Source organism: Aythya marila (assembly GCF_965140915.1).
Source record: "Aythya marila genome assembly, chromosome: 11".
In the NCBI taxonomy this organism is placed as follows: domain Eukaryota; kingdom Metazoa; phylum Chordata; class Aves; order Anseriformes; family Anatidae; genus Aythya; species Aythya marila.
This window is the reverse complement of record NC_139052.1, coordinates 2,910,420-3,198,777: the sequence shown is the minus strand read 5'-3', so window position 1 is coordinate 3,198,777 and position 288,358 is coordinate 2,910,420. Positions and strand designations below refer to the sequence as shown.

Sequence of the window (288,358 nt, the reverse complement as noted above, 5' to 3'; positions counted from 1 at the left end):
TCACAATGCAGTCAGCTCTCTGTGCAGTCATATATCTTATTCATGTAGTTGTTCACTGATGCAATGATCAAGTCTCTTGTCAATCTGCTTTTCATTAAGTTGAATAGCTTGAGTTCCTTCATCCTTATTATTTTTTTTTTTCTTCAGTTCTGGGTTATTTTTGTGATCCTCTTTCCAGTTTCTGAGTGGTTATAGGACCATGAATAGCAGGGTCTGATAGTTATGTCAGTGCACTCCTCAGTGGCAAAGCTTTTCTTACAGTCACGTAATATTCTACTGTTCCATATATCCCTTTTCTCAGCATAGCACCAGGGACACACTGAAGCATGAGTTTTCAGTGATCTTTAAGGTCATTCTCATTCTGAGCAACTGTTGTCAAAGGAGATCCCTTATTGATTTATTTTTTTTCCACATGTACCACTTTGCACCTGTGGTATTAAGATTCCTTTGATTAGATTGTGACCACCCAGTTAACTCTAACGATGCAACGACTTGTGTCATAAATAAATGTTAAGCATTTTAAAAATTATTCCTGTGTAGATTTACCAGTCAGTTGTCTGCTCTTACCCATATGCTGGCAGATCTCTTAAGTAAGTTTTAGAAATATTTAATTGACTCTTTGCAATCCCTCACATGCAAATTTTTCGTTCTAAATTAAGTACCTTGAAGACACCAGAGTGGACTGTACTGACACAGCTGTCTCTATCAAACTGCTATGTATCTTTCTAAAAAAGCTGACAGGTTGTTTTAACAGGACCAGCTTACTGGGAAAACATCAATTATTTCAGTTTGGCTGCAGACTGGCACCGATGAGCTTTGTTGCCAGCTACAAGATCACTGCTCTGGGCTTCGCATAAGGCTGACCAGTTTTTGATCTAGTTTCCCTGCCACCACTTTTACCAGTTGTAAACACTCCAAATACATGCAAATTCCATGCTTGAGAATTTCATTTGATTTTTTTTTTTTTTTTTTTTGGTTAAAAAATTGTTGTCAGTTGATCAGCTAATTATCCGGACCTGTTGATTTGAAATTGTTACATTTCTTCAGATGCTGCTTTGCATCTTCTTTTATTACAGGTTGTGCAGTTCTGCTTTGGTCACAGTCAGGTAGGAGGAATATGCGTTTTAGTGCTATCTTTTAAATTTTAAGTAGAGAAAAAAAGAATTAAGAAGCTTGTATTTTATGAATTGGTATTTGATTTTCCTATCTGTATAAAGTAGAGAGTATATGTCTTGCTGAAAAATTGTTTTTTAGAAATTGTTTTTAAGAGCTTGTTCCTAATGTCTATGACCCCACAGGCTATTTCATTGATTCCTTCAGTGTCTGTGATCAGTCATTTGCATTATAGATCTTATTAAATGGCTATTAACTTTTCGCTTTGTGTTTTTCTTTTTCTGCTAGCATGGTTTAAAGATGAATAAAATGGAAGTCAATTTCTTTCCCCCCCCTTTTTAAATCTAGTATGTTTTTTTGGGTTTGTGAAAGTGTGGGAAGCTGGCATCCAGTAGGATTTTTGCTAGGGTTTTCATTTTGAAATATAGTACTCGAAGCAGTGATATTGCTTTTTCTATTACAGCCATACAGGATGTGAAAGAAGGAAGAGTTTCAGGAGATGCATAATTTATAACCCCTTTTCTTTTATTTATTTATTAAAAAAAAAAAAAAAAAAACACAAACATTTTTTCCCCTTAGAGAGAGAACTTAAAAAGTACATTGGATAAAGCAACAAATAAAAATAATAAGAAGAGGTATGAAACCAGGAAGAAGAAACTTCTATATAAAAGTCTCTGAAAAATGGGATGATTATACAAGAGAAGTTTTATTCAGCATGAAAAGATTAAATCCAGGAATGACATTTTTCTTTTTAAATTTTAACTTCCTCCCACTAAGCACAGAGTCATGCAAATGAGGGAAAGGTGCAGTAATTGAGTCCTTTGAAAATGAAACATCACTTAGAATCAGGAGGGAATTCAATGAACTATTTAATTTAGAATCTCTTTCAAGTGTATTAAATAGGGTTTCTCGTTTCTGAACTTGCACTGGAAAAAGTTCTAGCTGATGTTAAAATATTTGTTCTATTTAAGAGTATTGTGTTTCAGTTTAGAGGTAGGAAAGGCAATGTCATCAGATTGAGAGCTGACCAGAGTGGATATATTACATGGATTGCTGTCTTGTGTTTTGAGATCTGTGGTGAGCAGGACTTGCTAATTATGTCTGCTGACTTAGATTGGAAGGAAACTTTGATTTGAAGAGATTTAGTGCTTTTTACCAGAATTACTGGCTGAAGTTTTGCAAAAGGAAACTTAGTTTGAATTATAATTATAATTATGTGCTATCAGCAAACTCTCATTGCATATCTGTGGCACAGATGGCAATGCAAGGAACTTATGAGCATGAGGCAGGACCATAAGTAATGTATTAGTCAGACTGAAAGCTCAGTCTGTTGTTTCCAAGAGTAACCAGTTGCAGTTAATTAGGCTTCTGGAAAACAAATTGTTCTTCCTGGGCTGTCAGTTCTGTATGGAGTATTATGTGCAATAGCATCTAACTGACCCATTTCCTGTAAACGTATCTGATTGTTCTTTTTGGCCTTATGTTTCTAGAATGTACCTGGCTTTGTTTAAACTGGCCTACAGTTAAACTGTGAGCTATAAATGTCTGCACTGTATATAACTGTGCACAGTACTACCTGCCTTCTAGCTTGCATTGGCAAGTCATTCCCTGTAAATCTTCTTAGTACAATGTGTGCAGCTTTCTCTGCACCAGAATGGCTGTTTTTACAATTCCACTCCATTCCTCCTTCCCGTCATTCTGGTCCTATTATTTTTATTTTTATTTATTAATTTCCTCCCTCTTTTAACATTGGTTTCCTTTTCTGTGCATTAATTTGGATGACATTTCTCATGTTCTTCCCTTTCAAAGAATAGCACTGTTATAGGTATCCTCCTGATGTTTACTGCACTGAACTGCAATGCAAAGCAGCAGTATTCTCCTCATAAATTATACTATAGGAGAAACTATGAAGAATTATGAGAATAGGAAAATAAAAATGTTAGTGACTAAATTACCTTCTAACTTTACTCTTATGTTGTGTAAAGCTGGATACTTGTTTCTATTTTTTTTTCTCTGATTTTGGAAACAAGTCACATGCAAAAAACATCTCCAAATTACTAAGTAGTGCAACTGTTTAAAATGTGACAGCAGCACTGCTCAGTCTGCTATCACGAATAGCTGTTTTTGTGTCTCATTGCTGTGGGTTGCCATTTCAAAATATGTTTCCAGAGGCTCAAAGGAATGCAATCCCCTATGCTAGAAGCCTTCCAGATGTAACATTCTGCAATAACCTCATGCAGTTCAGTAACAGACTGACATGTTTGCAATGGGCTCAGGGAAGGAAATATTTTTCTTTGAAAACTGGGCAACCTCTTCTTCTTGTGGCCCTGTGTGAGCCACAAGTTGGAGCCTGCAGAGGTGCTTTCCAACCTCAACCATTCTGTGGTTCTGTGAAAACTAGTATAGGGTAGCTGGAACAAAGAGAATTTGGGCTGTTTGAAGTAGGTATTATCTCTGAGAAATTAAAGCATAAGGAATGCCATCTGGCCCATGAAAATATGCCACTGCAATGATTACTGTATTAAAGAAAGCAGTCTCCTAGCATTTAGCAGGGTAATGAATATCATTGCTATCACTTGAAACAAGATGGCAAAACTGAGGATTTGTTAGAGCGAAAAAATTCTCCATTGTTTGAGGAACAAAATTGTTCTAAGTCATTTACGTGGCCTCTGGTCACCAATTAGATAAATTCCTCAGCTGATCCAAGTCCCCTTAGCAATGTAAAGCTGGTGCTGAATTAGCTTTACAGCTTCTCTTCTAGTGGAAATGCATATCTGCCACTGCACATGTAGAGCATCCTACAGATTTTCACTGTTCCGTTCTTTAAGTAGCTGGTGCTTCTCTTGGCACTTAAAGAACCCGGTATTCATCCTGGGAGATATCAATATCTTGCCTGTGACAGCAATGCATATATCTCAAGCTGTACAAAATGAATTTGTGTCATGTCACCTGTAGAACCTGATAACCACACTGATCATTTTCAGCCATGGGAAAGCTTTTGTGTTTGATTTGAGCAAGGAATGCCTGGATAGTCTGGAAGTGATTAGGAAGTGGTTGTCATTTTACAGTGCAAGGCTGGTAGCTTTTTAATAGCCTGGTGAATGTGTGTCTGCATCTTTCAGAAAAAATGGAATGAGCTTTAACTGAAAAATACACACTACTTAATTCTGCTAGTCCTGCCTGGATGGTGGTGCATCTGCAGCCAGAAAAGAGTATTACTGAATCTTACCATGCCATTTACATTGCTGACAAACTCATATTGCAGCTGTACATATAGAAACTATGGGAAGCAAATAAAACATTTCTCAGTTATTAATTTAATAGTAGACTTTGGGCAAATGAGTGAACTTCCTGTTTCCAAATATGGCCTTCATGTTTAGGTCCTCTGTACTTTATAGGTATTTAATAATATCTGTTTTCTTATCCTGAATTCAAGAGGATTGAACACCTGCTTTTTCTATCAACTACTACTTAAAAGCATACTCTAGATTTCTAGAAACAAACAAACTGAAAAATCAATTTAAGAAATCTGAAGCATTTATGAAATATGGTTTTTAATTTCCTGGACTTTAGCATCCCCATGGTACAATGACTGTCTCAGCTGGATGTTGAGGAAGTTTGTCAACTTAGTGGCAAACTGGAAGGAAGTCACTAGTACTGTTCTTGGATTGCACTATAAAAACTGAGGAGAAGAAAAGTCCATGGTCATTCCCTTTTCCTAGCAGAGCTTTCTCCTTGATGCTCTGTCAGGGGGAAGACTGAATTTCTGTTACCCTTCAATGGACTTGCCTCTAAATCTCACAGATATTGGGGTCCATGTAGAAACTCTGAATCTCCATGCAGTTATGTGCTCCTGGTAACTGTGCAAACCTTGTCAGCACAGCCTTCAGGGATCTGTACTTTCCACCAAGAGATGTGGTATAAAAAATAAAGGTATGCCTTCACAGGCATACCTTTCACATACCTTTATACCATACTTCTCCATCCTGGTGCACAGCCATCATCATGTCTGCAGTAATTGAGGAAGATGCTTTGGTAGGGTGACCTTTACTCAACTATACATAACTGGGACTATCTGTGGGGAACCTTCGTATGTCCATATCTGCCCCCTGCAAGATGGTTGTGATGCTGGTCATGCAGTGTCTACTCTAGGTACAAAAGAGTCCCAGTGTGAACTTGCTGGACCGGTTGTTAAATACATTAAACTCTTCTAAATGGAATCCTTGCATTGAATAGTAAAATTCTGTGTTTATATTTATCTTTGCAGTGTCTAATTAACTCTCTGTGAGATTGGTCATTCATGCCGCAGGTTTCCAGGAGCTATGAACCAATTCTTAATTCTCTGTTAAATGCAGGGAGTTCTCATTTTAGAAGTTTTCTTTTGTATGTTGAAATTTAAATAATTTGAACTTCAAACAGGCATTTAATTTTACATATTTTTTTCCCCTGGCTTTGATAAAATAGTGAGCCCGCACAAAAGGTAAAATTGTTCAGCTGACTAGCTTGAACAAACCTGTTCTTGAATAAAACTTTCTCTTTGCTCACCAGTTAAAGCTTTGTGGAGTTTTTTAGACAGGTATGAAACGCACCTTGTCTGCACATCGCAGAAGCTCACAATCGTTTTCTGGAAACTGCGGATGGAGGCAGATTGTTGTGCTATACTGGACAACTTCCAACACATTTTCTCCTGTGCTGCAGGTAGCAGTGGCCCATTCTTTGCCAACATTTATATGGAGTTATTTTAATTTATATGAAGCTCCGTTTATAAAATAAATAAATAAATAATAGGTTTTCAAATGCTTCATTGGTTAGTCTCATATCTCAGAAATATTACATTTCAGTAACCTACTTACTCAAGTTTTCACAATAATTATAAAGTTTTCTAACAATAATAATTTCTGATTGGCAACTTCGAATTTTGTTGGCTAAAGTAGCCTAAACATCTAAGTTCTGAACTTTAGAAGATATAGTAGGAAACTACATAAGGAAAATTTCCCACGTCTAAAATAAGATTAAAATAGAAAATGTAAAATAAACCTAAAATAAACCTAAAAAAGTTAAGCTACTGATCTATTTTACTCATTTTAATTGGAAGAAGGAAATGTTACTTTGATAAATAGAAAAAATTTAAATTTAAAAGTAAAGGTAGTTATCTTCTTTTATATTAGCTGTTTGACTCTATGGGCTATTGTTTGGAAAAGTCACAGTGATAATATTGTGAAATATATTGAGAACAGTTTTACAAACTTTGGCCTGCATGTACAGTATCGGATACCTTTATGTTTAATATATCTGTCCCTTGTGTTTATACAAAACAAAAATATTCCTACCTTTGCAGGTAACTGGGACAGTTCCTTGCAAAATTCCTTGTTTAGTCATCATCACTGGGGTTGTTTATTAATTTTGTACTAAACTTCATGAACTTATCTCTACTGAGAACACATCTTGTATTGTAACTGGGCTGCAAGTGGAAAGATTGCATGCTTGCTCTGGCTTACACATGCTGGGGTAAGTGAGCTGCAGTGGGGTGGTGGAGCTGAATCCACTAAGGTAGGCTATAATTGGAGATACAGAGCAGATAATTAGAGACATGATAATTATGGATATGAAAACCCCTCCAGCAGAGGGACACAATTATATGGTTGTGCTGTTGGCTCCTCAGTCAGGAAGCTGACAGCTCTCCTCTACTTGTTGAAGAGGACTGTAGTTTAATGACATGAGATTTCATAAAGCCAAAAAAAGCCTATTTTCCGTGATAGAATAGAATACTATGACTCCAATTCTGGAGTAAAATTGTATAAAAACAATGCTGAATTTCATGTATATATATTTATCAAAATCTAACACCATCTATTCCAGCTGAGTTAGGCACATACCTGGAATAGCAGCAGCAAATCTACTGATATTACAGCAGTTATTCATTTTTTATGTTTCCATGATACTAGAGTTATTTCAGGGACAATATAATGTGGAAACACAGACAGTGTAAATGGCCCAAGGTCATAATGGTGGTACCAGTTAGATAAAACATTTTTTTTTGTATCGCATTTTATAGGCATTTCATATGCCCCCAAACAGCTTCACTCATGAATAGTATTTTTGTTTTTTTTTAATAACCTGTGGGCCTCTGTGAAAAGCAATGACAACACTGTGATTGTTTTGCAAGCATGTTTCTAGGGTAAAGTACAATGACACAGTCATACAGCATTTTTGCAACACAGAAACTGCAAGACTATATTCTGACTCACTTGCAGAGTTGCTTTTTCCCCAAATAATTGAATGCATGAAATAGCAACACCACCATTTTTGAAAGATTATTTCTGGTTTGGATGAACAAATATATATATATATATATATATATATATATATATGTTAACTCAAAGGTAGTGACTAATTTTAAAAGTTATGATGGGTCATATTTTCTCCATCTGTGATTATCAGAGTATAGAAAAGTCACTCTGAGTTTAGGCAGGAAATTTTGTATCCACTTGTAAAAGTAAAAAACCAAACAAATCAAAAAACAAACAAAGAAACAAACAAAACCACAACAAAACAGAACAAAAGAAAGTGTAGACTAAGAACATCCTCATGCAGGAAATCTGTTCAGAAGAGTTCTGTGTGTTGCAAGGTACAGTGCTGAACAAATGATACCACTGCAACTGAAGTAAATTTTCAAGAAATGTTGCAAATGACAGAACCTATTGAACATGGTGTTTTACTTAAATTGCAAGTCAAGCTTGTCTGCAAATACTAAAAAAAGCCTGAATTAGAAAGATGGCTTTAAGGAGCAACTGCGGTAGTCAGTTATGAGACAGTGTGGGGAGATAAAGATCTACAACACAGTAGACTTGCAGGCCATTTTAATGCTTTAGAGATATATTTTCTTCTTCTTTTACACATCTTTCTCATCCCAAATCTCACTCATGAAGGTCATTTGCTACGTGATTTTCTTCATTTCTTCCTGGGATGAATCTCTAAACATTTACTTGGATGATAAGTTATGTATGCATATTTAGATGTTAGAGAAAAGATAGACTGAAATGTCTTTACAGTGAGATTCTTTGCAATTGTAAGGTAAACTTTGTCTCCATTTTGCAGACAAAATTCAAGGAGGTTGTTTGGTCCAGAAGATTTAGATCTGTACAGAACTCAAAATTATTTGTGTGTAAATAATGGGCTGACTGTGGTGTATCCATTATTGTATGAATAATTTAGATAGACCTGGAGACCTGCTGTATGCTTTAATGTCTTTAAGGCAAATGCGCTTGTTTTACAAACAGACAGTTAAAAATCCAATACTGGACAGTTAAAAATCTGTTTTACTTTCTGGTTTAAATTACCCTGTAAGGTGATTAAGTCAAAGCTATGGCCCTTGACTTCACTGTCTTGACGCAAAGGTTGCATTTCATTTCTGCAGCTTTATTGCCTTGACAGTTTGCCTGGCAATTGTAACTTTATAGTGCTGGAGACTAAACCAGGTTACTGATCAGACATAATAAGATAGAAACAGGTTTTCACTCTGTGTGGCACTAGGTCTGTGAGCTGTTGAGAATAACAAGCACTAATTATTTAGATTATAATACAATAGTGTCTCCATACTAATGACAACCCCAGGGAACTCTCATGGGTTAGTTTGACTCCAAAGCAGCATGGTTCTTACAAACAAGAGTGATTCAAACTTGTTTTGCCTGTCTTACAGTGCTCATTGCTATTGGGAAACCATGTTTTGCCTATTAGTAAAGCAAACAAACCTGGTGGTGGTATAAGGAAGGCAGACCAAGGCATTGGCCAACCCACATGCATTTTTCATCCTGAAGTGGTATGCAGGCACTGGGATCTAAAATACAGACTTTAAACCTGGCGCAGCCTATCTTTGAATGACAATGCAGTGGGCTGTGCTAATTTTATATGACATTGACATCCCCAAGTGCAACCTTTTGAAGCAACTACTCTTTTCCAGAATATTAAAACCACTAAATAAGTGTCAAATAGCATCATTCAGCGTATGAAGAATAGTTAAGGAAGTAGATCCTCATTCACACAACTTTGATTTTTAGATCGTTAGATATAAAGCTCATGAATCTTTACCAAACTACTTCATTCACTGAAATCCATAATTGATTTTTTTCACCATGAGACTTGTGCTGAACAAATCAATTTTTAGCATCTGTCTGAAAGCAGAGGCCATAAATCACCTATTTTACTATAAACTCTTGGGATTTCAGTAGCAGGTTTTCAAAGCCTGTTGGACTAAATTTACATGAGGTGTATATTTACTTGTTCTGCTCTAAAATATTCTTTAGTACAATATATATGTGCAAGTAAGAGAGGTTTTACTTGGTCTGTTATTTCATTTTGGTTCAAGACATTTATTGGCTTTGATTAAAATGAAAACAATGGAAAATACATTGAGCTTAATATTTGTTTGTTTGTTTGTTTGTTTTTAAACAGTGTTCTGTAAAGATCTTAATGAAATTTAATGTTTACCATGACTTTGTTTAATCAGTTACTTATTTTGTATTTCATTCACTCCTAAATACCTTGCTTGGAGTCAAAGCCCTACTATTTTAGATGCTATAGAAATGTGAAGGAAGAAGACAATCTGTTTTTACCATCTGCTACTTGTTCTTGCAAATTTGCACTTATATGGCCCATTTTACGCGGCATATGCAGTTTCTGTTATATTAAAAGCAATGTTTGCCATATATTAACTGAGTACATATGAAAGTCCTTGCCTGAAGTTTCAGTGCCAATTAAATGGCAGAGGAGCTCAGTACAAACTTGCGTGAATGTGTTGGTGTCTGTAAGAAAGAGCTGTAAGTTAAAACACATTTTGGGAAGGAGCAAAAGAAAAATGACAAAGTGTCTGAATATATGCTGGCTTCACATACAGATGGTTGGTTTCTTAATTCCTTTTCAAGGTCATGAACTATAAAGAACAGATTGTACAAGAACTACCTAGTACAGAATTACCTAGTCCCTCTTAGCTGGCTTCCCATAATTGTTGTGGCACATGGTCTTTCTATACCTGTTCTGTCACTGACTCATTGAGCAACCTTCAGTAGCACTCTTGGAGTTGTGTTTCAAGATATCTGCTAGCACTGCACACCTTTGCCTTGTTTTTTTTTTTTTTTCTAAATTGAGACAGCAGTATCTTAACTTGATGAAGCATCTGTCAATGAAACAGAAGATTTATGAGTTTGTGTAATTGAGAAAGATGCATGTTGCCCATGTGCTGGAACTGGGGAGGAGAGATTTCCCTGTCCTCTAGCTCAGCTTCTGTATCTATAAATTAGAGATTATACTTAACCGTCCTTTGTGCAAGACTTGTAATTTCTCAGCTGATGCAATTCTCTAGGATTATCTTCTTTCATTTTAGAGGTTGTTATTTTATCCATAGTTCTAATTAAACGAAGTTTTAATTTCTAGTAAATACACACCAAATCCTTAAAAAGTATGGATATCAAAAGTTGATCATAGAAATAATTGAAGATTTGAAGACTGAGACCTTAGGAGAGTCCCACTCAATGAGTAATAACTGAAGCATTTTAGTGCTTATAGTGTGTGTGCGTTTATTTGGGAAAATAGTTTTTAATGAAAATGACAATTATTTAACATTTTGTTTTCTGAGATTAAGGTTAATAATAGGAAAAACATGTTTTCTGAGTAGAGGATATAACCTATAATTTCAAGGACTATACTGGTTATAGAGAAGTACCTTAAACTGCTTAGAATAGACAACATCAGCTAAAAAGCAGTGCTTTTCTAAAGTATTAAGCACAATTGTTATTTAATACAAACCCTGTATGCACCAGAAAGTGGTTAATGAATGAATCTGACTACAGCTACTAGATACTAGCTAGTGGGTTAGGACCAGGTTTAAAAGTGGAAGAAATTATTTGTAGCTGGATAGAAAGCAACCCGTCAGCAACCCTTGTGTATGTCAAGATGTAAATGTGCCTAAATCCCTTTTGGATGAAGATTTACTCTGTTTCCTTTAAAGCCTTTTTATTTCATATGTGCTCGTCTCTTTTCTGTTCCTCTGTGTGCAGTACTGGTGCTTTCCAGTAAACAAGATGTGAATTCAGTCTCCTATTACAAAATGGCTTCACTGTCAGTATGAATAGCAGTAGCATAAATATTTTGAGGAGGTTTTCAAATTGAGAGTATGTTCACTCGTATTACAAGTTAATATTTGAGAAGTGCTATATGTTTATTTAGAAAAAAAATGGAAGAACTGCTGATCGGCAGGACAAGCATTGTGAGCGTTTTCCTCCTGATACCAAACAAATAAACAAAACCAACCAAACAAAAGAATTACCACCACCACCAAAAAAAAGCTACCAAGAAATGTTGTTTCCATAGTCTGTCAAGATGAGAAATGAAATTGAAACTTGCTTGGAAACCACAAAGAAGCACTTGGAGATAAAATCTGATGAAAATCCATCAGAGTGGCAGAGAGTGATTGTATTTCAGGGCAGTTCACCTGTCTGAGATGGAAGGGCTCTGAAGCTGCAGACAGTGACAAAATGCTTGGTTTATTATTTGAATATTTTTGTCAAAGCTAAAGCTTGACAAATTTAAAATATCCTCCTGAAAGATATACCATGACAAGAAACTTTAAATGGGAAACAGTGTAATTTCGTGAGTAGTGTCATTTATAACATTGCTGCTTCCAGAAATCTCTGTTTGGGTATCTCAAAATATGTGTGGATTTTACTTCCACATAGCAGTGGTTACCTTGATCAACTGTTATTGTATCTAAACTTTTATTCTGAATGTGAGAATTTTGTTTGTTTGTTTTTAACAGAAAGTATAATCTGGTCTAAATGGAAGGTTAATTGTAGAGTTGTATTCAGTTTGATAGCCACACAGGTACAAAAGATGACAGACTTCTTATACTTCCCAGAGGCTATTCTTTTCTGCATCTCATTTAGAAAATATTCATCCCAACCAGCATGTAGTAAGAAAATCTGAAATTTTGGAGAAAACCAAAGTTTGGACAACCCTAACCAATCACAGTTCTCTTTTATGAGCAGAAGGTGTTCAAATAAATGTGTTTTTCTTGGTAATATTGGTCACTAGAGATGCATTGCACTGTCATTTTCATTTATTTCAATGCCCCTCCCATGTGTTTGCACAGTTGCATTATGTTCCTTATTGCATCTGCAGTTGTGCATAGTGAAAGTTATTACTGAAAAGGTATTGATGTACCACGTTTGCTCAGAGATCATGTGATTCCAACAGAGAAGCTGGCAACCTTTTCAGCTGGAGATCTACACAGAGCAAGAACTGGGTAAGCCAAGGAAAGAAAAACAGTAAAGGAAGAGTCTCAGAACGTTAACTGTTGGTAAAACCAGAGCTGTGCATGAAAGCAGGTGAAGCAATGGACCGCACTTCAAGAGAAAAGGAAATGGAGAGAAGCTATAGACTCAGCAGTGAAGCTGCTACTATGGCAGGACCCTGCAGAGCTTTCTGTCCATATATCTGAAATCCTGTGCAGAAAATTCAAATGAAGATATTCTCTGCTTAGCTGGCTTGCAAAAACCCTTTTACAGCAGTAAAGAGCTGGTTAGATAGACTGTACTTCATTGTTTTTTAACAGCTCTGCCATTAGCAAAGGTGTTAGCATGTGAGTATTCATGTTTTGCTAGTGCTGACTGATACATTATCAATTTGATTAAGCTTTTCTTCCTGTGTCTGTTTTCTAGGTATAGTCAGGATATTGTTTGCTTCAAAGTGCATTATTTAATTTCACTTGTATTTACTTAACATTGTGTTAAAATTTTGTGTAGTTGATCTGTTTTTACATTTTTAACAGTATTTTATTTTTATAGTGGAATATTTGGAACCATTAGAAACATTCTCTTTTGCATATCTGATAGCAGGAGGACCAGCATCTATTTTTGGTTCTCTCTGCTTTTATTTGCAAATTAACACAAAACTCCAGGTGCTGACATGGAAGAAATGCAAGCCAACATTATGGTTTTGCATGACTGTACATAGCTTTATGTGAATTATCTTAGACATTCTCTGGAGTCATGGAATTGCTGCTGGCAAGGAATGTGATAAAAAAAAAACATTTTATTTTTTATGCCATGATCAAGAGATGTTGGTTGCATCTTCATGAAATGATTGCAAAATGTATAAGAAACCCTAGCTATCTTCATCTGATAGGTGCAATAAAATGCTCAGACATAAAAACTGTTTGGCTTCCTTGAAATACCACAAAAGCTTCTGACTCAGTAGCTTAACCATCTGAACTTGCTGCTGCCCAGAAGAAAGTTGAACTGGAGTCTATGAGTGGTATTTTGTCAACAGTCTTAATGTGATCTAGCAAACGATACAACGACATTCAGAAAAGAATGTCCGTCAGAGTTTTGCAATCTTTTTCTTAGTCTTGACATGGATTTTGGTCTTCTAGTTTTGGAGAAAACTGACATTTAGATGCAGTATGTGCTACATTTTCAACAGTTTCTACAAAGCTTGGAGGTGTGATGGTTAACTAAACAAAGAGATTGTCTCTTTTCTGTTATTATATTACCATTTGTGAATTTTACATGTTGGAATTTCATGGGACATGAAATGTCACATGAGTGAACCTGAAATTAGAGTGAATGATATAAAATTCTGAATTAGAGTGAATGATATAAAATGACCATTGGTAAAAAAAAAACTGCATTGACAGATCCTGATTGGGCATATTTGCTCCAGAGGGATCATGCTAAATCAGCTGATGTAACAGGAATAAATTGCAATTTTAATACACTGCTTGTGCAAAATTCAAGGAAGTTACTAATTGTATTTCTCATTGAATACTTCTTTTTCCATTGCGCTTCCTCCTTTACCACTTGCCTTCTACCTCTAGATATTAACATTTTCAAGTTAAGTAATAAAGTAGCAATTAAAATTCAGGACGTAATAAAGCTAGAACAGAAGTGTGTGTTACTGCCCTGTGTAGTTACAGTAATTCAGATTCTTTTGTCAAGTCAGGGTTCTCAAGATTTCCCCCCCCCAGTTCTTTAAAGCTGTTAAATGCTATGAAAGCCAACAATTGGTTCCACCTGTTTCTCTCCTACAGGGTGGAAAGAGCATTGAAGCATAGGTGAAAACAATCTGTTTCAACTAATGTTTAAAGCTCCAGTAAATGTGAACTTTTCGCCACAAGCCCTCTAAAGATCTGTAACCATGTATTAGTGTGCTCTTACTCAACTTATTCAAGAAATAGCTGCTTGTTTTATTACACACAGATAAATATACACACACTTGCTCATGCAGCTATATCCAGGTGAATGAGTCAAGAATACTAAACCTGAAAGAAGCTGCACATTCTGTAATTTTGATGCAAGTTTCCTCAGGCTTTGCTAATGTTTCTTTTATGCATCCATCAATCCATCCATTTTATCCATCAATGGATATCTTTAAATATTTGTGTTACAGAGTCCCTTGATAATTATTTTTTCCCCACCCAAGAACAACAAATTGTGTTCAGAATATTTGCAATCAATTCTTTGAAAGCAAGTATTTGAATACTTTAAGATAAAAAGAATTGATGAATTTGCTGTATTCTTGCAGAGAAAATCTCAACTAGCTGAAAAACTTATTCATGATTCGTTGAGCTCTAATGTAAACACACTTTTACAATAAAAAGGATTTATATTGATTAGAATAGAAATTTTGATGAAGTTAAAGCCACACTCAGATTGAAACCCTAAGTATCTGTGATGGACTAGTAAAGGTACATTTAAAAATTTGAGTAGTATTAATATTTAAATATTAAAAAATTGTGTTTATCACACCAGATAGCTTTTATTGTAGTTTCAGAATTTCTGTAGAGGTTGTGGGTTTCAAGTATAATCATGGCCTTTAAGAATAATATTCTTAATTTGTGTTTTCTTGGAAAAACTAATATTATTAAAAAAAAATAGAAAAAGAAATTTAAGGTGTGTCCTGAGGCTCTTTTTCATATTCAGGAGAGTTTCTGATAAGACATCCCTAGATTTGTTATGTCCATTTTGTATAAAATGTTTGCTGTAATAGAAGTAGCACTAGATTAGATATGCTACTTTGGTTTTACAACACACATGCATTTGAAAATAGCCTTTGATTTGAACTTTGAAAGCTACAAAGAGTATCTAATTTACCTCATTTAAATATATATTTTTTTAATTTCTGATATTGCACCCATGCTTTCAGAGGCTTGTCCTTTCCAAAAAAACAAAACAAAACAAAAACAAACAAACAAAAAAACACTGTTAGGGCCAAATTCTGCATTCACATGTGTCAGTTGAACCACAGAGTTCAGGGCAGGGGCATTACTTTAATCAAGGACACAGTCTGATGTCACTTTCTGAGGCCAACCACCTATGAAGACAACACTAGAGTTACTGACACCTGAAAGGTTTAAAACCATTTTTCTTACTCTATTTAATATAACAGTTCCTAGTACTTAGACACTTGAAATACCATCTCTCCCACCAGCATTTGTGTATACAGGTGATCAGGTATAAATAGTTTTTAGTATATTTTCTGTAATTATATCTAATAGATAATGAGCAGTTACAAATTGATCAGAACATCAAATTTTAGTAGCAGACATGCCATATGGCATCAGAGCCATAATTGTTAGGATGTAAGAATTTCTTGAGAAAATAGAAGTTGCTCCCAATCCTATAAATTCTACATGAATGTTCTTCAGGATTTACGTTATATTAGAAGCAATCCCCTTTCTCTTCTCTGTTCCCAAACATTTTTCAATCTGTCTGAAAAATGTCTGAGATTGTTACTTTTCTCTGCAGGCCTCCAAATTGCCTGATGGGTTTAAGATTGATTTCTGTACCACAGGTGCATTTTGTCATTTATGAACTTTGCCAGCATTTTCAAAAATGAATGCCTAAAAGTCAAGCACTTTTAGTATCCAGGTGGAACTAGTTTGAGTTTCAGATGAGCTGGAATTTCCCAGAATAGCTACATACCCTTTCAAATTAAATTTTATATTAAGTGAAAAATTGAAGATGTTTATTTTCAGTTATCCAGTTAAAAATAAATAAATATATATATGTATTTGAAGGGTTAAATTTTTGCAGCATTAGGCAAAAAATGTCTGCCAAAATATTGCCTACCTGGCTACAATTTGGACAGTTTAGAACAGCTGTATTCCAAACTGGTTGCAAGGAACTAACATATGAATTTCAATTAACTTACTCCTTTCTATATTTTTGGGCAATACTCTGTTTTGTTTAGGTCCAGGTTTAAAATTTGGTTGGTATTAGCTTTTAAAATAACTCTTCTCAAAACACAGTAAGTAGCTACCAAAGAACAAGGAATTTGAGACACGAGCTTAAGGTCAAAGCAATGGAGGAGTTACAAAGTCTCACTTGATGACTAAATGCTGGAAGAATTAATCATGTGTCTATCTTGCCTAGTACCGAACTGTGATTAACAGCGGCTGAGCTACATGTCTGAGATCCTGAAATGTTCTTAATTTCCTGATGCCATCCCAAAATACAATAAAAAATGTTTCTTTTCTAGCTTCTGTAGCCCTTTACATCTCTTGAACTGTTTTTGTCTAGAATTCACAGTTTCTAATCGACTAAAAGTAGTTCGTGATTAATTTAACTAACTATTGACCAGTTGTCTCATGTACTAGTTTTTACTACAGTTCTGGTGTGCTACTTCTGCATTCAAATCACACAGATAATGGTGCTGTTTGTTTCATTAAACAAAAGATATATAAACACATACAAGTGCAAACATAAATCGCACAGTAATTCAAGATACATTATGTCACAAAACATGTTAATTTTATGTTATAAAATTTTATTTGCTAAATGAAAGATAAATTGCAATAATGTGAAAGGATGCTGAAAATTATTTTTGATTTAGAGCCAAGTCTGGGACTTCCCTGTGTAACATGGTAGATTTCCATGATAACTACATTAAAATATAAGAGGTAAATGGTTGTGCCATGCTGTGTGAAATCAGTAAGTATTATGATGGTAATCTATCCACCAATTTTATTTTTATAACCTGATACATTTTATTTTAGGTTTCTAGATTTGGAAGTAGTAACATCGATTTTTAAAAAGTTGTTGTTGTTGTTATTATTATTATTTAATTTCTAAAGTATATAATACCTAGACCTAGATCAGGAAAAAAATAATAATTAAAAACAACAACAAGATATGTTGTATGTTGTGAATTTGGCTTCACAGTAAGTAGTTAAATGAATGCTTGCATCTTTGCAAAAGCCCTGGCCATAGTAGAAGATTGGAAAGCTTCATATTTGCCTTTTTGATAATAAAGTAAAAAAAAGGCAGAAGATTTTTTATCTTGCAGAACAATATTTTGTCATTGGTAATCCAACATACTTTGCTTTTCTAATTATTTTTTGTCATTCTCATTTTGACTATAGACTAAGTAATCTAAATTTTTAGAACATAGCATTACTGATATCCATTACCTTGTAAGGCATGAGTAACATAGGGAGGTTCTTCAAGCTATAAAACGTCATCTGTGTCCTTATGCTCTTGTAGCTGCATTCAATGGCACAGAATTTTCCTTCATTATTTTCCTCAAAAGGTAAAACCTCCTACTTATTTTTTCAATATTTCAGGTAGTGGCTGTATATCTTCTATAGTCTGTAGCAGAAATTAGGTTAGTACTGGTTGGTTTTAGCTTTCTTTCTCATGTATTTCCCTAAGCTCAGTGTTTAGACTTGGTAATGGTGTTTCAGTCTGCTTCTCTGGGATGCTTAGTACCTTCCTCTACCTTAGGTGCTCAACTTGTGTAAGATCAAGCCCAGGATAAGCACATGAGCTGGGTTTTCCATACAGTCAGATCCCAAAGTTCATCTTGGGAACTGATGATTTACTGCTTTGAGAACACTAGTCTGGAGAGTTGTGTGTCTGCAGTAAATACGGAGCGCAGAACTTGTTAATCAATGAGTATAACCTATTATTTCCTTAAATGAGAAGGATTCTGTGGTTAACAGTTCCCACAAGAATTTTAGGGCAACACTGTCCAGTATCAAAAATATGTATGCTGGTCAGACTTGATATTAGACCAGAAGTACTCTTTTCTATGATGATTGGGAATCCACAGTTAGGAGACAGAAAGTTGTACTCCTGCTTGTGATGTAAGTTTTTAACCTGGTTTAGGCATGGAGAAGGGAAGTTTTTTTCTTCAAAATGTAAATGCTCAGTTCAAAAGGTAAATCTGCTCATTTTCTAACTCAAGTATTGCTTTAATGTTAATAAATTAATGAAAAGGTAATGTTAACATTGATTAAACTGTTGATCATGCCAGCTTGACCACCGGAGCTCTGCGCATCAGAACATGCATTACTGCTTGTCATTCTTTTGAGTTGTTACTCTTTAGACTGAATGATTTTAGAAGAAATATATTCTTCTTCCTCAGTTTTAACCTTAACCTTACATACGAAAAAGAATGCAGACTCAAACTTTTAAAGCACTTATAAAAAGTCTCCTTTTAACTAATTTTACAGTATTAATGACTGAAAAGACTAGATAGTTTTCTCCTGGAAACCATTCATTTAAGAGTATGCCAGCTGCTCTCTAATCATTTTACAATCTGTTTTGCAATATATAGGACACTGAGATTTAAAATAATCTACTTTAGGACACTGAGATTTAATATAATCTAATTTACTGAATATTTCAGCATTTGGAAAGGATTTTCAGACTTTTCTGGGAGTTGTCTAAAATATTTAGCAGTTCCTAAATTGCAGAGTTTTTTTTTTTTTTTTTTTTGGTAATTTTGAAAAACAAGAGGAGATGTGAAAATACATTTTTTATTGTTGTTGATAAAGGGACTAAGCTTTTATTCTTCTTCTTATTATATTATAATAATTCCCTTATTATTTATATTAAGGGATTAAGCTTTTATTCAAATTCTGTAAGTGAAAAGAAATTGCGTCTGTAGTTCTACAATATGTGTCATGGAATGATAAAAAGCTAGTTCATGTTTGCATCGTAAAAATGCTTCGTAATTTTTTGATGCAAAATAATAGTGAAGAACATGAAACCCTTCACTGATATTATGAACTCTCATAAAAGGTTTATAATTTTCTTCATCAATCGAATGCAGATAAAGTACAAGGTATATCCTTAATTATGTTATGGTATTTTTCAATAAAATTCCTCACTTTCAAGAAACTAATGTGTAAGGAAGAAATATTCTGTGATTAATTCTGACTCTGTTAAACATAACAGTACATCTGGAGGCTATCTTTAAAAACTCTTGAGTTATGCCATACTTAATGAATTTCTGATTAACAAATTTGCAACGGAAGTTAGAACAAAAAAAAAAACTGATGTTGAAAGGGATTGCAGCAACATTTAGTGAAAAGTAGTGATGTGTTGTTCTGAAATATATGTATATATATATATTTGGTTTATTCTGGAATACATTTTATACAGAGTTTTATAATAAAGTATAATATTTTAGAATGACTCTATTCCAACCTTTAAGTATAAGTGTTGGTTCTTTGGCTCTGATTTGTCATCCCAACTCTGGAGGTTAGGTATAAAGGTATCATGACTGAATAAACAGATCACACTTAAAATTATGCAAATATGTATACATGCTCTATTGATGTAAAAAAATGAGAAATGATGTTTAATATTTAAAAAGCACTGGAGCCATGTCTGGTAGGTTAATCCTCTGCCTTGGTATAGTACATACATAACTCAGCATTTCAAGAAGCAAAATTATTATTTTATTTCCCACCTATATAATGTAGATACAGATAATGTAATGGAAATTCTCTAATTCTAGTCTTCACCATTAAAACAAGAACATGCCCATCATTACAAGTACCGATTCAATCTGGAAAATTCTTATCTTCCTCTCGAGCACAGTTGTTCCTTATCAGACACTTGTAATACATTGTAGTGAGAAGTAATCAGTGTGGCAAAAAGTGTTCAAAAAGTTGTGGTGGTGATATGATCTCATTGCTAAGAAGCTTCACTATTATAAAACAAACAAACAAACAAAAAACACAATAAAACTCATTCTTCTCACCTGAATATTTCCTTATCTAAAGCCTACTGTGTGTATCTTGGTTAATTTCCTCAGATGATTTAAACTTTGTCTTCTACCTTACTATGTATCCTAAGTATTAATGATCATTATCTTTTTGGCTAAAACATATAGAGTATTTATTGATTAATTTCAGCTTTTTAGGCCCTTCAGCATTAGTATATTTACATATAGAAAATATTATGCTGGAACATATGTGGCAAACAATATATAGAATAAAATCAATGTGCGTTTGCCTCTCTGTACATAATAGCAATTTAATTTCAGCCAGCTTCTACCTTGCCGATGCCAATGTCACTATTTGTATCCAAGCCTGGAGCCGTGTTATTAATGGTACGATATTAAAAATAAAAGAAAATACAAGAAATGAAGTCAGATTTGTTACTTTGTTTTGGACAGAGCCTTTCTCTGCCTTTTATATGTCTTCACGTGTAAAAGAAATAATTTTTAGTTTCTCCTAATTGCAAAGAAATGACCTATAGTTGTATACAATACTAGGACTATGTAGCATACAGCAAAAATAATGATATTTATTTGTAGCATCTCTGAGTGAATTGAGAACATACTTATGATGCAGATGTGAAATCTGTTGTATCTCTGATATGAATTCAGAACATATTTATGATGCATATGTAAAACTTCCTGGTGATGAATGTTAATACTGCAGATTAAGACCCCAAATCAGTAAATGGAATATTTTCTTGTACATATAACTCTGGATTTCACGTCTAAGTACGCATCTGAAGAATGTAAATTGATTGCAATGTATAGGGAGACTTTTGGTTAATGTCTTTTTTTCTTTTCAATTTTTTTTTTTAATTTTTTTTTTTTTTTTAGTGTGTAAGCATGATAGTGTCCAGATGTATGGGACATACAATTCAGGTGAGTATTCTGTTTATAGTTTCCAGTCAACTGTTAGAAATATGTTTGTCCTGATGTCTGATCCTTGATTATTTCTAAATGTTTGACCAGATATAGTCTTTGCAGTGTCTTGTGAAGTGTCTTTTAGCTGTCTGGATTACAGCATAATCGTCATATTGCTCATTGTCTCTTGGGTCAATGTTCAGGCCTCTGAACTTAACCTGTGGAAGAAATGCTGAAGTTGTTTCTAAGAATATAATTTGAGGTAAAACTCTTTCTCTATTTCCATTGAAGTGGATTAGTTACAAACCTTTGCAGACCCGAGAACTACAAAAATTTCAGTGTATTTTCACAGGACAGATTAACAGCAAAAAAGATTATGTGTCTTTCATCTTAAGATAAATACATATTTCTGAAGTACTTTAAAATTTAAAACTGTGTTAGAAGCTTTTATTTGTAGGTTCTCTCTGATTCAATCTGTCTTAATAGATTTATGTGCACAGTGTAAATTGATTCCTACTGAAAAGAAAGACTAGGAATAGAAAACACATTTTTATACTGATAGCTCAGTGTAATGGCCAGGAGAATGACTGTTTCATGGGTGACATGCTCTGTTGTATTTTCAGACCCTAAGAAGCAGAAGTGAAAGATGTTGCTAGTCTATCCTTAAATATATTGAAATCCTTGAGGACTGCTTTTGGAAATGGATGATTATGTTTAACTTGTTTTCCACTGATCAGAGGAAACTGAAAATTCAAACTATTATTTGATTTCCATGTTTTTTTTTTTTTTGTTGTTGTTCTTTTTTTTAAATACGCAAATAGTGGGTTTTTATTGTTTTTATAACTAAAGCATTTAAACGCAAGAGTATAGTCTCCCTACATGCTACATGGCATCCCAAAGAGATGGAAAAGATAGATTCTCAAATGATGTGTTATGGCAGAGCATAGTTGTAGGCAGCAGTTCAGATGAGGCTCTATTTCATTTAAAATATAAATGTAATAAAGGCTTGGGCAGCAGTAGGAAATTGTTATTGATTTCCATGCATGACACACCGCTGGCTTCTGACAAAAAGCTGATTACAGACACCTTCTGTTCAAGAAAGTATCCAAATATTCTGCCTGGGGCAGCCTCATAGATGGTGCTCAGCTGTCAGAGCCTTTGTGTGAGTACCCAGACGAGGCTAATGAATGGTGCACAGGCTGCCACGTCTTGGACAGACTGTGCATTAACTGGAAGCGCTGCAATGGTTTGCAGTTATGGGGTTGTTTTTCTTTGTATTTGTCAGTTGCTTGGGAAGTAATTGGCAACAAGAACTGGTAGGAAATGTTCTGATAAAATAAAATATCCAACAGATCAAGAAAGTTAGGCAGTTCCTCAGTGGATGAGACTGGTGGGTCAGTTCCATTTATGGACCATGGAAGCTCCAGGTCACAGAACACAGGGGTTTCTCATGACAAGTTTGCTCCAGAGGTGTGGACCCTGAATGTACTGAATCCTGTCCTCAGGGAATGAAGGGATCAAGGGGGCTACATCCTGAATCCGGCTGTCATTTGGAGTGAAATTGCATTAAGGTAGGGCTGTGAGGTTCCTGACTGCTTGCCATCCTAGAGTTCAGCTTGTGTGGAACATGGTTTCTCTGTTGAGAGATATGTGTGAGAGGAGCCCTCCTGTGATTCTCTGGTGATTCTCCAGTCCTATAAGCATCATTGTTGAGTTGACTTGACATGGCCCCAAGACCTTTTGTTTTCAGAATACTGTACTTCAGTGTACTCAGGCAAAATTTTCTCAGAATTCCTGATTCACAGAAAGTTAAAAGAGAGACTGAAGCCAAATCAGAATTAAATTGATGTTTTTAAGTAACTCATATACTGCCTTTACAGCCAGGTTTACTGACCACAGGGAAATTCAGCTCCTAGAATTTTTTAATTCCATGAAAAGACATTTATAATACTTGTAGCATGAAGTACAGTTGAAAAACTCAAAAAAAAAAAAAAAAAAAAAAAGACTTTTCATCATTTATATTGTCTACCAGATAGGTTTTATTTTAATTGATTGAGGTGTCACCAGGTGAGCTATTCTGGCAATTTTCTCTGTCCTTACTTATTAGTATTTGATAGTATTTGATGATCTATAAATGCAAGACAAATACTAAAGTCAATTTTCACAATGCATTAGGGTAATTATTGTATCACGTTATTAGTCTAAAACTCAATTGACTGAATATGTAGCAGAAAGACTGCCACGTATAGTAGTATAGTATGGAAGAGAACTGTACATTACTTATAAAATCACTGCTAAAGAGGATACATATATATATATATATTAACTTGTAACTTAGTTTTGTTCAAAGGTGAACTTGGAGTTCTGAAATATATTTAGTAAGCTTCTGTATTTGAAACATTTCAGTGACTCTAATAGCTGCTTTAGATTGAGCTGCTTTTGGTAGTCACAGATATGGCTGGTTGGGATGTTTCATCTGGCTTAGTCTGGGAAATAAAAAATGTCAAAGTTATGTAAGAAAGCTCAGCAGGAGACTGTTAGATCCAGCAAGTGCTATTAAAATGTTATGGCTATGGTTCCAAATGACAAGGGAATGGCCTTGAACAAAGAAATCCGGACAAAACAGGAAAACCTTTCTAAAAAGGCTAATTATTTTATATATATACATAATATGTTATCTCCTGTGATAATTATATATATATTCAAAAATTAAAAAAAAAAATAAAAAAATAAAGAAAGAAGAGCCAACTCAAACTGTTATAACTGGTGTCAAGAGATGATACAGCTTTTGGTTGGTGGTATTTCTCATGGCAGGGACAAAAGAAGTGATTTCAGTCTCTGTGAAGCTGAGGGCAGAATACAATAGATGAGAAAAAAATTCTGCTAACTTCATTTACACTTGTAGTTTGACCCAGAAGGATTTCAGTACTTTGCTGAATGTGTTCATCCTTTTGTAAAACTGTAACAGAAATCAGAAGTCTGGTGAGTCAAATTTTGTAGCCGTAGACTTGCACATCTATATTTATTCCAGTAAATGTACCCATTTATATTACTTTCAGGATTGTAGAAAAGCCGTTTTAATTTCATATTAGTTTTCCTCTCTAGAGAGAAAGAGATATAAAGAAACACTTTCTCTAAAAGGTAAGATGAAGTATCTTTTCTTTAAAACAACACTAACACTTTAAAATAAAGCGATTCTTTGTTCTGTGGAACACATATAGCAATGAGAAGGATGCATCTTCTCTTTTGTAAACATATAGTTATGTATTCATTTGGTTAAAGAACATAGGCATAAAACATAGAATCTGAAAGGACTTATTTTCATCTATAGGAATGAAGTCAAAACAATTTATTTGTAATTCATGACAGTAAATAAAAACTCATGATAAAGTATACCTTGTAGAGAGTTTCTCACATTTTATTTTGATAGTATTCTTTTTCTGTTGCTCTCTCTTATGGAAGCTATTTGATTTTTTTTTTTTATTTTTAATTAATTAATATTTATTTTTAGACTCATAATGGTATCATGTTTCTGTTAGAAGAATGGGAGGAACTGAGCCTGCCTGGAGAGGAGGCTGTGGTGAGTGCAGTGGCAGCAAGTGGGAAGGCTCCAGCAGGGAGAAGCCAGCCTGGCCTTGGAGGGGGTGGAAGGAACCTCCTAGGGACCGGAGGAGGGCAGATTTGGCAGTGTCTCAGAACAGGAATGTCTACAGGACTCTGTGTGGTTCCTGGATACCACAGTACTGTCCTCTCTTTTCCTCCCTTACAGCAGAGGAAACTTTTCCATTTTCAATAAGAAGGATGCAGCAAATTTAACATCTGTAACATAATCCTACTTTAAACTCTCTGGGAAAGCTTGAAATGTTCGGGGTTTTATAGTGCTGAAAGCAATTCTATGCTGAGAAAGCTCATTGCTTTCCTGTACTAACCTGTTTGTGTCTGATGTATTTTGCTGTGTGTTTGTATTGTAATTCCTTTAATGGAAAGGATGTATTTTTATTATTATAAATGCTAGCATTTATTTCTTAGATCCATGAACATAGCTAAATATACGAGGAGGGAGGAAATGATTTTTAAACATTCCAAAAACATCTCCTCTATCTCCTCCATTTCTGCTGTGGTTGGAAAATCCTAGATTTTTGAACATTAATTACTTCTAATGTTTTAAGTAATGGAGAAACAAGTGTTTTAAAGAAAATTAATCTCCCATCTGCAGAGCAGGACAGATGTTGAGTCATGGTTAAATAGGTGTAAGCTGCAAATCAGCATTAATCTTAAGCAGTATTGTTGATGACATTGAAGGCTATTTTTTTTTTTTTTATTTTAATTTACTTGTAACCAATGTTAAACACTAGGATATATTTTTTTTTTCCACCAAGAAAATGGTCATTGCTGGTAGAAATAGCTGGATTATTTTGAAAGCTGATCTCACTACCTCTAGCAATGCATGCATATTTAAACAAAATTAACGAACTTTCAAGGGGTTTCCTGAGCATAAAACAAGTAGGATCATTATTTGTTTGTTTATTTTTCCCTGTTGATTTCTTTTCCACAGGCATAACACAGGGCTATTAGTACATTATCAGCATGTGATATGACTCTCCTCTCATTACCTCAGAACTTTATGCAGCAGCCTAAGATGTCCCTGGTATCCTTCACTTTGCCTTTAGCTCCCTCCCATGTCACTTTACACATCTGACCGGGCATGGGACAGAATATTTGCTGTGGCAGATATAGAGCTGTGCACATGCTGTGTGACCAGCTGGCTGCACTTGCTTTTCACCATACTCACCTCTACTTGCCTTTCCGACCGTGGGCAACTGGCCTAGGTCTCTCTTGGTCACTGCTTCTTATAAATCTCTAAAAAGGTCATGCCTTTGAAATACTCACTGCTCTGTCAGTTTTGCTTGGAATTGGCCATAAGTTTAAAAACAAACAAATGTGATGCAGGATATTTTCAGGTTAATAGAGGTTAATGGCTTAATTCTCTCTTTTAAGGAAATCGAGATGGCGTATGCAACTGATTGCAGGACTATGCTGTAGTTCTTAAAAATGAGGCACTTGTATTTAGGATAATTGCTGTTCAGTGCAAGTTAAAAAAAAAATATCTAATTTTTTTACGTAATATGTGCTGGAATTAGAGCTCATACTGAATAGACTAGATCTTTCTGGTTTCTGTTAATCTCTAGCTGGTGTATTTGAAGCTCCATAAAAAGAAACTGCAAAGTAATTGAGCCTAAAGTAATGCATTAATAACTAATCTCCTAGAATTCCTCAGCTGGAAAGAAGTAAAATATTTTATTTATTATTTATTTCAGGATGGATTGGTTATGGCCTGCAAGTGAGAACTATAGAAAAAGACTACAGGGGAGTACAGAAATTTTAAATAAGAATAACTAGGAAGGTGATTATATAGAACAGTACCTAAATCCTTTCCAAAACTGCAAAGAAAAATTTTTGTTGTGAAGCCTGAATTCTTTGTTTATTAACTATTTACTCATTTTTAGAGAAGAATGATTTTATCCCAGAGTCTTGACACAATATTCTAATAAAAAAATGTACTCATTATTTCTCTGAGGAATTAGTTAGCTTATGGAAATATGAGCGTGTATAATGTGTTCTAATATGCTGAATATACTTTTTCTGAGCTCTTTGATGAGCTACAGTAGAGGTGTCACATTAGTAGGAAAAACATGAATACAGAAAAGAAAGTCTTTGTACTGTGAGAAAAGATACTACTGTGTTTGGGGTTAACCAAGCAGGATATTGTACATTCTGTTTTCTGAGTGGTGTTAAAAATGGAAAAAACCCACAGTATGAATTCAGCGTACTGTACATAAACATGGTAATAGTGATAAATTAACTCTAGTATGATATATTCTTAATTACATAATAATCACACAAGTATCACAAAATGCATAATTATATTCTATCACATTATATAACAATATATAATACATTACACAATTAAATGAACTGACAGTTATTATTTACAAGATATAGTTGTTATTATTGTAATATCTGCTAAAATGTTAAAGCTGTGGTTCTAATAGCATTCCCAGTTTTTAGTAAGACAATATGAGTACTAACTGAGGGGGAAGTCCTCAAATGTGCTGGGCAATTTGTTTCAGAAACTGTAGAAAGCTAATGGAGCAGCCATTTTATGTTAGATTTGGATTAATAGGGGGAAACTAAGAAGCTAAGTTAAAAGCACCAGGTGAAATAAATAGGACAAAATTCATTTTTTTTTTTTTTGAGGAAAAGGAGATATTGGAACAGCAAAATTATACTTTTCAGAAAAACAGACTTCCATAAATTCAGGGAACAGGATTTCCTGTGAAGATAGGCTAAGTGATGAGTGCAGCTTTTGAGGGAGACTGAGAATTTGCTTTTGTGCGTGTAATTATATACAACATGGAGGTGAAACAGCAATGATAGAAACAAACCATAGTGGCTGTATTGGAAACTTTTCACTGACTTCAAGATCAAATAGAAATCATACAGAACGAGGAAAAAGAACATGTAGCTATGTCAGAATGCAAAGGAATAGAACAGATCTGTAGGGATCAAATTGGTCGGGAATTTTAATTATCAAGAGGCACAAAAAATAAGTAATGGGGCTAGAACACAGGGGAAACAACAGAGATGTATTACCACTACTAAACAGAAGAAGCATAAATACTCTGGTACAGAGAAGGATAAAATGTCCAATAGTTTTCTGCAAAATTTGTTCAATAATTTTCTGCAGAAATGCTCAGTGTCTCAGTGCTTGTAAAAAAAATAATTAAAAAAACTAACAAGGAAAAGAAGGTTAGGTCAATTTACATAAAACAAATGTGTTGGCATACTTCAGGGATAAATGTCAAAGCTGGCAGTATCTGACTGAAGTCACCTTACAATACTTGGCAAAAAGTAGCTAAAGTCCTTTTGGAACTCTGTATGGTTATCTTACTGAATGAATGCGGACAGATGCTCTGCAGAAGTGTTAGTACAACTGTGCTAGCTGATCTAGCCTGTTCATACTAGAGAGCAATCTCTTCCCCTTCCTCTGAGGGAGGTCCTAATTCAGTGATTTTTCATAGCAGAGGTTCTGATCCAATCTACAAAGATAGAGGCCAAATACACAGTTCCAGTCTTTAGACTTCACCCTTGTTTCAAGATGGTTTAGGGAGTTTTGATTAGGACCTAAATCTGCTTATGAGAGACAGCTGGTTGATTTGCAACTTGTCTGCCAGATGCACTTGTCTGCCCTCATACTTCTAGGTAATGATGTTTGTTATGTCCCCTTCTGGAAATGTACTTTGATTTTTTTTTTTTTTTTGATAGTACAGCCATTAGGTACTGTTCCTTCTCCCTCTCTGTTTAAGAAGCTGAAATATTTCTTCTAGTAATCAGCAACATCGCAAATGCATTAAGAATTTTTTTTACATTAAGAAGAAAAGTAAAATAAAATCTCCAAGTTCATAATAAGGACAATGGGAGGCATCTTTGGGCATTCCTGAAGATGAGTAAATTCAGTGGCTCCTGAAGCAATAACAAAAATGTACCAACTACAACTAGAATTGATTTGTGTGGCTGAGGCCACAGTGTACTTCTACACAGGAAAGGCGAAGACAAATTGAAGATTCAATGTAAAGCTGAAGAGTGAGAAGGAAAACAGAACATAGCTCAGCATTGACTTTAAGGTATATATCTGGAATTAGAAAAAAGAAGGAGAATCAAAAGAACAAAGGTACTGAGAGAGAAAGCGGCAGGAGCTGGAGAAAGGGTGGCACAACTAAACATATACCAAGCACCTGCTGATGTCTGATATTGTAAATTGAGTGCACCAATAATTTCTAATTGCATCACAGCAGAACTCGATCTTAGTAAAACTGAAGCACAGAATCACTGAATTGTCTAGGTTGGAAGAGACCTCAAGATCATTGAGTCCATCCTCTGACCTAACACTAACAAGTCCTCCACTAAACCATATCGCTAAGTTCAACATCCAAACATCTAAACAGTTCTTTCTGCACCCTGGGATTCATGTCAACAGTAATTTGTTCTACTCCTTACGCAAAATAAGAGAAGCAAGGTGCATCTTCAGCCCTAATTCCCATGTGTGCTTGTGCTCTGAGTGAAGTATTTCTTCCCCACATCACATCTAATCTAAATCTCCCCTCTATTTGTTCAAAACCATTATCCCTTGTTCCATGGCTACACTCCCTGATAGAGTCCCTCTCCGGCTCTCTTTTAGGCCACTTTTATGGGTTGGATTAGGTGGCAAAAATGCAGGACCTAGCAAATCACAGCCTTATCTACCTTGGACCACATGTTCCATATGTTCTTTTCCTACTCAGGCTCTAGCCTCTGATCAGTGTAACACAGAGTCATAGAAACATTAAGGTTGGAAAAGACCTCCAGGATCATCTGGTCCAACCATCACCCTGCTTCCAATGTCACCCACTAAACCATGTCCCTATGCACCAAGTCCAACCTTGCCTTGAACACCCTCAGGGATGGTGATGCCACCACTTCCCTGGGAAACCCGTTCCAATGCCTGTCTGCTCCTTCTGAGAAGAAAAGTCTCCTACTTGTTTGAATTGTTGCAGAGCAGTGCTTACACTGAGTCAAGGACTTGTCAGCTTCCCACTCTGTCCTTTTTTTTTTTTTTTTTTTTTTTTTTTCCTTGCTAAGTTTCTATCCTTCTCCTCAGGATAGAAAGTCATAAAAGACCTACATGAGGAGAAGGATGTAAAGGGCCAGGAAGATACAGATATACTTCTGTAGCCAGAAAGAGCTTATTAGCTGACTAGTTCTGCATGCCACTATGCTGTTAACACATACTGCTACCATAACCACAAGTATAAAAGTACACTGTCATCGATCTCTGTAGCATAGCAGCGGGAAAAAACTTCAAAACTATGTCAGGTAATTTCCAAAGGGTAAAATATAAATCTTATAACTGGTGAAAACAAAGAAACAACAACAAAGGGCTGAGAATCAAGTCTTGAATGCATCTTTTAAAGACTTTTATTAATTCTTTGTGAAAAAGCAGAAAGAACCTATCCATATTTAATTGGAAAGCATATGAAGCACCACAAACTTTTTCCAACATGTTCCTTGTGCTGCCACAAGAAAATCTTCAGACAGCCTCATCTCTTAAATCTAGGCAGGAACAACACTTTTATCTTTAAGATATTAAAGTCCTAAAGTAAAGGCCCTATTTCTTGGCACATCTCGCTTGCAATTCATACTTAAATGATAGCGGTCTTAAATATGACTAATGAAAAACCAACAGGTGGGGAAATAGTGAAAATTATTATTTTCTTTTCCATTTTGTTTTGAGGTGTTTCTGAAATCTGTGTTCTTTATTTAGATTTAAGGACTCCAGCAAAGGATATTTCCTAGGCGTTTTATTATGCTCATATTCTGCTTTTGTCTCAACTAAAGTCAAAGAGTCAGAAATGTTATATACCATTATTATTAAATGTATTTAGGTTTAGAAATAGTGATTAAGGCTTGTGTCACTTAATGCTAAGTCTCTGGAAATGTGCTGCATATGTTTGAGTTCAGCTTAGTGGAATGTTCTCTGACAATAGTATGAGTTACGCTCTTACATTATGTCCTATCATAAGGCCATACTCTTTCCTGTAGATTAATGTCTAGGTGATGAAACCTTAAGAGCACTGTGCTATCTGTCTGAATATCTCACTGTGTTATGTTTACTGCTTAAAAAGCTTGTTGCATAATGACTGAATTTACTGTACTGTTTGAAGTAATCATGTTACAATACAGTGTATGCTCTCAAGAGTGCAGTTTAAATTTCTACTTTATTGGACAGTATGTAGTCTGGCATAATTGTAAATAGAGTAGAAGAGAATGGCTGTGTCCTGAGGTTGCCCCAGTACACAGTGCAGAGATGAACACAGTAAGTAGAGCTGCTGGAAAATGTTTGAAAATTTGTAAGATTTTCTACATTTTTCTGATTCCCTATTAAAAGACACGATTTTGAGATATCCACTAAAACTCAGCCTGTAGGTACAATCCAGTCATCACTGAGGTTTGTCTTTTCTTCTTGTCTCAGTGAAAAGCTTTCCTTCTGCCTTCTCCCTGATCCACGCTCCTTGCTGTTGTTAAAAAGAAAATGAATTTGAGATGTTTATACACATTTTGTTGAAAAGCTTTTGCTTTGGGCTAATTTTTTTTCCACTTGGCAGCCAGCTTTTGTCCCGGAATCTCTCTGATAGTTGCTGTACTATTTGGCAGCTTGTGGCATTGCAAGGTGTAATGACTGGCTTCAGATTTTCTGTTTCCTTCCAGCACTGTAATATATGGTGGTAGAAATGCTGTGTATGAACCCCTTTTTCTTTACAGAGGGGATGACAGGTTACCATTCATCACATACACTTGTAAACATTTCAACTAGATGTAACCAGAAGAGTGGTGCAATTATTCCTAGTAACTTTCTCTCCAGTATAATTTTTTGACATCATAGGCAAGCCAGCATGAATGTACTTTCATTCTTCATCTGAGGAAAAGCTGATGCAGTTCTGTTAGGACTGTCATCATGACCAATTCCATTTGCAGTCAGTCTAATCTCTCCTTTTTCTTTTATTTCTTAGTGTGCTATTACCAATATTCTTTCAGTGCTGCACATAGCATGAAATCTGTTATGCTTGTAAAATGTGTTAAGTTTCTGTACCTTGAATTTGCACTTATTAAAGTGAATTTGAGCCATTGCATTCCAAATTTTTTATATTTCTATTTGACAAAATATGTGTGGAATTTTCCCCTGACACTGTGACTGTTGTGAACTGGGGTCTTTGAAAAATATTTTCATGCTGAGGAACCAGATGGACAGGCAGCCGATCAGAATACCTCCTTGTTTAAAATGATATGAACTTATTTCCTGTTAATTGAATTCATGAGGTCAGCGAGAACTTGTTTTTAAGAATAATTTTGTCCTTTTCATTCTTATACTCACTTACTATGACTTTAATACCAACATAATCATTCCTTGCTAGTAACTTCAGAGATTTAAATGTTGAAATTAATATTTGTGATGACACAGCAAGTCTTTGTGGAATTCATAGTCTTTCCAAAAATTCAGGTCATTATATAAAGTCACAGAATAAATTTTTTAAGAATTTGACTTTTTTTCTCTGGTGTTATTTAATGCAAAATAAACAAGTAGCATAACTGCCATCCTTAAACCAAAACCCAATTCCTCTTTTCCCTGCTTCAGCAATCCCAAAGTAGGAAGTATGGTACAATTTAGGACTCGAAGTTTGGTTGGCATTTATTCCCATGAACGGGAATTTGGAAAAATGAGTGGGATGATTATAGTTTTTTTTTTTTTTCTCTTTGCATTTTATACAGAATGTTGTTTTTTTCTCCCCTCTGATGCACCTTATTTTGTATTTACCTTGTATCTTACTCTTGACAAGGGTTTTGGCATTATATGTGCTTAAATAATGATATTTGCCCCCAGAAGACCGTTGTTCTGAGGACAGACTGAAAAAGCAAAACAAAACCCAGCCCAAAACCTTTTTTAAAGAAACAACTTTTGAGGAATGGTATAAATTACGTTGAGATCTTGAAAATGCTACATGATACTGTAGGAACTTGAACAAATGTCTATGTATAAGAGCTTTTTCTTTTCTTTTTAATATACTGTTTTCTTTTGAGGCAGCTTACCAAATGGAGAATTATGTAGTAATCCAGTGCACTTATAAGAATAGTTCTTAGTTTTAAGGGTTCGCTTTCAATAAGAGTTGTTATATTCCTCTTAGAAATTACTACAGTTGCTTAAGGAGTATGTCAGAAGTTTTCCACACAGGCAATGTTTCTGCAATGTTTCTAAAATGCACCTGTGAGAATTAAGTGTTGTTCACCTGTTGCCAATGAGCCTCAGGGTCATTCAGGCAGTGCACATGTGTGGCTGGGAAGAAACCCTACAATTCAGAAAGAAAAATAAACTCATTAAAATTATCTGCTTTAAAGTATCCAGACTTTGCTGGAAAACAAGGTGTGGGTAAGATGACTCCATACAGGTCACCTGATGGGATTTCAAGGAAATTAAATCTTAGAGGAATTTGGTCCAATCCTCCAATGTGAAAAAGACTGTGTAAAAAGAATGTGTGCATCCAGACCCTTTGGCTCCTCCAGGTACTTACTGCTCTTCTGTGCATTTGCCTTGTTTTTAAAAAATGGCATATCGCATGCTACAAGCCTTCCCTATGGCAGGTGACAATAACTCAAAATGAACCCAAACCTGATTGTAGATTAGTAAACTTGTGATATGATTTGCATTTTGCATGTAGTCTATGCATTTTCTCAGTTGCTTCATTGTATGCGCCTTCTAATGTATTATTTTCTGGTGAAAAATAATCTACGATAGGGAGTTATTTTCACATGGTGGCTATCCTTACAGGTGCCTAAATGGTCCATAGTATTTTTTAAACTTTTAAGTTTCCAGGTGCCAAAAAAGCTTTTGTTTTTAAAAACTGTGCTTTCTAATTCTAAAATATAAACAACATAATTTTGCAAGTTATATGAATAAATCAGTTATTTGATAATATGCATACATAGATTCTTCACAAAAACCTTTCTGCATGATTAAGAGTTTTTGTTTTCAGTGTTTTCCATCTTCTCCACCTTTCCTCTTTCATAAACTAAGCTTTTACAGTAGCATTGTGTTATCTTTCCTTGCTCTACTTTCCATACTTAAAAACAAAACAAAGAAACAAGTGAGTAGAGGACTCCCTCATCTAAAGGAGGGGGAGTGAGAGAGCAGTTGTGGGGTTTAGCTGCCCAGCACGGTAAAACCACCACATGTTGCTAAATAGAAACGATGGTTTCCTTGTGATGGGGGAACATAGGAATCAGAACAAGAAGACAGTTTCTACTGGAAACAAGATTTATTGTTTTAGGTTAAAGATATATAAATGTTTGTCTTTATGATGGTCATGAAGCATAATTACACCACACCAAAGCAGTAAAGAGCATTATCAAGCTTGCTACAGTTTGAGTGTTAACAACTAACAAACAAAAGATCATAATCCTCCCCCAGTGCAGAGCTATCTTGACTTTTTTCTTTTGGCTTCTAGCCCTGAAGTTGTGATAGGTATGTGCAGCTGCAACAGGGACCATGGATGGCCAAATTATTGTTCAGAGCTGCACTAACTGGAAAACTAGCTGGAAACACCAGTGCACATTGACTGGGGAAAGGTATCAGGGTGAGCTCAGTGCTACCAGTCAGAAGCTGTTGTGGGGAGTCCCACTGAGGGGTGCTTGGGTGAGCTGAGGGGGCAGTGAGGTGAAGAGTGCTGAGGTGAGAGGAGTCCTGCTGGGGCGGTGGTGGGGTGAAGGGTGCTGAGGTGAAGTGAGGGGAGTCGTGCTGAAGGGCAGTGGGGTGAGGTGACTGTGCATTGAGGTGAGGGGAGCCTGGCAGCAAGGTGAGAGGTGACCAGGTGAGAATGGGAGGAGGGCTGGGGGGAGTCCTCTCAGGCCAGACAATGCCTGCTGGAAGAAGGTTCTAGAGTTGGCAGGGTGTGGTTGTGGGGTGGAAGCTGGGGTGGGTGGCCGAGAAGGGTGGCTCTTTGGAGTTGTAGGTCAGTCCTTGCATTGGTTTTCAGTAAAACTTTGAGTTTTCTTCACTTAAAGATGGAAAAAATTGTACACTTTCTCAGGAACTTGATGCAGGCCCACCACCAAAAATAGCCTGGCTTGCAGTGTTCCATAAAAAAATTTGTCCAGGAAAACTAGTGGTGGATGGCACCTACCCTGAGAGAGGGGAAAGGATGTCTGGGGAGGAACTGCAGACAGCAGTTTTTTTTTTTTTAATCCCTTTCCCTTTCTTTCCCACTTCCTCTCTTCTTAATGAAGAGGATAGCTCTGAGGGGGGGGGGGGGGGGGGAATTTTAGGGGGAAACTTTTTTTTGTTCCCTCTGAATTGTGTCCTCTGTGATTTAGTTTTTTGATTCTTGGAGAGGCAACTCCAAAAAATCCATTTATGTGCGGCTCTAATTGGTAGCTTTAAATGTTCTTTTATTAGTTGGTGTCTGTCAGTGCAGTCAGGAGGCATTCTGAGCTTTGTGAAGGAAAAAATGCACTTACAAATGCATCCGATTCAAATCAGTAGTTAGGCTGTCAAGTGTCTGGCAAGATATAGATGAGTTACCTTGCAAGCATTAACATCATATGAATGATAGTTTACAATGTCATTCTTAAAGGAGTTTGGGACCTCAGCAAGCTGCCTGAGTGTAAGGATAAAAAATGTGATACAAAAATATCTTACATTCAGAGCAATCCACTTCCAAAAAAAAACCAAAAATGATAATTAAGGCTAAGACACAAAACATGCACACAAATGCTGCAGCTATGTTTAAGCAGTGATAAGTAGTGACGATATTTTGGTGCTTGGATAGTTATGATCACAGTGCAGCCATTATCTGGTAAGTAAAGTTGCAACTTTGAGATCAACACATTAAGTTCACTTTTGAGATGTATATTGTGCATCTTAAAGCAAGGCTATACTTCCACTTCTCAGAAATCTTACTTCAGCATTTCTTGATTTTGTTGTAAGAAATCACTCTTTAGAGTAGAAGTGAATAGCTTGAACTTGTCTGGTAGATTTCACATATTTTAATATAAATAAAATGAACATTAAATATTTTGTATTCTTACATTAAGTATAAGCATCTGTCCTGTATTTTTACGTAGTCACTTGATTTGTTTCATCTTTTGTATAATTAAAAATCCGGTGATATAATATATATACCTTATGCCCAATTGGTTCAGTTACTTTTTGAGGCTAAGCTTAATTAGTTTGTCAACAAAATCATATGAAAAGGGAATGAATGGTAACTTTAATTATGACTTACAGCTTAATTTTGTGCCATCTTCTAGCTTCCTTTTATCAAAATTTGGGCTGCTTAATATAAAGCTCTCCAGAGGCAGCATTACTTTCTAACATCCAGTATTAGAACTGAGCTATCATTTTATAACTATGGGCTAACAGGAAAGCACGATTCCCCTAGAGGCTGTTGCAAGCAACTTGGTAAGAAAAAAGAAATATTTCAGGAAACAGATTATCCCTGACAAATATATACAGCTGTCTAATAGAGCAACCTCCTCAGACCCTGTCCATGTCACAGGATTTTTCAGGTCTCTATAATCTTCTTACTTTTACAGAAGCCTGTTTTGTATCCATTAGTATGCATGTGTATATTCTAATAGACTACAAAAGTGCTGTGTGACCTACTTACTGAGAACCTGGTTTTACATCCCATTAGTGTGCATGTATTTTTACAGTAATAGACTTCTAAAAACACCACATGACCCATTTATTCTGCTTCACCAGTAACTCTCTATGTAGTGTATGTGTATGTATATATGTATGTTCTTTTTCATTGTTTATGAAAAACTTCCAATGCTGAACAAGAGCTCTGTGCTGTTTGGACTGCTTAGATGCTAATATGATATTTATTCTGTATAAAATAATTCATGACACTTAAAGGCATTTGCAATGAAAGAAAACAGAATGTAGACAAGCAACCTGTATTGAGAGGCAGATTAATATTGCAATGTAAGCTGGCCTGTTTTTTAAAGATATCTTTCTCATTTTACTGATTTCCTGTTGAACTTGCTCACACCTTAATTGATTCATTTTTTTCTGAGATTTACTCAGTGTGTTCAGCATGAAAGAAGTTCTTATAATAGAAGACAGTTTTTTTTTGTTTGTTTGTTTGTTTTTAATTTTCTTTTTAGTGTAATCCCTGAATGTTGTAAAGGACCACGTGTTTTGTTTGAAAGCTGCCATCTGCCTGTGTTGTTTGGTATGCTTTATATTTCAAGCTGATCTTAATTTTATAGATCTCAATCAAAACTCTTCATTGATCTAAAAGGCTGAGGGGTCCCTGTAGATTCTAATAGAAAATGTTTATAGTTGTGGTCGTCTTTGTCACCCATTTTCTGTACTTCCTATTGCTCAATTTTATTCTTTTTGAGGACAGGGATATGGAAAGTTAATAGCATTTAAGATACATGTCAACCATGGACCATGTAATAATGTTTTGGTCTCTGTTCTTTTCTCAGTACTGCCTAAGATTCAATTTGCTTTTTTGACTGCCATTGAACAGTAATCTGGCAGCTACAAGAAATGACCTACAGTTACCCCAGATCTGAAATCCAGATGAAGGAACTCAGCTCGTTGTATATACAAAGTGATCACTTCCCTTTATATTATTTATATTCAGCCTGATCTGTTAGGGTGTGGGTACTTTGGCAGATGCTTAATCCTTTTGTCCTATACATTTTCAAGAGGATAGTTTTGTGGTATAGTGTCATTCTTGGGGAGTTTAGATGATCTGTGCATTGGCCCCTCTATTTTTGAGCATATGCTGAAATGTATATCTTGCATCAAAAACGTATGTGGTAGTGGTTTTATAATATCATTCTTCTTGTAGCACCCATACTGGTAAGGAAACTATGCCTGGTGTGTAGGAGACTTCTTTGAAAACTTCAGAGCCCTTTAGGTTCCTATCTGCATCTCAGGTAGTTGCTTGTTTTAAGTGGCACAGCTGTGCCACTTAAACCTGCACAATGGTCTGACCCTGGAGTGAATTACTTTCTGTCCTTCCCTATGTGTATCTTGTAGTCAGTCACTAGTTTATACCAGACTGCAGCTTGGAGAGCTGGTCTCAGAAGGTGTTGAAACAGATATTCTAGTACCAAGAGTAAATAGGCATAGCAGAGGAGAAGAGGACAGAGTGGTCTAGTCCAAGGGATTTATTTTTTGGGAAAAAAAGTGAATACCAGTAGGAGAGGTTATTACATTTCCCTAGGACCATTAATGTGTCATTTGGTGTGATGTGAACCTGCTTAATTAATTGTATTTAATTTTGGGGGTTTTATGCTTCTGAGGAAGAAGCAATTGCATGGGGGTGTTCCACACAAGCAAGTTGATTTATTTTGTACCTCATCTGCACATAGATGCTTCCCTTTCCATTATATTGTTACTTATAATTTACATTGTGCCTAGGTTCATTAATTTCAGTACTGGGATTTCTTAGCGTAACAGGAAAAGTTGATCTATTGAGTATGATCTCATAAGATCAATGTTGTAGTTAACTTGATGCATATGCTGATATTTGATATTTGATCAAATAACTGATATTTGATCTTTAGGTAATCATGCACAAGTAGGGAATGGCACCATATGAAATAGGTTTTTCTACCTATATGTGACCTGCAAGATAACTTTTGTAGATGGCCATCCTGCTTTTCCTGTTTTGACTTTTTCATGTGGAAACTCAGAGTTTGAAGAAATCAAAATAATTCATGTCATTTGGAAGCTTTACATTAAAGTCTTGATGAAGTTCACGTAAGGTGAGTTTTTTTTTGGAAACAGGAAATTGCTAGGAGTTACTGCTTTCCAAAATCCTATTTAGTCTTGCAAAACATGGTGCATTTTCCCTCATGATAATTAATTTGAAGTAGGTATCAATGTTATGTCTGAAACGAATGGACATGTAACCTGGAAAGATACAAGATTGATTTTTAATTTAACAAGGTACATTCAAAAAGGTGGTCGGTCCACTCAATAAATATCACATGAGATGGATGTAAACGTTAACGTTGGTTCACTTACATGTGTTTTGAACTCCAAACAATAGCTTCTTAGAGTTGTAATGAAGACATGTTCAAAAAGTGAGAGAAGTCTAAAACCAAAATGTATTCAATATACATCGCTGTGCTACATAAGTGTATTTTTATTGCATATTTTTTTTTATATTAGGCAAAGTCCAGCAGTGGTGTGTGGGTGTCTTACTGTATTGAACTTTTCACCGCCATAAAACTCAGTTATCCAGACTGCTCAATGGAAAATGGAAGTAAACATGGACATATTTATCTAAATATTCTGTATTCCTCTTGAACGTCAGTGATTGCTGCTGTTCAAATATTGTTTCAAAAATACCTTGTAGAACTGTTGTCTTTGATTTTTGCCTAACTGAAGGCTAGAGAAATAAACTATCAAGGCAGTTGACAGCAAGGTCGTGTCTGAACTTAATAAGTAGAGTGTATTGGAAAAAGGACAGTAATAGTACTCCCCTGCAGTTGTTGTTTTTAATAGTTGCTTGTTTTAAATTTTTGTGTGTTTATCTGACTTTTGCTCCCTTCTCTGGAATGAATGTTGTGCCCATTCCTGACTGCGGGTCAGGTAAGTAGGCATGGCTTGAATGGAACTTACTGAAAGGTGTGAACAGACTGATTTTTGTTATATTTTCAACTTTATGAAATGGTTAAAAATAAAAGGAGTAAATTCAGAATATGTTAAACCACTCACTTATGGTTAAAATTACAAGGGCTTATGAATGCTTCTGTGTTGAACTCAGTTTTGGGGGACAGCTATATTTTATGCAAGATTAATAAACTGAAGAAGGGAAACAGCTCTTGACACATAGAAACATGACTACTCAGAGATTACTCATTTAGCTACTCCACAGTAACACAAATACGTGTATAAAGTCAATTGTCAACTGCTGCTATTTTTGTAGTCTTTATTACCTGTGTTGAAGCCTTGGGACTTTAGCTGGAGAATCCAGGGTACCTCTAAGCATGAATGGTCTACTGCTTTGATTTGCTCATAAATTTTAGTATTATGTGTATTAAACTTACGTGTTTTATTTTCTGAAGTGGTTCCATCTATGATGTGGGTTTTAACTAAGTGACATATCCTTCCCAACCTGCCAAAATATTAGACTCTAATTACAGTTTATGATGCTTAGGATGAAACAGTGAAATTGTTGCAGATTGTGATTACAGAAGGGTTTAGAGCCATAAAATGCATACAGATATTGCATATGGGGAAAAATAGACTTAAGCTGTGTTGATAACTGTGTGTAGGTTTCAGCAGAATTTAAGATTTCTTTTTGCACGGAATGCATGAATTTTCCATGGCTATTTTTAATGATCCCCTGGGCCCAAATTGTGTATTGCATAACTCCATTTAGTGTCACAGAAAATTACTTACTGCTTTTATAATATAAATCACAAAACAACATTGTGTTTTGTTTAAAAATAATAGTTGATCTTTAAAGACTTTTTGACAAATAGCAAAATACGACTAAAAAGAAGGACTTGAAAGCTTAATTGTTGCAGTTTGTATTGGTAATTACAGCAGTGAGTATCTGACTATCTCCTAGAACTCTTATGGGATTTTATCTTTTGAGTAAGAAACAATAAAAATAACATTTGTATTGAAATAATTTGCAATTGTAGGAAAAAAATGTTGACTTAAATGATCAGAATAGTTTATTTTAGAGAGACTGTCAGAGAGGACTATAGTAAGGGGAAAAAATGAATGCTGAAAGGAGCCTTAGAAATAAATCAAATTTATGTGAGGCTCAAATTAAAAGGCAAAGCAATGGCATATTTATCTCTTCATTCTGTATTCTCCATTTTATGGTTTGCTCAGTTAGCTTTTTATTTAGTAGTAATGAGAAGTAACAAGTCCTTTTCTGTTCTCAGTGTGCTTTCATGTGCCTATAACTCACATAGGTGGTTTGTGAGATTGATCTTTCTTAAATAATTGTTCTACTGTACTGTATCAGTGGTAGAGTTACTAACTTCAATTGACATGAAAAACTCAACTAATGCATAGCAGTTGTCAGAAGTAGTGTCACCGCAGTTGTTTGATATTTTTTTTGTAAACTTTTGTGAAGGTAATTCTGTATAACTCTGCATCTTAAATCTGTAGATTTAAGCAGATCTTGAGGTTCTATGGCTAACCAAACAAGTAGTGTTGAGAAGAGGAATCATGGTTGGAAATTGTATTAAGTATGCAAGTTCTTCAGAAGGCAAATGTTAAAAGTACCACAAAGTGTGAAGCCTAATATTTTCTGAATAAGAAACCAAAGGGTGTGCCCATGTCAGTGATTTGGATTGGACTAGTTATGCTTAGGAAAGTAATCCCCTGATTGTTCCCATCTACCCTCCTTTTGCATGATCATGAGGTGGTCCTGGTGCTTGCAGCTTTCACCATTTTGGGTGGTGGTACATAGTAAAAAACTACAAAATAAATTCCTGTGATGTATAGATCTTGGAATTTAAGTGTCTCTGGATTCACTCTGCGGATCATCTTCTATTAGTCCTGATTGAGTAGACACGGCTAAAGTTGGGGCTGTGGTTTTGTTGGAACTGGTATAAAGTGGAAATCACCATGTGGCATGAGTGGTATTACCATCCGAGATGCTATTCCACAAACAAAATAACCTTTGTGAAGAATGTTATTAAGGTACCATGGCATATTTCACAGGAGTAGGAAATACTATAGCTTTCTGCCTGTTAAAATGCTAGCCTCATCAGGTTTTGAGGAAGGAGAAGGACATAACACTGAGAAATTGTGTGGAAGAATAAATTGTATTTAGGCTACTTTGTTCTCTCCATGTAGCACATATACTGCCTGTATGGCTCTAACTATATCTGGAGGAAACCACTTAAGATGTTTGCATTTGTCTCTTTTTTTTTTGTATTGTTTTTGTGTTGATTTGTACCATCTACTTATTTATGAACATTCTGTTCATTTTGTGATAAAGCTGAATAGTATTACAGTAAATCTGTATAGATTATAATGGCTTGCTTAATGAAACTTAATTTTTGTTCAGGGCTCTGCCACTTTATATTTTTAGACAGTAAACACAGTAGATTTTCTTCCTTAAAATGATAATGCTGTGTAATCTGGAGACTTCTAAAGGGATTGTCATTAATATTTTAAACACTTGAGATTATTACCCTGTCTACAACAAAGCATTAATTGTTTGTGTTTACAAAACTATTGTATTTTATGAAAAAGCAAGCTAATATTACAAATTTTGGCTGAAAGGAACCATTATTACTTGCTCAGTTGATGAACATCAAGAACTAGAATTTAGTGATTTGTTTTGTGGCTGAGCTAAACTAATTTCATTCTTTGAATCTTCATCCCATTTGAGTTCAAATGATCTCTTAATTTATAGTAGTAAATGTTTCTGTAATTTTTGGAGAATATCCAATTATTTGGCTGTTGACATTGCTCCATCTGAGAGCAGGTTAGAGAATTTTTAGGAATCTATTGCTTATTAATTCATCTGGTAGTAAGATTAAGCTAAATGGCCCAGTAGTTATTGAAAACCAATCTTTTTGAAGTGAAGGAGGAGGGCACTTCAGAATTTAAAACTATTTTAAGAGAAGTGTTCTGAATACTGCATACTATAACATAGTTTTGCAAATAAGAACTGTCATTTATTCCAGCAGCAGTGATAGCCTTTTAGTGTTTTGTCTCATTGTTTACTCAAAATACAGAAGAGTGTAAAGTATTTTGGATATATCATTTAAAATTCCCCCATCTGTGAGTGCACTAAAACAGTCTTGTTCTCCATCTGTCCCTTGTTTCTGTCATATGGTTGAATCAGTGACATGTATGGTTGTTTTTACTTTGGAACAGTCTCAGGCAGAAACTGAGTGAACACTGCTAAGTGAACTATGTTTAAACATAGAACCACTATTTTTAATAAAATATATTCCCAATTTTAGTACTAAGGATTTAGATTTAAATAGTTCTGAGTCAAATCCTGAATATAAAGTAAGATATTTTTTAAGGGCTTTTTAAAAATTATTTAATATATCCTATTAAAAAGACATTGCATCGTGTTTTATTTATGTCTCTAGAAGTGCTTTGAATCTAAAGTTGCTGCACATGTATTGGGGATTTCAGCTAATCACTTTAGCAAAGGGAGGGGGTGATGTGTTCTATGGCAAAGTAAGAAAAAATAGTGCAGTTTAAGATGTAACTTTTTTAAACGTTAACATGGTTTCTCAGTAGACAACTAATCTTTGTATGTGAAGGGAAGGAACTTGCTCTAACACATATCTAGTAAAATCTACAAACTTTGGGTAACTTATTTACAAGGATTTCTGTGTGTTTGTCCTTATTTTAATTTGTGTTTCTTCAGAAACATGAGATGACTGACTCCTTGGCTCATGTAGCATTCATGTTAATGTTCTATCTTTATGTAAATCCCATGGCTGAGATTAGAAACTTGGATTCTAGTTTTATTTAAGTGATGTTACTGATTTTTAGTGCAGTTTTAACTATCAATGGAATGACAAGGAAGATCATTTTTCCTGCACTCCTCTCTAATGTTTTTTGCATGTATTTTTTTCTCCTTTGGAAATATGTTTTCCCTGTCAAATCTTTAAAAATGTATAGGTCAGGAGACTGTTACTCATCCTAATGCCATCCTATTTACCTGTTAGCTCCATAATAAAAGATACTCCTCATTAACACCTGAGGAAATAGGGTTGTGCTGTGCTGAAAAATGCAGTAAAAACATAAATATATACATTAATTGCTTTTCATGGACTACATTTAGTCTCCAGATTATTTTGAACAACTAAACATAACAATTGCATTTAAAATTTGAAATCCAGTTAATGAAGATATAAAAAGATAGTGTCTTAGGTTGTTCCTCCTGTGGGAATGGGCTTGGTCTGTAAATATTTGAGTACAATTCTTGGTGTAATTTCTGCTTTGATGCATCTGTGTGAAAAATATTTTCATGCTTTTTACAATTTTGAAATGAGCATATTATATACTGATTGATGTTATCAGATTAGCAAAGTCTAGAAGCTTTTTTTTTTTTTTCATTTGGGCTCAAATCTTTGGTTAATTGTTTCATGACAAGGATTGCTGTTATTAGTGTAGAGCTCCTGTCTGATGCTTTCCTTTTGCAGAGAAGCAGCAGGTTTTCACAATGTGGCCAGCATTGTTCCTCAACTCTGCTTCTACCTCTGTGGTTGCCTCTTTTCACCTCTTCTCTTGTATTCCTGCTGAGGCTTCAGTTCAGCTACTGGCTGGTGATCTTTGCTATAAATATAAACACCTTCTTTTGACAAGCTCGTAATAAATGAGAGAAATAGTAATTTTACACAAGTCTGGAATTCTAACTTGATTGTTGAAAATTAAGGGCTTAGAAACACAAAATTCCACTTCTAAAAATACATCTGAAGAGCTGCTCAATACAAGATTTGAAGTCTAGCACAACAAAACCCCAGACTTGTCCTGTAGGTGCTGTCTCTGTAAATGTTCAATAACAGGGCTGTGGTAGGTGTCAGCAGATGGTACTACTACATGCACTACACAAGCAGTGCTCTTATCCTATGAGCATATGTTCAGTCTTGGGAAGACATGCTGTGTTGCTCTTAGCTTTGGTTATGCAAGTCTCAGTACAGTGACAGGTCTTCTGGAGAAGGCATATGAGAGCAGCAGGAGACTTTGCTGCCTATCCTGGTTTCTGATTAAATTTAATTTTTGAGGCAGAGCTGCTTTTTGAGAACTGCCCACTGTTATTAAGTATGTTATTGAAGAAAGAGATTGCCTACAGGCATTTCAATCATCATTTCTGTCCCAAACCCTGAACGGAGGATCTGTATAAATAGAACAAGTTATGTTTAAATTATACACAGACTTGACGTCTGTAGTTTCTCATCCATTAACAACTATCATGCAAGGCTCCACACATCTTCCATCATTTGGAAGATGTGTGGAAGAGTAGCACCAGAGCGGATGCTGCTGTGGGAAGAAAGGGAGACAAGGAGGGGAAAAAAAAAAAAGTATTTTACAGTATCATATACACCGTGTATGGCTTTTCTTTCAAATGATCTATTTAACAAATTCCATGGATTTTTTTTTTTTTTAAGGGAGAAAGCAAAGGAAAAAATAACTGTTTTCTGGCAAGTAAATTTAAGTCCATAATTGGCTGTGAATATAGAAGAGCTTTGGTAATACAGGCAAATACATTTCTTGATTAAGAGGTATAGATATTAGAGAAGGAAGAAATATCACATGTTCTTTCACTTTGGGGGGCTTGCTAGGTAAAGCAATGCTCACAAACAGAAGGCATTCTTGGAACTGAAAGTCTGAGACTGTATCAGCAAATCAGCCTTGGGAAGAAAGGAAGGTAGTACACAGTCCTGAGACAAGTATTGGCCATGTTGAATAGTTACAAGCTGATATGTGAATCATTTGACAAATTCTTTCTGAATACAAAATACTCCAATGTGAATGCTTTCCGAAATTTAATTCAGCTTTTCTGTTTTTTTTTTTGTTTGTTTGTTTGTTTGTTTTTTTCAAATGGCTCAGCAGTGTTAATTGGCTCTCCACCTTTCAAAAATCTATACATCTCACTTTTTGTTGTTCTGATAAATGGCATCTATAGCTTCAAAATCAAAACAGGGTTTAAGTGGCAAAGACTTCTGCATAGAAGACCAGACTGAAGGGGTTGAAGATGGATTCTGCAGTGACTCTTCACGTCTTCAGTTCAGTTTACTCTCCTTTGAAATTTTACTTGGTCTCCTGTGATCTGGAGATCATTGTAGTACCCAAATACTAGGCAAATGAGCACATAACCAGCTCAGCCTATCCACTGGTATCACTACTAGCATTGTAATGTAGAATCAGATACTCTTTGTTACAGGTTTTTTTGGTTAATGTCATATGCTTTAAAGGTAGTTTGTCACTGTTGTGTTTGTCTTCACCATATTTTCTGCGTTTTGTGACTATGACACATAAAATACACATGAAGTGGTTCCATTTTGGCCTGCTTTCTTTACTTGTACATCATGGCCCAGAAGAGCTGCTTGTAACTTTTCTTGCTTGTTACATATCTTCAGCTTTACACAGAATATAAAATGTGTGTTGCTATTAGTTATTTGCTAAATGTTGCCGATAAAGGGAAAGTCTTTAATTGCAGTAAGTTGTTTCCATAGTCTGGGAGCCTGTACAGGAAGTTTCTAGTCTTTGTTGTAGAATTGAATTTGTTCTTTATTGCTTTAAAAGTAAGAAATCAATGAGGTATTGTCTGAACTAGTCAGAAATGATTTCTTCAGCAAGTTTTTCCCAGTTTTCTAGGAATTACATTTGTCTGATGATGTGGCCAATTGATTCATGGTGCTGTACAGTTTTTAGGTGTATTAAAAAAAATAAATTTTTGCTAGTTGGCATAAAGTTATGAGTACAGCAATAATTAAATCCCTCTCTGGTGAAGTGCTGCTACCCAGTGCATTGTAAGGGTGTTCTTAATAGGATATTGGAAAATTGCAAGGCAATTCAGAGAGGATAAAGAGAGATGAACAAGAATGTCTGGAAATGGAAGTAGAAAGAACAGGGTTTCAAACACCACCTTCTGTGGTTAAAGTATACAAATATGCCTCAAAATACAGGTGCCACCAGATGTTTCAGGAACCATTTGTGTGATATGCAGGTAATGCAAATCTAACATGAAGAAAGAGGAAATAAAGTTGTGCTGCTTTTGATGTACACATGTTTTGAGGATATATTCTGTGCTGAAATAGCTTGCATATCATCATTTGCTTTATATTTCAACTCGTGTTTATATCAATATACTCACATGCTCCAAAACTTATTTTTGTAATGGCCAGTCAGCAAGAGAGCTAAACCATGTGTCTCAGGAATTGCTTGTCAACTGCATAATGAAGATGAATGGCATCTGAAGTTTTGTGATCTGATTATGCAAAAATAGCTTTTTATGGCAGCAATGATTTCGCTTTTACAGTCTGTAGAAAGCCATGCACCATGCATTTTATTAATCACACAAAGTAAGATTTAAGGGAGGAAGGTGGGGGAGAAAAGGTGCTGGGTATTCTGGGTCTCTTCCAAGCAGGTGGCTAGCCTGGTGCTAAAAATTTCATTCATTTTGGGCAGACTTAATGGTAGAAAGAGTATCAAATGACAGTGAAATTCTCAAATGACAGTGAGCTTAATTAAGAGTTGATTCTGCTGCTGTGATTTGAAGAACACCTAAGACAATATTGAATGGCAAATATTTGCCAGGATTGGCTAGATCATAAAATGGATGATGGAAATGCCAAGTAGGACTGTCTTGAACTCCTGATCCCTTGTCTTTCCTGTGAGATCTAATTATAAAGAAAACTTGTGGATGACATCTTTGATATACTCTTGCATCCAAATGAATTCAGAATTTGTCTTGGTAGGCAAGCATAAACAAACATAAGGTTCAGGAATGTTTCTACTAGAAGCCAATTATGAAGGTGGTGTTTTATTTTTTTGAATTGGAAAACACACAATAAAACTTCTGTCATAAGTTCCCATTGTACTTAACATCTAGAAAGATTATAATGAGACATTTCAAAAGGCACAGGATGGCTCTTGCTGTGTTGCTAGGCCCTTTGTTTAAATTAGGAGAATCACAAATCTCACGAGCCTTGCAGGTGTCTTTTTCTCAGGAGATTTTCAGATTTATGCAGTTAAACCTTCTGAAAGGTTGTTATTACAGCACATTGAGCCTATGGAGGATAAGGATTGTATGCTGTTACAGCAGCAAATGACAAGTCATTTGTCTGTTCAATAAATGGTTGGAACTGATTTTTTTGGGTGCAAAGTAGTGAGTTCTGTATCAGAAAGGAAGAGGAAACAGAATGAAATGGTATGAGTATGTGACTTCCATTCATCTTCAGACTTTCTGTGAGCACTGGGGCAATTAGAACCCAAAGAATGGTGATGAAAACAGAATGCATTATCATGCAGCATCATAAAACTCCAAACATACAATGTGATTTTTTTCCACTTGTATCCCAGAAGATAGCTCGTGTTTGCTTTGTGTTGTGACACAATCCCTGCAGTATTTTCTGGGCATTACTTTTTTCACTAGCACTGCATCTAGTCTCATCACTGATATCCAACTCAGTCATCTCTGCATTACCATACTGTGTATAACTCTGTACAGTATTTCTGTTGTGTTGCAGGAAAAATGTGACCTAATTTCCCAGAAATAGGGCCTGTCTGAGGGTAGAAAGTTAAAATAATGACTGTGCATTCACTTTAAGGCAATTGTTTGAACCTAGAAGTATTTTGCAGCATTCAGGGCTGCTCTGTAGTGATGTGGTAGGGACCAGTTATTAAAGGATAGGACTGGACTGAAAGGGCTTGTGGTGTAGGAGAATCACTTCTTGGAAAGAAGACACCCATACTTTCTGTCTTTATTCACCCAGTCCATCTTTTTCATAAATGGGAATTCATAAAGCAGCATTAACAGTGAAGCATTTGTAACATAAAGCTGTGGTATCAGAATGTGCATTGATCTCAGGGCTGGGATTCAGTGTGTTTCCTAATGGGAAAATTCATCCTAAGAGAGTCGGTATTTGAAGTACTAAGGTCAGATAACAAAGCTGATGATGATAGTAGCAGTGACAATAAAACTGAACTCAAAATAAAGCCAGTAGAAGTAAAGAAAGTGGGTTGTTGTTTTTCTAAATTTACTATGTTCTCCTTCCTGTCTTCCTTTGGTGTGTAGGACAGCATATTCACGGTGTGCTAACAACGCACTGAGAGATTCAAGGAGAGCTACCTGGAGAATGTCTTAGCATTAATTCACTAAAACAAAGAGCATGGGTTTCAAACCTATGTGAGGTTTTTGTCTTTTTGTGGTTTAATTCCTTCATCTCAGGTCTCTATTATGTTTATAACTTTTGTTGTAAGGAAAATATGACACTGGCTTCTGCCAGTATTTAGATTACAGCATGGATTCATCAAGCTTCAGCAGTGTTGTGGATGTGTGGTTTTGGTTCAGTCTATTTAGTTGTTTCTTGGAGAATGCATTGGCTTTCCAAGGTTACGGTGGGTGGAAGTACCACTGGGAAATTCAATAAGGAAGCCACGTCTCTTTGCAAATGTGTAATATGAAAATTCCATTTGCTCAGTGTAGGGTAAGAAGTGTTTGTTCAAAATGATATAATTAAGAAATGTCTTTGACAAGCTGACAGTTACACAGTTATCCATACCAGTGCAGAGTGAAAAATAGGTGTAAAAAACCGTTGAAGATTCTCTTATAGTTCTTAGTATTGGTGCTAGAGTTCAGAACTGGGAAGAATTAGGCCTTTTAAAGTGATGGATGTTTAAAAGCTGTTTGGCGGTGTGTCAGCAGACAGGAGAGAGCAATTTGTAATAACAGAGACCATAATCTCATTCCAGTGAGAGAGTCTGAATGAAAGGGTTGCGTGGCTGTTTGTTTTTTTTTTTTTTTCCTCCACGTGTCCCAAAACTCAGTGCAAGACACTGATCCACCTTTTGTTATAAACATTTCTTTATAAACGGCTGCCCTTCCCTCTAAGGGTTCCACTATGCAGAACTTTATGGAAGTGCTAAAAGCACAAAGAAGTATTGCAAAGTCAGCCTCGTGTATTTTTTATTGAATAACATTCACTCCATCTTCTTCAGTCAGGAAATAGAAAGCAGAAAGGGAAAGGTGTCAGTCTTTGTATTTTATGTCTTAACTGCTTCATCTTTCCCTCTTCCACTAACTACAAAGCAGTGGAAGAAAGCATCTGGGAAAAAAGCATCTTTGTGATTTACAAAAATTGCCCTAATTAGATAAATGTGTAGTTTCTTTCCTTGAGAAGTATTTATCAGGGGAAATGTTTTTCCTCCAGTGGAGAATTTTAAGATAAATGAAAAATAACTGAATCTCTTTTCAAGAAGACTTTAAAAAAATATTTGTTTTACTAGCAATAGGTAGGGCCCTCTGTATCTAAAAAAATAAAAATAAAATCCTAGCTGTATGGCCTTTTCCTTAACCCAATGGAGACTAATATCCAGTCAGCCTTCACTAAGCAGTTGTTGAGAATGCTTAATATCTAAGTATGAGAGCTTCTTTGTGCTCCTTGGAGATCTGGCATGCAGTTTCAGAACAACCTCTCAGCGGTATACAATTGCCTGAGTTCTTCAGGTGGTGTCTTTTTCCAAGTGAATTTGATTGTGGCTTGTGAACTTCATACACAGACATTTAATGTTTACTTGTTAAGGTTGAATTTCTAAAATTGGCGTCTTGATTCTGAATATTTTTGCATATTATATGCAGGTTTTTCAGTGAAATCTGTTACAGAAACTGAATTCACACTATAACTCCCTAATAGCACTTCATGTGCTCTCCTTATGGTTGGAAATGCAAAATCTACCCATTGATATCAAAGTCAGCAGAGGAGAAACTGTGTAAGCAAGTAGTGAGATAATTATGAATGAGTTTCCTGGTGTTCACAGGGTATTGCTAAGTGTTGCTAAACTCAGTAGATTCCAACTGTTAACAGAAGGATGGCGAGCATAATTACTTAAGAGACAAACAGTTTGTATTGACTCATTTACAGTTCTTAAGTGTACGTAAAGAGCTTTTGTGCAGCAGAGCCAGAACTTAAAACCCTTGTGAAAACATGGGAATGCTGTGTTGTTGTGTTTAAAAGAAACTGGTGCATGACCTAATGGCAGCTTATCTGATAGGAAGAAATGCTGAACCATTTCTTTTTTCTGAAGCTAAGATCCAACAGGAGGAGAAATTTGTGACTAAAGGCTAGGATATTTGGTATGTGTTGTAGTTATTCTCTAGACATACAGAAAAATAAGCATGTGTTGATGAATATTTTGAAAAAGTTAGGGAAATTGAAACACAGTTTTGTACAGTAATATTAAACAATATTTACTGAAGAAAAATCATCTGATTTTTCTGATTTTCTGAAATGGCAGCGTCTGTCATTCCATATTTAATTCAGAGAGATTTTTTGCTTCTGGAAGAAGCTGCTGTTAATCATTAGAAATGTTACTGTGATTCCATTGCAAGTTAATTAAACACAAGTTGCTTATTTGGACATTAGACTGATAGAGATGTATATTTTTTTATACCTAATATTTATCTATACACTGATATATCATGGTTTGCCATCACATCCACCTCAAAAAATGGCCAGCATTTGCATGTTCAGAAAAAAGACCAAAAAGCAAATGTGGCCATTTAATAACTTCTGCATATGTATATTTTTTCCTTCTGAGCTCACAAACAGTGGTCATTTTTGGAGATGGATGTGATGACAAACCATACTCTACTAGCGTGTTCCAAGCATTGTTCTCTAGCTAAATTACAAGTCATAGTAGTTCTCTGTATGGGCAGTAACTTCTGAACGAACAAAATCCCTGGAAACTCATTGCCTAGAAGTGAATGGGCTGTTTTTTCCACTGTGTTCCAAGAAGGACAGATGCTATGCTCAGGCATAGGCTGAATATTAAACAGTACTTCTGGTGGTTCTGCATGACTGTTCTAGACATCTTCACAGTGCATTCATGACTACATTTTACTTATACCCACTAATGGTGCTCTGCTTATCACCACTGAAACAGATAATGATACATTTTCCGTGGTATCTATGGATTTCTTTGTTTTGGTACTGAATGCTCATGAATTTGAGCAGTTTATTTAGCTGGATCAGTGCACTAATCTAACTTGCCATGAGCTATGTAAGCACTGCTGCTGTCACAAGGAAGGGGCAGGAATGCATGACTGGGTGCATGCTTCCAGTGGTGGCAGTGAAAACTTCATTTGATGTGAGTTGTGTGAAGCTGTGCTTGAGTAAAAATAATTTCTGTATAAGAAAATGCTGTTGAAAAGATGAGATTTTCTTATTTTGATACTGTTCGTAGTACTATGTTTTTGAGGACTGTTGTATGTGATGAAAAAAGAAACCAAGTATTTCAAAAGGTATCAAGCTCTTTTTTTAAAAAAAAAAAAAAATATTTTTTTTATTTTTTTTTCTCAAAATGGCAATGCTTTTTTTCTTCTCCTGTGTCTAATTCCAGTAGTGGTGGAGGAGGAAGTATGATAGTGTAATGCCTTCTAAGATACTGTAGAAGAAGAAGATACAATTAGAAATAATTATTTCAGCCTTTCTCTTGCTGTGGTGGAAAGGTAGTTGGGCAATTAGTTATTTAGGGTATGTGAAATGGCTTAGAACCTACTATCCTTCCAGCCAGTTTTAGAAGAACCTAGCAGGTATTAAGGGTGTCCTGATGGCTCCCCTGCAAGGTGGAGTAGCTGGGGGTTGAACATTCTCCCAAAAGAGAACTGCATTCTGAATCATTTCCCTTCTGCCTTGTGTAGGTTGTGGCATTGCATTTAGGCTGGAGATTTTAGAGCAAGAACACAGATTATTAATGAATTCAGGTTATTTTTACTCATAATTTTTCATTAAATATATGGCAGCTATACCCTTTTAGAATGACTGAAACCCTGGTTTTGAATTTCAGTTAAGTGAATGAGGGATTTATGATGGAAGTTATAATAAAAATGAATGCACGTAAACTAGAAAGACAAGCCTTAAAACTGTGCCTAAAGACCTTATTATAGCTATAAGGATTGTTCGGCATTCAGATCCTTGAATTATTGTTATATAATAATATGTTAACCTCATAATGCTCATATTAGGGTTTGGTTTGTGTTTCCTTCTCCTCCATTCCTTTCTCTTATATTTGGGCTTAAAGCCACTCAGGAACATGGTAGCCACATAAGCTGATACCGCGAACAATTCAAAAAGCTCATAATCACAGCAAAAGCAAAAACTTTTATTACAAAAACTGTACTAAAACTGCAGAGGTTGTAACAAGTCTTTCATCTAATCCAAATGCAGAATAACATCTGCACCTTTTTCCAAAGGGTCTACAGACAAAAAGTAATTTATTTACAAAAGCCCTGGAGAATTAGTTTTCCTTTTTTTTTTTTTTTTTTTTTTTTTTTTTTTTTTTTTTTTTTTTTTTTTCCCCCTTCTCTAGTTTACCAGATGCAGGCTGGATTTTTGCAGCTCCTGTTTTAGTCATTCTCTTTCCAAAAAAGAGTGTGAAAAATGATTCGGTAAAACTAAATATAGGAATTCAAAGTGGAAAGGAGGTTTTCTTTAAGATGTATTTTGAGTTAGGCTAGAAGGTTGGAAAAGCTGCAGTAATGTATTAAATGCTTTTGTGGGTTATTATACTGATATGTTGTGGGCAGGATCTGTGGCTATGTGACCAAGAGCCACACAGTGAGTGGACAGTGGTATAAATAAATAAAATACAGCATATGTAAGACTTTTAATTTAAATGATTATACTGCCTTCATTGTTCAGGAATTGACTGATATGTTAATGAGTTTGATTGAATTATGTCCTGAGGCATGCTAATTTGAGTAATGCATCTTTTATTACATAAGTATATACAGTTTACGCAGAACTGTCTAATTTATTTTGAATTTTAATAAGGTTACAGCTTCCATGTCAGGATCTGTGCTAACAGCCATTGGTTGTAGCAGGTGAGGAACAACAATGTATATGGTAGCTGATAGCAATGGATATTTTGAGGCTCAACGAATGTTGAGCTTCAAATCTCAAGGGAAAAAACAAACAAACAAAAAAACCAACAATATTTATTTACTTATTATTTTTTTTTTTTTAATAATTATCTCCATATATATGGCAATGTAGGTTTAACCATCCTTGGCAGCATGTATAATAAGGGCTGGTGATGAAAATTGGGAACCTTCCTGACATTAATTTTAAGTCAGATTTAGTTTTCTCTTTGATTTTAGGAGTTACTAGTTTTACTGTGATGTAATTCAATATGTGTGAGAGAAACAATTTCTATATCTTCTCTTCTTGGCTGTATTTGATTCAGAAATCATTAGAGCGCATACAGTTCAAATTATCCAGCAAGAAGATGACAGATGAGCGGCTTCCCTGGGTCAGACTGAATGCCTGTTTAATCTGGTGTCCTGATTCTAAAGAAGGAAGAGAGTTTTACTTTTTCACAGCAAGCTGTGTGCAGAACTGTAGGGCTGATGGTTTTCATTAGACAATGTTGTATTAGATGTTATTAATACCTAATAATGCAGTTGCATTTTTTGTCAGAGTTCAGGAGTTGACAGTTACAATTTGTAGTCAATTTTGTTATATTCTTTATATTTCTTAAAATGTTTGTGTGATTTTCTTTTAAACTGAGGTTGGTTTTTGGAATATTTTTGTATGCATATGATGGGGATCTTGGCTTTCAAAGTCTGATAGGCATGTGTCCATTTGCATACTCTTTTAATTACCTTTTTTTTTTTTTTTTTGAAATGAACTTGAACCGCTTTGTCTGTGTAAAGACTTACAGGTTAAATAGATTTTGCCAGAAAAGTTGATGAGCTTAAATAGCAGTTGTCAGTTTTACAAGTGCAGAAGTTTTTTTGATAATATGAACTAAAGGAAAGATAAAATTCAAATCAAGTTATTTTTAAAACATCTTGTACTTCTTGAACTCCTGCTCGCTGATGGAGTATCCTTGATAGAGTGTAGGTGTTAGCTTTGGCTTCTTTCCTATATGTAGTTATTCAGCTAAGACAATCCAATAGGAATTAATTACTTCAGCAATGATTGAAGAAATCTTGTTTCTAATCTAAGCCTTTTTTCTATGAAGTTCATAACATAAAAGTGGCTTCTGGCCACTTGAAAATGCTATATTATTACGAAAAAGAATTTCCTTGAATCCACATTGTCCAGCAGAAATGCTTTTGTCTCTTTAACAGTTATAGCAGAATCTTTGCCATATAATGTTTAATCTTTCCTTATCTTTTAATTGCTGTGCAAATCTAACAAAAAGCCTGTCTTTGAGCTAAATACTTATATAGATGTAGGGGCAGGCTGGTTTCCAGTTTTGTTCTCTAGCATTAAGAAATATGAAACTGGTTTGGGAAAAACTCAAACTAATAAGATTTAAAGGCCTCATTTAACAGTTTGAACACAGGCAGGCATAGGTTTATCAATAAATAGCAGTGTGATGTGGACTTGTAGAAATGTTCATAGTGGTATTTCCAAATAACCCTCACTTCTCTGCCACTCAGTATTTCTGAATAATTTTTAGCAGCATCATGTTTATAGTTGACAAATAGTATAGTTGCATGCCACTGAAGCAAATAAATAAATAAATAAATAAATTAGTGGGATCCTAGATTATTTAATCAGAATGCTGCAGAATAACTAATTGTGAGGCATGTAACCTGTAGATAGACTACTATTTTGGCATGCTTGAAGCCTGGCTCTGTTTCTTGTTCTGGCATAGATATGTTATATTATGTTACATCCATCATATTGTATGATGTTAGTTAACTGTCTCTGCTTCTTTTGTCCTTTCTTATCGTAGTGTGTCTATCTATTTTGATAATCCATTTGCAGCAAGAAATATCTGCTTCTGATTTTATTTTTAGGGATAATAGTTGACATATAAGGGATATATGCACCATATATGCTATAAAACATGGTCTAGTTAAATACAAATATAAGCAGATAACTTTTCCTTTTTTTTTTTTCTTAGAGGAAGTTTACATTACTTTCTGTAACTTAATTGTAAATCCAGTATAACTGTAGACCAGACAGCATGCTAAGTTTGAATTAAAAGCTTGTCAGTTTGAATTTTAAATTTGTATCTCAATTTGCACTTCTAGCTTAATGAATAAGTAGTTTAAATTTGAAAAATACTCAACCTTTTGGGATATTTGGATTTTTGCTTTGGACTTGCATTTGATATCTAGTGATAGCAAATAGAGAGAAATTAGAATTTTACTGAGTGTGGTAATAGTTGAAAATAAACTAAACCTCATAGGTTTTTTGTTGTTCAATATTTTATTTGTGGACTCTCTGAGTTCTGGAAACAAATCCTACTTCGGATGGTATAAGGAGATTTTTGTTTTGGCATGGTACTTTTTCAGATAGGCACCTTATAAAATAGCCAGAGGGAATCCTTATTACTGTAGAACTAACTGACTTTTTAATTTCCACATAAAGCATACAAAAAGTACTATGGCTGTGTATAGAGTTACACTTTTGTCTTTGAAAAGACGTCCTTTGATAATTTTTTAACCTCTGCCAAAAGCACAAAAGCTACTGCTACTAACTAAAATGTTTCATGCACCAAAGCCCTCAGTAATTCTGCAAGACACTTTGCAATTTAGTGATTTTTTCTGTTAATCTGTGAATAACAAGATTACACCAGTATTTATTTATTTTACAGTTTGACTAACATCTAAAGTCCTCCACTAAAAACAAATGTTCTCTCTGAGATGAGAAATTCAAATAATTGCAGATGTGATGTATTTTTTTATATGGAATAAAAATGTAGTACTTCAGAAAACATTGCTCTGTTCCTAGAGTAATGTGTGCATTTGTAGAGGAAACTAAGATACAATTATCTCCATGTGGGACTGCACTTGTTCACTGGAGATATCTGCTTTCATTGAAACATGCTTACACCTCATGCTTGGCACATCTTTTTCTGTAGGGAGAAAAGTAAAGTACAGTGAATTCAATAGTTAACAACTACTGTTGTTTTCAGAGGTATTTAAATCATGCCTAAGGCAAAAAAAAAAAAAAGTCATAGCAAAGTCCGAAATTTGATGGTTTTCACTGAAGATGGAAACCCCACCCTCCCTTTAATGGTCTGTATAGCAAGGCTGTTGGCTGTTGAGCATCAATTTAATCTTAGTCAAAATTTAAAAGAACTGATGATGCTTCATTATAAAAAACAAACAAAAATGCTTATTTTGATTGTAAAGCTCTTCCTTTGGCAAAATAAAATAGAATTTGCTTTCAATAAAATATATTGACACTGACATACTTTATTATACTATAAATACTTAAAACAATTTGATAAGCTTGCATCCTAAGAGGTGGCTTTGACTCTTCAAGTTTTATGGATTTGGATTTTTCTTTTTGTATCTTTTTTTGTGTCCTTCAGAATGGAATTTCGCCAAACTTATTCCACTATTGCATAGTTTACAAATCCCATTGAGAATACTTTTTTCTTGTAAATCACATTTGTGGATTAAATTATGCTGGTGAGAAGTACCTTATTCGTAGTTGATTTCATCAAGCTTTTTGATCTGTTCTTTTAAGTGTCCCGATTTTGCAGATAATAAATCTGCTTTACTAGACTTTCAAAAAGTAGATGCTTAATGTAGGCTTTGGTGCCAAGTCAGTTTTGCTACTAATGGTATAACTTTTTTGATGGATCTTTAAATAATACAGAGTTACGTGCAAGCTGGCTTTCAACCACAATGACAAAAAATGAACACGTTTCATTATTAGAGGCATAATCTTGAACAGCTTTCCTAGACTTGTTTTAAATGCTCTAGTATCAAGATTACCTTTTCTGGATGCGAGTTTCTGCATTTATTTATTTGTTCCTTTGGAATATGAATGCTGGTTCAGGTAGTCTTTGTTCACAATGCCTACTGAAACAGTTACCTTATTGCTCCATGTGTACCACTGTAGTAACAGATATTAGCATATACTGAAGCTTTAACACTGGAGAAAATTTGCTGTCTCCCACTTTTCCTTTCTTTAATGTAAAATCTGATGGGATGGGCTACATAAAAAGAGTTAGTTTTTGGTGTGGAACGCTGAATCTATTGTTCCTTGTGACCAGTGTGGCATGGCAATCCAAGAGATCTCTTCCCAAATCTTTGGGCAGCTACAAAGCTCTGCTGTGCGAAGAATTGTTGTTAGCTTCTAAGCTAGAGCATTTTTCGGAGTGTTGATAATGAGGGAAGGATAAAAAAACAAAACAAAACACAACCCTATAAGCTTACCTCAAGCATACATAGAGACAATAGCACAGCCTTTTGGGTTCCCAGGTTGAAAAGTTGCATATTCTCAAAACTTTACTTAAATGGTGATCAAGTACTCTTGCAGTCAGCGTAAAGTATTAAACAATACTGTTTAATACAATAAATACAATATTAAAATTAAAGTAAGTATTAAACATGTTTTATACATGTGTTCCTCGGCTGTGACTAGACAGAGTCCAACCCATATTAATGATTTTGTTTTTGTTTGTGTGCAGTGTATCTTATTTATGTGATACTATGGCATTGGTGACTAATCTTACATAATAAAACGCTTTGCAGAGTGCTGAATTTGTAACTACTGATTTCAGTAGCTTTTAAAACTTCTGTTACAAACAATGCTCAGATGACAGACCTTTCATGAGCATGGGGTGTGGACAGAAAGAATAGGAAAATTCTGTTGTACTGCTTCTCTATCATGTGTTAACCAAGGCAGTACTGAAACTATATTTTGTAATTGATTTATATCTAATCAATTTTGTTCCTCTCATGGAATCTGTAAGTGCATCTAGAACTGTATTCCTCCTGCTCTTTTTTCTTTCTTATAGTCATGGTCAACTTGGAACAGATATCTGATAATTATCCTCTGTCAGTTAGTTGTCTAAATAATTTACATTGTAAGAGTCTCAAAGGACTCTCCAGCTGACAGGTCTGATTTAGAGTTGTGAAGTCTTTGTTACACAAAAAAGCCTTTCTCATTTACTTCTGCACTTCCTTCTCTGTTCTATTGCAATACATCTTGTTTTGGATTTTGGATTGGTAATACTTTGATACTGTCATACAGATACAACTGTTCCTTGAAATATTGATGTTCATTTCCTGATGTGCTTACTTAACCTCTGCATAAAGATCAATGGAACACTTGGAGAACAGTTAATTGTGTTTACTGACAGAACTGTTGTCTGAAGCAGAGGATCTTAACCCATTTCTCTGTTTCAGTAAGCTGATCCTAGCTGTTGTGTTGAGACAGATAGGACCCTTTCAGCTGGAGCTAGCCTAAACAGCTATCTCAGTCATCAACAGAGATTTAATCCCTTCTCACAGATTTAGCTAATGGGTCTAAATAGTAACACTTAACAAAATTGCAAGCTGTTTATAGAGAAAAAATTCAGTTTATGCAATAAATATATGTAAGCTTTGCTTTCGTGTGTATGTGACAGCGAAGAACATGTATTCAGTTATACTCATCTTTGTTTTCACCTGGTAAAAATACAAAAAGCAAATCCTTTAGTATTTGTGTGCATTTATGTAAACAGTGTTTCTGGTTTCTAATTTTTTCTGCAATGTAATTTCTCCCTGATCAGAAATGAAGTTCTCTGCAGTAGAGAGATGTGCTGCAATTATACAGGCTATTGGACATTATAGAGCGTATCTGATATGAGCTAAGTTCACTGCTGCTCTTGACTTCAGGTGATCCTGCAGTGTTTTTTCTCTAATGACAAACTGAGTAGGGGAGAATGAGGGACTTGATTTAGTTTCATAGCAGTCAGAATGCTGGGGAAGCTCAGTCTGACATGAGCATCTTTTCACAAATTACATAGGAAAAGTTGTTATCATTCAAAGGGCATATTGACTTCACATGATCAAGTAGGTGCAAATTAACATGTTGATACATTGATGTATCATTACATGAAAATTTCTATTGTTTCTCAAGCTCCTCAGGAGAATATCCCACTTAGTTAATGCTGTTGTCTTGTCTCGGGGAAATGATCTCCGCAGTCTTCAGCCTGAACTTGTTTGTGATGGCCTCCAGGCTGGGAATCTGGTGGTTTTTTTATTACCTATTATTTATTTGCCCACCTTGTGCACCCATGTATACAGACTTGCTACAAAAGGAGTGCAATCTGAAGCTGGATTACATTCAGCCCTACTCTGAATCTCTTCTTCCTCACCTCCATCCTTTTTTTCTGAGCGTTTCTCCATACTACTGGAGACAATTCAGTGAAGGCTACTAAATAAATAAAAACTTCAGTGGCTAATTGCATTTTGAAGATGATCATGTTTCCCTCCTATCTCTCTGTAAAATATCCCCTTACTCATGCCGCTTTGCCCATCACCTGTAATGCGTTTTTCTCATCCTCTCTTTCCTGCTGAGATTGCTCTCACATCAGAAATTAACTCCTTGTCTTCAAGGTCCTTTCTTCTACCTGATCAATAATGGTCATAATTATCTGCACTGTATCATTTCAGCTGTAATGGCAAGGCAAGGCAGTGGCTTGCATTGATTTTTATCTCTTTAAAATCTTAAAACAGTGGTGTCTAATAAATTTACTACACAATAGTGTAGCTATTCTGTGCATTCAGGTTACGTGTATTACTGTTTATGTATGACTACTGTATAATGTGTATAAACTCTGTGGTTTTATGGACAAAGCCCTGCCATCTATTACCAGCTTATGTCAAGGTAGCAGGCATTGTGTATGTACAGTGCCACCTCTACTTGGAGAAGAAATCTGGGAGACTGTTATCTGGAGGAAGGGGAGTCTACTTAGTACATGGTAATTTTCCATTTCTATTGTACTATTTGGTGCGTAATTTGGCAATTCCTTCTCGTTTTTTGATGCTGCTAGTCAGTGTATTACATTTGTTTTCCTAGCATCATGACCTCAGACCTGGAGGTGTAACCCACATTGGTGCCAACTGTCATCACTCCAGCAACAAAAAGTTTCCTTCTTAAATGGGTAAATGTTGAACAAAATATGTGGGACCTCTTGGACTCTAAAGAATTGCAAGTTAGAGGTGTCTCATTAACTGCAGAAAAAGACTGCGGAAAACCAAGGGCTGTGTCAGCAGACTCATGTGTACTTAGGGTAAGTGAAGATGGTTGTTTTTTTTTCCCCTGACTGTTCCCTTGCAACTTTGATAAAGTCATTTGTGCTACCAATGTGTGTTTTACCCTTCATGCATGTAGTCAAACAACAGCATATATACAGATTACAGAGCAGAGTTGTGAATGCTTCAGTAAGCTGTTTTCTATAGCCTGTCACTCATTCTGGGTTGTTCTCTTTCCCTGGAACTTGTAAGAGTACTCTGAAAATGTAGAGGAATAGGTACTAAATTATGTGAGACCGCAAGTCAATGCAGAATCATCAGAGTTCCTTTTTTTATTTTCATGCAAACTTTTACTGTCCATTCAGTATGTAGTTTATATCAGCTTCCAGATCGTGAGTTGTTCTTGAATAGAGGCTGGGAAATAAGGCACAGTAAGACTCTTTTGAACAGTCTGTTTTATGGTCAGGGCTCTTTGCTTACAATGGTCTGGCCTACAGTATGCTGCTTGCAGATGGTATATCAAGGACTTATTTCTAAGGTGAACTGAATTTGTTACTATCAGTAGGAAATAGTTTTCTTTCCTTTTTTTTTTTTTTTTTTTTCTGGTAGTTCCGGAGCTTTGAAAATTTTAATTGTAATGTTCAACATTTTATTCTCTCTATACATTTAAATTGTTGAATTAAATCATTAGCTGTACATATTAACATTCCTGAATTTGTGAGATTGTAGTTGTCCTCCTAAACTGCCTTTCAGAAATTAACATGTAGTAAAGAAATTAAAGACATACTGGTCTAAACATGATTCTTCTGGGTAGCTTTAGAAAGTTGTTAAAATATATATTTTGCCTTCAAACCTTTTAAAGAAACTTCACCAGAAAACAAGGCAGACATAAAATAGTTGGGTACTGGGAGAGCGGGTTGCATCTGTTTTAGCTTACAAGACTGGCAGTGTTCATATTGGTCTCATATTGGCCCCTCACTACAAGAACAACATGGAGGTGCTTGAGAGAGTCCAGAGAAGGGCGACGAAGCTGGTGAGTGGTCTGGAGAACAAGTCTTAAAAGGAGAGGCTGAGGGAGCTGGGCTTGTTCAGCCTGGAGAAAAGGAGGCTCAGGGGCAACCTTATTGCTCTCTACAGGTACCTTAAAGGAGGCTGTAGTGAGGTGGGGATTGGTCTGTTCTCCCACATGCCTGGTGACAGGATGAAGGGGAATGGACTAAAGTTGTGCCAGGGGAGGTTTAGGTTGGATATTAGCAAGAACTTCTTTAAAGAAAGGTTTGTTAGGCATTGGAATGGGCTGCCCAGGGAAGTGGTGAAGTCACCATCCCTGGAGGTCTAACGTTTAGATGTAGAGCTCAGTGATATGGTTTAGTGGAGGACTGGTTAGTGTTAGGTCAGAGGTTGGATTCGATGATCTTGGAGGTCTCTCTTCCAACCTAGACAAATCTGTGATCCTGTATAATGGATGGTAGGACTTGGAGTCAGTACTGTACTAGACATAACAGAAACATAGTAAAGAACAGACTTCTGTTTTGTCCTTGGATTATCTTATTTTCCTGACTATCTTGAATAAGTCACTCAGTTGAAAGCTAAACTTTGACATTTTAATGTCTTTTGCTATGAAGTTTACAGTATGTCCACGTGTTATTTCATATTCTGCAGTGATTATTTAATTAAATTCCCATGGAATTGTGAATGGCAGCTTTAATTGCTCTTGTGTTTGAAATATGTTTGTTGAATGGCAAGGTGGTGTTAAACTGTAGCTCATTTTTGGAAAAGTTTGTGTAGATAAGATGATTTTCAGCTATATAATCGGTTTTAAAAGATCCTTTTGTTCATTTTCTTCTTGATTGGGTTTGTCATCAAATTAGATTTTATAGGAGTGTGTAGATTCATCATTTACAAATTAACTTATATTTTGTATGCACAGATAGATTCTCCAGATACATGTTTTAATGGTTCTTTATATCAACAAATACTTGTAGTGCCATCTTTTTGTAATATCCCAGTTCTGCTTATTAGTCACAGTCTAATGCTTGTCTCCAATCTTTTGATTGTCTTCTAAAATCATTTTTTTTTTTCCTGAAAATTTATTTCTGTGAGTTTTTGGTAGCACAGCTCAATCACATAAGTATGATGGCAAAAGGCAAATACAAATGATATGAAAATACCATCAAAATAAGCATGTCTAAACAACTGAATGACACAGCTGGGCAAGTCTTGAAAAATATTCTGTATTTACAAATAACGCTGAATTATGTTAATCGTGTCTGCTAGTTGAATTTAAAATCTTATAATTATTTGTTTGCCACATATTTGTTCAGCTCTTTTCTTTAGTTTTCAAGGGATTTGTATGAAATGGGTACTTAGTTCAGAGTAATGTGATAATGGTAAATTTTCCATTTGTTTTCAGTACTTGCCTACAAATTTGATTTCTACCATCACTGTCATGAGAATATCAATGGAAACCAGTGAAATAGATTAGAATAATAAAGCAATAAAAACAATTATTTAATTTCTTCACATTTCTTAAGTCATTTTGTTAATAATCTGTTGGAGTTTTTTCTTATTTGATGCTAGTTGTTGCCCTAATTTTGCACACTAGTTGTCAGGATGGTTTTTCATGTGGAGCTGTCTAGTATGCACAAACCCCTGTGTGGTCCAGAGCCTCTCACTGATGTTAACTCGAAAAGTTCAAGTTGGATTTCTCTTCCTCAGGAAAAATTACTTTTCCTTTTATGTATGTTGGTTTATCATCTCCTGAAATCTATAGTTTCAAATATCCACATTATTCTCCTGTCATGTATACTTTATATGTAACTTTTTTTCTCAATTTGAATAAGAGGTGAGAACTTAGACATGTGTTTTTCTTTAAAGTATATTGATACATGGTGTAATCAGAATTAAGGTTATTATTAATATTTTATGCATGCCCCCTATAATTAAATATTTAATGTCTCCACAAATTCTGTGCAGTCTCCTTACTGTAAACCAGTAAATGTTAGAAATTAGATGTATTTATTTGCTGCCTTTGGACAGCTGTTGGTTATTGTGGAGTTTTAAACCAAATAATTTTATCCTTGATTAGTAATAATTGTAATGATTAGAATATGACTGTTTATAGATTTAATATTATTATAGATTGTTTTTGCAATGGAAGACTCTAAACAGATACTTTGGACAGATTATGTAACTATCACTCTTAAAAGGCAACAATGCTAATTGCATCAATCTCAACTACAAGTTAGCCTTGGAAGCTACTGCTTATAGGTCTGGTTTGCCTTGTGTCACAAGTACAGCTGAGCCATTTGTTAAGCTTGTCATAGCCTACCCTTCTAATTACACATCTCTTAAGGTGTGGAACTTGAATATGTCTGCTTTTGTAGTTCTCCATGATAACAGCATGTTTTTGATGGTCCAACTTTGAGGATGAGGTTGACCAGAAGGTACCTCCAGAGGTACCTTTCAACTTAAGTTATTTTGTGATTCTAGGGTATGCATTTGGTGCCTTAGTACCTTCTGTGTAAGCCTGTGCTAGTGATGCAAGTAACGTGCACAAGCATGATATATGAGGAAATGGGTTTATAACCTAACTTTATTATTGGTGTTGTTGATTTCCTTTATGGAAGGGCTCACTAGCTACCTGAATAGAATACAACTTTCCTGTCGTATTAAAAAAAAAAAAAAAAAAAAAAAAAAAAAAAAAAAAAAACAAACAAACAAAAAAAAAACAAACAACTGATTATGAATCAGAGAGGATTAATGGTGTAGAACTGAGTTGAGTTTGTAAGAACAGTTTCCTACCTTTGGAAATGAAGCTCTGCAAAAAAAAAAAAAAAAAAGTGATTGCTCCTGTTGTCTAGAAAGCAGGATAGTGTATTGCAGATAATGCATCTCTGTGCTCTGGAGATCATTTATACCTGTTTGTACTACCACAGCTCAGAGGGCTGGCACTCATTTCTGGAGAGCTGGTCTCTCTCTCTGCACCTTGGTGTGCTGCGTGGTTGGTTGGGCCATGGCTGAAAAGGGGCTCCTAGATGCTGCTGGGGAATTTGCAGCTCACATTCACCTCTGGGCTTAGGGACATGTATAGTACGTAAAACCAGACAGAGAATGTATTTACTAGATAAATAAGTAATAGGGGTTGCAAGCATGTTACTTCATAATGCTGGTGGGAGGGTGGATCCTTTATAAATGTCAGTTGTAAGAAAAATCAGCCTGGTTGCCATATTTGTGTAATTTCCCAGTATTCTCCCAACATCTTAGCTAGTCAGTTGTATGTGTTACTAGTGTTTCCATAGCTCTGTATCCAAACCTAAAACTAGAACCTGCTACCCAACTTTTGGCCTACTTCATTTTGAAATCCTTTGCAAGGATAACTACAGCCTGAATGTGGTTTTCAAAACAGTAAAAGGTCATTTGTGCTCTACAATCAGAGATGCAAACTGTGATTCCAAGGTATGATGGCATGATACCGAAATTCCACATTTAAATAAATCATTAAATAAATTGCTGACAAATTTCCTCTTGGAGGGCAAAGAAGATATGGAGGCTCACAGAACGAGAGAAATATTTTCTGAATTCTTCACAAAAGATCTCTTGATTCTTCCAAGACACAGAAAACTTTCCACAATTATTTACAATTCAGTAAAATGTCTCTTGCAATTTTCAATGACTTTCAACATATATGATATAAAAGAAGCCATAATGTAGTTGCCATTCATATATGGCATGAGACAAATCTTTTTTGGTGTCTAGCTAGGTGGAGTTTTAGGGCACCTGGAATTTTTTGGGTGTGTGAAGATTAAAGGTGGTGCTGTGGCCCTACATATATACTGATATAGTTGTTTTAGACTTAATGTTTGTTTTTTTATCTTACACTTATGTATTTAATTCAGGCATTACTAATTCATTTTTTTGGTCAGATATTAGCTGTGAAGCATGCTGAGGAGAACGTAGTTTGGTTCCGTCTTACATTTCCATCCTGTAAAAGTAAACAGAAAAGACAAAATACCCTCCTTTAAGCCTTATTGAACTGAGTTATATGTCAGTTCTAAGTATACTGGTTAATTTGAAGTTCTGTCATATTCCAGGCTTCTCTAAATGTATTTGTTTACCCAGATGCATATCAAATGAGTCCCCATTTAGTAACTGTTCCCTGACAACTTGTTCTCAAATCAAGTTTACTTCCCTTTCTTTCTTATTTCCTTATGTGTATATACTAGTATTCTCAACAAACAGAAATGGAATTTCAACTTGAATTTTGATTACATCGGTTGTCACTGAGAAGTGAAACTGCCAAAAACAGCTGTTAGTTCACTAGAGTTAAGCAAATGTTCTCATAAACTATTATTTTTTAAGACAATACAAAAAAAAAAAAAAAAAAAAAAAAGAAACAAGTTCTTATTCTTTCATATATTCTGCATTGCATACAAATCAGCAGGGGATTCACTAATACCTTACTAAGATATTGGGGTAGTTATGGTTAACTCTCTAATAAAATGTCCTGGTCTTCTCTAAATATCTATATATACACTTCTTGAAAATCTAATTATTGGTCTTAAGGAGGATAAAGGATGTTGAAAGATGTTCTTAATATCTCATCTAAATATTTTATGAAAGGATATCCTGGCAAGAATGCTTTACCTACATGGAACTGTGTACTGTATTTCAGAAGCCTGGAATCAACTATACAAGCTTTATATCCTTTGTTTCTTTTATTAGTTTTTGCCCTAAGCTGAAAACGCCAACCTGCGTTAGAGATGCTTGTAACTAAAAACAATGACAAAGAATATTCTATGTGTATTTTAATATTACAGAACATTATATCTGTATTGTGTGCATTAATACAGAATGTTATTCACGTTAATAAAATGTGTACCTCATTTATTATAAATGTGACACATGGGATATTACACTTATAAAAGAGCAAGGTGCTAGACAATGGAAATCATGCTTTGATATAGTAAAATGCTGTATTGTTACCCACTACGTTGGCTTCACATGCAATTATAACCAACAGGAATATAAATATCAAACGGTATAAATAGAGGCAGCTTTTTTTGTATTTTATTTTACAATTTATCACTAAGTATATTTACAGGACACGGAGTTTGCTTTAGTGCAATACATAGTAATGTTGCATAAGTACAAACTGTTGATCTTTTCTAATAAAAAAAAAAAAAAAAAAAAAACAAAACAAAAAGAAAAAACAATCCAAACAACAAAAAAGCCAAAATCACCCCTCCCAAAACAAAGCACTTAACTGGTGTTACAGCTAAGTATGTAAAGCAACCTTAATAACTGAGTGAAAATGCTAACAGCATTGTTACTTTTCATAAACGTTTCTAGAAACAAATCACAACCCAACTTTATGTATTCCAAACTATTAACCCTTCTACAGTACCATATATTTTTTAAATGACTTTTAAAGCACATATACTGTACTGTATGACAGTATTTTTCTACAGATACTGACTTACCCTTTTAATATAAATATGATATTACCTTGGCAGTTTTGAAGAACAAAGTTATCTCAAGATATCAAACATCAGTAACAAACTCTAGTAAGCACAGCTTCTTGAGAACTTGCTTGAACAGCATTTCTTCACAGTGATATTTATGAAAGGTTGGAAAAAGATTAGCATAAAATATTTCCATCCTTTTTCAGTTTTTATGCAAAAATCATTACTTTTTATTGGTAATTATAAAATTACAAACACTTCTATAAGTAACTGCATCTGTAGTAATGATAGAAAAAGTTATCAGTAGGATGCCTAAAATGAGGTTAGCATAAAATGAGGTTTGAAGAAAATTAGATAAATCTTTTCTTAAATAATAATAAGGGAGATAATTTAGAATAGGCAACGTAGTGGTTTAACAGAGACAACTTAATTATCAATTCAAAAAGCTATTTATTAATAAATGTTAAAGGGATTGTGATGAAGCAAAATCAACATTTTAAGTGATATAGTGTATTATTTACTCTTAATCTTAGTTTTGGCACTTCATTGGAACAATTACTTTAACAAAGACCAAAATATGTAGAAAAGGTATACAGCTCTTTGACATACATTGCAAATGTAGTACATAAGTACTGGCAAACACAGAAAACATAGTTAATTAAACATTCCCACAAATTTTTGCATGCATGCACTATTCAGACAACAGCTTTGGATCTATGGTGTTACAGTGACAGTCTTGAATTATGGGAGTATTTTAGGCTGTTTCTTCAGCAGATCTTGTTTCTGATTTAAGTCTTACAAATTCTTTAGCAACTTCGTCATTGGTTCTCTGAGAAAGTATTCTAAGAATTGTCAATCCTGTCTCATCTACAAAGATATTTCTCAGCAAGGGATACCAAGATGCACAGCTACCCCTCTCTGTTATGTTTTGCAGCTGAATAACTGTCATTCCTATAATGCGATCTTCTCTAGCAAAGCAGTAATCTTTCACTGAGAGGTGAAGCTCGTACGCTCCTGGTTTATCTTCATTACTCAAAATGCTGCAAGGATGAAAAAGATGAATTTAGGACAAGGAGATGAGTTTCATTCCTCTGAGGAATGAGCATGTCTTGTAAATCTTGTTGATATTAAAATGTTAGTGGTAGTTTCATTTTTGTAGTTCATTTTCTATAACAGATTATTGTTTAGTTTTTAGATTTCTACATGTTAGCCTTTTGCATACTACTATTACCATAGTTCCTCTCCTCACTGACCTGAACAGAAATGGAGGGAATTTCATCAGTTCCTTCAGTATCTGAACCACTGCTACTTTTCCCCAGAAAGTACCTAAAATGTCCAACTACTTCCAGAACCATAATAACCATATCTTTTTGGTGAACTACAAAACTACAAAAATGTTTATACGTACATCCGTGAATTAGACAGCTTTCACTTAAGCATAGCATACATCATACGTAGGAATCAAATCTTTTTGATTTACAGATTTTGCTCATTTTTCCAGGCTAAATAACTAGGAAGTCTGTAAGTAGGTAGAAGCAGCTTCTCTGCTTTTAGTTAGCTGTTTTTCTAAACCTAACTTCTGTGTCTGCAGTGTAAAATCCTACATCAATATTTGCCACTGCTCTTTTTTTTTTTTTTTTTTTTTTTTCCCTATGAGCAATCACGTGGATCTGATTAGTCACCTCTAAGCAAGTTTTGCACTGACAAAACGTATCTTGGCTACACTTTTATTTCTGTTCATTCTGCCAGGTCCATATTAGCTTGCAGAATTTTAAGCATCACTTTATTTTTTGAAATGACAGCAAGAACACTATTTTAGCATATTTCATCCAGTAGGTCCAAGATGTTTTAAAAACTTTTGTTTAAAGTTCAAAAAAATAATAAGCTCTGAAACCTCACTTTTAATTTATTCTCTTCCAAGGTATTTGGAGATCCTCTATGCCACTTTAAATACTGGCCCAAAAGCCATATATAGCACACACAAGATGGCTGATATCCCCCCAAGCCTAGAGGATAGTTATATTTAATTAGAATTATACCTACTGACAGGCCAAACCAAACTGGAGAAAGTGTTCCTAGTTATGCAATTTCCCCAGTGGGAATACTAACGCAGCCTGCTTATGTCTTCGTTCTGCCTGAAGTCAATACTCATTTTGCAGGTCACTGCAATCCCTTCAGGAGGGAAACAGCTGTTATGCTCAGTATCATAGATATGAAGGGGGCTTGTTTCCTAAAAATCACAAAGTATTTGATTTTATTCTTCCTGATCCTTTACTCATTTTTCTGGATCACATGGGCATATGTAGGGCAAGATAGCACTCAGAAAACAGATTTACAATATAATTCCATTTAATCTAAAATACACAAGGACCTAATAGGCAACCCTAACCTTAGTGAGGTGCAGTCTGACTTTTACAGTGTCAGGTTGTGTGATGTATGTAAAAAAACAATATTAAAGCTGTAGTCATATAAAGGATCTGTGCATTTCTATGAAAGCAACACTTGCAATCATTTGTCAGGCTTCAGGAAGAAGGTATGGCTTTGAAATATCACTTAGTTTCTCTAGAAAATATATTTCATAAATATTTTTGACGTCAACTGATTGAATTCCTTTTTTTTTGAGGATTATTTTCCTACGTTGCTCTAAGTAGAACAACAGAGATGCTGAGAGTGCAGTAACTGACTGCACTATGAATTTACTGATTCATGAAGATGAAAAAGCCTGAGCATACTGATGATTTTCTACCTAATTGAGTGTAATTTCATTTGGATTTTCATAAATTATTCCATTTTACTTTATTTTTAATCTCTTCTATCCATGCAGTTATATGTAAACTCAGCACGTTAAGTTTATTTTCATGTGCTTTTACTAGCTGCAAACAAATAAAGGAGATATTTGATCCATATACGTTTCAGAGATTGCTACTTTTGTTTACAGCATAATCTCACTGAATTAAATATAATTTTTCAGGGAAAAAATATTTCTGTGTGGAAGGGCCCAGGATGTGATTCCAGGTGATGCCTTCATCCCTCCTAGGCAGCTCTAAGGAGCTGAGGTTCCCAGACTGTGTGGGAAACAGTTCCAAAGAGGGTGTGAGAATTTTCTGACTTGAGAGTTTGGACATGGAGCTTTCTTTGCCTCCGGTTTTCCTACGATGTCCTTTTTCAGCTTGTCCTTTCATGATCATATGTCAGCTTGCTACTCTATATTCTTAGAGGTTATTTGTCATCACAGTTATAGCAATGGGATAAAGAAAATCACTGGCAACAAGCCTTAAAAGCAAGACATTGAGAAAATGAACTCTGCCCTTCTTTTCTGTCTCTGTGTGTGAAGTGTGTCTGGAAAATGAATTGGTTTCAGTTATGGGAGGAGAAGTGAACAGGTTAAAGAGACGTGCTGTGGGAAATACTATATGTAAAGGTCCAGGTCAGATGAAAAATTACTTATTGCTTTGAGGATTAAACAATAGAGATAATAACATTAATAAACACATGCACAATACTTCAAATACTTAGATATGTCAACAGTTGCAATGGCCTGGAAATCTAGCAGTAAGAAATGAATTGTACATTTTAACCAGCTGAAAGGTGGTTAAAGCTAGAAAGCTAAAAGGCGGCAAGCTTAGTGGTTGTCATTCATCTTTAGATAAAGCAAAGATTCAAGTTTAATAGTTTTGAAGTTATTATCTCATTTATTATGGATTGTGCTTTATATAGCCTTAACTTTAGAATTTTATTACTTTGTTTTGTTTTTAGAGGTTAAATTGCAAGGTATTCTGGCAAAATTTGCATAAGATAGGTAATTAACAGCAAATAAAGACTTACAATTGGAAAGTTTCATTGTATTTTGGTGACCAGGTGTTGCTCTTTGTCTTGGTTCCATGTTTTCTTTTCTTGTCACTTAGGTTAGGACCTAATAGACAAACTTCCACAAATGGCCGGAACATAGCTGTTGTTTGCCAATTTAGATTATTAATTGCTACAACTATAAAGAAACAAAAGAAATGAAGTTAAATAAAATCCTATTAGAAGAGCTCCAATTAATTATCCAGTATGACCAATGAAAGGTGCCCTGAGATCTTTCCTGTAGGATACCTACACCTAAGTTCAGGCTGGATGTTAGGAAAAGGTTCTTCACTGAGAGGGTGGCTGGGCACTGGAACAGGCTCCCCATGGCAGTGGTCACTGCACTGAGCCTGCTGGCATTTGAGAAGTGTTTGGGCGATGCTCTCAGACATAAGATCTGATTTTGGGGTGGACCTGTGTGGAGCATGTGTCCTTGTGGGTCGCTTCCTTCCAACTTAGTATATTCAATGGTTCTACCTGGCAAGTCTAGGAGGATCTTTGCCTGTTCTGTGCCAAGTAAAACCTCTGACTACTTCCAGTTACAGCAACAGAAAATATAAATGTATGTTTTATGAATACTTTATGTTAACAGCTGTTTTGTCTGCTACGTTCATTAGAATTAAAAAGTTAACCTATACTAATCTGAGTGGTACTGGGTTTCCTTTGGAATTAAAATTTTGCAGAACAAAGGCATTTTATTTGTTAGAAATAGAACATTTAAATTTTGGTGCAGTCATTTACCGCTTACCTCTATTATGGCTTTTGAAAATTAAATTATGTACAAGTAATTCAGAAGTGTGATTTGTCATGTTAGAATAATTCCATAACTACATAAAAAAAATAAATATATTGACTATGCTGGGAAGCACAAGACAGTACTAACCTACCTAATCTTAACTTTTGCTGATGTTGAGCAAGGAAGAAGTACAATCCTAATCACCTGAAGCCTTCTTACAGCTTTAACACTTATTTCATTGTTGTTATGTTTTACCTAGGATTTAATGCTTGGACATTTTGGACTTTGTTGTTGTTTTCCTTTTAAAATTAGCTCTTTGGAACTTACCTTTTACAGTAACTTTATGCTCACCAGTTCCAGGATGTGTGGAAACATCCACCTGTATAGATATTTCACCCACTGAATTACTAGTAGTTTGACCTGAAACAATAATTAATAGGTTAACACGCTTTGCTTCTCAATACATCAAGAGAAATAGAAAATGAAAGGTGAGTGGTATTCTCTGTAAGAAACACTTAGAAATTGCTGATATGCATTTCATATTCAGAAAGGAATCAGTTATTGGTTTATAAGTGATTTTGCCAAAAAAGCACCTAGCATTTGCAAGTGTTTATATGAAGTGCCTCAGTAAAATGAGAAAAGCTTTTCTTTAGAAACCTTCCATTCTGGTTGTGATCAGGTGTGTGTGCATCCTGAAATACAAAAAACTGGTGCTTTTATCAAACTGCTTACATGCACACCCCAAAACCTTGGGATTCATCAATAGCAATAAACAAATAACTTCCCTTGATGGGAGGAAGCTTGTGTTAAGTCTATAAACAAACTCCTAAAGTTCTGCACTGACAGAGGCTTAAAAAAAAAGTTTCTATGTTTCTAAGCCAATTTGCACATAGTGGTTCTCTGAAAGTAATTCTCAGTATGTATTCAAAGGTCCATTAATATGTCGGATTATAATACTACTATATAAACAAACCTTTTAACCTATAACACCTTTTAAACCTATAACACCTTTGCTTGTTCTTTAATTGGGTGGCTGTGAATTTTAACTCTGTGGCCTGTGCATTTTTCTTTTTTTATGTAAAGTTGATGTAGGTTGACATATTCTGTAAGTATATCATGTGCAAATACATGGTCTTTTGCAGAAACCTAGGAGCTTTTCTTGATGATACATTCTGTTGGCTTGCTGGCTGCTGTGTAGCTGTTAGCAAGCCATGGTGTGTTGAGCAGGGTTTTGTAGCTCAGGCTTGGCAGTTTACTGCAATATAACAACTGATTAATACTTTGCAAAAGTATACTATGTACAGACAATTTGTTTGGTGGCAAAAGATGATGAAAATGATCCATATTTTGTAGTCTGAATTTATGCAGATATGTTATCCTGCAGTCATATGTAGAAGAAGCAAGGAGGAAAAAAAAAACACAACTCAAATCACATTTACATTAAGACCTAGTGGTGCCCGATCTAAAAGTGACAAGTTCCAGTGGACAAAAGTTCAAAGGAAACAGAATTAATCAGTGATCTGAACATCAGGGGATCTTTTTGTTAATTGTGTACTGACACTATAAGATTCTTACTTGGTTGTGTTTTAAATGCACTTGTGGAGGTATCAATGACCATATAAAATGTACAATAGCAGTCACTCAGGCCTTGAAATGCACATTTCTTCACCAAACTGCTGTCAAGTTTTTCGATCTGGGTTCTATATCAACATCCCAATTTTAGAGATTCTGAAAGCTACCTGCTCCATGAAATGGCTTTTGGCAGCACTAACACCAGAAGAATGTGTTTGTAACAGGTTCAACACGGTCTTGTATGGCACTGCTGAGTCACCAGGACACCTTCAGGTTAATACTAAATGTGAGCTTCAGAGACGTGTAACTTTCTTTAGCAGTTCCTAATTTATGGTGTGTAAAATAGTAAAAGATTTCCTAGAAAACAATGTCAATAATTTATTTGCAAAAGGGCATGCTGCTCTACTAGTTTTATATTTGTGGGTTGAGTTGAAGTAGCTCAATCGCTGGCTTGTTTTGCTCAGTTTTCTGGAAATATATATATATATATATATATATATATTTATACTAAGGGATAAACAGTTATCTCCCTCCTTACTATCATATTAATACGAATGTTAAAATCCATGATGATCAGAATCTCAGCAGTATTTAATTTCCAAACAATCTGAAAGTGTGTGGCAGATTTGGGATAGCAGTGGTGGCGTAGTTTGAGAAGAGAAACTGTTCTCTCCTGTGACAGGCAGAAATACAGATGCTCCATATGATAGTATTTGACAGAAATTGTCACTTAGCTAATCTTGATATCTGTACTGTGTAATACATGATGCTAATATTTTTTTTTCTATTACCTTTCATTTCCACAGTGTGATTGCAGATTTGTTTCCACAACATTGAATGAGGACTGAATTTATGGCATATACTATATCATCACTATAACCCTTTAAAATGGCAAATTATTATACTTTTTTTTTTTTTTTTTTTTTAAAAAAAAGCTTGAAACATCATTAGTCATTCAAAACGTATCTTGTTTTGTTCAGCATTGTCATTTATGTATTCAAACACTTGTCTGTTTTTGAGTATATTCTTAAGAGTCTGTAGCAGTGCTTTGGAAAGGAAAATCAATCAGATTAAGATTATAACAGTTAACATCATTTGTCCTGACTTTATGATAATTTGCTCTTAAAGCATGGATCTGTACAGTCTCCTGATGTATTTGAAAAGAAGATGTTTAGCTTTCACGTACTTAGGGATCTCAGTTTTTTGTGTGGTGCTTTCAGTTCAGTAAGTAGTTATTTTGAAAATCAGGAATGTCTTGATTAGTATTGCCCATGGAAAGTGCTTTGTTTCCAGGAAGCTCTTTAGGAATGTGTAGCCACAAAGAGTTGGTTCAATAATCACCCCAATATTAAATGGTGAAAAAGCATGTTCTTTGGTATATTTGGTTATTGCTACTGAACTTAACTCTGCATATATATGAATATAGGTAGTAGCTTAACATAAAAATTTTATGTAGATCTTAAACTTTCTAGGAGAAAAAGGTAACTCTTCCTTCTCACACTGATCCAGCAAATTTTTCCCCTTCTGTTCATTAGAGACGTGGCAGCTTCATCATGGAAAAGGGAGAAAAAAAAAAGGAAGAAAAACAAGAACAACAACAAATCTTTGCCTGTGATTGAAGGTAAGCCTGATTTTTGTTTACTTCTAGTTTAGTGATATTTCATGGTGAATATTGAGTGGATGCAACAAATGATCAGTGCATAAATTATTGGCTGGTGATATATAGCACTTTGAAAATAATTCATTAGCACTTTGACAAATTAAAATCTTAAGTGAAAACATTAATGGATATTTAAGATGGTGACTTCTTTCAAATAATTATGTTCAAAGGGCATTTGTGATTCCGTAATATAATTATTTTGGGTTAGAGATACTATTTTCATTGCAACAGGTTGCAATTCCTCCTGTTGCCAAGGAATGAGTTGGCATAGTAATATGTTATAGATATGCATATACAAGCATGGCGCGTGTATATGTGCCTTATATCGTGTAGCCTTTTCTATGTGGGTACATATATAACTGCTTTCTGCTAGTATGTTTATGAAGAAAAAAAGGTGCTCCCTTTTGTCTGGTATGCTTGCTGTTCAAGTTTTAGCTTTAGGTTAAGTTTAAACTCTTTAAAATGAAGAGACAAAAACCTGTAAAGAGAAAGGGGCCTGACTGTTTACCTGCTGGCTTTTTTGTTGTGTTACAACTATACTCATTGTATGTATGGAAGAAGCTTGTACAGCCCTGCAATTCCTTATTTAGTTTTGCTATTATTTACCTCAATCACAATGCAGAGTTAGCCTTCCTTGCCCTTTTCTCAGTTGGTTTGATGTATCAATGCCTCTAAAGGAAATTCTGTATGTTCTGCATTGTAACTGAATATAGTGACAAATGGCAACTGCAGCAATTTGGCTTAGCTAGAGTTGCATCATTCCTTATTCTGAAAGCCAAAAGTGCAACACAACAACCCATGTGCTAGCCCTCTATTCCATGTTTTTTCCTGATACAGCAAGGATTTGATGTGGGATGTTCTGCAATGACAACTTCTAAGTAATAAACACTTTGTATTACAAGTAGAGAATCAACAGCGTGGAAAATATACGAAGCAATAAGGAAAAAAGAACAGTCACCTGTATTAGTAACACAACTGGAGAGTGTTAGCTTAGCTGCACTAATGGATACTGCACTATAGTTATTATTTAAAGATTGGGAAGAATTTATTTCCTGACTGAGAGATTAGCTGAACTGTATAGAGATTTAGGTGGTTGTTTTTTCATCCATCTTCCACAGCATCTTGGTGCTGTGAAGATGTCTGCAAGTTAAAATTCAAGTTGCTTTTGCTTTGTAGTTGGTAGATGTCCAGTAAGTGCATTTGTCCATAAGGGTCTTGTTTCTGTTGAAACAGAGTTTTAAGTGGGCAGGGAAAAGCTGCTGAATGACTTGGGAATGGTGCTCCTAATGGCTGGTTCAGCGAGGACTAGAAAAATAGTTGGCTTTTGTATAGTGAAATGACAGTAGAGTTCTGGTAATCAATTGTTCTCCAGCTGTCAAGGACTGGGTGGCAGATAGTAAAACGCTACAGCAAGAAATGCTTCAGGAAAGGATCACAGATTGCACTGCACATGTTACTGGATAATGTAATTAAAGCACACCTCTTGCATCTTGCTTATCTTGCCATGTGTTCGTAATATATAAAAGGTAGACTGATGGTATGCAAAAGAATAGAGGGTAGAATATTTCCTTGATCTCAGACATGAACACAAGTTATTACAGAAAAACTCAGTGTCCACAAGGTAATGAGGAATATTTTCAATTTGCATTGTCATCATGGAACTTGTTTGTGAAAATGTTGATGAACTGGTTGTGCTTTTTATCTCTAATATTTTAAGTTCACCTACAATTTAGGATTCTTTTCAGAATAATATGAAGAAATATATTTCAGAAAAATAAGTACCGTTGACATTAAACAACTTTAGGTCAATGCAACTTTTAAATAGTCACTTCAGACCAAAAGAACTTACCAACAGTGTATAGAAACAGGTTATGCTGCCAGAGAAAATCCTGAAAGACGAGCTTTGAAAATTGTTATGCATTTCTCATTGTGATATGTACAGGTGGCTCATGATTTTTTATTTTTTATTTTTTATTTTCAGAATTAGAGTCATGGAGGTTAAATTACAGTAAAAATAAGCTTCTTAAGTTAAAAATTAGTAATGAATAAAAAGGAAAGATGACTTTCAGAGTAATGAAACTTTTATCTACAGTCATACATAGTTATTATTCAATATACTATTTTCTTTAAAACGTTTCATTTCCCACTGCTTCCAGTTTAATTACCTCCAACTGTCTTTATTGATTATGGATTGGTTATATGCACAAGTATGAGGGCAGATATAAATCCAGTTATACTTCAGAGAAAGTTTCTGATTTGCACAAAGTCTCATTCTAACTACATGCTAATGATATAGCTACAGTTGTGAGACTGGAGGTTATAATGGATGAGTTTTTTTTTTCTTTTAAATGAAGCATTAAAGGATGATGAAAAGTTTTGAGTCACTTTTCCTTAACTTTCATTCCCTGTGGCTACACTTTTGATAATATTGGTGTGCAAATATAGGCATGCTAATGTGTGCACAGAAATGAACACAGACCTCAGGCTGAAATCATGATGAAAAATCAGAAAATTCAAGTTTGCATTCAGAGGTAATAAAGGACTTCTGCTTATGGCTACAACCTGGATAATTTTCTCTCCTGACGGTACAATGAAAGTGTGCATAAGAAAAAGCAAAATGTACTAGTCATTGATAATTTTCAGCCTAAATCCATATTGTTAATCATTTGTGAGAGGGGGAAGAAAAGAATCTATTTTTTATATATTAGAGTTTTACGGCAATTTTCTCACTTCTAATATATGAATTATTAACAAAGATACTCAGTCTAATATGGAAGTTGCCCAGAAACTCATTCCTTATATTTAATCTTGGGGGCAAGCTGCAAAACAAGTGTTCCATGCTTTTTATAATGTTGAGTAATGTACTGTAACTTCAGAGGTAAAAGCAATTGATTTCCTGCTTAACTGTCCAATTAAAACTTTCCTGATTCTCATGAGAGGAGCAGGGTAATTATTTCTAGATCAAAAAATTGTATTTTTTTTTTCTCAAAGATACTTAAAGGCAGATAGGCCACTTAAAAAAAAAAAAATAACAAAAGCCCATTGCATTCAAAAGAAATCTACTATAGTATCCTATTATGCAAACAATGGCAGTTTATAGAATGAAGAAACTGTTCAGTTTGGAGTGTAATGTACATTAGCTATATGAAAAGTTTCTGCATTTGCTATAGAAGTATGAAAATACTGACCTATATCAAGAAAAACGGTAAGATATAACTTTCCTTTAAAAACAAACAAACAAACAAAAACAAACAAACAAACAAAAACAAACAAACAAACAAAAAAACAACAACAACAACAAAAAACTTGGCCTAAAAGAATAACTGTAAACATTTACTCTCTTACAGAAACCAAGTCCTCTTCAGAAATACAAAGCTAATGCATTGTATATATAGGACATATGGACAGGACTTTGCATTGCAATTTTTTGGGTGCACTGCACCAAATTTCTAGAACAGGAAAAAATGGCTTTAGTGTTGGTGATCAAATTCTAAATACACCTCATATGGCATTCTTGCATGTGGTTTGCCTTAGTTTGCTTTTGAAAAAGCTCCAAAATGTTGAGATTTGATAAGAAGGCACAAAATGATGTGACATATTCAATAGGATGATTTTAAGTCTGAATTCTGAAATACGCAAATCAAAAAAAAAAAATAGGCAGCATAATCACTGTTATTTTAGCCTACTGAAACCTCCTAATGCTTTTGAAGCCACAGACGGCCTACTAGATGGAGAAGCAAAGGTTCTGTAATATAAAATTAGTGTACTACATTAAGAACATATTACTCACAATTTCTTGTTAATCCCAGAAGGAAACCTTAAGGGATATGTCATGATTTTTGCAGTTATCTGTGGTGACTAATTAATAGCCATCATCTCTGAAAGTATCTAAAGCTTCCAAAATTTGTTATGATTTGTTTCTGTTTCTGCAATTATAAAATGCTCTCTGGTATATGACCTATGCAACTCTGTTAGTGTGTGGAGTACTTCTGTAAATATTCCTGATACTAAATATTCATATAGAGCTATGGGACCTATTGTTCATGTGAAGGGATAGTCTGTTAAATATATTGGCCTCAGATAAGCTCCACCGATTGACAACAGAGATTGATATAGGATAACATCACACAGGCAGATTTGTGACAGTAAACTCTAAAATACCACAGTGTTTAGAGACTGTGATTGGTAACCAGTCATTTAAAACACTTAAAATATAATTTGATACATGTTATAGATGACTTACTTTGAGATGTTTGAGTGTCTATAAATTTCTTTATCAAGGCATCAGTAGTTTGTGTGTAAAGACTAAGAGCGTATCTCAGGGACTGTAGGTCTGGGCTCTTTTCCAGGAAGTTCTTTTTCAGCCCACTTCCTCCAGCATGGAAGTATTGCTAAAAAAAAATAATCAAATATGGACATTGAGAAAGGTAAAATATCTAACAGATGCCCCAGTTACATACAGATAATTTTAAATAAAATTATTACACAAACTTTTTTACAGATAACATTGACAGTGTGGTTAGATTTGTGATTGTAGCTGTTGAGATAACTCTCATCAGCTCTCCTACAGAGCATCTTTCCAAAGGTGAAAATTTAAGATTTATGAGGGTAAAAATTATATTAAATTTTAATTTTGATCTTCATGATCTCAAGTATTTTTATGTAAAAATGTATGTATATACAAATACACACACATGTATATAATACATGCAAGGTTCTTTTAGGTTGTGGGGATTGCTCTGTCTAAAAACTCTAAAACCAAGGCATGGTTTATAGTACAAGTAAAGAAAATATTCTTTCTGAAGGAAGGTTGCCATTAGAAATTTAAAAGAAATTTAAAAGAAATTTAAAAGAGAGGATCCTAGAACATGAAGTTTTGAATTATCATTGCTTTGTAACTGTCTGTACCTGAAATCGTTTCTGCTTTGGGAAATGACTATAAATTCCACGGTAGTTTCCATGGTGGTTATCTTGTTTAATCTCAATTTTGACCGCCTTTCTGTGTTGAGGGTGACTGTGTATTACAGGGAGAAATGTACGTATAGGAGGAAAACAAAGGATTTTATGTAATCTGGCTGAAGCTGTCCAAGTTTGTCAGTGCTGAACAGGACTGGAGCCTGATTCCTAGTTCTTAGTGATGATCCATGGGAATCTTATGGTTTTCTTCTAAATAATAATAATAAAAAATGTGATGTAAGGGCTATACAACATTTGTTCTGTTGATAAACAGCATACATTCTAATGAAAAGTTTTAATGTTTTTTTAATCACATGTAAGCAGTGTCAGTTTAAGAGGTTTAGATAAATAACATTTATTTTTTCATCATTGCATACTTATGTGAAGTTTGTATCTTTCCAAGTGCATTAATTCATATTGTACTTTCCAAGGACATCTCTATTTTATGAATGGGTAAACAGTGTACTCATGCTTTCATGGAGGATTTTAATCAATTTATAAGCAGGTGTTAAAATCTGTTAATGATATTTCCTGTTATCGTGGCAATTACTGAGATGTATTTTAGTTGTCTCCCAATAAAATCTTATCTACAGAAGCAGCTGGAAAGGACTAAAAGCTCCATGAAAGCCGACAAATATTTAAAAAAAAATCAAGGAAACCTAACTCTAATCTTGTGTCTTATTTATTTTTTTTTTTGCCTTTTGCCTATAAACATCAAGTTTTGCATGTAAACAAAAATAACGTGACCGTATCATTATTGTATCTCAGTTTGAGATAACTGAGGCCAGAACACCATTTTCCCTTATCTATTTGCTAAGGTTCTTTTTATAACATGCAAAGAAGGATAATATGGATAAGATGAGAGATCATGCCTTCATTTTACACTCTCCCAAGCATTAATACAAAAATCATAAATCAAATTATTTTTAAGTTGTTCATTGAATTAATTTTTGCAATCAAAAATTTGACTAATGAAAGCAAAACCAGAAAAGAATGCGAGTACAGAGATGTTCCTCCCTTCTAATCCCTTCTGTACAATAGGTTATTTTCAAGACACCGTATGTCATTTTTACCATTCTTGTAGGCAGAATTTTTTGACTTTCAAGCTATACTTTAGCATTACCCAGAAAGTGTATGTTTTGATCATTAAACTTACAAACTGGATTCCTAAAGCAACATGGTAGTCTTTTTTTCTTGAGTTATTTCTCAAAGTTTGTCTTTTGTTCTCTTTGTAATAGTGTAAGACCAATTTCTGCATGATTATGGCTATTTGTTTACTATTTTGGAAAAAAAAGATTTTGCCGTTTCACGTAACATAGTACAGGGAGCATGTTATAATGCCAAGACACTGACTTACAATTTGAAAATATTTTTTTTTCAGAGTGCATTGTTTCGCTCAGTTTATGAACGTAGCTCACAGGAATACTGAAGAGTGAATTTTCATTGTTTCTAATATTTCTCCCCTAAATCTAGGCTTTAGTTTAGTAAAATTATTAATATCTATAACTCCTTATTACTCTTAAGAGTTTAAGTGCTGGAATCAAGGTTAGAATCCTTTGATCAAAACCAATTAGATTGACATGTTAAACTAAAGATTCTACAGGGTTTAGTTTGGGAGGACACAATTGTCCTTCACCATTTTGTTCTGTTTCTGGTTCCACAATAGCAGTAATTCCCAAATGTTATATGTAAGAAGTTAAACCAAATACAAAAGATGGCAATTGGGAGCCCTGTTTGATAATTCTTTCTTGTTTTTTGAGACGTTATTTTGTTGCACTAGACTGATCACGAATGTTGTTGTCTTTGCATGTTCAATTTAATACTGAAGTAGCTGCCTCCTTCCCTTTCTTATGTGACAATCAATCCAATTATTTAGAAAAAACAGTAAATCAGATGGTGAATTCTAAACTACAAAAAGTTGAAAAATTCAACTGAACAGTGAAGTTAAAATAATACACCGTAATTCATGGTAGAAAAGGCCTTGTTTTCCGGTGTGCTGTAAACAACATTATATATATTTGCAGGAGAGTGCAGCTAGGAACAACTGAAGTTTTCAGGCTCTGCTCCTTCCTTCTGGGAGAAAGAGAGGCTAAGTGAGGGTTTGGCCTGACTGCACTAACTCTAAACTGTAAAGGAACACAAGAATCAGATTTTGGCCACCCATTACTTTAATGCTGAACATGTTCTGTCTGCAAGTGGTTGAACAATTTTTCTAGTTTATGCTATTATTATTGCTTTCAGGTCACTACAAAGATAGGATCAAATGTTTCTTGTCATATTCAAGGGATCTTAATGATTCTAAGGGACCACTCTATATAAGAATCTGCTGTTTTATGTAATTATATGCTTCATTCCAACACAGAACAGAAAAAAACGTAAAGCTGTACCTTAATAGTAGCTAGTGCTACTTCCATTATTGCACACTGCCTCAGGCTCAGACTTCTGGCATCCTCTCGAATCATGTGGTCCTGCAAGGCAAGTTAAGAAGGCAGTTGATTATGAAAGAGAGTCAGTTCTGAGGCCTGTCTATTCTTGGAAGAGTTTGCTCCCCAAACTCCTGTGTTTAATAGGGATTAATTTAATCTCAGAATTCTAACATATTATATTGTTTCTTGACAACAGGTTCTGGGGAAAAAGAACCAACATTTAATACTCAGCATCTGCATCACTATTTCTTTCTTTTACAGAAAAATTTTACATTCAAATAATTATATTGGATGATACTGAAATATTTTTTTATTAATGAACCTTAAATTTTAACTGATACTTGTTAATGCAGCATGTTTTAAAAAAAAAAAAACAACAACCTTTCACATTTTAACGTAAGTTAAATAGTCATAAAGTGACTATGTACCTGTGAACTTTTTCTACTATAAGCATCCTGTAACTGATTTAAGCAACATTTTAATGATGCTAGCAAGCTGAGTATTTATAGAAGCATAAATTTGTCTATTTCTCCTCAATTCTGAAATGATATTGTCAAAAATGATTGTTAAACAACTGACATTAGTATCAAATGTCTAAGGTCTCCTTGAAGTTACATTATGGACTTCAATAATGCAGTGCTGATGAGTATACTGCAGAGGTTTCAGTAACTATTTTCAGTAATACACCGAACAAATTTACCAGCAGTCCCATCCTAGCATTTTTTCAGAACTGGTTCCAGAACAGCACACAAATATAATTCATTTTTGGTGATATTTAATGCTTATAGGACTAGTTGTGCAACATGGGAATGATAACTTCTTGATTACTTTATCATATGAGCATACTGTCTATTTTTTGTTTGGATGAGACTGTAAAATCATTACTGGCCTATGAATAGCTACTGCCACATTCAAGCTTATTATAGTAAATAAGAACAAGAATGAGTCATGAAGTCTGTCCTCACAGTCACTGATATTTCATCTGTTTTTCTGTTAGAGCAAGCCATTCACAGATTCATTAGACTATATCATTAGACTACATTACCTTGAGTTTTGACAGTTGTCCAAGATCTTTGGCTGCACTGAATATCATCTGAGGTCCCTGTAATCAAATTGAAAATTCAGGAAACATACTCAATACCGTGTAGTTACTTTCTGTGTCTTAGCAGGAACTAAGACATTAGCCAAAATCACTGTTCGTGGTGGTTTTACCGTGCTAGGCAGCTGAACCCCACAACTGCTCTCTCACTCCCCCTCCCCAGATGAAGAGGGAAGAAGTAAAGTAAAGAACAACTCGTGGGTTGAGATAAGGATAAATTAATTAAAGGGAAAACTAATAATAATAATAATATTATTATTAAGGAAATATTATTAACTAAACAATTTAACTAAAAGGGAAAAAAGGGAAAGGGGAATAGGGAGGGGGAAAAAAGGAAAAAAAAAGGAACAAAAACACAAACAAAGGCTATGTGGAAGCACAGAGGAAAGAAATTACTCTCTACTTTCCACAAAAAGCAGCATGTGCCATCAGTGGGCTCACAAGGTGTTGCACGTCCCGTGCCACGTGACTATAATCACACAAATGAACGATGCTTGACTACGTCCTTGAAGCAGGACCTCAACACATGTAGCTGGTGTTTGGGAAGAGGACCAGAGTTTTTTTGCATTGAGAGCCCACCCTCTTCTTCCTATTTCCACCTTTTATTGCTGAGTGTGACATCATATGTTATGGAATATTCTTTTGGTCGGTTTAGGTCAGCTGCCCTGGTGATGTTTCTCTTCTCACTTTTTTGCCCACCCCCTAGGAGGGTTAGAGAGAGACCTGATGCTGTGCCAGCACTGCTCAGCAGTAGACACAACGCTGGTGTGATACCACTGCTGTTCTAGCTACAAGTGCAGAGCACAGCACTGTATGGGCTGCTTCAGGAAAAGTTAACATCCCAGCCAGACCCAGGACACTGTTTTGCAAAGCTAAGAGAACATTTAAATTACACAAGATACGTATTTTAATTTACTTGATAGGGTGAAGTAGCTGAATGCCTGAAGCATGATTCCTTCCAGTTTCCTATATGTGATACTGCCTATTCTGATGGTAGTGGTTTCTTGTGCTTCTAATTTTATGTCTAATATTTTTAAGCTAAGGCTTGGATTGTTGCTGTACAATAAGTCCAAGAGATACTTGTCCATAATCAAGGCTCTCAGATGCTATGCTAATGTAAATAATCACAGTGGGAAGTGAACAGCCCTGAAGAACCTGAAAAAGCTTAACTCATTGTCTATGGTGAAATAATCAGTTGTGTTAACACACTGGATAATGGTCTAGTGTTAAGTCAAAACTATTTTTTTTTAAGGGTACTGACATGTTCTGAATTTAAACCCATATTTTATGATCACTAAATCCTCTACAATCATTCTTGACAACCAGTTAAAAAGAGCAGCAAAAAAACAAACCAAACCGAAAAAAAAACCAACAACACAAAACAAATCCCTTACCTATGAACCATACTGTTCTATGATTCAAAGCGTAACAACTGATCTGCATAAAGCAAATAAATGTTCCTAACTCCTGATGGGAAATGCAGTTGCCATATGTAAGCACTATTTATGCTTTTACAGATAAATTTTACACCAAAATGTTGAAAAAGCAAATGGAAAACCTTACACATATAAAATTGACACAGCTACTGAAAGAAGAGAACCTGTTTCTAGTTATGCATAGTAAAAAACAGCAATATAATAAATATGAATAAACTCAGCGGCGTCCTTACTATGGTGATGGGATTAGCTCTACTCTAGAATTACTAAAAGCTCATATTATTTCATTGCTACCTTAGCACCATTTCAATGTGTTCTATTTTCCCTTTTCCCTCCAGCAACTTCCTGTCATACATCTTTAATATGTTATATGCCTTTAACGTATGGATCCTTACAAATATGTTTTTAACAGCTTTATTGGTAACATAGGATGTATACAGTAAAGTTGCCCAGAGGCACGCTATGGCAACATAGTGATTAGCTTGTCATAAAGATGGTGAATTCATTCTATGCAGGATTGGAAATGGGAAGAATTAACATTTACATTATCCCAGACCAGAAAAGAAGAAAGGAGCTGGGGAGAGGGGGTGGTGCTCCAGGCCATTTTCTTCCATCCTTCTATCCTTAGAAACAGATTTTACCAGTCCCCTCAGTGCTGTCCCCATTCTATATTCATGTCAAGCCATCACCCACAGTGGTCCTGGGTGTAGCAGCACTACTTTGCTTGTTAACATATAGTCTATTTCCCTCTTGTCTGAAATACAGTCCTCCCCAAAGAGAACCTCCGATCAAGTCTGCTATTAAAAAATAATAATAAATAATAATAATAAAAAATTGTAGTGCTAAAAATTGGCTTCAGTTTCCTGCTCTTAAGTACAGGCAGGGCTGGAGAATGGGATGGAAGCTTCCTCACTTTATGGGAGCTGTGGCAATATCAATGACTGAATTCCTAGGAGGGGCCAGGAACACTCTTGTTACTGTGCATTATAAAAATCACAAGAAATCACACTTAGAAACCCTTATACAAAAGCATGCTGCAGGGTCAGTGATTCTGCTTCTCTTATCCTACAGTCATTAAAAAAAAATCTGTCAAAGCTGCTCCAGGGTGGGGCAGGCACTATCACAAAGCAGGCTCTTCCTCACTAGCTACGGAAAAGCAACCTAAATCCTTTCAAACACTGGAGAAAAGGTTAGTATTAGAACCCCCTAATCAGACACCTGTTTAAGCACAATGTTTATTAGAATTCTTTATAATACATGTGACCTGCAGCTGTTACACTTACGGTTTGGTCCGTCAGTGGTGGAAGCACGATTTGTTTTTCTATTTTGTTCAAGACTAACTTCCAAAGCTCTTTTAAAACCCGTTTCAGAACTGTCTTCTCACAGATTTTTGCAGAGAGGCTTAAACTGGAATAAAACCAAACACAAATAGGTCTCCAAAAATAGCATTAGCACATCAGAGGTACTCTATCAGTACATATTCAGATTAACGGGCATAGTAGTTTAGCTTTCTCTATTAATATTGATCCCTCAATAGATTAGTTATTACACATATTTATTTTTTAGCAGATTAGAAAAAAAACATGTAAAACTTCACTACTTCTCTTGTTGCTTAATATATTACTAACATGTATTTATTGAAAATGCTAAATGTTAATATAATAAAATGTTAATATATGTTTATAATTCTATTATCTATAGTTTGTGTAAGAAAGGTACCACCTAAGTGTCTTTTTTTTTTTTTTTTTTTTTTTTTTTTTTAATTTCACATCTTTATTTTCTGTGCCTGGATTAGGCATCTGCTAAAATTTTGTTTAACATTCCAATGGTAAGGAACATTTTCTATTCAGAAAGTAATTTAAAACCACATTTTTTGTTTCCATTATGTCATTATTGTATTAAATCTTGAAGAAGGTATGAAGGCGGTTTAAAAAGCGGCAATCTGGAATTGAACCTGACAGGCAAAAGTCAGCATGCGTATTTTTAAAATATGACCTTAGGATAGCACATGTGAGTGTATAAGTATTTTTGTTTTTTCTTAAAAAACTCGTGCTACGAATAAACATCTTAACAATAATTACAATTGAAAACCACACATAATCCTCTAGTAAATTAGCACACTGGACTAGGTAGATAGGTAGCAATAAAAGGCTGACATAGATACAGCAGCCAAAAATTTTTGCCAGTTTAGGAAGCTGGGTGCTGCACTTGACAGTATTACACAGTCAGTGCTTATCATAAGTACTTTAAATAAATGCTCGCCCATTGCCAGCTGGCACTGAAATTCTCATAACTGCCAAAGCCCTCAAAAAATGAAGCCTAGAAAAATTAAACTGTAAAAGACAAAGCAAAATCCCTTACAATTCCCTCCCCTGCCCCTTATGTTCCAAGTTTCCTTTAGACTTTGGCTATGTATGTATATATATTCGGAGCTGTGTTTCTAGTCATGTTTCTAAGACAATAGCCTTAGAAACATCAACCCCATGCTTAGAAAAACTAAGCAAGCATATAGAGGAATGACCTGGAGAGTGAAAACTCAATTATAAATGTATCCTTTAAATCAGTTTTTGACTTGGGTATTACTAGTCAGCCCACAAAACTATTTTGGACCTCCAGTCACTGACTTCTGCATAGAGTCTTAACTGATCATAGATGCACAGCAGTTTTTCAAAAGCATAAAAACTATCTTTCGTCGTGTTTTTGATGTCAGGGAAGCGCATGTAAATAAGCAGGGGGTCACTGGGTGTCAGTCTAGACCAAATGCCAAACCATTTCAGCATATGGAATTACTATATTTTGTTCAGTACAATTTTCTTTATACAACATCTCCTGGTGCACAGGCCTTTCCCTAACACTAACTAATAAATACCTCAAAACATGACAAAAAAAAAAAAAAAAGACGATAGAAAAGGCAAATATGCTGCCTATAAAAATATTGCTTAGTATAAATAAAGTTGGTACTTAAAATATTTGGAACGCCTAAGGCTACTACAAATATTAAAAATACTGCAAAAAATTTCTAGTCTGGGTAAGAACAAGTACACATCCTTGACTGTAGCATCAACTTCCTAATGTGTCACACTCATTAATCTGCCATACTTACGTTTTATCGAGGAAATCCATGAGCGGCCGAAGCACAATCTCTGCATCAATGGCTGCACTGTTCTTATTGGCTGCTGTGGTCCCATTTCCTCTCATTTGATTGAGTTCAGAGCTCATTTGTCTTACACAATCTTCAATAATAAATTGGAAACTGTAGGATAGAGGGAAAACAAGAATGAAAGAATTATGGGGTAGAAGACAGGATTCATCATTTTGCATGAGATTTGTCAACCAGAACTGAATCTTCTCTGCAGTGTTGGAAAGTTCACAAATGCAAGATGCTGCAGACTGAAAATACCCCCTTCTATGCATGATAACTCATAAAATTAATACATTTACTGTTTTGATTTTTTCTCCCTTTTCTTGTTTCAGTTCTGTCATTATGCTTTTCATACATTTGTGGTAATGCCAGTTATTTTCTGAAAGCGATAGATGTACAAAATCTGTAGATCCACAGTTTAGGATATGACTGATGACAAGCTAACAACAGCTCAAGATTTTATTTTTGCTCTGAAGGCACAACAGGAAGAGGGGGCCAGAGATTATTTTTCTCCTTTGTGGTTAATAAAAGAAACAAGCTTTGGTGTTCTCCTTGAGGACAAATAGAAAACTTCTACTGATTTTGCCCCGTTAGGTTCAACTTGTCTTTTTCCTGTGTTTCACAGAGTTAATGCTATTAGAAGCTTTGCCTATTTCTTTGCAACTAGTTGGAAGGGCTAACACATTTGGACTGTTTAAAATAATCTTTCACTAAAAAAAAAAAAACACGTTTAGAAGTTGTTACAGATACTTCCTCCTTGAAGGAATCTTTTTCACCTCAAAGGGCGTGTGAACAAGCTCTTGCTCCTTGAGTTGTGTCTTGTCAGCTTATGTCCAAATTATTCAGCTTCCTAATTGAACTGGTAGACAAACGTGTGTGACAGTCTTCTGATATCATTGATTCAATACAATCTTCAATAAGTACATTTAAATGATACAGAATGGCAGTTACTCAGCATCAACAGTTTAGAGTCAGAATAAGGCTTCTGTATACATAGTAACTTGGTTTATGAATTGATTTATGATGAATGAAATTATTTTTGTATTAGTTTATGAACAGAAATGCAAAACACAGTCCATAAATATACCAGGCCTTCTAATGTGAAAAGATAAATAGCAAAGATTAATGCAATGAAAGTGAAAGAAAATTCACTATAAGAGAAAGAAAGAAAACAAACACATTTTCAATATGCATTAAGTTCCAGATACATTGCTCATCAAAAAAATAAAATGCAAGTCTCCATGTGAAAACATTGGAAAATCAGAAGCTTTTCAGTTGACATGGACTTACACACTCTAGAGCCTTGTTTAAAATGACCATAAAGCTGTTATTGAAGCTGCTCATGTAAACACGGTCCCTCAAATAAAAATAATTAACCGTCTTTCTAAGACGTTAACCTCACAAACTCTGGCAAAACTCAGACCCACAAGTAGTCTGTTTTAGTTATCTGAAGCATATTCTAGATTGAAATAATACTGAGTATTCTCTTCCAGAAATCTAGTTGTCTTGTTCAAAAAAGTAACCCTGGAATGAGATAGCATTCATACCCTGTCAACAGAGAAACCAGGGTCTGGTAGCAAAGAGAAAAGTAAGAAACAAAGCACATGCAGGAAAAGTGAACACAGTCCACCCAGATGGTTCACTGCTGGATTAAAGAAGTCACTACAGCCTTTGCTTAATGAGTACCACTAATCCCCCTTTCTTTTCTAAGATTCCTTTCTAATTTGAAGCAAAAATAGCTTGCAGCTTCTCATAGCACAGATTGGCCCAGTGAGTCTGAGTACTTATTCAAGACTTCAGAGTGCGCTCTGATTAATGAAAAATTTTGAGAGTAATGCTCAATTCAAAATTCTTGCAGATCCATAGGTAAGCAAATGACCCAAGAAGATCAATTACAGTGACATTTCAGGCAGGCTTAACTCAGGCAGACATCCTTAGTTGAAGCATGCCACTCAGAAATAAGTTGTCAGTCTCCGGAAGTAACATATACATAGTCAGAGAGAGGTTTAACATAGCATCAAGCAAGAAAAAAACAGCTGTTTTTGTTTTCCAGAAAGCATAACAAAAGTCAGCAGCCTCATTTCTGTGACACATTAGTGACTACAGACCATTTTCAGTTTTCTTTGCAGTGAAGTTACTGCTCTATTTTAAACACCAATGCACACCATAATATCAGGGCAGAAGCAAACTGTGCTGCGGGACATCCAAACAACCACCGAGACTTAGGCAATAAATTAGGTTAATGAGCAGGACTATTTCTCTAAGATTTGCAATAAAATAAGTTTTAGTTACCTTGTGGCATATGTTACACTGAGTTCATCCAGGACATTACCAAGTTTCACTTGGAGTTCTTTTAGAACAACACTAGCTTCAGGATCCAACTGCAAAGAGATAAGTAATGTTATATTTTTCTTATATGCTTTTTTTTTTTTTTTTTTTTTTTTTGGTTAAATTAACAAATTTGGAATTATATGCAACAATATACTGCGCTATGGGAAATCAAACGTGGAAACACCTGTTACAACACAGGATTGCTTAGTGGGCCTAAAATTCCAATTGCCAATCAAAGGAAAATGTTTGACTGTAATAATGAGGAATTATGTTGTTGGAAATCACAACGTGATTTCCATGTGTGCCACGGAGCAATGGCTTTCTGTGGGACAGTGAAAATTTTGTTAGCAGACACAAGAACAGAATGAATTTCTATTGTTAGGCCAATGATGTTCACAAAGCATACCAAAAGAAGGATGCATGAGGAGTTAGTGCTTATGTTAATAATACTGTCTATGGATTAATTTTTCTTTCTTTCCCTTTTTTTTTTTTTTTTTTTTGGTTTTTGGTGCATCTTACCACTGCTTATATTTATTTATTTATTTAGTGTTTTTCTTGGAAGATGTTTCCATTTTCCCATTAATGCATCATAAAAGTAGAACAGCCCACTCTGGAAAAGATGGTTTGAAAGCTATCCATGCTGCTTCTACTGATAAAGTATGAGGGAAGTGAATCTACTGAATTTCAGTATTTCTATTTCTAAAAGCCATTAAGACATACATAATTCAAGCACAGTGCAAAACATTTGGATGTACAGGGAGAATGGCTCCTGTATCTTTCATACAGGTTTTCTAAACATAGGAAAAGAGGAAATGCAGGGGAGAAAAGTAATTTTACATTTACAGGGATGGGGATCCATGCACTGATATTTCATCAAAAAGGTACTCTTTTGATATTGGCCAGCAGCTTGCTTTATTTGCTATGCATGTTTTTTCAACAACAACAACAAAAAAAGACTTTTTTCTTTCTCCCTAAGCTGTAACATTCAGGAAAAATAGTTACAGTCCACTGTAGGGTATGATTGATGATCATCAGGACCAACAGCAGAATACAAGTTAATAGCTGATGTTCCAGGTTTTTCAGCTACCTACAAGGTAGCTGCAAAGGTACCTGCAAGTGTTAGAGAGTGAATTTCAGTGATAATCCTCAAATTCTGGGCTCAGTTCTGCAGTAAAGATCTTCAGGCAATTTCAAAGGAAATTTTGCATTTGGAATACACAATCAGGTCATGTTCATATCTTTTGACTATATGAGTGGGGTTTAGTTCTTATTCTTCATCTGATGCTTCAGAGAGTATTTCAGAGTACTATGGTGCAGTGGGTCAACTCTTTTAATCATACTTTAGAGAAAGGAGTAAACTATGTCACAGCATATTGGATGGCTTACATAAGACTACACAGGAATTCTAATGCAAAATAAAGGAAAATCTAAGTAAACCCTGAAACACCCCCAAAGATCTACTGTGTTATAGTCTTACGCCATCCTTTCTCTCCTTAAAGATTATGTGTGGTTTAAAACCATAGAAAATCTATGTTCATTACAGTTTGTAAAAAATATGAAATAGGCGAAGAGGGTAATTGCTGTATGTCCTTTAGAATATAGTGATGTGTAGCACTTTTCTAATCTGAGAAGCTACTATTTTAAGACTGTGAATACTTTGTTTTTATTTATTTTGCATTGTGAGAGGTTCTGTTGCTTCTCCACTTCATGTTTTAGTAATTTCCCTGGCAGATAAACTCTGACAGTTCAAACACTTAAAGTGATTGCTTTCCTTCATATGAAAAGCAGAGACTGAAAAACTAATTTTACTGAAACGTCTGTATTAGTTAGCAAAGCTAGAGTTGACTAATGAAGGCAGCAATTTTTCCAGAAGATGTGTTTAACGAGGGAATTATAACACCTCCTTTGGTAGGATGCATACAAAACATAAACTACAGAACTCCACTAGAATATTAACACATTTAACAAAATAAAAAAATAAAAATGAATGCAAATGCATTCACATTGAACATTAAATTGAACATCACATTGAACATCATTTTAAAGAAAACACAGAATCCTGGGCAGGCAGAAGACTCTAATTTTCTTACCACATTATGTACAAGCTAGAGAATAATCTTTTTACTAGGTCAATGTAGTTATTTTCTATCAGAGGTTGTTGTGAAAACCCCATAATACATTTGCTAAATTCACCTGAAATTGGACTTAAGTTTGGTCAACAATAGAAGGATCAATTACTAATATCATATTGTCAACAAAACACACATTATAGAAAGATGCATGCAAGCGCTTAAAGTTTTAGAGGGCTTTGTGCTCACAAATTACACAAACGAGTTTGTGTGCACAGTTGGAGGCAGCTGGAAGGACATCCAGCCTTGTGAATACACATGTTCATGCTTACTAATGCAGTGTCTCAGGGAGCAGTGGAATATAAAGAGGTATGCAGGCTGTTAACAATATTTCTGAGTACCACTGTGTTTTTTTTTTTTAATTTTAATTTTAATTTTTATTTTTTTATTATTTAAACACAGGACAACTTGAGTTCTTCACCAAAACTAAAACGTGCACTTTTCATTTACCATGTCTTCTCTGTGTGTCAGTGAGTTCCCAGGGCAAATCAGGGGGTCCTCAGGCATCAGTCCTTGTCTGGCACCATCCAAATATACCTCAGCTATGAGCCACTTTTTGTCTGATATGAAATGACTATGGACTACTAGGTTCTGTACTGTGAAAGTCCTTGGGGAGTATACTATTGGTAAAGATGGCTTTAGAATGGCCTTGGTGCAGTGAAGATAAGACATAGCTTTTGGTACCACTGCACATCACAAACTAATTTTTATGGGTTTTCTTCTGTATGTCTTATCTTTGAAACATAAATTAATCCACTGATTTGTTAATTTAAAAAATAGGTTCAGCTGTGATGCCTTAAAAACAAACAAACAAAAAACCAAAACAATAAGTTTTGGAGAATAAAAAAGGAATTTCAGTGGAAGCAGAAACTGCTACTGTTTCCTTCTTAAGTATTCTATAATGTTGGAATTCACTACACGTCTGCATTCTGCAAAAATGACAGAGCTGACAGCATAAAATCACAAAAAGCTCATAAAGGATTTTTTTTGTTTGTTTGTGCTTTTGAAAGATCTAATGCAATGATGTGAACAACTCCTGCTAAGGCACTTTTTACCAGGTTTGCTTATTCTCACAAAAATGTGGGAAATGCACTATAGGAATGTGCAAATGGTTTAGCTTAATGAAGTGAGACTTACACAGGTTGACATAACAACACTTACTACTTGAGACAATAACACATAGTTTTCAAAGCCACTATGTAAAGGAAATAAGTTTCCCAGTGAGACAGATCAGTAATGCAGAGGTGAGTTCATTTATCCAGTGACCAAGAAAAGTCCTGAGCATTGTTGACTAGTATTGCTTCCTAACAAGAGAGTAATAATTAAAACAACCATTTCACAAGCTCATCTGCTGTTGGAAAACTGCAAATATGATAGTGCAGAGTGGGGAAGGGAAATGTATAAGAACTCAGGTAAATGGAATTTTCATTAGTAGCATTTTAAGAAAATAGATACTAAAATGCTCAGCTGCAGAACTCTCAGCTACCCAGACAGACGATGAATTTTAGGGCTAACCTAGTCCTAATGTTACGCTACTTTGCAATCATCTAGAAGGAAAGGTAGGCAAAAGAGAATGATAATCGGCATTGAAGATTATGTCATATGAGGATATAGATAAAGCATCTACAGTATTGAGGACTTTTTTTCTTCAAGTCTTGCCTGCTCCTATAGAGTGAAAATGAAAAAAAAAATCCAACATGCTGAATAATTTTTTTAGGAAAAGAAAAAAGAAAACGCTAATTGAACAGATTACCGCTGAAGGAAAGAAGACATCATTAAAGTGTCATAACTAATTTAAGAATTGCTAGAGAGGAAAGACCGCTTATCTCAGCTTTTTGTGTTGCATTTACAGTTTATGACATATGTGGGCTAGTCTTCAAATATCATGGTAGGCTGCTAGTTGTCAAAATCTGGATTTTGTTTTTAAGGACACATTTTATTTGAGTAGGTGAAATGCTACTAACCTGTTAATTTGTAGACCATACTTTTCTGTCTTTCTTATATAAATAAAATTTATAAATGTATTTATAAACATTTAAATAAAAATATAAATATATTTATATATTTATAAATACATGTATTTATAAAGATTTGTCTTCACAAATATATATTTTTAAATTATTATTATTATAATTTGTTCCCCATCTTAAATAATAGTTGTTTTTTTTTTTTTTTTTTTAATTTTACCCACAACAGAACACACAACTTAGTCTGTTGGCACACTTCATACGATCTGTTAATTATGGATTATTTAATTGATATTTAGTACTTCAACTTCTACTTCATGCTAAAGAAAAGCAAATAATAGGTTTGTTGAGCAGATGAAAATATTTTAAAAAATGTTTGTACATAATTGCTTCTAAATGCTGCTTAAAGCTATGATTTTTTTTTTTTTTTTTTTAATGCTACAAACCTTGGAAATGAGTTAAAGTTCTGATGAATTTGGCTGCCTTTTATATAACGTGTTAAATGGAGCTATTCTATGCTGTAATGTAATGCACAGACGTAATCTTGTTAATGGCAAATTTGTTTCCATAGGAAACTACAGAAATGAAAATTACTTTTGCATGAATTAATTGGAACCTCTCTAATCTTAATTCCATTCATCTGCATTTATCTGGAATTTCACAGCATAGTTTGCTTATACTTTCCTAATGGGACTACCTGGTTACCTCTGTTCAGACAAACAAAAAAGAAAAAGTAAAAAATTTACATCTAGGAAAGAGACAGCTATTTATCAGACCTGTCACTTCAATGAAAGATCCCACCAGTAGGTATGGTGAATACAATTTGGACACTTTAGAAGTATTCTGCCTAAATACGTTATGGGTCTGGGCATTTGTCATCCTATCAAAGTTTCGAGTCCCACATACAGATTTCCATAGGAATTCCTGAGCATTGCTTGTAAAGTTGGAGCTAAAGTTACTGGAGTGGAAATATGATTTGCCTATACTTGATATAATACTGTTGCACATAATCTACTTTGCTTTCAATTTTTTTTTTTTTATGTTTTAATAAAAAACAGCTAATTGATATAGCTCATTTTTACTGTATTCTGCCATGTGGAGAAAAGCAAAACAAATATTAGTTCTTTTTTTCTTTCCCTTTTACCAGCTCCCAGTGTGTCAAACACAAAAGTATGAATTAGTGGAGATATAAGCACTCTTTTTTGGACTAAACAAACTGGAGGACAAAACAAAATTCTACATTATGATAGTCTGTTTCCACTATTTTGTCACTGACTTGACCAAAAAGAACAGTGCGTTGTATCCTACTTTAGTACCTTTATTATAGCAAACTGCTCTCATTCATATAATCCTGTAGAATTCTTCCCCGTTAGGCTACAGCAGACGAGAAGAGTTAATGAAGAAACTCATTTTGTTCAGACTATTTTATTTTAATGGCAGGAGAGCAGACAGCCCAGTCTTTTTCTCTGTTTATACAGCTCCCTGTCCTGCAATATGTAGTAAGCCTAATCTGAATATAGGGACTGCCATTTGATTGTGGTATTTTGACTGCATCATTTGAAAGACATACCGCTCATAATGTGGCACTGAGGACATTAACAACATTTAATTTTTCTTAGAATTAGTTTTGTTTTAACTGAGATATAATTTATTCTGCTAAAATTATCTGCCATTTTTTTGCCCTCCACAAGCAAAAAATGTAACTACTTTCTCTTGTAAGGAAGCTGCTTAATTTCTGGCTTTAAATACTAGTTTAACAAGGCAAATTGGACATTAGCATTTATGGTCTTGGAATGTCTAGGGGATTATCTATTCCAATTGGAGGACAGATACTTTCGGGGCACTTGGATATGAACGAAAAAAAAAAAAGAACATGAATGTACTTCTCTGCAAGAAATTGCCCTAATGAGAAACAAACAAATCCTTGAATGTGGGCTGCAGGGGCCAAGTGTTCTGTGGTTCACTATGCCGCCAGCAGCAACATCCCAGCCACTTTCCCCATTCAGGTCAAAGCCCAGTGCCGATCAGGTTTTGGAATGAAATTCCACCCTAAGATGCATATAAGAGATTAGTGAAGAGACTGAAAGTGCTGTAAATATATTTTTATGAAAATTAAACTTGTTCTTTTTTCATTTTCATTTGTTATAATGTATAAAGATGAGGAAATAAGTTTATTTTGGACTTTTCAATACAGCTGTTTTTCTTAAATATTGCATATTAATTCTGCCCCTCCTTGAGTTTGTTGGAGCAGATTTTAAAGGCCTATTTATTTTTATTAATGTGTTAATGTTACCATAGCACCATGCTCTTTTTAAAAAATATAAGTTAGTCTTTGTTGCTCACTGGGTCTTCAAAAAAAACACACAAACAACACAACAAAAAAAACAACAAAAAAATGGTATCCCTTTATTTGGGAGGTTCATCTGGAACCTCCTATTCATTACTGTCCAGTGAGCAGGAAACGGGGGCGTATTTTACCTCTGCAGAGCCCTGCTGTTAATGTTTTAATGCAAAAACTGTGTGTTTTCCAGTTCTCTAACACATAAGTTCTAAGGTTTAAGAAAGTACCAAACTTGTCTCAAGAAAAAGTCGATATATTTTAACTTATTTTCTTCAAGCCAGATAGTGATAATAAGGATACTATATTCATGATGTAAATATTGCTTTTTAACAAGAAGGCAGGTTTCTGTGTCTTGAAAAGATGTTAATTTCTTAATCAGCTTTCAAAACAGGCAGTTAAAAATACAGATAATAGTTACTGTTAGAAGGACTCAGAAACATTTATGACTGTTATCTGCAAGCACATGTACATACCTACAGAAGGTGAGTTCCAGTAGACTGAGATCTTGAGCATTTTAAAATGTTTTCTGATACATTAGTCAAATAAGTGTGTATTTTTTTAAATAAATACATATGGCAATTTTGAAGTATTCATGTAGAAGACTAGCAGTTGGCCAGGCAAGCATTTGCTATCTTTTTTTTTTGTGCTATTTAACTAAAACAAAACAAGCAAACAAACAAAAAACAACAGCCAGGCTTTCAAAATCAATGCTATTTCATCACCAAAATGGTAATAATTAAAAAAAAAAAAAAAAAAAAAAAAAAAAAAGAATATATTAGTATTTATTCTGATTAGCCAAAGAAATTTCTATAAGTGTAGAACTGTAATTCTCATTCATACATTTGGTCATTCAACATGTGAGTTAAAGACTAGAATCAGCAAGTACTCAAACACATATTTATGCCCCTTTCCTGTTGACTGGACTTCAGGCACTTTTAAAGTCTTAATGTATATAGAAGGAGATAAAGCCAAGCATTTTCTGGACTGTTGAATAGCAGCTCTTGCTGAAATAGTGCCTAGTCTTGGACAGAAGTAAGCCCTCAGATATTGAAAAGTGCACTTAAAAATATTTTCATAGCTTTTTAGAAATTCTGAAAGACTTCACAGTATCTGCCTAGTAAAACATCTCAATTTAGAGTGTCAACTGAAAGCCCAAGCATAGCTCTTTTTTATTTTAGTTCATAGGGAATTACACAAATACATCAATGGGGATTAGTAGGAAATGTGACTGTTCTTAGCCTCAGAAAATACATGTATGTTCAGGAATAATAAAAGATGCTTACTATCACAAACCTCATAAGAGAATCTTTCTCCTTCTTTCTTCTGCTCAGTGGATTGCAAGTCAGAGGCATTAGACAAAGACATGACACATTACAGACAAAGCACAAGGCACATATTTTGCAAAATTTTCAGATACAAGCAAAACATACCAATACATAAAAAAGCAAAGTATGGTCCAATACAAATGTTAAAGTAAAGCTGACAGTACAGATTACAACACAAAACACTCAGTGCTGATAGAACTTTACAGATCATTAGCATATTTCTGTGAAATAATGCTAGGTCTTTCTGGCATTGCCAGGGCATTAAATAGTTCTGCATATACTGTTTTTGAAATTCTGATTTTCTTTGCAAGCAGAAGTGAAGGCTGTTACTGGGTTGAAAACATGGTGCTAATGATCTCTAAGGAACTTTGAGTGATCCTGGAAAAAAATACAACTCACCTCCTTCCCTCCCATGGACTCAAACATTTTCTCAAGCTGGACTCGTAACTGTTGAATGTTGTTCATCAAGATACAGGACTACAAAGAAAACACAAAATGTGCAAAATAGGCATATTTCTTTTACGCATGAATATGTGCATTCATAGTCTCTAGGCTAAAGGCAAGTTCTTCAGCAGACCTACGTTCATGCAGTTAGGTTCTTAGACACAAATCTGTGTTTCCTGAGCTCTGTTGCCTCTCCTTCCTTATTTCACACTTCTCTTTGCCCAGCCAGCAAACCCACACAGCCAGTGACTGTCTATTATGCCCTTAAGACAATGTCTCCCCACAGGAGACTGTATACCTTCTCCCAACCAGCTGGGCAGTTTTCAGATCTCAGCGTTTCACATTCTGAACCTTACATGCCATGTAATTGCTAGTCATAATTGATATAATTACATCTTGTGGATTAATCACATACATTATTATCTACTTAAGAACATATATAATAACAACCAAAGTCCTTTGAGAGTGAAAATAGATGGGGGAGAGATTGGTTCCTAGACCCAGTCTTTGCAGAAAACTGTGACAGCTTTGTAACTTAGAAAATGGCTGATGCATAACTATGTGAATAAAACAACACATAATTCTTTTAATAACAGAATATTATTCCAGAAGTGTGTGTGTGTATATATATATATATATATATATATATATATATATATATATATATAACATTATATTTTTTTTTTGTCAAAATGTTTGTGAATAGGCAGGATTTTCTTTTCACTGCTGCATGGAGAAAGCACATAGTGATAGTAGCAGAAACGTCTGCACACACTCCCTTCACAAGAAATAATGATCTTACAAACTCTTCCATGAATATCACTGATAAGAGAAGCAAGACAGTGCAAAATGAAAACTCAAATGGATTTTTTTTCCTTCGAAAATTGGAAAAAAAAGATGAGAATGTATATTCACCACTTTTACTTTTGGAGTATGCCATTGTATAAGGAATCTAGGCAGAAACAGAACACAGATTTTTACTCACCACATTTTCTTTATCACAATATGAGCTGAAGCAATTTGAAATAATTGCAGCATATTGAAGCAGCACCTTGTTGATAGTCTAGGAGAGGAGAAGAAAGTTTTAAATGGTATCATCATGCAAAACAAAAAGTGAACACAAAGAGGTTTGTAGAAGCTACAGATTTTACAGGTGCTTACATATTTTGTATATTTTATTTAATTTCAGATTTAATTTAAACAATCCTGTGAACACATTTTCAAATTCTTGCATGGCAGATGGTATTTTGTTCTTAATCGAATGTAATCCTCAATACTAGAGGGACTATTGTTGTCATACTGATTTTGAGAAGCACTGAAGGCTCTAGTCCTTTGCAGCGTGCTACATACGTAATGGAAGAGTAGCAAACTCAAAAAATCCTCTAGGGTGACAATGCATAGATTAAAAATATAATGGAAAAATAAGACCAAGGGAGCACTTTTCAAAGCTTAGCAATATGAGCTTAGTTTGCAATAACCGTGTAAATAAGAACTTTGCAAATGGAAAAATATTGCAATGAAAACACAGGAATAAAAGTAAATGCAAGCTATTTTAAAGAAATCACAGCTATATTGGAAATACGAAGCTTGTGAGGAAGTGTTGCAATCCAAATAGAAAGCTGGCCTAAGTTAAGTTTATCAAGCAGCAGGTGAATAAGAACTACCACCTCAGGGCTCCAACCAACAATGCTTTATTGCCATACCTTGAATTTTACCTTCCCTTGCACTGACTAATTAGTAACATTTCTCTGAGCTGCTCTATTATTTGGATAGTAATCAGTGCTTAGCAAAAATAATAATTGACTATACAAGCAATACATACATATGAAATCTCAGGATATAATTTCATAAACTGGTAAACGATTTTGTGAAAGTAGGTGAAAGTAGTGTTTAAGAACAAACCAGGCAGTATGTATTTCTAGTCACAGCTAGAAGGGATTGCTTCTGAATAACACCGGAATTAGCTTTTAAGTACAATGTCAACACAATGGCACTCTCTCTTAAACTTATGTGAGATGCACTGATTTTAACCTACCTTTGCAAATCTTCTCATTAAATGAGACAGTGCTTCTGGATTAGGACACTCCAGTTTCCTGATAATCTCAAAACTTTGATTGAGCTGCGTGAAGACATCAACCACAGAACAAGAAAAAAGGGCATGATCTGATGTTTGCTGAAACTAGAGAAAGAAGACATTCAAGTGAGTTAATACTTGTTTGAAATGTATAACTGTTTTTGAAATTCCTCCTAGAATCAGAATAAGCAACAAATAAATAAAATCTTACTGGTAATACTGAGAACTGTGATTTTTTACCTTTATGTTACTTTCAGTCCCCTTAGAAGTAAAATCAAAATTCTCTTTCATGACATCAGTATCACATAAGTGTTAGTAAAGCTATAGACTGAAATCTGTGAGGAATTTAGGCAGATGGAATTGGAGCAGGAGTTTGTTCATAGGGTTATCTTTTAAGTATTGTTACTGACAGTTTATTTTAGGAGGCCTAGTGAGCATACTGCAGGATCAAGTGTACTTCTGGTTTTGCAGTACTAAATAATTGTGTTGCCTTAGTACATTCTTTTTCTTTGCTTTAGAAAATAAGGACTCACCCCATCTTTTTTGTCTCTTTCTAGTGCTCCATGAAGAAACTCCATTGAGACATCCTCATTTTCATCCAGCCACTGAATGACAAATGGTTCAAACCACCTGAATATTAAAAACAATCTTGTAAAGTACATTCCATAAAGATCCTGAGAGAAGAGGTGCCACCCCACCCAGCAGTTTGGCACTTTATGCCTCCATATTTGTTCTAGTTGCCAAAAAGTCTTTTAATCCTAGAAAAAAAAAAAAGTCACCAAAGGTACTGTTGCTACCAAAATGTCTTTCAGGCTTCATCTCCACACTATTCTAAATGGTCTACCCCAATGATGTAGAATTTGCAGTTGCCATCAGACAAATGCACCCATGTTTTGCAGGGGATCATATTCATATTAATTTTAAAATGTCTCTTTTTTCAGTATTGCGTCTTTTTAAACTTTTAAAATTGTTGTTATTCGCATGTGAAATAATGTGGAGAAAGGTTTTTTTTAATAAAATGTCAGCTGTTCAATTCTTATTCAATTTACTTAGATTTTTTTTGAAGCGGTGAAAGCTGCCCAATCCTTTTGGCAAACCAGAAAACTTGCTGAAGATTAAAGACTGTAAATAAATATTGCTCATACAAAAGTGGACGGTTGAATATATTAATTTCAGAAGGAAAGGTGAAAAGGAAAACAGCAGATAAATATTAATCAATTGCAGTGACAATAATCTCAGTAATGTACCCCATTAGTTTTGTATCTTGATCCAGATTTGTGTATGAAATGAATGCACGGGTCAAGAACTAATATTACTGCTGTTCCCACATTTCCTTCCTTACTCAGGAAGTAAGTAGTTCATTTCCTTACTCAGTAAACTTAACGATTAACAGTTTTAAAAATTAATTTTATAGAATGAAGAATTAAAAAGGATGAAGTGAAAAAAGTATATTTAAAATTATTAGTGCTACACCTTTTGATATCTTGCACAAACTTGAGCATAAATTTTTGAAGAAAATAAATTGCACCAAGCCCAAACTCATGGGATACTTCCCTACACACTACTTACAGAGAGTATTCAGGCACTGCATCCTTGAAAGCATGGAGCTCTCGCACATACTCATTATAAAACCATTTCACTTTGAAGTGCAAATTCATGTAATCCGTGCTCTTACATAACCGCTGCTTTTCATGTTCTGCAATAGAAGGAGTTGAAATAAAAGTATTTAATAACATTTTGACAGTAAATAACATTCTTGTGTCTCAATGCACTATTGATACAATAACAATACTGTACTTGCATTTTAAAGCCCAACTGGTTTGATTTTTTTTTTTTTTTTTTTTTTTTTTTTGAGGTAGTAGCAACTGTGGAGTTTCTGAGTACCCTTAAGAAAAAACAAACATACAAAACCAAACCAAACCAAACCAAAAACTGACCAAACTACAATTTAGGATTTTCAGCTCTCTTTGCTGCAGTGAGAAAACCTCACAAGTTTACTGACTCTGTTGTTTAGATTCTTCTTTGGTTGTTACAAATTCCATAAAAAGCTGTTTTAGGTTTCAAGTTAGAAAAGAAGACCGTAGCTGTATAGTAACGAAATGCAGTAACAGCTGTACGTGCCAGTCCTATCTGCAAATCCTGCATTTGCAAATGGGCTGCATTTATCACATTCAGTTAAGAATGAGAAAGAGGAGAGAACTTTGCATGTGATTTATAGATGGCATAAGTAGAAAAACTGCCTTAATAAAATGGATTTGAAGATTATCATATGGGCTTCTCCACCTTTTCAATGGCTTCCTATTTTTAACATAATGGATATGAAGATAATTGCAGGAGTAATGAAGCCACCTGCTACTTTAGAGCAATTGTATCTGGAACTTTTTATTCACTAACTTCCTGTTTCATAAGAAACCTGAGAGAAGAAGACCAGGTCAAGGAAGGACTCACACCTTGAAGCTCGTCTAAATTCTCTCCCCTAACCACTTCCACTTCCTGTATTTTTAAAGGCTATTTTTGTAACAAATATCTATATTTCTTCCAGGATTATGACCCTTATTTTAGCCTTTCCACTGTGCTCCACATTCTTTTCTATCCATCCACTTCAGACCTTGAACATCAATTCCATTCTTTCATTTTGTTAGCTAGCAGGCACTTTATCCTTGCTCAAGTCTTTCATTTCCTTTTCCCACAGCAGGAAACTGTGGATTCACAAATCTTGAGCAGAGTAATCTTTCCTTTACTTACTGCACACAGCTGCCTAAAATCTCCACAGATGGCATGTGTTTGAAGTGTCTTGTCACTTTCACATTCTTCCTTAAACCAAAAATCTCTTATTTCTGCTCACTTAAAAAGTGAATTAGTACAGATGAACACGAGGAATAACATTATTTTGTAAATATTATGCATAAACATTTCACCTCTTTCAAATCATCTTTCTGTGAAACATTCTCCGTTTTTCAGATCTGACCAGGTACATTAACAGGAACTTTTTATTTTTTTTTTTATTATGTTACACCAATACTCCATTAATATCACAGTACTGTAACACCCTCTCTCTGCCCCCCTCCAAAGGGAAAAAAAAAAGTTTTAGAAGCATGTTATGCACTGAATTACTAAGGTTTTGTGTGAATCATTTTATGAAATACTCCCAGGGGCTCTTACTGCCTTTTTAACGTTGTGTGTGTGAATCATTTTATGAAATACTCCCAGGGGCTCTTACTGCCTTTTTAACGTTGTGTGTGTGAATCATTTTATGAAATACTCCCAGGGGCTCTTACTGCCTTTTTAACGTTGTGTTAGCATTTGCACCTTTATTACCTTTTCATTACTCTAAAGAAAAAACAGTAAATCAGCTTCTGTCTAAACATTGCATTTGAGAGTATTACAAATTCTCCCTAGCATGATTATTGTTTTCTAGCTTTAAACAGAACCACAGAGAAAGATTTATGCCTGCTCTCATGGTTCTTACTTTCTACACACTTGAAGAATCTTATTTTTCTGTTCTGGTAGGAATTTTTCCACAAACTGTTAGTGTAGATAGCTAGATTACCAAACATTTGCTCAATAATAGGTAGTTCTTATATGTGAGACCAGTCTTTGAGAACGACTATCTTATCAAATTATTTATACATCTATTTTTTAAATTAAGAAAAATCTCTTATTGCATTCCCAATAAAGTGGAAATTCTGAAACGAATAGTATTTTTTCGTTTGAGTTTTACATGAATGAGTTATTAGTTTACACAATGCAACTTAAGAATGCTGTAGTATCACAAACCATGCAAATGTTTATTTCATTTCTAGTAATCAGATGCTACGAGTGATGGGCAAATTTGTCCAGGAGGGTATAACTTTCTTTTGGAAGTTTAGATCTAACTTATATTAGAAATGGGTACAAAAGTAATTCATGATAAACTGAGTGATTTTTTTCTTCCTTCTCTAGGCTATTATACTGTGGAAAGAATATTTCAACAATCTCATATTACATGTGGCTACATATAGGTGAAAAATACATACTAAAATCTTAATATAAACATATGAGAATATCAGAAAATAGTTTGCATGGTCTACAAAGTCATTTGGTATCTATGCATATTATTTCTTCAGCATACAGAAACAAAAGAACAGGTAAGACAGGTGCACATAAGAGTCAGCCCATGATAATTTTAACTGGATCATATTGGATGAGTTCATCCATAATAACCATGAATGTAGGTTAGAAAGCATGGGAACATCACTGTAGCCATTCTGAATTTAGATTAGGACCCATGGATGTTTCCACAGTTTCTAAAAAAACTCACACAAGTTAATACAAATATGAAACAACACAGGCCGTACATTTTCAGTTTGGAGATCTAGTGCTATAGATTTAATCTCTGTACTATTGAAGTGAACTGAAAGACTATAACTGAATGTAACGTAATGGATCAGGCCACGAATAAAGAAGAAAGCAAACTTAAATTTCATAACTGGTTTAGAAGTTAACATTACATTCTACTAGACATTTCATCTCAGTGTTTTTATACTTTGCTAAAGGCAATGGAAGTCACTGGTTATTAACTGAAATAGAGAGCAGGACACAACTCTAATTATGGGTAATTTACATTTGTTTTGATAATGTGAAATACTACCGACCTTTCTGAAAAGGCTCTTAGTTTCAGGGTAAATATAATAAACTGAAAACTAAGACTGAAAAACTTGTTCTGTCATTACCTCCTTTTTTTTTTTTTTTTAATTGCAATTCCTACAACTGATTTGCAACTAATAAATAATAGTAAAATACTATACTAAAATACTAACATAATAACAAAAAAAACCCTCTTTTAATTCTCATTTAAAAAATATGTCTTTTCATAAGAGACTTCTACATACTCAATTTTATCTCTGCATTTGCTCAGAAATTTTCATCAAAATATTCTTGAACACTTCACAGACATAATGGATTCCACCTTGAACATCTCTATGCAATGCACATATGCACAAATTAAGCTGTGTTATTAGTAATGTACAAATGTGGAACTATGAAATTTACTAAGGGGATGTATATAAATTATGAAAGGCAACATGGATGTGCACATATTTCTTAACCACAGAATCATATTTCCTCAGTGAACAGAAACTAAGAAATGAAGGCAGGATTAATTGTAAACCGTGAGGAAAAAATGGATTTACTTTTTTTTTTTTTTGTCTTGCCTGTAGTCCTGTAGTGGAAGTGAGCTAATCAATCCTTGACTTAATGAAGACTGCTTTAAAAGCTGAATTGACATCGCATTTATATTCAAGTAGGAGATCTCAGAATGAGTCCATTTGCTCAAAGCCCTCTGCGTTGCTCCATTTTCTCTCTACTATGTTACACTAAACATTACGATACCCTAAAGATTTCAAATTAATTTTGACAAGTAAACTTTGATTTTAATTGAATATTATTGAGTTGTTTTTTACTCTTTATTGAAAAATTATCTTATTAGTCTCATCAATTTATTAATTCCTCAGCATCAAATACTTCTCAAATAGTTCTGAAAGAAGTGGATGGTTATGTTATCAACAGGACAATTCAAAGATGGAAAACAAACTGATTAAGCATAAACTTGCTCTGTCCTGCTTGCAACTAAGACAAAGAAAAATGCCATTACTGAAAATAATAAGATCAACCTCAATATAGATTCTGCCCTTCAATATCACATCAGTTAAATTTAATAAACAGATCAATTATATTCAAAGAACAAACAGAAAAAATCTGCCCTTGGGAATACGTGTCTACTATGATTGTGAAAGCAAATAACCACTTGCATCCAAGGACTGAACTAATCTGTGCTTTCTTACTGTTAGTGGAATTCTTCCTTTGTACATAAATTTATCATGGAAAGCCTAAAGAAATACAAGCTATGAATGGATCAGAAGAAATTGTCTATTCTATCTAATAGGAGATCTATGACAATAATTAAAACCCTGATTCTGAAGAATATGAAGAAGAATATAGTGGAAGTTTCAAATGCTTAATACTGGAAATATTTGGACTAGATTTTCTGCTTTTTGGCTTGACAGAAGATTGCAAATTGAGCATAACACCCTACCAAATAGGCATGGTAGCATTTTATAAACAATTAGTAGAACAAATTGCAGAACAGGAAGAATCAGACAGCAAGATAAATGCAAGGCTTTAGTAATTACCTGTGTTTTATCTGGATCAGCCTGTATAGCAGAAGAAGAGGCAAAAGCACAGAGACTTTCTCTAATTGTTACCCCAGAAACTGCACTTAAAGCTGTTAGTTTAAGTTTTTGTAAAAAGATAATGTGGAAACAAGCAGTTTTAATGGATTTATCCCATTCTCCTGAGGAGTACTTTGATAGATATCAAATGTTTAGTTTAGATCTAATGCACTTGCCCATAGGGGGAAATTTAACAGTGCATCTAGTAAAAAACAAAACAAAACAAAACAAACCCACTAGTTAATCTCCATACATGGATAAGTCCTGAAAGTAAAAAATGGAGTCTTCAACATAATAGAACTGGGGCTGGGAGAATAACAGTTATTTTGCAGACATATGGTCTGATTTTTATGTGGTCCTGTGTGGAGCCAGGATTTGGATTCAATGATCCTTGTGGGTCTCTTCCAACTCAGAATGTTCTATGATTCTGTGAGGAAAGCTTGTATGAAGTGGCTTAATTTGAAGTTTAGGATTAAACAAGATTAAAAATATCATGAAGGTTGCTTGTTATATTCAAGTTTCTTTTTCTCTAAGGTTTTATTCCAGTTGATAAAGAAAAATAAGAAAGATGACATTGGTCAATGCTTCTAGAAAGGAAGAAGTACAAAATGCAAGTTGTTTTACAAGGTGATTAATTCACAGAATTCATGAAAAGATGCAACTGGATCCGCACTTTGTGAGCATTATGCAGCTCCACTCTGACAGAAGAAGGAGGAAAAAGCTCTCAAGAAAAAGGAAAGGGAAATTCAAGCCCTAGCTGCTGTACTAAATCACCGTATTAGGGGAATGTCCTGGAGGAATGAGAAGGATGAGCCTTTTCGCCAACAGATGCTGAAGTGCACAAAAAAAACATAGGTCCCCCCTCAAGTGACTTTTTGGGGGGGCAAAATCACAATTTTTTCTTGATTACCTCTGCCCCCCAGCAATAAAATTACTCTGGAAAAAAAAGGTGTAAGTCTAGTTTTTGTAAAAATATGAGTTGCAGTGAAATTGCATCATCTTACAGGTGTAGAACAATAATCAATCACAAGAAGAAATACGAGGCATAATAGTGTTCCAGGCTAATAAAATATAGAGGAAATCTTGACTGCCCTTTTGTATAAGATGGAGATTTCTTCCTACTCCTAGAGATGACATCACAGAGTAGTTTAGGTTGGAAGGGACCTCTGCAGGGCATCTGGTCCATATCCCTGCTGAAGCAGGGACACCTAGAGTAGGTTTCTCAGGACCATGTCCAGCAGCCTTTTGAAAATTTCCAAGGAGGGAGACTCCACAGTCCCTCTGGGCAACCCGTGCTCGTGCTCCATCACCCGCACAGTAAGAGTTTCCTGATGTTCAGATGAATCCTCCCATATTCCAGTTTGTACCCATTCCCTCTTGTCCTGGCATTGGGCATGGCTGAAGATAGCCTGGCTCTCTCATCTTTGCACCCTCCTTTCAGGTATTTATGCACGTTGATAAGATTACCTCCCTGAGCCTTCTCTTCTCCAGGCTGAACAGTCCCAGCTCTCTCAGCATCTCATCATAGGAGAGGTGCTCCGGTCCCTTGATCATTTTGGTAGCCCTCCAATGAACTCTCTCCAGTATGTCTAGGTCTTTATATACAGCCCTTTCAGCTGAACAGAACACATCTCCCTTATTTGCATACTCAACTTACTAGTTTACAGAAAAGACAGGGACATGTGATGTATTATTTTACCCATAATTAATTACCCATAGTTATTAATCACTGTAGGTTTCATTTAAATTATCATATACTGTTTAATTGTCAATGTACTGTGGTAGCACTAGAAAATGGTGACTAGCAAAATTGTCTTGCTCAGAAGTAGGCAGTCTTCAGGAAAAGTTGTTACATAAATGATTTACAATCAGTGACTGCCTGGGTAAGAGCTAATAACAATGTTCACAGTAAGATTAATTTTCAGTGGATAAAAGAAGATTAAATGAGGCCAGAGCTTTCATTATCAAATATATGGGGCAATATACACTGCTATTACTGAGTGTCAACTTTAAGACTAAATAATGACGTCAGACATCCACTGCATTTTCTCCAGCAACATCTGGCACAATGAATACATCTAAAATGAGAAATAAAGAGTGACCGAAAAGCATTTCTAACTCTCTTCTTCTTCCAGTCATATCATATTCAATTTTACCATCTGTCAATGGAAAGTTTATTATTAAACCCAGTTATAACCAGCTTGTCCTTTTCCCTTTCTTCCTCTATTCCCCATGAGGCTACATTTGACTCTTCTCTCAGGTCTCTGGAGAAACCAGGATAAATCCCATTTGTTAAAGTGTGTGAATACAGAATGGGACTCACTAAAATCAAAAAGTTTCATAGTTTGATACCCTCATGAAATCCTGCATTCTGATGGATGCTGCCTTGCTTTCTCTTCCATAACCTGTGCCTCCCCACCCTCCCCACCCCAAATCTGCTCTGTAGTCTTCCTCTAAGCCAAGGCTGCATTCTACCTTAAGAGAAACTTTGTAAATTGTTAAGTTGGAGTGAAAATGGACTTGAAATCTGTCACCAAATGGTGTGACCGTTTTGGACAACAAAAAACTACAAAAACAAATCTATATTAAGTGCCTAAAATGGTATAATGACTTTCATACTCTTTTATTTTTATATGGCGTGACACTTCAGAATACTCCTTCTGCAGGACTGAGGCTGTCTCTCACTGTATCTATACAACAGCTAATTCATTTCTGGCCTGATCCTGATACTGACTTCTGGCCATTACCAGAATTAGATTATCATAATAACAACAATTATAATGTACTATTTCTAAAAAACTGGATAACTTTGGACATTTGATCTGACCTATTCAAAAATCAGAGAAAAAGTATGAAAAACACACTTCTGAGGACACAGAATAAAAAAGATACTTCTAAAATTGTATGTCTAATTTCCTCTCATTACTCTCTCATCACTTTTTAACCTTTGCATCTTCATGCCTGGAAAGGAAAAGATTTCTTACCATATGAAATCAGTAACAAATTATTTGCACTGCTGTTAGAATTCTCGCTGTTCACATTGGCTTGTACTATAAATACAGAATACTTTATAGACCAAACAGTACAGAAATGTAAACATCCTATGAACTCAGGTATGCTTGTATAAACTGAATGCTAAAAAACAATGTATAATCAATTTTGCATATTACCTTATGAATAACCTGCAGAGAGAAAAGAAAGGGCCAAACCTACCTTAAAGGAGTCTATAGCAAGGTGGGAATCAGTCTCTTCTCCCAAGCACCAAGTGATAAGACAAGAGGAGATGGCCTTAAGTTGCGCCAGGGGAGGCTTAGCTTGGATATTAGGAAAAAATTCTTCACTGAAAGGGTTGTGAAGCATTGGAACAGTCTGCCCAGGGAAGTAGTTGAGTCTTTGTCCCTGGAGGTCTTCAAAATACATGTAGATGTAGAGCTCAGTGACATGGTTTAATGGTGGACTTGGCAGCGCTAGGTTAAAGGTTGGACTAGATCATCTTAGAGGTCTTTTCCAACCTAAATGATTCTATGATTCTAAGTCAGTTCTCAAAGAGAAATGTGTGATACCTTTTCCATGCAGAATCTATACAAGAAAATAATCCTAAACTCCTTAGATCAGAAAGAAAATTTAAACTAGCGTGGAATCAATCTGTTAAAGTTTTCACAGAACTTCTAATATTATCCAAAGGCAAAACATAGTAATTATTTCTGAAACAAAAGAAAATCTAGAATGAAATGAATAATTCAGTACCAGATTTTAGTGCAGTCTATTGTTTGCAAGGCATGTCAACCTGGAACATTGTAGCCCTGATCTCAGCAGCTGTGGAGACCGGATGTCTGCTTTGGGATGCCCCTTTTTCTCCTCACCCACTGAGTGAGCTCTTTGCCCTGACAGCAACCATCTACCCCGTCACATGCAAGCACGCTACGATAGTATTCATACAGATGTGCAGCCACTGTGATTGAGCAAAAGGCCACTGCTGTGGAAACTGCTGTTCCCTCTGTCTTCTACATCTCACAGTAGCAGTCTCCTAGCATCCTGCCATGCCCATCACAGAGGGCTGGACTGTTCCTGGGGAAGAATCAAGGGGGAAGACAAGATGGAGGGGTGTAATGACTGCTGCTGCTTGATTCCTAGCACCTATTGGCTCCTATTACAAAAGGGTCAGACAATACTACTGAAGAGTAGCAGTTCTTCACAGCAGTAGCTGCAGCTCCCTACATCTCCTGATGTAGATGATGAGGCATTCAGCTCGTCAGAGGACATAGCCTGGACAGCCATTCTCACTGCTCCCAGGAAAAAGGGAAAATAAGAGTGTAAACTAGTTGTTCCAGTATTCATTTTCTGTTTGAGGATGAAGTTATGATGTATTCATTCCCTGAATTTATGTTGATGTGAGCAGTGGGTAGGAATTAATAAAGTGGGAGAAAAAACAACAACAACAAACAACAACAACAACAAAAAAAAACCACACAAGAAACAGAAGCAGAATCTTGAATAAACTATTTTTTTTTAAAATCACATCAGTGATACTTTTTCAAATGATGGACTTTTTCACTGTCTCTTGGTTGGATGCAGAAAGGAATCAATTTTATAACACCAAAATGATGCTTGAGAAGATTAATATTAAATTGGATCAGGTAGAGGTTGTGATAACAGCCCTGAACTGTACATATGAACAGATGGTAGTCTGCATTAATAACTTGGAAGGCTAGACTGGGCATAGCAGAATGTGATGCGTTTTAATGATGAGCTCCATTAAAAACATGAGGATCGAGTGTGACCATATTTAAGGGCTTGCTTCTCCTAATTTTGCAGAATTGAAAGAGAAAGATCTTATTGTCACTATCCTTTGCAGAATCAAACTCAGTTTGCAGAAGATTCAGGGAAAGAATTAATGATTTAAAGAACAGTAAAGCTGGAGAGAGGAGCAGAATGCTGATATATATTTTGTGACTACATTTATCAAGATTCCTGTTTAGGAATGAAACCACAGAAAGTGAAAGTATGTACATTTATCAGAATTTATAATGAATTTCAATGTCCTTTACTTATTCTTTTTCCACAGGAACTGTTTCACTGTTGATTCTGAGAGTAACCTGGGATTTTTACTGAGAAAAATGGCATTTGCTCCTCTCAGAGAGACAGTATCAACAGCAAGAGAGAGGCAAGGCCATACAGAGGGTCTCATTTGGAATAGACTTAAATAGTCAAGTGCCTCCTAATGAATCCTCTTTACATCTTTCTAAATAATCAGGTATTACATTAATATTTGTTTTCAAGTCCTTATCCAGCCCAACCTTCCAATTTTGTATGATTAATTCTGCTTTAAGAGCTTCTTGTTCTAGCTTCTGAACCAGAATACAAAACATTGCTTGATCAAGTAAATGATCAAATACACTCCACTTAGCAGTTAGAGTGGTCTTAAGAGAATTGCCTTCTTGCAGTACAGAACATTGATAAGCACAGGAGTGCTCAGGTGTGGCTGTCCGCAGAGTGTAACTATGCATCCAAAGTTATGGAAGCCTGACAATATAATAGCAGTTAGAAATTCTTATTAGTCTTTATGCTAGTTACCTGTAAGTATGATCAGAACATTCAGTTACTGTACACTCATCTGTTGATGCCTCCTGATTTACAGCTTGTCTAGATAGCAAACTGTTATCACTGATGTTTCCAGGAATATGTCCTAACCCAAAGTAATGTTTTTCAGTTGGTCTTCATATTTCTCAGCTCTGATCAGCTTTCACTGATGACTCTCAAAGAGATCAGCGATCTTCTGCCTAATGTTATCTTTCTCAGACTAGTTCTTTTGATCCTCTGACATGACTATAGAACATTGAGTTCTAATACTAGTTTGCAAATCTCTTCTTCTACCTATGCCTTAGATTTGGTTTCTTATATCTTCTTCTGTCATTATACAGATTATAATCACTACTCATGTAATTTCTTTCTTCCTTTCTTTCTATCTTTAAGTTCTTCTGTTGCGCTTAGTGTGAACATTCCAATATTAAAATAATAAAACTATCAAAGTAACACAACAGTAGATGAACAAATCAATTCTCCCATTAACAGGTGCTTTAGTAACTTGTCTTTTCTCTCTTTATCATGACAAAAATCTGCAGTATCATCAAAGTACCACATTAACACATTAGACATCGTGGAGTGAATAATACAGAAAATATTCATTGAATACAGGATTTTTTATTTTATTTTATTTTATTTTATTTTATTTTATTTTATTTTATTTTATTTTATTTTATTTTATTTTATTTTATTTTATTTTATTTTATTTTATTTTATTTTATTTTATTTTATTTTATTATCCTTTCTGCCTGTTGAGTTGCACTGTAGTTTAAATCCAACTGTGCATTTATTTTTATCCCTGGTAGACACGTTCTGCTGTTAGTTAGGCATGACTGAAGGCAACGTGAGTTTTTCTTTCCTAAAAATCACAATATCTGGCTTATTCTAATTAGCTATTTCTGCAGTAGTGCAAAGAAAAAATTGGATAGCCCTTAAAGTCCTTTATTCTTCTGAATAATTTTTTTTTTTTTTTAATATGAAGGATGAGACAAACTTCCTTTGTAAAAACAGTATTCTACATTATAATTCCTTTCCCATCATAATAAGGTTGACCATGAGTTTGTCAGAAAAAAGTTCATTGAATTCTTTACAATTGGTTTCTGCGATAGTCATTTTCCTTTTTTTTTTCTTTAGAGAAACTCTGTAAAGGGCCACACACAAGACCATTGGAACACATTTCATTACATAGCTTAGACAGCAAAAAATCTTCCAATCAAATTCAGGTTTGATCCATTTAGTTCATTTTAGCTATACTCTTGACATCAGATGGAAGCTAAAATCCTCTTTTGCATTTCTCCCACATTTAAATCTGAACTCTATTTAACAGATAAATAATATTTGTGAAGTTCAGATAAGGCCATATTTTCTTCTTCACAGAAATGTATTAGTTAGGGTTTGACAAATTTCTGTTCAAGGGATGGTTTTAATAATTGTCTAAAATTAGTGTGATTGTATGTGTATGGGCTGGCTTTTTTTTTTTTATTTTTTATTTTTATTTTTTTATCATTTATTAAGCCTATTCCCTTAATTCTTAATTTTCAGCATTTTTGATGTAGGTATTTTTACTTGGTTTTCTGCAGTTATCACAATTTCATGAGTGGGTCTGAAACCATTAGTAGGAGATTATCTGTAGCAGAGAAAAATATATTTTGCCCTTGGTTAACCATAGTACTACTCTATAGAACAAAAGGAAACTGCATTTGATTTTGTTGGAAATAGACGACCTGTCTTTAGAACACAAAGGAGGTTTCATTATCTGTATGTGTTTTCTCCATAACTTCATTCTGTAAATGTTTCCTATGGGCATACTAGCAATTTTCAGCTAGTAAAAAAATCTGGAATGCCTGTAATGTGCATAATTGCCTCACTAGCAAGCATAATTGTGATTTTTGGACATAGGTGTTTATGTCAAAACTAGATAATAAGAATTAACATTTTAATTTACAACTCTTTTGTTTCCTTGCTCCACAGATATCTTCATATAGTCACAATACGAGTCTCTTCCTTTACAATGTTTTTTTTTTACGAAACTATGCATCATCTTAAACAAGTATATCAGAGAAGTCCTACCACCTGCTGAAATGTGATTCCAGGTGTGATTTGCAATGGAGGTCAGTATGGGTGAACTCTCTAGTGCAGTTAATAATTTTTTTATAATTACCTTCAAGAGCATATTTCATGTCCTGGGCAAACAGAGTCCACATGATTTCAGCACTGATTTTCCCCATGTTCAGCTCTTGAGGGAACCTGCAATCAATCACATTACATTAGTTCATCTGCTGCTAGAAATTATGCTTACAGCTGCACAGCAGTAAAGCAAATATTTGTACAAAGAAATTATTTTCCACAAAATAATTCCCCTATTATCCACTCACTGTATTTTCTGTTCTGCACCATCCATCCTTCAAATAAAAACTTAAACTGCCTCTAGCCTAATGTTAGAGGCCTAACAAATTAGTTGAATGTTGCACCAATTTCATCACATAACATGCTTTAAACCAAGGAACATTTATCTATCTTGCAGATAAATCCTCAACTTCAGGCAAATCAAGTAGCCTATGAAGAACCTGAAACTATTGGCTAAAATGTTTAGAACACACAGGTTTGCCTTAATTCCTTCAGCATCACACTGGAAAAGAGTAAAGTTGTTTGTGAAGCTATATTAAGCTTATTAGGCTTATACTAAGGGACCTTGGCTTAAACTAAAGACCCTGTTTAGAGAGTTTCACTTTGAAGAAAGGACAAAATAATAAAGAGTATGAAATGTAGAAAAATACATACCTCTAATAAAACTTTTAGTTTTGGTCTTATGCTTTATTTGTCTTTGAAAAAGAGTCCTTTTGAGATATTTTTTGCTGCTACTAAGTATTTGTCCACATTTCATAGATGCTAGATGTTTCTTGCTCCACGTAAACAAAAAGCTTTAATCTTTCAGTTACTATTTTCACTGCTAGCCGCTATCAAAAGCTTACATTTTAGTGAGACATTGTATTTTTACATCATATTTGAAAGGAGAGCTTTTTTTTTTATTATTATTTTTTATTTTTTATTTTTAAGTCTGTCCTTACAACAGTTGTGGAATTGATAATAATGTGAACAGTTTCCAGGGCACAGAAGCAGTCCAAAGCAGGCAGCATGCCACACAAATATAGAACAGAAAATACTGCACAGAACCACAGAGTGATAAAGAAATTTATAATACTACAGTGGTGCAATGAGAACCATACGAATATACTTGCAATTCACCATAAGTACATAAAATCATCAAAGATCAAATTCATGAGAAAACATACAGAGCTAGGGCTTTTGTCTTGTGTTTATTACACCACTTTCCACTAGCAGAGAATTTGATACAAAGTATTTTCACCTTTTATTTAATAAATAAAATTATTAACCAAATAAATAACCAAATTCAGAAAATATTCTGCAATAATTCATATAAAAATTTAAGAAGTTTTAAACTTCTCATTGCCAAAGAAGAAATGAGAATGATGGACAACTATATGACAATAGCAATATGATCTAAGCGATGTATTATTTTCAGCGGTAAATAGCATTACATGAATGTTGCTCAAATTCAGATCATTATATCAACCTCTACCAGACTACATAAGAATATATAATATTGAAGTGTGTATTTTTTAAGTCGGACATACTTGACCATGATCTTATCAACAGAGAAAAAGTGCATATGCAGTTCATTACCTGTCACTTTACAATGAAGCAATTGTTAGCATAAATCACTGGTATGCCTTCTTTTATGCAAATGGCTACTTAATTACAGAATTTGATATTAATTATTTTAAACATGAAGTTATTTTTATTCAAAAGCTCAAATGTATTAACTGTAACTGTCTTTAATTTCTTTACCTGCAGTCCAGTCTGAGTGCTTTCTGAGCACCAGACTTGAATTTTGACAATGTGTCACTGAGGAAAGATTTAAAAGTTGTTTTAATATTGAGAATGTCTTTTGTCCATGTCGTGGTTTAACCTGGCTGGCAGCTAAACACCACGCAGCTGTTCGCTCACCCTCCCCCCTCCCTCTCTGGGACGGGGGAGAGAAATGGAAAGTGAAGCCCGTGAGTTGAGATAAAGACAGTTTAATAAGACAGGAAAATAATAATAACAATAATAACAATAATGTTACAATGGTGATAATAGGAAAATAATAATAATATGTACAAACAAGTGATGCACAATGCAATTGCTCACCACCCGCTGACCGATGCCCAGCCTAACCCCGAGCAGTCCGGCCCCCTCCCCCCGGCTAGCCACCCCTATGTATTGTTTAGCATGATGTCAGATGGTATGGAATACCCCTTTGGCTAGTTTGGGTCACCTGTCCTGGGTCTGTCCCCTCCCAGCTCTTACTGCACCCCCAGCCTGCCTGTTGGCAGGACAGAGCGAAAGGCTGAGGTGTCCTTGGCTTGGTATAAGCACTGCTCTGCAACAATTAAAACATCGGGGTGTTATCAGCACTCTTCTCATCCTAAGCCAAAACACAGCATTCCACCAGCTACTAGGAAGAAAATTAATTCTGTTCTAACTGAAACCAGGACAGTCCATAAAGCAAAGCTGGCCATAATGGAAGTCTGGGTCTGATAAACATGCACTTATTTGATTAGGTCTATATATCTGTGTTTATATATTAACTTTTAAAAACACATACACACACAAACTGCAATTATCCTTTTGTTATGTTAAATGAGTTCTATACATTATCCTCAATTCACCCCACTTGACTTCAGTTAGGTACCTAAACATGATGGTAAGAGATACCAACTTCTGTGTCCTCGAGAAAGATATACTTATTGCATAATCATCAACTGGACATGCCAATGAAGTTCCATAACCTTAAATAAGGCCTATATAATTTTAGGTTAATAGTTAAAAATTGTTTCATGTCTATGTCACATTTTAAATGAATATATGTGTTTTAAATCTTGACTTTTATTCTACATTTTAAACAATCTATCCCATTGTTACATACCCCATTTATGAATTCTGTATGTGCCCACTTTAGAAGGGCACATACAAAGCTTGACACTGAAATACTGACCAAGACTGTGTATGTAAGTCCTATATAAAGTGCTAGCCTTTTTTCCTGTGGGCAATTGTGATTGGTATGGCATTGGTATGCACTGCTCCCACCACAATTTATCCTCAGAGATAGCTTTATGCATGAATAATCATATTTACTTCAATTTGGTTACTCATGTAAAAATAATTTACTATTTGCATTACAGTAGCATTTAGAAGCTTCTAAATGATTTAAGAAATTTATATTCAGGAATTTTAAAATATGTAATGAGAAAAATTCGCTGACTTCAGAACTCATATTTGAAAAAGACAAGAAATAGAATGGGGAAAAGTACAAGGTAAAAGTGACTCCCTCAAGATCCTGTGATAGGTGATTGTCAGTCGGCAACAGAACTGAGCCCTCTTCCCCATGAAGATGTGGTTCTAGTTTGCTTTAATATACATACATACGTTTAAGTATATACACATACAATTACACGAATATTGAGAGAAAATGAAAAATAAGAATAGAAAATTTCAGGTAACCTATTAGCATTCATTTGATATCTATCCCTAAGTAAATGATGCCCCAAAAGCTAACCCTTTTCTTGTTCCTAGCTTTCACTTCATCAAAGAGATGTTCTTAGTATCATCAGCCATATTTCACTGTCCTACTAAACTGATAGGTTGAATTACCAGCATTATGAAAAATGCTCATGTCAAGAATTTATGCAACAAACAGTAATGCAAACTGCCGAGGGGGACATGACTGATATTGTATTATGTCTGTTGCTCTCACAGGCATAATTGCTTCTCAGAATGTTAAGTGCATGTAATATTTTCAACATCCTCTTAATGTCCAATTTCTAACATCTACATATCCATGGGTACAGCAGCAGAAAAACACAGGCTTGACATTTGCAACCACAGTTAAAGCTGCTTGGAGGATCCTAAAAGTAACATTGCAAAAACAAAAACAGCTTCTTATGAATTCCATATTGTATTACATTCCTTCCTGACATAATGTTATAACTCTAAAATGAGTACTCGATAACCCTAGTGTGCAACTTCCAATTTGTTCTATAGATAGTTCTGGTACATCCTGACTTGAGTTCCAAATGTCAGAAACAGCAGTAGTGTTTTAATGTTATATATCTTTCAGGCTAAGAGTAATGATAGGATAAGCTATATAAATCTGTTACTAGTTATTCTGTTATTACTAATTAGGTGGTTTTTTCCCCTCCTCCCCCACCCCCGAAAGTGACCTGCATATAGTATACTCAGACACTGATTATGAAAGTCATATGTCAGAGTTTGCAGCAGTCTCTGCTGATTTAGCAAATGTGGGGCCACAATAGAAGGCAAATTCCAACACGTCCAAAACCATACATAGAATTGAAAGTAAAAATTAGTCAAAGCATTAAGATATAAAGAAAAAATGGCACCCCAAGAAGATTCTTTTAAATTAATCATATTTTTAAAATATGTCACATTTATATAATATGTCATATTTAAAATATATATTCACAGTCAAATTCTTTGCAGACCCTGGTGGTTAGATTAATGTGGAAGTTCTCTGTTTCTCTGACCAAATATGCAACAACTAGAGGTACACTCAGGGCCAATTCTCCCTTTCTTATTAAGGTTTGATATAGGAGGATCTTCACTGAAAGATGAAAGAGCTCAAGTGAGAAACCACCCTTCATTAAGGGACTGAAATTATTATTCAGTTCCAAACAAGTAAGAGAGCTCAATGATTTCTTAGCATGATTTATTGCTATGCACAAGATGCTAATGGGTGATAAAGCTGCCAGTTTGGATTCAAAAACTAATCCAAATAAAAGCAACAGGTATGCCAAGCACTCAGACAAGCTCAAGAGAAAGGGATCATGTCTCCTCCCACTGTATAAACAGCTGGATTGCATAAGCTACTCAAAAAGATATTTAGAGCTATGTTAGATAGTCTAGGGCTGATTTTTGAAAATTGAAGGCCAAGGTGCCATCTCTAAGTTGGAGTTGGAGACACACACACACACACACGCCTAAACAAATTATAAGAGGGACAGTGATAGGACTGGAAGACACTTCCTTGGTGCTGTAATTCCATGCAATGACTCATCTGGTCATTCTGAGCAAGAAGTCTAGTACTTCTGCTGTGATAAAGGAACTAAGAATCTACACACAACTCTAAGTAAATAAATACTGACTCATACTATATTTAGTATAAATACTGACTCATACTATATTCTTCTTACTCTAATGAAAATAACATTTCATGTTCCTGGATTTCAGTCGGGGCAAAAAGACTGAAGTTAACTATATCTTACCTAAGTTCTATCTAAACTGTACCCCAGAAATTCAAGTACTGGAGAAAATACCAAGTCAAACTCTTTGAAGGAAAATCAAATCAATCTCTTTGAAGGAAACTGAGGAAAAGATTTAGGCACCTCATTGTATTTTGCAAAATCTTTCATCCTACTCATAGAGGGAGGAGGTATATTTGAAAGAATTTGAGAATTTGAGAGCCACATTTGTCAAGAAAGAAGTATGCATCCTAGAATTCCTTCATCAAATTGCAGGAAGGACAGTAAACAGCATTTGTATAATGACTAGTTTATACAAACACTGTTTTTCACATCATCTGCTCTAAAAGGGTAATGGTAGCCATGACATGCTCTCAAAAGTAGAGGAGCTGTAACTCTGGAAAATGTAGAGCATCACAGTTTAGAGTTAACAAAATCTGGAGCTAACATTCTAGTCCCTTGTCTTCTGAGTATCTGCCTAATAGTCATTATTAAACTCATTATGATACATTTGATTAATCCCTCATCACCATGGTAATGAAGCACAACTGTACTGGTGCATGCATGCTATGCTTTTGTGCATTGCTAAGCCTGTGATCAAAAAACTACATATACCAGAATATTTGTTTTTCTTTCCTGTATGTGAATGCAGACAAGGTTTTTGTGGTTTTGTTGCTGCTGCCGTGGAGTCAGTCTTCTCTCTGTCCTCTATGTGTAAGCGTTTAGTAAGATATGTGTATCCATCATTTATGTACTTTAATTTAGTGTTTATGGGCTCTATGAGCATTTAATTTCAAGTCGTCTCTAAACTTCCTTTCCAAAACTTCCACACTTAAAACTATCTGATGGGCATTATACAACTATCATAGTTAACTGTTGTGGTGTTGCAAATCTGTGAGAAGATAACAAGGCTTAACACACAAAAGAATCATAAGAAAATTTCCATATGTTGAAGATAAAGAGTAACAGCATCATTTTCCTATTAGAGGGAAATGGTAATCAAACATCAAATTCTAGAGCCCTTGTGTAAATAAATAATTTTATATTACTTATATATTATTTATCTTATCACTGGTTATATAAAAAGACTTTTTTTTTTTTTTTTTTTTTTCCCAAACAGTTCCAAAATTTGGTCTCCAAGCAGATTTTCAGAGAAATTTTGCATGCAAAACTCTACACATTAGGTTTTCTAGCCTTTGTAAAAGCCACACATTTTTACGTTTCTCAGGGAAGCAAGAGGATAACCAGGAGTGTGCTCTATGAGTAATTTTCTCTTGCTACAATAATTTCTGTCTCATGGGCCATAGTTTTCCCAATTTTTCTGTCATTCTTGGAACAAAAATATAAAATCTCAGTTTATCCATAACATTGCTCTCAAAATCACCTTCCTAACTTGCATGACAGTCTCTAATCCTCAACTCATAAACTCAAGCATACAATAAAAAGTGGTGAAACTTCTTAATGAGCAGTATGTTAGGTTTTCATGGCAATAACATAGCCATTCAGTTACTGATATATAATTATCTCCATACGTTTCCAAAAATACTAAATTACATATAGAAAGTATCCACTTACAAATTTCTTCCCTCTATATGTTTTATACAACTATACATGCTATACAACTAAATTGAATGCCTTTTACTAAAAATGTGCAGAGGCACAGAGTTTAGAACTTGATTTCCAAATGATATTTCAAAGATATTACAAAATATATCTTTATAAGATATAAAATATATTTATAAAATATATCTTACAAAGATATTTCAAAATGATATTACAAAGATATTTCAAGCAGATTATTTTTTATTGTTGATGTTCCTTTTAATTGAAAAGAAATTTTATTTTGCTAGCATTTTCTGCTGTTTTGCAGCATGTGTCCTAATCCTCTCAGAGGAACTCTATTCTTTATCCCATCCCTTACTCCATAATGTTTGCCTTAGAATACACCTAGAACAAATTTTAGGATCAGCTGTCCCCCAAACAATTTCTTCTACTATGTACTATTCAGCGAAGATACTGGGATGAAGTTCGTATATGTATTTGTTCAGATAGATGTTTTATAAGAAGCATAACTTTTATACAGATGGTCTGACACAAAAATTGAGCTTTAGTCAACAGAGGAACTTCACACTAAACTGCATAAATGTAGTAAACAGAAAAAAAGTTTTGTTTCTTCTTCGGAGTAGAAAGATGTTCTTTAATAAGGCCAGTGCAGGAAATAATTGAACAAAGAGATGCTTATTTGCCAGGACTGAAACAATTATTCATTTATTTAAAATAATGACAGGAATCAGAAGGCAAATATTTTCCAGTATCTGGTTATCACCAGGAAGTTTCTTTGGGGACTAAGTCTAAATCCTGTGGATCCATAGACAATATGCTACCTTTTACTTACAGGCAAGCACATCTCCATGTACAGAGTGCCTTTCCGTATTTATCAAATATTGGCTGAAACAAACAGAATTGTTCTCACTCCCCTTAAGACCATTCTATTAAATTTCTTCTTCCACTGCAGACACCCGTATTACTTTTTTTAGCCATCACACAGGTATAAGCTTCAATTCCATTTTTTGTCTAAATCAGCCAGACTACGCTGAGATTTTGTAGACTCTGCAAAATATCTCCAAGGAGCTAAGATAGCTGAAACTTTTCTCCAGGTCTTCATCATGTCACATTTCAATTAGCGCAACATCTGTTTCTCTGGATCTCTCTCTTATCGGTTTCAGCTTTAATATGTGAAACATGTTTCTTTGCTCTCTTTCTGTACATTTCATTTTTAAAACCCAGCATGCTATCTCCTTTTCTTGCACCAATCAATAAGCTTGCTTCTCTGTACTACTATAACAATGATAAGTTCTTCAACTTGTCTCAGTTATTGATTGGTCCTTCCTCACATGTTATATCTCAGTTCTGAGAAATCAACTTCCATCTGTGGTAAATCCAAGATACCATTCTCCATTTAAAAAATTTTCAAGTCAGCCTACTTAGACTTTCTCTCCACATACCCATAAATTTGGAGAGTATCCTTTTGTGAAACTTTTTATTATTTCCACTCCCCCCCCCCCCCCCCAACACACACACACAAATACATAAATACATTCCTAATGCTCTATTATAATTCTTAAAAGAAGTCTCAGCATGATTTGTACAATTTGTGTGCCATGGATACTATGATAATATTAATACCATCACACTGTTCCACTGAACTTTGCTTTCTGTCTATCTATTTCATTCTCTTGCATAATACTTTGCTACTTGACATTTTGGGATGGTTCATATACTGCTTGTCTTTAGAGTTCCTCAAACAAAATGTTTCTTTCCATTTACAAGAGCACTAAATCCTTATTCAAATAGTTGATTTTATATTCTGTATTTAAAAAAAAAAAATACAATTACTGATTACGATGTATATCCTGTCCTTATTTTAATAAATCTGTGATTCTTAATTTTTATGGGGAAGGTAATTACTTACTGGTTCAAGACAGGTGTATATGCAGTTTTATCTTCATCTATGATGGTGACCATCAGAGTAATAAGCTGTGCCCAGAAGTCTAAGTTCTTTGTTGTTGGTCCCTGTTCTTCTTTAAGAACTTCTTGTTTCTTACCCTGTTAAAACAAGATTTTAATATATTTTATATTAGAGAAATTAGACTAACTATTATGTGATTTTCACCTACAGGTTATTACTTAGTTTCAAAGACTGTCTTCAAAACTAAGATTGTTTCAAAGACTGTCTTAAGTCTACCCAGATTACAGTAGTTTGTATAACAGTCTGTATCTGGTTGTGGACATGTCAAAAACCATACATAGTGCTAAGGCACCCAAATCAGCAGAGAAATTTGAATTATAGTGCATGTCCACAATTCAATGAAATACATTTTTAAAATTCTTGTTGTGCTGAAACTGAGTGTTGGTAAAATGGTCTGCTGAGATGGAACTTTAATATCCTACATAATAAATACTGAACAAATCAATTATAATAAATATTTCTTCTTTTGTTTTACATTAAGCTATGCTGAAGTTATTGGGCTTGCTATGCTCTTCACTCTAAATGAAGAAGCAGATAAATTTCACTTTATTTTGTAATAAGAAAAAATAGCAAAAGCTATTGCCTGAAGTATTTTGCATGGAGATTTTCCAAGGACTGATAGATTGGCTAGAAGAACCAATATATATGTATTTGTTTAAAACAGGCAGAGGAAAACAGTGCAGAGTAGGAGGGGAAAAAAATCACTGGAGATAGAAATACTGGGAAGAGGTACCTAGGAATATTCAAGAGAGGTATTGGCTCTCCAAGGACTTAAAAGCTGTGAGCATAATAAGTGAGTTATTTGGTTTCCTTCTTCTCCTTCTCTCTCTCTCTTTTTTTTTTTTTTTTTTTAATTCAGGGAAATGGGATTTTGTATGCTCTTTGTAAATGAAAAGGACTGCAACCAGTTTCACATCCAAAACAGACAGTCTGAGAAGTCCCATTATATCCTTGTAACCGTCACCAGGAAAGACACGAGACACTGATATGTCAGACGGATTACCGACATGACTGTCCAGTCATTAATGAATATTTAGTAAGTAATGCAGTGTTTTATATTCCCCTGGATGGAAAGCCTACCTTTTGTGCCTTTCTGTGTAGTTATATGTATGTATAATATTCACCCATTAAAAAACTATTAAGAAATTAATACTTTCTTACCTTGTTAAAATGTGTATTTACATTGTACATTCCCTGTGCTTCTCATTTGTAGCCTACATATGACCAATTGAAAGGACCCCATTTCTCTTTGGATAGGCCTATATTACTAGTATAGTGAATTAATTGTTATCTTAACCTCAATTAACTTTTATCTAGAATGGCAGAAAGGGAATTTGAGCAACACTTAATTGAAATTGTTTTTGCTGTCACTGTGGAGAATTTTAGACAAGTATCATTAATCACCCTGTTGCATACATAGCTGATACACAAATGATACAGCATCAGTGTCTAATGTGACTGAAATAAAGGTGAGGCTCAGAAGCAGTTACAATGGATGGTGTAATTAATATCACCAGCAATTTACAATTGCCCATGCAAACAAAAGAGCTTTTCAAAATGGAAATGATTATTGGAGCGTTAATGTGTAGTAGGTTTAAGTAGCAAGGTTTTGGTAGGAGGGGGCCATAGGGGTGGCTTCTGTGAGAAGAATCTAGAAGCTGCCCCAAGTTAGGTATGGGCCCCACTGCTGAGCAGAGCTGAGCCAGTAAGTGATGTTGTTAGCACCTCTGTGAGAGCATATTAAAGACAGGGGAAAAAAAACAATGCTGAACCACACAGCAGCTGGGAGAGTGAGAGGAGTGAGGAACAGCCTTGCAAGCGTCAAGGTCAGTGAAGAAGGAGGGGGAGAGGTGCTCTAGAAGCTAAAGCAGAAGTCCCCTGCGGCCTGTGGTGAGGACTATGGTGAAGCAGGGTGACCCCGTGCAGCCCATGGCATACCACGGTGGAGCAGGGTTCCATTCTGCAGCCCGTGGAGGAGACCACAGTGGAGCAGGTGGATCTGCACTGACGGAGGCTGTGGCCTGTGGAAGACCCCTGCCAGAGCAGATTCCAGTCAAGACCTGCAGCCCGTGGAGAGGAGCCCATGCAGGAGCAGGTGACCCGGCAGGAGCTGCTGCCCATGGGGGACACAGGTTGGAGCAGTTTGCTCCTGAGGGATGGACCCCGTGGTACGGACTCATATCTGGAGCTGTTCTTGAAGAGCTGCTGCCTGTGGGAAGCCCATGCCGGATCAGTTCAGCAAGGACTGTATCCCGTGGGAGAGACCCCACAGCACTGGGGATGAGAGTGACCGAGAAGGAGCTGCGGAGAAGAAGCGCTATAGACTGACCATAACCCCTATTCCCCCGTTTTCCTCAGGGGGAGGAGGTGGAAGTGGGTGGATGGAGGGGAAGGTGCTTTTTTTGTTTGTTTTGTTTTGTTTTGTTTTGTTTTGTTTCTCGCTTCTCTAGCTCATTAGTAATAGGCAATAAATCTTACTATCTCCCTATGCTGAGTCTGTTTTGCCTGTCACAATAATTACTGCGTGATCTCCCTGTCCTTATCTCAAACCTTGAGCCCTTTTCATCGTATTTTCTCCACGTTCCTCTTTGAGGAGGGGGAGTGAAAGAGCAGTTGTGGTAGAGCTCAGCTGCCAGCTGCCCACCCGAGTAAAACCACCACATAATGTCACTCACATAATGTCACTCACCAGGGCTTTCCCCAGCGTAGATTATATAAGACCTTGTTTCTATAACAAAGACTTTTTCCTACTACTTTTTTTTTTCTTTCTTTCTTTTTTTTTTTTTCTTCTCAGCAGCTAGTGCACGTTTCAGAAAAACTAAGAAAAAGGCAGTTGTAGAGGATAAAGCCAGTTCACATTTAGTTCAACATCTTATCAAGAGCTATATTTCTACAAAACAACAACAACAAAAAGCAAAAAACTACAATGGCAGTAGCTGAAACAACTCTTCATGATTTTCACATGTGGATGTGAATCACAGGAGGTAAAATTCTATTCTTCAATATAGATAACAAAAAGTACTTAGTTTACAAAATTTGAGAAGCACAAGAAGGTGCCCTCCATAAAAACTCTCTTGTACAGAAATCCTGTAAAGATTAAGATGAAAGCAAAAGTAGAAGGTGGTTAACATGAGTTGCACACTCATTGATATAATATGCAGGAGGCTATCACTTCTGGCCAGATGGAAATACTACTGTTTAAGTAAGAGTAACATCATTCACAATATGACTGAGGCAAGAAATCAACCATAGGCCCCAAGCCTGCAGTGGGCCTAAGCAAGACAGCAGCTGCTAGTCTTTCCCTGGAGTGAGAGCAGGTGCTGGCCTACATATAAACCATTCCTTGTTGCTTTGGGGCTCATTTGTTTCAGCTCTCGCTTCTCACAGCTAAAATCTCAGCTGTACAACTAAAACATGAACCTTCTCTCCTGCAACACCATGTTAGGATGAACTCGGTTTTCTTTCCTCCTGCTGAGCAGAGTAAGCCTCCATTGCGTGGGGAGGCAAGTAAAGATAAGAGAATGGTTAATGAAGAAGGCTAAAGAGTGGAACCTGGGGTAATTGGGTTAAGGGTTTTTGACACAAGGCTAATGAAATATTAATCACAATTTTGGTTTCTACTTCACTGTTCTGTGATACCAGAAATCACTCTGCAATATGGCTGGATTCAATGAAAAACCTTCAGAGCTATATATTCCAAAATGATACGTATTTAGCTGTTTCATGTACAGATATATTGGTGGTGAACTGTAACAGAAAAATTCAGAAGGTAGTCTCCTGTACAACTCTAGAACTGATGCAGAAGTTAGGTAGTGATTTGAATGATCGTATTCATTGCTTTATTAAAGCTAGTTTAATTAGATTAGTTTGCTCAGAATTACCTCCCACCTGCCATGAAACAGAAACTTTTCCTGTCAGTTATTAAGATATATGTGATTGATGTTTGATTACTGTTAGTGATCAGTTATTTCAAATGGTCTGCTTTTATTCATTTTAATTGTTAATTTTGTATTTTAAATTTTGCTTTCCACACATTTTCACTAAAACTTCTCATACTTGGTACTAATTGTATGTCTATAGTTTGTAAACGCTTGTCTGTTTAAAGTTTCTACATACAAACTCACCTGCTGCAATACTTGTTGAAAGGAAGTAGAAAAGGCATGTAAATACAGTGAAACTGCTGCAGTTAATTCAGTTTTATAGCTGAGTGAATTTTTTTTTTTTTTTTTAATTACTATTCCAGGACTTCACACTGCTCTGTCAATAAGTACAGGACTTGAAAATAAGTGAGTAAGAGAGAAGTAATGTAATGACACCTTATCCATCCTTCAGTTCTAAAAAAAAATTGGAGACAGATAACAATTTAAACTTGTTTTACATTCTCTACCAAAAGAAAAATACTATAATATCTCTGCATTTTAAACAATTTACTAAATAGGGAGAAAAAACTATTTTATGAATTCACAAATTAAAAAAAAAAAAGGTGGAAATTTAAAAATACAGATTAGCATTTGTAGGTATTGCAGTGCTGTGCAGAACTAAGATTACTTCATATTCCACTTTTAACAGTTTACTAAAATGACTAGCATTTGCTGATAAACTCTGCAGACTTATCAATACCCAGTCTAGCAACAACTCATATTATACTTAACAAACAAAATGAAATTGCAGCAGAGTAAATGCTAGCAAAAAAAAAAAAAAAAGAAAAAAAAGAAAAAAAAAAGGAACTGTTTATAAGGCAAATAGAAGTAATGTTTGTCGTTGGTGCTGCTACTAATTCATAGTGGTCCTTAGCTTGCAATATAAGCTGTTGGAGAATAAACACATGAACATTCAGTGTGTTTCTTCATTATTTTAGGGGTAAATTATTATTCTCGTTATTATAACTCGTTATAATATTATTATCGTTATAATAACTCGTTATTCTGTTATCTATGGTCATTTTGGTAAAATGTCATTTGATAGAATTAAAATCCCTCCCTGACATTCATATTTAAAAGTTTAGTGCTCTCAGACTAAACACTCTCAATCAAGGTTATCACAGAAAGCAGGAACAGACATCCTTTAAAAGATAAGGGGCAACAATAACTTTAAAACAATTCTGCATTGTGAAACTGGAAGCCAATAACATAAAGACAACAAAAAATGCAATCTCAGGGAGAAGAAATTACATATAAGAAGTTTAACGAGCCACAAAAATGCATGCAGGGAAGTGGGAAACTTTACTCAGCCCTTTAACTTCTCAAAGATAATGACAACAAATGCTTCATTATTTGCAGCTATTTCAGATTAGTTCAGAAGTGTAATCTTTGCCCACCCTTTTCAGACTATCTCTATAGAATCTGCTCTCTCTCTTTGTAGCTTCAGGAAAATAGAATAAATATAATTTATCTCTGTAAAAAGAAAAAAAGTAATTCTGCAGACTTCCTTCTGCAATTATTCATCAACCCTATGTCGTGGTTTAACCCGGCCGGCAGCTAAACACCACACAGCCGTTCGCTCACCCTCCCCCCTCCCTCTCTGGGACAGGGGAGAGAAATGGAAAGTGAAGCCCGTGAGTTGAGATAAAGACAGTTTAATAAGACAGGAAAATAATAATGACAAAATAATAAAAACAATAATAATAATAATAATACAATGGTGATAATAGGAAATAATAATATGTACAAACAAGTGATGCACAATGCAATTGCTCACTACCCGCTGACCGATGCCCAGCCTAACCCCGAGCAGTCCGGCCCCCTCCCCCCGGCTAGCCACCCCTATATATTGTTTAGCATGATGTCAGATGGTATGGAATACCCCTTTGGCTAGTTTGGGTCACCTGTCCTGGGTCTGTCCCCTCCCAGCTCTTACTGTACCCCCAGCCTGCCTGTTGGCAGGACAGAGCGAAAGGCTGAGATGTCCTTGGCTTGGTATAAGCACTGCTCTGCAACAATTAAAACATCGGGGTGTTATCAGCACTCTTCTCATCCTAAGCCAAAACACAGCATTCCACCAGCTACTAGGAAGAAAATTAATTCTGTTCTAACTGAAACCAGGACACCCTATCATGCTTATATGAAAAAGAAAATAAGGGAAAAAGACAAAGCACTTGTGTACTCAGTTATACTTCATTACAAAGAGGTAACGTGTATATCATTTATACATCATGTTATTTTTTCCATATAATATAACTCTTTTTACAGTAGTATCAATGTATCTGCAGCAAGATACATTTCAGGTATTTTAATAGGAATTCAAATAATTCAAGAATTTCCTATTACTCAACAGCAAAAATCAATGTAAACTTATGACAAATAATCATTGAGAAATTTCTTATTCATTGTGATTTGATGCTCCTGCAGCTTCATATAGACTTAAAGGTTACTGAATTTATTAGACAGTTCTTATGCAGGTGAATACGTTCAATTGATTTTCTAGAAGAGTTCTGCCTACAGGTGTTGGTGAGAGTTTCTTATGTTTGAAGTTTGGGAGCTAGAGGTAAGTTTTCTCATCAGGATTCTCTGTCAGGAGTCCCACATTAGAAAACACACTTGCATTTCAGAAAAGTAGAATAGATCGCATTTATTGCCTTTCTTGGAATGTAGGAATTCATATTTTTTATTCAAGTGAAATATGCTGTCAAATTAATTTTGATATTTCATATCATGTAATATTAATGTTCTTATGATACACTACACTGCAAATGGGTGTTTGCCTAAAACATAACTCATCCCTCTCAAGGCAGTAGTTATCAAAATATCATTTTTCCAATGTACCACTCAGAAGACAAGATGGTGAACAAGAGGTAATGGGATAAAACAATGATGCTCCTTTTAGACAGCTGTTCAATTTTGCAGATACAAATTCTTAATTTTAACATTATTTATAGAATAAACACTGTCTAGGTGAGAGAAAAAAAAGCATTTTCAAGGCTTTTGCATGACATCTGGGACATGACAAATACTATAATTATTTTGCATTTACAGTTCAGCCTGATGGACCTGATGGACTGTTATTTAGAAATGCTATGTAATTATCCTCTGCTTTCTAGAAGCAGCTACTAAATCCTGGATTGAAGTACACATCACAGGTGATAATATGTAAAACTGGAAGGATAGTATATGATTTTCAGCAAATGCTAGTACTTCTCTCCTACAGTCACTGAAGTGTAATACTGGAGTTTTAAAAATTGTTTTCCAATTACAAATCTTAAATGAACAGTAATCAATCTAATTTCATCTTTCCTAGTCACAGGACAATTTTACAGCCATGTCCACTGCAAATACTAATTTATGAGTTGACATTTTCATTTTGAAACTCATCTTGTTAACCATTTAAGAATTCATAGCCACCTGTGGATGTTCTTATTGTGATGCTCTTTCTCATATAAATAAAATTAAAATAACCCCAGTGCTTTCATGTGAGGGAACACTGGAATGCTTTCTGTTTACTTACTGTAAACTAACACCAATGACTAAGCAAAAGCATGTTTGCCTTACCTGGTCCACTAACTGGAAGTAAAGATCATAGCAGTTGTCAAAAATGTATTTATAAGTTGAGTCCAGGCAGGCTCTTACACAGTCTTTCACCACAGTACTGGCTCGAGGTGGGCTCTGTAATTCAAGGACCTAATAAAATATTTCATAAATGGTAGAATTTCAGAATCATGTAGAATAGAATAAATACAAGTGTTGCAATGAATATAGATCTGCAATACAAGATGAAAAGTGTTGAAATATAATAATGGTAAAAATATTAAAAAATATATATGTTGGCTTCAGGTGATCTTAGTTTAAAAATGCATTAAAACATACACTTCAGTTAAGCAATTAAATGGTATCTCTAATCTTTATTAGAATGAGATTATTCATATGATGAAATTAGCATACATGCCCAAGGGTGTACATCTTAAGGTTTTCCTCTTTAAGATATCATTAAACCATATAATTATGTGATTTTCATTGCATATCAAAGAAACAACTCTTCATTTTCTAAAGCAATAGCTGCAGCTTTTTACTCCACTTTAGGGTACATAAGTATGAACTTGAAGTTAATGAATCATTTAATTCTTTTTACGTAGTGCCTACCCACAATGACATCACAAGCTATTGTTACAAGGTGTTTTGTGATTTTATATTCCCATCCAGCTTTATCAATTTACGCCATTTTCATTTTAAAAAATCTTTCAGAACTGAACCACCTAGATGTTTTGCAAATAAAGGACAATACCTTCATTCGAAAAAAAGTAATGCTGGTAAGCAGGTCCACAGTTGATTTCAGATCTTGAAGTCTTTCAGAATTGCTGGCAGGAAAGTTATCCTGTTGAATCAGGAAGAGAGGAATCATGTGAAATGGGAAATAAAGGTATGATCCTTGAAAAACTAGGAAAAAATAATCTGGGAAAAAAAAAAGATGATGTTTCGAAGCATTAGAAAAGTTCATCTGCTGCCTGAATTCTGCTTGTGAGAAAGTCAGTGATAAGTATCCCTTTGATGCAAATAGAAGCACTCCTGATAATGCTACTGGCTTTGTAATATGAATGTTTTAAATTACTATGATATTTTCAGAACATTGATGAAGTAAAGATAGTACAAAAAGTCTTTGGAGGTGTTGCTAATGGAAATCACTTATGGATTTTCCATAGCACATAATTCACTTGTGGGCTTAAACTCTGTAGTAAGGTTACTGAAGGAGTCATTCATTAAAATTTTGCTGTGATCTCTAGGTTCACAGGGAGACTGTTGGGAAATGCCATAATTTAAATGGCTTCATACTAATGAAAGTCATCCTCATGCCCTGATAAAATCAGAATAACATTCTTCAGTACTAAAAGAACTTAAAATGAATTTACATGCTCCATGAAGATTTAAGTCTTAAAAAATGAATATATGCAGCTTCTACTACCTGTAATGCTTTGAGGTTCTTTTAAACATTCCCTTCCCCTCTTTCCACTTTAGAAAGCAAGCCAGATAAACAGAGAAATCCCTGAGCTATATGCAGCCATTCCTAGAAACTGAAAGGAAAGCCATAGCTGATGGAGCCCTTATAACATGTATCACCTAAATGTTTCATCATCCAGTGAAATGGGGAAAGAGAGGGAGTTCAGAATGGTATGATAATTGGTATGATAATTCAGTGCAATACAGACTGGTATTCTTTCCAGTAAAGGCTGGGTTTGGAACACAACTAAGTGGAAGGAGCTTCTATGTAGCATAAATGAAATTGGAATTCCTATTGTCAAGAAAAATGTGGAGTCGGAACCCAACATTCCTAGGATATCAGCTTGGTGACTGTAGAACCTCTCAAAATAAATGCAGCAGTAATTCCAATTTATACTATGTAAGTCTGTGAAGGCAATTCCCAACTGAATTAAGTTCATCATGTTGTGAACTAATTTAAATAAAGTTGTTTTGAACTAATTTAAATAAAGTTGTTGAAAGCTACTCTTTCTTGAATGTCTGCTCAGCTCATCCCTTGACTCACTGTTAGCTTTTTGGAAAAAAAAAATAAAAAAAGGGAAAGAAAGAAGAAAAAAAAAAACTTTTTCAAATTGAGAAAATAGTTAGCCAGAAGTCTCCTGTTAGCACTCAGTATATCAGTTTCTATGCCACAAGAGGGATTAATCTCTAAAACTTCTTTAATCGGATAAAGCACACAGGGACCTTTGTGGGAAAACACATTTGAGTTGTCCTCTAGGTAGAATATGGTGCACGTACCCTGTATTTAGATAAGTCAATCCTCAGAGAATTATGCAATTGATCCAGAAGTTTTATGAACTTCTCCCTCTGTAAAATGAAAACAAGAATATTTTGCAATAAGAACTGGCACAACTTTGTAATCAAGGGTAAAATTATAGCTTACACTTCCCCCCGTCCTTTTTTTTTTTTCTTAAAAAACAAACAAACAAACAAACAAAACATTTATCTACTAATTCACATTCTTAATTAATTTGAAATATAGATTGTTTTCCATTGTTTCATACAAAAGTCCTGGTCTGAGATATCTTTTACAACTGTATTTTTACTTTCTAACTTATACTGTAATTTACCTGGTATGCATTCAACTCTGTGCAGCTGTGCAATGCATTAGTGAGGTGATGGACACTCTCCTAAACAGTATTTTCCTTTGTTAATGATTGACACATTCTTAAATAACTCAAGCAAAATATCTAGAAATTGAAAAACATTGCCCAAAGTCCCTGATCAAAAATGCAGTAAGAGCATCAATTCAATTTAAAGTCCATAGTTATGTTATCAGCCCATACTAAAACAGATGAGCTTGTAAAAGTTTTTTATTTGCCTTGTAATTGCTTACACTCTTGAAGAAACAACTTTCTCCTCCCTTTAATATGTAAGAACTTATGTTCATTTATAGCGGAATTTGATGTAAAAGTACGATTTAAAATAACAATTCAGAAAACATTTTGCTGTGAGATAGCCAGCTGATTTGTGCCACTTCCAAGTAATACTAATGAGAGCTTTTAATTAGCAGGCTTCATATTAGAACATACACCATAGTCCACTGCACAAAAATCTGCATACATCCTTGCCAGCCTACGTGAAAGTCGCAGTTTATTGGAAGTAGCAAGATCTGATAGCTCTCAGAATGCTATCTGTCAAATTGTATACACACTAATTTGAAACCAGAGTCCTTCATGCACTGTCACTTGTCGCTCAGCGTAACATTAACCTTTAGCATAGTTCCCATAAGGAATTATTTATTTTATTTTATTTTATTTTATTTTATTTTATTTTATTTATTTTATTTTATTTTATTTTATTTTATTTATTTTATTTTATTTTATTTTATTTTATTTTATTTTATTTTATTTTATTTTATTTTATTTTATTTTTCTTGTCATGCTATAAAACTACTGAAATATTCAGTCAGCCAAATCCTTCCCAGCTGTAGCCTGAGGACTTGAATTTGAGATGCTCTTTTTTGATGAAGTGGAGCTATTCACTAACAAATGCCTTTTGGCCAAGAGAGAAAAATAATCTAATATTTTGCCTATAAGTCAACTGTTTGAAGAAGTATCTCCAAATGTCTATTAATGATGCTTGCTACTGTCTTTCCATCCATCTGTTGAACTATGAATTGGATTGGAACTTGCGTCAAAGGTAAACTGGCATTAACATCAGAGAGAGGATTTAATCTCTCTCCAATCCGAGGATAAAAGAAGGTAGTTCTGATCATTAGCAAAATGGAAGCAAAGAACAGAAAATATATTCAAAACATTCTAAATTTCAAAATCTTGGTAAAACTTGAAAGTCTAATTGGGCTTGAACATGGAAAGAGTTGTCTTGTTTCAACAAAGATGTAGAATCATACCATATTAAACCATCAATGAGTTTATAAAAAAAAGGAGAGTAAGTATATAGCAAAATAAGTACATATTTCACTGTCATGGTAAAACAGTAATTAAACCATAAATATTCTGATTGTGCTATTCATCTATGGAACTTTTTTACTTTCTAGAATGGAGCAGCATTAATACTCTTATTTCAAAGCAAACCTCTAGCATCAGGAGATAAAATTCCATTTCAAGAACATGCTATCTCCAAACTAAAGACACAGACCTGGGTTCATATACATGGGAGTTCTTCCACCAACATTAACATTTAAAATGAATTAACATTTAAAATAAGTATTTTCCTAAAAAAAAAAAATAAAATTACTGCATGGATTTAAATACAATGATTATTTAATGGAACTTACATACAGACTTCTGATATCCCCCAAATTTAAAAAGATATTATTACATTAGTACTATTAGTGTTATTTTAGGAGTATTTAGGAGTATTAAACTGTTGATTATCTACTGTATTTTACTATAAGCTGTAGCATTGGATCCTAAGAACACTCAAGATACAGCAATAGTAAAAAACAATCTTTGGTATTATTACTACACATTTTTATTTTATTCTATTTTATTTTTAAACACAACTTCTATCTTAAAGATTCTTGTTTTTGCAGACATGTTTTGTTTCAACTGTTCAAAGTATGAAAAAATTACACAGGAATATTGTCCTTAATCCTTGCCAGCCTATGTGAAAGCAGCAGACTGTTGGCAGTAGCAAGATCTGATAGCTCTCAAAATGTGTGACGGTATCCACATCACCCTCAAAAAAGGATATTTCCTATATCAAACACTGTTTGCTGCAAATCAAAATATCTTTTACCACTCAGAGCAAATGTTTTTCTTTAAAAAACTAAAAATTTACACTTGTTCCATGTACAGATTGGATTAATATATTGGGCATAATCTCATAATTGTTTGTGACTTCTGATGGGAAGACAAAAGCAAAATTAGAAATAGATCTTCCTTGGTTTATTAGTTCAAATGCGTAATTTCATAAAGTTGTCTTGAAAATCTTGAAAGTCATGTGCTTCTATTATTCTTAGTGATGGAAAAGAGCATTACAACCTCTGACACTACTTCACACTACTATAATTTGTATTTATTAAATTTTAATTGTTATATATTTAATTTAATGTCAATAAACTATTTTAAAGAAAATTTTATAATTTTTTCATACATGCTGTTAAATGAGAAATGATTAGAGAGCATATACAAATAAAGAAAAGAATTAATGCATTTTTCAACATCAAATTGTGTTTATAAGCTACCTCTGTAAGGTAAGGAAAGAGATTAGACAGTGTATTTTAATTTTGTTGTCATATTTTATCTACATTGGAAAATATATATATCCATAGAAAGAAAATCAACAACAACAAAGTACTACCACATCTTGAGATTCTGGTAGTCTGCCTAAAATTTCTGACATCTAGGCCCCGGGCTTGGACAGTGCACCATATTTTAGCCAAAAAAAAAAAAAAAAAGTCAATTTTTATAGACAAGTTATCTACAAATATTTATGACTAGATTTGTTAGGTTAGTATGAGTTTTCTAATGCCCCAAGAAAGCAATTGTAACCTGTAATTAGTCTAGTGCAGTTAGTCTGCAAGACCAATTGCAATAAAGATAAAAACTGGTTGTTAAAGGTTTTAGTTCTATATGTGTGTGCTGTTTTTTTCTACCCTATATTCCTTGCATATAACCTTGTAAGGGTTTTAAAAGGAAATGAATAGTATCTTCTTTAGTTTTTATAGTAGTTGAATGTAGACTGGGTAAAATCTTCAAAAGGTAACTGCAACATGGATTCTTTAAAATGACCAACTTTTTTTTTAATTATTACTTTGAATTTAGAAGTTAACACTGTATCATATATCAGAAAATAAGGATCAGTATTCCATTGAAAAATAAAATCTACTTACCCCAAAGTTAGTGGCTGCAAACCTATCTGAAGCAGATACATTAGTTGTTGCTGTAGTATGAGCATAGAAAGCATTTATATTGGCCAACAATGTACTCATAACTGCTGGAACACCAGGGCACATATATTTAGAAGACAGACAAGAAAAGTGCCTGTAATTCAAACAAACTGACAGTTATTTAAGGTGGCAAGGATTATGCACTTTCTGTCACCACAATTTCTTTTCAGCTGCAATGGTGTGATTTTCAAGCTATTTCACGGACAATTGTATAGACAAAAATGAAAAAAATCCAGATGTTTGATATAATTACCACCTGTTAAATGCTGATATTTTCAAATTGAACACATCAGAGTCACATTTGCTTCTCACTCTGTTAATACAGGGAGAAAAATATAATTTAACTATCTTGATTGCTATTAAGCAAAACATTAATTATGAAACACAAACTTAAAAACAAACATGAACTTTCAATCTTAAAAGGCCACAAGTGATCTATAATCAATTAGAGAAGAATTTAATTGATAATAATACAAAGACTCAAAACATCATTTTACTGTGGCTTATGTTTTAGGCAACTTTGTTATGAAAGGTGAACATCAACTTTCAGGTTCACCATGATTTGACTTCTACCTAACTGAAATTGCCGCACTTTGGCTCAGGACAGTAAACATAAAGTAATCAGTCTATTAATGCTGAACCAGCTTCATGTTGGAAAATGTAATTTTTAAAGATAGAGAAATCCATCATTGAGCAGGTTTGGGGCTTTAGGAGAGAAAAGGCTTTATCCCCCAATTTCTGCTGAGTCTGAGGAGATTTGTTCTCCCACAAGCCTGTAGTTGCTCTCCACTTCCCTACATCTGGAATGTTTTGATGCCAGAGAAAAACTACAGCACAGCCAGTCCTGTGGCATGGAGCTTGAGCTAACAAGGGAGTATACTGCACAATATACTGCAAGCACATCACATAGAAATATGGACACACATGTGTCCATACAACAATTTATGGATCATGGACATGCAACATGTATCTTGCTGCATGTCCATACAGCAAGATACACTATTGGAACATGTAAACAAAGCTCAGAGTGATGAACTGTTAACTACTGATGGCTGAAGCTGTCAGTAGAAGGATGAAAGATTTGATGAACCTTATACTCCCATTATGAGCAGTTCAGTTAGAGCTGTTTAAGGTAGTTGTGAGATCTGGCACTCAGCAGTTTCCTACTCCAGTATGTAGAGCTATATAGGTCACAGTACAAATATGAGAGTTCATGCCCATATGATGTTAAATTCTACGGTAACAGAAGGAAGAGTGAAAAGGAAGAATCTGCCACATCAGAGTACATGAGTGCAACTGGTTCCCAAGCTCAACACATCCCAACATTTAGCCATACCAATGTTCAGAGTTGATAACCGGATGTTTTTTTGACGCAGCTCTAGCTTTTATTAAACAGAATTTTGTAAGAATTTGGGATGAGTGCTGATCACAAACATAATAACAATGTGACATGATTCTGTATTAAGTTTTGAATAGTTCTGACTCCCTGACTTGCTAGTAACCTTTTTTTCACTTTTTGTAAAGAAACCAAAGACCATTACTGCTCATAGCACCTTGGACAAACAAGTACAAGAAACCACTAACCCTGACTTCCACCCAGGTCTGAGCTCTGTTTTTTATAATTTTTTTTTCATGAGAAACTAGAATTCATTAGGCAACATTTTAAACACTGTTGAGCAGTGAGAAAATAATGGCAGGCCTAAATTAGGTCATCCAAGAAAAAAAAAATCTGTTGTACGTATACAGTATTTGAACTGGAAGGAGGTCTTATATAACTCATTTACTCTAAATGTTAAAAAAAAAAAAGTCAGAAATACCAGTTTTAAGTTTACCTGTTTACTTGTTCAAAATAAGAAGTATGCATGTTATGTACAAAGAATTTATATATATATACACATATAAAAGCTTAAGAGATAGAAGATGTATGAAAGACCTAACACAGGAAGAAAATGAATAACATTATTGCAAAACATAAGATTTCAAGATCTGCAGTTAGGCAGGACTGTGAAGAAGATAAGGGGATAAGGGATAAATGAATACAGATGAGAAAGACACTGAGGGGGATTAGCCAAGGAAGAAGTGGTGAAAATGAGGATGCAGACAAACAGGACAGGGTGAAGAAACTCTAATCACTCTGCAGCTCTGTGCATGTCTTAAGGTCCTGTCTTGGCAGTACACTCCTCCTAACAGGAGTATCTGGCTCCTCTCTACAATTTTTCCTTAAGAGCATAAGCAAAGCAGTGTGTTGGGCCAGTACCATATGGGTTTAGTGCCCATTCAAAAAATTAACTTGAATTTTGACTGAACTTGGTCATACTGAACTTCAGCTAAATTCTGTCACTGCTCAAAGAATCCCCAAAACACATCATTTCAGTTTATTTGAATCTTGTAATTGTTTTCTGTTCCTAAAGATACTAAAACAAACAAACAAGCTCTTTACAATTCTTACAAGCCTACACACACACATTCTACCTACGTTACTTTTTCTGATACCCTCTTATTCTTCCAGGGGTCCTCTGAATTCCTTCACTGTGAGACCTGCCTGATGTTCCTGTGAGTGACCCTCTTCATCATATTCCCACTCTCTGGTGTTCTAAGGGTCCAGAAGTTTGCTTCTGCTAATGAGACAATAATGTCTTTTCCAGGGTCTCTCACATCACTGGCATAGTCTATTTGCAGATGCTTTTTTAAATAGTCCTCTAGGTAATCTGTTATTTCACATCTGTCAAACAACTCATTTTTTTTTCAGTTAGCCTATATTTTTTGGTTATGTGTATAATTTAAAATGGAGATCGTGATGTGCTGCAGAAGGCAGCACATGAAAGTGCTTCTTTTGCTTTTCAAGTATTCCCTCTCAGTGCACAGAATCAGACTATGACTGCTCATTTACAGATTCAGAAATGAGCTGAAAATACTACTCTGCCAGTACCTCACATTGCTCCAAAACAAGCCCTCTCCAACACTTTAATTTGCTTCAGAAATGAGACATCTAAATTGCAATGTTTATTTCAGAAATCTGTGTCAGGTCACAGGCACATTTAACAAGAAGGTAACTCCAAAACTCTCCAGATGTCTAGGCTCAGGAATCAATCTTCATTAATGTGCTTGATCTCTTCTGCTCAGTACCTAGATATCAGACATGGGTTCTCTAAAATTAGTGGCAAAACAATTCTTAACATCCTTAGTTAATGAGACAGGTTACAAAACCTGTACATTTGAAGACAGACAGACATTTGAGATACTACTCACATCAGCTACTCACAGCAAGTTAAAAGTGATCCTAAATACAATCACCTATCATTACAGTTAGGTTATCTACTGTTAATCTATCTACTGTGTTATCTATCTAGGTTATACTTGTCAGTATAGGACAAGTCTTGAACTCATCCTAGGTTTGAAGTGTGCTTTAATTATTGATGAGTGCTTAGAGTACGTGTGTGATCCATAAGGTAGTTTAAAGTAAATATGTAACAAATTTGCCCTGAAATTAAAAAGCAATTACCTGGAAAACTTCTAAAATCATAATTTTCTAACACTTTTGCATCTCACTAAAGAAATCCTCTTATAATTTAAGTCAGTTTCCAAGAGAAAGATCAGGTCATTAATTATGCATGTACAAACACCTAAAGAAAATCCCACCACTTATTTGTATTTATATTCTTTTTTTTTTTTTTTAATTTATTTTATTTATTAATTATTTTTTTTGCTACTTTAGAGCATCACTGCAAGTCTCTGAAGTATTAAGGACATAAGATTACAGCACAAGTAGACAGTGTGATGAAACAAGGTTTTAATCCCCCCAAAAGCTAGGCTAAAGAACTAAATAATTGCTGGATTTTCTAATTTATATAGAATCTGGAAGAGAAGAGATCCAGCTGGGGATGGGAGGCAGGAGAGGCACACTGAAGAGAGTCTAGGGCTTCAATCTTCATATGAGGGGTCCTTTTGTATCTGCAGCCTTTCAAGGCCAAGCCAGGAGACTGACTTCCTGGTCTTTCTCTAGCATTAGACTCTCTTTAAAGTATTTTCTTGCTGGGTTTATATATCACAGTCTTGCATTGATATAGTGGCATATATTGATACTTAAAACTCCTATCATGCTAGTCATGTTCAAAGTGCTTTGCAAACATTTCTCAGCATTCCTAGAAGGTAGATCATTAAATGCTATTATCTAAATTTTATAAAATTGGGAGAAACTGCTCTAGTATACACAGCAAATTTGTGTATAATTTGTGCAATTGCATGGACCTGGACTAGAACTCAGCATTCCCAGTTCATAGTGATAATACCAAACCTTCATTCATTGCCAGTATTTTTCAGAAGTGCTTTTAAATACCACAACATGAATCTGACAAAGATGTGATCAAGCTACCTACTTAAGAAAATGTTTCAACATGCCTCATGTTTTCTACAAACAGGAAAAACAATAATTTCCTTTGTATAAAATAAAATAGTGATATCAGATTATTTTTGCCAGTTTCAGGTAACCTTAAAGTTAATAGAAATCTCATCAGATCTATTTACCACATGCATTTTGAAAAATACATGTAGAGGAGATCAGAACTATCTTTTAAAAATTGACACCAAAATAATTAACAGATAATTGTATTACTGACTTACAATTTCCAAAAATCTTTTAATAGACCTAAAGATCCTTAGTGCGCGAGTAACCCTAAGTTGGAAATAAGAAGGCACTAATAACTCCACTCACTCACAGAGTCATACTTCTGGTGTATGCTCTGCCAAGGGGACTCAGCAGCAGTTGCTATGTGAGAAAACATTAATATTGTATCAACTGCCCTCAGGAAACAAGATGGACTGTGGAAATATAGTTTGGGTCAACATTTTAAGTTCAGGGAGATCTCTTCTGCAGGTTCATCTAATGAGTAAATGTTGTGCTACCATCTTGAAAACAGACCCAAATTGTATTTATTTGTTGTAGGGAAAATTTGAACCTATTGATATAATTTTGTTATGCCCTTACTTAGATCACTGCATTGTTCTACCTGTAATTTGGTTAGTGATGTTGATGACAACATCAGTGTCAAGCAACATTTATGTGAATTTTTGCTTCTCTGTGTCTTTAATAAAATTCTCAAAATTTATAGAACCATGTTTATCACATGCAATAATATCCATGACTCTGAGAGTGCTGATAACCCACGTAAGAAATTTGAAAGCCAATTGGCTTACTAGTACTTTCTAAAATAAAATAAAAACTTCTGACTACCAATTTCAAATTTACTTTCTTATTATACTTGCTGGAAATGCCGGGCTTGAGGTTATAAACAGTAAGTAAACTGGTGGAAAAGGTACAGAAGAAAACAAGAACAGGAAGAGGACAAGCCAAAGTAGGTCACGTAACTTAAAATGACTTAGTTAGATTTTTTGTGCAAGGATTCCTGAAAAGTATGTTGCATTATTTGCCCAGTTCCAAGTTAGATGTTCAGACTAAATTTACTTCCCTTTAATCAAAGTCTGTATGTTATGTTTTATATTAAAATTAAAGTAAAGCATCTTCTTAATATGAAAATGTAACCCATTTCGAACACTGCTAAATGAAAAAACTTTTAAAATTCTTGTATGTCAATTATATTTCTATTTTTACGATGCTGACTTCTGCTACATTTGAATTTTAAAAGTCAGTTTCAAACTTTTTCCAGTACCTTGATATTTTTTTCCTGTAGTTTTTCACACAATCATAATAAAGACATGAAAGAGGAGAACCTTCAAAGTCACCTTTTCAGTTAAGACTGCTCAGTTAAGTACAGCCATGCTGTACTGAAGTAACAAACTACTTGGGCTGTAGGTAAGAGTAAACACTAATGCTAAATAGAGACCTGCTTTATTTCCCAAGCAAAATGGTAATAATAAACCTCCCTTGGCATCAGTAGCTGTTGAGGATTCATCTTCTACAACCATGAGTTATTTTTTGTATGGATAGCAAGAATAACTTTATCACTTTAGAGATTAAAATTTTGGTAAAACGGGCATATCACTTTAAATCAAGTTATAAAATTATAATACTATGGTAGTTAATAAGTTTCATATATTAATCAAGATGTAAAGGCATACATGGGTGATGGAAATTTAAACATGAAAAAAACAATCACTAGCAAAGAATAGGAAATCAGAAATTCCAACTTCTATTCATGAAAGTAGTTCATGAATTTCTCCGTAGGTAGTAGGGATATACAATACCATGGGGGAACTGTCAAGTATAATTAATTCTTCCATGCAACGTTAAGGTCCTTGGAGGAAGAACATTAAACAATTATATATTACAAATATACCCTCTCCCTTTCTAATAGACATCCAGAACAAGAATTCACAATGAGCTATATGAAGGGAAAGAGATGCTCATTGCAATACCAGATGTTGTCATTACATTCTGCAATAGAAAGAAAACGTTATATATTTATGTGCCCTCATACTATAGAAAAAAAAAATAATTCTTTAAGATGTGCTCTAAAGAGATGGAGAAAACACAATTAATGTTCTGATTTAAAATTCCATAATATCAGCTTTCTATAGTGTCAACGAACTCATTTGGAGTCCTCTGTTTTCCTATGGCTGCAGTAGAAGCAGAATATAACCCTTTTCACTGGCAAACTTTTTACCGGACAAGGTAAGAATATATGATAGGGCTCTCATGTCATCAGGCTTCTAAGCTCAGTGGTGTTGTATTCTAAAGTAATCAGACAGCTACTTCAATATAGACAATGTAGTAATATTTTCTAATACTATTAAAAACAGTTTGTATGAATTATTTATGTTTATAATAGAAGGTTACTATAGCCATTACTGGCATTCTATGATGATTTCCATATTCCTCGGAATGAGTATGTAGCCTGTGAAACCCTCTTCTAGATAGTACAAATACCCGATCCCATCTAGTACAGTTAAGTCTTTCTGGTCCTTGCCACACATAAATATAATAAGGATTAAGAAATGCATTAGTGATAATACTAGTAACAGTTTATAAAATATTTATAACATATCTTAATGCCATTGCATCTGAGCAGCCCTTCAATGAGAATCAAAGGGACACAAAAGACAGAAAGAATTATGTCAGGAACCGGGGTGAATGGAAAATGAAAGCACAATGGCTTGAAACTCATTAGTTTCCTCACACATTCTCAACAGTAGTGTTAAAAAACAAACAAACCAAAAAACAACAGCAAAAACAAACAAACAAACAAAAAACAACAAACATGGTAATACTTACGTCATAGCTTGATAAATATATTCAATTCCATAACGCATTGCAAATTCATCTACAATTTCTTGTGCAGCATCATCAAAATACACCTTCCAGGCTTCATCACCTCTCACTTCAGGGATTTTTACAACACCATTACCTTTAACTTCCGTCAAGTAATGGAATAGATTCTAAATGAAAGAAATTTTTCAAATAGGAATTTTTAGCTTTTAAGTGGAATTCTAAAAATATGTCCAGTATAATCAGCAATATGCTCATTAACTTAGATTTTATTTATTTATAAAAGGCTGGCACCAACAAAACGTCCATGACACTAAATGCAGTTGTGTGTCTCTGTAAGAGTGGGTAGTGGAACTCCGGTAGTATAGGCCTATGATTCAGCACTGTGATCTATCTCACATAAAGTCACCTCAGTGAACTGGCACAGAGAGACTACAAAATAAAGTTGCACAAAAACTTTCTGTACTTTCCTATACGCCCTTGATAATGGATTAAATCATGAAGTTATACACAAGTATTGAATAAAAATAAAATCTCTGAAAGACATACACCAATTCATCAGTGATTTTATTTTTTTAATTATTGATAGAAGTAATCTATATGATTTCTCTACTATACAGAAACGGTTAGTCTTCTTGATGCTAGCAAGAATGTGTGGAGGATTAAATACTAAAAAAAAACAACATGGGAGAGAACTTTGTTGACTCCACCTCCTTTTTTTTTTTTTTTTTTTTTTTTCTGACTTCAGGCAGTAATGATCTATTGATGCTACACTGTTGTGTCTTTGACTATGAACCTTGGTATGCCAACCAAAAATAAGCTCATCCTGAAGTGTCACAGTAGTTTTTTATCAACGTTCTATTTTTTTATCTTTATTTTTATCTTTATTTTTTCTTTATCTGTGCAACAACTGAATAGTAACTGTTATAATAGTTTGCTTTCTTTAACTTCTCCAACATACCTCATGTAAACAGGTGTACTGCACATGGTAGGGAGCAACTTTCTCCTCTCCTTTTATTTCAACGTTGATTTTCAATCTTATAGCACCAGAGACAGCAGATTTATCTGTACGTTTTTCTGAAGGGCAGAAATATAATGTATTAGTGACGATGAAGAACACAAACTGTCATGTGAAAAACTTCCATTTTAGAGCCAGAAAGTCCTGCTGTTGAGAACAAGATAACACCTTTTAAATAGCTCACATACAGTTCAGGCCATGAAGCTAAACAGGCTGCATAGCACTTTAAGCAACACTTTCTCTTTTTCAATAGAAATTATTTAAATTTTCCATCTGGCATCTGCACTAATTATTATTCTCATTATTAACATTTTACTTATGAAAACTATAGCAACAGCCCAGGCTACTATGTCTTAGAGAAATTAAAAATGTTCTTAAAAGAAATCTATTCCAGTTCAGCTAAGCTGAGTCTTACAGATGAAATTATATAAATAACTTTAGTTATTTAGTTGCTGTCATTGCTGTCAATGACAACTGTCAATGAATAAAATTTGGAATTCATAATGACACTTCTTAATTATAAAATATCTTATTTGTAAAAAATATCTAATCTTAAAAAGGAAATTAAGCAAAGCTTTATTTCCATTGTTAAAAAGAAATCAAATACACATCCATACATTTTACTATGCAACAAAACATTGGCCAGGAAAACAAGGACCATTGATAAGGAAACAAGTGCTTTACAATTTCAGAAAATTATGTCACACAATTCACCTGAAGTGTTTCTGAGAACAGGCAACCTAGATAAAAAAGTTACTGAAAAATTTTTGTTATCAAATGTAGGAGATTAACTTTTAAATGGTTACTTCAGAACACTTATTGCACACTAAGGTTTTCAGAATTAAAGAAGATGCTTAGATTTAGATTAAGGGAAGACATTCTGAGACACACTATCATTGATTTACTTCTGGTTCAAAGAGTGATACTTTTAAGACCTGACCAGACAAGAACTTACAGTCATTAAAGATATCAGACAGCATTTTGAGCTCCAGAAGACTGCCTTGAATTTAAGAGTAAGCATGTAAACACATTTAGCATGTATAAAAGGGAAGAACAAACAAGTTTCATGAATAATGATGGCTCTAAACAATGAAAAACAAGGATGATTAGGTATAGAAAAATGGTATATACATAATCTTACAAAATGTAATAAAGTGAATGCACACAAAGAAAATATTCACTAGTAAAACTTTTTACCATATAATAATACTGCAGATGGACTAGTCTGAAGTGATGGCTTTTCTCGCATTTTTTAAAAAACTTTTATATTAAATTGAAATATTTGTTTTTGTTGTGATTAGTTTGCTCTCTGCAATTATAACTCTGGACTGAAACCCAGAAAATATCTTTTATTTTCAAATTGACCTGTAACATCTAAGATTTTAAAAATTTCATATCAGTACCAAAGCTACATATTTTGAAGCACCAGATCTACAGATGCTGAGATTCTACCTAAAGTTGTTAAAAAACAAAACAAAACAAAACAAACAAACAACATAACCAACAGTAAGAATCGTACCTAAATTATACCATACATCCATTTCTCCACTCAGTGTTCTTACTTCAATTATTGTTTGCCCAAGGAAGTCATCTGATTCCTTTTTGAAATGTTGTTTTACTCTAGATTTGATGTCATCATCTTCATCCCATACTCTCACTTTTATTCTATCTGTAGAGTTATGGCATTCACTGTAAAAACAGTAATAAAATTAAGCACGTCACATATTAGCTGCGTACATTTGTACTACCATCTAATTCATTGTGCTTGAATTCTGTATACTTGCTTAAATTCTTTATGTAACAGAATACCAATAACTGCAATATTGAATGAAATAGAAGTTCATACCATATTGCCAGGGGAAAGCTAGAATTCAATACATATAGAAAGCAAAGAGAGTAACTTGACTGAATTATGTATACATGTGGATAGCATTTATGAATGTTGTAAACTATTGAACATTGAAACTATTCACTAACTTACAATGAGTACTTCTTGGTGCTATTACTCTACAAATATCTTAGGAAAGATACAGTCAGATCAGTCATATTTTTTCATTCATGAATATTCTGTAGTCCATATAGTAGACCACAGAAATAGTGGCCTAATAATAATAAATAATAATAATAATAAATGTAAGAAAATCTTAGAGACAATTTTCCATATGGGGAACAAAATTTTTGAGTAACTGATTTGTTTTACTCTTCTCCAAGACCTCAGTTTCCCTTGTAAGGAGAAGTAGGGACAGATTGCCATGCACTAAAAAACTGCAAATTTAAGTGGCTTATTAAACCCTCGTGAGTTGAGTTAATTTGAAAAGCTTCTGGAGGCATGAGAGTGATCCCAGTGGATAATATTTTTTTGTCTCAGCTCCAAGGTCTTAGTTTGAGACTCGATTAAGAATTCTTGCTTGAATTCTATTCTAAGCACCACCACTGCTCAATGATCTATTTCAGCAATTCCAGCATTAAAACAGTAATACTATAACTTATCTCCCAACTGGCACCCCTCAGGGTGTGTTCTAAGAATTAATTAGCAGTGGTAATAGGCTTTGGAAGTATAAAGTGCTTTAAGTGCCATTATTACTGTCAGGGATAATCAGTCATTAAAAATGGCATGCACTTCTACCCTGCCTCACTGTGACATCACTCAATATCACAAAAATATTTGTGCCTGTTCATATTCCAAATTTCAACACTGAAGATATCTCTGGTAATTAAAATATATGTTGTTTTGTGATTAGCAAGACTACTGAAATCTGGTTTCCTTTTGTCTTATGGCCAGCTTCTCTGACATCTAGCAAACTGCAATTATCAATTGCGTCTTGTCTCATAATTGGGATTTTTATAAATTACCCCTTCATATGGACTCCCTGGTGTCTATTACAGGGTGAGCTCATATTGAGGGCACTGTTAGTATCTCTCATCTCTGTTTGTCTGTTTTCAGAGAATGTGACAGATGCAATATTAGGGAATCTGTGAGGTTTCTTTGAGTGACTGCAAAATTCAGAAGTTATTGGCAAAGACATATAAAAAAATAGGAAGACAGATGCAGATGGATCAAAGAAAAATCCTTGTCTTAAGAAAATAGGCTATACCCAGAACCAAAGTGTCTAATTTTCCTAATGAGTAGCCCCGAATTACTGATTAACACCGACAGAGTCCTGAATAGCATTTAGTTGTGCACTCAATAGAAATTTTAAACGAGGATTTTCTACTGTGGTATAGGGAGATCCATCACTGGTGAGGCATTTATGTGACCCTCACCACCATATCTGTGTTATTAGTAGAAGTCTTGTTCTTGTTTTGCTTCTCAGGGGGATGCCACCTCAGGGAAATGTACTTCAGTACAAATACCATGTTTTATTCTCCTGAGACAACACATATTTCCCTCTAATGTAGCTGATTAAGCTACATAAGCTGATTAAGCTGATTAATGTAGCTATAGCTGAATATTTGTTCAGATGGTCAGCACCACTGTGCCTTTCCCTGATTCATTCATCTTTCCCACATCTTTTTCTGCTTTAATTTTAGGTTAGTGAGACATGGTGGTGGCACTACCAATGGGTTTATAATCACACATTAAACATCTTGTCTAAACCTTTAGTGATCAGTCAGGTCTGCTTCTATGTGTTTGTAATGTTCCTATTCGAGACCCCATAACTTACATAGACTTGTGATGCTGGAAGGGACAGGGACAGGGTGGATGAATGCATTTTTACTTGCCTGCCCTGCAGCATTGAGGTTGCAAGGAGATTTACTATTAAGCTTACAGAGCTGTCTCTGCATGATTCTGCTTACCTGCCTCGCCTCTCAAAAACAGCACTATGTAAAGAGATACACATCCTGCTTTAGTCTATCTGATAACATCTTTGCAGAACTGTGTGGCTTTACAAAAATGTGGGATTCCTACCTCTGCTTAATCTGTCCAGGAAAACCAGCCCAAAGAATTCAAGAAAATGCAATGTATGTCACTTTCAAAACATTCCATCTTCTAGCCACTCCCTATTACATGCTTAGTAAAAGTGTGCACGAAGGTGAGACACAGGAAATGTGAAAAATGAATTGTTCTTTAGCACAGAGACTGAAGGTACTGATACTTTTGAAAGCTGAAAAATTTCCTCTATATTCAGATAAGATAGATAGTAGAGATAGTTTTAATAATTTATCCACAATCTGGTGTTGCTATAACAGAAGAAATTTTGGTTATTTCTGTTACACTGTACAGGTGGTGCTCTTTAAGGAAATTCTAAGGAAAAAAAAACATCCAGCTGGAAACCTGCAGTAGATGCCAGAAAGTCTCCATCAGAAACTCTGGACTGAAATATCTGAAATATGAAGCAATGGTCAGCTTCAACATGGAGATTTCAACTATCATAGTGTCTAAATTACATCAATGCTGTTTGGTGCTAGAAGATACCTTTTCTCATCATTATCCGCTAAAATATACAGCAGCAAGAATGATCAGAGACAGTCTAGTTTGTACAAACACATTTTTTCTTTCCTGAGAGTGACTGGAAATCTTCCCAGGCACGCTCAATTGGATTTTATATCTTTATCTTTAATGATATTTTCAGTATACCACCAGGAAATCTTCAACAAATCTTCAGACAAATTCTAACAATTTAATGATGACCCTTATATTGGCCAAGTGGCAATCATTGTCTTCAGAAAAAAACTCTTCATTGATCTAATTTAAGTCACACAGTGTCTATTTTCATTCACTGAATGGAGTAAAAGATATCCATTGAAGCTATTTGTCAGAACCACATGATGTCCTCATAACAGCCAAAATAGAAGGAGTAATATAAAATAATCATCCAGTTATATGAAAGACTTCCGGATTAGACAATTGCAGCTGAGGTGTTAACATAATGAGTGGTTGGAGGAAACATGATCCCTTCAGTCTGCAAGGCAATTTGGAGAGGTATGCTTGCTAAACAACACTGACACAAATAAACAGACAGATTTCCATATTTCAGCAATTTGAGTCAACTGCTGAAAACAGTCAAGAAAATCATGAGAGAAGACTTCTATCATTGTGTTGGATGCTCCTGAAGTACCAATATATTTAGAAGTTTGTACAAAACTGAAAACCATACAGCCAACATATTTTTCTCCCCTGTAACTGAGTTGTCTCTTCCCATATCAGACAAGTTCAACTAAAGATGCAAGCAGACAGATGGCAGTAAAAACCTGCCCCTTTGTTATGGGGTTGAAAAAAAAATCACCCATCACTGATGCCTTGTTACTCAATAAAACAATTAAAAACTATTCTGATATCTCCTTTCTGATAACATGAATTAAAAAAAAAAAAAAAGAAAGCCCTTGCTACCTATAATATATTAGTTAAGGGAACATCTGCTGGCCTATTTACTTCTCTAGCTTTTGTACAAAAAATATACATTTCAAGGAAAGATGTATTCTTCCTGTGGTATTCTTTAGTTGATATTTTACTGAGGTGCATACGGGTGTACAGAAGCTCTCCTGTAGCTTATGAGTTCTCACATTGAAATCTATGCCAGTATCCCAGGTTTCTGTGGCATGGACATTTAACAGAGCATTGCAGGATGTGTTAGTATAAACATTCTGCTAGCCACACAGTCATATTAGGATTATATATGATTCTGCAACCTGAATACTGCCCTCACTCTATCTGCTGTGACAGAAAAAATGCACACTGGTGAGCCATTTTTTTCCAAGTCCTTGTTTGAGAACAGATTGGGAAATTTAAATGAATGTCTTGGTAATATGATTAAATACAAGATTTAAGATTTTTTGTTTCCAGTGTTTCCAGTGATTTTATGGTAGCCATGCTCACATCGCGGCAATTTGCGCGGGCAGGGCGAGCGGGGGGCCCATCGTCACTCTGTTGCAGCTGCCTCTCCCTTCGGTGCTTGTAACCTGCTTGCATAGAACCTGACCATGGTATCAACCAGGCAGAAAACCGTGGCCTCCGCATCTCGTGTGGCATCTCCAGCCATGGTCACCAGTGTGGCTACTCAGACGGAGGGCTCGGGGAAACATGCAGCTGTCCAGGTCCTGGGCTGCAGAGTGTGCCCCAGCCTTCTGTCGGTCTCCGACAGCAGTGGTGGGTATACCTGTGGGAGGTGTGCCCAGGTTGAAGAACTGCTCAGCCAGGTAGCGGAGCTCCGGGAGGAGGTGAACAGGCTCAGGAGCATCAGGGAATCAGAGATGGAAATTGACTGGTGGAGGTGCACTCTACCCTCTCTGAGGCAGGCTCACGAGCCTGCCACAGCACAGGCGTCTCCTGTTATGCAGAAGACGGAGGTTCCCTCCTCCTGCCAGGCAGCAGGAGGAGACCTAGATCAAGGGGGGGAATGGAGGCAGGTGCCTATTCGGGGTGGTAGGCGAGCCCTCTGCCCACCTCACCTTCTCATCTACCCTTAAATAATCGATATGAAGGACTAGAACAAGACAATCTGAATGACAAAGTAGATAAAAACCCGTCCCAGTTGGAGGGGGCGCCTAAGACAAGGTGACCTACACATCGCATTGCCACATCATCCTTCAGAAAAGAAAGAAGGGCTATTGTTATGGGGGGCTCGCTTCTGAAAGGGACAGAGGGACCGATATGCTGACCGGACCCAACCCGCAGAGAAGTCTGTTGCCTCCCTGGGGCTTGGGTGAGAGACTTTGCCAAGAAAGTCAAGCGCCTGGTACGGCCCACTGACTACTACCCGCTACTGGTCTTTCAGGCTGGTAGCGATGAAGTAGCAACAAGAAGTCCGAAGGCGATCAAAAGAGACTTTAGGGATTTGGGGCGACTACTTAGAGGATCAGGGGTGCAGGTTGTGTTTGCCTCTGTCCTTCCGATAGGGGGGATCGAAGCTGAAAGGTGTGCTGTTCACATAAACTCGTGGCTTCGAGACTGGTGTGACCGACAGAATTTTGGGTTCTTTGATCACGGGAAGGTCTATGCTACACCAGGCCTGATGGCACCGGATGGGATGCGCCTCTCTCGGAGAGGGGTAAGGATCTTTGGTCAGGAGTTGGCAGGGCTGATAGATAGGGCTTTAAACTAGAGTCGAAGGGGGAAGGGGCTAAAACCAGGCATGCCGGTGAAGCCCTAAGGGATGGTACGCTAGAATCAGAGGGGCTGTGTGCCAGTGAGGTCCTTCGGTCAGATCCACAAGGTGCTGAGTGTAAGGAGGCGCACCTGAAGTGCTCCTACACGAATGCATGCAGTATGAGGAATAAAATGGATGAGCTAGAAGTCCTGGCCCAGTCCCGCAACTACGACATCATCGGCATAAGTGAAACCTGGTGGGGTGAGTCCTGTGACTGGGGTGTTGTGATAGATGGTTACAGGCTCTTCAGGAGGGACAGGCAGGGTAGGCAAGGTGTTGGGGTGGCGATGTAAGTGAAGCAGTGGCTGGACTGTGTGGAACTTCAGGTCGGCAATGGCAAAGTTGAGAGCCTCTGGGTAAGGATCAAGGGACGAACGAATAAAGGGGATGTCGTTGTGGGAGTCTCTTACAGACTGCCTGGCCAGGATGATAGCGCCGATAAATTATTCTTTACAGAACTAAGAGAGGCCTCGAGATTAACTCCCCTTGTCCTTATGGGGGACTTCAACTTGCCAGACGTTAACTGGGAGTGCCACACGGCTGACACGAGCAAGTCCAGGAGGTTCATGAAGCAGCTAGATGATAACTTCTTGGTGCAGGTGCTAACGGAGCCAACTAGGAAAGGTGCCCTCCTAGACCTGTTGCTAGAAAACAGAGAGGGTCTGGTGGGAGATGTGGTGATTGGTGGCCGCCTCGGTCATAGCGACCATGAAGTGGTTGAGTTCAAAATTTATGGTGACAGAAAGAAAAGTGCCACCAAAACCTCATCCCTAGATATGGGGAAAGCGGACTTCAGGCTGCTCAGGGAACTAGTCAGCAAGGTCCCCTGGGAAACTGCTCTTGAAGGCCTCGATGTCCACCAGTGCTGGTCATTCTTTAAGCGATGCCTCCTAGAAGCACAAGATCAGGCAATTCCTAAATATCACAAGTCAGGCAGGCAGGGCAGGAGGCCGGCGTGGCTGACCAGGAACATTCTAATGGAGATTAGGCGGAAACAGAGTGTTTCACTACTGGAAGGAGGGCCAGGTGTCATGGAAAGAATACAGGGATGCTGTTCGTGTTTGTAGGGAGAAAGTTCGTGTGGCCAAAGCACACCTAGAGTTGAAGCTGGCTGTGTCTGTGAGAGAAAATAAAAAGGGTTTTCTTAGATATGTGAATGGAAAAAGGAGAACTAAAGAATACATAGGGCCGCTCCTTGATAGGGAAGGTCTCCTCACAGACGATGACATAGGCAAAGCAGAGACGCTTAATGCCTTCTTTGCCTCTGTCTTCAATGCCGATGATGGGCTTCGGGACCCAGAGTGCCCTGAGCTGGAGGACCGGGACGGTGGGGATGACAAACTCCCAACCGACCCTGAACGTGTGCGGGATTTGCTACTCCACCTGGATCCCTACAAGTCCATGGGTCCGGATGGGATTCATCCCTGGGTGCTGAAAGAGCTGGCGGACGTCATCGCGGAACCTCTCTCAATTATTTTTCAATGATCCTGGGAATTTGGAGAGGTCCCGGTAGACTGGAAGCTGGCAAATGTTGTGCCGATTTTCAAGAAGGGTCAGAAAGAAGACCCTAGCAATTACAGGCCTGTCAGTCTCACGTCAGTGCCTGGTAAAATGATGGAGAAGATGGTTCTCGAACTTATTGAGGCGCACCTGGGGGACAAAGCAGTCATTGGTCCCAGCCAGCATGGGTTTGTGAAGGGTAGGTCCTGCCTAACTAACCTGATTTCCTTTTATGATAAGATCACCCGTATGGTGGACCAAGGGAAACCAGCTGATGTGATTTTTTTGGACTTCAGCAAGGCTTTTGACACGGTTTCCCATAGGATCCTACTGGACAAAATGTCCACCATACATCTAAATAAAAACATCATACGATGGGTGAGCAATTGGCTAACAGGCAGGGCCCAAAGGGTTATGGTAAATGGGGCTGCGTCAGGCTGGCGGGCGGTCACCAGTGGGGTCCCTCAAGGCTCCATTTTAGGGCCGGTACTTTTCAATATTTTTATAAACGATCTGGATGTAGGAATAGAAGGTATTTTGAGCAAGTTTGCTGATGACACCAAACTTGGAGGAGTTGTGGACTCGAATGAGGGTGGAAAAGCCTTGCAGAGGGATCTGGATAGGTTGGAGAGCTGGGCGATCACCAACCGCATGAAGTTCAATAAGAGCAAGTGCCGGGTCCTGCACCTGGGACGGGGAAACCCTGGCTGCAAGTACAGGCTGGGCGATGAGATGCTGGAGAGCAGCCTAGTAGAGAGGGATCTGGGGGTCGTGGTAGACAGCAAGTTGAATATGAGCCAGCAGTGTGCCCTGGCAGCCAGGAGGGCCAACCGTGTCCTGGGGTGCATCAAGCACGGCATCGCTAGTAGGTCAAGGGAGGTGATTGTCCCGCTCTACTCTGCGCTGGTGCGGCCTCACCTCGAGTACTGTGTGCAGTTCTGGGCACCACAGTATAAAAAGGACATGAAACTGTTGGAGAGTGTCCAGAGGAGGGCTACAAAGATGGTGAAAGGCCTGGAGGGGAAGACGGACGAAGAACGGCTGAGGTCACTAGGCCTGTTCAGCCTGGAGAAGAGGAGGCTGAGGGGAGACCTCATCACAGTCTACAACTTCCTCGCAAGGGGTTGTCAAGAGGCAGGAGACCTTTTCTCCATTAACACCAGTGACAGGACCCGCGGGAATGGGGTTAAGCTGAGGCAGGGGAAATTTAGGCTTGACATCAGGAGGGGGTTCTTCACAGAGAGGGTGGTTGCACACTGGAACAGGCTCCCCAGGGAAGTGGTCACTGCACCGAGCCTGTCTGAATTTAAGAAGAGATTGGACTGTGCACTTAGTCACATGGTCTGAACTTTTGGGTAGACCTGTGCGGTGTCAAGAGTTGGACTTGATGATCCTTAAGGGTCCCTTCCAACTCAGGATATTCTATGATTCTATGAAATAAATGTAGAACTTCATACCAAGTTTGCTGACTTGCTCATCCAACTCTTGATATTATGCAACTCATACAATTAAGTTCAAGAAAGCAGTTCTGCATTTTTTTACTCACAGTCATTCAATAAGATATGACACTTCAACATCTACTGGAGTAATACAATCGAAAAAGAAAACATGATCTACATACAGGTAGCCTGTAAGAAGTTTATGAGTGGTTTTTTTTTTGAATTGACTTCATTTCTAGTACTGGCCTTTGAATCTGTGTAAGGAATGGACATACATTGTTTAGTATAGTTGGGTTACTTAGTACCATTTCTCAGACAAATAGAAGAGGCAATTAGGGTTATACCTCTTTCAAACTCACAACGGGAATGATAACCACTGCAATCAAAAGGCAGCAGATTTCAGTCAAAGAACAGAGAAGTGAAAATCGCCATTGTGCTACATGACAAGGAGATCATCTCTCATGGTACAACATTCCACCTTCTTGAAGAAGACAAAGATAATTTCAAATGACTGAACCCTAAGGAATAATGAGAAATACTGTCTTCCTTGTGAAAGGAAAAAGGAAAAGGAAAGGAATCAATGTTATATCCCGAAGACAACTATTTTGTTTTGTGGTGATTGGCTATTTTTCAAATGTTCTTTTACACATGGTGACTAACCATAGATCCTGAATCCTGGATCCTGAATCCTGGGCAGTCTGCAGGATCCTAAACTGTTCTGTTACTGCTTCATAAATTCATGGATGCTAATAAAAATGATATATCCCTTTTATCATCACCAATACAAGGTTTCATCAGATAAAGTTGTATCAAATTAACACTCAGTTTTGAGTAACACTGTTAGGCATAAGATTAATAGACATACATAACAAAGTTCCACAGGTTAGACTATTGTAATGTGTTACCAGTTTGCATATATTCTCAGTAAGAATTCAAATAAGGCTGTGTTCTATTGAACCCTGGAATTGTATATCCTTTTAAAATTATTATAATAGCTTTTCACAATTTACTATACTACTGTTTTCACACACCTTCCATATAATGTCTATTGATTTTATCTGATAATACTGTTGAGGGTACTTTCAGGGTAGACTAGAGCTTTTCTGAAAAATATAAAAAATCTGCCAAAATAAACAGGCACACAAAAAATAATTTCACACAAAATTTTCTAAACAAAATCTAGGGCTTATATTAGCTTTTCAGAATCCTTAATTGACTTTGACAATAGCAGTTAAATGCACATCATATACTGTGACACATAGTAATCAAGCTGAGAAAAGAATACATGCTGAAATACTTATGATACATGTAGGGGAATAACATTAAAAAAAATGACATTATTATCAGATTGGTACCATTCTCAGTCAGGAACGCGTTGTATCCTAAAGCAATATTTAAAGGAAAGGAACATTATAGTATAAGTGAACTGGAATTTCCTGTACTGTAATATCTCTTTCTGAAAGAAGTTCTGAGAGCATTGCCAGAGTTAGAATTGGCATGAAAACATATTCAAACCTTAGTAAACATATTTCAGATTGAAACATCTACTCTGTGGTCAGGGATGAACTTCTGTAATGTGCTGACAAAAAATGATATCATTTTCAGTTCTGGGGCTGTAGCCAAGGAAATGAGACAGAAGGATCCTACAAGACTCTTCAGATCTGACAACACTCAGTCTTGGAACTATTACAAACAACCCAGCCCAGAGTCTAAAGTGTACCAGATATTATGAAGTGCCTCATTTTCACCTATGTTAATTATACTGTTGAATAATTTGTATTTATTTATTTATTTAACTTTCATGGTCAGTGTCTGAGGCACAGGAATGCATTTATAACATCTAAGGTTAAAGTCCAAACAATTTGTTACTGAAGTTCCCTACAAAATTAGAATAGACACCAAAAATAGATTCCTCAACAAATATGAGATCTATGAATACTATTGATACAGTTATAACAAAATTGTATGCTCTCCCCAGTCAGAGCTGTTTTATTAATGCTATATATGTGCATAGTATAGAAAACATGCTTTCAAATTAGGTAAGTTTTTCACTTGATAACATTATATCACCTAAAATATAAGTTAAAAATGCAAGAAACAATATCATCGTCTATACTCACAAATAGAACTTCTCATCCCATACTGGATTCAAGTTTCCAAAAATAGTCTTTGTTCTCCGCTTATTTTTGCCAACTTGCACGGTAACATAGGGGTCACTTGAGCCAGTTTTGTCCTTAGCTTGTAAGCCTTGAGCACAAAGCACTGCAACAAAAGGAGAAAATGTGCTTTAGCCCTCATAAGTCTTCATTGCCAAGAAATAAATGAGGTGGTGACAGCAGCAACAGGAAACAAAGACCTCAGAATGAGGGCTGCTGAAACAAAGCTTTCTAGGTCAATTTTCCCAGCTTCTGTTGCTCCGGAGATAGATAAGGTTTTTCTAACTACTGTTCTGGACTGAATACAATCTATAAATATTGTTTAATAGGCTAATAATTTTAGATTCAGGACAAAGCACAAAACAAATATTTTTCTTGCCATGTATAATACAGATACTCTTCTTGAACTTTGATTTCATCATCACAGCAAAATAATACTGATGTGTAATTCGGCTTGAGCCAGATGATATCCTGAATAAAATTTTCTTTCTTTTATTTTTTCTTCCCCAAAATAAATAAATAAATAAAATCACAAAGATCAAAAGAAATTCAAAATGAAAATCCCCAGACCTTCAAAAATCTGCACAATGGGTTATGAAACTAGTCATGAGAAACATGGTCCTGACTGTAATTTCTCTTTCTCATGTGAAAGAGAAACTATGAGCATTTTCACAATAGTTTCCATTCTACCATAGACAGGATGACAGTTCAGATCAGTTGTTATCAACTGTTTAAGTACTAAGTATAAATGACAGTTCATGTGTGTATATAGGTAATGTGTATAGGCTATTTGTAGCAAACATAAATACACCTAATTTGATTTTTCATCATAATTAGTAAAAACAAAAATCTCAAGAAAAAGCAAAATTGACAAATAGCAGCCTACCAAACCCAGAGAACTGCCATTAAAACACTTGCTGTGGCCCTAAAATCAGCATAGCTAGGTTTTATTATTTTGCACATATTATTTAATACATCTCAGTGGTAGCATTTAATAAATATTCTCTGTTGTCAATCATTGTGGATGATGAAGCTCCTTCAGCATGCTCTGAAAAACGAATACATAAAAATGGCACCTTCTTACTCAGTGTATCAGCTACACATGTGGTTCCAGTCACATCTGCTGACTTCAGTGAAAAAAAATCTGAAGTTTGTTACTTTTTACACACCTCATTCTTGAACAGATTAACTCTTATGAACAAACTAGATCATCTCATCTTCCCCATTCACTGCAAATCTACTCTTCCTCGAAAATTTCTTACAGAATTGCTAGCTATTATACTGGCCTGAACACAAGGCATCCTAGAGGTAGAACTAAAAGCATGAATATGATTTAAATATTTTCCTTCACACACCTCTCCATGTCCTCAAAGTTTGGTGACTGTCACACAATTCAACAACTATGCTTTTGAGCTTCATGCACGGTCCCATCACCTTCAGAGTGGCCTCCATTTTTCACAGTCCATCTGATGAACAATCTCATATTTTCCCAAGGTTTCTCCTGGCACATATCTGTTATTCCTCAGCTCCATTGACAGTTTATGTACTGACTCAAAGACAATTGGACTTTAGTGTGGACAACAGAGCCATGCATAGCTAACAAAACACACAAAAACTCTCACAGAATATTTCATTCACAGTCCGCTTGCCAAATGCTTTTCTCCTTCCCCTCCTGAATGTCAGTTCTCCATTTCAGCAATAGAAATGGGAAGTCCATCTCCCAACAAGTCTTCCTCATATACCAAAAACTGCCATGAAATATAATAGTACTATTGTATAATTTTTTTGAGCACACAACCCCAATCTATATATTTGTTGATTTACTTTTAAAAAGTATAGGCATGTAGCACTGTACAAATAATATTATTTTAATTATAATTTTAATTACATTAAAAAACATGCACAGAAGTAGAAATTAAAAAAAAAAAAAGATGAAACAATGTTCTAAATAGTTTTTGTTATTAATGGTGCAAAATACTTTTGTTATCTCAGAAATTATCATTAATATTTTTAGTGAGAATAAAGTGATTGAATATGTTTCATTATTAAAGAAAATCTTGATTTAACAGTTTGTGATATAGTGATTTAAGATCTGGTTTTAAATCAAGTTTATTTTGGTACTTGATTTAATGGCTGCCATAGCTGAAAAACATATCTCATGAAGAAGAAACATAAATCCAAATGGAAGAAGTGCAACACTTACTAAACCATGACATATTTTTTCTGTCCTATCCACCAGTTATGCAAAGGGTTTTGTTGAAATTCAGCCATGCATTTTTCCAGATGTCAATCAGTTCTTGCAAACTAACTAAACTAAATTTTTGCATTTTTGCATTTTTACCAAGTAGGTTCAAAGCACATTGTAAACCCTCATTTGGAAATTTTTTTAACAAAGTAGAAAATTCTGCATCCATGTTTTTTAAGAGTACAGATGAGAGTTTTGGTAGGTGACACTTTTAGCAGCAAAGTCTATATGGAAACATTTTCAAATATCTGTTTTCAAAATGTTCTTTCAATAGCACTTTCAAAAAATGTTTCCATTCTAATGAAATATTAAAATGTCACCTTTGTCCAGAGAAGATAGTTTAAATGTGTTTATTTTTTGGGAAGAAAAACAAAAACAAAAAATTCATAATGGAAGAAGTCAACAAATTTGGAATTCTTGTCTTTTTGTAAGAGAAAAATTTCTTACTCATCTTTAAGTTTAAGAACTTGTTTATGTGCTCTGTCATGAAATAACTGGGATTTTTGTGGTCATTGCCATATCATTAATAAGTATTATAAGGAGTCTATTTAAAGGTCTTGCTTTTATAAAATTAACCACACCAATGACAGCCTGTAGCACTTGGTGCATTTCTGGCTCCATAATATTTGCTGCAATAACAGAAGAAGGAGCAATAACAATATATAGTTTGTGCTATTTCTGTAACCTTTCCTCAGAATCCATTTTTTTTTTTTAAATCTAGTTAATATAACCATTCCACCACTGGTTACACTTGCCAATTTTTCCACAAGACTTTGCTTTTTATTAAGGAAGTTTTTTACTGTTGAGAATATACTCATTCCGGTACATCTTTCCTTTAGAGTCTCACAGAGGAAAAAAAAAAAAAAAAAAAAAAAGTAATTCATTATTTTATTATTGAAATGGATTCTAGCAAGTGTTACACACTGAGACATGTTAGAAGTATCTGTTTTCAGCCAACTCTAAAGCAAACTGCTTACACTGTTTAATTTTTTCTATTTGTTTCTTCAAACCTTCAGCAATGTTTTCTGTGCATCTTCCAACTGTATTTGTTGACAAAGGAATGCATTTTAGTTTGTCTCCATGTTTTTCCATATGTTATTTTAACCATCTTTACTGTGTCAGGAAGAACAAGCTTTTCTGTATGTGGATTTTTTATTTTTGCAATTGAGTTAGAAACCTTCAAAGAGGCTTCTAAAAATTCATCATAAAGTTTAATGAAATTTTTAGAGTGCTGGATTCAGTATCACATGACTGTAGACACTGCTGATTAGAACTGATTAGATCATTAGATAAGAAGGCATTTTGTTTTGTTTATTTGTGCTCATATTATTAGCATTACCTTCAAAATGCAGTTTCTTTGCAGGAAACTTTTTGAGCCACTTTCCATTTTGTGATGATTAGTTTGGTTAAAACTAGATAATATAACCCATAAACCCGTTTATCTGAACACATAAACTACACTATGTCAGAATATGATGAAAGTGAATGAATGAGTGAGGGTGACACTGAGCAGCCCTCTGTGCTGTGGAATCCCCACTCTTTGCCCAGGACTCTTTGTGTTTGTACCCTGCCTTACACAGGTGCCTCTCCCACATGGACTGAATCAGCCCAGTGCCAGTGTCAAGCTGTATATTAAATATTAGTAAAATTAAATTTCTTTCTTATCTCTTAGATTAAAAAAATACTAGTTCTACTATTTTCTTCAAGCACCCCAATGCACACAAACCCAACTTTGGAGACCCCAAGTCTAACCTGTTTCTCCAGTTATTAGCATACTTCCCTTGATAATGTTTGGGGTTTTCTTGCAGCACATACTGGCACTTCTGGTCCTATTTATTAATACTTGTGCTGTATACCAAGGAATATGGTGAATATTGTAGTACAACTGTTGGAAAGTATTAAGGGGTATTTTAGAGTAAATGTACAAAAGTTCACTTAAAATGTAATATGAACTACATTTTTGGGACTTGCAATTGTGACAAAGCCATTAGCTTTTTTTCTGAGCCAAAATACTGTATTTTGATCACAGCTTCACCTGTCCAACTCACTTCTGTTCCTGTACCAGCTGTGTGAAAGTGATATGAACAAAGCAAGGTTCAAAACTGAAGACACAAAATCCATTTTATAATAACAGAAGATATTTGTGTGGCCTGTGGAACACTTATTTCCGATGTCAAGCTTCAAGTCACAAAGACCCCATCAATTTTTTATTCTTTCAGGTATGGCAGCAAAGGAGAAAGAAAAGAGATGTTTTCTTATTTTCCCTTTTGACTCGGTAGGCCTGATATGAAAGTAGCTGAGCTTTATGAAAGTATAAAACTATGCTTGTGGGATGCTTTCTCAGAGCAGAACCAAATATTCAGGCACAAATGCTGCTTGCAATAGCTGCACTGCAGAAGATGACCTAACAGTAGAAAATACACAGGGGAAATTATACCCTACTTGCTGCTCCTGATGAGAAGCATAGTAAAAACTTCACCTATAAAGTACCCATAAAACTTGACTGCAGCAAATGCCTTGCAGCCTGGCTTAAGAAGTTTGGGGTAAAGGATAAATACAGGGTAAAACATTTTTATTTATTTTTTATTTTTCCCCCTCCTTAAAAGATGGATACATCATTGTGCCAGTGAAGGAAAGAATTAGCGAAGTCTTCTGTAACCCAAAACATTTACCTAGAAGTATACATCTCTGAAACACCAGCAGGGAAAGATTACTACTATTACCTCTCCAGATTATTATCATTTTGTTTATTTGACACCTGTAAAGTCATATCCAGATGAAATACTCTTTCTGCACTTTAAAGCTTTCCAGTAAACAGGACTGACAAACTGGAAAAGGTATTTTTTGTAACAATGTGAATATGTTTGGTCTTACAGAACATATATGGAATATATTTTGTAAAATCCATTGGGAAAGTTACCCTACATTACAGGTGTGAAACATCAGGCACCAAGAACTGATTTAAACAGATATTTTAGGAAAGTTTCTATAAAGTAGCGAGAAGTTGCTTGACCTTAATTCAGGCAATAAAAATGGATAAATCACAAAACAATGGGGAGTGAAATTGTTGAGCTGTAGTGTTCATAGTATTTCAATTGTCATGAACTTTAACTCTTATAAGTTGTTATCAGGGGCAAAAAAAAAAAAAGAATAAAAATTCTCAAGCACAGGAGATACTAGTAGAAGGTAGAAGAAACAGAACAAGAGCTTTTACTTATCTTCCTTCCTAGAGAAGTGGAACATAAAGTACTTTTGCCAACAATTCTTGCTTAAAACACTTCCAGTTAGGAGGTTACAAATTCAGCCAATTATAGATGCACCCAATTCACAGTTTAACATACAGTTCCAGCCCTAAGTACAATGAATCTTACTCCTGAACCAGGGGACTAGGAAGGAAAGAACTCTTAGATCACACAAATTAGAAGAAAATTTACCTGTAATGGTGATTTTTGCTGACCATTTGGATGTCCCATCTAAAACACTTTGTTTTGCTGCTTTTGTATATTGTACAAAATCTTCTTTGGAAATATCAAACATTTCCTGGATCACTTCAAACACCTCTGGCCTATTTTTTTCTCTGATCTTCATTCTTTCCTTCATAGCACTAATAATGTTCTGTGTTTTATCTTCTGCACCATGTTTGGAACTTTTTTCAGCAGCTCCTGAAATCACAGAAAAGGTCAACACATTTATTAAAATATTGCTTTCTTAGTTATTTTTTTTTCTCCAGACAATTAGTTCTCCAGACAATTTTTCACACTGCACTACTCAAAGCAGATGTATGTTTCATGTGGATAATACCAAGACTCTTATAGTTATTCTTTGAGATATGATATGAGAAGTTAATATTCAACTTCAACCAGTTACATGTTATATGCAGAAATATTTGTTGAATCAGTACTATCCAGTACTGATCAGTACTGTGAAAACATCAGAACATCTAAATTTTCTTATACGGCTAGGTATGCTGATTCTTTCAGAAAGGTGTACAGAAGTGTTCAGTATCTGACTCTGTTCTGACCTTTGCCTCTCTTACTAGTTAGTTAAATTTAAATAATGCACTTACTAATAATTTTCAAATTTCATATTCTTTTTTCTCTAATTCAGTGCAATATCTTTATTTCTTTCTCTCTCTCCTTTTACAGTAGGATGATACAGGAAACATACTTGTTCCATTAGGACAAATATATTATTAACAAAACCAATGTTTAAACCAGCTAATATTTCCACCTCATTTTTCAGAGACTTTTTAGTTTGACAGCAAAGAGATTAACCTGGATTCCTGCTATGCTCTCCCACAGTGGAAATCTAATGAGCAGGCATAGCAGCTTCAGATAGTTTCTTGACCACTTCCAGATACATCTCAGTATTTACTGACTCTGCCCCCACTCCAGGAAAGTTTTTTCATTCCTTACTTGAACAGTGTTCATAAAAAATATATAAATTGCAATTATCACATAAATTCACTTAATGGAAGCATTCAAAATATATTTAAATATTATGATTAATTTGGGACTACCCTAACTGCCAAACAGTTCTGTAACACTGACCTGACTTTCTCACTCCAGATCAGAGTCTATCACACTTTGTTGCTTATTCTTTAAACCTAACGAATGAGCAAAAGTGGTTCACAAAAGCTCTGTCCTAACACTGGGATGTTCTGTGCCCTGTCTCTCATAGAGTAGATATGACATTCAGGTTGCAACTGAATAGATTAAAGAAAATGAAGTACTAGCACTGGGACCAGCCAGGGAAAGAATACTCTGTTTCATAAACAATTGTGTTTCTGGAAAGAAATTGATGGGGTTAGGGAATCTTATGAAATCTAGTTTTGCATACTAAGAATTATGTGAATCTGCATTACCCTGCATTACCCTTAATAGCTGCAAGCCAGGGGTAGGATTCGAGGGAGAGATCTGTAGTCTCCTTCCTTCCTATTATGAAGTAGAAAGATACAGTCCTATTAGTAGATGCAAACTTCAGGGCAGAAGAAAGCAGAGAACCTCCTAAATAAAATAAATATATTTACAACAAAGAAATGCATTTCTTTGCTGAAAAGGCCAGTCTCAATAGAAACTGAATGATGGAACACAGGTATTTCAGGATCAGTTTTGAGACAGAGCAACATTTGTTTTTGCTGATATGCCGGTAATCATCCATATATCACCTGAAGTGCAACCTGACAGTACACTTTGTTCTCACAGTACTACCAAATGTCAAAAAAACATAAGAAGAAAGCTGAACAGTAGGAATTAAGTTGTGTTATTAAAACTCAATCAACCCAATGCCTGTGCTTGTGTTATTAAATTTCATGGCTTTTTGTAAAATGCTTCTTGAGTAACCACTCAGGTGAATAATATGTATGGAATAGAGAGGTTCTACTCTTCAGTAAAATTTTCATTATTAGTAATTTCAGTAAGTATATGAGGATGATAGAAGAGATTAAAGTATATTATCTATGTGATAATGACTGCTAGACTGTATTAACCTATGATGGTATGTCAGGTCTATGCTATAAAATAATTCTGGAAAACAAATAAAATACTCAAGCAGTGGTGCTGATTTGTCTGGGACTTCAAAACCACTGCAGCTTTTACTGTAAATAAATAAAAGTATAAGGACACAATGCTGCTACAGGTTTTATTCATAATTCTTCCCAGGAGAGTTGTAGAGAGTCTTCTGTCTCCAAAAGTCATAACCAATCTCAGAGGCACTTCACAGTTCTCTTTATAAAGTGCCCTCTGTCTGTGAGGTTAAAGTGTTTCTGATCAATGTCTCTGCAATACACATTGCATTGGAATAACTTACAGAAACATGACCATACTTTTTATCTTGTGTGTGTATGAGGAAAGAAATATCAGACTTTTGTTGTCAGAATGGTATTACAGATATTGAAAGCATAAATTGAAATCCCTGCAGTGTTAAGCACTCTATTCCAATTCTTGATGAGACTAAACTCGTCATCATCACTAGCAGCAATAAGTATATTACCTTTCCATAAGGTTGGGAAAATATTATCTAGTTAGTCTTTTTAACACAGCTCATGAAAGGTACAAAGGATTATTCCTCCTTTTAAATGGATGGTTAAAAAAAAAAATAAATGTTAAACAACTTGCTCTGCAATTAGAATTCAGATATTTTAGTGCTGTTCTCACTGTAGAGGAAACTCAGTTCCTTCTCTACAATACCATTAAATGTCATCATATTTTTTGACGGCAGCTTTGTGCCATTCCCACATGTCCTGTCATTGATTACAAGGGAGAAGAGACTGACGTCTGTGTCTCCACTTCCCTTCTCAGGAAGCTGTAGGGAGCAATGAGGTCACCCTCTTAGTCTCCTTTTCTCAACACTAGACAACCCAAGTGTTCTCAGCCTCTCCTCATAAGACATGAGGAGATCAAGGACTCTAAAATTAGGAATTAATACAAAAAAAATTAAATGTAAACATGAAATCAAATACCATCTGGAGAGTTCTCCAGTAATTTTATTTCATGAGTTGATGATCACTGAGCTGCCTGGAAATTGAGACAGGTGGTTCCTGCAAGATGAATGAAAACAACGTTTTCCATTTTCTTTTAAAGATATAATATCATAACCTAGGAACAAACCATGGACACATTCTGAATGAAAATTGTGGATTTCTGCAGAAATTCTTACTGATTTTTGAGACAGTATGAAAAATCAGCATAGCCTTCTATTTCTACTATTTATTTATTTTTTTATTACAACTGGTTTTGCATCTTCTACTGCTGACAGTATCAGCAGCTTTTTTCATGCAGTATTGATCAGACTAATTAAGACAATATCGTAACTTACCTTGTGGTATAAATTAACAAGCTCCTTTTACCCTAGGGACTAATACAAACTTAGCAAGATTGGAATCAATTGATTTAATATTATACCTAATACTATAAGGAGGCATCTTGCTGAAGGTGAGAAGTCTAACAAATATACTACTGATTTCTTTTTTAAAAACCTAATTTAAAACAAGCTTAGATATTGACCCTAAATAGCTTTAGATGGTAATTTGTTTCTACAATCTACATTAGTAGTCATTACATATAGAAGAATAAAAAAATTACAGAAGCTGAGAGGCCAATATGTCCTAGTGATTATAAGTCAGCCAAAATGATGACTGTGCTAAAAATAACCACAATGAAATGCATTCCTTTCACTTTATGGTGTGTTAACATCAGCTGTCTTACAAATAGCCATTTATCGAACTGCACTGGACAATTCTTTTTTTTTCTTTTTTTTTTTTTTTCTTGCTTGAACGCTGAAGTCCACATACCTTGTTTCATTTATGTTTAAAATGTTTAAAGTAGCATAATACTCAAACTCATTGCATAATAAATCTGATGAAAAAACATGTCAGGATGCTCAAAAACTTTTGTGCACAAATGTGAATATCAGGAGCCTTTGGATCTGTCAAATACTTTTTTTCCATAGTTTATCTTCTAGAGGTTTACTCTTTGAAAATTAAGCTGTTTAATGTTTCCAACATGATTATAGAACAAATGACTTGCAATCCTATTTATTTTTGCCAGCTCTCTCTCAACCTAATCATTTATATATTTGTAAAAATTCTATGAAGGCAATACAGCTCTCTGAAGTAATTTTATGTACTTTGGAGCTGGCAATAATTCATGAGCCAGGGAAACTCTGGAGTGAGATTTGTTTCAGATAAGTGAAACTGAGGAAAAGATGAAAATTTTACTCTGTGTATTTCAGCTTTAGCCAAACTTCAGCTGTTATAGGGAAAGATGCATCTTGTACGTGTTTAAGTTACCTACAAAAACAGCTCATCTCTTACCAATTTGGCTGCAGTTTCTTTCTTTGGAAGTGGGAGAAGTGGGATTGACTTGTAATTATCATTTGAAGGTGTTGTACTACATCCAAGGAAAGGCTTGCTAGTTTTGAGTGGTAATAACAGCTCAGCCCCTCTTTGGAAGTGTGGCAATATGAACATTTAAAAACAGTTCCTGTACCCTTGCTTAGGAGGAAGTAAACTGCAACCAAATTAGAGGTAATGCAAACACAGAGAAACAAAATTATTATACTCAGAACTAGCTGAGTTTTAACTAGTTTTCCAGTCCAAAGAAAAAGATAAAGAGGTTGTTTCATCCTAATTCTAGTCCCAAAGTATTTCCTGCTTGATATTTTTTCCCAGTATATATAGATGATTTGGTATTTACAAAAGATCTGATTTACTCCTCTTATTTTTGTGTTCTTCCCTCTGCCCTGTGGATACCACTATAGTGATTTAACCAATTCTGAAAAGAGGATTACATTTTTAATTGCACTATAATATTCATAAGGTAATCATAAGGTAAATCTGAAAGACCATCTAACAAGTATGTAATATTTATTTTACCTTGCCATCTATATTCTTTAAGATTCCTTTGTTACAATGACTTGAAATAGCAGATATTCTCTCAGCATAATCCTTATTGCTGGTGTACTCAAATGTATTTACAACCACAGAATCACAGAATTTCTAGGTTGGAAGAGACCTCACGATCATCGAGTCCAACCTCTGACCTAACGCTAACAGTCCCCACTAAACCATATCCCTAAGCTCTACATCTAAACGTCTTTTAAAGACTTCCAGGGATGGTGACTCTACCACTTCCCTGGGCAGCCTGTTCCAATGTCTAACAACCCTTTCGGTAAAGAAGTTCTTCCTAACATCCAACCTAAAACTCCCCTTGCACAACTTAAGCCCATTCCCCCTCGTCTTGTCACCAGGCACGTGGGAGAACAGATCAACCCCCACCTCGCTACAGCCTCCTTTAAGGTATCTGTAGAGAGCGATAAGGTCGCCCCTGAGCCTCCTCTTCTCCAGGCTGAACAAGCCCAGCTCCCTCAGCTGCTCCTCGTAGGACTTGTTCTCCAGGCCCCTCACCAGCTTCGTTGCCCTTCTCTGCACCCGCTCAAGCACCTCGATGTCCTTCTTGTAGTGAGGGGCCCAAAACTGAACACAGTACTCAAGGTGCGGCCTCACCAGAGCCGAGTACAGGGGGACAATCACCTCCCTAGCCCTGCTGGTCACACTGTTTCTTATGCCACTAACATATGAACCGTATGGGTTTACAGAGGTAATTTTAAGAAGGTATTTTGATTGCTGAAAGAATATTACTATGACTACAAAGAGTATCCTTAGTATTTTCTTTATCTTTGCTTTGAGATTTCTGTTATTCTGAGTTAAAACAAAGAATGTTAACTTCATGAAAGATATTGCTCTAGACGCTGCCATATGCAATGGAAAGTAAATAATATACTGACGCTACAAAACATTATTTTGCAACTGACTGGCATCATTCACCATGTTCCAAGAACAAAATTAACTTTCTAGTTTCTGGCTAGATCCTGAACCAAAGAAAATCATCATGCCTTCACTAATTTCTGATAATTTGGCCCTTCATTTCAGAAAATGTGTGAGCATACAGACAAAATCAAAAGGTGTTATGTACTGCAAAGTGTTAGATTTACAGAAAATACTCACTCTGCAAACAGTCAGCATTTAGAAGGTCTTGGCACTTCTCATGACATTTAACACCACATTCAGTACATCTCATGCCTTGCCTTGCTATGCCCCAAAGTAGACCTTCACATTCATAACAGTATGTAGGGGTTGTAGCTGTCCAAACTTCAAAGTTGTGAGGTGTCGTTGATGATATTGGATAGATCAAAGCCTGCAATGTCTTCTTGAAAACATGTATTTTCTGTTGAGTGAGAAAAAACATATCAGGACTTCACTTGAAGTACTGCTTCATACAAGTGAACTTGGAATTAAAGAATGTAATTACACTTCCAATATTAATAATAGTAATATCAGAATATGCATAGAAGTATTAGTTCATCTGTGAAATACTGATTTACTCATTTCTTCTTGCCCTTTGAAAACAAAGGAAGTCTGAATGACCTTTATGACTGATTACAGAAATGGGAGAATTAAGTTGGAAACAGTTCAGTCAATTATTTTATTAACAGAGCCCTACATATGTTATTTTATGTCTTGAGGCAGAAATTAAAAAAATTATTAGCATTGCATTCCCTGATGCTTTTTAGTTATCTAACATTATTTCTCAATATTTAAACACCTCCTGTGGGGACTTAGGCACACTGCACAGAATATACCTTGATTATATACACTGCTATTCCTTAATACTAATGTCTGAATAATCTCGTCATTGAATTAAACCAGGTTAAATTTTATAGTTCTGTATTCCCATTGTAGCATGTTCTTGGTTTCCTTTTTAGGAACCAAGATGATTTTTACCTAATAAGCAAGAATGATCCATTCTCTTAGAAACAGCCACCAATTTCTTTGAATTTTTTTGACTTATAGCAGCCATGACCAGTTCTAGAAAGAGCGCAATTACCAGCTGTTCACTGATTAGTATTACAAACAACCTGAATCTCAGCTTCTTAATGCTTAATGAGCTGAAAACTGACAAAGCAGTCACTGGAGTGTTATATAAAACATAGGGTTATATAGCCTCACTGATCTGTTTTGTTTACTCAAACTTTGTTTTTAGGCACCCAGATCTCTCAAGTCCTTCAAGTCCAGTTGATTTACTGAAAATAAGAAACACTCTGCAGTCTGTAAGCAGCAATTGGACTGTATGCCAAACTATGACCTTGCTTCATTTTTTCATTAAATGCACAGGTAGCTGCCATGAATGTATTAGAAGTTCTAGACCTGTTCCCTTGTAAATCGATAGATTGCTTCTGATAGGAAGAAATCACATGAAAAAAGGTAACACTGTCAGAAGTAGGATATTTCTGAAAATCTGTTCTGCCATCACTTGATCTTGTGTGGATATAACACAAAGTAATGTTGGTTGTGTAGCTGTAGCAAACTGGGGAAAAACATTTTGGAATTTGTGTGGTTTGTTCATATGAACTTTATATTTACTGCTACAGTTCTGATTACATATAAAAAAACCAACCATGGCTGGGTTAGAATACCAGTTAAGAGTATGAATATACTCAAAGGATTAATCTTCCTTAAACAACAAGAAATAGCTTAAGAGTGGAGTCAGAGAAACAGAAAAGGAATTTAAACTGGAACTAAGAAAATAAAACCATTATTGTTTGATCTATGTGTTTCTTCCACAAGGGATGTAGCTGCAGTTTTCAACTGATTATACTCATTTATAGTGCTTGTTAAGACTTAACTAATAGGACTAATTATTAGGACTTAATAATTTTAATATTTCTTCACCTGTGGTAAGCACATGTCAAATATGAGATATTATCCTCTCTAATAGTATGTTGACATGTTCTTGTGTTTATGTGCCTGCATCTCCCCTCAAATATATGGGATACTCTACTAATAATTTGTCTAATAAAAATAAAAGATTTATTTTGTACATATTTGCATAACATGGCATACTCAGAACCATCAAATAATTAACATTTGCAACCACATAAAAACCATTACATTGTAGTTACAAATCAACTGGTTCGTAGTTTCAAGCACTAGAAGTAAGGAAAACAAATGGTGCTAAGTAGCTTAGGCTTTAATAGCTGTGATTTAAGGTTGCTAGTTACATTCTAATAACAGCTTCTCTGTGAAATCAGACATTTCATGGACATTTGATCCTAGCACCTCTGTGTACACTGTAAAGATAGGAAAAGAAACTACTACAGCAGGAATGACTAAAAAATATGTGTTGCTCTCAAGTGGTATTTTCTTGGTCTTTTCTAAAAACTCAGCTACCTAGTAACTCTCCTTAAAGAAAGGGAGGTCTATTTTGGTTTAATTTGGAAGTTTAAGAAGGAGTGGGCTAGTCACAACCACCTAACACAGAAAAGTTTGTCTTTGTACATATTTTGGCCCCCTGCTCCTCATATTACAGCTTACTAGCTATGGAGATCAAAAAGAAAACTTCCAAAATAACTGAAAGTGAATTTATGCTGCTTGTTGAGGAACTGTGTTTCTTAGAAAGCAGAAACCACCAGGTCTTTGAATATTTCTTTGCAAATGACTCTTACACTCCTGAACTCTGGTAGCATCAGTATAAATCTCACCTTTTCACCCTAATTCAGCCTCACAGATTTTTCATAAGCTATAAATCATTTGGGTATTCTGCCAGTAACTTTTATCTGCTTCTGAAAGAGCAGTAAGTAATGAAATGGCACAGCTCAATAGGCCTTGTAATATACATCCTAGAATAAATGAAGTTTTCAGAAAGACACAATCTAAATATCAGTTTTGCTGCTGATTATGATCTTTCCCTTTCTAGGCTGCTGTCTTGTTAATAAAACAAAACACATTTTTAAAGGAGAATTGTATTTATTTTACTGTTAATAAGCTTTCTTTGCTAGTACTCTGCTTCACTTAAAAGTATCTATTATATGCATGGCAATATTTAATATTGTTAACACATAGGAGGGTTATTTATTTATCTGCCTATCCTTCCAAATGAAGCTTATATCTCTCATATATTACTTCAGATACTTTTTCAATGTCAGCTATATATTATTTTCACAAAGTTGCAGCTCTACATCTTTGCTCAGCAAAGAAATTAAATGGATGCTGAGGAGAAAGCATATGCTTAAGCTTCACTGAAGTTAATACTTTGACAGTGCTTAAAACATCCTTGGATCAGAGTAGAGAACATACATGTACAGAAAAACGTGGCCATGAACATGATATGCCAGAAGGACAGTAGTGTCGAGTGGCAAAGCTCACAGTATTTTAACCTCATAATTTATTTTTTTGAGTAAGTGCCATTGAAATTTTTAACAAAAAGCATTAGTTCAAGTATTTTCCATACTGAAGGCATACTAGTTTCTATAACTAATTTAACCAGTCAAATAACCTGCTACTACCAGATTCACTAATATTCACTCCAGAAAAAGTTGAGGGAAAGTAAAAAGTAAAAAGCAAGAAGCAGAAAACTCTTAATTAGAGGAATAACTTGCTCAAAGTTACTCTTTCTTAACTTTCATCAGTGACTATTATTTCATCTGGTTTTGTGAAGAGTTCTGGTATCTGATATCTGGTATCTGGTATCAGATCTGGTATCTGAAGAGTTGTTTTATCCCTGAAAGTATCTCTTCTTTTTGTTTTCATATCTTGCCCTACTTTTTCTTTTGGTGATGCCTCAGGGTATTAAGTTCTACTGGCCACTTGCTGACTAAGTAGAAAAGTATTGCTTTTCATTGTTTTAAATGTTGCAAGTCAGTTTTACCACCTGTACTGTTGTCGTTGTATCTATCCTAGAAAGAGCACTCACTTGCTTTTTTTTTTTTACTTTAGTACATTTAACAAGGGCTGGCATAAGACAGGTTTCTCTTATTCATCTGTTCTTTGAAGTAAAAATTATATTTTCCTCATCAAACTAACTTTTATATTTCTAAATTATTTTTGTTGTCTGACTTTCCACTGAATACTTTTGTTTAAAGATTTCTAAGAATAATCTATTTCTAGTACTCAGTTCTTCATGTGGTCTGGATTAAATTGAGATTAGAGTACAATGGCATAAAAATAATTTTGGCACATTTTTACCTTTTAGTTTCTCCTGGATCATAGTTCATTAGCTTTTCATCAAAAACAATCAGCGGATAAATGTTTACATCAAGTGTCCCACTGATATTTCTTCCTCTTTTCCTGAATAGTACTTCTTAACTCAGTGGAGCAGTCCATATTATTCTTTCTTATCCTGCATTTTCTAGCAATTAGTACCAACTCCATAAATTATTTGCACCCTTAGTCATCCAAAGTCCCAAACTGGTAGTCCTTACATGAAGGCAGACATATAATTGTTGAACTTGAATTTGTTGTCACAAAAGATATTAATATTTATGAGTGGAATTTTGTTTGCTTAGTAGACATTTTTCAGTAAAGCGCAATAGTTTAGGGTCTATTCACTAAAACCAGATATTTTTGTATGAGCTATAACATAGCTGAAAAATGTTATTTAGTACCAATTGCATGACATAAGTCTGTTCTCTAGAATTTTCCCTCAGTGTTACAATGTTTCTTAAGATTCCATTGTTGTTCTTTGTCAACCTTTCTTGCTATTTTAAGATTGCAGAACAAAATAAATGCTGAAAGATCATTTCAAACAACAGCTGTTTCCTATCTCATCAATCCATCCATGAACATTACCAAATTGTTCCTTTATGATCACCATATAAGCACAAAAAGTTCACAACAAATCAGAGAGGAGTGATAGATGTGTGTACACCTGTGCTGTGGGTTTTATATCCCAGAATGACTGTCAACATTCTGCTTTTCCTTTCTTCTATGGACCGTAACTACCATACAAGAAAAAGTCAACATTCTTTTTTTTTTTTTTTTTTCCCCCAATGTTGGATATATTCTAGAATACTATGTTTGCACAAGAAATATGAGGAAAACCAAAGGGAAAATTTGAGGGACACAAAATATTTTATACATTCAAATTAATGCTTCTTTTTCAGCCATATAAGTCTGCTTGCATCACAATTTAAATCTTACTGAACTAAATAGCACCTGTTTCATTTTTGTTTAAAGTAATTTTCTTTTGCAAAATGTAAGTGAAATCAATAATGGAAAACCACAACATTCGGATTTTACGAGCTATAAGAACAGGATTTTTTCATAAGATTATCCTTGGCAATTCTTGTATGAATTAAAATTCTCTTCATTGAAGATCACATATGTAATTAGTAGGAGTTATATCTACAAGATCAAAATGTGTCTCAGTCATCTATGAGAACTGAAAAAAAAAAACAAATCAGCCTTCAGATTCCAGTGTGGGGTGGATTGCAGGATAAGGAAAAAATGACATTCAAAAACAAGTCTGGAGAAAACAGCTGGAGTTTAAATAACAATAGAATTATTGTGTTCTCAGACTTCTTAACACTTTTATGATCCTCCTTAATCCTGTGGTGATGAAAATGTAACAGGTTGTGCAAAGACTGCTTTCTTTTTCTTTGTTTTACACCTGCTGCTTCATTGGGTTACTGCTAGCTTCTGTGTTAGGAGAAATAGTGAATAATTTTTCCATATACATTTTCACCACATCATTCACCATGTAGAACAGACCTTATTTGTTTATGTCTTTCTTGCATTGGAGTGATTTTATGCCTTTCATTATTTATTTATTTATTCTTGACATTGTTCAAATTTTCTGAGCTAGTCTGCCTCAAGGCTGAGTATATAATGAGTTAATGCAGTAGCATAATGAATGCCAGTGTTTTCGTATATATTTCTATAAATTCTTGATATTCCATTTGTCATTTTGACTTGCCTTTGTCATTAAGCTATCTTTTCATAGAAGTCTCCATAACCACAAGAAGATTTATTTTTCTAGTGGTATTAATGATATTAATAGACAGTCAGCTAATGATATTTTTTTCCTCATGCATTAATTTTTTTCTAGAGACGCAACATTTATCTGCCATTTTATAGCCTGTCCATTTGAAATTGTGAATTTCCATGCAAACTTTTGCAGTTAGCTTTAGTTTTAAGGATCAAAATTAATGATTCACGTGAAGTTCTGAACAGCAGTTGGAGAAGGAAAAATTCAAATAGCATAGCACCTGGCTGCATTTGCAGAAGATAATGACAAACCAGTCTTGTCACTGTGGATCAGGCAGAAAATTCTACTTAATAGAATGGAATAGTTCAAATGGAAGGGACCTTCAAAGATCATCTAGTTCAACTATCAACCACACTCCAGGGCTAACTAAAAGAGCATGTTATTTGAGGGCATTATCCAAATACCTCTTGAACACTGACTGACAGGCATGGGGTATCAACCACCTTGCTAGGAAGCCTTTTCCAGTGTTTGACCACCCTCATGGTAAAGAATTTTTTTCTGATATCCAGTCTGAACCTCCCTTAGTGCAGCTTTGTACCATTAAAGTCCCTGGAAGTTTACGCACAATGAAAGAAATGCTTATGCACTCGGCTTTATTCCTTTTGGTTTCTCTAATGAAGAAAATTTCTAAAACACCTTAAACAAAGATTTCTCAATTATTTAAATGAATTAAACCTCCCATTGAAAACACTTACCATTTCTTCATTGTTTATGGAGGTCCGGATGAGCATGGCCATGGAAATACCAGATTTTCGAGCTGCAAGTGTCTGTTTAAAGCAAATGAAAAACTGTTAAAAATTACACTACTAATTCAAATTGTTGAATCTGATGTAAGGTAAGATGTACTATATTATGCTAATCTAATTGTATTAAAGCGTAACAGCAGGAGTTACAAAAACTTTCATTTAATGTTTTCAGCACACAACTTTTAAGTTTTCAACACATAATGGAAGCAAACTTTCCATCATCATTACTGTTTCTATCAGCAGTGTCTAGCTGAGCTGCCATTTCTAATATAAAATCTGTTATTCAGGGTTTGTGACTCAGTATTTTAAATTACAGGCTGTCACTGGTTTTCCGCTTTGCCAACCAAAAGTTTCACATGGTAAAAGGATAGGCATCCTGCCCTAATTTGGAAGCTCTCTGTGCCTGCAGCAACATGGGAGATCATTTTGCAGCAGTCTTATAGTTCAAGTTGTTGGTCCTGATATTTTTTTTAATTCACTGAGCATTTTTTGAAGTGCAAATATGTATAAAATGCTACTTGCCTTAAATGAAAAAGTCTTTAAGAAGCCTAAAAGTTTTTTCCTCAAAGACACTTAATATTCATTCATATAAGATGCAGTGTGGCCAGCAGGGCTAGGGAGGTGATTGTCCCCCTGTACTCGGCTCTGGTGAGGCCGCACCTTGAGTACTGTGTTCAGTTTTGGGCCCCTCGCTACAAGAAGGACATCGAGGTGCTTGAGCGGGTGCAGAGAAGGGCGATGAGGCTGGTGAGGGGTCTGGAGAACAAGTCCTACGAGGAGCAGCTGAGGGAGCTGGAATTGTTCAGCCTGGAGAAGAGGAGGCTCAGGGGCGACCTTATCGCTCTCTACAGATACCTTAAAGGAGGCTGTAGCGAGGTGGGGGTTGATCTGTTCTCCCACGTGCCTGGTGACAAGACGAGGGGAAATGTGCTAAAGTTGCACCAGGGGAGTTTTAGATTGGATGTTAGGAAGAACTTTACCGAAAGGGTTGTTAGACATTGGAACAGGCTGCCCAGGGAAGTGGTGGAGTCACCATCCCTGGAGGTCTTTAAAAGAAATTTAGATGTAGAGCTTAGGGATATGGTTTAGTGGAGGACTGTTAGTGTTAGATCAGAGGTTGGACTCGATGATCTTGAGGTCTCTTCTAACCTAGAAATTCTGTGATTCTGTGATTTGCTGTAGCACAGTACATACAAAAGGACTCAAAATAAAGTAGTTTTTAATGTACAAGAAACAAGGAAATTATCTCTTCCTATCTGCCATATATGTCTAATTTAAATGGGTCCCTGAGAATTAATTAGAGGGTATAATGATTAAAAGTTAAAAGACTCTAGGAAAACAAGTTCTATGTGCTTCCCAAATAATATCTCTGAATATCACTTTTGCTATCAGTAATCCCTTTTGTCTGACAGAAATAAGTTAAAATTTATTCCAATTTACCAAATATTAACCATAAAAATAATAAGCAAATATTCCTATATTTTACCTGCAAAATTGGGCCCACAAATCCTTCCCCCTTCTCTAAGTCATTCCAAGTCTGTCTTTATACTTGTACTGTATCTGTTATTCCCTAAACCAGCTTCTTTGTCATACATTGCTGCCCTCACAGTCTAGCAGCGTAAGGTTGATCAGTTGTGCCACCACCACCCACTGACCATTAAATCTGTTGTTGCCTTTGTTGTGAGGATATAGATTTTCACCTTGCTGTGAAACCGGGTCTCTGTAGTCCACCATTATACAGCTATTACAGCAGAAGTTTCAATGACATTTTACATATTACAATCTCAACTTTGGTAAATACATATTGGGTCAGAATCAATTTGGGCTCATTTTGGGCAGAGGAGCTGAGTCATTAGTCTTTTGATGGAATGAGAATTCCAATTTCTTCCCACTTAATAATCATAAACAATGACATAATTTAAATAGATTTTTGTATTTACAGATATTAAGGTTGTTCATTTTACTTTTAATTTTTTACTTTCTCCTGAGAGCACACCAATTCAATTTTCAATGTTTCCTGTAATAACTAATAAACTTGCAGACAAACATAAAATTATTAATCTTATGAAACCAAGTACAGGGTAAAAAATCATCCTTGGAACAGAATGATTTGATTTGATTTGTCATTGTCCATTACAGTTAATGTGGGATGCAAAGAACCCCCTTTCTTCTTTTAAACTCTCAACAATTTCCCAAGCCTATGACATTAAATTGCTATCAGTTTTCCTGATTATTTTCTGATTCCCATTATTAGGGATTAAAGATTTTTGTTTGCTTCTCTGTAACCATGAATTGCTTTGATTTCTGTAAATACGGAAAATCCCATTGTTTTATGCCAGTGAGTGGTAAAGTAAAACGGAAGAGAACCCAGCTTTTGCTTTTTGCTTTTGCTTTTTCAAGCTTTCTGTGACAAAACTGTATGCTACTGGAACCACATATCAAAGTGATAAATGGTAAGCAAAATAAGAACATCAAGAAGAAAAGTAAATTTTCATAATCAGTAGAACTATAGGTTAAAAATATTCATATTAAATACACTTATCTTCTGATCCCTCTTGAAGCATATATCTCAAAGTCTTGGAAAGTAGCCATTTATATGCAGTATATTACTTTTATAGTTTTGACCTCTAATCTTCATGTCTGTTATACTTAGAAAGTGGTTTGATCCTTTTAATTCTAAAAAACACAGACCAAGACACCAAGACATAGAGCATGTGTGGACTATTTATCAGGACAGGAGTACAAGGAGGATAAGAACATTAACCTTGATTGTAGTGTAGTGAATGATACCATGTTCTGTCCTCCAGCAATCTATCAGTCAATGCACAGGAGTCTGCAGGAGAACTACAGTTACATGCTACTGGTATAAGTCAATGAACAGATACTATTTCTGGTGAGAAAAAGCAAAGTAGGGAAACAATTTTGACTTTGCCGTGTGTCCTTGAGACACACATCTCCAAGGTTTATGCCTGGAATCACATTATTTGCCATTTTGCTCTTTAATCAGAAATGTGTCTAAAATCACAGTACAGTGTCCTATTTGCAATAGCAAAGACTAATAGGAAACAGATAATTAGGCTGTTCTTCATAAACTGTTTTATCATTTTGGGACACAATAGAAGAAAGTGATATCTAGAGGGATTTGTGAGAAACCAATGAAGTTAACAGCCATTATAGATTAAATTTACTGGACTGTCTCCATTTATATATTACTGTCAGAATAAACTGCATCTTCAAGAGAAAACACATAAATAAAATGTTTCTGTTCTGAAATACTGTAGCTGGTAATAATTCAACAGCTTGAAGCATTCAATAAACAGATCAATGTCTTTTCTTAAAGATGAAGCAAGAAGGAGAGAGTACATTTCAAGGAGGAGTGGAAAGATACTGCTAGACTCATTTATGGAAAACAAGGTGACTGGTTATGAATGTAGCAAGAAAACATTTTCCCCTACTGTCTTTTTTATTTTATTATTTTATTTCTCCTAAGTACTAGCAAGGATGAAAGGTAATTGCAGCTAACCATTTGAAGCCTGCAGGGAGGAGGTCCAGATTGCCAGAGCATCAGAACAGGGTGAGAAACATTGCTTACCTTTAACAGGAGACAAAAATTGTCCAGCAGTTTATAGTTGCTTACCCTAACAGATTGACATTTAGATACTATCTCATGTCTATTATTATATGGGAATTTGAGCCGAAGAGTGTAAAAGGCCTCTCTGTAGATATTACTGCATCATGAGCGTATTGCCAAAAGGTTATAAAAAAAACCAACATGGAGTGATAAAGCAGAACATAACCTATCTAATTTTTAAATGTTCTTCCAAATCCCTGACATAGGATTTAAAATAGCTTACTGTCCTTTGTTCTCAAGTCCTTTTATACCCCCTAATAACTTGTAACTACACTATCCCATCTATTACCTCCAAATTTGCCTTGACAGCTTAAATAAATAAATTAATATAATTAGAAATCATTCTAGCAAAATCAATGAAATTGTAAGCATAATCACAAAAGGATTAAATTCAAGCTACAATTAAGTGAAAAATTTTGTGGGTGAAAAACAAGCCACCTACTACAATGGAATAAAAGAAAGCTGTGTTTTGAGCAGCTAAAGTGGAAGGCAGTAAGAATCAGGTAAGCTAGCATTCTACAATTGCTCATGAATGCTGACTGTGGCATGCAATACTCATTCCCCTGTTTTATGACAGTTTCAATTTTGTGGATCATCTTTTCCTTCATATTTTTCTTAATATTTTTTTTAATAATATTTGTTACTGCTTTATAAATACTATTATTTTTAAAAGATAATTAAAAAGTTTTTCACTGGAGGAGATCCTGATAAAAAATTAATTTTCTACATTTAAAAGCTGCACTATTTCAGAACTATTTCTGTTAGAACAAATATAGGTAATTTGTCACTTTAAGGATCTAGTCTTCAGTATTTAGAAATGGATTTCTACTCTGGTGCTGTGTGGGGCTGGAGGGGGAGGAAAAAAAAAATCACTTGAAGGGAAACAAGGTATTGTTTGCCACCCAGGGAATTACTTACCCCCTTTTCCATAATTTTCCTATTAAAAAAATTGATGTCTAATCCTAAAATGTTCAACACAACTGCACTATTAGGCCCAGAAAAATATTTATAAAGGAAATGGCAACTCAGCTGAACTACCAAATGATTACCGGTCAGCACTGGAATAACATTTCCTTCATATTTGTTTTCATAGCACAGACACAAGAGCATGCCTTGTCCATTCTGTCATATCTTTCTGAATATTAACATTAGTCAGAAATGGCATGAAAAGCAATAAAGACAAACAAGTTCATCAAAACCTTCCTAATGTGCCTACAACTAATTTTTAATTCCTGGAACACATCATAAGCATTAAAATAACAGAATGAAATTATATTATTATGATTGCCATTCCGTAGAATTAAAAGAAAAAAAAAAAAAACAAAAAACAAACACCAAGAAACTCACAGATTTACAACTGTTATTTTTATTATTCATATATTAAATTGATATTATGGATATTAAAATATTTAATTCATTTTGACTATTAAAATTAATTAGTTAAGAAAATGTTCTGCAAACACCAGGTTTATTGCAAATAGTTAAAATATTTAATTTTTATCAAATAAGCATTCTGGAAATATACAAACTCCAAGAATTCTGCAGTTACAATTTACACGAGTGCCTTCAATCTTAAAAGAGTATAAACTACTTTAATTGAGTTTTAGTCTCTGCTTCTGCTTTAGCTTCTGCTGTGGAGACATTTACATAAATAAAAGTATCAGTGGATTATAATTTTAGCTGACATGGGCATTTTCTTCTGGTGTGTTCAACAGCAACCAAGATTCACAAATTCTTGTGCTGTTATGATCAAATGATAGAGCCAAGTAAAAATGAATAATCAGAAAAAGATATTTGCCTAATTACAGTGATTAAACTCTATAAAGTCACCTTTAAATCAAAAGAAACCAGGAATTTTCTAGTTTTCAAAACATTTGAAATGGCATTAGAAGCAAAGATTAAAGCATAATGAGATGGAAGAATAGAGTTAGCTACCTTTGTCTATGACTGGAGAGACCACACCCCTATATGGTAATCATGAGTTGGTTCATATAACTTCCACTACAGTTATTATTATTCCTCTCTCTGGTTGAACTGAGATTTATTTATTTATTTATTTATTTATTTATTTATTTATTTATTAAATAGAAGTCAGTGATTACATTAGCAAGTGCACTATTTATTCATTTATTTTATTTATTTATTTTTCCCCTGGTTCACTATCAAATGCAGGTAAATTTTAGCTCTCTGTATTGTTATTCAAACCTGCCTGAATGATTACTTTCATCATCTTTCCATCTTATAAGGTATATTTTACTAGAACTCTAACAATGACTCGTAGTGAAACTCGTGAATTCAATAAAGAGAACTGTTGCTGTAGATGGATTTTGGCTGCCTTATCCTCTTCTAATGACTCAATCCAACAATACGCAAGGAAAGTAGAATTTAGTATATTAGGAGAGGGAAAACTGGTAAGGCTGCTAATGTTATTATTAAAAAATATATTTTTGCACTACTCTGGGGCACAAAAGGACATCACAGGATACATAACATGACAATATTAAGGAAATGTCACAACATTATCTTGTTAATATTTAAGGAATACACAAATGTCTAGGCAAGCAGTTACAGTTTTTTAAAATATTAGCCAGCAATATCAGGACACTGGGTAGTCCTAAGACTTAGTGGGAGTCACTGCCTACTCAACAATATCTCATTTGGAATAGATACTTTAAGTAAAATGTTAGGTCTTAATATTTCTTAGTGTTCATTTTAAATGAAAATTAGATTTTCCAAAATATGAAGGTATTGAAACAAAAGGGAGTCAAAGATACCATCTTAAGAAATTGTATATTATTTTGATAAAACTGAGGTAACATGCTGAAAACATGCAAACTAATGCAGAGAAATGGAAGTACAAAGTGATTGGGAATAAAAGGAGGGACCCTTTACTGACACTAAAATCAATGGAAAGAGAAAATATTTCCATGTGTCATTGATTAGTTATCAGGTAAGATTACACCATAGTACATAGGAGGCTTCAATTGCTTTGGGAAATCTATCTCTTGCAACAGAGATCAAATAATTCAAGCTGGTTGAAATGCTTATTCAAAGCAGGGAACAATTCCAACCCCTCATTATCTAGGTATCTTCTAAGGTTGTTCAATTCCATATGGGAACATCACGATTGAGTCCTAAACAATCTTTTTTTCATCATTAGAAAGAAGAATATTTGGAATACATAAGTTTTTTACATTTTTTTCCCCTAATGATTTTGGCATATATGATATGAAGGAGAAGACATTTACAGAATCCATAACTTAATTTAGGATTAAATTCTTGGTCATAAAACAGTTTTTCTGTTTTGCAATGAAAGGCCAGCATAAATTGGGACATTCATTAAATACCTGAGGCTTATAATAAACATTTTAGCACATTAAGCAATAGAAAAGCACTTACCATAGCCTGAAAAATCCAGCCGCAATATGAAAGAGAGAATGTTAATAATTTGTCAGATTTATTAAAAAGATATCAAACAGTATCTATTTCACTGTCAAAAGAAACTAGCAATCATTTCAACTAGTAGTATTTCTGTTTGTGAAACAGCCATATAAAATAAATATAAAAAACATCATTTTCAGTCTATCGGATCCTAGAAGGACTTGAGAATTAAATTTCTGATTTAAATGAGGTATTTTTGAATCAATCTAATAAAAGCTCAGAGCTCAAAGGAGATTGCTTAGAATGCACAAGCCTTCATATACAAATAATATTTCAAAGATGATGGGGACCTACACCATAAGTCTGAAATAAATTCCTCATATCTTGGTAAAATTGTTTTAGATTTACGGCTGCAGAACTGAGATGTAATATAAGTTACTATTTAAAAAAGCATACAGTTAAAAAGTTATTGTTAAGAGTCAAGCTATATGTTTATAACGATTAAATTCCAGAATAAATTTCAATTGAGATATTCAGATTTACCTAACTTTAATTCCTACTTGTTAAAGCTAGAATTATTTCATGAGGAGTTATCCCTAAATGACTGGATACAAATGTGGTAATCATTACCTTTGACATATTTGAATATTAAAATGCAAGTTTTATTCTATCCTTTCAGAAAGTGAATGTTCTTTTTTGTTTCATTCTGATAATGTATCATGTTTTTTAAAGAAAGGGATTGTTAGGATTCTGATGGTTTTAGCTTATACTAAGAAACATCTATCTGTAAATAACTCCAATGATTAAGGATAAAGCAAAGTTCTATATATTATGTGTAAATGAATAACAATATGGCTGTAAATTATACTTGTGTAATACAATGTACCATAGATTGGCTGCTGTCAAAAAGTTTGTTTTAATGACTGCAGGCTCTACTACATTATAAATTGCAACTTTCAATTTATTTTAGAAGGAATTCTAACCTAAAACTGTTGTTATGTTTTCTAGTTGTGATGCATTTATAGTGTCATATATATCATGATATAATAACTGAGCAGAGTGGCCAAGAAGACACTGAGTGATAACCTGGTTAAGGCTGATCTTTTGAAGACAACTATATTAATTTACTTGGGCTGACTCCCCTTGACTCACTCTTCAGAGAGAAACTGGTTTTGGGGCTCGCTACCACCAGAGACTAAACATGTATTTTATTGAATTATGACTTCTGAACTTAAATTTTAATATTTAGTTTTACTTTTGAGATTCTACTTAATCTCACTTATAGTGGAAGTCAGAATAAATCTCAAAGGAACTTCCATTCCTTTCAAATTCTGAAATTTATTTGCCCAAATTGTTATTACCCATGACTGCTAAAATATCACACTTTGTAGTGAAAGTATGTTAAAATCTTGGAAACATGCATATTGAAGTCAATGTTATTTTTCTAAAAACATTTTTTCTGGTATCATGATAAATCAATTCAGTCAGTATCCCAAGCACTCAAGAACACCTGTTTTCATAAGCTAGTTCAACATGCACATTATTTGATTTCACAAATAATATCTAAATATTCATTGAGATATTCAGATTTACCTGGTGTATTATAAGAACTGTATCATTGGCTTTTACTGGTCACAAACCATTCTATTGAGATACTTTTTCCTCCCATAAAATAATTAATTGTAGACAAATTATCATTCACATGTACAATTACTTGGCTCTGGTGAGGCCGCACCTCGAGTACTGCGTTCAGTTTTGGGCCCCTCGCTACAAGAAGGACATCGAGGTGCTTGAGCGGGTGCAGAGAAGGGCGATGAAGCTGGTGAGGGGTCTGGAGAACAAGTCCTACGAGGAGCGGCTGAGGGAGCTGGGCTTGTTCAGCCTGGAGAAGAGGAGGCTCAGGGGCAACCCTATTGCTCTCTACAGGTACCTTAACGGAGGCTGTAGCGAGGTGGGGGTTGGTCTATTCTCCCATGTGCCTGGTGACAGGACGAGGGGGAATGGGCTAAAGTTGCACCAGGGGATGTTTAGGTTGGATATTAGGAAGAACTTTACCGAAAGGGTTGTTAGGCTCAGGCAAGTGGTGGAGTCGCCATCTCTGGAGGTCTTTAAAAGACATTTAGATTTAGAGCTTAGTGTTACGGTTTAGTGGAGGACTTGTTAGTGTTAGGTCAGAGGTTGGACTAGGTGACCTTGGAGGTCCCTTCCAACCTAGATGATTCTGTGATTCTGTAATTACAATACTAGTTAAAAGAAAGATCCAAACAGCTGACTAATGAATCAACACTTTCATGCTGTCAGAAACAACTTACCACATCTCGAACAATTGGAAAAGATTTCTTTCTGCGCAGGTCTGGCATGCTATCAATTCCGTATAGCCCACAGCCAGCTCTGTAGGAGATGAAATGGTAAATAAAATAAAATAAAAATCTGTGGCTTACAAGCTTGCACTCTTTAGAACTGCTTACAATATCTGTGTTTACAGTTAACATAAAAATTAGCAGTCATCACAATCATCAGCTAAAGAATGTAAGCTCTCTGATTATTATGAAAAAGTAATGAGTGTTCTTGGTTTGCCTGTATGTTTTACCCTGGCATTCTCTCAAAGCAGAGAAAAGTAGCAAAGTAGCTGAAACATTGCCTAATACCTCCTAACACTTTTTTTTTTTTTTTTATATATCATGGATTTGAAAGGTGTAATGGTAGCTTTCCATCCAGAAGACTTGTAAATTTGTAGTTGAGATATACAGCAACATTTTACAGGATATGTTGTTGTTTTATGTTTGGCATAAGAGTTATAATTCTAACTAGACACATAATCAGATCCTGCTATATCATTTTTCAAGATCCAACATTTTCCCTGCCAAAATCCTTTGGTTTGGTACTGTCTCAAATACCTTTTCAGTTGTTCTTTTATTTCTCTCTTTCTCAACACATAAACCAAGAAGTTTTGCAGCAAATATCTTCACATCTTCAATTTCTCATTCTGTTTATATACAGTTATGGATGGAAAGGAAATGTAACTGAAATTAGTGATAGAATTTTCACTTCCTTCAGAAAGGTCAGTACTTCATCCTAAATTTCTTCTCCTGTCTTGAGGATTAAAACCCTCCCAATAGTAGAGTTGACAAATTCTTTATTTCTTCAACTCAAGACTGTGGCCAATGATTCCTGTTGGATATAATAGATGTTACAGTCCCACAGCTGCAGCTAAATAGAGTAGGAATTATGAATCAGAAATATTGGCTGCCAGAATTTAGAGCCTGACATATTGATAAAAACTGAAATCAGTGTTGGATTAGTATACTAGTATGATAGACTGTAAACTGTTCAGGGACAGAAATATCTGCTACTCTACTACTATTACCTTCAAACTGCATCAACACAAGCTGACAGAACTCCTAAATTGGAAATCCAAATGATTTTAGTGGAGAAAAATACATTAATAGATGTTAGAAAGAAGAACACTAACGTTGACTTGAGTAATCTCTGAATACAAACTGTTGGGAGACTAGGAGAGTATTCTAAGGAAATATCAGTTTATGCTATACTTGCTTTTTTTCTTAGAATTTCCAGCTTATCTGCTTTTGACTACTGTCAGGAAGAGCAGGATACTGGGCTAGATGGACCTTTGGTCAGAAGCTGCATTGTTGTTCTTTGTATGGTGTATTTGCTTGTTTGTTTTTAAGTCAAAATATACCATAAATTTTCACTCTCACATAGAATAAAATGGGTTTCTATTTGGTCCCAGTACTATTCCACAGGATTCTGGAAGAAATTGGCACAGCAATAGACTAGCAATATTTATTGATGTGCTTTACTTTCAACAGATAAAATTAAGCACGTTTGCTCCCTTGCAGTTTGCTTAATAGGAGCCTTGAAAAGTTCAGCTTCTGCAAATATTAACTGAACTGAAAGATTAGAGGAAAGACACTGAGAAGAAAAGTAAGATGACATCATTTAATATAAACTTTTGGGGATATTTGCTCACCTTCCATTCAATATTTCCAAAAATGTTAAGTTCTAATCAAACTTCATCTTTATTTTGTGCTTCCTCTGCACCACCCATTCCATGTACTACCACTTTGACAATACAGCCTTATGACAGGACTTCTGGGAAAGCTGGCAGGATCAATGAATATCTATAATCTAATATAAGAGAGAATTGGGACTGTGGTGCCCAGAAAGACTCCACTCAGTTTACATACTGGTCATCCTGCTATTAACTCTTCTGTGTTTGGAGGTTTCTAGAACATGTATATGTTCTATGACATGTTATTATGGACAGATCCATATTCTGATCTGCAGAGGAATGCGGGTGCCTTCTTTTCAAATTCCTGTCTCGAAGAAATGTTATGCACAAGCACAGCTACACTGTAAAACAGTGATGAAATGAACAGAGAAAATCTACCAGATCCACCAAATCTACATAGTGAACAAAATAGAAATAGAAATAAAAAATGCAAAAGGAGTTAAGAAGATATCCTTAATATTAAAGGGATTATTATTATTAATTATATATATATTTTTAAGAGAACAAAGCTGGAATAAAAAATAAACTTATAAAACACAAAGTGTAAACACATATTTGGGGCAAAACCAATAGGTATCATGACATGGATATAATCTGTGCTGTGGATGTGAGAGATCAATTAGCATCAAGGGAATTGTTAACTGTCAAAACTAATACCAGAAAGTAATGAGTCAGAAAATACTGCTGCACTCTCCAGTCCCTGAGATTGTATTAGTCTGATGAAGCACTCGTCATAGCTGCCAAACACTAAAGCTCAAAAGTTAGATGTTACACGTTTGGCTCTGTTGACACACAGGTAAATTCCATGGAGGAAACAAATTCCTTTTCTCATATCCTGTAATAAATAAAGACTCTCTGAGCATTGTTTCACATGTGAATTTTTAAAGACTAAACCTTTTTAAAAGACTGGCAGATAACATCCATGATCATGTATACATTCACTTAATCGTTTTAGTCCAAAATACATGGAAGGTCCTCTATAAAAATTTCCTAATATTAACATTGAGACATGCAAGATCTGATCCCCACAAATCTACGGGCTTAACTCAAAAATCTATGGAGTCAAGAATTTTTCTCCACAAATTCAAATAGGATTGAGATTAAACTCTATAAGCTCCATATATAGCTCTCCCAACACCATCAACCAGTTAGAATTCAAAGATCTTTCCTCTATGAGTATCAATAACTTAGTAATCTATTTCACATGGTGCCAAACTTAGATGATGAAAATACGTCTTTCAAATAAATTCTACATGTATTAAAGTGTCTCCATAAATTATATCATATCATAACATTAGTTTAAAACTAACAAACTAATTTCACAATCATATCACAAAGCAACTAGTTTCACATAGCTGGTAAGAGACTAAATTATATTTCTTAGCAGAAGAACTTTTGGTCTTCAAAAGCATTTCTGTTCTTTAGCAAAATCTTGCTTGACAATGAATTTTTAAATTTTATCTTGCAAAGAAAATAATATATATAGTTTACATATATATAGTTTATAACATGGTTCCAAAATAAAGATGAACTGATGCTTCCATCCTTAAGTTGTATATTGTTACAAACAAACGGACCAACTAGCAGAGACTTGGTAATGGATTAAATTACCTGACCCTAAGCAAGCCAATCAAGCTCAAACCCTTTACATTACACTTATGTGGTGTTCTGTGGGTAATGCTCTGATTACAGATGAGAGTTTCCTATTATAGAGGCTAACTGATGTTTTTCCTAGGGATATGAGCTGCTATTAAGATACATGATGCTTATATATGATCCATACTGATCAAAACAAATTAAAGATAAGTGCCACAAGGCACAAGACAACAGAAAGGTAGAGTTTTAGAGTTTTCTAGAGTTCTACCAAGTTAAGACTTGCCTACTACAGAAATATTATTATTATTTATATTTATTTTTAACTAAACTGGGAGCTGGGGAATTCCTAGGTTCAAAATGTCACCCAAGAGATGGGAGAATAAATGAATTCATTGCCAGTATTCTCCAGCAAGGGAGAATCCAGTCCTGGTAGGGTTTTCTAGAGAGAATTGGAACTGTCTTACACTTACATTTGGTGTCACAAAACATTTTAAGATAATTCAGATCATGCCGGTCTATACTTAAATTATGAAGAAAAATTCTCTCCAGAGATAACTGGATACTTGAGTTGTCAATTAGATTTTAAAATAAGTCACATGAAAAAAACATTAGAATAGATCCTTTCCACTTAATCACAGCAGCAACAATACCCTATTTAGTCTGAAGCTGCCAGTGTTCATCAGGTCCGCACTGTCCAGAGAAGTGAAATTATTCTTTCTTCCTTATTACAGGTAAACATAGGATTTGAAAGCTATAATCAAAACATCTAAAGCAAACCCTTATGAAAACAATAATATCTTCCAATAAAACCTGATTTTACTTCTAGACTGGCAATCTAGTTTAGTAATTCAGATGCAACTTCCAGTAGTAAAACATGCAATCATTTCTGCTGTGTAACTGGTAGGCAGCCTGCATGGGAAAGAGCGTGATGTGTGTGTATGTATATACACATACCTTTTTTGGTACCTCAAATACATTTTCCTTTCAGCCCATATTTTTACACAAAATAAACAAACACACACACACAAACAAACCAGATCCTTTACTAAGCTATTCAAAACTCTCTGTTTGGAAACTATCATTCTTGGCACGATATCCCCTACAGCCTACCTGATAGACTTAATTGTCCAAAAGAAGATATGAGAATATGGGGAGAATGGAACTATACCACACATCTTGACTAGCATTTTGATTCACTTCATATTTACTAATTTGCTCTCAGAGACAGTAATTCTTGCTCATTTCCATTAATATTCATAAGCCATAAAAAAGTGATATGAAGCTGTACTGTACTAAGCAGCATAGACAACATTCAGCTGAGTATCTTGTCTCAGCTGAGACACAGAAATTCCCATTGCAAAAGCTGTATCTGTTGGTGGAGTGGAAATTCAGTGATGGTAAAAATGTAAACTTTAGGATTCAGCTTTCTTAAGTTTTCTTGCTAAGCAACATTTTTAGCAACATGGATAAATTTTCATAATTACAGTTATGAAATAGTAATTTCTAGAGTCACAAGATAAATATAGTTCCTTTTATTTTTTATTTATTTTATTTTTATTTTTAAGAATCTCTGGCTTTGAAAACTATGTTGTTAATCTTCACAACCTGTGGAGTTATATTTTGAAATATATTTCATTAATTATAGAGAGCAGGGAAGATTATTTTATTTTTTTGTCACTTTTTCCCAAAATAGTCCTTAATATTCAAATTCAAATTCCAGAGAAGAAACAAGCAAGCTGTTTTCTGTTAGTGCAAAGATATATAATGCCTTGATAGAGACACAAAAAACTGCAAGCCAACAAATGAATACTAACAAATTACTTTAGACATCTAGTACTTCTATAGTATTTTCCAAAGTCAGATTAAAAATAATGGCTGTTGTATTAAGGTAAAATTACAGATCAGCAGTTTGATTACTTACGTAATGTAGAGCAATGAAAGCAAAATGGCTAGCACTGTTTACAGACCAAAATAACAAAATATATTGCTATTCATTTTCATGAAATACTTTGGCCTTTAATGTTTGGATATAAAATCTTAGTTAGTTCTGCTATGTTCTTAAACAAAAACATATATTTCTATTATAAAACAAAACCATACAATTAAGGGGGGGGAAAATCTCATCATTTGAATTATTGTTTGTAACATAAATTTTTACTATATAACTGAATAGGGGAAAAAAAAGAAATTTGAGGATAAATATCATCTATCGTCATCACAAAAAAATGTAAAAATGTGATGTTACACAGACATCAGAAGAAGACAATGCTCTACTTCACAGACTCCTAGGTTGAACAAAACAGAGAATGTAATAAGAAATTAAAATGGTTTAAATCAGTTTCTTTGGTAATTTTTGTATCTGTCTATCTTGATGGATTGCCTCGAGGGAATCAAACACCCACCTTTGAGTAAATGCTAGCTAGCCAGTAAAAGCTATGCTCAAGACAAACAAAAGGGTAATGTTTAAAAGAAAGAGTAGTAGCCTATTAAAAAGGTATAACAAGTAAAGTTATTGCTAGGAACGTAATATTTAGTGCCTGCATAAAACCCCAAAATATTTCAGCTATTTGGAAGAAAATACAATGTCAGTAAACAGAAGATATAGATAATGTGTGAATCTGGTGCTGCATCTGTGTGGAAGTAGAGCTTCATTCTCACTTATGCATCTGCAAATGCATCTACAAAAGGCAGAATCCCTGTTTTTTCTTATTCTTTTTTTTTGTTTTTCTTGTATTATTATTAATATTTCCTGTATGTACATAAGAGTTCCTAAAAGGAACCAAAAGAGTAAACATAAAGAGTTGCTCACATCTGGAAGCCACTTAAATTAAATATTTACAGTATTATCCATCAGTGCTTTCTTCTTATATACTGTACATAATTCTAATGATATTTTAAATAATGTTCATTAAACTAATCACTGCATCATGAAGAATACTAATGCCCATATGTGGTTGTAATGCCTGGTAATGACCTTATCCTTTAGCGATATGGTACCCCAAAATTATTTTATAATTCAGAGCAACCATGGTATTATAAGTAACTCTTAACTGTCAAGCAATCAAAAAATAAAACAAACTAACAAACATAAACAAACAACCCAATATCCAGTTCTCTTTCTTTCTCCAATTTTCTCTTTCATACCCTTGCAGTCAGTTCTGATTCTATTCTGAAAAAAGTTTGTCTTTATCAAAATAAATAAATAAATAAATAAATAAATGGTCTCTCTTTCTAAAATATTAAGAAGCCATGAACAACAAATTTTCCTGTTCATGGATATTTTTTTTCTACATTAATTGTAGATAATTGCTCATAGGCTGGAATTAGATTAAAAAAAAGGCAACTGGAGACATGTATCCACTTGGAGATAGTGGAGAAGATCCACTTTCTGACCTTTTTCCCTCTGTCCACTCCTCAGTTTTACAGAACTGGAATACTAGTTGAGAGTTCTGACACAGGACGCATTTACTAGTGATTCTTAAAAAAATTACAGGTCATGGTACATTACAAATAAAAAATTGTAATTTCATGAAAGAAATCTTATTTAACAATTACTCTTTGATCAAAAATATATGTACATATATTTCTGTTCCATCTCTAGGCAGACAAAATCTGGGAAGAATTGCAAACACTCTTTTATGTCTAAGACTAAGCTTATTTGTGTGTAAGACTGAATTTATTTCCAGATCCAAATAATGATAAAAATGAAGAGGTTTTTCTCTCTCTCTTTAAATCACTCAATATTGAATTTACACTTTAGATTCAAGGATACATTATTTTCTTGAAGTGGTTAGGATTATAGAATATTTGAGATTAAAAGAACTTGTTTTATAGAATAATTAATCTTATGAAGTTAAATGTGATAAATAAAAAATCTAGGCATCTTTAATAAATCATAATATAATAAATATATAATATAAATATAGAATAACAAATAGAAATTATATTGTAATATAATTATATTACATAGATATATCTATAACAAAAATTATACTTTATTATAAATCTATAACAATATATTATGTAAAATATTGGGTTATAATTATATAATAAATATGCATAATATAATATAATATAATTCATAATTATTTAATAAATATAATGCTGTTCTGATCTTGAAATTGCAATGAATTTTCCAGAAATTTAACTGGGGGGTGAGGAAGGGAAGTGTGTCATCAATGTGTATTATAACCACAAAATGTAACCAGAGGTTTCTGTAATAGCTTAAAAGCAGTAGCATGGAAGTTAATGAAAAAAAATAGATGGCTATTCTTTAAGGTATCTGAAGACCCACAAATCCACACTTTGGTAGAATTCTGTAATTTTTGCTGGATTGGAAAACCATAATTGGAAATATAAAATATAATATAAATATAATATATATAACATATATAATATACAATATACAATATATAATATAAATACAAAATATATAAAATATTCATTTTGTATGAATGCTGGGAGAAAATATCAGCATTATAAAAGAGATTAAAAGACTGGATTTACAGCTTCTCCTGGGTCCTTGGTATATTAAAATGCCACCAAAGAAATACCTAGCACTTCCTCTGAAAATTAAAGTTGGATTAAAGGAGTCTTTATATGAGCTAAAAATATCACATTTAGAAATGAAAGAAATGAGCCAAATAAGAGAAAAACTGCTCTCCTGGCCAATTCAGAAAGCTGTCAAGAAGGTGTAGGGGTACATTTAGATATACTGAAATATTTTATCTCAAATTATTATATTATCAAATATAATTTATATTAATATATTAATATATGTCTATACATTAACATATATTATTATTTTTATTAATATTAATGTATTTATATTAATATATATTATATATTGTATTAATATATATTACATATAAATATAAATATTAAATATTATTCTCTCAAAATATACTGAATATATTCTCTCAAATTTTGGCAGACTATTCTCAAATGAGTATGAATATTAATTTCATGACAAATTTGAAATTATGTTTGTTAATTAGGTTTCTAGAATAAAAATATGAATTAATGACATGCCAGAATATACCGTCAGCTGCTCTGCTGAAGTCTAAGAAAAAGTCTAAGAAAAACAGAGTGGTTAATGTATATAGTTCTTGTATCTTGCAAAGGAATGGTCCAGCAATTCGTGTCAATAGGGGATTTGAAGGGTTAACATTGAGGCCTGGGGCTAGGGGATAAGAGAACAAAGAGGTTTCAGAATAACCGCTATTATGACTGTTGCATGGGACACTATGCAAGTCTCTGATATCTGGCTGAGAGATTAAGGAGAAGGGGAAAGCTGAAGGACGACTAAAAGACAAAGCTTGCATGGGATGCTGAGCAAGTCTCTGACATCCGGCCAAGATGGACAAAGGAGAAGGAAAAGGAAAAAGCCTGAGAGGAAGACTACGAGCCTTCAGCATGAGAGACCCCCAGAGGGACCACTGGAGACTGATATACACGTGCCAGTGGGAGGGTTTGGATTCCGGGAACTGATTATAACAACCCTGCCTTTTCTAGAAGTAGTAATGAATATGTATTAGCCTAGGTACATAAAAACCAGCTGCCTGACATAACTTGTGTGCATCTTGTTGGAGCAGAGGTTCTCGGCGCACCCAGCACTGTTTGCTTATCTCTATTTGTTTAATAAACTGTAAACTTTGATTGGAATCCTATTTGGGACTCAGTCATTTATTACATAACCTACATGTTTGGGTCTGGTAGTGTTCAAATTAAACTTCTTCAATGAAAGTGAAGACAATTAATTTTTACACCATATGTTGTGTTAGAAAGTCTCTCATAGAACAACCAAATTAACTCTCCAATAAGGAGAGTTAATTTGAAAAATGCAGAAAAGATTTGGAATTTGGGAGGCTGTGACTTCCTTATGGGTGTTTGTAAAAACAAGAGCACAACTCACCTGAGAGTTAAGAGGAAGGGTGAAATGGAAGCAGAAAAACCAGCAACAGATAACATATTTGAAAAGAGACAAACAGGAACAAAAACTTGAAACGAGGAGGAAAAATTTAACTTGATCTGGCAGTGGCTAGTACACATGCAAAAAGAGCCTTGAACCTCTCAGAACAAATCTAGGCACATTTTTCTTGATCTGTAAAGAATGTCTAGTGTACATTTCTTTTTAAAAGTACAATTCATCTAACTCTTTTAATGCATCAAGCACATATTGAAATAAAATCTTATATATATATATATTTTCACAGAATATTCACAAATTGCCTTTTGGCTACATGAAAATCCTCAGTGGCATCCCTCTGTTTGTGTTCATAAAGGTTCTCATTACATGAGAAAAAAATAGTCATCCCTTTTGTAAATTTGTTGAGTGGGCAAGGAACTTACCCAGAATATTGGAGAGGTTATTTTAGTCCTAAAAAATACCAAGGCTTTCCAAGCAGTATTCTAATCCCATAAACTTGGGAGATAATGTGTTTCTCCTATGAGAACATCCTCTGGATGTTCCTGCACCATTCTATAAGAAGTGGAAAGGGATGAATAGACAGGTTTTTTTTTGTTTGTTTGTTTGTTTGTTTTTTAAATATATTTTCACATAGATATTGTTTACAGGTTTCAGCTTTTCAATTCTTTTCTTCCCCCCTTACTCTCAAGAACATAAAGATAAAGGTAGATACAAAATGCAGCTTCCAGACACATCTATAAATCTCATGATACAAATAAAACCATACAAATTGCATGATACAAATAAAATCACATTTTGGAGGATGTGAAAATGTACAGACTGAGACAGGGCTCTGTTACTCAGGAGCAGTTTTGTTAGTGGTGAATAAAATACATCATGTGTATAAAGGATTCTTATGCTAGACCAAGCTACATCTGACAAGCAATGGTTTTAAAAATTACTCTCTTTTCTTATTCTGCTCTATAACAAAGCAAACAAACAAACAAAACAAACAAACAACAACAACAAAAGATTAAAATTGAGGTCCTTACTGGACTCCCTTTATTGATCACTAAGGATTAGCATATAGCAAACAAAATATGTCAAATTCAAGAATGAATAATAGTCTTTTCCTGGGAGAAAAATGTATGTACGAATTAAGAATGCTGATGATAAGAAAGAAAGAAACAGATGACATGGCCTTTGAAAGAACAAGAATGTCAAGAATGACAATGTGGCACAATCAACACTGGTGGGTACAGAGGAAAAAGTAAGGAGAATTTATTATGACGTGAGTGGTGTAATTTATGTTCAGTCATTAATTTGCCATAACTCATATTTGTCTCTTTAAGTAGCTTATTGGTCTCCCCAGTCTGTACTTTCTTCTCTCTCAGCAAGTCTTGTCATTATGATTTTCAAATTGAGTTTAACAAAAAACTCTATATCTGTTTTCTTTTCCATGTATTTGCACATTGAAAATATTTGCTTAAAAGTAACAAATAATCAAGAAATTTGTATAGAGCTATTAAAAAAACAAACAAACAAACACAGAAATATTACTAAAACTCGGTTTGTCGTCTGCAAAATATCAAAATACATGAAACATTTTGGTTTTAAATGATCACCACCATGTCCTTTGAAAACATACAAGCAGTACTGTAGCTATCAAGAAGTGTGTCTATTCTAACAGCTGGTTCTGCAACTCTACAACTCTTATAATTGCTTAAATATGGCGATGTCAGAGAATTGCACATGCATACTTCACAACTAATACTTTTAAGAGATTAAAGAAGCTAACCAGAATTTAGGGAAGTGCAATTTTGAAAGGAAAATAATCTTCTCTCTCTTGTGCAATGAATCAACAATGAGAAGAGTGACATAAGAATGAATATACAATGACAATACTTGTCTGTTCTTTGCCTAGCATCCAATCATTGCATAGTGAAGACCAAAGTAAAAAGTTGAGACATGAAGGACTTTTTATGCCTCTAACAGCTTTAGTTCCTAGTGTAGAAAAGACGATTGCTTCCTTCATAGCTGTTAATTGTCAGAATGTATGTTAATTTAGATTATACCATGTTTATACTAATTTCACTACAATAACTTCTTTGACTTTAGCAGCTATGAGACATAATGTTATTATAAACAAAGATTATTTTTTTATCTCTTTTATGCATTTAATGAAGCTCTACTGCCTACCAAGGAAAGTAAGTGACTTTCACCTCAAACATCACAAAGGGCTAAGTCCTTTGCTGAACCATTCCAGAATGTCACTTCTTTATTTTCACCATTAAAAATATTTGCTTGATTTCCTTGATCATACCTTGTCAAGACAAAGTACATAAAATGCCTGATCAGGAAATGGGAAGGCAGCCGTGCAAACTACCAGCATGTTATACTGAAAAATTCATTTTGCTGTTTGAAAAAATTAAATCCCAGCTGATATAGACAAAAAAAAAAAAAAAAAAAAAAAAGGGGGGAGAAAAAAAAAATAAAATTAATACAATACAGAAGCAAGTATATTACCCATTATTTCTAGAAGCATCATCAAAAACAAATATGCAAACTCCAAAATGGTTGCTTCTAGTCTTTAACCATCTTGAAATCAGAATAACACATTAATTAATGTTTTTGCTGAAACAAGTGAGGTTCCAAGTACCGTCCTGTGAACTGGATTGATGCTTGAAGCCAGGCTAGAATTAGCCATTGGCTAATACTTGAATGACACATACAAACAAAAACAACAACAACAAAAAAGAAACACAAAAAATTGGGGAACAAAGTATTATCTGAATGTACTCTCTCCCTTTGATAATTCTGATGCAATACATACACTGTAGAGAAATAAGACCAGCTGTGGAAAAAGCTACTAGTTTTGGTCTAGTGTCTACTTGTCTACTACTTCTCCACTACATCATGTGGACCCTGGATCATCATTAATTGTTCTCATTGTATTCTTGATGTAATTAATATTAATATCTTATCCATTGCTTTTTATTTATTTTACTGGCCATCATTTTATTGAAGCAGAGATACTTCAGAATTCATTCTTTCAGTACTTTTGAAAAGTACATGGAGAATGGCTGAGTTTTTCACCATGCATATGAATCTAGGGTGCTACTCCTTCACTCTGAGTAGGCATTGGTTGTGAACTAAAACCTCAAGAGAACAACCTGGAAGAATGATATTTAATCCTGAAGCTTTTCTTTAGTGTACATCCACCCAACACTATAGCGACAAGTTTAAATTTACCAACCACAATCCAAGTTCTCCAAAATTTAAAAATACCTTAAAACCATAGTTTCAAATTTGTTTACTCTTTAGTTAAATAAGGGTGAGAAACTACAGGAAATTTATCACAGAAAATAAGTGGTCTAAGATAATGTCCCATAAAAGTCATAAATAGGCAGAAGGCAGAACTTCTCCCTCCCTCCCCCCCCCCCCCAAAAAAAAAAACAAACAAACAAAAAACCACACCACTACACATCTTAAATATTGCATAATGGCAGAAGAACCCCTCTGATGCAAGTCTGCAATATAGCATGATTTATTGCTGAAAGTATCCACCTCTTGTTGTTACATAACGCTGAATGTTATACTACATTAAAGGCTTGATTCTTAGCTTATAAGATGTATGACTACTCTTATGTGTATCTATACATATTTACGTACATAAAACGGTGAAGTAATACATATTTGTATATGCACAAATATATTCATATAAATAAAATTATAGTTTTGTTAGAGAATAAACCATTGGGAAAATACAATTCCACTAATGACCACGTATGCATGCTGAAAATGCATATTTTAATCTTATTCTTGAAAAACCACCTTTAGTACTGTTTCTTCTGTCATTACTGAAACAGCCATGTCTTTGGGGATGTGAACTAGAAATTTGCTTATGCACAAATTTGCCATATAGGAACAACTTGTATGCTTCTAATAACATTTAGGAGTGAATATTCCAAGGTTATTGGCTATAAAGTGGAAGTAAAGATCAATACACGTATACTGATCTGGAACACAATATTAAATTTCTTTTTGAAAAGTGGGGAACTATATACATTTACATTTGTTTTCTACAAACAAACCGGGCATTGCTGTTTTGACAGTAAAATGTTGATCTTTATCTGCAGTCTTTGGAACACTGAACTCTATGGCCATAGGCAATCATCTGATATAAACAGTACATTAAATTCGCTGCTTCTCTTCCCACCTCCAGTAAAAGCAACCCAATGATGTCTAGATGCAGAAATGAATTTGGAGGCACACAGGTTATTACTTAAAGCAAGAGAAAAACTACTGGATAGCTTCAGCTACTTTAAGAAACTCACAGTTCCTGTGGTTGAAATGCAGAATGCCATAAACTATTTTGTGAATTTCTCAAGTTATTCCACATTGCAATCTATTTGGATTTGTCAGAGAATGCAAGCAAAATAAATGTTCTACCACTAAGAATATGTCACTGAAGAAAAGGAGTAATCATCTACATGCAGCTCCATCTGTGCACCATTAGAAAATTTCAGAACAAATTAGGCCACATAGTAAAATGATCGGTCTTGGACGTAACCACCATCAGACAAGCAGTGAATTAACACAGAACAAGTCTCCAGAAAGAGTAAAGGAGTAGCACCCTAGATTCATACACAAGATGAAAAAATCCACTGATCTCTATGTACTTTTCAGAAGTACTGAAAGAATGAATTCTGAAGCTTCAATAAAATAATGGCCAATAAAATAAATAAAAAAGCAAAGGAAAACATATTATTTCATACTGGCATGGAAAGAACAGTAAAAATTGAGCTTTTGCCTTTTAAGAAGGAAGTAGAATGTGATTCCCTAGGCAAAATGTACTTGGTCTTTGCCTTTTCTCTCTCTGCTTTCTTATTTCATGCAGACAGGTGAAGACCATAGCAGAGAATGAAGAGATATAATCCATGCCTTGGACTTGAGATGTTTTGGTGCACGTAAGTTGGGTTCAGAGTGCTGTATCTATGAGAGAGATGGGAGAGTAAAGGCAGAAAAGAGGTAACATTTATAATTAGATAAAGCAAGATATCAAAGGTTTTGAGGGAAGTCCTACGAGGAGCGGCTGAGGGAGCTGGGCTTGTTCAGCCTGGAGAAAAGGAGGCTCAGGACCTTATTGCGCTATGGGCTAAAGTTGCACCAGGGGAGTTTTAGTTTGGATGTTAGGAAGAACTTCTTTACCGAAAGGGTTGTTAGACATTGGAACGGGCTGCCCAGGGAAGTGGTGGAGTCACCATCCCTGGAGGTCTTTAAAAGACGTTTAGATGTAGAGCTTAGGGATATGGTTTAGTGGAGGACTGTTAGCGTTAGGTCAGAGGTTGGACTCGATGATCTTGAGGTCTCTTCCAACCTAGAAATTCTGTGATTCTGTGAAAGAGTCTCTCCTTTCTTCAAATACCTTTGGTATAGAGTGAGTGAGAAGATGAAAAGGGAGTCATAGATAAGGCTGCAGCCAGCTATGCTGGCAGAGAAGAGACTGAGGGATGCCATCATTTGGGATTAGTATCTGAATGCAGGAATAGATTGGAAAGCATAATTAAAACGGAGCCACAACAATCTTTGGAATGAAAAGTTAAATGAAAATTGTATCATTGTGTTCAGGGGTCCTGGTGAAACAGACTCTTTCAAAGAGAGTAGGGGCCCAGTCTAAACAGTGTCAGTAAAAGAAGTAAGGTTTAATCTAAAAACATGAGCTAGTATTGAATTACTGCCAGTCATTTGATGCAGTCCTATGCACTTGTTACAGGATGTCTGTAAATGGGATTGACTTACTCTATCCTCAGAGGTTTCATAATTTCAACTTTTTCATCTATGAATGTAAGAGATGGCATAAGAAGAGCAATTTCTGTCTGAAAAGTCCTTGTCAGTAGCAAAAAGGTATCCTTACATGCAAGATGGATTTCTGTCCTTTCATCTGCTTTCCACATGTGCTGTACACCGAAAAATATGAATTCCATACACTCATACAATGTTTTTCTAAGTCCTATGCTTATTTAATCCAGGCAACTGTAAATGTTTGACTATTAAAAGTAGTGCATACAGCAAAATCATATGATCATAGAGCTTTCTGCAGGTGTGGAAATCAACATTTCATTTTCAGAACCTACAGTGACAGAGTCTGCTTACAAAATGCTATTTCTAAACTACACAGTAACTAGGCGTTAAACTGCTTCTTTAAAGCAATCAAGAGCATGAAAACTCTTTTTGCAAGGAACAAGAGTAAATGAGCTAATTCTTATTAAGCTTACTCATGTAGGGGGACAATCAATAAAAGACAATAGAGAAATTAGAAGTGAATTATACAACAAAAAAATGTAAAATGAAAAACCATATGAAACTGACAATTTTCTCCTCTATTTCGGTTATATTAAGAAACAAGTCTCTAACTTAAGCAGTGAAAGCCTGACCAAATGTAATGATCAAACTGGGTCATTAAAATGAATAGAAGAAATCTCCAAGACAGTTCTGGAATAGCTTTGTTTTCTCTGTTTTCTATTTTTTTCTACAGAAAACCAATCTGAGAGAAAACCATTTCTTCTTATTCTTGGATTACAGCATTGAATGTAACAAAAAATTCTGCACTGAACAACACCTATAAAAGTACCTAAGAGTGTTGATTTCTATACTGTATTTCATTAATTTCAACTGCTTTTGATGGCAAATATTCTTTTCTTACTAGTTCTGAAAACTGCCATGATCTACACACCAAACATCTTAAAAATAATTGTGTCAAGGTATGAGCAACATTTTTTTAATTTATTTTTTAGATGAAAACTATTTTTGTTACTACTACTCACTAATGATTATGAGTATTTTTCTTAGTTGTTCTACAGCTTATTCTACAGTAGTCAAGATGTAAGATTCCTGCTTCTCGCTGGTGATGTACATTATTATTTGTGGCGCTTCATGTCCTAAATTCACTAATCAGTGGCCTATAAGTAAAAGTGAATTGACATGGCATAGCACAAATGAAAAGAAGGATGTATCTTCTTCTGAAGATGTGATGAAGATAAGATTTTGTAACAAATATTAGAAGCTGCCTCTGTGATGTCTCCTAGTTCTGATGTACATTAATTTTTTTCAGCAAAGAAGCCACCAAATACACATTTTCATAATTAGCTGTCACAATTGTGATGTCTTATGAAAGCTATGCAAGACTATTACAAGAATTATATGAATAACAACTTAGTTTTAGTGAATGTTTTTGTTGCTAATGCATTGCTGAATAAGTCTTTAAATCAGTAATCTAATCAAGAGAAAGAAAATTGCTTCAGATGATGCTAGTTTCTTTTTGATGAAAAATATAATTTGAATACAAATACCAATGTTTTACATTTAGAAGTCAGGAATAAAAGTTTACAGCACTTGTACTATTCTATTTTTGAAATGTAGAGATATAGGAGGATAAAGAATAGTATAGTACTCAGAAAATCCCACTGAGGCAGGAGCAGTAGTTTTAGCATAATGATATATAGTGTTGGTCAATATATGAAGCAAAAGTTGCTATAATTTTAGTTTCAAGAGTTTAGTTTCCAACCTTATGAGAAAACTGCAACTGAGCAAAGTTAAAACAATCCACCTGTGTGGTTTGCAAGCCAAGAGACTATACCATATTATACTATAATTTTATCTTAATGTCAAAAACTAGCTAATAAAACAAGTCAGCAATTATCTATCACAATATTTAATTGGTGGGGGGGAGGTTCATTTAACAACTAATCCTGCATAATGTCACCTATGCCATTCGCATGTTTTTACAGGCTGGAAAAAGTAAAAATACAACAGTTTGAGGTATGACAAACTATACAGAAACTACCTAAGCCACTAAGGAACTGGATAGTGCTCCTAAACTTGTCCAAGACTGCCTAGCAATAACTACAAATGTTATCATAACTATAGTTCCCACAACAATTTGTGAATAATAAGCCAATAAAGTACTGGAGGCTGGTGGGGCTGGGGGGAGGTATTTGAAAGCCATAGGAATCTAAGTGGATAAACTTCACAGTATCTCAATTTGTCTCTGTAACAAAAAATCCCTACAGCTAACAGTGATTATAATAGCACACCAAGAAGATAATATACCTTTTAAATAGTTATATAAATGACAGAAATTTTACCAACAGTTTTTACTTTTTTCCTCCTTCCAAATTAAATAATAAAAGGGTTTTCAAAATAGGAAGGAGATATATTCTTCAAAGGAAGGAGTCCCTAAAAACTTGATGCAAGATCTTTTGGAGACAATCAAAGTGTGCGAGTTTCAGCCACATTCATTCCCTTTCAGAAAATGGAAGATCTTTTTCCTCTTGGCATTTTAGATTTCAAATATTTGACTGATATTGTTACATGACTACCCATTTACTAAAATGAAAACATAAAATCAAACTGCAGCTCCAAGTATAATTTAATTTGCATGTAAAGATGTAAAAACTTTTGTCCTCCTGTAGACTTGTGGAACTTAACTGTTTCATTAATTTCTTTTGGTTTTAAATGACTTAAAAAAGCCTCTAATTTTTCTTATAAGAACAAACCTTAGAAAAACATTACGGAACTAATTTGCAGATATAAATAACAAAATTCACAGTCATATTAGTACTTACCCACTAAATGCCTGGATTGCATACAGCTTGGAAGCATCCAAAGAACTTCCACTTACTATCTGAGCCTTTGAAGGGAAAAAAAAAAGGGGGAAAAAAAAAAAAAAAAAAAAAAAAAGTACAGTTACTTGTAAGTTACAGTTACAAGTAAGTCTTGGACAAAGTTTAACTGCATCAAACATGTAACACCTAATATGAAAAATGCTTAGAAGGGTCAGCTCCAGGCCAAAGCTATTGTAACCATTGCTTTGGAATAAATTTTAGTAGCATTCAGTGAAAACCAGGGGAAGAATGCATGGGAAGGTGTAAGATATTGCTTCCCAAATATTGTAGCCCTTTAAGTCTTGTGTTTTATGCAATGTAGATGACCAAAAAAAAAAAAAAGGTATAATGTTTGACAGTAGCAGACCCCTGTGCTTGCAGTTATGATCCTGTTTATAAATGCAACACACTCAAAGGAGAACAAAAGAGTGAAAAGCTGGAAAAAATCATGCAAATTTCACAACCAAAATGAAGGAACAAAAGAGGTCAAATCACAAACAAACAACAACAAAATGCACAATGTATTTGTGACAATACATAATTTTAAACCTTTTCATCCACAGAACTGCTATCTGAAAGAGAATTGGGAAGAAGGGGAATATAGGTTAGACAAAACAACTTCGGAGAAAATACCTTAAGCTGTGAAAAAATGTTACTTTTTAAATCTGCTAATGCAGAAACAAAATGAGGAGCAGAAGCCAATTAACCCCTGTGCTTAAGTGTTTCATAGTAGCAGGATCACTGTCTTTACTTTTTAAAAAAGCGCACAGATGTTTTCAGTAGGTAAAAATCCATGATACTTATGCAAGACTGTATGGACACCACATAATTTATATATTCTATCCCCTCTCCACAGCATTATTTATTAATTTATTATGATTTTTTTCAATACCGATAACAAAATACTGGTGAAGTGTTCAAAAATAATGCTCCATTTTCAAAAAGGAGAATTTCTCCTAAAGGCTAAACTAAAGCAAAACAAAAACTTCCTGAATTCTAACTATTCTGCTCTAACAAAACTACTCATGCAATGACAGAAAATACCCTCAAAAAGTCAGTACCTACTATATAAGAATTACAATTATGCAAGTTTTATATAGGATATATATCATCATAAATTGTTTAATACAATTTGTGGTGCATTCACATTTACTATCAGACCAATAATATATTCTGACAGGAAAATATAGCCTTATTTTATTGTCTTGCCAATTTTAAAATACAAGTAAATTAATAATTGTTTTTATGTACACTATAGCATCAATAAAACTTTCTTCTGTTTGGATACTTTATAGTAGAGTGCATATAAAACTTCATTGTTTTAATTGTCACCTTACTGATCTTCTCTTTTTTTCCTCTCCAAACAGAGTACACAGTTCCTACAGGTCCTCTTTACAGTTCAGATCTTTTGAGATGTTTAGCGCTACCCTGCATTATATATATACACACATATATCATAATCATTTTTGGGTGTTAAACACGTGGCATTTTTTATATTTTAAACAAGCTAATTGCAAGAAAATATCGCATTAATATATATATAAGAAAAACAAAAACAAAACTATATCAACAAATTTAAAAGAGTATACCCTGTAGTATTGACAATCAAGTAGAATCAAAGGACATTGCTGTGCTATAAGCATTGGCTATTGTTGTGCCACTAATTTTAGAGCCTACTTACGTAATCAAAGATAGTACATGCACAAGAACAGATGGAATAGAACCTGGAGATGAGTTGTTTGAAACATGTTTTTACCAGTTAGATTATATCTGATTTTGTATTATTCAACAAAGTAAGAGTGGATCAGGGTACTAGGTATTGGCAACATGGCCACATCAAACTTGAACCTACAGAAAATCCAGCTATGCAGCGGACACTCCTCTTTGTGAGTCCACATAAATTGCCCTTTTCTTATTTTTGTCTACAAATCTTTTCTTTAAAATATGCTGTGAACAATCCATTTAGAAACAGTGTGCCTAAAAGAATGAACTAAGGTTTATTGTTCCAAAGAAAACTTATGAGTTATACAGAATACTAAACTAAAACTATTACTAGTAGCAAAATCTTCCATGATTGAGTAAAAATAGAATAAGTACATCTCTGCGCAATAAAAATATCTGCTTGCCATGAATCCATTCCTTCTGCAGTTTTCTCCTGAATATAAATGGGGACACTGTATTGTTTCTTAATTTTATTTTTTAGATTTTTTTTTTCTGTTGGGATGTAAATTATCTTAGCATTTTCTTGCTTCAAATCTTCTCCCCTTCCCTTCACAAATACTAGATTTTTTATTTTGCCTCAGAAATTAATCCTTGACTAAATTAAGTCATAGCCATATATATGTCAAATGACCCTTATTTGATTTAGTAGATTAGTAGAAATGAGTTTAGTCTCTACATTTGCATTTTTTTGCATATATTTGTGAAATTTGTCTAACAATATCAGATGTGATTAACTACTCTTTCTCCACGAGCTTATAGAGAACAGGTTAACAAACCATTGTCAACTTGATTTGGATAGCCAATAGATCCCACTCTCCAAAACTACTATAGTTTTTCATAAGCAGGGTGAGAACACAGTCTGGAATAAGTAGATGACTGTAAGCCTAGCCAGCCATGGAAGCAAAAGGGGATATGCAGTTATGGGATATGCTAAAGGAAATATGAAGAATAGTTAAAAATGAAGTGCCGGAACAAATCTGGACAGGTGAAAGAGAAGAAAGGAAAGATAGGATACACCAACAGGGCATTAAACTGGGGGACCAGCTACTGAAGTAATTCTTAAATTCATAAAGGGTAGAGTTCAAAAAGTGAAGAGAAATTTGGGGACGAAGGGAAGTTTTAAGCAGGAAAGCACTTGGAATACATTAAGTTTTACCATTATCTGTTCATGCAACCTGTAACTTCTGCCTAGAATGTCTAACTGTAACTAAATATTCATATTTAAAAACTCACAATAAATCTCAGTATTATGTATGTGAAAGGGAATTTTTGAATATTATACAGTTATCAGACATTTTGTTACCAGATGACTAAGGAATCACATGAATTATATGCTTAATTCAGTTGTTTTTTGTTCAGAAATTTATATTAAAAATAAAAAAAATGTTGAGACTTGCATTCCACATTAAATGGAATTTTGTATTTTGGAACATGAGATGGACATAAGAAATTTTCTTTACCTCTCCTGGGTTTCAGCCAGCTTCATCTAAATCCACTACACTTCATTTACTGGAACCTAATTTTGCTTTTTCCTAAAACTAGGAAGGAGAGTGACAATCAACAATTAGAAAGGGAAACAAGGCACTGCATTTTTGTTTTAACTTGTTTTATCTTTGCACTTGGTACTTAGAAAAAATTTGTTTTTCATTTTAAACACATTCCTATTTCCTTTCTCAATAGCAATTTTATAAAGCAGACAATTGGCACATATTTCCCCCAAACATACATATATATATATAGAATTTTTTGTTTTGTAAGAAATGACTACATCTTCAGAGACAAAATTAGTCTAAAAACGTCAGCATTTATTACTTTTTCTAAACACACTTTGAATGAAATAATCTGAACTAAGGAAGTATTCTTTGTGTGTCTGAGAGCACCAGATTGGGAAATTGTACAGTCACCAAGCAATTCACTTTGGTAGTCATTGGGCTGCCAGAATAGACAGCAACATTCTTTGATGTAGATAAGAAGTGAATTGTGATTATGTAAGAGACTACTGAATGTACTTTCATATCAGGGATTTAAGAGTAGACATCTCTGATTATACTGCTGAAAGACAATGATTTACTTAAAAGAACTTATATTCATATAACTCATTTTTGCAATTCATCCATTCTGTGGTGAACAAGAAATGTTAAAAAAAAAAAAATAGTTGTGAATGTACTAAGAACACTGTTATCACTGATTCAGTTAGCTAACATTTTTGGATGCTCATGATTTTATTTATTTTTTTTCAAATAGCTTGTCTCTTCTTAGATTATATTTTATGTGAAAAATCACTATATTCCCAAATAACAGTATAACCTGCTTGTTGTACCTCTGTACCATATTCAATTTTAGATAATTGGAAGGTGCTCTGCCAGTTTTATAGGGAAAATACAGGGAGTGATATTGCGCCATAATTGTTACTATTTCAGCCTGATGCACGCAATATACATACATACTCAATATACCTGGACGACAAGAGTAGGATGGTCATCTAGCTACTTACTATTGAAAACTATATTTACAAACGTCAAACACAAAAGGCAAAAGAAAAATCCTTTTATACTTCTGTTGGTCAGTCTGAGAGTTTCAAACTCAATAATAATTAACTAGGTAAATAAGGCAAAAAGAGAAAAGCTGTTTTAACTTAGCTATGCTTACTGTAGTGGTACAATGGACCTGCTGTCCATTTAAGTTTATCTAATTATAACAAGTTAATTAATTAATTAATGCAAAGAAGGAGAAAAGATGAAACATCACTAACGAAAGTAGGGAATACACGATAGTTAGTTATATCACATTTCTTCAAATAACGTCATTTTCTATGCAGTATTCCTAATAGCTGTTGATAGAACACAAATGCATTTAAGGAAGGAGAGGACAACCTTAGGGAATATTTAGCAAAATGTATTTTCAAGTGTTCTTGCTTAGCTAGAATATTTTTACAGCTCTCTACCAATCTTTACCACTTAATCTCTAACTCCTTTCTGCCTCTACACTTTCCTTTTTCTATCTATACCACTCCATATGCTTCCCACAAGCAGACACAAAGTTCTGAGTAAACAAGAAATTCAAAATAATCATAAGGTAAAATTATTAGTCTTTAAGGTTCCTGTTAATAAAAAGTTCCAGACATTGAAAGGCTGTATAACTTTTAACACACCCACTAAATCCTGGCTTCTGTTAAAAAATGTATCTGCTGCATTAAGTTAGACCTTGGATGGGGACTAACCATCCCAGATTTGCTTTCTTTCAGTCCCCTCAAATAAGACCACAAGTGATTTTCCATCCATATATCAGCATACCTGCTTTGAAGAAGGCTAAATAAAACTTCCAACAGGTGTTTCTGTTGCATAACTACTACTCAATCTTAGTCTGAAAACTAACAGATCTTGAAAAATCTGAACTTTACACTGTTACCAACTGTTTTCAAATTAACATGTGGTCTGTTTTTTCTGATTCTAAGCATTATGTCACCACCTTTAACTTATCATAATTAACGCGAATTCTTCATACAACATAATTAGATTCTGTACCTAAAATTCATAAAAGAAATTTCTAAATGATGCTGAAATGACGTCTTCCAACATGAAAGATAAAGTAGGCAAGGAAGATATAGAAGTGAATTGTAGAATGATTTGGGTTGAAAGGGACCTTAAAGATCTAGTTCCAACACACCTGATATGCACTGGGACACCTTTCACTAGATCAGGTTGCTCAAACTCCCATCCAACCTGACCTTGAACACTTCCTCAATAGGGCATCCACAACTTTTCTAGGAAACATTCCAGTATCTAACTACATTCATAATAAAGACTTTTTTCCTTATATCTGATCTAAATTTACTTTTTTTTTTTTTTTTTTTTTTTTTTTGATACCATTAGAAAATCAGAAATACAGCTAGACAATAGCCTCACTGGTAACCTTTAGAAATATTTATACAAAAGAGGTTTAGAAGACTTTTTTTTTTTTTTCATCAGTCATAGTGACCCTTCAAGCCTTTTGTCATTATTATATTTTTAGCATTTTTCTGAACAGCAGAACATCATCATAATACAATTTCTTTCATGACTGCAAAAATTTAGTTCACCCTCCTCCCAGTAGTACAAGAACTGGATTAAGGTAATAAAAAATCTAAACTATTCAGAATGATTATGAAGCTATTGTGAATACATAACCCTAAATTTCTACTCTTGTAAGTATGCATAATTGTATAACACCAAATCGGAAGAAGACAAAGTTCATTATTCTCTCAAAGTATAATTTTAATCTTTAATTCTACAAAACTCTTCCAAGAATGTCAAACTGACTGATAATTACATCATTCCTGAAAGGAAACCCTTTAGACATAATACTTGCTGGAATTAGATAAAAAATACAACTGTTCAATAGAAATAGCATGTGTAAAAGCAGCCAGTCAGTAGTGAATAGTCTAAGCTGGACAATTCTAATTAGTATGAAATTGCTAAGAAAGGGAAAAAAAAAAAAAAAAAAAAGAAAACCAAGTCCAAACAAAAGCACTTTAGATTGTCCAAAATAACAACACAAATTAAGACAAGCAAAAATAATAAATGCTGTACCCAGGAGCTGATATTATCCATAAAGAACAGAATATTACAGTATAGAGATGCCTAGATAATGTTGTGTTGCTGAAGCGTATTCCTGGAAGACATACTATGTAATGCCTGAAAGACAATATTAAAGCTAAGACATCAAAAGAGATGAGTGCTTGTTTGACAAAGAGAATGTCAAACTTGACTAAACCTTGGTTGACAGGAGAAATGGAAGAATTGCTGCTAGCGCTTTACTAGCAACGATGTAGAAAAATTACTAGTGGATACACAGAGAACCAAAAGAACCAAAGCAGGAGGTCAGCTTGGTGGAGATAAAAGCTGCAACTGTCTTTACTAACAAACTGGTTGGCAAATCTGAAAGAAGAAGACATGATTTAAAAACATCTCTGGTGCTTAGAAATTGAGTCCCATTAAACTTATAATAGTTCTTGTTTTCTGTTATCTTCCAACAGCTACTAGATACATCTACCTGCTTCTTAAATTTACCTCTGAAAGAATAAATCATTGGTATGATGTTAACTTTTCTAAATTTTTGGTGGTCTCAAACTAAAATCCACTTAAAGACTTGGCTTTCTTGACACTCTCGTACTTGTCACAGTGATGTTAGAGTAAAATGCAGAGTGCATTTTAAGCACACTATTCCAAATCCAAAACCCAGGGGAATGGTAAAACAAACTTTATCTATAAAGGATTTCACTGAGATGTGCAGCTTGTTTTGCAGTAGCAGCATAGACAGAGGTGACAGTAGGTCAGGGCAGGAAAAATATATGGCTTCTTGGGAAACAGATTGCTGGCATCTTGGGCAACAAAGACTATGCATGCAGTAGCAAATAGGAGCAGACCAGAAGGTCAAAGAAGTAGATGCTGAATACCAAAGTGTCCACATAACAAATGTTCTAGGGGCATTTAGTTCAGACTCATTCATCTTGGTATTGTGGGAAATGTTTGTTCTGGACCCACTGTTAAAAAAAATAAAATCCAAATCACACTCAGACCATCCAGTCAAACCAAATCTCCAATTGGAGATTTGCTTCCAAAGTGTAATCCTGTTGTAAAATAAAATGCTAATGGTGGCACACCTACAGATCATGTAATTATCCTACTGTTAAAGATGAAGAACTGTATGCACATCTATGTTTGAGAACAAAGTAGCAGAACATAAGGCCTGGGAAAGCCACATTCCATAGACTATGATGTTGTTCACAGCTGCTGTTGGTAGCTCTCCTGTGGAATTGCATTCACTTCCTAGCTAGGGTGCAAGAAACTATCTAGAATATTTTTAAGCTCTTTAAGTATGACTTTCAAAAGTTCAAAACCAGATGTACTGGAAAACTTTATGACTGATTTCAAGACTGGCATTAGTGGAAGAAAATGTGAGTCAATGTATAATAATCAATAGAATAAAATCCTGAGATTCACCACATTGTTTACTGAGATAAGAAAAACCTGATTTTCTTCTGTTGATATGGAAACTGGTTTAACTAGTATGATCGAAGGAAAAGACTTAAAATATTTCAAGGCTAATATGATTTTTGAAATTTCTTTTAAAATTACATTCTCTTATGTATACAAGATAAACGGATTAAAGATAAAATTGGTAGAAAACAACATACAGTTGTATTGTGATATTTGGGAGTAATTCCATCCAATTCATGAGGTAGAAACATCACGTGGGTTATTACACAATATCATATAGGTTAATTTTAGACAATATTCTCATTGGCAATTTGGTTGAACAGAATTTCATATAGCTTGCAGAAAACATTGAATTGGAATGGGTTGCAAGTATTTGAAAGGATGGAGTTAGAATTCAAAATATTCCTTACATACTATTGCACTGCTTTGGCACTAGTCCTGTGAAAAGTTAGGCTTAATTTAGAACAATGGTGATTTATGCCAAATATTAAGAAAACAGCAACTGCAGCTGTATGTTATAAATCACTAAAACAAGATATCCAGATGTGTTGTAGAGACTTCCAAAAAGTTAAAAGAATGTATGAAACAGACTTGACTCACAGAATGGATTAAAACTCCATTGTGTCTATCCTTCCACTCCTTCAGTTTACAGTTCAAAGAAATCAAGAACATGACACTGACAGAAATATGTGAGATATAAGTAGGTATAAAAAGTAGTTAGAAGCTTTTCAAATATACTTTTTGTTTTTGTTTTTCCCATGATCTGGAAACTCGATCTGCTATGTTTTAGCCAGAAAATATTTGAAATAGCCTTAATTTTTTTTATTATAAAAAAGACCAACATGGCAGCATATATTTCTCCCAATACATGAGAAAAATATCTACAATTTCCCATTATTTTTAACAAAAATAAATCATACAGCTAAACACTTCTGGCATTGCTCACTTTCATCTGGTCCATTTACTCTCCAATTATTCCTTCATACCTGCTGTGACAAAAAGTGCACAACACAAGGGAATGAACTGCTGTTGAATTGTAGTTGAACTGCCTTCTTTTCTTATGAACAGTTACTACTGTATGATTTCTATTGACAAGCCTATACATGAGGATCACAAGAATACACTGCCTATGGTAGTTTTTTAAAAAAAAAAAAAAAAAGAATAAAAAAAATGTTATATATTGCTCAGATCACTGTTAATAGCAAATTGCCTGAACATAAATAAGTGGTGTTGAAAATTCACACAGGGATGTCAACAACTACTGCAAACAACTAAACGTTTCTCTGCATACAGTGCACTATAAAAAAGATGGAAGAAAAATATCACAAGAAAAAGGTATGGATGTGAAAGTGTAAAATAGGAAACAGTGTTATGTACTCTTGTCTATAAAAAAAAAAAGTTAACATTATGTTATGATCATGTTTTATTTTTATTTGTATTTTCTAGGAATGATGAGTGCTGCAGCAAGAGCACAAAAGAACTATCACGTCTCTCTTCTCATTCCATCTTGGTAGATGTGCAGCTGATGGACAACAATTTCTTTGGTGAGGCTGCAATTGCATTGGTGATACTTTGACCCATTCAGTAGTTATGAATCTGCGATGGCACTGGTGAATCTTTTGCTGCTGTTTGGTCTCTGTGATCAAGAGAACTCAACTCTCAAAGACAAGAAGAATCAAAATCATGTTCTGCCACATCACATGTCCAAGATTCTGGTGTAACATAAAGAAGTCCAACTAGTTTCATAAGTCAACTGCAGAGAAGTTACCAGCTTATCAGTCAGCAGCATGCTATCTACTACTATTTGCTTAGTAGTTTCAGTGTTCAACCATCTTTTGTTTTTAATGTTTAACTTATACACCACACACTTCCATACACCATAGTATCAAGGACATTCGTGAACAGCTGTATCAGCAAAACAACTAGAAGACATGGACCTGAAAACCTGAAAAGCTTTCTCTTGATGTGGTTATTAATATGAAAATTAGTTTATTTTCAGCAGAATGTATAAGAATTTAACATAAGGCAAGTATAAGAGAAAAAAACACTCTTAAAAATGCTGTTTATTCACAATATAAAAGTGTAAGTGCCTGTATGTGTTTTCTTTTTTTTTTTTTTTTTTTCTCTAGAGATACATATTTATCAATAAACTCTGTCTTTATTTTCAGATTTACCAAAACTTCTGCTCATGCAAACCATCTTGAGAATACTCTCTACACATCAAGGAGGCACATACCACAGGTAACGAAGTTTCATCACTTTTGGCAATAATTTTACATCAGATGAAAGCGGAAAAGCTTCAGATTTTTTCTACTATTCCTAGGCACAAGGAGAAACAACCATGTAGGTGCTCTACTGATCACCTGGCTCATGTGCATAATGGGAAAATTTGTCCCATGAAAGTAGTTAGAATGACTCTTCAGCAGCAAAACAGAAAATCTCTTCATCTTTGCACTTTACTGTAATATTTTGCCTTCCCCAATAGATCAGAGACAGATTTGAGCATATTTTCTAACTTGTGTTTTCCAAGACATTACATTTTTCAAAATGCACATCTAGGTATTTTTCAACCAGTTGTTTTAACAAGATTTTTCTTATCCTGAAGCTGGTCTATAAAATGACGCAGTGATATTTTGCTTCTAAAATGTGGTGATTGACATACAATGTTTAAATATTTTAAACAAAATAAAAACTATTTCTTAATCTTGGTTATAAAATCTTAATTTGTGCTCATTTCCACAGCAGAATCAGAGTAAATAAGTCATTGGAAATGACATTTATCCTCAGGTTCTCTCAGCTCTAGAAAATTTATTTTAAATCTGTTCTCAAATACAAATATTCTAAAGTTGATAAAAATAATGTTAAATAGTTTTCTGTACTTGCAAGAATTAGGGTAGCAGACACTTCTTTGGTGAAAGAAGTTAGCAGTTCTAATGAATTACTTACATTTCCAAAAACAAACAAACAAAAAAAAAATTTAAAAATTTATCCTCTAAAAAGACTTTATTGAAGAAGAAAATTCAGATATTTATATTAAACTTTACTGATTGAGAATGTGTGTTTGTGTTTTTTGTTTGTTTGTTCTATGTGTTTTATTGATGGTAAAAGAACAGATACAGATATCCCAGAGAAAGTTAGCAAAACTAAGTGTAATTGCAACACATATTTTCCTGACATATTGCACACTGATTCAGTAGGGGTTATGACGCTAAGCTACATTTTTCAACCTCAGTTTGGTTACTATCCTTTATTTCAAAGAGATGCATTATTACAATCCAAAGATTTCAGTTAAACATAAAGCCTGAATTACAGAAGTAAAATTCGGTCTGCCATAAGAACACTATGATACTTTCTGAAAGAGATATTAAACAGGTTTTTAAAGAATAGATTCCATAACTTGCTATAAATCTTGTTTCCTCAGTGCAACTAATCTATTCAAATCAAAAGCAAGTGTAATAATTTCTTACCAAGCCTGTTTACATAATACATCTGTTCCACTGTCACCACCTTTTGAAGTGAGTGTGAAAGGGTATTTACACTGCTGAAAAGTCTCTGTAATCTACCAGCTTATATTGTTTACATATGAAGAGAACAACAGATTGTTATGTTGAAGTATGTTATGATGAATTATGTTATGTTGAGTTACATCCCCAAATACAGCTCTGTATACTTCATACTTTTGGTTACTTCTTTTTAGATCAACTATATCAGCCACAGACAACACAAAATCAGCCCTTATGCTAATTCAGTTTTTCATCATTCCAGGTAAAAGGAATAAATCTATTAGGCATATAGTAGAAAATAAAAACAAAACATTTTCTTTTCTTCACTAATTACTTTTTTTTAACATTTTGAGACAAAATAGAAAACCTGAGTTTGGTATTGCTATTAGCTTTTATTAATATTAACTGAAAATATTCCTGTGTGGGCTATTATTTCTTGATGATACAAAGACTACTTGCATTCATTCACGAAGATTTTTTTCCCACTTATTCTATGCCTGAAAGCTGAGAAGAGGATATATTAAAAAAAATAAATCACTGTTAATACACTGTTTAGTACAAAGTTGATGCTAAACTTGAAGGAAACTTGTAGTCATCTACAACTATGCTTTGTGCCTTCTAGAGGGGCTTCTCAGAGGACTACAATACAATCTATTACTTTTGTTGTGAAAACAGAAGACTAAGTAAAATGGGGAGAAACCACCATTACTGACAACCCTTTTTATACTGCGGTAAGAAAAAGATTGTCTCACATTAAGTTGTTCTTGCTAAGTTGGTAAATCAATGAATTAACAGCTTCTTTTGGCATAATACATTCTGATAAACAAAATCTATTATCATTAATTACTGTATTATTTTATATACCAAATCAAAATTCTGCCATCTCACTAGACAACCATCCCCTACCCAATCTACTCCAGCTTCCTAAGATATTTTTTTTCTATAAGAATAGCATACAAAAACTGCAAATAATTAGCTATATTTTAATCAGTCAACAGTCACCTCAAGCAGTCAAGAAATAAGACAGGTCTGTAGGAAAATTCTTCAATAATTAAAAAAAAAAAAAAAACACCTCATCTTTCAACAGGTTTCTATTTCCTTCCTTACAATCGCCACCAACAAATATGCAGTGCTGTGACCAAGGCAACTGTTTTATTTATTGTTTCCACCTGAATGGGTATAACATGACTAAACAATTGTAGATCAATTGATTTTCATCTGGAGCACAGCACTGATGTTTTCAAATCCAAATTTAAGATTCGTATTCATACAACAAAACTGGTACAATGCAATTAAGTATAGTTAGATATAGTTAACTGATAAATATATGTACCTACACAAATATATTAAAAATACATGATGGAGGTAAGATTCAAAAGAAACAAAAGACTGAGTACTTTGAGACAAGGCTAGACTATTTTCTAAAGCTAATACTATTTAAGAAAATAACCTGATGCGTACAGTTCCAGAAAACAGTTGCCAGAAAAAGGGGAGGGGGACTAGAAATGCTATCAAAGTAAGAAAGCATACCCTTGTTTCAAAACAGCATAGTGGGACTAGACAGAGTTTAAAATATATGTAAGTAATATATTGCTGAAAACTTTCCTTAATCTGGAACACAATGACCACACTGCAAGGGGAGTAAAGTAATGCATTACTGGTTGGTTTGGTTTCAAAAGTTAGCATCACATTTTCCTCCTTCACACTTATTAAAAAAAAAAAAAAAAAAAAAAAAAAGATGCTTTTACTGACTCTGAGAGTTCTGTTCTCCAGTCAGACACCACAAAATATAATACAAATCTCTTCCTATAGAACAAGAAGTAAAGCAACTTTCACCCATTGTTTAACACAGATCCCATACCTGGCCCCTGTAATCTGACTTGCCAGTGAGTGTGTGTATTCATAGAGTAAGATGAGTTCAGCTATCTTGAAACCATAGACAATCAAACGGGTTACTCTGTAGCAGAAACTCCAGACCAAAAGATTTTTCAGTCACCAAATGATCAGCAAAATCTTCATCAACAAGATCATTAAGCTACTGATTGTAAACTATCCTTCACAGATGGAAGTCTTTATTATCATTAGAAGCAACTCACAAGAGTGCATGCAACTCTGGAAGCTTACCCAGAGTGATAGTTTCATCAGGAGAGAAACTTATTTGCACCTGCAAAAGATAAGGAGAACAAGATGGGCATGGAATGAAAGAAGCCAATAGGGCAAAATCTAGAAAGAGAGAAAGTAACAAGTGAGGACTGGAACAATAAATAAGAGGGTAAAAGTTTTTCTTGCTTATGAAACAAACCACTGACTAAAATTTCTCTACTTTTTTCTATAAAAGCTCTATAAAAACTTTTTTTTTCTATAAAAACTCTTTCCATTAATATACATGAATCATTACAATGCCTCTATATCCTTACAGAATTTTAAATCCAAGGATTACTTGTATATTGGTCATATCTCCACTCATCCACATATTCTATCACTCTCAATCCAGTGTTTCTCCAAAAACCTGATGTAATCAGCAATCAGCCCATAGCATATTTTTTCTATCTAGCTAGAGAATAAGGTTATCCAACAAGACTCTTTCACACTGATGCATTATTTATGTACCAAAGATTCAAGAACTTTACTTAATGCATTACTAGAATGAAAACAGCAGCATTCGATACTTTTCTTTTGCACTAGATTGGAGAAACAACACTACTATATTATCTGGCCATATCTCTGGTTGGCCAGATTGCTTACTACTCTTTCCTGACTACATGGACAAATGAAACAATTCACTAAAAAATAGGTGATGCTCTGGTTATATAATTAAGATGAATTCAGGGAATTGATCTGCAGCAAGCACTGTTCCATACACAGATAATAAACCAGAAAATGACTATGAATCAAAGCAGTAAGTGTCAGAAAGCCTTTCATAAAGAGTAATATAACATCTAAATCAGCTGTTTGTCACTTTTCCTTAGAGGTATTATTGCTCCTGCAAATTACAAAGATATAATACCCCAAACTATTATTTGCTTAATTAATTTAGTATTCTCCAGACATGCATGAATCCACATGTAAAGAAAGGGGCCATAGTGTGAAAACTGAAAGGCTACAAAGTGTACAGTTTGTGTGTTTCATAAAACTTCCTTAAGATCTTGCAAAATGTTTTATATAACAAAACAAAATTTCTTTACAATTCAAGTAATAAACTAAAGTTAAACATGTTTTCTTCTAGAGGACAAACTGACATTAAGAGGTACTTCTTCAAAGACTTCATGCAAAGTGTTCCAAAAATGTATTATTATTATTATTTAAATCACAAAATAGTTGAGGTTGTAAGGGACCTCTGAAGGTCAACTTGTCTAATAAACCTGCTCAAAGAGATCACAAAAAATAGGTTGCCCAGGACCATGTCCAGAGGGCTTTTGAGATTTGATTTGTGGATCCCATCATTTGTGAATAGACAGTCTATAAGTTATCCTGCTCACTGAAGGAAGAATCAAGATTTTAATGTAATAATACTGCATGTCACTCAGCAGAAGGCAGAGTTCAAGTAATGTATTCTTTTAATAGATTACTACAATTATGAGAAATATTTTGAGTGTTTTAAACATTTTAGTTTAAAGACTTCTTAAGTGTTCTGCAGACATTAAAAAGTAAAATATCACATTCATCCACTGGACGTAATACATGAAAACTATGCTGTTAATAAGCATAGCCAAATATACTATAGGACCTGAAGGTACTTTTAACAAACCAGTGACTAATAAGGCAGAGTATCTATGTGGAACACATCTCCTTCTTCTTTGAGTGGAAAAAAAAAGTGTGAAGAGAAAACAGAACTGCTACTCAAAAATTAATGAATGCCATTGTCAGGATAATCTGAGAAGTACCGTTGTAGAAATTTGTATGTAAATTCCCTTTAACCTTTTAGTATACACCCTTCTCTATTTCATTGAAAATGAATGTGGATGTCCTAGTATGACACCATCTAACCATGAAAACAATTTATGACCCATAATCTACAACGCACTTTCATAAACTAGATTTTGGTTGGCTTATCTGTAATTATACTATAAGAAATGTGTTAGCAGTTCAGAAAAAAAAAGAATGTCTATAGACTAAAAGACTGAAAGATTTTTTTTTTAACTGCTGGATTAAAGGAATTAAAAAGGACTGATCACATGAGATGTAACTTCAAAATTTTCATTTTCTAGTTACAGTATGTTATCTGATCACATATACTAAGACATAGACTTCAAATATTTGAAGCAACATGCGCTAGCTTGCATTTTTCCTGTGTGCTTTCTTTCATTAGATCCTCAGACATTTATGTTCCTATTGTAGAACAGTGACTACATACAAAGGCTGTTCCCCCTACCCCACAATACCTCATAAAAATCATGAAAAATTATAGAAAATACTAGCTATTGTTAGCTGATTTTTCATATATACATCATCTAGTGTCTAACACAGCACTGTAGGAATGTATCTGCAAAACACAAATTTACAACCTAGTGTCATTATCTGAATACAAAAATAAAATTTAATACAGACTATCATATTAACAATTGTTTGTGGAACACACTTTCAATTTGACTATAAGTTTATTATAAAAGTGCTTTTCCATGTACAAAAGAAACCTTATAGTAGCTCAAGATTTGGACACTAATTACTGCTAATACATTCTTTGGCTAAAGGCACAATTCTTCATCTTTAAAATGAATGTATCTGATGATTATTTTTGCAATGTAGATAAAGAAAGCAAAGATTCAGTCAAGGTGACAATTACCATCTGCAAGGTGACAATTACCATCTGGCTAGCTATGGTAGTTATGTGATCCCAATTAAAAACACAAACAATGTTATTACTTTAAAATTACAGTGTAAATTAATATTGAAAATCACTATTTTTGTGTATTACTAGAGATTTTAAGATATATATATGATTGCCTGCTTTGAAGTCTGCTAATACAGGAGTCCTTTCTGCCCCCACCTCCTTATACATAGACGTTACCCCTTACACTACCTTCTTATTTCCCCTGCCCCATTTATTTATTTATTTATTGAGGACAGACCGTTCATTTAAAGGCTGATTGTCAGTACAACTAAGGACAGAATTTAAATCAGTTTAGACTTGCACTCTTACAAGTCTGTAATAAGTTATGGGGTGCATACAGGATGCAGAACACAGCTTATCAGGATGAATATAGAATCAATCATGCCTTGGAGACTGTTAAAGGAAACACTAGTATCTGAACATTCTGCATTGCTCATGTGATTACAAGTATACCAAGGAAACTAAGAATAACTCGCTGTTTAGTTCTTTAATAAGTGTTTAAGTCTTGCAAAATTTAATTTTCAAGTAATAAATTCAAAGCACTACTATTGCTTGTAAACTTCTATTTAGACATATCCAGAAAATTCCTTCAAAACACTTGTATAATTTTAGCTTTTTGATTTCCATGGGACTATTTCACCCTATGAACAAACCCAGAAACAGACAGACTTTCTGTCACCAAATTCAAAGGAAGCAGGAGCAGACAGAAAGTAAGGTATTGTTTCTGATCCTGAGAACAATGTTTTGCTTAAAAGACAATATTAAAAAATAAAATAAAATTACCTCCAGAAAGGATCTGCTCTTCCAAGTCATTCATTCGTTTCTTGTATGCTTTTAAAGCAGCTTCTTTGAATGATGGTCGTATTATTTTCTTCTTCGGAGTTTCAGTAAACATCTCTGGGACATTCTGATTTTCATCTTCCTTTACTTCTATATGAGCAGCCATGCCAGTTTCAACTTCCAATATCTCTTCACTGACTAAACTGTCAAACTGTCCATCATACTCCTCCTCTGGAAGTACTGCATAAGGAGTTCCACATGAAGACTGTCCCAGTTCATATTCTTGTACCTGCTCACTCGTTTCACTACTATTAGTTCTATTTTCTAGTTTAGCAAGGACTTGTTCCATTACTTCAACGTAGTCTGTTTCATTCTCACCGGGTGGTTCAATTAAGTCTTCCTCATACTCTGCTTTATAGTAATAAGGCTCAGCATAAACATCAGAATCAAGTGTTGTGCTTGATTCATTTGCAGTAGACTGAGATAAAGTCCTAAACCTTCCCATGAAAGATGATCCACTGTCTTCATACCCACTTAAACTTTGTGTACTTTTATTCCAAACTACTTCTAATGCTGACTTAGCACGTTGAAGTGTAGATCCAAATTTAGGAAAGCTGAAAGTCTTATCAGAAAGGTCTATGCTTAATCGGCTATGCCATGATTTAGGAGGTGCTTCTTCTGAGTCATCACTTGGTAGCTCACTCTGACTTCGGTACATCATAGGCAATCTGTTTTGATTCTGATAAGATGAGTTAGAATTTGTTTCCTGATAATCACCATACTGACCAGTCCACTGACTTTGTGATTCACTGTCAAGACCCGGACATGATGGAGAAGTTCCATCAAGGGTAAAATCATAGCTTTCAGTATCATACTGGAGATCAGAACTTTGACACTTTCCAAAATCTGTCTGTTGATCTGAAGGACTGCTCATGTCATACACAAAACCTTCCTGGGTGGATGAGTCTAGGCCCAAATCTGCCCCTTGTTCCAACTGATTCCAGTCTTTCCATGGTGAAAGATCATCATGTAAAGAAAGCTGAGAACCACTATAGTGGCTTCTGTCTCTAGATGCACACATTATTCCATTGTCCATTACTCCATTGTCAATGTTTTCTGTGTTCTCTACTTCATTTTGCTCTGAGTCCTGTTGGTTATCTTGGACAAAAGTCTGTTCCTGGGAACTGCCATACCAGTTGGCAGAATCTTCTTGCCTTCGCTGCCAAAGTTCTCGATCTGAGGAAGACAACAGTGAACTGCCATTTGTTCTGTTAAAATACTGATTTTCTGAAAAATCCTCAGAGTAGGACTGACACAGTTTTGAGAAATCGGACTCTGAGCGGCTAAGTTTTGGTGTTGCAAAGTCATTCTGCAAATGCCATAGAGGAGTCATGTCTGAATAATAGGTCTTTGGTTGCTTTTCCACATTGTCAAATTCCGCTGACTGATTATCATATTTTTTTCTGTTTGCAAAGGTATTATTATCACCAGTTCTATTAAGGTCTTTAGTATTTGGGGACTCAGCATTCCCCTTTGTCATGCCTGCTTTTATTTGAAGTGCTGATTTAGATAATTTTGCATAACTGTTCTTGTTTATATCTGATTCCAAGTCTTTATCACTGTCAGGTGACTCCCAATCATGCATTTTAGTTTTTGTCTCCATTGTTAAAAGCTTCATATCCATACTCTCATATGTCTGTGAAGAAGGCATTCCTTTTTCTTTTTTATCTTTTATGTCATGGGAAAAAACGTCTGTAGAAATTCCAATGCCACTTCCCTTAAGTTTATAAGACTTTTTTAAAATCAAGTCTCTCTGTTGTGATGACTCAAAGTAAACAAGAACAGGTCTTGGCTTTGCATTTGGACAGTCTCTTTGTTGCCCCAGTCTTTGGGCAAACTCAATTTTAATAGTGCTTTGTGCCTCTGAGAACCCCATTTTATCTATTAATATTTTGTAAACTATGTTTTCAGTTTTTTCAAGCCTTTCTTCAGGCACATTTAGAAACCTAAGACTTGCTTTGTTTCCCGGATGGCCTATCTGCTTAATGTAGTCATGTATGTCTCGAGTTTCTCTTCTGGACTGTACAAATCCAGTTCTCAATTGTTCAATTTCATTTTGTACTACTTCCACACTACTAGAAATTTCATCAATTGATTGTTTCAGGGCATTTACATGCCCTCTTAATTCAGAAAGTTCAGTTTCAATTTGACTTATTCCCTGAAGTTCTTTAAAGATCATTTCCATAACATCATGGGTTTGACTAATACAACCTGTTGAACTGAAACCGGGTTCAAGAGTATTTGATTTCTGGTGATGACCAGTTCTGTCTAGAGATTTACTTCTTAAACCCCATGTTTTCTTCCATGTACTTAGTTCTGAGTCTGATGAGACGCATTCTTGGCTCTTCTTCCATTTCCTTAGTTTTCGCAAAGCTCCCAGCTTCAGTGTGTGTAAAGTGCGTTCTCCATCAGAACTGCCATCAGATGGTGCAAGGCTACTTAAACTCTTTCTGTTGCGTCTCACAGGCATTGTGTATGATAAATACTTGTTTTTCTTGCTATTAGTTCTTACTTCACTTAATGATTCAGAATATGAACTATCATTTGAAGACAGATCTTGAACTATATCTTCATTGTTATCGTTTGTTACAAAAATTGGCTTTTGCAGTCCATTGGCAATAGCAACTCTGTAACTGAATGTTGGAGAAAGTGAAAATTCTCTGTTACTTTCCTCTTCTTCAGTTGATAAGTTGCGAGCAGATGGACACTTGGCAATCTTTTTAACAGTGCTTTTTAAAGCATTTGAAAATTTTGGATTCTTTGTTTGTCCAATCTGAGTTAAGTCTTGATCCTTTTTAGTCTGACAACTCTGTTTCCTTTTTGTACTATTTCCCAATTTCTTTGTAAACATTCCTTTGCAAATCTTATATATGTAAGATGAGATCAGGCTCTTTAGATGGGCAGAAACCATGGAGTGTAATTTATATTAACCTGTTTCCAGAAAACACAATTTTTGCTCCAGACAAATATTTGTATCTCCAAGAGGATCATCAGCCAGTATTTAATGAACAGAGACTCTAGATATGTAAACTAGTGATGTTCTGGTAGCATTTGACAGGAAAAAACAACCAACCAACCAGACAACAACAAAAATACAACTAAAAAGCCACATCTGCTTGTTAGAAACCAAATCCTGAAGGTCTTTTGTATGTCTTGTAAAATCTCACTCTCTTGCGCATGGCTTCTTGAAGTGTCTAAAAAGGAGGGAATGATGTTACTATTGCTGCCAACATTAGTACTGTTAAACACTGTTTATGTTAGTTGCGTTACAAGGGATGTATTTATTTATACTTTCCTTATACTTGTCCGGACGAAACTTTTTAAAATTATTGAAGCTGAAAGTAGTTCTGAACAAGTACTTTTACAAATAAAAGAATTAGATACATTTACAAACATTAACATTGTACAGTGATTCCCTGAAACTTGGTATTAAAGTTGTTTGCTTTCTTTCAGAGTAATGATAATTCAATTTAGATCCATACAATGTACAGTAGTAGGCAACAATTTTCAGGTTAACAAGTTGTTCCTAGCTAGTAAAATAGAAAGTACAAAGGTCTCTCTTGGTTTATCTTTTGTAACAAGGTGGAATTTGGTGCAAACTAGCATTGTATGAATGAATTACTGTTTTTTATTCTTATATGGGAGAATACACGACATATCTTGAGAAATAAATTTCTTGTCTTTATACCAGACTAATACATGCTATGGTAAGCCAGGACTTGAAGTGTGCATGCCTTCAAGGGTTTTGTTCTTTAAAAAAGTGAGGGGGAAAAAAGCAAACAGTAAATCCTTCTCCCCCCAAATCCTCCCTCCCCTCCACCCCCCAAAAAAACAAAACAAAACAAAACAAAACAAAACACACACACACACACAAAACACTACAGAAAATAAATAGATAATGATAAAGGCAAGTGATAAAACAATGTCACCCAAATTAAGTTTTACATTGTGCTGGACACAGGGAAAAAATACACATAACAGGTAAGAGAAATAAACATGATTTACAAGTCTTAGGAGAAAAGCAGATGGCATTACAACAGTAAAACAATTTCATCTAAAGAAATGTAAGAATAGATTCCAGGAGGTAGCTGGAAGGTTATTTTCAGTAACAGAAATATTTATTCCGTATGAAACATAATTAATACATTCTAAAGACAAATAGATGTCTTTTTTTTTTTTTTTTTTTTTTTTTTTTTGACAGCATATCATTCAGTCTCATAACTAAAGGGTAGAAACAAGACAAATAGCTCAGAAAAATCCAACAAATTAGTTCTTAAAATGACCAGTTCAGTTTATAACCCATCTAAAAATTCTTTGGCAGAATAAGAAGTTTATTTAGATACAGGCTACACGAACATTAAAACTTACTCTGAGGTAACATAAGAGGGCTAAGGGATATGAATTGTTCTCCTGGCCTGCAAACAGCATGGTAATGCATGAAACATTATCATCTCCTTACACACCTCAAAATATGGTATTTTCATGATGAGACTTGTCTTCCTCGAGCTTACTATTACTTATGTTACAGTTGATATCAGCAAACAAATAACATTCATACAGCAAAAGCAAAAGGCACCACGTTTAACAGAGCCCAAGAAAAGCTGGCAAAAGCCTGGTTGGCTACTGGAGTTCTAGAACAGATGATGTAAGCAGACATTTCATTTCCAGTTTATAACAAAACCGTGCAGACCAAGAACAAACACAAGAATATATTTTTCGTCCTTCCCAAAGTTGCTGCCTGTTTTATTAGAGAAATATTATTTGTGGAAAATAAACTGGAAAGAAAAAAATATTACCAATTCTGTGCTGACCCATGCATGCTAAAAATATGCTTTATGTCTGAATTCAGAGTATGAGAAGTCAATTAAGAGCAAGCAATGTTTGGAAGAAAAGAGTGCTCAATGCGGCTGCATGCAATTTTCAAGGCATGCAAATAGAAACTCAATATTACAAAGCTCTCACTCACTAGAGTCAATGCTGACTAGTTTTCATGTTGTTAGCAGAGGATGGATCCACCCTGGAATACTTTTCTATATCAACGGCAAGTTTCAAGATGACACACTTGATAAACATTTAGCTATAAAACTGAATTTCTGTAACCATTTATTGAACAAAAACTTGAAGAGACTGCCTCCCTTCTCTGCCCAGAAAACCCATAGTTTTTAAGTGGCCTTTTATATCAACTTCATTCAGGTGACTTGGACATACTTCTCATTGAAAAGATTTCAAACCAACAATGTACAAACAAGCTAGAAGTCTTTTTTATTCTCTTGGGCTAGAAAACATCTAGAAATAATAAAGTTATCATTGGAATCTGGAATATTTTATTCATTTTAAATAAGGTTTAGTAACTCCTTTGTAGAAGAATCTTGATTTCATAGCCACAAATAGTGGTTTGTTGTTTTTTGTTGTTTTTTTTTTTTAATCCAATGCCTGACCTATGCTTTTTCAGAGATAATTGAAAATACTATAAATAGCTACAAATTCATTACTCCATTTAAACCCAGTTTCTGACAACACTGTAGGAAATTAAAAATTGTACTGTCAAACACACAGATCTGCTAAATAGAGCATATTTATCTTCTCTCATGCAAGTTACATTTGATCTCAGCTACATGTATATTAGTCATATGACCTGTTAATCAGTTTACAACTTATCATTGCTCTGTCAACTACTGGTTTTCCAAAACTGTTTTCCTCAGGTTGAATCAAATTTGAGTCATTATAGCTTGTTGTTTTTTTCTTTGTTTTGGGTAAAGATTAATACACTAATTTAAAACGGAAGCATACTAGTGTAGGTTAAAGATCTAAGAAATAAGGAAGCATGTGTATATAGCTGCAAATCTGAACACCAGATAGATTATCATTATGGATTATAACTCTATAGATTATAGGTTCTAATTCTTCCCATTTTATGAAATCCAGCCCTCTACTCTTATAAAGGGAAAACAAAACATAAAAAAACAGAACCACTATCTTACAAAAATAATTTCAGTATTTACAACGAATAGGTAGATCACTGCTGACCCATCTGCTGGATTCCAACAAACAAAGCTGTAGAACAGCATCCCTTTTCAGAGGTAACCCTCTAAATTTTTGGATTCAGAATGTCACCCTCCCACACCCCCAAAAGGCAAGAAATATGCAGAACCATAGCTCTGCTTAATCTTTACACTATTAGTCAGCCACAAGGGGCCTGTGCATATTGGAAGGGGGCAGGGAAGGAGATGATGTTAAAGCTCATTTTCCGTCTTTAAAGATACATGTGGCAGTTTGTTTTCACAATACCAAGACAGTAGGGGAAACCAAAACAAAACCAAAAAGCCCTTGTCTGCAGTAATACCACTCTGCAATACTGCCAAAGCAGTCAGTACTACCTGTAGGCAGCAACATCTATTTGATATATGCAAAATGCTTCACAGATATGAATTAATTACACACATTACACAAACAAAACAATTATTTGTATCCACATAAAGTGAGATAAGTCAGATAAGATAGTCAGATAAGTTAAGATAGTCAGTTACTACCAGGAACACGAGGATTCAATAACAGAATAACTGCAATTCAGATCTACAGATTTTTCGAGTATGGTCTTTTACTAGGCTTAGTCACCTGTGAGTAAAGCTATCCTCACATAACTGTACTTCCATCACTGTATTTATGTCTGTTAGGTGAAAGTTACACAAACATTTTTATACTTGGGATTATTTAATTAATCTACTCTAACCATGACATTAAACAGATAATTGTCTCAGATGACAATTTGTAAGAGATTAATTTGAAACATTTGTTGCTTTATATTTTTTAATTATTTTTGTATTCTTCTTAAATACTGACATTTTTGATTGGTGTTATTGGTGAATCTCTCAAGATAATATTATACTGATGTTAATACTGCACATTATATAACTGACCTGCCTGCGGACCCTGGAAGAGAAGCACAACAACAGCAAAGTAGTTCTGCTTCCTCTGTGGATAATTACTTTTTGTTCCAGAAAATTCTCAGATAAAACAGCAAACTTCTGCCTGGACCCCCCCGCTCCCCATCAGTCATTCATATGAACATTAAATCATTCATCAAAACACTAAATCTATGCTTCAGCTATGCCTCAGATGGATGCAGATTTGATTCTCTTATACTAATACTGAAAAAAATAGACTCTTGGACAATATCAATCTTAATGGCAACATCAGTCTTAATGGGGCAGAAAGAAAAGTAGAAGAAAGCAGCCACAGGAGTCATGACATATGCCATATATCTTGGCTTGAAGCTTTACAGCATCCTTCTATGAACATTACTTGTAATCTAGGAAATTTACTTTTTAATGTTCTAATACCATTATCAGCCAAGAGTGGCACTTTCTCCATTTGGCTGAAAAGCTAGCCCTGTTGTCCTTTAATACTATTTGGAAAGTTCACTATACTTGCTTATTTATCAAGTGATATTTCTTTATGAATCCTGGTATTAATGTATCTAACCACCATTAAATGTTACGTTTCTATTTATAGAGCATGTTACCAATACAACTAACACCAAACTGCTATTTCAAGCTCCCATCCAAAAAGCACACCACCTACTTATTTTTAAACCTACAAGGCCTTCTGAAGAACTCATACATATGGTCAAGTAGACTAAGGAATCCCTTTTAAGTATTTAACAGCCACACAATGAGACACTGGTCACTCTAGCTATTACTTCTTTCAGTATATAACATAATAGATTTTAAGGATAACAACAGATGCAAGTGTGGCATATGTTTAAAACTGACTTTGTCTTACTGTGATTACAACAGTTTCTAAAAAAGAAATAAATATAGCTTTGCATATTAGTGAATTATATCAGCAGTTTAACAGTTATTTGGCAATTAAACTACTTCATAATATGTAGTAGCATAGCAGAAGAATTTAGAAGAAAATGTAAATTCCCAGCTTGGCAGGATGAGCAATTTTTTTGGAGACAGATGTCTCCTCTGGTGCTTCCCTACTGCTATGATAACAATGGGAAAAGAGGATTTTTATGCAAATTCAAATATGTTTTTGCTTAATTATTACTGAAGACATAAGCTGATAAAAAAAAGACACTAAATTTTCAATATATAAACGTATATTGTTACACTGTTCTCCACACCTTGTGTAAATTCATAATATTTGCATTTCTCTGAGAAGTCATCTTACAGTAACTGTGAAGTTAAAGTTGCCAACAAATCATTAATGAACTGCTAACGTAATTGTTGAATACATTTAGAACACTATTTCTTTCTACAGAAACAAATTTGTGGTATAGTATTTATATTTCAAACATAAAAATCACATTTGAAGCAATTCATTCTTAAAGGACAAGTAAATGACCTCAACTAAGTCTGCAAACAAAAAGAGGGAATTAATGCAATATGGTAAGTAATATTTAAATGTAAAAAGTTAATGAACAGATTCCTAAAGTTAAAATGTGCTCTTCATTTGGAGAGCAGAAGATAGTTTAGAATGTTGTAGTTGAGTATTTATATCTAATGCACACAAGGGTTAAGAAGTAGACTGCATGTGATTTGGAACACAGCTTCAATATTATCTGGTTAATTATACAAACTTTTCTTTTAGGCTTCTAGTTGTTTCTCAAAAAAAAAAAAAAAAGATAATGTAGTATAAAAAGATGAAAAACAATAGTGACCCTGAAAATCTTTTTTCCCCTTTTCACAGCTGTATGTACATTATGCTGTCCTACATGAGCCTACATAAACTTACATTTAGTCAATACTCACCTCAAAAGGTGAGGTCTACAGACAATTCCACTTAATAGCTTGTTCCTATTTAAATGCAATCTACAGAAGGAATGGAAAAACTTGAAGATAAAGATGTTATTTAGTAAGAATATGAGGATAACTGTATTACCAAGTCAATACAAAGCATATTAGCTTCGGTGAGTTAGAATATCACATGAACGTTATTTCACGTTACCTCAAATATACAAAAGATTTACTATAAAGCATTCAGAATAATCAGAACAACTTAATATTTTTGAAAAAGAGAAAGCATCAACATGGATTTCACCAAGTGTCAGGTCTGTCATTAGATTTGTCTGTATTTTTTATTAGAAGTTTTCTTTGCAGCATTATACCCTGAAAGCCAAAGAGATTTAAGTTATGGTAAAGCTTAACACATATGAAGTTATATACATACATACATATATATATATATATACATATATGCTTACAGTATACTGAATGTACATTCAAAGTCTCGTACAATACTAACAATCTGTAATTATTACATCAAAATAATAATAATAAAAATATCCCTCCACTTCTTCACCGTTATAGAATTTTAATCCTCTAATTGTTCTGTCTGGCCTGAGCCCTGGGATGGGCAATTCTCTACCCTGAATTAGATCCCTTCTGGGCAGAGACAGCCATGGAGATTTGGACCATGTTTGGACTAAATCAATATATGTAAGAGATTGTTTTAGACAGCCTTGATGTTTTTTTGTTTGATTGTTTGGTTTTTGTTTCGTAGTTTTGGGGAAAATTTTCCTTTTTTTTTTTTTTTTTTTTTTTTTAAAGATGCTTACAAAAATGATCTGTGAACTAACACCACTGTTAAAACCATGTACCTTCCATTTGTCATCAAACAGGCTTTCTGTATTTTCTGAAATGTACTAATAATATAATTATTTTTATAACACAAAATTATGAAATGGATAGTTTTTAATAAAGAATCTTTCATTTGGTGAACTGTAGCAATAATCTGTGTGTTTTACATTTGAGAATTGCCATAAGCACAAACCACCACAACTACTGTTGATAGTAACATACAGTAACCCCTACAGTATACACACAGACAGGAGCCATGCTTGCCAAACACCTGAGCTGACCTTCACTGACAAGCACAGCAGACATTAAATATGCTTTTAAATATGCTGCAAAAACTGTATAACATTTTTTTTCTTGGCTTCAACTGACAACTATAGAGTTACACTTAGATTTCCACAAAAAGTAAAAACTTCTGCCTTAGAGCTATGAAGTTAATTGAATGATACATGACAATAAAAATAGAACCTTCACAAGAACCTTCTTATGTGCCAAAGAATTTTTATAATTCAAAATTTCTGTTTTACTGTAATTATATACTAGATTCTTTCTCATGAGATCATTTCATTCTTCCTGCATTTTTACAACACTACACTTAAAAATGAAATTGGAGCTTTCAGACTTCCTTGATACTTTTACAAATTAGGAAATACTCTGAGCTATCAATCAGCCTCCTCCTCCAGCTTGGCAATACTCTGGCGTCCCAGTACTTCACCTGCGACTTCCCAAGTATTTCCACAGTCATATATAGACATTATGATAATGCTGTTCTGGCATCAGTGCAGGATCAAGCAGATGGTATAGTGACAGAAGACCTTAAAACAAGTCTGAGGCTTGTGAAAATTCCACCAAAAACAATATTTATTTTGTATCATTGCTTTTTTACATATGAAATGTCTTTGAGATGACAGTTAACGACAATCTCTATCATAAGACCCTTAACCAAATAACATACAGTGAATAGATATTTTAACCTTAAACTACTTTTCTCTGACACTTTCAGTCTCAACAGCATTCTCTCAACACTTTTCTCAGTATATCAGTATATTGAAGGCTAATATGGTAAGAATTAGCCCTAATTTTAGAACAGCCAAATATGTCAAGTAACCTCCAATTTTCATTTTACTTGCTAGCTATAGATTACTAAATCATAGCTGTGTATTGCACTAAATATAAGCTTTTTTTTTTTTTTTTTTTTTTTTTTTAATGATGTAATCACTGGCAGATTCATTCAGAATACAAGCATTGTACCACCACTACTGTGGAAAAAGTTACATCTTCATGATCAACTGAGTTTATTTGCACATAAGAAAGCAATTAAGTAGTGCAATACCAGCAAATCCTTTCAAGGCACAAGAAATCCTGTCAGCTAAGGGTTAACTTCAGTATTCAGATGCTGGAACTGATATTAACCCTTTCTCTATCAACACATTATAAAAAATCCTACTGAAAAGTGGCCTGCAGCCAAATTAAAAATGCAACAGAATATTTTAAGAAGAAAATGTTTTAAGAGACTTCAGGACTACTAACCAATCAGGTGAACATTATTTTTCCTCTTTTTACCACTAGACATGCCCATTAAAAGACAAAAATTAGTGTCCTTAGTACAATCTTTACATTTTATTTCAGTTTTATTACATAAAAATGGTTGTTAATAGAAAGAAAATACTATTAGAAAAAAATGCATGGGACTAAAAAAGTTGGGGGTTAATTAATATAATTGCATTTTTATATTTGCCTATTTCTTCCTTTTAATACAAAATGAACCATCAATCTCCTAGTAAGAAAATAGTTTCAGCTACTATTACCTGGTCTCTGGAACTGCAGAAGACAGAACACTAATGTGTAATTAAAGGATGTACAAAAAACTATTAAATACCTTTGTGCTTTCTTAGGCTATGGATTGAGGGGGGGGGGGAGGCTATATAAGAGAAGGTATTCTAACAAATCAGTTTAGCTTTGAAACAGAATCAAGCATTTATTCTAAGCAAGCCATTTCTTCAAAGCAAAGCTGCAGGGTGTTCATCTTCAAGATTAATCAAGACCCAGAAGTAAATAAGCATCCGTAAAGCTCAATTTATTACTAATGTTATGATCAACTAGGAAGAAAATACTGACTGATAAGTAAAACATATTATATTTTCACCATGTATCCATATCTGAATTATTTAATTTACCTTTTTATATAACTTTAAATGTTCCAACTCATTGTGAAACTGAATACTATACTGCCTTACTCAACACTGTGAACTTACCAACATTACAAAATACATCCCCCCTCCCCCCTCCACACACACACTTTTTAAGAAAGAAGCGTTGATTCTTAAGTCTGTTTGATCTGGCAGTTTCATCAACATTGCAGCATTAGAAAGAAAATCAGTTACAAATCATTGCACTGCGTTAGCTAGAACAGTGGGAGGTACACTCAGAATGAAAATAAGGAAAGGAAACAAAGGAAACAGAAAAATGTATGCAGACTAGATACAAAAATACGAAGAAGATACATACCTGGATTAAATTCTTCTTAAAAAAAAAAAAAAAAAAAAAAAAAAAGCAGATTACATACCACCATCTTTATATTATTTTCCTTTTATGAAGAAATACTGTGCACAACTCCATTGCTATTTTCTCATTCTTCCTTCAGCCTTAAAAACGGTGCAATACAACATGAGGCTGCTTCTCAGTGATTCAACTCAAGTGCAATCAGGCATGCTGTCAGTCCGCAACAATATCTGTTCAAAATTCCATCATATTCCCTAGGCAGCATTAAATGCTTTCTCCACCAGCCTCCTTTCCTGGTGGTTTTTTTTTTTTTTTCCACCCTCCTACAACTTGTGGTTACCAGCTAAGAGTAATTGTATTCAATCTGCATCTCAGATTTATTTCTTCACTATAATAGCAAAATGGGAGTCAGCATCTTACTCCTGGTCAAGTACAACATCAACAGGAGAGAACAGCAATCTTCCTTGTGTTTTATGTGCTGGTAACTTCACCCATTGCTGTTTTCTTCTGACACTGTTTCTGAATGCAGTGTTCGCTGCAATAGCCACAGCCCTCCAGCGTGGAAGGCAGCCCCTCTGCTTCACAGATGGAGTAAAATAGGCTTATTGAGAGCCCTTGCTCATAGAAACAACACATGCAGTGCTTCGTGAGAGCTAGCAGGTGCACCACTGTCCACCAGGGTAACAGGGAGATAGTATCTCTTGGTTGGTAGGGACGTGTTTCACCTAGCCTTTTATTTATCAGTTTGACATGACACGAAGAGAAACAATTGTATATATATTTTTTTCTTTCAGTGGGGATTTCACCAGCAGCCGATTATTGTTTTTAATTAATTAATTTTTTTAATGAATCTGCTAAACTGGTTCCTAACAATTAATATTCCATGTTTATTTAAGGTTGCTCCAGATAGCGAGCAGTATATCACTTCTTTCTTTTCCATACAGTGTATTTTGTATGCTCTTAGTTAATACCCAGAGAGTAGGATTCAGTCATTTGTTTATTTGGATTCAAATAGCGGATCAGATTATTATTGTGCATGCAGTAAGTAAATCATTACCCTGTACAGAATATATTGGGTGTTCTTTCAAATGTTATCTGACTTAATAGCATGTGTGTAAGGCCACATTCAACATATTAAAGATGTATGCAAAACTCTGGCACATGAAGAACTACAGAAATACATTCAGAATGATTCTATATAAAACCATTCATGCAAAGATGCATACCTACATGTATAATGCCAGTGTAAAAGTTTTACAAAACATATGTACATGCATACAATTGCAGCTATACTATTACCACTTAAATCTTACAGATAGCAACACTGAAATTCCACATAAAATACAAAGTTTTCTAGCAGAAAACTATTTAAAATTCCTGCATAAAGATAAAACTTCAGAATTTCTGGTCATATTTGTACCAAAGAAACTAGTAATTCAGTTATTTACATCTAAATTACATTGATACATTGAGTAAAAGATAGTGGTTAAAAGTATTTAACAATTTCTAGTAATAGTTATTTAAAGCTCTATTGGTTGTAGCTTTCACTTTTTGCAATCGTATTATTATAGCAATGGGATTTTGGAACACAATGCTTTTTAAGTACAATTTACAGATGGAACAATTCTAGAACACAAAGCCCAATTACTGGATATAAGTTATTTGTTTGGGTATATCATTATAAAAATAATTATGCACCATTATTATCTTTTATTGAAATTAATGGAACCTTAAATCCTCCTTTTAATTAGACTTATAGTTAAGAAGTAGATGAATGTTTTATTATTCATGTCTTATTGTAATTTTTAGCCTATAGTAATTAGTATTCTACCTAAACTTATACAAAATGATGTTTCAAATCTACCACGTTGCATGCCAACAAAAGTGCCATAAAACTTATAAATGCACAATATAAAATATTCCACTGATATAAATATTCAGTAATATATGCCTAATTACCTGAGATGTAACAATAATGCCTCTCAAAATCAACAAGGCTGCTCATTAAGGATGCAAAGTATATAAAAATAAAAAATAAAAGAATCAGGCAGCCTAATCAGTCATGGCTACCCACAGTACATACATACTTATGACAAATTAACTGTGTTTCTGTGAAGATTAAGCAAATGGTTTTGAGACTACAGACAGTAAAAATGGTAAATACTGGGAAAGCTTTGCAAAAATAGCTTTTTTATTTAATAAAAATTGTTTACAAATAGTGTAACTCATAACATTTAGTGTTGTTGTTTTCAAGCAAGTTGCTATGTATTGACCCTTTTTATACTAAACTGGTATGTTTTCAGGTGTTGAATGGTTTAATTTGAAGCCACTTCTTTGAGAGCAAGGAATTTTGTTTTGCAAAATTTATCTTTCAATTGTTTTTATATTGATATATATATAAATATCAGGTGAAGTGTACATATACAAAGGAAAAAATGAAGAAAAAAACAAAGGCCGTCAGATCTAAATTATGATTTATCTACCCTGGAAATAAACTTCCATATAGAACTTGCAAAAACCAGCAAAATGCTGATTCTTATTGCAAAGATCTGGACCAATTAAGAAAGTAATTTTAGTTATAAATACATCTTATTTACCTGCAACCAGATTTACCCAAATTCATCTTCACAAGAAAGCTATTTTGTATGTCTGTTCACATGATCTACACACAGATATGATTTTAAGAACTTTTTGAAATAAATATACAAGCAAAGATTTTCATTCTGTATAGTACCTAAAATAAGTGTATGTATGTTCTCACAGTTCTGGTTGTGCAGATACTTCCATGTTAATGACTGGAATGAAGCTACTGTTCTTAAAAGAACATCCATACCACCCTCAGTAAACTAATACAAAGGAGCAGTTCAGACACATGGGTGATTTGCAGTTTTGTGGTTACTTGCCATGATCCCCATGTGTTGATGAAGTCATCTTTATTAAACACACCTTTAAGGGCTGACGCTGTTTTAATGTACTTCATGGACAGCATAAAAAACATAATTGCCACTTGTATAACAGTAGAAATACAGACCATATACACATGCTGTGATTCCTCTTACACAATTCTAGCCAATCCCAGTATCTTAATAGTACCAGCAACTACTTCATCCAGCCAATTCACATGTGAAGAAAATCTGTAACGCACTAAAACCAAACACAACCCCCATCCAAAACCAAAACCACAAACAAAAAATAAACCCCAGTGGCATCTAACAGCCTTCACATACATCTATTCTGTACGCCTATTTCAAGTATTAGGTGACCATGACATTCAGCAACAATTCTTTGAGGCAGCCATCTGTCAGTGGTCAAGTGTTCTTGGTATAAAGCAAATGGTGCCAATGAAGTTGTATTTGAATCAAATGAACATAATGAAGCTCCAGACACATGTACTTGGGGGAGAGAGGTCATCAGAAACACTAGCTCATATAGAACAGAACAGAATACCCTGAGCTGGAAGGAATCTGCAAAAAAACGCAGAGTTCCTGGCTCCACACAGAAATACCTAAAAATTAAAACATATGTCTAAGAGCATTGTCCAAATGTTTATTGAACTACAGACTTGGTGCCAAGACCATTAACCCCGAGAACCCTGTATCTCATAGTATCACTGTACATGCAAGATAAAGTTGTACAATCTGAAGATGTAAAAGAAAGGTAATTTTAGCTCTGTTCCAGGATAATTATAGTATGGACAACAACTACTAACATACCTTAAACAAATGACTACTACTTTAGTCACTGCTAACTTGCATGGAACTCAGGAGTTCAGGAGGAATACTTCCATGCACCTTCACATCTCCAAGGCAAAACAAATCACCCCAACAAGCTTCAGGACAGAGAGTGACTATAATCTTTCTCATCTTTTCTAAAAAGAGTCAGACTTTTCTTTCTGTTTTTTGTTTGTTTGTTTGTTTGTTTGTTTTCTGTTTTGTTTTGTTTTTGTCTGAATAGCTTTGAAATAAATAAATAACAAAACTATAGAAATGAATAATAATAAATAACAAAACTATTAGAAATGAATAAAAAGCTGAAACCACAGCTGCAATGCATCTAATAATTTCTCTCACTTAAGGATTATTATTCAGAGAAATATTGTTGCAAGTGAGAACACATGTAGTAGTACCCTTTGATCCTGATTAAGTAGTTTAAACTCTGAAGCTCTTCTGTAGGGGAAAAATGAATTCTGTAATTTCAAAGTAGTTAAAACTTTCCCAAATTTACTTATCTTTTCAATCTTATACTCAGCTTATAAAATTTTGAGTCCATCTGCACCCAAACTATACTGGTATGTATTTCATTCTTTAGGCTAAAATACACCTTAGGATATCAAGCTCAATGTGGAAAACAAATCCATCTGAAATATAGTGTAATAATCTTATAAAAAGCAATTTTATATTTAGAAACCAATTACATTCTGAAAATGGGACAACGGCTTTGCCGTACAGATGCATTTTTACACACATACATACAAATATTATTATTATTAAGTTTCAGCATCTGTAGAAAGAAAACAATTGTATATATTGCTTAGGAATAATAGTCTGTCAAGTGAAAATATTTAAGAGATTTCCATTACTAATTCCAGGTAATATAACCAGTGGTAAATAACTCCTTTAGGATATTAATTGACTGTTTCTATTGATGAATACTTATACAGAAATGGTGATTTTTATAAACTGATTAGAAGCAATTTAAATTTCATGATGGATCTCAGCCTGAAATTTGGGAAAGCTGCCACAGAATTAAGCTCTCTCTATGCCATCTTCCACCTCTCTGGTCTTATTAGAGGACCAATATTCCTTCCCTTTCATTACAAAAAGGCAGTAAGTGTGTCAGTTCCTAAATTGACCAATTAAAAATAAATAAAACCGATCAATCAGTTCTTATATCATGTATTCTAAACCTAGTCAGAGATTGGATTATTACTTCCAGATCAGAAGGAAAAAAAAAAACAACTGGGAAGAACAGAAAGGCAGTTTCTGCAGTCAGTTGGAATGAAATCACGCGGTCTGCCTGCAGCCGCAGGGATGCGCAACAACTGCTCCCCCGGGGTGTGTGTGTGGCGGAGTCTCTGCAAGCAGCCGCCGCGGCCCCGGCTGCGGCAGGCGGGGCGACGACAGCGGCCGTGCGCTCCCAGCGCCCCCCCTGCTGGCGGCTCGACGGCCCCGGGCCCGCAGAGCGGGGCGCGCTGCTGCCCGCAGCTGTCGGGACGCTGTCGACTTCAAATCGCCTGCGGAGGACGCGGTCTGCGACAACCACACAACTACCAGAGGTGATCACGCTCTGCCTGCAATGCTTAGCAGAATTTCTAATTTATTAAAAACGTGAAGGAACGTATAGAGCACTCCCACACCTTTTTTTTTTTTTTTTTTTTGGAAGCACATACAGAGTTTTAGAGACATGCTTCTCTCACACCATGATTATTTTCTTTACAGTATACATCACCTTTTTTATCTAGAAAGAAGCCTTTATACCAAGAAGGGAAAAAAGAAAATAACTATTCATTACATGCAAATTTTGACATTTCATAAGTGCATAGGATCCATCTGTAAATTGTTTTTATATTTACACTTCAAGATGATTAGGAAGTATTTTGGATATATATTTTTTTGAAGTTATGGAGGTTCAGACCATTTCTTATTTCCACTATACTTTCTCCAAACACAACCTCTTTAAACTTATTTTTAGATTCATAAAATTATGCGTTTTAATTTCCATAAAGTGAGGTAAAAGCAGCTAGAAGGTTTTAAAATCAATAGAGAACACACAATTTTCAAAACATAACAGCTTTTGGACAATTTAAGTAGAAGTTGGCTCTGATTTCAGAAAGGAAAAAAAATATTATCTAATGCATTGTGCAAATATTTATTTTTGCTCTCTTAAAATTGCATATAAACTTATTATTGGTGCTACAGACAGAAAAGCATAATTAACTCAGAGAAATAAACTTGTCTGCTTTTTCTCATTGTCCTATTATACAAGTCAATTTTTATTATTTCCCCTTACAAATAATTTATTTCTATTGATTCTTCACAACTTTATTCCAGATAAAACAACCTGTATTATAAGCAAACACTGACACAGAGCAAACTACATGCATTAGGCTTTCCATTTCTCTGCTCTATCAGTGCATGCATCCTGGTCCCAGCTGAGGAACTGATTGTTGCCTTCAGCCAAGGAGTTTGAGTTTCTTTGATGGAAGATCTCATACATGCTAATGCTCTTGGTTGAGTTTTACTGAGAAAGCTGTAATTAAAGTGTGAGCAAGATGAGAAGAGAAGGGAAGTTGTGGGATGACTCAAATAAAAAGAAGAGGAGGAAAGCAAATCTGAAGATGGCAATTCAATATCAACAATGATCAGTCCATTGCAAGGAGCAGCAGAGAGATCCTTCCCCACTTTGCTGGCCCAGTGGAACACGAAAACAGAACAGAAACACCCCGTCTTATTGGGATGATGCACATATTTGTGATTAGCCTAGTAAGTTATTGATCCTAGCTTTCTCTTGTTCATGTTAAGAAACAAATAGTTGCTTTGCACTCAAGTTTATCCTGCCTGTAGAGTCCCTTTACACAGGGAAAAGCTCTTTGGAACAAAAGTAACCTAGAGGGAGGAATTTACATTACCGCCATTCCACACAGCCTTCAGTCATATACTTAAAGTCAAGTATATACTTAACAGCCATATTAATGGCACTAAATAAGAGTCTGAACCACCAAACTATCAAAGAAAAAATTATTTGGTAGTGAATTGAAAACAAATGGCCAGCCTCACTAATTTGAAAATAGGTAAGGTGGGTAGATGGCAAGAGGGCAGATCACCAGAAAATTCTGTAAGGGTGAGACAGGAACTCTAAAGCAGGTGCTGAAATGACTCTAAAAGCTGAATACTTGCAAAAATCCTTCTCACAGTGCTAGGACTGACAGAGCAAAGGGATATATCATTTATAACAAACCTGGAAGCATAGTAATTTGCTCCCCTGGATGTTTTTCCCCAAGCCTTCACTCTCTAGCCCCTGCTTAGATTCCATCAATATCTTTTATTAGCTTTCCATTAGTATCATTCCTTCTGCCAGGTCTTCATAAGTGTTCTTTTCTCAACTGGACAGTGCTTTTTTCTATCTCCTGCCACCAGGGGAGATCCCAATTCGTGCCCAGTTGCTGGCCATCCCAGTACCTCTTCCCTCTCACAGTGTGACTTTTCCTTTCTTGCTATTACAAGAAGTACTCTATCAATTTATCATTAACTCCAACTCTCTACAACGTAATAGATTCTTGCCTTTAACCATCCTACCTATTCATCTTTATTACCTTTACTGCATTCAAAAAAAATCTTTTGCTTCCACAGAATGTTATTCTGGAATGACAGTTGATTGATACCAACTGGCTTATTTTGCCTGTTTTATGTGAAGTACACATTCTCACTTCTAAATTTTCTCTAAGAACCCTGTTGCATTTCATAATCTTTCAAGCATCACCTCAAATTTTCACAAAATCCTCTTTAATTCAGTTACAAATATGCTGTAGGAGCTATATAATTCTGTAGCATATTGATTAAGCCACAGACTATCAACAAAACCAGTAATAAATAATTTAACATGGGTCCAAAGACACTGCACATCACTGTAACAGGTTGCTGGAAATAGATATTGAAATGGGGGAAGGTAAAGAATGTTACAAGTGTCTCTCTGAACTTTGAAGCAAAAGGGAAAATTGAAGTTTAATTCTGGAATAGAGTATGTTACAGGATGGTTACAAACCATCTTGTTTGTTGATGTTCTTTTATGACAGTCAAGAGAAATATTAGCTTTCTAACTCTCTTTCTAACTCTAACTCTCTATATTATTATTTGTATTTCAATTTTTGAAGAAGAAAGCAAAATAATAGTTCCTTTACTGTCTTTGTCCAACAGATTTCTTAAATGATGGTGCAGCAGCTCATAAAGATTCTTCCCTGGAGTCTATAATTCTTAATACCTTAATTTAACTCAGGAAGGCAATTTTTACATTTCATGTCATTTTAAGGGGAAAAAGAAAATCATAAAAGTGTTTTGTTGTTGTTGTTTTGTTTTGTTTTTAGTAGCATATATCTTGGCACAGAAGTCATGAGACATTGAAGACAAAATAACGGAATAATTTTTCTCTTGAAACATAGTCCAATTAGGACATCACTAGTAACATGTTAAACAATCTACCAACAGAGCAGCACAAAACTTACAGTTACTTCCATGCATCTAGCTGCTATTTTCATTTTTTACCACGACCTTCCTTTACACCTCATTGATATGAGATTTTGGCCTACTAACTGAATTTCTAACCCATTAACTCTACTTAGACCTACATCTTGCAGGGTGCAGTCATGTATGATTTTTCTTTTGTTTTACTACCAAACACAAGAGGCTTGTGCAATCTTTACTTTCATTCCTTGAGAGTTAACACTGGGCACTGAAGGCCAGATTTCCTTACTTTGATGCACTTGCATGCATTTATCAATGAGGTCTTATCAACAGGCCAAAAGGTACCAGTTTGATAAATATCATACAGCTTTTCTGTGCTGATTGAATTTATCTTGGAATAAAGATTAATCAATTTCACACGAACTCTTAGAAGAAATAATTGTTATCTGCAAACATTGTACTCCTTGTTGTGGGTTCAGTAGCTAAACCTAAATGACTCGGTTTTGTACTGCTGATTCACTGATCAGTGAATGGCCTTTTGTCAAAGTAAGTTTTCCAAACAACACTTCTTGAAAGACTAAAGGACAGCCATTAAGTGATCTCAGAACTGTTAGTCCAATCTTTTCCTGTTGCCCCTTTTACCTTCTTCAAGTACAGTCAAAAAGTTTAGACAAGATATTCAAGATATTTTTTTTCAGAAGTCAAACTACTTGATATAGCCATTCAATAATGGCCTATTAATTCAGATAATTAATAATAAAATGATTCAGGAAGGGAATACATCCCAGAAAGTCCTTCAACTACTCTGATATTTTGAACTGCCTCATAATGTCAATTAATATTCTAAACCATTGTCAAAATATCTTTAAATGGGCAAACTTGCACTGATACTAAATTCACTTGATTGAAGAGAAACTGCAGTTAAATATTTCTTTGTATTCATATTGTCAGTTCATTTGTCCCTGTTTAAATATTTCACTTAAATATTTAATCAATATGCTGATTGTCACTTGAACACTATAATTATGTTTTAATTGAGTAGGGATACAGATATTTATTATTATCAATTTAAAAAAGGAAATATTTGTTTATTTACACTTGAAGACACTTGCACGTCAATCACTACTTGGAATACAGGGACACAAAATTGTTCAACTGAAAGATTTTTGAAAACTTTGAAGTTTCTTTGGACATGCTGAAATCTTTTAAAGGGAATCTTTTCATTAATCTCACAGCAGCATAGCTCCTAAGCAGGGAAAGGATTTCTGCTTACCCAGTCCAAAAATCCCATTGCTGTCACAGTGCAGTACTCGCTTTCGTATTAGTTTATCAAGTTTTTGTTGTTTTTTGTTTTTGTTTTTGTTTTTTTCCTGAACAAGACAGTAAATCAATACCACTGACAAAACTAAGCTACAGATAACTTCTGTTAGTGAGCATTCACATACTGAACATCACTGCATCTGTCATGTGGATAACCTTGAATCACAAAGAACAGCATAAAAGCAATGCACAGTGAATGCTTAATTATCTATCATCTTTTGTTAGTATTGGAACACACACCAAATATTTTTAATGGTATAAACATTGACATTTAGATATACTATGCTCATTCTACAAACTAAGAAATAAGACAAGTAAGGAAGATACATCTAGGCTAATCCGTGCCACTACATTTATTTTATTTTTTAAAATCATCTCCAATTATAAGCCACTTAATATGGTGCCACTACCTCACCATCTTTCCTGTACCAAACATAGTTCTGTAAGGGTACAAAGGATAGCTTATTATGAGTAGTTTTTTGTTTAATGTTAGCCTTCAAAGTCAATTATCCTCATTTTTTTTTGTAAAATTTATATATATGTATGTATGTATGTATGTATATGTATATATATAAATCCATCTCAGGAGATGACATTTATTCAAGTGATTATATTTCAGAAGCAAAAAATGTCTCTAGAATAGATAGGGTTAGTAGTTAAAGATAGGAGCAAAATGACATACACTGTGGTGTGTAGGTGGGAAAGAAGAAAAGGGAGAATGTATTTGATTGTATTTAAGGTTGATACTGAGTCAAAAAAAATAATAACACACACACTCTAAACCCATCCTCTCATAATTATTACCAGTACTTAATAGCTCTGATTTCAATTCTGTTAGAAAATGGAGGGGAAAAAACCAACAACCAACCAAACAAAAACAACAAAACAAAAATAAACAAACAAAACAACAAAAAACCCACAACCTCTTCATTGTCCCTAATGATACAGTAAACATGAAACTGAAAAAATAGGTGTTGGATTCAAGAAATTCTGTTTTGGATTTTTGTTTTTAATCAAGAAGCAAAGCTACAATTAAAGGTCCCTATCTGGTCCTGCAGTGTTTTTTAAAACACAATTTTTCACGTACAATTTTTCCTCAAATGCTTAAATTCTGTCCCCTCCCATATATAGAAGTGATTTTCCTCATACTTTTATCTTAGCATTCTTACATCCTAAAAGATTCCAAGAAACCTTAGCTATTGCAAGCAGACACTGTGGCAATTTTTTATATAAAGAGAGACATTCTCCAGACCAAAAGCTTGGCACTTTTCCTATCTGGTCAATGTTTGAGTAAATATTCATTAGCTGCCATCCCTGTGGTGAGCTACTGGCTGTCATCTCATATTTAATCAGAACTGCCTAACTCAATCTCTTAATTCCATAGGCTAACATTAAACGCATACGTCCCATATATTCTTTCTGGAACTTCAGGACCTTCAAATGGCACTTTGCTGTCCAGACAGTTGCTAATAAGTCACCTATGTATTTTCCAGTGAAGTAACAGTTCATGTTTGTTGTATCTGAGAAGAGATAACTGAAACTGCAGCACTCCAACTTCTCTGTTATGGGCAGATACTCTGTAGTTGTCTGTTTTAAAGACCATCCACATGAGAAATCTCCCCACACACAGTCACCTCTATTCTAAGTTAAACCTACTTCCTTAAACAACCAAGAATAGTGGAAAAAATAAATTTTATATATATATATATATATATATATATAATATATATATATATTATTATTGCTGTAACTCCTCTGCTCTTAAAAGCCTCCAGTGATGGATATCCTGCAGCCTGCACCAATGCCTAAGAATCTTCCTTGCAGTTAAACCTTCCTGAAGATCATTATTTCTTTTCCCAATTCCTTATAGACAAAGACAGTTCCCTTCTTGGGGAAGCAGGATCTTACAGTACACCTACATACAGAGGTTACTTTCTTTGATGAATTACTCATTTTTCTCATCATTCATTTTCTCATGAGAATTACTCATTTTATTTGTAAATACTATACCATCTGTAAAACACATTAGAATTGTTTAGTTTTCTGATCTTGTGCTACATATATTCTTTAATGTTCTTGTGATGGCCCTTTTTAGCCACAAACACACTTGCAAGTAGAAATCTTATTTTGGTTAAATATTGGTAGAGATTTATCCTTCATGACTCAGATTTTTTAAACACTTGCACTTAATGTCATATCAATTATTTAAATTGACACGGACTAAAGCACAATTAGAATTTAAACAGAGGACAAAATAACATGTCAATAAAAAGGAAGTGTAGTGACAGCTTCAGAAATTTGCAAGCTAGGTCATCTCCTCTAAGTAATCCCTATCTTTTTATTTTGTTTCTCACACAAAAATGTTGGAAAATCCAAGAATCTTTTTTTCTTTTTTCTTTTTTTTGCTTTTAAATATATGCTATAGGTACTATATGAATTCAAAAACAATGTTCCATTTAGTTTGTAATCTCATCTGATATAAAATACATTAAGAAGGAAAAACAAGGTATAGTGGTACACAAAAGGCAGACAAACGGTATTGGTTTTGGTTCTCCACTGAAAGTGTGTTTTTTGAACTAATTAATTAAATCTAAAGATTCTAAAAATTTAAATCACAGATGATGTGGATGATAGTAATCTAACCAGTTGTCTATAATTCAGATGTATTGCCTCAATTTGAGAGAAGAACACACAACATTAAAAGCCTATGAAACACACAAATATATAAAGTAAGTCTATTTACTATTTTGTTTAACAGTTACTAGTAAATCTGACATACTCTTTCGATGACTAGAGAACACACCATCCTCTAGCTCATTAGTTTTGAAGCTAGCATTGACTGTCAGTTGTATGGTGGCCACTGGTCAAATAGGCACTGCTTCACTAAGAAGATTAACCAGAATTTAAAAAACATCATTGGTGTTTTGAAAATATGAATTGGATTCAGGCACCAGAGAAAATGAGCTTCTGGACATGTCTTTCTGGGCTGTACTATAACTGCCATATACAAGGATGACACAAGTTCATTGTTTCTGAAAATTTATCTACAACCTAAGCCAATGACACATGCAGATATTGCCTTTAAATATTTACAAACTGGGAATAAAAATACTACTGTATTTACTATGAGGGTGGTGAAACACCGAAACAGGTTGCCCAGAGAAGTTGTGGATGCCCCATCCTTAGAAGTGTTAGATTGCCAGGCTGGATGGGGCTTTGAGCAGCTTGGTCTGTTGGTTGGTGTCCCTGCCCATGGCATGGGTGCTGCATTAGGTGGTCTTAAGTTTCCTTCCAACCCAAACCATTCTATGATTCTTTCAAAGCAACCAAATCTTTTCAGAAGAACTAGATGTCTGAAGTTACAATTTCTGGATTAATATGCAATGAAGATAAAATGGCCTAACTACAATAATTTCTCACACATCTAAACAAAGTTTCAAAATATCACTTTTTTTCTGTTCCAGGAAAAAAAAAAAAAAAAAAAAAAGGCAACAACAACCTGATGGGCGGGAACCATGTGGACTTTTAAGAACCAGTGGAAGGAACTGGCTCTCTTGGAAAGTCAGCAATCACAACCTCAGATTCTGCTGTTACTAATAACAACTTACATGATGAAGAAATCTTATACTAAGTTCTTCCTTGACCTGAGAAAATTCTTTATGTTATAGTAATACATCAGTAGTTTTAAGAAGAGCTCTTACCTTCTGAATAGCCCTGGCCCATCTTGCTTTTGCAAAATTTCTTCCAGTTTGATTTTTATTTCTTCTGGTGAAAGAAAACATATTTAGAATAACTAAGTATAGAAAAAAATTAAAGAGCTCTTAAAAGTGTACAGACATACTGATCAAGGCTAGGTAAAACCGTAGTCTTTTCTGTGTTTCTTCTGTATATACTACATGCTTTTTATACTAGAAAATATTAGCTTTATGGAAGTTATTCTTAATATGAACTTATGAAAACTTACCCCGGTATTTCTTGGAAAAGTAACTTTATACTTACAGGAAAATAACTAAGCACCACACAGCATCATCTTTCTACTCAATATGTAGAGCTGTTCATTAAGTACTCTATCAGTAAGTGCATTCACAAGTAGCTTTACTTTGCACATAATAATACCAAACAAGATATATTTAAACATGTAAGAAAACTCTTTATTATGATCTCTTTAGGTCTCAACATGGAAGATTTTATTCATATCTGACAAATGATACATTATGAACTAGATCAGTATTTGTTATAGTGGATAACCAGTTTCTAGTTCATTTTTCCAGAAGGAAAATTAAAGTTGCAATTAAATATATATATATATATATACACATGTATATTATTTCAAACACCTTTAGTTTTGTATGGATTTGAATGCTGAAATTAATAACATAAAAAGCCACTATTTTAAGTCTCAATAATTAATATTTTGATTGTCTTACTTTCATTACAATGAATATAAGGATAGACAAACACATTTCCCTCTCCTCTTTATTCTCTACTAGGGTTCTTAGTTGATAAAATAGAGCAGAATATTTATAGTGAAAAGTCCCTAGATCTGCTGGATGATTTAACTGTAAAATTAGAGCACGGCACACACATGCTTGATTCAGCATAGAGGGAAAAATATACAGACACTAGACAGTAAACAAAACACATGTAAGAAAATATCAGACTGAGGTTCTGAAACAATTCTCATCTATCCAGGCATTCTGAAGCAGTTAATATATGTTCAAGGACAGAAGACTTGCTCACAGTAACCCCTTTGGATTACTTGGAGCTACAGTAATTCTAAGAGTATACTTGGCTTGCAAAGACATGACCCTTGCCCTTATATAATTAATAAGTTATGAAGGAACATTGGCAAAGGAACGTATTTCCTCCTTATTCTGCTTCATAAGTAAGGATTACAAGATCTTTGATATCAAATGGCAGGATAATATGAAAAAAGTGTTGGTGGCTGGGAGGCTGGGGGGGGGAGGGGTGGGAAGGGAGGGGCACAAAAGACTGAATTTTCTCAGTAAAGGCAAATCCTTGTGAGACAGTTAGCAGTCATCCACTGTTTGCTAATGGCACTAAAAGAATTAGTGAGAGGTTATCTTAGAACCATCAGCTCTAAAACCTTCAGCTATATCACTAAGAGGAAAATAAAAAAAAAAAAAGCGACCAAAACAAAAACTCACATTTAATCACTTAAGCATAAGTAACAGAAATCTTTGAAACAGGAATGTCATGCAAGAGATTGCCCCCCACACTCAGAAGCTACGGAAATCAATTTTAATGATATTTCATTATTCAGCTGTTTCACCACACCTGTGAAGAACGTTGATTTAAGTTGTAATATACTAACTCAGTTCATGACTTTTACACACAGGTTAAAGTCATTAGTATAATCTCTAGCATTCCTGAGGAATTTATGTAATTCAAAATATACAGCCTCATACAATAAGAGGTAAGTAGTAAAATAAGATTATATAGTAAAAATTTATAGGTGTAATATATGGAGGACTGTAGCAGCCTCTCTACTAAGTAAAGTATTACTAGTATTAATACTATACTTTAGTAATATCCTTAGGTCCACACAGTCCTACTTAATTATCTTGGATTTCTAGAATAATGTTCTTTTATTTGAAGAGAGAAGTGTTCTCTCTGATAAGCAAAGTAGACCAAACATGATTCAAGTGAAGCATGAAGAGGTTTGTCTTCCCTTGCTCTTATCTTTGGCGCTGCATATTTGCAGGTTCAGCCTTTTTCCTACTTGCCTTTTTTTTTTTTTTTTAATATAATGTAAAACATCCAATGATATTAGAAATTAATCCATTCCATCACGTTGCTGTTATTTAGATGGGAAATATAAGGCAATAATTAACTTCAGGAATTTTTAAGGTAATTAGTTTCAAGGTCAGAAGAGGAATTGATTATCAATGTTGATTCAGAAAAAAAAAAAAAAAAAAAAAAACACAACAACAAAACAGATTAGAACCATTTTCTCTGCCTTAGCTGACAGTAAGCAGGGTCAAGAGCATTCTTATGTTTTGAAGGATAGTACAAAGTCAGACAAAAGCATTTAGTTAGTCTGGATAACTTTTATAAAGTCATTGGTCTGTGCTCAGTCTGCTCAGCAGTGCAGACATCTAAGGCAGCGTGTTCAACACTTGTTCCTACAACATACTGTGGTTTCTGAGAGGTAACTGGTCAGCCTCCTGTAGCTCACAATGATAGGAAGAAAAAAATAGAGAAGTCTCATCATAAGAAGTCCAGAAATACTCAGATACAATAAAATGAGCATGTAGCCCAGGTCAAAGTTTTGATGCACTGTGCATCAAACTTGTCGGGTCTTTTGATCTCCCTGTCATATGAACCTAAATTACCAGTCTTGGTGAAGTTAATTTACCATCAGAAGACATATATGCACAGGAATGCGCAGGCTAGATAAACGTGAAGGCTGTTCACAGTTTTATCAAAAGCTAAGGATTTTTAGTAGAGCACAAAAATTACACTGACACTTCCATTTAACAGATGCTTCACCTATCAATTTTGTTGCCCAAACACATTAAAATTGGTCCAGCATTTCAAAGACAAAGGGCATTTTCATGGCACTTCTTATAAAATTAAATCTCAGTATTGACTGTTGAAAAGCAGTTAATTACAGAGCAGTTACAACGTGGCTACATACAAATAATTACATCTTCTGAATGCTTATTTGTTTGCAATACACAGTCTAGAACACCTGCATTGATTTCTAAATATTCATCATTAATGTTGCTTTCATCAGCTCCGACTATAACCTGAAATAAACTGTAGGAAAAAAAAAAAGTTTTGACATGATTACACTCTATTTTTTCCTCCTCAAAAACATGTATTATTAAGCACTTATTATTCAGCAATTTCTACTGCCCACTACCAACACTCATGCTGAAATTAACACATTCTGCTTAAATCAATCTCTAGTGGACTGGTCAAGCACAACTCTATCTTGATAGCACACTACCCCAAAATTGTTTGCATTTGTTTTACTTGAAATAACTTTCTGGAAAGCAACTGACACTGGTCATTCCTGTAAGAATATAAAATATATAGATGCTTATTGTCATTTGTAGTTAGTTCACAGGGAGGATGGAAAAGAATATGTAAAGATGAACAGCTTCAGCATCTTTTAGCATAAGCAAAAGAAAAAAAATAATACTTTTCAAGTACTAAAGCTATAGCTTCTGAAAAATATACATATGAATGTACCTTGGGAAGCATATAATAAGTCCATAAGGTACTTGAAACTTTTGAGGGAGGATTTACACATCTGTTGGTGCAGTGAAGCTCATCTAGAGAACTATCCAGATCTAGGGAAGTTGATACCAGAGTTGGCACACTGGGCCAACTTGATGTTTATTGTTGTCAACGGAAGGAAGACACAGACGCTCAATATGAGTGAACACTGAACTTCAACTTTAATGGATAGCTCAGTCGCCCTTTATCTAGTTCGAACATAATCAACTCATACATATTGCAAAAACTAAGCTCAGCATTGGCTAACATTTCCCGCTCTTTTCAGTTTGTTCCTCCTTCTTTTAGCCACCGTCCCGCCTTAGGGGCCTTCCCAATCGCCCAAGGGCATCGTGTCCTTGATCCTGATTGGCTCTCAGCCAGCTGCGTACGTGCCAGACTCATGTGAGTTGAGTACGGTACTTCACTAGCCCATTGCCTCCTAACTGCCCAACATCAACATGTCCTATTTCACTTAACCATTCCTCCACAATTCCCCCGTTTTTATTTTGCGCTACAAATACCTTCTCTGTGAGTTGCTCTAGTTTCTTAGTTAGGCAGTTAAGGATTATACGTGCAGCAACTAAAAAAATAATAATAATAATATAAATCAATATAATTATAAGTAGAAAGCGAAGTCCCTCTTTAACTAACAAAACCCATCCACCCATGTTCCCAAAAACAGATTTAAGCCAACCTTCAAACCAACTATCTTGTACTACAATTTTTTGTGTATGATCCCTTAACCGTTTCAACTGGTCGTGAATTGACTAACCATGGTCAGAAAGATAAAAGCAGCACATTCCTTCTACATCTTCACACCCATGTCCCTGAGCCAGCAACAAGAAATCAATAGCGGCCCTATTTTGCAATACAGCATGTCTTAGACTCTCCATATCTTGTGACATTTCAGAAAGAACTTGTGTTGTTACATTCGATTGTTTAACAGCCCAACAAGCAAGCTTATTAATGTTAGTCAAAGCGTGTGCAGTTCCCACACCAGGCACCAAAGAAACAAAGAATCTTTCTGCTGGACCCCACAATTCTACATCATCATTACAGTCAGAACCCAGAGTTTTTAGTTCTCGTTTAATTCTTCTGCTCCTTGTCGAGTTCTGCCACGAGTGTAAATCTGGAGCGGAAAGTGTGAGTCGCCCTAGGTAACACGGTCCTCCTTGCCATGCACGGTCTCCGCAGATCAAAAACATGCCAGAGAGAAGCAGCACAGCCGCCGCTGATTCCATGGTTACGTCAGACAGGCTGCAGGGTCCTGATGTCCGTCCCTCTGCTCTGTGCTGACTCGCCACACGGTGAGCTCCAAGCGCAGCGCTGCTCGTGGCGGTGACTGAGGGGGGTGGGGAGGCTCCCATTGCCCCGTAGCCCCGAGGCAGCGTTATCATTCTCTCTGAAGGCGGCAGTGGGCAATGCCCAGCTCCAGCACTTCCCGGCTATCCCAGTCGCTCTGTAGCGGCAGCAGCGACTCCCTGCTCAGCCTGATGTGTAGCTAAAGCGTTAGTGACTGTTCTCCAAGGCTTCAATAAATTTTTTAGCAGACTTAATATCATTAATAACATCAAACAATTTGTCCCCAAATTTACGCCACTCTGCTTGTTCAAAAAACTGTATCAGGATTTGTAAAACAACCCTGCGCTACTGCACATGCTAACAACCCTGGTAATTCTTTTTTTTACAATCTATATCTAAAATGCTCCGCTTTTCTAAAAAGCATCTGAGCAAATTATACGCCGCTTGTCTTTCATACCTTTATATATACAGTTGCAGCCTTTGCAAAGACCTCGGCGGCGCTTTTCCGGCGGGACCCTTTATAGGCTCATCCCGAGTGCGGGGACTCCCTTCCACCTTCTGAGCTGCGGGTGCGGGGACTCCAAGTTTTCGTCCCTTTCACCTTTCAGACCTCGGCGACGCGTGACCAGAGGGATCCTCTCCCGGGTGCGGGGACTCCACGTCCCTTTCACCTTCCCGACGCGGGTGCGGGGATTCTTGTCCCTTCCACCTCCTGGGCTGCGTTGCAGGACCGGATCCTCCCTTATTCCGTCGAACACGTGGCCCAGGATCACTGCCAGCAGTGTCCAAATCCCGTTCAGACCTGTCCCTGTTCGGGCGCCAATTTGTTGTCGACGGGAGGAAGACACAGACGCTGAATATGAGTGAACACTGAACTTCAACTTTAATGGATAGCTCAGTCGCCCTTTATCTAGTTCGAACATAATCAACTCATACATATTCCAAAACTAAGCTCAGCATTGGCTAACATTTCCCGCTCTTTTCAGTTTGTTCCTCCTTCTTTTAGCCACCGTCCCGCCTTAGGGGCCTTCCCAATCGCCCAAGGGCATCGTGTCCTTGATCCTGATTGGCTCTCAGCCAGCTGCGTACGTGCCAGACTCATGTGAGTTGAGTACGGTACTTCACTAGCCCATTGCCTCCTAACTGCCCAACATCAACATGTCCTATTTCACTTAACCATTCCTCCACAGTTTATAATATGACCATACACCTGGGCTACTATAAACTTGTCCTTGCTATGGCACCTGCCAGGTGATTATCTGGAGCTGATTGTATTGAAATAGTTTGCAACTGAAAACAAAGCATCTTGTATCACCAGTTTTCAGAGCAACTCTCCTACTTAGTAGAAGAGAACACTGTTCATAGTGAAAAGTTTATCTGGAACTTGGATTTGTAAAAGTGAGATCCCAGACTTAAGAATTTTCATTCTACAAAGCTATAATTTAATTTTAACTCATGTCACTGATCTCAAATATAGAGTACAGATAAAAGAATTGGTATAACATTAAAAAGCTATGTAATGAGATCCAGTTTCATAAAAACACTAGGAAGAATACTAGGCAGTACACGTCTAAGCTACAAAATGTTAAGAGGACATAAATGACCAAAAAAAAACCCCACACAACTGTAAAGGAGAATTAAGAAGAGGGCTAGGCTTTCCACAGTTAGATTTTTATTTTATTTTTTTAATTCTCACAGATTCATGCAAGTTAGGACTACCTAACTACTCCATATGTATATATATGCATGTATATGTACACATATTTTCATATCTCACTGACAAGAGAAGTCAGAATTTGCTCCATGATACCTTTCCTGTAGTATTAAATATACCCTTGCACAAGTTATTATTTGCAGGTGTTCAAGTTGCACTTCAAAATTCATTTTCCCAACACTAAAGCAGAAAGTAATAAAAAACAAATAAAACCACGCTCATGGCCCGACCACTCATTTCTACAGCAAAGTTTATTTTTCAACTTGCTTACACTATTTTCTTTCACATTTGCTTTCTTATTATCTCTACTTTAGAAACTTTACCATCTTCACTTATCCGTCCACATCACATATATTTCAACTGCTTTCACTTACAATAATTCACATTTACAGTTCTAGGTTCTTGATTATTTTTTTTGTTTTGTTTTGTCTTAAATCTACAACTATGAAGCTTTAGTTTCTTTGGGATAAGGTACTAGATTTCCTCTCAGCTTGTATTTTGAACATAATATTATCTGTGCTAATGAAATTATTTTCTGATTTTGAGATCACCTTGTGTACCTGCCTAAGTTTTAAAAGTACAACAATAATATTCAGACCAAAATATTTACTAAACACATGAAAAAAATCAAAACAAACGAACAGATTTATATGCATATAGGTATGTGCTTAGTGTTTTTCTTCCCAGTGTTTTTCTTCCCCAATATTTGATTATCTTCTAGTGAAACATCTAGATATGCATTTATCCCTATGGAAATAAAAATGTTGTTTTTGCAGAGTTACATTGTTTAAAAGTAAGGAAGGTGGTATTGAGATATGCTTGCAAAGATAAGAAAAGTTAGCAGACAACATTGTAAAATGCAGATAACCAGACTCCTTAGAACAATTAGGTGGAAATCACTGAGTCAAGTCAGATAAGCGACGAAATATTACCACTTCAAACAGTAAAAAAGTCAAAAAAAATCTGAAATTTAACAAGCCAGCAACTGAAGGCCATGTATTGTCTGTGAAACATTGGGTAGGTTGTGAACCTGGATTACCCAGTCAATGGGGAAACAGGGAAGCGTCCTAGTCATCAAGAAATGAAGTATATAAACTGCACTGTGTGACTAGTAGGTGCGTTCCTACTTGTGGGACGCCCACCATTGCAATCACAAATAAATTACTACTTCACTGAAGTCGTTGCCTGAGCCTAAGTTATTGGCTACAGAATGTTTCTCACAATCCCCATAGTGAAACTCATATTTTTACAGAATCACAGAATCTCTAGGTTGGAATCTCAAGATCATCGAGTCCAACCTCTGACCTAACACTAACAGTGCCCACTAAACCATATCCCTAAGCTCTACATCCAAACGTCTTTTAAAGACTTCCAGGGATGGTGACTCCACCACTTCCCTGGGCAGCCTGTTCCAATGTCTAACAGCCCTTTCGGTAAAGAAGTTCTTCCTAAGATCCAACCTAAAACTCCCCTGGCACAACTTAAGCCCATTCCCCCTCCTCCTGTCACCAGGCACGTGGGAGAACAGACCAACCCCCACCTCACTACAGCTTCCTTTAAGGTACCTGTAGAGAGCGATAAGGTCACCCCTGAGCCTCCTCTTCTCCAGGCTGAACAATTCCAGCTCCCTCAGCCGCTCCTCGTAGGACTTGTTCTCCAGGCCCCTCACCAGCTTCGTTGCCCTTCTCTGGACTCTCTCAAGCACCTCCATGTCCTTCTTGTAGCGACAGGCCCAAAACTGAACACAGTACTCGAGGTGTGGCCTCACCAGAGCCAAATACAGGGGGACGATCACCTCCCTAGCCCTGCTGGTCACACTGTTTCTAATGCAAGCCAGGATGCTATTGGCCTTCTTGGCCACCTGAGCACACTGCTGGCTCATATTCAGCCGACTATCCACCATCACTCCCAGGTCCTTCTCTGCCAGACAGCTCTCCAACCACTCATCTCCCAGCCTGTAGCTCTGCTTGGGGTTATTGCACCCCAGGTGCAGGACCCGGCACTTGGCCTTGTTGAACTTCATGCAGTTGACCTCAGCCCATCGGTGCAGCCTATCCAGATCCTCCTGCAGAGCCTTCCTACCCTCGAGCAGATCGACACACGCACCTAACTTGGTGTCATCTGCAAACTTACCGAGGGTGCACTCAATGCCCTCATCCAGATCATCGATGAAGATATTAAAGAGGACTGGCCCCAGCACCGAGCCCTGGGGGACGCCACTAATGACTGGCCTCCAACTGGACTTGACTCCATTACTTGACTCTTTGGGCCTGGCTATCCAGCCAGTTTCTAACCCAACAAAGCGTGCGCCAGTCCAAGCCACAAGCAGCCAGTTTCTTGAGGACAATGTTGTGGGAAACAGTGTCAAAAGCCTTGCTGAAGTCAAGGTAGACCACATCCACAGCCTTTCCCTCATCCACCCAGTGCGTCACTTTGTCATAGAAGGTGATCAGGTTCGTCAAGCAGGACCTGCCTTTCATAAACCCATGCTGACCAGGCCTGATCGCCTGCTTGCCCTGCAAGTGCTGCATGTTGACTCTTAAGATAATCTGCTCTATGAGCTTCCCTGGCACCGAGGTTAAACTGACAGGCCTGTAGTTTCCCGGGTCAGTCCTCTGGCCCTTCTTGTAGATGGGCGTCACGTTTGCTAGCCGCCAGTCAACTGGGACTTCCCCCGATAGCCAGGACTGTTGATAAATTATGGTAAGTGGCTTGGCCAGCTATTCTGCCAGTTCTCTCATTACCCTTGGGTGGATCCCATCCGGCCCCATCGACTTGTGCACATTGATTCAAAGATCGAAGCCGTAATTCCTTTAAGTGGTATATTCTTTATTGCAGCACTGGATGCACGGGGGATCTCTCCACCTATCGTGCATACCCAAAGCAAAAAGCAGTCTTGAATTTATACAATCAATCTATCAATATTCTACAAGCACCTATACATATGCATTACCTATCCCCGCCTTCCCTCGCTTCTCATGCTAATTAGCCTTTTGGCACCTTGCGCCTGCGCAGAGCCTTCCAAGAATTGTGGGCAGGGGTCTTTGGGACGTGGGCAGGGGTCTCTGGGAGGAAGACCCCGAGTCTTCCTCACAGTGTACTTTTCACCTTTGGTCAAGAATCTGCTGAATTGGCATGTTTCTTAATTGCGAGAGCTGGTTGTTGCCAATTCTTCCGTTTGTTGTATCTTTATAATGAATTCCAATGTCCAGTTTTGAGATTTATAGTCCTTACGTTTGTTTCTCTGTCCGTCTGCCGCTTCCTTATCATGAGTTTCAGTGTCTTGTTTCGAGATATACAGTCCATGTCTGGGGATTGTCCTTGCCTCCCCAATGCCTCCCCAATGCCTCCTTAATCAACATCCAAGTGCCATACCAGGTCACCAACCATTTCTTCGTGTATAGTGAGGGCCACATCCTGCTGTCCATCCCCTTCCACCAGCTCAAGGTACTTTTTTCTAAGTCCAAATATTTCCTCCACTTCTACCTAAGATTTTCATAGGCATAATTCACATTTATGTTGACCTTCCCATTTTTCTGAAGATATTTGTTCTTGCTTTGCCTTTAAGCCACAGTCCTTTTCCTGCACAGCTGCTAAAGATACCCTGCCAATAACTGCACCCTATTTAACCCTCCTCTTCCTGGAGATAATTAACTACTTGTTTTAACTATTAGTTTCAAGGAATTACTTTCTTCTCCTTAGTGTGATTTCACCCTTAAGACTATATGTTTATGGGTCGTTGCCATCTGCAGTACAACTGATTGAGGAATTCACAGCTTATTTTAACAATTACATTCCAATTACATTATTTCTATGTCCCGACTTACAGTATGACCAAAAAAATATGTGCATCATTACAGATAACGAGGTAGTAATATAGTTGGAGTAGCTGAAAATGGTTACTGGAACGGGGGGATAACTTCTTAAATCAATGTAATTGACAAAATCATTGGTTTGGTACACTGTGAAGTTAGAGCATAAATTAAATTTGTCTTCATTTTTACGTTTGCATCAACATAATTGTAGTGTACATGACTTCTTTTGAGTAAGACCCATTAGCGTACCATTCAAATACCTCTCACAGGCCTCAAGACAGCCTGCAGCATTACTGCAGATATCATCCCTGAACGTAGTGCTGTGAGAGATTAGTCTTTTGAAATGCTAGGTGAAATAAATATTGACATCGACCTAAATGGAAAACAGAGAAACTATGTGAGCACAACAAAAAAGTTAGTTTCTATATGCGAAGAGGACAGAGGCCAGAAAAGGGATGAACTGACAATATATCACTATCTTTTGTTTATTAGGAAATTGCAGTTAAAAAGGAGTAAGTTGGAACTGATAGAGGAACAGAGAAGAAAAAAAATTGTTTTCGAGCTGAAGCAGCCTGAATTATGATGTTAGTTTTGTCATCCCCTCTCAATGCAAAAATAAGAAGAGGAATAATGCAAGTTGTCATTCAAGACCTATTGTTAGATGTGCTGTGAAATAGCTTCATTTATGCTACCATTTACACGCTGTGACAAACTAAACAGTCTCTAGGGCACAAGTCTACAGTACGATAGAGCTTTTCTACTCCACTTTGACAGCAAAGTACTGAAAGGTTATCTTTTTGTCAATCTTCAATAGTTAGAAATCCACTAGTGCAGAAGCTAACACACATGCACATGCACAAAGGCAAAATATTTTATATAAAAGCTTGAATTCAGACTGAGAACAAACATTAGACAGGGTTTATGGAGACAGCCAAAGGTATGCAACAATTTATTATACTTCTGAGATATCCACAAAATTCTTCAGTACTAAACCCCTCAAGTACAGAAATTCTTAAAATAATTAAGTTACTTCAAATGGTTTGACTTTGAATGATGTAGATATATTTTGGTTTCATCATCATGGAGTTTTCTTTTTGTTTGATGAACTCTATTTCTCAAACATGGATACACACATTTTTCACAAGGTTTAGTTTACAAAACTGTGTGACTTTTATTATTATTATTATTGTTGTTTTAAATACTAGAGGAAATGATTCAATTACGTTAAGTATTATTCTGAAGAACAACTGCAAATGAAGACCTAGTGCTAAAGTGGATGAATCATAATAGTTTGGTTGGAAGGGACCTTCAAAGGTCATGAGGTCTGACTGCTTGACCAATCAAAATGCCTCTTGAACACTGACAGAAACTGTGCATCAATCACCTCCCTAAGAAGCTTGTTCCAATGTTTGACCACCCTCAAAGTATTTTTATTTATGTATTTATTTATTTATTTATTCCCCCCTCACATCCTCAATATCCAGTCTGAACCTCCCTGGCACAGCTTTGTCCAATTTGTATGTGTCCTGGTTACCAGAGAGAAGATATCAGCACCCTCTCTCCCACTTCTGCCTCATCAGAAAGGAATACACAGCAACAAGGTCACCTCTGAGCCTCCTTTTCTTCCAACTAGCCAAACCAAGTGTTCTCAGCCCCTTCTCATAGGACATGCCTTCCAGCCCTTTTATCAGCTTTGTTGCCTCCTCTGACTGCTTTCAGGTATCTTCATATCCTTTTATACCATGGAGTCCAGAACTACACATGAAAATCAAGGTGAGGCTGCACCCGTGCTAAATATAGGGGGATAAACACTTTTGACTGGCTAGCTATGCTGCGTTTTATGCAGCCCACCCACTCAAAGCTGTGAACTGGACTAGACTAGAACTGGACAAGAAGCTGTTATTCAGATAGGTGGAAAAGAGATTTTGTGATTTCAATCTTAGTATACTTAGTGTAGTGCCAATATTTTCCTGTACATTGCTGCAGAATAGTAGCTTTGAAGACTCCTTCTTACCCCCCACCCCTCCACCCCCACCCTTCTTCTCTGGCAAAGTGTATCAGACAGTAAATCAACATTTTACCAAGTAACCTACTAGCTTTTCTGATGAATACAGGGATACAAGACAGACTTCCTAACTGAGAAATCCTCAAGATATATTCTCTCCTCAGTGCTGCAATAGTTACATTCCAAGTACAAGATATTTATCAGAATAAAAGCACATGCAATTAGGACAGCAACTGATTTACAAGACCAGGTGACACAAAGAAACACATGTTGGTCCAAATAAGACACAAGAAAGACAGTTTTGCTGTCCTGTGAAGTACTGGCTTCTAATCCACCTTGCCTCTGTTACAAAACAGAGATATATCTCCTGCACTGAAATGTTGAAGCCATTCCTTACAGCAAATTCCTTTATACACGAAAGCAATTTTGACAGCAAAAATGGCCCATTATTTCTGAGAGATATTATGCTATACTGAGGTCATCCTGTTTAAGGCAAACAATTCCTTAACCAATCTAAATAAAATAAATCGTGATAGATAATTCATGGTTCTCAATGTTCTATATTTGAAACATATTCTGCAGTTTTATGTAGGTGAATATTAATGAAGTATTTTAATGTTGTTTTTCAGTAGATTTAGTTAAGATGGTATTAGCATGCTAGACAATTATTTATAGTTAAATTAAATAGTGGAAAGGCTATATACCATACGTTTTTTCCACTTACAGTTGATTTGCAGTTATGCCTATAGATCTAGTTCAATTGCTCAAATGCTTCTTCATCCATACATTTCTGCTTTTCTGAATATAGAGCATAGTTTAATTATTTATGTTTCAGTATAAAAATCTGCATCTACAAATATGACTGGAAAAGAAATAACTTTTTTCATGTTGTAGATAGTCTTGAATAATGTGAACTGTGCAGTGCAATAAGGAGCTGTAAGAATAAGCCTCTGCTTCACAGGCTAAATGAATCATTAATACATACTATTTATTCTGTAAACATTTTTCCTTGAACACTTTTTTTTTTTTTTTTTCTAGAGCAGAATGATATTACAAACAATAATAATCCATACCTTTTCCAGAAAAAAAACAAACAACTCACAATCAACAAAAAATCTCTGAGGTTTGCTTTGTGAATTTAATGCTGCTCCTGTTTTCACTTCCGTTCATTATGATTTGCAGCAATCAAGCAGTAACAGAGAAGGCTCTACTGCTGTATATAAACATCTTTAGCTTAATACTGCTATACATAAACAGCTTAAACCACTGGGAAAAAAATGAAATAAAATGCATATATATTTGTCTATATTGGAATTTAGTATCCTAATCTACTCATATTCAAGTAGTCTTTGAACATAACTGCACTGTGGAAAGCAGTTGGGTTTTAGTCCAAACTTAATCTCTATCTCTAGTATCTGCTATATGTGATCAGTATTTTCCTTGCCCTTCAGCAATTGTTGCAGCCTGAAGTAAAAGGTGTTGTCATGTGCTTATACACATTTTCTGACCTCAAATCTTGATATTGAAGACAGAAAAGGAAGAGTGTCCAAAGCACATGATTTTACTATTTGAGATTATTTCAATCTACTTACATGAGTTCAGGAAGACATGTTCAGTTTTAGTCATGTATCAATAATTACTATTCAATGGACAATGCTAGAAAAATCACATCAATACTAGAAATCCCATTTGAAAATCTGTACAAATAGGTAATCAATCACATAAGAAAAAAAAAAGTAATATGAAGTTCATAACATTTTTTTTTTTCATTTTATGCCAATCATAATTCTAGCCAAGGGTTTGTAACCAAGCCATCACAGTGCAAGTGATATTTGCAAATTATTTCTAGTGGTTTCATTCTATGTGACTGTATTGGTTTCCTTTGAGGAAGCATTTTAAAGACGTAATATGGCACGGCACTAGTAGCCTAATTAAACATTTTCTTCTCTTCCCGCAGGAACACTTTTCTCCTTCTGTTATATAGATCTTCCTATAGATCTCTTGAGCCTCTCTACCTGAAAATGGCTGTGTGTTGTTTTGATTTTTGGGGGGAGAGGGAGAGGATGGGGAGTTGACAATGGGAATTTATCTGAACAAGAATAGATACCTGACTTGGCTATTTTAGCTTTTATATAAAGTGAATAGCTTTTCTTTTAATTTTTGTTTTAGTAGTTTCAAAGGGAATATTGCACAGAGATTGAATACACTTCATTTGCACACATCTGTGAGCATTAATTAGATAAACCATTTCCCAGAAGCTGACAAGGCCACCTACTTATATAAAAGTAGTAATTTAACTAAAGTGTGTGTTAACCTTTGAAGAATGCAAACCTTTTGGTAATTACAGATGCATAACAGTAAATTGTTATAGCTACATGAAAAAAAAAAAAAAAAAAAAAGAAGAATGCATAGACCTTAATTAATCTAGAACCAAGAAACAAAGTTCTTACTGACTTCCCTATTCCGTTCACACCAACATCCAATGAATTCTTCATGAATAATGTAATGACAGAATTTCAGGGGAAGTCAGAATGATTTGTCATTTATTGTGAAAGGTTTTCACCATAACAGATAATACAAAGGCATAAATATTAATAATGAAGTCAATTAAAGCTCAATAACAGGCCATCATAGGATGCAAAAAAAGTCATCAAAACATTTCCAATAATCACAAGCAAAAGAGACACATGAAAAGATTTTAAAAAGTTAAATAGCGGTTTATAGGACAAATGAAACAATATAGTTATAGGGAATAATATTGGAAGCTAATAATAACCTTTGCCATGTGACAAAGATATTTACATTTCACAATTGTATAACCTATTTTATAATTAAGTTTTATAGGTTGGTTTGCATACCTCAGCAAATCAAACTTTGTCTTTTGTGAGAGTTAGATACCACCTCTTCTCCTAGTAGTAACTTCTCCATGATTATCTCATTGATAGAGTGGAATACACAGTTATGTTGCAAACCAGGAATGATGTGAAAAATCTGTTTTTAAAAACTGTGTTGTATTAAACCCAAAGTACAAAGCCCTATTTCCACAGAGTTCTTCAGAGCATCCGAAGCAGAACTACCAAGAAATTTGTCAGATTAATTATTTTACAGCTCTGCAACAGAATGCTTGTCCTTAGAGAAACACAATGTACATAAACTCTATTTTTTCAAATGAGAAATAGTTTGGGTATTAAAACAATAACTCAATGTAATCAATTTATCATCAATAAGAATTTTAAAAATCTACATCAGTAATTTGCAATTTAAATTTTGTGTCCACCAGGACCCTGAATAAACAAATAGACTTTCATATACTAGCCACACCTGGGGCCTCTCCAGGCACTCCTTACATCCCACAAATCCATTTAAGATCAGAGCTGGGCCTCTATTTCCTGCCTCAGGTTATGCTGCAGAAGCGACAACCTCTAGCTCAGATACAGCTCTGCCTGACGATGGACCCATTTATCTACACACTCAGTCTTGTACTGAGTTGTGCTGTCTTAAGCCTGGATCTGCCCTCACTATTTGTTCAATTCCTTATGCCCATTTTGTCAATTTGCTGAGTACAATGTTTTCTGTACACATTGCTCTTTATAAATTATTTTTTTTTCATTGTTAGTCTTCCATTCAAAATCTTTTAACACATACAGTTACTACCAATTTTAAAGTTAACATAGTTGTAAAACTTAAGAAGAGGCATCTTACAAAACCCATAATCTCTTAAACTTAAAATTCACTATCTTTATGGTGCTTAGTATTCTCCAGCTCTAATTTAAACATTGATCATACTTTTTCTACTGTGGATAGCTACTGCAACGTTCTTTATAAAAAGTTTTTTTTTTTTTTTTTTTTTTTTTCTTAAGTAAGCTTTTTAAAAGTAGTTTTTGAAAGAACTTTTACTCAAGAGCAACAGTTCTAAGCAACAAAAGATCTGAAGGAGAAACATTTGAGAAAAGCAGGAGGGTGGAACTGAAGTCTGCAAGGGCAACAGAGCAGAAAAGGATCATCAATGAGTGTGTTAACTTGAGTGACAGATGAGAATTAAGCCTGGGGAACAATGGAATGAGCTCTCAGCACTACACTGCTATCCTAAAAAAGCTTAAGTTTATATCAAGTGTAAGCCACTGTTACAACAATTTTCTCTTATTGAAAAGATCTACCTTGCTGTAATAAAATAAATTATGAACACTTTTTTTTTTTTTTTTTTCCTTTTGGAATTTTAAATGACTGTTCTATGAAGCTAAATGAAGCTTCACCTAATGCAGAATCCCTTTCTATCCACAATGATTTCTATAACTCAGGCAGAAAACAGCTACCTAAAGCAGACAAACTGCTCAGAAGAATGCTCTTCTGAGAAAGAAAGTTCATACTTAGGGGAAGTCACTTAGTGGGAGCTTGACATAAACAGCTATCTTACCTTGCCTTTGGAACATAGAAGTATTTCATGATTTAAACTTATTTATAGAAAAAATAAAACAGCTCTAGGAGAACACCAAATCAAAGAACAATTGCAAGTCAAGTTTATTCTCCTATCATCCCATTGATTAAAAGTGAAAAAAAAAAACCACACTATTACTCGATACTCAGAAAAATTATTTGCATTTAGAATAAAAAGACTAAAAAATTGTTTTTGCCATGGGAAATAGTGTAGAATATTATAAAACAACACATGTTAAGTAGTCCACAGATCTTATCATGCTAGAAACTACAGAAATGAGAGAAAGATAGTTTTCATAAAAATACCTGTATTCCATATTATTTGTGTGAACTAGAAGATATGACAAACTAATTCTCTCCTTGTATGTACTGCAAAGATTCACACATACCAGCTAAAAACTTTTTTTTGACTTTATTTCTTTTTCACAGTAAACATGAAAAGATACAATCATGCATCACGGACAGTTATTCTCAGCTATTCTGTGTTATAGCTTTGAGGGAAAAACTGTCAGTGAAAAGTAACAGGAGAATACAAACATACATGAACAGACATTATCAGCTTAAACAGCTATGGGTACATACTGGAAACATGATTTTAGTTTCAGGAATTACTGACCTGTAGCCTAGAGGTGGAAATTTGCATGGTTTATAAGAATTTTCTGCTTTTGTATAATTTTAATTTTCTTTCATGTGGGCTTGTACAATTAAACATATTACTGGACAAATGATCACTTCAAAAGTGATCTCTTCAAGCAAATTTAGACCTTAGCAAATGTTTCTTTCTCTTTATATAGAAAAATATGGAAGATTAATTACATTTTTAGGAGGCTGTAAAAAATTTCTTAATCTTTGAAACATCCTGAAAGTTAAAGATTCAATTCATCACACTGAAGTGTTTGTTGTTGTTGTTTTTTAATTTTCATTGATTTGAAAAAAAAACTTCATGTTGCTGTTAAAATTAAAATCAAATCTAATGTTTTAAAATGATAATCCTATACATTGGTCTATCATGGTTTTGTATACAGCAACTCTCCCCTTTATTTCCACTGTGATTAAAAGGATGTATGACATCTATTTATTTGTAGGTAGAATAAGAAGTCTGAAGAACCAAGATTTTTAATACTTGTATAAGTAAGTATTTTCTGGTCCTATGGTTGATTTATACCTCTGCAGAAAAGACAAGCATCAGATAACTTATTAATATTCTTTTAAAAAGAAAGAGCTACTGTAATGCCCTTGATTTTATTTTTTAAAGAAATATTTTGTTTAATGTTGCTTGCTTTGGAAGTGCTCCCACTCCATATGACTCCATTTGTTTTAGTTTCATTAACAGGCCCCTGCATAGTACTTTTGTTTTTCTGGTTAACTGGTGACCACTGCATTAACATCGTCTAACATTTTTAATTGGTAATTTTAAAACCCAGCAAATATTTTAAATAAGATTTTGAGTGTAACATTTTCAAAAGATGAGTAAAATCTTTTGAAAATGAGACATAGAAGCTTACCTTTTGATGCTCAATATTTTTCTTTAATATACTTTTTAGCACAATTTTGTTTCAAACAGTAGTTTCATATTTTACAAGACAGAATTATTCTGAGACTGATCTGATGATTATTCTGAGAATGATCAATCATGAGTATTTTCCTTTCTATTGTGTCAGTTAAGTGAAGTGTCTCCAGAAGGGCATTTTAAATGACACTGTTAGATGCACTTTGAAAATGCCTATAATTAGACAGAAACGTTTTCAATTTTGAAATTTTATATTGTAATTAATTGGTAACCCTCTTAAATTAATAATACAAAAGTTCATTTCAATTCAATAAAATTATCTGGGACAAAAAGACTAAGGAAAGAATTCCATAATCAAGATCATAGAATGGCTTGGGTTGGAAGGGACCTTAAAGATCATCTGGTTCCAACCGCCCACCAGAGGCAGGTATGCCACCCACAGGTTGGGCAAGGCCCCATCCAACCTGGCTTTGAACACCTTCCAGGGGTGGGGCATACACAACTTCTTTGGGCAACCAGTTCCATCAGGTCACTGCTCTTACAGAGAAGAATTTCTTCTTAAGAATTTCTTCTTAATGTCTAATCTAAGTCTATAGATGATTTTTTTTTTTTTTTTTAATCTTAATCTCAACAGAGATCTGAGAGAGATGTCAGATCTCAGAGAGAAATGTCAGATCTGACAATATGCTAATGACCGTTCACATGTTTAATAATTCAATAACTATTTCCCTATACTTTTCTGACAGCTCTCACCCTAAGGAAGCAGTTGTAATTCTCTTCTAATATCCTGCAAGAACTTGAAAGTAAACAAAGAGAAATGATCACAAAAGCCAAAAATGCTGTAGTACCACATATATAATATATACTGGCTGACTGCACTGATGAGCTTGATCTTTTTGCAAACTAATTTTTTAGTCATTTTGTGTTGAAGCTATCGGCTCTAGCACTTTCTTACTGTAAGTCATTGAAATTCAAATGAAAAGGTCATTTAAGTGTGTACATGTTATACCTTCAGAGAGTACACAATTATGTAACAGTTTTTATCAACTCTTATCTGACAGTGAACAATGCAAGTTTCTGCATTTTTAATACTACTCAAAAGTTCTCAATGCTTAGCCACATTGAACTCGATTACTGTTGATGAGGAATCTTATATACCACTGCTCTGTCAACTTTGCTGTCCTGTCAAACTTTGTGCTGTTTGACACTCTTAAAAATACTGCTTGTTTTTCCTGTTGGTCACAATTTTGATATCTTTAATGCCTTGTGCACATTAAAATTAAGTATCACACAAGCAGCACATTGCTTGTGAATCACAAACTAGAAAATCATGCTAAAGAAAGTCTTACTGATATTTGCCTCATCTAAAGACTCCTGTTGTGAGATGGAGTTCAATTTTTCAGAGCTCCATGAAAAGCTTTCTCTCCCATGCTTCAGTATACACCTCATTATTTAGACTGTCGATCCACTAACACAAAGCTAGAATAAGGTCGGACTGCCCCCATTCATTCCTGCTCTTCCTTTGTGATGCAACAATATATTTGAGCATCTGCCAAGTTAAATGGACCACAAAGCTGAGCTGAATGGAAACTAACCTAACGTTTTAATCCACAACAGTTATTCAGTCTGGTTAATTCAATGGCAAGACAAACTGTTATGATGACTCAGGAGAGGGACAACATGGGGAGAACTGTGATTAGCTGAGAGTAGGATGAAAATTAGTCTTTTCATCCCTAAACCTATTAAATTCATTAAACAGGCAGAAAAGTAATCAAGTGACAGGTAGTGTTTCTTGTTTTTCAATTCAGAACACTGTTCAAGAGAGACTCTTCCAACAAAACACAGTTCCAGAAGAGATGGAAAACAGGAGAGAACATCCTCATGGCTATAAGCAGCATGGGTTTTAGAAACAAGGATGAATAGAAAGAGTGTCTTCCAGTTCTGATGAAACGTTCCTTTTATATGAAAGAAATTTGCTTTGCAATATATTTGCTATTAAAGAACATAGAAAAGTCAATGACTAACTTAATTGTCTTTAAAATATTGTCCTTTTAGAATATCACCTTAGCTTCAGAAGCACAAATATATTAGCTTTCATTTATCTGTATACAAACATACATAATTTGTTGCAACGGATTCTAAAACTTATTTATTGCTTTCAAATCATTAATTGATTCCTCTCTTATTTAATCTTATTTATTTATTTATTTTCAAATTCCTATATTTCTGATTTACTTCTAATGTCTACATTTTTTGTAGGCTAAAATCTCATTTTCTGACAATCAATGATTCATCAAGAGGGCACAAACATTGCCAATTTGTTTGTACAGTATTCTTCATATTTTTTCTTTCAATGGAATATAAAGATCATGTTCTGTCCCACCATGATGGTAGAAGTATGCTTCATGGCTTTATAGTTTTAAACAGCTTGCAGTCACATACTTGCTTAAAATAATCATATCACTGAATGTCACTTAAATGAAAATCAGTAAGTTATGATACATGTTTGATATGACAAATTAAAATACCTTAGTCTGTTTTCTTGCATGCTGAGACCACTTTCCATGGGTGACAGTCTATCATGTGTATCTTTCTGTGAATGAGTTTTCCCTTGGAGAAGCATCCCTCTGTAGTAGCGTCTGTAATCTAAATCTTCGTGCACATCTGAGGAGGGGAATTAAAAATAAAAAGATAGTAATTTTTGTCTATTTTGTAGAAGAAGCTTCTAAAAAGTAGTAAATATTTAATCCACAATTATTGTAAGTAACATGGAAATAATTCTGTTGATTCCAAAATATTATAATTAAATTATATGTTCTACATGAAAAGCAGAAGCGGAGTTCCAACATTACTTTGTGTTGATGAATGACTCGAAGAGCAAGGGCACGGGTCCCTAGAGGAATTGTACAAGCAAGGCAAAGAAAATACAGAATTTATAGCCATGGAGTAGGCCGGATGAGAAACATTCTTGTGAAATATGCAAGGAGTAGTCTGTCCTTGAGAGAGAGATAAACAGGTGGATCTGAGGCCCAGGAAGATAAGGAAGTAGCTTATGTGCTGTAACTGCAAGTAGGAGGAACAGTATTTTTTGCAACACTTTTAGGCTTAGCCAATAGGATAGTGACCAGTAGGCATAATTATCGCTGTGTGTATAAATATATGGATATCTGTGCAATAAAGTTGAAGCTTGTATTACCACTCATATTGAGTTGATCATTTGCTTCCCCGTGCCGAAATCGGAGGGTCTCGCACCCACAACTTTGACTGTTGGAACTTTAAGAGGACCACGCAAGTCCCCTTTGTCACACGTACTTGGAAACGGATCATTTCACAATTGAAAAAATGTACTGTTGGACTGGGAAGAAAGCAGATCTCAATTTTCCAGTTCAAGTCCCATTCTTAAAGGTCCATATATTTCTCATGTGTCCATGCACAGTGTTCCAGGATTACAATAATTTTTAGTAAAGAATCAGATTTTACCTAACAGCATTTTATATTTGCCTAAAACTAGCCTTATTTCAAGTTGTTATCTCTTTGGAAGGGTCTAGTAAATCCTATCTGCAATGAGATAGGCAAACTTACTTTCTGCATTTTATTCCATAAATCATACCAAGAGTTTTCATGAGAGGAAGATTCGTGATTTGGCCCTGAACCTGAGGAAATTTTAGAAAAAAATCTATGCGTCCTTTTTTTTTTTTTTTTTTTTTTTTTTTTTTAAAGTTCTTGTTATGTATTCAGAACTACATTGATTTATTTCCTCTCACACTATTTACTCACAGTTTGGTTAGCTGCCAAAAAAAGTAATATTAGACATATAAGCTGAAGAAACACTACAGAAAACAGGATATTGTGGTTTTCCAACTTCAAAATTTGGAACACCACACCACCTAGACATGTGCAAAGCACTTGACACTGATCCCCATGCTATTGTTGTCTGTAAATTGGTGAGACATAGATGTGATGGATGGACCGCTCATTAGGTAAGGAATTGGCTGGATGGTCACACTCAAGAAAGCATGGTCAATGGCTATGTCCAGTTGGAGATCACTAACAAGTGCTGTTCCTCAGGGTCAGTGTAGGGACTGGTGCTGTCTAACATCTTTGTCAGTGACATGGCCAATGAAATTGAGTAAAACTGAATGAAATTGAAAGAAATTTAAATTCAGCAAGCTTGTTGAAGATACCAAGCTCTGTGGTGCACTCAACACACTGGAGGGATAGGATGCCATCCAGAGGGATCTGGACAGGCTTGAGAGGTGGGATTGTGAGAACCTCGTGAGGTTCAATAGGGCCAGGTGCAAGCTCTGCACTGGGCCAGGGCAATCCCAAGCACAAGTACAGGTACAAATGAGAAAAATATATTTTTCATATGGTTTATACTTTTGACTGCAGAACAAAAGTTCTGTTTACTGAAGAGTCACCTAAAGAAGCCTTTTCCACTCATGTTTTATAACTGTTACAATAGTTATCTACTTGTCTTTGTCCAAAACAACAATAGAAACTTATGGTAGACAGTAAACACTTAATATTTTCTCTCTTTGAGTTACTGAAAAAACTATTCTTACATTTTATTTTTTTTAAACTGGTCTTGTCCCCAGAATGCCACAAAGTCTACTGTGGCCTAAGTTGTTCCTATCCTACAAGTACATTTTGGCCAGATCTATAACCTGCATACATTGGGTCTCAGAATCTAAGGATATAAACAGTACACACATATAAGTAATCTAAAAGAAAGGTATGATATGTATTATTCAGCTGTGCAAAACTGCTAATGATTGAAACATTGTGATTCTGTGATTCATTAACCTCCTGTTAGAAATGATTTCTCTTAAGTCCCATGGTTAAGGCTTCTGTTTGCGAACATATGTTGAATGCTTCAGAGATTGAACCCCTGGGGGAAAACTCCCCCAGGAGTTTTAAGTTAAAATAATTTTAAGTTAAAATAATTTTAAGTTAAAATAATTTTAAGTTAAAATCAGTTAAAGGTTTAACTGATTTCAACAGGTTCTTGTTCATGCTTGCATTTCATAGGGGGAAAAAAAAAGGTACAAAACACAACCACCTGGTCAAATGACAGCTTCTCAACTTAGCTGTGCTGTTGCTAGGCAAAGAAGTTCAGATGGACAAAGTAAGGTAATTAATCAATAAAACTTGTTTAAATGTTTATAAACAGTAATAAATACATCTTGAAGATCATCTAATTCCAGCACCCCTGCTATGGGCAGGAATACCTTCCTTTAGATCAGGTTGCACAAAGCCCCATCCAACCTGTATCCCTTATGTATACATACATGTATATCCAAATTTTATTACTGAGAATTTGATTATAGAATTTTAAATGAGATCCTCATTTTACTTAGTAGTCTTTTAATAGAGCTCAGTCTAGATGGCAGTGGTCTAATGATTACCTTACTGCTACCACAAGTAAGGTTAGCTCATACTTTTAGAAAAAAAAAAAAAAAAGCATCCATGAACGAACTATGCATTCGTTCTATGCTTTATGCATATGCAAACTATGCATTAAAGCACTTCTCCAACACTACATACAATGCTTCAAGTCCGCATGAAGCTACATGTATATTGTCAGAGGAGCATGCAGGCCTCTCATTTCCACTGAATGCATTACATTTTTCTGTAGATGACGTACCTGGCATTCTCAAATAGTCAACTAACAGGAAACACGAAGAGAAAATGCAGTCTTCAACTTTCAAATGGAATTTGGCCTAACAGAAGATTGTACTGATTCTAACAGTCAAAGACAGATTCTCTGAAACTGAAAGTCATTCAACAGAATAAGCAATCAAATTGTAATGACTCAGTTAAACTCCACGTAGAAGAAAATACGTGCCTTACTCAATACCTGAGACATAATGCTCTTAAATGCTTCCCTCTGCACACAGAACTACAGTATAACAGTGACCTCTACAGGATTTCGAGGGCACTAAGTGTCTAGAGTTCCAAGGAATGTCTGTAAAATATTATTTCTCACAAATTTATTTGTCAAGAGTACAGGGACTTAAAACCTGACACTCCTGCTAGGTAGCAGTCTGAAGTCAGTAACAACCTGAATTTTACAACTTGTAAACATGCAATTAGGGCAAGTTTCTTTAACAGACATCCACCAGGTTTCTATGTAGCAAAACTATGTTGAGAGACATTTTAACCATTTTACTGATTCAAAAAACATTCCAGAAAGAACGTGTGGTGCATAGAACGTGTCAATTGTACCAAGTTTTTTTCCATTTATAATGGCTGTTCTACTTTTACTGTACACATTGTTTTCTGTCCTCATCTTTATAAACCACAATTTCTTTGTACTGCTGTTCTGGTTTTGTACTTAAAGACTCAGTCTTTTCAAGGTATGTTTACTTTCCATCATGCTTAAAGGAAATAAGCTGATCTCATAAGTGGGAATAATTTAGGACAAGGCACATATGAATAGCAAGGAAGCAGTTCCTACATACCAACCTCAGTTTTCAGACAACTGAAAATTATGTGTGGCTGCTGGAGGAAAAAAAAAAAAAAAAAAAAAAAAGAGAAGAAGAAAAAGAAGAAGAAGAAGAAAATACAGAGTGTAAATAAGGCTTAAGTTAACTTTTAAAATGCCCTTTTCTTTACTAAAATAGTACTAGAGTTATATATATATATACACACACATATACACAACGCCTGTTGGTGACTCAGGAATCCAAAAGAGTTCATGGTTGCGCTGTGAAAAAATATACAATCTATCAGATGTATTCTATCAGATGGAGTATCTCTCCTATTAAGAAAGGCTGAGAGAGCTGGGGGTGTTAAGCCTGAAGAAGAGAAGTCTCTGGGGAGACCTCATTGCAGCATTTTGATACTTAAAGGGGACTTACTAAAAAAAGAGAGAGAGAGAGAGTGAGCGAGCAACTTTTGCTAAGTCAGATAAGACAGGACAAGAAGTTAATCTACACTAATGCATGCAGCATGGGTAACAAACATGAGGAGCTGGAAGCCATCGTGAAGCAGGCAGGCTACGACTTGGTTGCCATCATGGAAACATAGTGGGACCACTCTCATGACTGGAGTGCTGCAATGTCTGGTTATAGGCTCTTCAGAAGGGACAGGCTTACAGGCAGCATGGAGGGGGTGGTGTTGTGGCTCTCTATATTAGAGAGAGTTTTGATGTTGTGAAACTTGAGGCTGGGAATGATAAGGTTGAGTCCCTATGGGTTAGGGTAAGCGGGAAGGCCAACAAGGCAAGCATTCTGGTGGGGGTCTGTTATAGACCGCTGAACCAGGATGAGGAGACAGATGAGTTCTACAAGCAGGTGACAGAAGTTGTGAAATCATCAGCGCTTGTTCTCATGGGGGACTTCAACTCCCCAGACATATCCTGGAAGCACAACATAGCCCAGAGAAAGCAGTCTAGGAGGTTTCTGGAGAGCGTGGAAGATAGCTTCCTGACACAGCTGGTTAGTGAGCCTATGAGGGGAGGTGCCCCGCTAGACCTTCTGTTCAAAAACAGAGAAGGAGTGGTGGGAGATGCGGTGGCTGGAAACTGTCTTGGGCAGAGTGACCATGAAATGGTAGAGTTCTCCATTCCTGGAGAAGCCAGGAAGGGGACCAGTAAAACCGCTGTATTGGACTTCCAGAGGGCTGACTTTGAACTGTTCAGGACACTGGTTGGCAGAGTCCCTTGGGAGGTGGTTCTGAAGGGCAGAGGAGTCCAGGAAGGCTGGGCACTCTTCAAGAAGGAAATCTTAATGGCACAGGAGTGTTCTGTCCCCATGTGCCCAAAGACGAACCGGCATGGAAGAAGACCGGCCTGGCTAAACAGAGAATTGTGGCTTGAGTTTAGGAGAAGAAAGAGGGTTTATAATCTTTGGAAAAGAGGACGGGTCACTCAGGAGGACTATAAGGATGTTGCAAGGCTGTGCAGGGACAAAATTAGAAAGGCCAAAGCTCATCTGGAGCTCAATCTGGCTACTGCCATTAAAGACAAAATGTTTTTACAAATACATCAACACAAAATAGAGGACTAAGGAGAATCTCCATCCTTTACTAGATGCAGGGGGAAACTTAGTTACAAATGATGAGGAAAAGACGGAGGTGCTTAATGCCTTCTTTGCCTCAGTCTTTAGCGGCAAGACCGGTTGTTCTCTGGATACCCAGTACCCTGAGCTGGTGCAAGGGGATGGGGAGCAGAATGTGGTCCTCACTATCCATGAGGAAATGGTCAGTGCCCTGCTATGGCACTTGGATGTACGCACGTCAATGGGGCCAGATGGGATCACCCAAGGGTGTTGCAGGAAGCACGGCCGAAAGCACAACAGACACTAGCATGCTCTATCTTATTGCCTGAATAGCCTAACTTTTATAGTGAACTTAACAGGGGTGGATAGTGTCTCACACAAGATTATTGGTCAAAAGCACTCAGACAAACAACTACAAGAAAACAACCCCACCTGCAAGAAAACAACCCCCTTGTGGTTAGCAGTCACGTAGACCTTGTCCTTGAAGCCAGATGTTGGTAACAATATTTTTCTAAATTCCTCAATTGGGTGATGTGGGAACACTGTCATGGGAACTTCTCATAGCTGCCCTGGTAGCTTGGTTTGCTCAGCTGCAGCAAGCCATGGGATTTTTGCTGTTTCAAAAAAATCCCTCAACACGAGGGTACTGAGAGAACTGGCAGAGGAGCTGGCTAAGCCGCTTTCCATCATTTATCAACAGTCCTGGCTTTCGGGGGAGGTCCCAGTCAACTGGCAGCTAGCAAATGTGACGTCCATCTACAAGAAGGGCCAGAGGACTGACCCGGGAAACTACAGGCCTGTCAGTTTGACCTCAGTGCCAGGGAAGCTCATGGAGCAGATTGTCTTGAGTGTCATCACGTGGCACTTACAGGGCAAGCAGGTGATCAGGCACAGCCAGCATGGGTATATGAAAGGCAGGTCCTGCTTGATGAACCTGATCTCCTTCTATGACAAAGTGACGCACTGGGTGGATGAGGGAAAGGCTGTGGATGTGGTCTAACTTGACCTCAGTAAGGCTTTTGACACTGTTTCCCACAACATTCTCCTCAAGAAACTGGCTGCTCTTGGCTTGGACTGGCATACGCTTTGTTGGGTTAGAAACTGGCTGGATAGCCAGGCCCAAAGAGTTGTGGTGAATGGAGTCAAATCCAGTTGGAGACCAGTCACTAGTGGTGTCCCTCAGGGCTCGGTATTGGGGCCAGTCCTCTTTAATATCTTCATCGATGATCTGGACGAGGGGATTGAGTGCACCCTCAGTAAGTTTGCAGATGACACCAAGTTAGGTACGTGTGTCGATCTGCTTGAGGGTAGGAAGGCTCTGCAGGAGGATCTGAATAGGCTGCACTGATGGGCTGAGGTCGACTGCATGAAGTTCAACAAGGCCAAGTGCCGGGTCCTGCACCTGGGTCACAACAACCCCAAGCAGAGCTACAGGCTAGGAGATGAGTGGTTGGAAAGCTGCCAGGCAGAGAAGGACCTGGGAGTATTGGTTGATAGTCAGCTGAATGTGAGCCAGCAGTGTGCTCAGGTGGCCAAGAAGGCCAACAGCATCCTGGCTTGTATAAGAAGCAGTGTGGTCAGCAGGGCTAGGGAAGTGATTGTTCCCCTGTACTTGGCTCTGGTGAGGCTGCACCTCAAGTACTGTGTTCAGTTTTGGGCCCGTCGCTACAAGAAGGACATAGAGGTGCTTGAGAGAGTCCAGAGAAGGGCAAAGAAGCTGGTGAGTGATCTGGAGAACAAGTCTTACGAGGAGAGTCTGAGGGAGCTGGAATTGTTCAGCCTGGAGAAAAGGAGGCTCAGGGGTAACCTTATCACACTCTACAGGTACCTTAAAGGAGGCTGTAGCGAGGTGGGGATTGGTCTATTCTCCTATGTGCCTGGTGACAGGATGAGGGGGAATGGACTAAAGTTGCATCAGGGGAGTTTTAGGTTGGATATTAGGAAGAACTTCTTTACCAAAAGGGCTGTTAGGCATTGGAATGGGCTGCCCAGGGAAGTGGCTGAGTCACCATCCCTGGAGGTCTTTAAAAGATGTTTAGATGCTGAACTGAGTGATATGATTTAGTGGAGGACTTGTTAGTGTTAGGTCAGAGGTTGGACTCAATCATCTTGAGGTCTCTTCCAACCTAGAAATTCTGTGATTCTGTGAATGGTTTTAAACTAAAAGATGGGAGAATTACATTAAACGTTAGGAAGAAATTATTCACTCAGGGGGTGGTGAGACACTGGAACAGATTGACCAGAAAAGCTGTAGATGTCCCATCCCTGGAGGTATTAAGACCACGCTGAACAAGGCCCTAGGAAACCTGATCTAGTGGATGTCATCCCTGCCCACGGCAGGGGGGTTGGAACTAGACGATCTTTATGGTCCTTTCCAACCCAAGCCTTTTTATGATTCTGTTAGCATGAGTTTAGTCAAACATCCAAGATAACATGTTTACTCTAATCAGCATTACCTGTATTGGTGTATTCAGTTTTAGACCATGTAATTCAAAAATATGAAGTATTTATTATCTAGTAATCTGAGCTTTAAGGAAACATATTTCTTTCTGTAACTCTATAATCTATATATGAATAAACATTAAACAGTGAAATGATTTGTGTGGCTTCTCATGGGAACTAGCTCTGATTCTCTCATTATTTACAAATGTTTCAGTGATTAATAACTAAAAGTCTATAGAAAAATTACCATTTGACATTCTTTCAGGAACTTAAAGTAGAACAGAATGGTTGGAGAGCTGCTATTGAAAGAAACTTCTTACTGCATTAATATCTTGATTATGATATTTATAGATGTTTCCCCACACCCCCATCTTTAACTCACCAAATGGTAATGCGAAGTAGACATCCAGTAAGATCTCATGTGAAGTTGGTGTTCTTGTACCTTGAATCTCACCTCCATTTTTTATTATTTCAGAATGCAATGTCCACCAGGCACCTGGACCTTCCTGGAAAAATATTCTGTAAGATCCTAGCATAGGATTTATAGCATTATCCACTTTTTCCCAAATCAAGTTTCTCTTAATTCAATGGGAGTCTGTAACACCAAAAATTTTCAAATCCGTTCCAGACAGCATAGACAAATCCATATTAAGATGATCAGATAATTATGATGCAAGAAATATAAATATTGTAAGCTACCCTTATGAATGGAGACCTTTAGTTCCCCTTTGAACTGGTACAAGCACATTCTAGCAAGGCTTAATGATCAGTAAGTAACATGCTAATAACCAAACCAAAAAAAAAGCGGAGCTGAAGCAACTCTCCCTTATGTTATTATAGCCCAGAACTGCAGAGTTGAGATGAAGAGGATACATAACTAAAAGTTCATCATCAGTAACCTGATTATAAATGGAGGCTCAGAGAGTCTGAAGAAATTAAGACTTAGACAACCTTGTTTAAAGTTTCTACATTAACTGCTAAGCCACAACCACCACATCAACAAGTCATAACTCAACAGCTAGGATAGCAGAAAAAAACAACTGAACTTGGGGCCTCAGTGGATCTTGGCAGCTGTGAAACAGACCAACTTTTAATTTGAACAGGAGTTACTTGCTCTATACCCATCCTCTCAAGAATCAAAATGTCATTTCAATGTATATATAAATTAGTCCCTACAAAGAAATGGCTATGGAGACTGAAGGAATATGCTATAAGGAAGACATTTTCTGATTTTCTCTCCATTTACTCTATTATCCAATTTACTTCATCAACTGCATTAAAAAAAAATAATAAAAATAAAGAGGGGCAGATAGATTACAAGGCAAATATTTTTATTTGCAAAGAAAAGGTGAAGTGGAACTCTCAAATGATAGGCTAAATCAATCTTCCTAAATTCATAGGCTTTCAATTTTATTTTATAGACCCCATGAACTATGTGGATGAAAACAGATGGGTATGAGAATTGTTGAGTATTAGAATAAGGCATCTCTTCTAACTTTTTCACACTTCAGACTGTTTCACAGTTCTTGCAAATTGCTTCAATATTTCTGCACTCCTGAAAATCCCTTTTCTTAATTTTCTATCCTGAGAGCAAGCACACTTACTCTGGTGGCAACTGTGACAATGTTGGATATTTAATAACTCTTTGGATCTACCTGTTTTCTCCACTCATCCTTCTGTGTTCTCATTGTAGTATTTCTTTCCTCATTACCATGGAGGAAATTTGTGTAAATTTGTGTTTTTCTGTCTCAGGGGAATTGGCTGCTGTGTCAAAGACAAAAACATTCTCCCCTCCCCCCGCCTTCCCCCCCCGAAGTTTAATAGAGATAGAGATTTACCCAAGGTCACACTATAAAGAGCCAAGGCCAAGAACCACAAATTGAAATTCCCTGGCTCAAAACCCGTAAACTGAACCATCTCTGCCTCTCTAATAGGTAGAGTACAAATGAACTCTAAACTACTTACTGAATTATACTTGACTCAGTGTGTGAGCCAGTTCTCCAGGGTGTACATGGCTAATTGACATCAGCTGTCACTGAGTCACATGTGCACTATGCCTCAGTATTACACACTGAAGCAACTGAGATTATAAATTTACATCAATTATAAGTGTCATTACACTAGTCTAGGAGACTAAAAATGAGAAATTCATTAAGTTTTACTAATTTGCTTTATATTTCCACAGAAGGTCAACTTACATCTGTTGCATGCTCCACAGCTGCAAGGGGAATCCATAAAATTCCTAAAATGCTATCCCAGAGCAAGCCTTTCTTCCACAGCTCTATAGTGAAGCCCTTTTCATCAGCGCTGATTTCACTAAAAACAATTAATACACAAATCATTAAACTGAAAATACAGGTTCTTCTACTCCGTCATAACACCGATTTAGTGATTTACAGTATATACAGAGAGGTTTTATTTTCAGTATACTCATAAAATGCAAAATAGAGTCATGATGTCGACATTAGGCTGGACATTGTTCAAAACTGCTTTTTACAAACTGATGAGAACAATTCTGCTGGAAATATGTGGCACAATTGCCAGTCATCAGTAGCCTTATTCTGCTACATGATTCGGAACTACTGGATATAACTCAAAAAGAATACAGGACCAGGAAGTGCATTTAGCTCAGGTCTTTTGAGCAGGCTCTGTATATGAGTTTTCCAGTAACCTCCACAGGACACTAGTTTCCCCAAGACAGCCCTACAGAATCTGCATTCTCAAGATCCACCAAAACTAACATAAGCGTGGGAGTAAAATAAAATAGCTGATCTTTGGTAGGTGAGTTCTCCAGTGAAAGTAGGATTCACAATCATTTTTAACATAAAACTCATAGGAATATTTTTAATGAAATCAAGGTTTGACAATGTTGGCTATGATGTTGCACACACTGTCAATCCATATGGACCATCAGCTTCAGCTAAGAGTAATTTACAATTGTATGGGAAAAAATTACGTCTTCCCTCATAACAGCAAACAAAACCAAAAAAAAAAAAACAGAGAAGGAACAGAAACGATCTCCTACAGTGAAGTATGTCAGTTCCTAATATCTTGTTTTCATGGTAAAGAAGACAAGCATAAAAGATGTTTGGAGCTTATTCCCATCATCAGAATTGAGAAGTTGCACTGCAGAACAGTGCAATGTGTAACAGATACAATGGGAAAACTGCTCTCAACCTCAAGAGTTGCTGCTCCTAGCTCTATTTTGATTCTATTTATAAAATGCACGCACTTTATTACTAGCTGGTTTTGAATTTGAACCAAAAAAAAAAAAAAATCATATCATAACCTTATTTTGCAGGATTTTAAAGCTAAATTTTAGCAGGATATATGACTCACCCATAACATTGAACTAAAATTGTGATAAGTGTAAATAATTTCTTCATAGTATCTGCCATTTCTATATATTTTAATATAAACAATTACATAGCAGTTCTGTAAATATGAATAAAGTATGCATTATTGTCTGCTGCTGTGACTGATGGTATGTAGTCTCTGAATTAAATTTAAGTAGTAAAAGTAATCTGATTTGTGTGGTGAATTACTATATATTCATAGGTATCAGGAAAATGGCAAATGAAATCTGAGAAGAGCAAAGGGTGCCAGTCTTGAGACAAGTACTAAACTCACCATGTCATGCTATTGTCAAGAATGCAGTGTTGGATGCTTCAATGTCTAATTTTCCACTGTACTCGTGGAGTTAAATAGGGGGAGAGAATTTTTGTTCATCTTGACTCTTTACAAATATATTAAGGAAAGAGTGAAACCTGAATATTAAATTTTTTTGGTTTGTTTTGTATGAAATTAGTCAGCTGTGCAATGGAATAGGTTTGTCCTCATCCCTCACCCCATCCCCAAGTGTACTATAACAAGCAGAAAGGGAGTGTCCTTAAAAAATAGACAACATCATGACTTTATAGTACAAATTCTATATAAGTATTTTGTAGTACCTTCTAAACGTCTGTCAGGTTGTAAGTTTAAGCAGTAGATAGAGCTACAGCAGTCATGTAATTTATTTCCTTCAACTTCTAATTAGATTTAGTTATTTCAGTGCATGCTGGAAAATTGGTTTATGGTTATATTAGCAATAAACTGCAAACATAAAAATAATCGTTGTAAATTGCTCATTCTCATTGATGTCATGGAACACTCATTTATGTACATTATGAATAAAAGCAAAGCAAATATAAAACAAACACAGTTTTAACACATTTTTCAGGAGAATTTAAAGGACATGTTACACTTCCATTTTAACTTATTTTTAAGTGCCTCCTTCTCTAAAGGTGATGGATAGGGTAATTGCTGAAATTTACCTGTTGATCTTCCTGATACACTATTACCTTGCCACTCAATGTTCTCCCACTGTTTTATAAAACTTTTTATGTCCAGATTAAAGTGCCAAAAAATCATCTTGACACAACTTTAGTGTATGTTAGAAAATGACAATCTTTTTTCAACAAGCTACAGTTGCAGCATAACTTTATAGAGGCTATATTGATATTAATATTGACGTTAATATTGATATTGATTTTAATTAATTAATATTTTTATATATTTTTTCTCATTATTTTCAAAGACAGATAAGCTACTCCAGTTTGGATAATTTAAGATGTAGCTCTGAACAGTCTGCTAGAAAAACCTGATGACTGAGAAGCAGAGGAGGAATTAGCCCCAGAATAAGATTATTTTTACATGGTTGGAAACCAGCCTTTTTGAATACCTCTTTAATATTCCATTACTCTAGCCATAAAATGTCATGCAAAGAAGGTGTAAACATTGGCTTAATGTAAATAAAAACTGGTCCGTCTTAGTCTTCAATTAAAGCAAGATGATATTCTGTAAGAGTTCTCAGTTGCACAACAGTAAGAAGTCAGTTGCATGATATCAGGAAAAAGCTCCAAATTTAATAACTTCAGGATAAAATTCAGATGAAGCTAAGGACATCAAGAGAGACTAAAAGCACTATGAAATACCATTGATTTACATGAAATATCTGTGAAGCAGAAGAAAAAAGGATGGAGATTTTAGCAATACCACCCTTAATATAGAATAAAATTGAATTGTATTGGGTTATTCCAAATAATGTTACATGTAGAGCCTGTCAAAAGATACTTATAGTTTTTAATAATCAGTAAATAAAGTAAAAATGTTCAAAATATTCTTTGACAAAACACAAAAACAATTGGATAAAATATGTGAGAACAACTTTAAAGAAAAAGTCAAATAGTGTTTAAATTTGTAAAAATATTTCAACCAACTCTACCCTATCAGTTTCCACAAAGAGTATGTGGTGACAAAGATTTATGCAGGGAGAAAGGAGGAAATCAAAAGTATGGGAGAATGGACAGAAAAATAGTAGATGCTACATATTTATTGTTCTTAAATACTGAGATAGTGGGGTAGCCTCATTAACTGCTTTGAAATTTTCACTTAAAAGTAGGTTTCATCAGAATGTCAGTCAACGTGTACATGCTTGGACCTTCTTGGGCAGTGAGGTTCTAGAGGCTATACAACGTTTTGGAAAAAAAGAGAACAAAAATGAATAACAAGATGGAGACGAGTTAAGAAAAAGATATGCAGACAGAAATGAAAAATGATACAGGTCAGTAAAGAAACTATCTAGATATGCTGTTAAATAAATTAAAGGGAAAGAACATATGAATTGGAGAAGGAGATTTGAGAAAAACAGAAATCAAGTTACATGAGAAACAATTTAAGATGTTTTTCCTCTTATTCCTGTGTTCCTAAAATATCACACAGAATTAAATAACCTAGAGACAAATATTTTCTTTCCCTTGTTGGCTGCTGACCTTGATCTGTGATGTGGCTGAATAACTTTGCTCTCTGTTTCTTAGAACTTGCCTGGCACCTTCTCTGAGCTGGGTAATTTTTCCCTTTGCTTTTGCTGATTGTACGTTGTCTCAGATATTATCAATTGTTCTAAACTATCCTATCCAAATACAGCAAAGAATCAACACAGACAAATGATATGAATCTGCTGTTACTTACAACATGAAGTCCTGTTCCCAGGAAGGTTCACTTCCTCTTCTGTCTATTGTAGTGCTTTTCAAATTATGGACTTTCAAAACAACATAGGTATTGAATGCATCTGAAAAAGTAGTAACAAGAACATTTAGTTACAGTCCTGTTTATTTATTTTTCTTCTAGAAGACATTCATCTCCAAGGTTATAGAGGTTTAACTCTTACCCCATCAAACACATTCAAAGATGTCTCTCAAATATTTGGATTTGAACAAGGAAATCCTTATTAATTATGAGATTATAACAGGAAAATCCCTGTACATTACAGGTAGGAGAGACCATAATCCTACATGTGAACAAGTATTTTAGGGGATCAGCTTCCAGATATGGCTTCTCTGATTATTTATCCATTTCTCTGTTAGATTTTACATGAAACCAGCATGCATACCCTCTCTGCAAATTTTCTTTGGCTTTCAAGTGATATGATAATGGGGAATAACTATTTAACTTATGTGCAATGAATGTGAGACCACAAACTTGTAGTAATGCAATTCCATCACATCTTTTGAGTGTGAATCTAGTTTTGTCTGTAGTTGCAACTGCAAACTGGTCTTCAAGTGTTGTCCCCAACTAAACTCACCCTTGTAAAAATTATTGCAAATGCACTGAATTAATATTCTTATAATAGGACCTAAACAGCAGAAAGAATAGAACTGAAAATTTTTCAAACTACTTGAAAATTTCACTGAAAAAAGCATGAGAATTACTCTGCCTTTTAGGGCCCATTTTAGTTTAACCCCAATAAGCAGCTAGGCACAACATAGCTGCTCTCATCCACAACAGTGTGATGTGGAGGAAAAGCAGAAAGGTACGTGACAAAACTCGTTGACTTGAGATAAAGACAGCTACAGGTCAAGCAAAAGCTTTGCAAACAAGCAAAGCAAAACAAGAAATTTGTTCACTACTTCATATCTGTATGCTGATGTTCAGTCACTTCTAGGTAAGCAAGACTCATGGATAACAGTTCTTGGGAAGACAAATGCTGTAACTCCGAGTGTCCAGTCTCTTTCTCCTTCTTTACCCCGACCTTTATTGCTGAGCTGGATACACATGTACATTACAGAACATCACTTCGGTCAGTTTGGGTCAGCTGTGTTGGTTGTGTCCCTCTCCACTTCTTGTGCACCTCCAGCCTCTTTGCTGTCAGGGCAGCAGAAGAAGCAGAAAAGTCCAAGTCTGTGTAAGCACTGTTCTGCAATGACTGAAATATATCTGTGTTATCACCACTATTCCCATCAAAAATCTAAGAATCAGACAAGCCTCTGCAAAGAAAATTAACTCTATCCCAGCCAAAATCATGACAGGGCCTTACACAGGAATTTCGTGCAGCAAAGGGTGTATAATGTTGTCTTGACATAGACATCCAGAAAAACTTTTCAGCCTGTATTAACATCTGGCATTCTACGTAAGGATCAACACCAGCATTTTTTTTTTTTGTTGTTTGTTTTTTGTTTTGGAACTATTGTCAGAGATGTGCCCAAGAAACAAACCATGTTTGAGCTGTCTATATTAACGCAGATTAATCAACCAATCTAGAGGGGAAGCTGTTTGTCTACAACAGTCACTTGAATATATGGTATCAAATTACACAGCAACTACCAAAAAGCATGAAAATGAAGTTACCTCTGTACATCCTCTCTGTACACCTTATCAACCAGGAAAGATGATATTGTTTGACAAAAGGATGTTATGTAACAAGAATGTTTTTTTTTTTTAAATAAAAACAGTGACCAATGTTATTTTCTATAAGACACCAATCTCCTCAAATACATCTTTGTTCTTACTTAGAACAAAATATTGATAAAGTCAACATAGATTTAGAAGTCTGTTAGCTTATTTTTGAAAAATCGTGTTAATGTCTGATTCACAGTGTCCTAGTAATCTTCCTGTTTACTTGAGTCAAAAGGTGAAATTTTGTGTTTTATAGTTAGAAAATAAAGTCATTTCTGGTTTGGAGACTTGCAGCTTAAGTTGTGAGAAATTTTCAGAACAGATTTCCGTTATAATCACTTGTCTGAAAAATATCAACCTAAGGGGTTTAATTGCAACCATTTGGAGCACCTGCATCTATTTCTAAATGTAAATCAAAAACACAACAACCTCCCCCAAAGTTAAAACTTACTGCTTTAAAGGAAAACAAATGATAAGATAGAACAATTAATTAAATTACTAGTGAAAGCAGTAGTAAATCCCGATTACTTTCCGTCTTTCCCCAGGTCCATTTCTAGAATAAGAACTAAATAATTTTCAGTCTGTCTGCATTATCATTGTTTTCTCTTGCCTGGAGCTTTGTAATCTGCCTTTCAAAACTGCTGTTTCACCAGGAGCTCCTTGGCCTTTTTAGCTTTTCCCTGTATCTAGATGTTACCCTCCAGCACTTTACTATTAATTAACCTTCTTCTTCAGATTTTTTGAGTTATATCAAGTAACAAAATGTAAAAACTATCTTCCAAACAAGCAGATATATGTGAAAGCTATCTTCCAAACAAATGGATGTGTAACTTCCTGAAAGAATAATTGTCAAAAGTGAATGTTACTCAGCTACTCTGGTAGTGGAAAGGAGATGTAGATTTTGTAAAAGAAAAAAAAAAGTTCTGTTTCCACAAAGCCATTACTGCAACTCCCAATTCTTTGCCTGTCAAAAGACAGGCAAAAGGGTGTCTAGTGCAATGCTGTGAAGGAAAAGGAAGAGCAGGTTGTACCTTTGCTCATATTTTTAGCTTTCAATGCAAAACAGAGCACAGCAGCTTTATGGCAGTTTACACAGAGGAGCAAATCAGGAGAATCTAAGAGTTTTGAGAAACATGGGGCTATGTCAACACTATACTCAGTCACCATCTGTATAAATCTCTACCCCCAAAAAAAGACCGATTATCAGAGAATACAGCATTCACACTATTTAACAAGTCTTCTACAGAATAAGGTAAAAGTTACTTAACTTGTACCAAACAATTCAGTTTGACAATCATCTTTTGTAGATTGTCACCTCTGAGCATAAATAAAATAAAAGATCTGCTGAACACGACAGAACAGTTTGATTATGTGAGGATTTAATGAAGTTTCTTCTGTCTGTACTTGATACACATACTTCAGAGCTTACTGTGAAGAACAGCTACTTCCAAGTTGAAAAATCAGGTTCCCAGAAAGCAGCTTAACCTGTGCTACTTCAGGTTATTTTTCTTTGATCCAGTTAACTTTGAAAAACTTGCAGGCATCACTTAAACATATTAACCAGACAACTACTGGCAAATTGTTGCACTGATTAGGTTCTATTTCTCAGGAGAGGCTGGTATAATGATTTACGAAGATCTTGAAGAATCTAAAAAAAAAAATCTCGTTTACCTATATGTGAGAAATCTCTGGCTAAGTTTATATATATATATATATATTTTTTTTTTTTCCTATTCCTTACCTAAATCTTGGTCCTAGAGGCAGATTTATAGCATCCTGTGCAGCTTGATATTGCTCATGTTTATGGACTAGGGCCTATACTTGACCTATGTAACTTGCTATTCAGTTAGGTATGTCCTCCCACCTTCTTTTTCCTCACCGGGAAAATTCAGACACTCCTCCACCTAGTGAAGCTAAAACACTGCACTCTTTGTAATAAAAGTTTCTCTTGACCCATGAGATATTTAGGTCAAGTTATGTAAAATTGCTTTTTATTGGAAATATCTTTAACACTTGTTTGAGAGACAATAACAATTAGCAACTGAAAATAATAGACTAAGAGTCTAATCTGTTTTGTTAATTTGATCTTTAGAACACTTCCTCATTTGTTTGCTGAGGAACTCTTGATGACATGTATATTAGTCATCCCAGGTTTAAATGATTTGTTTAAGGTACCTGTACACACACATGAATTTTCAAGGAAAATAAAGTAAATCAGAAATTAAAAGGGAAATCAGACTTACCAGCTGCTTTATCCAGCCTTCCTTTTTTCACTATAGAAAAAGGAAATAATTGTATTCATATCATACATTTACAATATTTATCAAAAATTTATTAAAAATCTAAGGGATTTCAGTGGTTTAAAAAAAATCGTAAGCCAAAATGAAAGCATCACAAACAAATATAAAGACCATTGTGATAATATCATTTCTTTCAATAAATTGGGAAAAATGTAGAAAGTTTTTACAGCTTACAGAAACTTAGTAAAAACTGGATACAATACAAATAGCAGAACAGAAACAAGGCAACTAGGGAGGATCACATACTAGCCATCACTTCGTAATGCTAGTTCAAAATTCTTCTCAACAGAAATCACAGAAGGCTCAGACTTCACATAATCTAATGTCTAGCATCCTATGTATATATATTTTTAAATATATATATTGTATTTACTCTACCTATTAGAAAAGACATGCTGTAGTAAATACCTTACCAAGTTAACATTTCAAATCCTGACTTTTTACAGGTTTTAAATTCCACTCTGTGGTGTGACTTCCATTGTGGAAGAATACCCTGGAGCCAATAGGATTGTGATTCATATAGATTTTCCTAAGTATGATAACCTGGTCATTATTTTAGATGGCATATAACTATTAAACATCATTAAATTTAAACTTCTAAACAAGATAATCTTTAACTTTTCCTGGCATATCACTGCATATAAGACAGTTCAGTTCAATTTGAATGAAACAATGCAGCCCAACAAAAATTAAGACTGCTCTAAGAGTATATTTATGCAAATTATGTATATCACTGCTATACTTATAACCTAGGAAATGCCAGTAAATAAGAAAAACAGCAAGTCCATAGCTTTACATGGCAAAGGTTCCTATAGCTTACCATTGTTTTCTGACTCCCTCCCCACTTGCCTGTCGTCTACCCTCCTTTTCTTTATTCTTGCTTTCACTTGTCCCTAAACATTCCTCAGTATTCTGTGGAGTTGCAATACATTTGGATAATGTCTATCTGACAACTTGAGTAATTCCACTGTGTTTTATGTTATGAGAAATCTTTAGTTTTCAAGGCAAACAGGGAGAGACCATCAAACTGTTGCTGAACAACAGGCAGACTGTGGCTCCAAATACTGGCACAGTTCAACTGCACTGCAAGAGTGCAGAATTTATACTCTGTTCGTACTAGACTTTCATTGAAAGAAGCAGTACAAGAAATACTCCCACTCACTTAAATCACCAATACATATTTGCAGTCTACGAAAGTGCTTCTAATAGTCACCTACTAAATGTCACATTATTAAAGCAGCCTGTATAAGAAAAGCCTACCTTTTATAGAGAGAAGTTCCATTCCAGTCGAAAAATGATTTTAAAGGAAAAATTATTTATTTTTTACTTACAAAAGGAAAAGAGAAAGTTTGGCTTGGTGGAGATTAAATCACTCTCTACTTCTTGTTTTTTCATTGCAGGCATGTGTTTCACTTTTCCTATGTGCTCCTCCCATGTTTTACATGGAGCAAAGCCAGCCAATTAAAGGACCAATTATAAAGAAAGACCAATGACAAATTCTTTCTGCTTCAATAAACACCCAGAGATGGAAAAAGAAAGGAGAAATATTCCAATTGTTTCCTCACCCTCATTTCCTCAACTTCTATCTGCAGTATGCAGCTGTCTCTAGTCTAAACAACATTCCTGAATGCCATCTTCATCTGGCAAGAACAACCACTGCAGCTATTTTACTAGCAACATACTTTGTTATTTCTTAACCTTTCATTTTAATATTTTCAAAACACTAGAAGTGTACAAAAGGTTTGATCTTTTACACATGGGTTCCCACAGTCAGAACTTTTATTTTACTGTATTAGCTATAGCTAAGTGTAAGAAGGCTTAACTTTCTAAAATAAATACCAATATTACAGACCAAAACAAGTTGCATTTTAATATACTACAAGAACTTCTAACTTTGTTGGTCAACTTTTCACATTTTTCACATGATCTTGCACCTGGAGCACAACAACCCCAAGCAGAGCTACAGGCTAGGAGATGAGTGGTTGGAAAGCTGCCTGGCAGAGAAGGACCTGGGAGTATTGGTTGATAGTCAGCTGAATGTGAGCCAGCAGTGTGCTCAGGTGGCCAAGAAGGCCAACAGCATCCTGGCTTGTATAAGAAGCAGTGTGGTCAGCAGGGCTAGGGAAGTGATTGTCCCCCTGTACTTGGCTCTGGTGAGGCTGCACCTCAAGTACTGTGTTCAGTTTTGGGCCCGTCGCTACAAGAAGGACATAGAGGTGCTTGAGAGAGTCCAGAGAAGGACAAAGAAGCTGGTGAGGGATCTGGAGAACAAGTCTTACGAGGAGCGGCTGAGGGAGCTGGAATTGTTCAGCCTGGAGTAAAGGAGGCTCAGGGGTGACCTTATCGCTCTCTCAGTTCCTTAAAGGAAGCTGTAGCGAGGTGGGGATTGGTCTATTCTCCTATGTGCCTGGTGACAGGATGAGGGGGAATGGACTAAAGTTGCATCAGGGGAGTTTTAGGTTGGATATTAGGAAGAACTTCTTTACCAAAAGGGCTGTTAGGCATTGGAATGGGCTGCCCAGGGAAGTGGCTGAGTCACCATCCCTGGAGGTCTTTAAAAGATGTTTAGATGCTGAACTGAGTGATATGATTTAGTGGAGGACTTGTTAGTGTTAGGTCAGAGGTTGGACTAGATGATCTTGGAGGTCTCTCAAGATACCACCCTAGATGATTCTGTGATGCTCTTGCAATGTTAAAGTATTTTGCAACTATACTTAAAACACTGAAATCATTGTGTCACAAAGAACTGTGACATTTATGACTACTTGTTTTTTTTAGTTTTGACTACTTGTTTTTAGTTTTGTTTTTTTTTTTTTTTTTTTTTTTTTTTTTTTTTGTGTGTGTGTGTATATGAGTATATATTTCCCACAGACAAGTAACATCTTAAACTTTTCGGTCTCCATCATATTAAAATTTAGCTTTTGATCTTAGGTCTTAAATTAAAGAGGAGGAGTGTCCTCAGAACTGAGGAGGGGGGCATAGACCTTTTGAGTTCAGTTTCTGTTGAGATGTTGTCTGAATTTCAGTGAAAGGTGAGAATAGTTCAAAAAGAGGTTAATGCTGAGAACGTTTAATATGGAAAAGAGAAAAAAGCAGGTTGGGGGCGGGGGTGAGAGGTAGAATTTATTAGTATTTTTAAAGATCTGATGGGAGGTGTAAACCAGACTGACTCTTCTTTTTATTGCCTAGTAACAGGACAAGAGACCATAGCCACAAGTTGAAATTCGATATATCATATAAATATTAAAAAATAAATAAAAATCATGAGAGCAGTTTAACACTGAAATATAGGCTGGCCGGAAAGAACATAGGGTTTCCACCTTTAGAGATACTCAAAACCTGTGTATAATCCCTGATCCTATTGGAGCAGGAATGTTAGAGTAAACTATTTCAACAGCTGTCTTCCAACTTCAACAATTCTCTGATACAGTGGCCTAAACTGCGTTTAGTATGACAAAATTCAGTGCAGAATTTTATGGAATCTGCTATCACGCTGCAGGATGTTCATAGTCTTTTGGGAGGGTAGGGTTGTGTACCACAGAAGTGTCAAGTATTTGTTTTAGGATCATGCAACTATGTGATAATGTAAAGTTAATTACTTTTCAATTGTGCTTTTTAGAATAATATGCCTGCACTTCTCCTCTGAATTCTATTTACTCTGAAGAAGTCTCCCAGAACTAGATTCCCACCTTACACAAACAATGGAGTTTCACTGAACTTAACAGAGGTAGTCTGGTATTAACTGGCTGAAAATCTAATCCTGAGCTTGTATTTGGGTCAAAATTCAGAAATGTTTACCTCAGAACAGAGGTGTGATCACTGCTCCCAAGGTTCAGTACAGAGTCTACAATAAGTCTTCACACAAAGTCAGAGTCACACAATGTCATCTTTGTATCCTGAATCTGCGCACTCACCTCCTCTTCCCTTCACTCACTTAGCTATCACAGCCCTTAAGTGTGGCATACTGTGACTCTCCTATTCTCAGATGGGGTCTCTCTGCAGCACCCTCAAACATACTTTTCCAAGCAGAATTGTTTTTGTTTTTTTTGCACAACTGCATTTGGCATTTGACGTTCACCCACTCATTCTTATATTATGAGTGAAATGATCATACAGTTTTCTTATAGCAGTGCTAGTCATTTTTATTCCTGTTTGAAGACCAAGATGATGCTTACAAAAATGAGAAGATTATGGTTTGCATATTCATTTTTTAAATACGTTCTCCCAAGTTTTTCTTTCTACGAAGCACAAAAATAAGCATATAATTTCAAACACACAAAACCCACAAAGGATCATCTCAAGCTAGTCTACATTTCCAGCTGGGAAATGATCACTGTGGATTGAGAACAGAGTATGTGCGAGTGCTTTCTCACTTGGAAAAAATCATTACATTTAACATCAACAACAAAGCATTGAGCTGGAACAAGCTGTTAGGACAGTGGCTAAAGAGATAAGAATAGAAGATGCAGTACAAGAAGCATGTTTCACTAACTAATATTTTCAGTAACTCCAAGTAAATACCTCATTAGCCATGCCTTCCCCAATGTTTTCCTCCTCCATTTTATCATTTCTTATTTAATGCCTGATATTTTACTTCAGTACTGTAAGTTGACTTCAGTTAAAAAGTCCCAATATTGCAGATCCATATGAAGAATCAAGAATTCAGGAAGACGTTAAAAGAATGAACAGAATTAGTTGTCTTGCATTTCTAACCAAAAAGTATAAAAGCTGTCTGTATTTCCAACCCATTTCAATACAAAAGAATAATAAGGTACAGTGCTTTTGTTAAAGATGTGTCACTTGATACTTTACATTGTTGAGTGATCTTCTTCTGAAAGATGTATGTAATTGTTTTGTTTTTAAAGGTGTTATATTTCCTTGTTTGTAATTACATAACATTAGCAAATTGAAACCTTGCAGCATCAAAAGTAAAGAGATTTCAGTCTGATGATTTACCTACTTGGCATCAAAACTACACATTGTTCTTCGCAGGAAGTTCTTCCTCTACAGGATATTTGTAATTCAACAAATATGGTCATGAACACATGGTTTCTAATATAATATGTTGCAGAGAGAAAAATGAACAAAGCACATTTGAATACTGATTGCAAAAACATATGAAAAATAACCTCTAAGTTCTCACAGAAGAATGAAAACAGACTATTATGACTAAGAATTCTTAGTTATAAGAAAGAATATTAAAAAAAATAGAGTTCAAAGAAGAATTTTTAG

The 288,358-nt window shown here is 35.1% G+C and overlaps 2 protein-coding genes across 4 annotated transcripts; both read right to left on the bottom strand.

Moving 5' to 3' along the window:
• Window positions 1–66,087: 66,087 nt before the first annotated feature.
• Window positions 66,088–222,165, bottom strand: UNC13C (unc-13 homolog C). The gene is made up of 31 exons (XM_082769053.1): window positions 219,001–222,165; window positions 202,733–202,755; window positions 202,145–202,209; window positions 184,293–184,371; window positions 174,918–174,989; window positions 168,405–168,624; window positions 162,334–162,561; window positions 156,619–156,760; window positions 145,991–146,160; window positions 144,415–144,530; window positions 143,460–143,623; window positions 136,175–136,325; window positions 132,613–132,681; window positions 131,126–131,215; window positions 130,396–130,524; window positions 122,855–122,988; window positions 114,222–114,307; window positions 101,838–101,964; window positions 100,802–100,898; window positions 100,230–100,373; window positions 99,180–99,257; window positions 98,150–98,227; window positions 89,950–90,038; window positions 87,619–87,768; window positions 85,799–85,922; window positions 83,026–83,082; window positions 81,942–82,022; window positions 78,842–78,989; window positions 71,694–71,786; window positions 70,610–70,769; window positions 66,088–67,824 (listed from the first exon to the last, which is right to left on the bottom strand). The coding sequence occupies exons 1-31, from the start codon at window positions 221,966–221,968 to the stop codon at window positions 67,539–67,541; spliced, it is 6,618 nt and encodes a 2,205-aa protein (XP_082625179.1). The 5' UTR covers window positions 221,969–222,165; the 3' UTR covers window positions 66,088–67,538.
• A 4,854-nt stretch (window positions 222,166–227,019) lies between these two features.
• On the bottom strand, window positions 227,020–284,523 carry LOC309882208 (protein unc-13 homolog A-like). Of its 3 annotated transcripts, none has more exons than XM_082769049.1 (8): window positions 284,387–284,523; window positions 283,070–283,099; window positions 279,123–279,222; window positions 275,312–275,429; window positions 273,496–273,619; window positions 265,197–265,332; window positions 244,342–244,402; window positions 227,020–228,173 (listed from the first exon to the last, which is right to left on the bottom strand). In XM_082769049.1, the coding sequence occupies exons 1-8, from the start codon at window positions 284,406–284,408 to the stop codon at window positions 228,102–228,104; spliced, it is 663 nt and encodes a 220-aa protein (XP_082625175.1). In that variant the 5' UTR covers window positions 284,409–284,523; the 3' UTR covers window positions 227,020–228,101. The 3 variants fall into 3 exon arrangements, with proteins under 3 accessions (XP_082625175.1, XP_082625174.1, XP_082625176.1); XM_082769048.1 differs by lacking the exon at window positions 227,020–228,173 and adding an exon at window positions 234,341–234,648; XM_082769050.1 differs by lacking the exons at window positions 227,020–228,173; window positions 244,342–244,402 and adding an exon at window positions 259,306–264,660.
• Window positions 284,524–288,358: the final 3,835 nt, after the last annotated feature.

Excerpts from the sequence above, each read along its gene's own strand:
- UNC13C (XM_082769053.1), bottom strand. The coding sequence starts at position 221,968 with ATGGTTTCTGCCCATCTAAAGAGCCTGATCTCATCTTACATATATAAG. Across the intron at positions 144,531-145,990 it reads GGATGTATGGTATAATTTAG|AAAAACGTACAGATAAATCT; the intron begins GTACGATTCTTA and ends TCTGCCCTTCAG. Across the intron at positions 70,770-71,693 it reads GCATAAAGTTACTGTAAAAG|TTGTAGCAATTAATAATCTA; the intron begins GTAAGTTCCAAA and ends GTTTCTTTATAG.
- LOC309882208 (XM_082769048.1), bottom strand. The coding sequence starts at position 284,408 with ATGGAACTTCTCTCTATAAAAG. Across the intron at positions 279,223-283,069 it reads AAGGCTGGATAAAGCAGCTG|ATGCATTCAATACCTATGTT; the intron begins GTAAGTCTGATT and ends CTACTTTTTCAG. Across the intron at positions 244,403-265,196 it reads ATGCAAGAAAACAGACTAAG|AAATAAAAATCAAACTGGAA; the intron begins GTATTTTAATTT and ends TTTCACCAGAAG.